This window comes from Pleurodeles waltl, chromosome 4_1 (assembly GCF_031143425.1).
Source record: "Pleurodeles waltl isolate 20211129_DDA chromosome 4_1, aPleWal1.hap1.20221129, whole genome shotgun sequence".
In the NCBI taxonomy this organism is placed as follows: domain Eukaryota; kingdom Metazoa; phylum Chordata; class Amphibia; order Caudata; family Salamandridae; genus Pleurodeles; species Pleurodeles waltl.
In genome coordinates, this window is record NC_090442.1 from 422,006,746 (window position 1) to 422,295,103 (window position 288,358).

The 288,358-nt window shown below is 44.6% G+C and overlaps 1 protein-coding gene across 1 annotated transcript; it reads right to left on the bottom strand.

Annotated features, from left to right (window-relative positions):
* Positions 1 to 3,693: 3,693 nt before the first annotated feature.
* On the bottom strand, positions 3,694 to 222,158 carry CCDC3 (coiled-coil domain containing 3). The gene is made up of 3 exons (XM_069228670.1): positions 221,559 to 222,158; positions 212,516 to 212,690; positions 3,694 to 4,455 (listed from the first exon to the last, which is right to left on the bottom strand). The coding sequence occupies exons 1-3, from the start codon at positions 221,954 to 221,956 to the stop codon at positions 4,180 to 4,182; spliced, it is 849 nt and encodes a 282-aa protein (XP_069084771.1). The 5' UTR covers positions 221,957 to 222,158; the 3' UTR covers positions 3,694 to 4,179.
* Between the last annotated feature and the right edge of the window lie 66,200 nt (positions 222,159 to 288,358).

The window sequence follows — 288,358 nt, forward strand, 5'->3', positions numbered from 1 at the left end:
AGCTCTAAAAGTTTACTGAGTTGGGAGCTCTGGATAATATGCAGTAAAGACGATTGCTTTAGCTCGTCTCCAGTCACTCTTGTATTCCTTTTTTAACTATATTGTCTTCAACCTATGTTGACTCCTCCTACTTGTCAAGCCAGGCAAACAGTTTGGTCACCTTATTGCTGACCTCATATATGTAGCTTAGTTTAGAGAAGTACATCTTTAGAATCATGTTTTCTGACAGTGCCTTATATCCTTCCCATTTGGCCATCACGCATCTCAGGACCAGATTTACTCTACCTCAAACCTAAGTTCATATCCCACCAGCTCTTTGATCTTCGGTTCCCAGGCCCTTTTAAGGTCATAACTGATGAGATAGCCTGCCCTCGAAGTACCGTTTGGTACACTTTACACAACATCCCTTGGAAATCAACTGCCCCGCATATTCTTTATGGACACACTTTTAGTGGCTTTATCCAAGTTAAAGAAGTTCTTCCCTCAAAAGATTGAGGAGTTTTTACCCAAAGTATCAGTGCAGGTTGAAAACAGATTATACTAAACAGGAGATATTCATTTAGGAGGAGTCATTTACCATATTTGTCCTGAGGAAAGTCGTATACATGATTTAGGACCACCGAAATGAATTGACGAAATACACAAACATAACCCACATTGCATGGACAATTTCAATTTGTCACTGAACCTACTCAGTAAGACCCAGCAACACACTAAGTGGGAGTGTATCTTCTAAATTGATTGGAGATTTTTTAAACTTCTCCCCATTTGATTAATGTTGTTTTGTATATTTGTATTTTATGTTATCTTTGTCAATTTGGAACACTGACTGTTATAAAAAATGTTATTGGATGTTTTTAATGAATATTTCATTAAATGACCTATGTGTTCCGGTGGTATCAAGTCAGTTTGAGTGTGGAGACTGAATGTGAGTGGATCAATAGTGCAAGCAATTTATCAAGGAGAATGCTTCATATTGTTTGGCAGTTCACAGCCACACCTACCGGTATAATTACCCATGTAAATGTACTGTTACAGCATTTTGATAGTTGATATTTTGACCTCAATGTTTTTGAAGCACAATATTTAAAACTCTATATTTTAGTAGTATATCTCATGGGGAAGAGGCATTTGTTGCAGACCCGAGATTTAAATACCGAAAATCAACTGCCCTTAGGACCCTGGGGGCCTGATGATCAGTGCCCAGGAGAGGTACTTTATTGCATCTGATAAAATCAGATATCCAGATTCTTGAATTTATTGCCTGTGATAGAAAACTATCTATTCTGAGTTCATTTCTCAGTAATGAGAAATAACATGCAGATTTTGGTGCATGCACAAACAATTGCATGTCCCAGTAATCACCCCACATGTTTACCCTCCTAAATTTCTACAGGTTTGCCATGCCGAAATGTAATGGGGGGAGAACTTTGTTACATTTGGTAATTAGCGGATGTGATAAACCACATGTGAGTGCGCAGTGGTCACAATTTAAAAATACTTTTGTAAAAAGGTGCTCGGTTGCTAAGCTGTATTTATCTCCTTTGTAGGTTTTGCTTTCACAGAGTTTGCACTGTGCTTGCAAAATTGCTTGTAAAGAATAAATAAATAAAACTGGCTTAGAGCCTACCCATTACTTACTATTTGTTGGCTTCCACACCACTCTTGATTCCTTGTTTCTGATTTGGCAGCACTTTCTGCTTCCTCTTCTGTGTCAAGTGTTTGTCCATTCAGTGGAGCATAGACCAAGTAGAGCTTCCGGTCTGCAGCCAGAATTCTTCCACTAGCCACGCAATTCCAGAGGCACTTTTTTTTACTTTCTTTCTAGCACCCTATATGAGTGCATATGTTGGTAGTCAGTCTCCCCTCTGCGCATAGGCCCCGTACTCTTGCTGCCTCATAACCTTGCTACCCCTTTGCCCTCCCCTTGCTGCCCGCATCATTCATTGCTCCACTATGGCTGTCTCAGCTTTTAAGTCTTGGCTCCTCAGGACACCTGCATATGAATCACAGCATCCTAAAGATGCAGTGCTAATAGATGTACTAAAATGAAGCCTCACCCCCTTTCTCCCAGGCTGACTGCAGTACATGGCTGTGCAGATGGTCACAATCCACCCTTCTCAACAAACGTCGCACTCATGGCTTTGCATGCACTAACTGTATAGGACTTAGTATGTGCAGTGTCCGCACATGCAAGGCGTGCCCTAAGAAGACAATGGAAAATCAGGTGAGTAGTTTATTCAGACACCTCGCTTTATACTGAATTCTTGTAGGTGTGATATATGCATTATAAATACAACATGCCCTGAGTACAAACAAAAACACAGGAACTAAAACTCTCTGTCTCAGCTTTACACCATTTTCCTCCCTCTTACAAAGTAGAACTAAGTCACCCAAGTTACATGTGAACGTCACACAGTGACGCTACAAAGCAAGAGATGCCACTTTTATGCAATTAGAAGAGACGTGCGAGTATGTGCAAACATGACTCACCAGAGAGCACCCAATTCTTCCAAAAGGAGATTCAAGTTTCTTCTCTTGCGTATGACCCAAAAGGCCGATATAAACAAGCATTGGAAAAGCCAATAGGTTTTGCGTGATCTATTGGCTTTGTCAGTGTTTTTTAGACATATTGCACAGCAACCCGCACTGCTGTGCAATATGGCAGAAACTAAAGAAAATAATGCCCGCAACAGTTCTTTTCTTCGTTTATTTTAAGCCATGTTGTGCAGCAGTCCGGGCCGCTATGCAACGTCTAAAAACATTGACAAAGCCAATAGATCATTCGTAGGTGAAACTTATTGGCTTTGCCAAAGCTTGTTTAGGGGTGAGGCCTTTGCTCCACACAAGTGGCAGAATATTTCAACATGGAGTAGCTCATAGTAGGGAGTAGTAAAAAGAGTTGATACTAAGGGGGTCATTCCGACCCCGGCGGTAACCGCCAAAAGACCGTACCGCGGTCAAATGACCGCGGCGGTCATTCTGACTTTCCCGCTGGGCCGGCGGGCGACCGCCAGAAGGCCGCCCGCAGGCCCAGCGGGAAAGCCCCTTCAACAATGAAGCCGGCTCCGAATGGAGCCGGCGGAGTTGAAGGGGTGCGACGGGTGCAGTGGCACCCGTCGCGATTTTCAGTGTCTGCACAGCAGACACTGAAAATCTTTATGAGGCCCTGTTAGGGGGCCCCTACACTGCCCATGCCAGTGGCATGGGCAGTGCAGGGGCCCCCAGGGGCCCCACGACACCCGTTCCTGCCATCCTGTTCCTGGCGGTAAGAACCGCCAGGAACAGGATGGCGGGAAGGGGGTCGGAATCCCCATGGCGGCGCTGCAAGCAGCGCCGCCATGGAGGATTCCTTTGGCCAGGGGAAAACTGGCAGGAAACCGTCGGTTTCCCTTTTCTGACCGCGGCTTTACCGCCGCGGTCAGAATTGGCCAGGAAGCACCGCCAGCCTGTTGGCGGTGCTTCCGCGGTCGTTGGCCCTGGCGGTCGATGACCGCCAGGGTCAGAATGACCCCCTAAATGTTCTGAATAGACTGGTACATTCTTATTAATTTGATCAATTTCTGGTGTAGATTAGCACAATCAGAGATATGTGATGCGGTACTGCTGGTTTTAGGAGTCAGCCGAACGACCAGAAAAGGCTTAGCATGAACCCTTTAGAAAACATTTTAAAAAAAACATGCCTTCAGAAAGTTTTATGATTTCCAAAGAACTGGTGCAAACGTTTATTTCAACTTTCAAACTATTTTGGTAAAAAAGGACAAGAGATGCAGGAAGAGTAAGATGATGTACGACATAATTTGAAACGTGACTAAACAATGTGTAATAAAAATATTTCATATAAGCTTTTAAAATATATATTTATATATTTATAGAAAGATTCAGATAAACTGCAAACGTATTGCAATGCCCTTTCTATATGTGTTCATTCGTGATAGTATTCCGCATAAAATTCAGTGAATGGTAAACGCAATATTGCAAGCTGATTACCAAGCCATAGTGGCATTTCTCCTAAGTACTTCCATTTTTGTAAGTCCAGGTAATGATGTCCACCTGTATCTCGGTTTTGAAAGGAGAGGATGCCCAGCACCCTTGGTCCCATCGCTGTGTCAGCCATGCAGTGATTGATTACAAGACGAGGTCAGTGGCTGCACCTCTGCCCTCAGCAGTCATTCCGGATTACACTTTCGTGTATTTAGAGCGAGGGTTTCCTTGATATAGAGAGTTCAGATGGGGTATTTGGCTGGCCGTGGATGCCAGCTTCTCGCTCAGCTTTTTGTTCATCTGTTCCATGAGCCTGTTGTTCTTCCTGGCCTGACGCAAGGACCTCTTGACCTTTTTGACCCGGTCTCTTAGCTGCTTGTGACGTTTTTCCAATGTGGCCAGCTTTTGCTGCAGTTTCTTCACCCTATCTTCTTCTTCAAATAGCGCCTTTTGCATGGATGAGCACATGAGCTGGAGACAACAAACCAGAATACAGTTAGAAAACAAAAAAAGTTTATTTTTTTTCATTTTTGATTAAGACCTCCACTGAGATCAACAATTAATATAATACACTACATAAAACATATCTTAATAGCGACTTCTATAAAGAATAACGCATCCTAATTAGTTATATTAAATGTAAAATATAAAGACATAGGCCCTCATTCTGACCTTGGCGGTCTTTTCGCAAGACCGCCGAGTTACCGCCGCGGTGAAGTCCGCCGACCGCGGCGGTATGCCGCTGTGCGCATTCTGACCGCTGGGAGCGTTCCGCCGGAAAACCGCCAGCAGCCACACTGGCGGTCGGCGGGAAAGTGGAGACTGGTCAACCTCCACCGCCACGCCAGCAGAACACCGCCCACAGAATTACGACCCACATTTCTGTGTGGCGGTCTTCTGTTGGCGGTCTTCTGTTGGCGGTCACCTCCCCATGGCTCCCGTCGCCTCCCGGAGGACCAACGCACAAGGTAAGTTGACCGTCCGTGAGGGGAGGGGGTGGGGGGGTGTTGTGTGATGTGGGCGTGCATGGGGGTGTGCGTGTGAGTGTGTAGAGGGGGTGTGTGAGTGCGTGTATGCGGGCGGGGGGTGCTGCTGTGTCTATGGGTAATGTGTGCTGTTCGGCAGGTGCGCATGTCTGCATGTATGTGTGCGGGTATGTGTCCCCGTTGTGTATGTGTGTGTAGGGGGTGTGTATATGTGCATGTTGGGGGGGTGTGCATGTCGGGGTGCATGTATGTGCATGTCGGGGTGGGGGTGGGGAGGGGGTTCGTACCACCTCTGGGGGGTGGCAGGGGGGTGGAGGGTGTGGGGGGAGGACTCGGGTGGGTAGTGGGGGGTGGGGGAGACCCCTATCAGTGCCAGGGAAGGAATTCCCTGGCCCCGATAGTGCTTACCGCCATGGTTCGCACGGCGGTTCCCGCCCGCAAGAAACCGCGGCGGTAGGCAGGGTCATAATACCCTTGGCGGTCTTGGGACGACCGCCGGGCCGGAGTGCGCAAACTCCAGCCCCGCGGTCATGACCGCCGTGGCGGTCGGAGTGGAGAAGTGGCGGTCGGTCGCGGCGGGGACCGCCGCGGTCAGAATGCCATTTTTAATACCGCCGGTCTGTTCGCGGTCCGACCGCCGTCTCTCCGCCGACCGCCAGGGTCAGAATGAGGGCCATAATGTAGCGAATGTGCGGCTTTGCAATCAACGGACAAATGAAAAAAACATGAGTTAAATCATGGATCCCACCTTTACACAGGTTTTTGATTAGGACAGTGTTTTTTTAATAAGCGTTCGCACGCAAAACGTCTGAGTGCTAAAATAACTCGCCTAGCTCAATGATCAAGTGAAAGTGAAAGGTACTGTTAAAGAAGCAAACTCAATAGGATTTGGTAAAGAAGAAAATAACATTAATGATTTATAGTGGTTGCTATCCTCCATAAAACTAAGGGTTCATTATGACTTCGGCACACAGTTCACAACATCCGCAGAAGCCCCAACGGGCAGGTTGCCGCCAGTTTGGCCACCTCCCTGGAGGTCCCATTACGAGTTTCCCGCTGGGTCAGCGGGTGGAAACAGAGTTTCTGTCCGCTGACCCAGCGGGAAGCAGCCTACAGCGTTGTCTCCAGCACGTAATTGAGCCGGCGGCAGTGCTGTAGTACGTAGTGTGCACCAGTCCCCCTGGTGCTCCCTGCACCCCGTCTCCACCAGACGTTTCATGGCAGTGCTACTGCCATGAAACCGCTGGCGAAGAGGAGAGTCGTAATCCCCAGGACTGCGCTGCTTGCAGCGCTGCCCTTGTGGGTTAGGACCACCAGCACCACCAGTCCGACCTGTGGTGGAAGAGGGGAAGCAGCGTGAACAACGACAGCTGCACAACGACGGGCGCTGTCCACAAAAGCAGAACAACACTTTCCTGAACAATTAACTCGTTTTCCTCTGCCTTAGCCGAGCATGTCTGAACAACGAACATGCGTGGTTAAGGCAGAGGAAACAGACTCGGGATCGGAGAGGACGTGATCAGGTAAGTTGGGCTGGTGTAGGGTTGGTGGGTAGTTTTAGGGGCGGAGTAGGGGTAGTTTTAGTTTTTAAGGGCGGGTGGTGGGTCGGGGTACTTTTAGGTTTTAGGGATGGGGTGGGAATTGGGGAAGTTTAGGTTTTGGGGCAGGTGGGGTGTCGAGGTAGTTTTAGGTTTTGGGGACAGGGTTGGGTGTCACAGTAGTTTTAGGGGCGGGTGGGGTTTGGGATAATTTTAGGTTTTTAGTGCGGTTGTGGGGGGTTGGGGTAGTTTTAGTTTTTAGGGGCGGGAGTAGGGGTAGTTTTAGGGGAGGGCGGTGGGGTCGCGGTAGTTTTAGGGGCTAGGTGGGAGGTCAGGGGGGGTTGCATGCTGGAACCACGCATGTCATTCCACGCATGCCTTTACCAGGAATGCCTTTACAACGAAAAATTGTTATTAAGGCATTCGTGGAAAAGGCATTAGTGGTAACAATGCAGTTGTTCTTCCGACTGCATTGTTCAGACATGCGTGGTTCCAGGATGCGTTGTTCGGACGTATATTTGTGGAAGAGTGGTGGTGCTGACCACCACCACGACCCTGGCAGACAGTAAACCACCAGGGTCATAATGACCCCCGAAATCTTTAGTTAGTGTTTTTAAGAAATGCCTAGGAGACCAATTATAGAGATATTCTAACTTACAGTTTAATTTTTCCAAGACAGACCTGAGATTTCTAATAAATGTAAAATTTGTACTAGAATTTACATAATACTCTTGTTTTAACAAATCTCTGAATGTACTTTCCAAAGCATGTAATAAACTGCATGCTCAACTGTAATGCTAGCAATGGCAAATGTGACAGAACTAATTAACGCTAGTTCTAGAAATAAACCCTGGACTGGAATTGCTTGACTAACAGTTTTGATTTTTGGCAGGGCCTTTCCTTCGTACAGGTGTAGGTAGGACCATTTCTCAATAGAGATATGCTGTAATGAGTTAACTAGCATGGGAGAAAACTTAACTTAAAAATTTCCAATAAACAATGTAAATGTCTCTTGGCTGATGCTATATAGAATTCATTTAAAACACCAACATGTGCTAGAGCCTTACTACCTAAATGAGAAAGATGGAGTTTGCTATCCGAATTTTGGGAAAACACCCTTCCAAGGTCAGTCTAGGTTTGTACTATTTTAACCTTGCTTCCTCTGACACTCTAGGAATAGGGACAGCATGATTTTGTTCCCTTAAAAACAAAAACTTTAGTTTTAGAAATATTATTATTTAAAAAATTCTGTCTAACCTAGCTTTCCAAGGTACTCAAATTTCGTTGCAAACCAATTGGGGTTAAAGCAAATGAAACCACATTGTTAGATTGCATCATTAAGTAAAGGCCAAAGGTGATGCAGTGTGGTGAAAAGTTTCTTATGTATGAGAATTGGGCTGGTAGTTCTTATAAATAGATAGACAACAGAAGAGGAGCTAGGAGACATACTTTTTAAAATTAATTCCTGTTAGACCTGGCATCCTTGGCGTGGTCTCCCCTGTCTTTTTTTTGCCTCTGCTTCCCATGTTTGGACTGTGTGATGACTCTGTTTTTGCTATTTGTGGTACTCTGGGCACTTTACCACTGCTGACCAGTGCTAAAGTGCACGTACTCCTGAGTAAATTAGCTGTGTAATTGACTTTTCCATGATTGGCATATTTGATTTACTAGTAAGTCCCTGGTAAAGTGCACTAGAGGTGCCTAGGGCTTGTAAATCAAATGCTACTAGTGGGCCCGCAGCACTGGTTATGCCACACACATTAGTAGCCCTGTAAACATGGCTCAGACCTGCCACTGCAATGTCTGCGTGTGACGTTTTAAATTGCCAATTCGACCTGGCAAGTGTACCCACTTGCTAGGCCTAAACCTTCCCTTTTTATACATGTAAGGCACCCCTAAGGAAGGCCCTAGGTAGCCACATGGGCAGGGTGCAGTATTTATTAAAGGTGGGACATGCACTGATGTGTTTTACATGGCTTAACAGTGAAATACTGCCAACTTGGGTTTTCACTGTTGCAGGACCTATCTTTCTCAAAAGTTAACATGGGGGCTGCCTTTATCCTTAAATTGTAGTTTCCCTTTGAGATCAGATAGAAATATGGAGTTTGGGGTCTCTGAACTTACAATTTAAAAATACATCTGTTAGTGAAGTCGGATTTTAGATTGTTAGTTTGAAAATGCCACTTTTAGAAAGTAGGCATTTTCTTGCTTTAACTATTACAAGACTCTGCCTTTTGTGGATTCCCTGTCTGGGTCAGACTGACAGTTGGGCTTTTGTGAATTCCCTCTACACAGTGACACAAAGGGAGCTGGGGTCTAGCCTGCATATCCTGATGAGCCAGCTGAGCTGGAGTGGAGGGAAGCGTGGTCACTTACACCTGAATTGGCTGTGCCTGCCCTCACACAATGCAGTCTCCAACCCCCTGGTGTGTCTGGGGCCTGGAGTAGGCAAGGCAGGATCTTGTAAACAACAGAGACTTTCCTTTGAAGTTTGCCTACTTCAAAGGTAGAAAGGGGTATATGTATTGGACGCAAAACCCCAGACTTTAGTTCACTTATGGAACCAAGAGGAACCTCTGCAAAAGAGAAGAGCTGAAGCGCTGAGGAGAAGTGCTGCCCCTGTCTGTGACTTTACTTTGGTGGGCTATCCTGCAGTTGCTGTTTCTGCCTGTAAAAGCTGACAAAGAATTAACTTTGTTGTGCATTCCTGCTTTTTTTTTTTTTTTCAAATATATTTTTATTAACTGTTCACTGTTTTACATATGTAGGTCTATTTGTGGCAACATCTTGTTCTTATTATACATATCAACCATGCAGTCCGTGCCCCTGTTATGCTTTACAGATATTGTGTTACACAATCTCTTGTTCATTTTAATGACCATATAGTATTCATTAATCACTGTTTCCAGCACATTAACTGTTCAGCTTTTTGGGGGTTATTTCTTTCCGTGTCCCCTGTTACCATTTTGTATTTTGTGACCTTATAACAGACTTAACTCAACTTTAAACTATGTATAAACTTATTGGCTTGTGTGGGTGGGCCTGTGCAGCTATTAAAGGGAGGTTCTGCCGGGGCGTGTCTAATTCTGCGGGAATGGCCAGCCATCTATTCCCCCCCCTTCCAGCAGCTATTTAGTTATTGTGTACAGCCCTATTTTACCCTATGTCATTGCGTGTAGCCTGGTGAGGAGCCTGACATTTCCCCAGTTCTGGTTTCGGGGACATTCCCCAGCGGTCACGCCTATCGAGCATATTAGCCAACTCACCCTATCCCCTCGGGGCTATCGGTCTCTTCATTAGGTGGTCCCAGTTTGTCACTAGGTTCTCCCATTCCGGAGCAATGGGGGTCTGGCGAACTCCCCTGGCCTCCTCGGCTTTAAGGACCTGCAGTTCAGCCCTGGACCATCTCGTGACATCGCCTTTCCATTCAGACAGCGAGGGGTGGCTGGGAGACTTCCAGCCCTTCGTAATCAGTCTTTTATAGAGGGCCAGAGTAAGGTCCAAGAAACGACCCCTGACTTTCCCCCACAGGGCACCGGCCCTGAGGCCCAGCAAGCACATAGTAGGGGTTGGCTGTAGCTCCGCCTCAAACAGCCCTGACAGGACCGCCATCATTGCACTCCAACCAGTCTGAAGCACCGTACATCCCCATATCATGTGATCAAAGTCAGCCTCCCCGTCCCCACATCTGGGGCATGTCCTAGGAGTCCCATATATTTGCTGGGGCAGTCGGTAAAGAGTGAGGTATGTTCTGTGTAGGTAGTTGTATTGGATGTATCTTAGTCTCGTGTTGCGTGAGATCGTCCGGGGATAAGCTAGTGCTCTGGTCCACTCTGTCTCAGACAGGTCCCGCCCAACTGTCCTCACCCATTTTTCTCTTAGTGAATGCAGAGGGTCAATCGCAGCCTCAATTTGGGCCCGGTATATTTTAGCAACCAAATGAGGTTCCTCTCCTGTTGTCAACAGGAGGTGCAATACCCCGTGGACAGCGGGTTCCGCATTAATCGTGTCCCAATGGTCCTTCAGGGTATGCACCAACTTCCTAAAGAGCAAAAATTGTCCCGGAGGTACCCCGCCCTCGGATATATGTCAGTGAAGCTCCTCATCACTCCTTCCTTGAGTAGCCCCCCAACTGTCACCACTCCTGCTCTCGTCCATGGTCCCAGTCCTAGCCCCCCCTGTTCCCTTACTCCCTGGTCCAGGGCGAGGACCGCTAGCGGCAGAGCCGGGGAGTATGGTGGGCCACTCCGACCCTTTTTGTGCACCGTTTCCAACATTTCATTGCAACACTACACATTATGTTGTCCCCTAAGGGGGCAATCTTCCTGCTTGCCATACGTGCTACGATCTGAGCTGTATCTAATTCACCGTGTGCGGTACACAAATCCAGATGTCCCCTGCCCGCCAGCCAGCCAGCCAGCCACCCATTGTAACTGGGATGCCAGATAAAATGCCTCGAAGTCAGTGGCACCCAGTCCTCCCATATGGGTCGGTCTACAAATGGTCGACAGCGCCGTTCGTCTACGACCATCATCCCATACCAACTCCCTGAGCAGAGCATTCAACTCGTGAAACCATGCAGAGGGGACCCGTAGTTGTAAGTTAGCGAAGTAGTAGAGGAGGCGGGGAAGCATAATCATTTTAGAGAGCGCCACTCTGGCCATTATGGTTAGCTTCAGTGAACGCCAGAACCTAACCGAGGACCGCAGGGATCTGAGTGTCCTGCCAAGATTACCATCCCGGAGGTCGCTCAGTTCGTGAAATATTTGTATGCCCAGGTATTTAAAAGTCTGCGGGCCCAATTTACATCCGCTGGGCATGCATCAGGGCGTACGCTGCCTGGCAGTACGGGGAACACAAATGTTTTCCTTCGATTAAGGTGAAGTCCAGACAACCCCCCGAAGTCCTTCGGGATCCCCAACGCCCACGTGAGTCCGCTTGTCCCGTCCCTCAGGTAAATAAGTATGTCATTGGCATACAGGGACACAATATACTCAGCCGGACCCCAATCAATTCCCTTACCCACGCCTTCCCGTCGCAGCTGCGACGCTAGGGGCTCAATTGCCAGGGCAAATAATAGTGGGGACAGGGGGCACCCCTGCCTGGTTCCTCGGTGTACTGGGTATGCACTGGATATCGTTTTTCCCGTCTTCACTCTTGCTAGCGGGGATGAGTACAACAGGTCCACCCATTTCACCCAACCCTCCCCGAGTCCCATTTTTAACATCACGGCCCTTAGATAGTCCCATCTGATTGAGTCGAAGGCCTTCTCGAAATCTACCGCTAGCAAGACCCCCGCTGGCGGTTTCAATTCTTTGGGCATGTGCAAAACGGTAAAAACCCGCCTTAGATTCAGGGAGGTGCTGTGGCCAGGAACAAAGCCGTTCTGGTCTGCGTGCGCGAGCTTGGTCAAAAGGGGGAGCAGCCGGCTAGCCATGATCTTGTTAGCATCGATAAAGGCCGAAAGTCCGTCACTGATGCCTCCCTGACATTTGTCTTGGGGAGTGGCACCACTAAGGCCTCCCGCAGCGTGCGCGGCAGCTCCCCACAGTACAATGCCTCCGCATACATCTCCATCAGCTGGGGAACCAGCAGGGACTTATATTTTTTGTAAAAATCCATGGGGAGACCGTCTGTACCAGGGGTCCTCCCAGGGGCTAACTGTGCAATGGCCTCGTTTACCTCCTCCACTGTCACTGGTCCCCCCAGGCTATCTCTCTCCTCTGTGTTCAGTGTTGGCAGTGGGATTTGCTGCAGGTACTTGTCAAAGGTCTCCGTCCCCAGGTCGCTAGGTTTCCCATATAATTACGTATAATATTCCCTGAATGCGTCATTTATGGGACCTGGTCTGAGTCTGCGGAGTCCCCCCCATCCAGTACGCATTATCCCCCCCATCCAGAGGAGCATTATCGTAAGCTCCTCTCCGTGTCTTCACGCCCTATTCTCCGTAGGCCGCTCCTCAGCCCCTAGGCAGTCCCGAACAGGTTCCCGACACCCCACCGGACCCTTCTGTTTTTGGGCTGCAGTGCTGGGGGCTCCACGTTGTCGATTTATGGCTAACTGCTAGTCTCTTCAGCTCTTCCATGCACTGCGTGTCCAGGGCTATGCTCCTCCGTCCGGGCCCTTTAGTGCGTCGTAGGCCCAGCCCGGTCACCCTTCCTCTTGGCGCCGATACCGTCTCCTTCTTGTTCCTCTTGTGGCATCAGAATCACGTCCAGGCGCACTCAGCCACCCCTCAGATCCTATTCTCTTCAGGTACTCCGTCCACCATACTGCTCACTCAGGGGTCGTTGGTGCTCCAGGGTACCCGGGGGGCTCCGTGATTTTCATCTGCCGGGCAAACTGCCCCTTGCTCCCCCACCGGGGCATGTCCCCTCGCTCATCAGCTCCGCTGGGTGTTCCTTTCCTTCGCTGGCTTAGTCTTGCCAGGGGGTCGGCCTCACTCTGTCTCTAGACCGGCTCCCGGGGACCCAGTTCAGTGTGTTCTCGGGCTGCCCCAGGCCGGGCCTCACCTCCATCGGCCACACCGGCCCACCACGATCTCCTCGGGCCCACAGGCGCCCACCGGGGTCCACAATCTATTGGCCTTGCCGCCGCTCTGGTCGCCGTCAAGGCCCAGTCCTCTTCCACCCGTCAAACGGCCTCGCTATAGGTCCAGGGGCTGTGCCGCCACCTCAGTATTATAGTGCTCCGCCATGATCGCGGGCCAGCCCCAACACTATCAGGGGCCGCGCCCGTGTCCAGGAGCAGTGCTGCTCCGCCGCCCGATGGTGCGCACCTTCACCTGGGCCCCCAGGCCCCCGCCGGCACCTCCGCTGCAGCGGGGAGACTCGTCCGGAGTCCCCCGCTGTTCTCGGGCCGTCCACCTCCGAACCGCGTCGGCCCGCGGCTCGACGCGAGGCCGCGGCTTCAGCCGCGAGAACGGGCCGCCGGCCTTCTCCCTCGTGGCCGGGCTAGGTCCGCTCGCCAGCACCCTCCGGGGCCGCCACGGGGGCCCGGTCACGCCCGGTACCGGCCCCCAGTTCAGCACCTCTGCGCAGACCCCGATCGGCCCGGAGACGGCGCGCTTCTACTCGATTTCCAGCCGGCCCCTCCGGAGCGAGGAAATCAGGCGTGCGCCATCTCTGGATCCTTGGCCGTGCATTTCTGCTTGAAGAAGAATCTCCAAGGGCTCGAACTGTGCTTGCATCCTGTTTTGAAGACTCAGGGCCATCAAAGACTTCCTCTTCCATCACCTGGACTCTGCTGAGACTCATGACCTGCCAAGTGGTGCCCTATCTAGTCCCTGGGCCCTTGAAAGGTGAAGTTGGCAGAACAAGAACTGAAATCCACGCACAGAATGCTGTGCGGGGAAATTCTCGATGCACCATCTGCAACGCAGCTGCTAAATGACATGCCACCCGCTTTGTGGCTAAAATCGACGCTCCACCTGCATCGTGGCTGGGAGATCAACGCATCACGGCTTGAGAAACGATGCAACACCCACGTGCGGCTGCTGATAATGATGCAAACCCCACACAGCACGGTTTTCAAACACCGTGCGACCGAATTTCTCACGCATCATCCCTGGATGTCAAAGTCATCATGAATCGACGCAGACCCGAGGCACCCCATGCCGGAAATCAATGCATCGCTCTCTTGAGAGGGAGAAAAATGACGCATGGCCGACCCGACCAGAGAAGGAAACGAGGCACAGCCTCACTTGCGAGTTAAATCCAGCCATCGCTGACTTTTCCAATGCACGCTTGCCCTTGCAGCTTTATTTTTTACACAAATCAGGTACTTTGTGTAAAATCAACGTTTCCATTGTTTTCTATGGAGTAAGACTCTTATTCTTTTGCAAATTCATATCTTGACTTGTGTATGCTGGATTTAGACAAATATTACCTATTTTTCTAAACTGATGTGGTGTCCATTTTGTAGTATATTCACTGTATTACTGTGTGTATTGGTACAAATACTTTACACATTGCTTCTGAGATAAGCCTGGCTGCTTGTGCCAAGCTACCAAGGGGGTAAGCAGGGCTTATCTAAGTGTGTATCTCCATTGCCCTTGCTAGAGTCAGGGTCCCTGCTTGGACAGAGTGAAACTGACTGCCGACCAGAGACCCCATATCTAACCATTCCCAGTACAGATTTTAGAAGTGAGCTCTTTCTTCCTCTCCTTCCGCACTCTGCACCATGTCAAGGAGTGAAGTGCTATTATCACTCTCTGCAGTTTCAGTGGAAATCCCAGCCCCAGTAGTTTTTCTAGAGAGTAGTCCTGCCTATCTTATTAAAGGCTGTGGATAAGTCTATAAATGTAGCATACAAAATTTGTGATTTTCCTATTACGTATTTATAGATTAATGTTTGAACAGTCGTAATATTGTCAGTAACAGCATGGTTAAGATTAAATCCTGCTTGTGCCCACGGTATAACCCCTCTGGCAAAAACTCAACTCTGCAGTTGCTTTAAGATGCAACCTGCCAACACCAGTTGCATCAAGCACAGTAATCTGACGGAAATGACCAGGTAGGGATTGTGAGCCTTTCTTATGAAGGGGAGTTATGACACTGCCCTTACATGAATTTGGAATGTGACCAGTTAAAAACAGTATGTAAAAAGAGGAGTTACATTTCTTTTTATCACTCTTACTAGAATTCCATCTGGCACATAACTGAAGAAATTCTTGCTTTTCTTAGTTTGGCAATCACCGTATTCTGTCTGGGAGAAAATACCTCTCATGGGCTGAGAAACAGGTCAGTTACATTCAGTAGGTGCATTTTCTCTATAAAGATGTGAGTTGTAATTTGTTCTGACTGAACTGGGGATAGAAACTCTAGATGTGTGTTTTTTGGTACCACTTTGGGCAGACTTGAATTCTTGGTTGCAGCTGCCTACTGTGAATCAATCCAATTTTTGCAATCTATTCTCCCTTTTATGGTGATAGAGATGACATTTTACTAATACATTAGTGGTGTAGAAGTTAGCATATAGCAATTTACATTCCTTCAATTTACCAGAGTAACAGAGAGATTTACATGGAAAGGTAAATTGTGCACATTTAAATTATGGTGGGCAATGTGGCTGCCATTCATATTTTGACATCACGTTTAACATGAAGGCATTGTGCACTGATATTTGAGTGTGTTATTAATTAGAATTACCATGAAACTATTATGTTAAAAAAGAAACAGTAGAAATTAAGGATATTAAGAGTATTAAATGAATATGAATGACTCATACTTATATTGATTAAAATGGATTTTATTAACATGAGTTACATGTATGCAGAAATAAATGTATGTTTAAACTGTTCTAACATGTCGTAAATAATGTTTGCAATGAAATATTTTGCTTTGCATATTTGATTTGAATTGTAAGGAGAGCTATGGGATTTATGTTGATTAATTGTATTTATGTGCATTTTGTTTTTTTTTAGCTTGACCAGGCCTGAAAGTTTCAATCTTGCAGCAGTAGAGGAAAATTACTTGCTTATTCTGTTCCCTCTGACCTGAATTATGCTGATATAATGTTGAATGTCCCATTATATTGAAGGCAAAGAACATGTTTTATTGTTAATTATGTAACAATATTTGTTCTAGCTGTCGAACAAGAAAGGAAACTTTTATAAATTGCATGTGAGAATTGTTTAGTTCATTCTGTGTGTTGTGAGAGAGAATTCTAAAGTAAAAAAGAACTAAAAAATGTAATATTTTGGTGGAACTGTATGAAATCATAGCAATGACAAGGCACTTTTGCTGAGAAAATCCAGAATAGTCGCAAACTTGATGGCACCATTGTCAACCATTATATGTTGGATCTTCCGCGTAAGATGGACCCATCTGGAGGACCAATCACAAGCCTGTGGACATTTCTAGTTAGAGAGAGACTTTTGGAAGTTTTGTGCTTATTCTGTCATTATCTGTCAGTCAGTCTACCCCTGCCTCAAGTCTGCTGCTGTCACCTCCTATCTTCTTGATTCTTCTAATGAGTTTCCTGGTAGACTTAATTGCCACATTTGTTTATGCTGTTCTGTACTAATATGCTTAAGCAAATTCTGAACTGCTAATTTGCCCTTGCGTGCAGCCTGTGTTCTGCACTGTCCTGATGTTGCTGTTAACTGATGTTGGGAGAAGGTGAACACTCATCTGACAAATTATCTGCTGCCCCTTGAGGAGAAGTATAATTAAATGATGTTTCTTGTTTCTTTTTCAGCTTAGATAATTACACCAACATATTTTTATACAGAGTAAGCCTAGCTAGATGATTTTCCCAAAAGATTTTTGTCTCTTCTTTTGCTCACATGTGTTAGCCCGTTTCTACACATGCAAGTCCTAATTCATGTTAGACATAAGGATAGCCCAGCCTTAAAATTTGACTGTTATTGATCGTATTTTGATGATTTACTGATGTCACCATCATCTGCTTTGAAATCTGAAATTAATGTGCATATTAGGGTTTTGCTAATCTATATCATCCTTTTGAAGTGTTTACCAGTATTGATGTTTAGTAGGCTAAATCTCTTTGGCCGTTTTAGTCAGCCAATGGTTTTCATGTATGTTTATAACTTAGTTTTGCATACAATATATGTGACATTGATTTTGGGATTGAAATAAAGCTTTGAAACTTATTCAGTTTGGAGTTTTAATTAGTGTTTAAATTGTACATGGTGTATAGAATTGTTCATGGCCTCATGTCATTGATTTTTGATCGAATGAATCTTTACTACTACCCTCTTCACCAAGTCCAAAGATCTAGTCCAACTCTAGTGGTGGGAATATTTATGATGTCTCATCTGCGTGCTTGTGGTTGCTGAACCCAAGGTGGGAAGAAGACTCCTGCGAGCACGCCAACATGGAAAGGCAAATCCTTTAAAAAAAATTCTGTTGCCAGGATTCAAAGGCCATTTTGCTGTTTTTTGTAGCTTTACCTCTAAGGTCACATGAAGAGTGGCATGATCATTCCCTCAATGAGGAAGAACGTCCACCACAAGAAATGATAAGTATAAATCATAACTAGTGATTATGTATGCTGGAATGTCTGGATCATGCCTCCCATTCATTACTACAGTCTTTATTCTGGAGAGCGATTCTAGCAGGATTCTCCTGCGCATATCAGCTTTAGTTTTAGGGAGAAAAGAGGCCTCAGGAATATTCCAGGCTTTTTCTAGATCTTTATTCCTGGTACGACTTAATAATGCACCTGAGATTTTTGTGTTAAAATCCTCCAACAAGAGAATATTGTTATTATTAATCCACTTGGAAAACAATCTACCAATTTGAAAATCTGACTCAAAATTTGACTCAAACTTTTGTTATTTTGAAGGCCAGGAGGAATACAAACATTGAAAAGGAAAAGCAATTTAAGTTGTTTACAAAGAGAATTGGAAAAAGTTATTCGGACACCTTGTAAATTTATAGAGGGTAAAGCAAGAATCTCGTATTCCCAGGAAAGGTTAGTAGATAACAAAATGCTGAAACCCCCTTTAGAATGGCCTTTGATGATAGTTTCAGCAGAAATATCTACTATAAAAAATGAATCCAGAATAAGATTTATTGTAAAGTAGATTTTCTGAACACTGATTATCAAAGGATTCAGACCGTGAAGAGAAGCAGTTTTTCCTTCAGAGAAATCAGACATTTTCCAAAATATTATGTTGATGTTATTGCTAAAATGGAAGGTTCAACATATTTTCTATTTTCTTTTCATTAATTGCACTAGCAAGTCAGGACCAAATAACTCTCTCATTTCTAGTTGAAACTGATTCTAGTCTTTGTTTTTTTTTTGTAATTTGTCCACTGATTGGGCTGATGTTCATGATAAGAGAATCAGAGTAAAACCTAGGGTAATAGCACTTAGATGGAGTTGCTAAAAAGGCCTGATTAGAAAATCCAATGTCAGTGATGAAACAATGAGAGTTCTTCGAAACTGAATGTGGGATATTGCGGACATCGTAGCCATTTTTATGTAAAGCGTCACTATCTCTTAGGATTGTTAAAGGAATCAAATGTAACCAGAATTCATCACTCACATTAGTAAGGTCTTGTTTTTCTCAAAAATAAACCAATTTTACTTCTGCACATAAAAGTGAATGGAGTCTGGGTCTATATGCAAAAAGACGTGATAGTCTTTGCCTATTTAGAGGGTTATTATCAATTGGAAAAATGCTTCATTTCAATTATTAAAGAGAACTGAAAAAAGATAACTTCTTCAGTTTCTATATTTGTTTTCCCATAGTTTGTTACCACCAAAGGAACTACAGAGGAGAAAGCAGCGTCGTCAGAAATATGAAGATTGGCTCTGAATTCTGAGGGTTTAAATAATGACAAAAAATCGGTGTGGTGGGTAAAGAGGGAAATTGGGGGGGTTCAAATGTTTGATCTAGGATCACGTCTGGGATTTCATCACTTCCCCTGGTACCATTTCTACCATTTATTACATTGAAATGTATCCAATTTGGTCTTTCCTCGTGATTCTAAGCTTTGTGTTTTCTTATTTCACTTCCTTGTATAGGATGACTCATCAACAAAAACTTTTGTTGGAATTGATTCTGGTTAAGGGCATCAGTTGATTGAGCTTCATTATCAATCGACTAAAGATGGTTTCTAAAAATGGGAAAATAAGCTGGACATGTGTTTCTTGTTGAGTGAAGAGAGAACTGAGAAGCCACCTACTCTTAAGAAAACAGCTTAACAGTGTTAGCTTCATCCTTATTTTAAACCTCATGTATACTTTGGCCCATGATTTTCACTGAGTTAAGATCTTACCTTGAAAGGTGTTTATCTCCTTGTGACACTTCATATGGTTCCTAGGGCTCATTTCATTGATGTTCTTGTGGGGTGAGGAGGCCATTTTTTGCAAAGTAACACAATTTAGAATTGCTGATAACGTTTCAGGGCGCAATCTGAATATGATATTGTTTTTTCAAAGAGCTGCATCATTGACTCCAAAATCCTTTTAAGGGCTTGGAGAGAGTCAGAGAGATAGTCTCCAGGCAGATGATAGGAAGTATTTAAAGGAAAATCAGGTGAGCAGGAGTGGTCATGTGTTGGAACTGGTGCCTCAGTTAGAATACTATTAATTAAATTTAATTTCGTTTTTAGTTTTATTTGTAGATATATATTCTTCTTGCCTAATGAAAGTGAAAAAGTGAACTCAAGTCTATGTCTGCAAGGGTGGAGCCCAGAGGCAGGTCTTCACCAATTTTCTTAGTGGTCTTAAAAAGCAGTCCAAAAATAAAGAATCTGGGCTCAGCCGAAATGTTTTGTCTGGGATTGACTTCAATGGCTGCATTGCGTGGAGAGGTATAAGCTAACAATCAATGTAATAAATTACCATACCCTTAGAGATGTATACATCCATAAAATAATGTTGTTGGGTGGGAATTGCATTGACATCTTTTTGGTCCAGGCCTTTCCACCTTCCACAGAATGGATTTACACTTAGAGTTGCTAGAAAAGTGTGGGCCAGGAGTATGATGATAACGGTCGGAAAAATTGGTCATAAATTGCAATTTTTAGCAAAATTTTCTTATTTTGTGAAGCAACTTATGAAGAAATACATTGGTTCGCAAAATGCTGAGTCATAGGTTGCTTACAGAACGACTTGCCTAGGAAATATCAATTAGGCAGGTCTGTGGCCTGCAAGAGTCAGAAAAAGATGATCCCTGTGTTTGTTTTTCAGAAATGAAAACTTTTTTTAAAGCAGTCCAGTATCCATAAAGGAAACTGTACTACTTTTTAAAAGGAAGTTTTTATTTCTGTAAAACTTCAGTGAGAACTGCAGTGGTCTCTTGGACTACTGTCTACTTCCCATAAAGTTGACACCACAGATATCAAAGTGAAGAAGGCCCAAAGAGACTCCTTCCCCTTTGTGAATGTTACCACCCCAACTTGGAAGTAAGTAACTTACCAATGGTGCTTACACATCCAAATCACAATTTGGAAGGGACACACACAACAAGCCTCTTCCACATTGCAATTCAGCAACCATTTCTAAACTTACTATTGAAGCCGGTAATATTTTATCAACTCTTAAAATGGACTTCGTGCATAAGAAAGAGCTTTTTATCAATTGCATCCCTTCTGATTTAGTGACTCAGAGGCTTTACAACCACTATAAACTTAAGTACCCTTGGCCCCTTTTTTTCTTATGTATGTCATTAAGCATTTCAATCATAAATGATTGAAGCAGATCATTGTGCATAGCTTACAAATGGCGAGACATAACAATTACCTGTGGGTGGCACTGAAACCAAGTAGGTGATAGCACAGAAAATTGTGTAGGGCATGAACAAAGCAGTGGAAAAATAGAAATTTCAAATTTTGAAAAAATAATCATGTTTACTTAGGCATCTACTCAATAAAAAAAACCTTTAGACCACTTATGAAACACTACACATTCAATATACAAATTATTTTTTATTATTAACAATATTTATTCTTTCCATTATTTTAGAGCACAAAAATCGACCTAAAGTGTCATAAGTACCTCTAGGAACCTGGTTTGTCACCCCTGTTTTAGCTTCATTTTACTGTTCATATTTTAGTAATTTTAGTAAGGCTGCTTTTAGCGATTATTTTTACATATTTTTATCAGCTGCCATTTATTCTAGGAAAGCAAGAGACAAGTTGTTTGTTCACAACATATAATCAGTACTTTCTTTCCAAGGCTGGAAGAACACTGTACATAATATGCTGGTTTGTGTTGCCCGTTCAGGAAACAGTTTCTACCACCCAGACAGAGCATTGCATCGGCACTGTACTTCCAATACAGTATGGCTTATTATATAAACAGTGCACTAACCCAGAGAGGGAGAGGGCATTCTGGGCCATCACTATTCTGGGATGCATGCTGTGGGACATGCAGCTCGGCTGTCACTAATCTACCAGATTCCTGAGAGGACTTCCATTCACACAACAGGCTGATTCCTGAAACCATTTGCAGGTATGGGGCTGGGGCTAATCCCTTAGATCTGGTCTGGCAGAAGGGTACACCCGATATGCTCTTAGTATAGGCATAGGGTTAGTTAGAACCTCTAGTACATTTAGAACCTCATACATTATGATTGGGTTGTTTATCTTCTTTACCATGTTTGTAATACTCATTACTTTGCTTTGCTTCAGCTGTCCAACAGCAGTTGGCTACACAAGGGATTAACCCAGTGACTATTAATGCTATTATGGGTAAAGTACCCACCAAACGGGAGGAAAAACAAATCAACCGGAAGCAGTGTTTCCCCATACGGGACCTGAAGATAAACATAGAATTTTCACAATATGGTTGCCACTTAGGTTGGTACCCTCTATTGATGGTTGTGCTACTTGGGGCACAGAGTTTGCTGCAATAATTACCATAAAGCACAATACATCTTCACCTGTGGTTTTACCAGAAGTGTAAAAGCAAACACAAAACAAATACGGGGCTACCCCTGCCCTGGACTTGGGGATGAAATTAATTGGCAATTTTGCCACAGTATCCTCAATTATTTTAAAAAATATAAAAGGGGAAGCAGCAGGATTGATGGTACCAACGTCTTGCACAAGTTCCTCTAACACACCAGCCACCTAGCCAAGACTTATACATGTATAAGTTGGGATAATTTGGGGGCCAGACCAAATGAGCCACAGGTTAAAAGTATTCCTGAAAAGGATAACACCAAGCAAGCACAGGAGTCTTCTAAGAAATGCTCGGACAAATAAAAATTTAACAGAAATACAACAAAATCATGGGGAGAATCTCAGCAGCTTGAGAGCTCTGAAAAATGCTATAACTTGTGTAACCATGATAATTTGAAACAGCCTGACAGGTATCAGTATACTGATACACGTCCTTCTCATTCTTTCCAGGAGTCATCAGACAAACAGTCCAAGAGATCAGGGCAATCAAAGCACATACAAGAAGAGAACATGAAACCAAAAAAGGACTCACAATGCTCGTCTTATGTCATCATAAAGAAGGAAGAGAAACTTCCTCACCAAAAATACCCAATTTAAAAAGAAGGTTGTGGGAATTTCAGCAAAATATGCCACACATACTGACAATATTACTGAGGATCAGGACATGGGCAGTGACTCTGCTCGACAGTGCAGCAGAGGTCATGATAGTTCGCCAGAATCTTCAAGAGTTTCTGGATGTGAGAGCAAATAACAACTACATAGAAGTTGAAACCCCAGATAGGCAGGTTGCCCCCATACCGAGTCTATAAATTAAACATTTAAATCAAGGAGGACATAATGCGCACAATTAAAGTCATTTTCTGGGAAAGACTAACACTAAGCTATGATACTCTCTTGGAAGAAAAAGATTGGCCGCTTGAGTTTGTTTGAACCCTCCCACAGGGGGATGATGTGATTTTACCATCTTTCTCAGTCCTTGTTCCAGAGGAAGTAAAGCAAGAGTATGCTGCAGATTGGGCTCTTACAAAAGCCCCAGCTTTATACTGCAATCATAGGGGCTGGGATAGGGACTCCAATTATCATGTAATTCCCATGAGGCCTAGCCTGTGAGTGCAACCACAATACCCCATAACAAACATGAAGCAAAAGCTCCTGTGAGGGAGATTCTCCGATGGATTGAGTACCAGGGAATAATTGAACCCTGTGTATCTCCAATGATTAAACCCTTACTCCCCATGCCAAACCCAATCATTCCTATAGAACAGTCTTAGATTCCAGACATTTAAAAATTCATACGTGCACCTTTGCAATTCAAAATTCGTACAGTACAGCATAAAAGAAAATACTGTTCGCAAAAAATACAAAACAAACTTGGACATCTCCAATGTGTTTTTCTGCCAAAAGATAGTGCCTTAAAGCAGGGATCTAACCATTTTTTCCATGCTCCGCTCTCAATGCTGTTTTTGTCAATGTTCCCAAGGGGTATGAGAACAGTCCAAGGTTATTCTCTGCCCATGTGACCTCAATATTGCATGATATTGATCCAATGTCGATGACATACATCTGATGGATGATAACTTAACACACATTTATCTAGGGTAAGTCGCTTTGTTTTGGAATTTGCTGAACACGGCTACAAATTCAACTTTAAGAAAACCAAAAAGTTTTTCCTCCGTGAACTGTTTTTGGGAAACGAGCTTTCAAATGAAGGGAAGAGTATGACACCATACTTCCATGAGAAGTATGCACACTTACAACCACCGAATATCATTAAAAAAAAACATTTTTTTTTCATTTTGGCAGAACGTATATACCTGATTATGCACAACACATAAAACCACTTTATGATTTAATTCACCAAACTTTGTCTAGTAAACACTGGACATCTAAACACGCAAAAATAAACAGATCACGACAGACTGATATGCTGGAAGCTGAAAACCTACACACATGAAAATAAAACAAATTTGGTCATCCAGATAATTCCGGGTGTCATGGTGTCATTGGCTTTACCTATGTCACATTCAATGAAGGTGACACAGTACCAATTATATATATATATATATATATATATATATATATATATATATATATATATATATGTATTATATTCCAATGTTGAAATGCGTTTTGGATCCACTTACAAAATAGTGCCTGCAGTTCAGATGGCTGTCATTAAGGAAAGACCACTAACTCAGGGAAAATGCATCATTGTTGTAACCCCAGTACCTGCCCTGGAGGCAGTAGCAAACGCTAGCATTCCAAATGCAAAATCCTTACTTCATAGATGGATACAATGGGCCACATACTTGACCACCACTGATGTAGACTATGTATTTGACCTGAAATTGCAAACTCAAGAGTTTTTCCAATACAAAATGGAGTGCCCCCATGCCCACTAATGTTATGCCTCTTGATCAGTATAAATATGTTATTTATACTGTTGGTTCAGCTTAACCTGCTGTAGGTACCCAACATCAATACTCTGTGACTTGCACAGCTCTTTATGGAGTTATGAGGGATGGAGAATTCCACCCTCAACAGAAATTTACACAGTCCACTGGGGAAAGCACTAATTTTGGCACTGGAACATACAGATCCCAAATTCCCATCACAGTAGTGTGAGATACATATTATTGTGCCCAGTCTCTCAATGAAAATCTGTATTACTGGTGCCTTAATGGATTCAGAGACTCTACAGGAAACACCATCAAGCAAACAATACTGTGGGGGAGGGTAGCAGAACTAAAAGACAAACTGCCACGGATTCATGAAATACACACATTGGGCCATCAAGGTGTGGAATACACGTTGTAGGGAAATCACTGGCAGATGAAGCATCCAAATCTGCAGTCGCTACTTCAACTGTAAATGCGATTACTCATTCCCATACGAGGGTGGATGATTTAATTCTGGCTGCCATGAATGCATCAGCTGATGGCACACCTTTACCAAAAGCATATCCAGCAAAATATTCCTACCACTTGCGTGCCCAAAACATCCCTTAGGTAATAGTTCCAGTAGTGGGTGATTGTGCTATCGCCAATCAAGACTGTAGGCTAACATTAATTCAAGCAACAGATGAGAGTCTTGCTTCTGCCCATGCTGGTGTGGTAGCTACAATTTCATTATTGCAAAAATGCTATTGGTGGCATGGTCTGTAAATGCAGACAAAGCAATATGTCCTTAGTTGTGACATTTGCTGGTAAATTAAAGGTTCTACGGTTAAACTCCCTCTGCAGACAACCCTCTTAGTCTCATACAAGCCTATGCAATCCGTGTTGCTGGACCACTGTGGTCCTTTAAATTCAGATGGTGCATAAAAATATATTCTACTTGCTGTAGAATCTTGCTCCAGATTCCTTTGGGTGTGTCTACAATGATCTGCTGACGCTCGCACTGCTATTAAAGATTTGCAAGTCTTCATCAGGGCATTGGCAGTTGCTGCATTCCACTCAGACCAGGGCCATTTATTTGCATCCAAAGCTTACAGAGATACCATGGGAACCCTGGGTATAGCACTGCATTATTCTTCCCCCCATCATCCTGAGGAAAATACAATAGAGGAGAGACAAAATTAAGACGTAAGGTAACCCTTAGCAGCTAGAGCATTATGTTCAGGTCGTAGTTGGATCCATCACCATATGGGGTCCAGAAAGCATTAAACAATGTGCCCAGAAGATCTTTGGGGGGGCCATACCCCATATGAAGTCCTTTTTGGCATTGCGATGTTTGTCCCAGGTTTTGATGGTCTTGGCGCAGTGGCGGCGGAAACTCCTTTCAACATTTTTGTAAGAACAACAACAGTTCCTAGATGAACGTTCTCGTAGGCATGCAGCCACTATGGGAATAAGACATACAACAGCATCTACTGGCTGGATTCCTAAATACGGGGATTTAGTTTGAGAAAATATTGCAATGGAAAAGGAACACAGTCCATGATACTGTGCACCAGTGGCAGGTCTTAGAATCTGAGGTACCAGGACTGCGATTCTACCACTGCTTGCTGGTTGTAAAAACAATCACTTTGTCTCTATTGATCAAGTAAAACTGCATCATGTGACCGATCCTACACAGTAGATCAAGAGGATTCCTGGGTAGTTCCCCCATCCCTTCTCACTACCATACAGGAAATACCTTTTCAAGCATTAAACAACACTGAAACTGTTGCCCCTAGGATGGGCAGGGGAGAATGAACTTTTGTTGATTCCAAGTAGTGCTACAGGCAGTAGAAATGCATGAAGCAAAAGGTCCTGTGAGGGAGAATCTCTAACAGCTTGAATACCAAGGAGTAACTGAACCCAGTGTATCTCCAATGAACAACCCTTTACTCCCCAAAGCTAAACCAGATCATTTCTATAGATGAATCTTAGATTACAGACATTTAAATAGTCATACACAAACCTTTGCAATACAAAATTCACATATTGACGTAAGTCTACAGTTCTCTACTACTTCTCAAAACAACAGAGCTGTTTATGATGATCCACCGTTAGGAATTCGCAATTTTGGAAATGCAAAAAAAATCGCAAATATGGGCCAGGCCCATAGGTGTGAATGGGCTCATAATCGCTATTTGCGATTCGGTAATAGCATTTATGGTTTTTAAGAAATCGCTATTACCGAATCGCAAATATGATACATACCATTTTGTGAATCCGAAATAGCGATTTCTTAATAATCGCTATTAGAGAATCGCAAAGTGGATTCTTCATACATCTGGCCCTGTGTTTTATAATAAAGTCGTTTCTTATCGGATCTCCTAATAGCACCCTTAAGCTCCTGTCACTCTTAATCAAACCAACCATTAGGGCACCCGGAACCTGAATCCTGCCTGCACTCAAAGTCAAAGCACTAACGTTTGATAAATCTTAAGAGCTTGTCACATTCTTGTCCTGAACTAAGAGCTAAAGCAGAGTTTACCTGAGTTAATGCAGTTTTGGAAGGGGAAGAAGTTTCCAACATGCTGTTCAGCATGTGGCTGCACGCTGTGCCACACTGAGAGTGGAGCCTCCATACCCACAGAAACCCAGGGTGGCCTCACTTGGGTAGAGGATGGCCTGAAGTGCAGGTAGTGGCCTCCAGATAACTGCATGGCAGACAGAATGTCTAACTTGAGCTTTTTTTGTGTGCAATCACTGACCCACAAAATGCCAAATAAGGACGGAGTTTGACCATATGAAGTGCCTGCTCCAATATGTTGGCCTCTGTCTCCATGGAGAGTTACTGGAACTTCACAATCCAAGCGGTACTACAGTCTCTTCCTTTAAGGTCAGTTTCTGTTTAGGCATATAAAAGTCAACATTTGGAAAAGCAAGGTATGTCACACACGATACACATACTGATTTTTCATTGTGCTCTTGCTATACATTTTTGTCCTTGATTCTTCTCAGTAGAGTGAACTCATCCTTTGGAATTATCCTCTTTCATCTATTGTCCTGCTTAGTAACTGTTGCTACTATGGTCTTTTTTCAAGCAGATTGGATCAACTTCCATGTTAATCTTCAACTTTTGACCTGTATCTTGCTCTAGTCTTTTCTCCTTCCCCAAGTCAGGGAGAATTTGATGACTTACTGATTTCACCAACTCAGTCTACATCTCAATTCAAGAGCTAGACAGATTGCCTGTTTTTTCCTCCTGGCTGTGATCTCAGTAAAGAGGCGCGTGTCATCTTTCACATGTAATATTCTGTATATGGTGGTTCTGTGTCTACTGGGAAGAGCCGCCCTTTCCTTGGGCGATCTTGTAGGGCACCCAACAGTCCTACTTTGCATCCTGTCCTTGACAGACCTGCTCGGTAAGGCAATTACACCACCCCACAAAGTTAGATGATTTCTGCACCACTAATGAAGCTTTCTAATTCTGATATGGTTGCAATTGAAACATAGCTTCTTCAGATCAGTGAATTCTTATTCTCTGAAGATACTAAACCAGGATCTGTGGAACAGAATCAGGAAGGAAGTAGCTTAAGTGTAATATAATGCAAATCTTAATCGGATTAATGATCCCTATTCTCTATCAATCGTCGCAAAATCTACATATTAAGAAGTTATAGGAGTTGTTGAGAATATATAATTTATGAATACTTGACAAATCATATATATATAAGTCTTACTGACGAAATTATTTTTCTGTTTTATGTTAAAACACTTCACCTGGGTTGGTTTTAGGTGGTCAGTCATTTCTAAAGCAGCTGGAAACAGTTGAAGCTACTGGTTATCGACTTGCGGTATACTTAAGGCATCCAATGGAGGTTCCAAAAGTAAACTCACCTCTTGAAGATTAATTTTCATATTAAAATTTCAAACAATTATTAGATGTGCTGCAGAAAAGAAAGTACAGAATTCACATAAATCAGACCTTATCCTGACCAGTTCCTATAATTATTTCTGCTGATTATTATATAATTTTATTATTATATAATTACAATTGTGAGTAATATTTTTCAGATCAAGGTGTAAGTAATACTATAACACCACACTGATATGACATCGCCCACCTCTTACTTTCATTTTCACTGAGCTTGATGTTTCCAGTATCACTTTTTTCTCTCAGATGCCCTTCCATTCTCACTCAATACAATTTTAGCATAAACACCAAAATCAGGAACAGGAATTGTCTGTTAAGCTCACTTCTTCATGAAAATCACTGGTTTGGAATTTAAAAGCTGTGACAAACCATGCTCATCCTAAAGTACAATTTTAAATATAATGTCCACAGAATAATCAGAACAAATCTAGGACAACCTTAAACCCATGACACATTTGGTGATACAAATGCTCTAACAAAATAATTATCCATCCCTCATCGATAATAATTATGATTAGCTATACCACTTGAAGCATAAGCTGTACACCATTAATGTGTTTTGACTTGAGTCTATGACTCTTACCTTTCCAAGAGACAAACCCAAATCCAACTGGGGCGAGGCTAAGCCCAAAAAAGTGTTGGTCACATCACCCAGCAGACATAATACAGTAAGATCAGGAACATAAGATTATGCCCTGCTGCTTCAACATTAATTGTGCTTCGTAAATCAAATTGCAAGCCATAAGTGAAGAGAAAGAGACCCTGGTAATTTGGCACCCATTCCTATCTCCAACAAAGCCAACTTATTTAATGTTTGGTGATATTCTCTTAAAAATAGGTAGAATATACTGCCTATTTAAGGACCAGAGCTTCCTAGTCTTTTTACCAACCTTACACAAATCTGGAAGCACAAATGTAAAGTAGTAAAATCTTCCTTGGCCTCACAGTCTTACTGTGGAGTCGGACCTTCCTTCATATTCATTCACATATGTATTTAATGTTTGTTCACCACCTACTTGTTTATTGCTCTCTGCGGTCAATCATGATGTTCCAATATAAAATTGAATAATTCTTTATCTCATTTCCCTTGTCTGCTTTCATACCCCTGTTCTTTTTAACACATACACATCCAATCAGGTCTTGACTCTAAAACAGTTTATTGTCTCATTATAAACTGGCTTACGAAATCCAACTATAATTAATTGCCAGATCATCCCTGTATTATTAGCCTTCCCCACCTCAATTCTCGCATCATTCTGTCTCAAAGGCACTTTTTTGGGAGTACAGCTCCTGCCCTACTTTTAATGTTTACATGTCAATGCTTACTCCCATGAAATGAGATGTATGTAGTTTTACTATTTTCACCAGCTTTCCCAGCTGAGTTCACCTTTGCAGCACCCCTCATCTTTATAACAAAACACAGAAGACAAACTTTTGCTCCTGCCCATGTCAAACTATTGCTTGTACAGCTGACTTTCCTATCATATCTTACATTGTACTTTAGATACAAATAGTTAACCATATTGTGGCACTATCCCACTCAAGAGGAACATCTAGATTTCTATTGTCAGTCTTACCCACAATGATATTATCTAATTGGAGGCAGTTTATGATTATCACTAAGTAATTTCTTGGAATATCTTTGTTGACTTTATGTTGTGGACCTGCGATTTAGGACCACTAAAATGGCTTCTAAAACCTCCTGAAGTGTACTGTACATATGCATCATCTAATTAACAATTAGGAGTACATAATTCCCCTTTGTAAAAGTTGTTTTTTTCCGTTGTCAACTCTAATTCTAATTATGTATTAAGGATTTAGTTTTATTTGATTGAGTCATTGTTGATTAACTCTTCATCCCTACCATCAGATCATACAATGCCTCATCACTCAGTTCAAAATGTAGGCCCCCCATACGAGTGTGGGGGGTCTCAAGACCACCATACTCGTGATGGAGGTCAGACTGTAACAGACAGGGCAGTTCGACTGCTCTATTATGACCGTGGCACATGGGCCACCGTCCGACCGCTGGCATCGCCAAGTTGCTGCCTGTCGACAGCCTGGCGGTATCAGCCATCGCAATTAGCCAGGGCAGCACTGCTTGCAGCGCTGCCCTGGGGATTCCAAGTCCTCTCTCCGCCAGCCTTTGCATGTCGGTCTCACCGCCATGCAAATGCTGGCAGAAAGGGGGTATCAGGCATGGCATGGGCAGTGCAGGGGCCCCTATGGACAGCCCAGTCACGCATTTGACTGCCAGAATTAAGGGCAGTGAAATGCGCTATGGGTGATGTCGCACCCGATGGACAACAACATTGCTGCCGGCTCCATTACGAGCCAGAGTCAATGTTGTGGTGAGTCTTCCAGTGGGTCAGCGGGTAGAAACTCTGTTTTCGCCTGCTGGCCCAGCGGAAAACTCCTAAAAGGGTGGCCAGCATACCGCCAGCACTGGCAGTATGCTGGCTGCAGCGGCTTAGCGGTCTACAAAAAAAGACTGCAGAAGCCATAATGAGGGCCTTATTCTTAGATTTCAAAAACAAGGGTTGATGACAACCAAGGACATAGACTATAAGCAATAGTTTCAAACCTCCCTATTTCATGTTTAGTTGAAGTAACTTGTTACAATAATTATTTTCAGCCACTAGGCATAAGTGCAATGTACCCTGTCAGTGAACCTGGATTGATCTTTGGTCCTCAACCCGAAACTGGTGCACCTGGGAATTATTGAGGATTATGGTGGCCCCAGACTTCCTGCTCTCCAGTAGGGCAGGTTCTCCTCGCAACGTGACATTAAACAGAACTGGAAGAGAGAACAAGCATTGGCAAAGCAAATAGGTCTCGCCTATGCATGAGCTATTGGATTTGCCAATGCGTTTTAGCCAAGGTGTATACTAGCGTGTAAATGTTATTGGCATAGAGAAGAGTAGCGTGGACCGGAGTGTCGTGGAGTGCCATGGAGTGGCATTAAGTGTTGTGGAGTGGCATTAAGGGGGTGATTCCAACCTTGGGGGGCGGCTACCGCCGCCCGCCAGGCGGAAACCGCCATGCGGCCGCAATTACGCGGCCCCCATGCCAACATTCCAGCTGGGCCGGCAGTTAGCGGGCAAGTTAGCGCCCGCCGGCCCAGCGGGAATGAGGCTGCAACACAGGAGCCGGCTCCGAATGAAGCCGGCGGTGTTGCGGCCGTGCGACGGGTGCAGTTGCACCCGTCGCGCTTTTCACTGTCTGCTAGGCAGACAGTGAAAAGCTGGCCGGGGCCCTGTTAGGGGGCCCCTGCACTGCCCATGCCAGTGGCATGGGCAGTGCAGGGGCCCCCAGGGGCCCCAGGACACCCCTTACCGCCAGCCTCTTCCTGGCGGTGTAAACCGCCAGAAACAGGCTGGCGGTAAGGGGGTCATAATCCTCAGGGCAGCGCTGCTTGCAGCGCTGCCCTGGCGGATTATCACCGCCGGGGGAAAATCGGCGGGACACCACCGGCCCCGGCTGTGCGAATGCAGCTTTACCGCCGCGGTCTGAATGGGGAATGAAGCACCGCCAGCCTGTTGGCGGTGCTTCCGTCATTCTTGCCCTGGCGGTCCAAGACCGCCAGGGTCAGAATGACCCCCTAAGTGTTGTGGAGTGGCGTGGAGTGCTATGGAGTGGTAGTGAATGTCGTGGAGTGGTGTAGAGTGGAGTGGAGTGTCATGGAGTGGCATAGAGTTGCATACAATTAAGTGGCACAGAGTGCCATGAGAGAGTAGAGTGGAATGGAGTAGAGTGGAAGGGCATAGTGTGGAGGGGCATAGAATGGAGAGGACTTTTGTACAGTGGAGTGGCATAGAATGGAATGTCACATAGTGGAGTGTTGTGGGGTGGTGTAGAGTGGCATTGAGTGGCACTGAGTGGCATAGAGTATCACAGATTATTTGGATGCTGGGGCAACACAGGAGACAGCCCCTGCTGCACACATTGAAACCAGCACCAACAACACCAAGGAACTTTTTAACATTGTTAAGGAATTCTCCAACTCGGCTGCCAGCAAAAACAACATCACACCCTCACAGGAGCTGTGTGACAACTTCTCCCACTTCTTCGATGGCACGATCACAAACATATACAGAATATTAAAACCCCAACCCACACCTACAGACTTCCTCGATAGATGCACAACCAGCATAACTGACACGAACCACGCACTGGCCACCTGGAACATCGTCTCCACCCAGGACATCACCTCCACCATGAAATCCATCCAGTAGTGAGCTCTCACAGACCCATATCCCCACCACATTTTCAACCTTGGAAACCAAAGGATTGGCTGGGAACTCACCACCGCAACATTGCCGGACACCTGGAAACATTCTGAAGTCAAACCACTACTCCAAAAAAACCTCTGCCGACCCCAGCAAACCCCAAAACTACCGCCCATTCTCCCTGCTTCCATTCCCAGCGAAGATACTGGGAAAGATCATCATAAAGAAACTCATGACATACGTTGAGCAGAACAAGCTACTCAACGCCTCTCAATTCAGCGTCCGCAGCAATCACAGCACTGAAACTGCACTGATCACTGCCACCCACGACATGCAAACCCTCCTCCGTCGAGGAGAAACAGTAGCTTTGATCCTCCTCGACCTCTCAGCAGCCTTCAACACCATATCCCACCACATGCTGATTGAAAGACTACTCCACGTCAGAATGCAAGAGGATGTGCTCAGATGATTCACCTCCTTCCTCACTGGAAGAACCCAGAGGATCTACCTCCCACCTTTCACCTCTGAACCCAAGGAGATCACCTGTGGTGCCCCACAGGGCACATCCCTCAGCCACACACTCTTCAACACATATGTGACCCCAATGGCCAATATCATCAGAACCCACAGTCTCAATATAATTTCAAATGCAGACCACATCCAACTCATCTTATCACTCACCTACAACCCATCCACCACCAGAACCAACTTCCACAAATGCATGACAAGTGTTGCTGACTTATGAAGAACAACTGCCAGCAGCTGAACCGAGAAAAGACAGAAGTACTAATCTTTGGCAATAGCAGCAACACATGGAATGACTCATGGTGGCTATCAGACCTAGGACCCGCACCCACTCTCTCCGACCATGCCAGAACCGTCAGAATCATCATTGACAGCAAGCTCACCATGAAATCACAGAACAATGATGTCTCCTCTGGCTGCTTCCTCACTTTGTGCATGCATGTAAGATCTTCAATTGGCTACCCCTACACATCACATGAAGTGCACCATGACACAGGCCCTGATCACCAGCCGGCTGGACTATGGGAATGCCCTCTATGTAGGAATTGCGGCAAACCTCCTACAGAGACTTCAGAGCAACAGAAAGCCACAGATAGACTCATACACAGCCTTTCCCGACTAACCACCATCACACCCCACCTCAGGCAACTCCACTGGCTCCCCACACAGAACAGATGCCAATTTAGACTGCTGACCCACGAACACAAGGCTCTACACAACAAAGGTCCCTTGTACATTAACCACCACCACTTCCACCAACCATGGAGAAGACTACATTCTGCCTCCCTTTCACTTGCCCATACTCCCTGCATCTACCGAAGCAGAAGTGGAAGACGTTCCTTCTCTCACATTGCAGCAAAAACCTGGAACAGCCTTCCCACACACCTCCAATCATCACCTCACATCTGGAATTCTGAATGGCCCTGGCTGTGCAAATAAGCCTCAGAGACCTCCAAGCACCTGCATACCCTATCGGGTGGTTAGTTGTGCTTTATAAATCCTGATTGATTGGTTGATAGATACTTTAGCCAAGTTGTACACCAACGTGGCTGCTGTTCAGCATAGGTAAAAGTTAGTTGCATAGAGGATAAAGACATGGAATGGAGTGTTGTGGAGTAGCATAAAGTGTTGTAGAGTGGTGTAGAGTGGAGTAGAGTAGAGCGGAGTTGAGTGTTGTGGAGTATTGTAGAGTGACACGGAGTGGCATAGAGTGTCATGGAGTGGTGAACAGTGGAGTTGAGTGTTGTTGAGTGGCATATGGTGGAGTCACATAGAGTGGAGTGGCGTAGAGTGTCATGGATGAAGTGGAACTGAGTAGGATGGAAGGGTGTAGAGTGGAGGGGCAAAGTGGAGATGAATGTCGTACAGTGGAGTGGTGTAGAGTGGAGTAGCATGTCATGGAGTGGAGTTAGGTGGAGTGGTATAGAGTAATATGGAGTGGCGTAGAGTGGTATAGAGTGTCACAGTGTTTTGGAGTGTTGTAGAGTGTCAGGGAGATAGTAGTGTGTACAAGCAAACAGTAGAAGGGGTGTGGAGTGTCATACAGTGGCGTGGTGTAGAGTGAAATAGAGCATCATTGACTACAGTGGAGTGGCCTAGAGTGGAGTAAAGTAGCATGAAGCAGCATAGAGGGAGCTGCACACAGTGGAACCAAGCATTGTGAAGCAGTGTGTAGTGGATTACAGCAGAGTGGAGCGGCATATAGTGGATTAGCAGGTCATAAAATGGAGTGGCATAGAGTGTTGTGGCAGGAGTAGAAGGTCGTAGAGTGGAAGGACATAGAATGGAAGGAAGGACATAGAATGGAGGGGCTTAGAGTGGAGTAGAGTGTCATGGAGTGCCATAAAGTGCCGTAGTGTGGGGTAGAGTGGAGTAGAGTGTGGTAGGCATGTTGTGGTGTAGAGGTGGTTGCGTAGAGTGAAGTAGATTGTCATAGTGTGGAGTGGCATAGAGTGGAGTACAGTTTCCTAGAGTGGAGTGGCATACAGCGGAGTGGAGTGTCAGAGTGGAGTGTTGTAGAGTGAATGTTGTTGAGTGGAGTTTCATAAAGTGGAGTGTCATAGAGTGGAGTGTCATGGAATAGAGTGTCATAAAATGGAGTGTCAGAGAGTGTAGTGTTGGAGAGTAGAGGGGAGTACAGTGTTGTAGAGTGGAGTATCATAGAGTGGAGTGACAGAGTGGTATTACAATGTAGAGTGGAGTAGTGTGACATAAAGTGGAGGAGCACAGAATGGAGTTAAAGTGTTTTAGATTGCAGTGACATAGATTAGAATGGTGTATACTGGAGTGACACAGAGTGGGGTGGCACAGATTGGAGTGGCTTGTGGTGGAGTAGAGTGGCATGGGGTGGGGCCGGTGTGTTGTGGAGTGATTTTCGTACATTGGCGTGCCATAGAGGGTCTTAAAGGGGAGAGGCATAGATGTAAAGTAGAATGTAGTACAGTGGAGTGACAGGTTATTAAGTGAAGTGGCATAGAGTCGGGTGGTGTGGCGTGGGGTGGTGTGGTGTGACGTGAAGTGGCATTTCGTAAAGTGGAGTGGTGAAGAGTTGAGTGACACAGTGTGGAGTGGCATGCCATAGAGTGGAGTGGAGTGTCATAGGATGTGGTGGTGTGTTGCAGATTGGTGTAGAGTGGAGGGCATAGAATGGAGTAGAATGTTGAAGAATAGAGTGGTGTAGAGTGGACTGGTGTAGTGTGGAGTATGCTTGGCATGGTAGCGCACTGCCATTACAGACAACACATTTTCATTTGAAATGCCCAGACATTTGCACAGACAGTTTTACTAATAAAACTATACCATGCACAAACTATGAAGTGTCACTTATTGTATTGATTTGTTTTGATTCTGTTAAAATATTTGTTTCTATCACACAGAGGTGCTGGAAGTAGAGGTGTGGGAGTGCTGCAGCACCCCCAAAAAATCCAGGCTAGAGTTCAGAAAGTGAATAAGTGATGCAGATGCTTTTGAATATAATGTTTATGTTATCACATTTGGTGTGCATTCTACAAGAAATGTCAGGCTATTGGTTCGGACAAAGTAAAAATGCACATCTATGCGAGCCATTATGATAAAAAAAATGTGCTCTCTACAAATGACAGTGTGCTAAAACATCAGTGCCCCCAAATGCACCACTGGCTACAACTTTACCACGCCCCTCCTGAATGGGCATGCCATATTTACTACTATTATTTTTTGGGTGACACTTAGATTTTTCAAAATATCTATGACTTCAGTGATGTAATATTGATGACAGCACCACCATTCTGAAAATTGTTCCAGCACCACCTCCACCACAATTTGGAATTAGAAAAAATGTGCTTCATTTGTCCTTTCCTAATTCTGCTATATTTTGAAATCCCTACACAGTTCATTTACAGACATTTACATTTGTTGTGTACTTGAAAAAAGCCTTTGGTTTCACAGCAAGATGACCACATAAATCATCTCACTTTGAAGTCAGGGAAAGAAAGGTAAATACCAAGCTCCCTCAGAAAACAGAGCCTGACATTTGGCCTCTGTCTTTGAATGCCCAGCAAATGTGACAAAATAAGGACACAATTGAAAGGCTTGCTGTTATGAACAACTCCCGTAGGAAGTGGTTAATCTTCTTTATTAACAAGTATCCATTAAGTAAAGCCAACACAACTGCTCTCTCTGTCTGGCAATGACTACTTTCAAGTAATAACATTCTAACCAGCCAGGAACCTTCACTATTACCTCATCAAGTTCTACATGACACAATAACCTTCTAAATGCAAGTAAGCATTTTAGTTATAGACATAGCACATCTTCTCTCTTGAATAATTAGAAATAAAAAGTAAAAAACAAATATACATAGGAATATAAATAGAATTACATATAATGCATAATAAGAAAACATACTAAATATAATTAACTAATTTGTTATGAAATCTTGCAAATCTATTGGACGTTTGCTAACTCTACCATATTTACTGTTATATGCATTTCCCATCTTATCAAGACTTTAACTTCTCTCTGAAGTAGCTACATTTTCTTGAATTGCAGTTCCCTCAACTTCACTCGTCGTAGTATCTTCCCTAGATGACATGTCAAATTCATTATTTTGACTAGAATCCAACCAGAAATATATTTCCTTTCCTATATCTTCAAATTTTCGTATTACTATCTTTACATTTTACAAAAAACTCATGTGCCAAACACATCCATCACTTAGCTTGGCAGAATTATTGTAAACTTCAACCACAGCCCTTGGCTCAGAATATTTGCTTTTTCCTTTCTTAACCTTAATTGGCAATTTGACACGCACCACTTAATCTTTCTTCAATTCAACCTCTTTAGCTGGTTTCTTTTTGTCCATTCAGTCTTTATATTCATTTTGTGCCTTCTGAATGATTTTTTTCTTTACTTCAGAAGGTGGCCAATCCTGTAACCTAGTATTCATCAACCAGCCCTCATGATGATAAATAGACTGTATCCAGTGATGGTTGGTGTGGTCCGATACATCTATATCATTTTCTTAATACTTGATTTCCAATTTAGATTTTTATACTTAAACAATTGCGATGAGTCCTTAATTACGTGAATACATCTCTCTACTTCTCCATTTCCACTAGGATGATAAACTGAAATCAAGTTATGTTCAATACCATTCCATTTAAAAAAATCTCTACTTCTTCACTTTTAAACTGTACACCATTGTCAGTATTAACTTTTTTTGGTAGCCCCTCTCTTTGAAAGAGTTCATTCAAAAATAACAATACATTTCCAACATTGGCCTTGTTAACAAACTTAACTTTTAGATATTTAGAAAAGTAATCCATGGCCACAATTACATATCATTCTTGATTTTCCTCAACATTAGGTCCCATTATATCTACACCAATCATTTTCCATGCCATTTCTGGGCATGGAATAGATGTAAAATTGGTTTTAACGTCACTTGAGAATTAGCAACATTCATACATAAGTCACATTGCCTAATTATTCTTTCAATTCCTATATTCATCAGTAGCTTTCCTTAATTTTCTTCGTTGTCCTAACTATACCTAAATGACCTTCATGGCATATTTTAATAATGGATTGCCTTAACTTTTTCGGTGGAAGAATCTTTTCACCTCTTAAAATATTATTTTCTATTACAGATAACTCATTGCGTACCTCAAAAAGATTCCTCAATTCTGGATTAATTGTTCTTTTATCTGGCCAACCATTCTGAATATAATTTCTTAGAGAAATTAACATATGGTGATGTAAATTAGCTTCTATCCAATCTTCACTACCAATAGCATCACTTTCCTTACTCCCTGCCCATACTACTCCTATCTCTTCACCATCTCCAAAATTATATTCTAGGGGCAACGGTATCCTACTCAAAACAATCTGCAAATTTGTTTTTACTCCAGGTAAATATGCCAATTTATACCTGAAGTCTAACAGTCTTAATGACATTGTTGCTATCCTAGACGTGACTTTTGTAGGCCTTCTGTAGTCAATAATGTTAAGAAATGTTTATGATCACATGTGATCTCTACATTAAAAAAAATTCAAAAATGTCCTAGTCCCCAAATTACTGCAAGGGTTTCCTTTTCTATAACAGAATACCTTTCCTCTGCAGGTTATAATGCCCTAGAACAGTGGTTCCCAAACATTTTCGACCCACGGCTCCCTTGATCTATTGGCCACTGGCTGCGGCTCCCCATTATGTTACTTTTTGTTGGCGGGTGGGGGATGTAAGCCTGGCCTAGGGAGTACATCCATTTTTCTCCCTGAAAAGAATTGGGATGACGCCAATGAAGGTATTGTAATTCTATATATAACTGTAAAAAATAAAAATGTAACAGTTGTTTAATTACAGCATGCATAGGGTTTTTTAGTAAGGGGAAAATATTGGTTGACGGTAACCCTAGTAAAATGGACAGGTCTCATTTTTATGTAGTTATAACATAACTGTTTAAATATTGTGAAATGTAGAATCCCTTTAGTTGTGTTTAACCACCAGAGGGCGCTCAAGGACAAAATTAAAAAAGAGCTGCTACAACTGAGTAGTTTTATTTTGTACGAACTGGCCCAAGGGCTATAAATAGCTCAGTGGTTCCCTAACTGTGTGCGGCGCCCCTGGCTAGTTTTGATGGCGCACCAGCGAGCCGCGGCGCACAGATTGGGAACCACTGCCCTAGAAGCAAACGCAATCGTGTTTTCCTTGTCCTGAAAGTTTTTCTGACTTAAAACAGCACCAATACCTTTATTACTTCCATTTAACACACAAGGAAGTTTAGGATCTAGTCTAGACAAAGTTCTTACTTTGCATATTTTAACCTTTATATTTTCAAAATCCTTCTGCAAAATTCCTATCTAAACAAACTTACACTTGTCGTTTAACAATTGTCTCATATTAAATGTTTTTTTCAGAAAAATGTCTTACGAATTTTGCATAAAATTCCGCTAACCCAAGAAATTATCTCAACTCATCCTTGTTACACTTGGCTGGGACCTCTTTTGTAAGTGACATAAGTTATTTTTTGGGTTTAATCCCTTCTGCTGTTTTTTTGTGTTCCAAGTAATTTAAAACTTTCACACCAAACGTAGACTTTGAATATTCTGCAGTCAATCCACTCGCTCATAATTTGGTTAAAACATTCTCCACTCTTATATCATGTTCTTCTTTATCCTCCCCCATGGTTAAAATATTGTCCTGGACATAAATTACTCCTGCCATATCCTTGAACAGTTTGTGCATTAATATCTGAAAAACAGCTGCTGCTGCAACAAGACCAAACTGCATATGTACGTATCCATAACACCCCCGAGAGGTCATAGGCGCCATCGTATCCTTACTATCATCATACAGTTCTATCTGATGATAGGCATATGATAAGTCTACAGATGTGAACCATTTCATACCTTTGGTCATAGAAAGCATTTCATTGATTTTAGGCAGAGGACACTTTTCCACCACATTGTTATTATTCAACTCTCTCAAATAAAAAAAAAACAGATTTTCCCACTGGCCTTGCGGACTACCACCAATACAGAAATCCACTCAGTTGCCTCTACTTCCTTAATAATTCCTTTTTCTAAATGAGATTCCAATTCCTTGTTAACTTCCTCTCTCAGTACCTAAGGTATATTTCTAGATTTGTGTACTTTAGGTACAGCATTGTTTATTTAACACAATTTTATGGAAATAACCTTTGAGCGTACCAATTTTCCCTGAGAAAACTTCTGGAAAAGTGTTTCTTAATCTGGCACCAATCCTCTCACTTTCACTCATTTCTAGTACTTGTTCTTCACTATTGGGATCCAGTATAATGTTTAATGCTCTTTGATCCAAGAACAGCCGGACCCTCTTCAGCCACATACAATTTTCCTACTGCTTTTCAACCATAACTTTCCTTTAACCAATCATGGGTATGGATTCTCCCGTAAAACTTTCAGGAGAGACATCTGGGGGATTCAAGAATGCACCTATTACATTTACAAATTTTTCTTCCCATAACTTCCTATCCAGTATTGTATACGGGGATCCAAAATCAGCTACAATAAGTATCTCTACACCTCCTAAACATCGTTTTCAAACTGATTTGTTTCTGTATTGCACATTAAGGTGATTAACACAAGGGTCTTTTTTAAGTTTAGTTTCTGGTAACTCTCTATTATCATCCACAATATTGATACCTTACACGCAATCCTGCTCTTTTGAAATACTGTCCCCTACCGATGCTTCAGATTCTGAATCTGACACAGTCACTTTTAATCATGCCAACTTTCTTACTTGTTCTACATACCTTAGCAAAATTACCCTTAATGCCACATTCACCACATTTCTGATTTTTCACAGGAATTCTTTTACTGTAAGTAAGGTGTTCCTTACTCCCACATCTATAAAATTTTCTCTCCAAAGGTTTCACATTAATACTATCCTTTTTAAAGTCAACATGTTTTTGTGTATCCCTTCTTTTATTAAGTTTAATTTTGCTAATAATATCTTTCTGAGATTCTTTTATTTCACGTGTGACAGCCTTGGCATACTTATTCAAAATTTCAGCTTTTTAACTTAGCCAATAACTTCTTCTAATTGAGATTATCCATGTACCCATAACCTTTCTTGGGTGTGTTCATTATTTACATTCATTATGATTTGATCTTGTATGAATTTGTCATGTAATGACCCAAATCTACATGTTAATGCAAGTTTTTTTAAGATCTGAGACATGGTCTTCAATTGTTTCCATTTTCTCTTGCTTCCTCCTAAAGAAATTAAATCTATCAATGGTAATGCAGACCGACGTAGAATGGTAGTTCTCTAAATCCTCTAATGTATGCAACAAAACATTTGAATCATCTGCTTGTCAAACGTTTTTTTCTATAGAATTGTAAACCTTAAGACCTTGGGGTCTCAATCAATGTAACAGAATTTTTTTTATAGGTGTTAACTTTTCATCTTCAAATGTCTCCATGAAATTCAGGAAATACTCCTTCTATTCATGCCACTTGATAGAAGGTTCTCCTGCTTAAGTTAAAAATGGTTGTGGTGGAGTGAGAGAAAATGTCTGTGAAGCACACATTTTGACCAGTGCGCAAAAGCACTAACTTTGTATTCACTTTGACTGACAAGCTATTAACAACTGTACCTAAAAAATATCATCAAGTCAACTAATGAAATGTAATATGGTATGCCTGTCACTGAATAGATTCAGTGGGTATGAATATAGTATGGTGTGCCTGTCACAGAGTAGGTTCAGCGTAGGTACAATAATCCAAAAATAATCAACAAGGTGTGCCTGTCACAGAGAAGAGAACTCCAGACAGAACTATCCAACCAAACAGCGTGACAGCCAGTAATGTTTATGAGAAATCGACCAACTCTTCAATATGGCTGCTCCAGCTCATGCTCATCACGTTAGTTTACACAGGAAATGTAAGCGTTTCGGCAGGAAATTACCTGTACTTCCTCATCAAAACATAACTCTGAGTAGGACCTCAACGTGACAACTACTCTGCAATCTCTCTGCAAGTGATATTATAATTATTATAAGTTCTTGTTCGTACTGTTCGCTTTTGCTTTAAGATACGCAGCTCCTTTTAGATGACGCGCAATAAACTTTGACTGTGCTGCACGTGCTTGCTTCATTCTGTTTAAAATATCTGTATTTTTTGTCATGCGTGCGGTAGACTCGGACCGTGCTGCTCGCACTTACTTCCATTAAATTATAAGATGCTGTAAGCTACATAAGCGTATACACATGCACATTGCCCATGACTCTAAATGAGCGCATGAAGCCAAATTCTGACAGAGGTTTGCTGTGAGATACACTTGCACATATACTGTGACAGCTTTGAAGAGCGAAACATTTACTAGCACACGCACTGCAACAGCACAGAGATAAAGGCCCGTATTTATACTCTTTTTGCGCCGCATTTGCGTCGTTTTTTGACGCAAAAACGGCGCAAACTTGCAAAATGCCATTGTATTTTGTAGGTTTGCGCCGTTTTGCGTCACAAAGCGGCGCAAATGCGGCGCTAAAAAAAGTATAAATACGGGCCAAAATGTCCAGAAAATGCTGAGACTACGATAAGTGTTGGCCCGGGGAACCAGAGTACTCACGGCCCGAGTTTATGCTCTGAACAAATGACTGCAGTGAACTCTCGACGACAGCTGAGTGGGTCAACTCTGCACCACTGTCACCACCTCGCTGCTGCCACTGCAGTTCCTACAACTTGTTGCCAAATCTTGTTATGAATAACTCACATAGGAAGTAGTTAATCTTGTTTGTTAACAAGTATCCATTAAGTAAGGCCAACACAACTGCTCTCTTTGTCTGGCAATGACTACTTTCAAGTAATAACATTCTAACCAGCCAGGGACCTTCACTTTTACCTCATCACCTTCTACATGACACAATACCCTTCGAAATGCAAGTAAGCATTTTAGTTATAGACACAAGACCTGCTTACAGACAATGAGCACTGGTGGAAAGATACAGCAAATAGGCTATACTCTATGGGATGTACAAATTCAAGTTGCACAGCCTAAAACAAACAAAGTCAGCAAATAGAAAGCAAGCATAATGTTGTTAGCAAACCAAATTGCTGTGCTAGGCTTTGACTTAAAACGTGCACCTGCAGCTGAATGGGTACTAGGCAGGAGATCACTCTTCCCATCATAAAGAGGCAGCACATTCTGGCAAGGAGGGTGCCTGGGTACTATAATAAATACAGGGTCATGGTGTGCGAATTTTGAGTGGTGGTAAAAGAGGGACAGTAATTCCTTGCAAATACTGCTATTGTACGTAGAGCTCAATACCATTGGTGTATTATCGTATACAGTATACATAATGCTCTGCACAAAAGTCCACAATGACTGGTCTGCACTGGTGCTGTTTATAAAATTCAATAAAACATGATTATAAAAAAAAAACACGAAATCAATTCTTATGAGGGCATAATGACGATGTTTAGTGAGTCTGGTAGCAAACGAATGCACTAAAGACAATAATGACTTTTCTCTAAATTCAAATTAAGTTGTTTTAGAATGCGACCAGTGTTTTGGATCTAGTTTGCTTCATTGCAATGTGAACTACACAGAAGTGAAGTTTCACACCATCGACAATTTGGAATAAATCAACAAGACAGACATATTGCATGCCATATGGAAATACTTTTCTAAATACAAAAACTAGGAGGCTAAACATTGGCATTATTCCACAAACATTAAAGGGGTGTTGACATAGCAACACAAGATATTTGATTGAGAGATGAATCAGAGGAAGCTGCATCACAAGTACTGTGACCCCAATGGCCGCTGCAGCTTGTGACACAAGGGAAGGAGAGGCCAAGGGAGACCAAGAAAGAGAAAAGTAAGAAGTGGGAAATAGAAAGGGACATGGAAAAAGAAGGGGATGTGCAGAGACATGAAAGAATGAAGGAGGAGGAAATTATTGGAAGAGGGGTTGGTAGAATGGTGATGGAAGGCCGATGTTTAGAGTTAGGCTGAGTCTGGGTGGGGTGAAGGATAAAGGGTTAGAGTATATAAGGATGTTCAAGCCAGTCTCAAGTCAATTTAGAGGTGATATTTGGTTTGGTTTTCAGTTCAGATTTCAGTTGGTTTATTCACTCACCTTTGCCCTCTTGCTCCCGCCTTCTTCCTTTTGGAGCTATTCCGCTTGTGTACAGCTGACCTCTCTTTGTCAGTAGTTCTACCGCCCCCCAATAGTTATCCTTCCTGGTGACCGTCACTGCTCCGTATGCTGCAATGCCCAGGTTACAGATCTTTTATACAAAGGCCGTGTCACAATGCAGACCTTTCACTATGTCACTATGGCATCGCTAATGCGTGGGTGATTCTATGGGCTTCCAGGTCATGTGGTGGGGACAGTGAAGCCTGCGGGAAATATCCTGTTTCTTGACAGAATTATTAGTGAACTCCCTAAAACTGATTGAGTGTTAAAAGAAGGCTCTTGTAATATTCTCTGTTCCAAACGCAGAGAATCGAATGTCGAGCGAAGTTCCGACCGAGTCAGTTGGTGTTGGCTGGCTCGGGAGGAAGTCGTGTTGTTTCGTTTCACCAATAAAAACTTCATAAATCGTTATCCAGACTCCGTGTATGTGGCTTCATTACCACATTTTGGGGACGAGGATGCCAGCCACACTTACAGTGGTGAGCGAGGACGCGACCAGAAGCAAACGCGTACTATGTGTTACTTACTGCATGTATTTGGTCCACGGCGCGCTACAGCCTGGCTCAGGAGCAAGACGGTAGGGCCTCCTTCTCTCACACTGGGGAGCTGGCTGTCTATTAAGGAATTAGGAAGCAAGAAAAAAAATATATAACCCCTTGGTGATTGGAGAGTCGTTTTGGTGGTAGAGGAAAGAGCCTTAGCAACCACCCTGGAAGCATGTTTTTTTTGTTCTTTTCCTCAATGTGGCAGAAGTAGAGGAAAGAACCTTAAGAACCTCCTAGAGACAATATCACTAAAGCTTTTGGAGTGGTTTTTTTTGTATTTGGAGATGTCTTCTGCTATAAACATTCCAGCTCCATTTTTGGACCAAAAAAGTCAATCATCTGTCCAATGGGAAGAATGGATAGATATTTTTGAGAACTATGTTGTGGCTTTAGATGGACAAAACTTCTCTGCACACAGGAAAAAGGCATTATTGTTAAGTACTATTGGCAAGGAAGCTCATCATATATTTAAATATTTGCCGGAGATCTGCAATGATGATGGTCAACCGCTAGGAGATGTTTATGAGGAAGCAAAGCTACGGTTGGAGAAGAGGTTTGCTAAAGAGGAAAAAATTGTAATGTTGCGGTATAAATTTTACACCAGACCACAGAAAAGAGAGTCATTGGAAGACTTTATTTCGAGTCTATGTGAATTATCTGTAAAGTGCAAATTCGGGCAAATGACTGATGAGTTGATTTGTGATCAACTCATTGTGCAGTGCAGGAGCAAGAACACTCAGGAACGCTTGTGGGCAGCTAAGAATCCCTATCTCAAGGATGCCATGACTATTGCAAAAATAGTTGAAGAATCAGAAATTTGTATGCGAGAGATTAACAAGAAAGGGAGTAGTAGCCCAGGAAGTGAAGAAGAAGTTGCAGTAGTGATGAAGAAATCAAATTCTTCTAAACAGTGTGGTGCTACATCAAGTAAACAAGGGATCAAGAGCCCTGTTTTGTCTAAGTTGAAATTGTGTGCAAGATGTGGGAGTTCAGCTCATACTAATGATGCTAAATGGTGCTTCGCTGTGAATAAAGAGTGCAGGAAATGTGGTCGCAAGGGTCACTTTGCTCGGATGTGCAAGGATGCCTTCAATTCAAGAGTTGCGGTGGCGGATTTTGCAGAAGAAACCGGTGTTGGTGACTGCATCTTAGTTGTCCAGGCTCCTGTTTCAGGAAGTGGAAGGGAGAACAGGCCTAAAGGATTGTTTACTATTGCTGATAAGGAAGTGGAACTGATGGTGGATTCGGGATCACTATATACTATCGTACCTAAGTCACTGTGGATCGAGTTATGGCATAAAGTTCCCTTGCTACCTAAAGATATCAATCCCACTGGATATCAAGGGGTAGACATTGATGTGTTAGGGTATTTTATTTCTCAGATAGAGTTTTGCAATCGTTGCGTTGAAGGGAAAATCTATGTGGCTAAGTCTGGACCACCTACTTTAGGGTGGGGGCATCAATTTGATTTGCATATTATCATTGATCCCCATTCTGACAGCAAGATTCTAATGGTTGGAGACGAGAGTCTGGAGAAAATTCTTGAAGACGCTAAAGTTGTCTTTGATGAGAAGCTGGGAGAACTAAAAAGCTATGTTCATAAAATTGTACTTAAAAAAAATGCAGTTCCCATGAAACACAAAGTGAGGAGGGTGCCTCTGGTGGTTAGGGATGAAGTAAAAAAATTTTTGCAGGATATGATGGACCAAGGTATTATTGAACCGGATGAGGCCTCTCCATGGGTGTCACCAGTTGTCATCACAAAAAAAAAGGATGGCAAGCTCCGTTTTTGTGTGGATTTGAGTAGCCTAAATCAATTTGTCGTCACAGACTCATTTCCTCTTCCTAACATAAATGAACTCTTGTCTCTACTCAAGGGTGGGAAGTACTTTTCAAAGCTGGATATGAGGAGTGCATATCACCAGATCGAGTTACATGACGAGTCTAGAGCACTCACTGCTTTTATTACAATGGAGGGTACATTCCAATTCACTCGCATGCCCTTTGGGTTGTCCTCTGCAGCGAGTGTGTTTCAAAGGATCATGTCAAATTTGTTTTCTGGAATGCAAAATGTAACGTACTTTTAGGATGACATATTGATTTTTGGTCAGACAGTTAAAGAACATAACTCTGTTCTTAAGTCAGTCTTGAACAATGGATTGTGCGAATGATTGTAGAGGGGAAAAGGAGAGACAGTACCGTTGGCCTGTCGTTGAGACCTTATCTAAAAGTATTGGATGAGTTGTCCGTGGTAGACCTGAACCTAATTATGATAAATGACAAATTTATTCCTCCAGAGGGCTTATGGATTTTTTTTTTTGTTTTGGCACATGAAGGTCACCTTGGCCAAACCTTGACCAAGAAGAGAGTTAGAGAGTACTTTTGGTGGCCAGGTATGGACGACATGATTGCTAAATGGGTCATAGATTGTACAACCTGTAAAGAGAGTGAAAAAAGGTTGAAAGTTGGTTTACAAGGAGTTCCGGGACATATTGAAGATCCTGGTCTACCCTGGAGTACAGTGTGTTTGGACTTTATAGGTCCTTTGCAAGGCATGGAGGATTTGTACAGGAATGCTGTCGTCATGGTGGATGTAAACTCGAGATGCGTAGTGGTAAGGTTTATGCAGGAAATTATCACTAAAAGTACCATAGGAGTGTTGAAGGAAGTATTCATGGAAGAAGGGTTTCCTAGGGTTCTTATAACTGATAATGGTACCCAGCTAACCTCACGTGAAATGAGGAAATTCTTGGAGTGCTGTGGGATTACTCACAGGCGCACAGCCCTTTACAATCCACAAGCCAATGGAATGGTCGAGAGAATGAATTGATTAGTGAAGGGTACCATGTTAATGGGTATTCAGAGTGGGAAAGAGGGCAAAAGATTGGTGGAAGAGATGGTTGGGCTCATTGTACCACTGTGAATAGAGCTACGGGGATTTCTCCGTTTGAGAGGATGAGAGGCAGGAAGCCAGGGTCCAAGCTCATATCGGCATGGTTGACGAGTGGTGCTGTGTGGTGCTGTGTGTGATTCGAGTGGAGTGAGTAAACCTGGGAGGGAGAAAGACATAACGGAGGGTGATTGGGTTAAGATCAGGCATGGTAGAGTTGTCCGTGGGCTTTCAAAATTGTGGGGTCCTTTTAGAGTTAAGAAGGTTGGTGTGAGTCTTGTGGAGTTGGAGAAAGTGGAATAAGAGGAATGTGGCTCTCTACCGAAGGAAGGAGGAAGGGGGGAGTGTTAGGGTTGACTCTGATTTAGAGAGGTGCAACAGCAACAGTTTTATGATGATGAGTGATGATGATTTAGTTTCTAAGTCAGATGGAAAGGGAAGGGCAGAGCATCAGTTGCTTGTTCCGGGAGTCAGATGTTCGGAATTGCAGAACGTGAGTTCGGAGTTTGTTTCTCATGAAGGCGTTTCAAATTGTGGTCGCAGTCAGAGGACACGTAGACCACCATGTTATCTGCAAGACTATGTACAATTTACATAAATAGTTTTAATTCTGTTGGGTTGCATTTCCCAGGAAGATTGCATTTTTTTCTATTGGTTCTTGTAGTTACAGTTCTCCATTGTTACATTTAGTCATATGTTCATGTAGTTCTCTGGGCTTAGCCTTTATTCATCTTTATAAAAATTATATCTCTTTCTGCTTTAGTATATTTCTGTTACATTTGTATTTTTACCCATGTGTGTCATCAGCAGACTTAGCCATGTTTTTATTTGTGAAATGTGAAAGGAGGAGGATGTGTAATATTCTCTGTTCCAAACGCAGAGAATTGAATGTCGAGCGACGTTCCGACCGAGTCAGTTGGTGTTGGCTGGCTCGGGAGGAAGTCGCGTTGTTTCGTTTCACCAATAAATCCTTCATAAATCGTTATCCAGACTCCGTGTATGTGGCTTCGTTACCACAGCTCTCTGCTACTTGACATACTGCTTCAACAGTCTGCAGTTTGTATTTTTTGCGGTTTTATATAGCGCGAACTTGACCCAAAGGTATTGGAGCGCTTTACATGATCTTTAACACTAAAGAAGAAAAAGAGCCTCAATTCAGTCCCATGTCAGCCTCTATTAAAACAACCAACACACTAAATTGCATGGTGACCTGTTGGGAACATTCAGTAATTTCCAAAAGCCCTTCAAAGAATCTGTCTCCCTACAATTTGTCCTTCCTATCCTATTCTAACTCATGATCATTCCAAGATTTGGAGGAGGTGTGCTCACTCACGAAATGCAACATGCTTTATTATCGACCACCTCATCCCACTTTGGTAAGATGATACTACCAGGACGGACTCAACCTCAGGTTGGACTGCCTTGAAGGAGTTCTTAGAAATAATTTTCCTCTGGAACAATCTCTAGAGTCCAGTTAGTACTGTTAAACACCTCTAAGGGTAAACCACAAAGAACCCTTTAGGTGGTATCCTAAAGGTCAGATAAAAATGATATAAAGCATAGTCAGAGCAGGTCAGTGGGTACCTTGGCCCTTACGTACCTCTGAAGTGCCAACATGTTTCTGCCCTTGTTCAGCCTATCTAGGTCTCGGGCATTCATCAGGACTTCTAAATGGGACCTTCTACTAAGTTAGACTAAAGGTATCCTAGTATATAGAGGGGTATTACGTCTTTTCTAGCAGTCACAAGGTTATTTTACCAAGTGGCTAAGAGGACAGTGCCTCACGGTCTGTTCAGGGTGGGTGTCTCTTATAGTCACACTTTCGGCAAAGAGAAGCATGTGTATTGCTCCTATCGAACAGCCGTCTGTATAAGAGATGCCCACCACGAAAAGACCATGACATAATCAGTGTTCCCTTCAAAATGTTCTAGCTCTGGTGCTGGCTGCTGTGAAGGGATGGAGGCTTCCAAAGCATGTTAGAATGTATGTTTTTCTCAGTTCAGCTTTACAATAAATTATATACTCGCTATAACCCTCACAATTGGGATGGTTAAATCACCAGAGGATGTGGCCTAAAGGTCACAACTGTCGACTTTGGATCTTGGTAATCAGGTTCGAATCTCAGGATCAGCTCAACATCAATCAATCACTCAATCAATCAGTATTTGTAAAGCACAGCTACTCATTCGTGAGGGTCTCAAGGTGCTGTGGGGGGGATGGAAGAGGCCTCATCCGCGGAGCCACGTCTTGAGGTTCTTCCTGAAGATGGTAAGTGACGGGCTTTGTCTGAGGTGCAGGGGGAGGTTGTTCCAGTACATCCTGTGATTCTGGGAAAATCACTTAATCTCCCAGTGCCTAAAAAAGTGCACGTGTTTTTGTCTAATGTTCATGTAATGCTCATGTAAAGCATTTCGCCACCTTCGTTCAAGTTCGAGCTATATAAAACTATAAGCAAAAAAGAACATGTTTGCTCAGTGTTTTCCAGTGTAATTATAAAAGAATTTACACCGGTAACATCTGGTGTCTAACCCGCTCCTCCGATCTAGGAATAATTTCTAAGAAAAGCTAACATTAGTGGGCACCAGAAGTTGAAGAAGACACATACTCAAATTCCTAAACTGTGATTATTTAATCCAGCGTGCACAAGGCGTGTTATTTTTTCACAAGGGTGTATCAATTGGAGCAGGCAGCTGCTGATCTCTATCTGATGGTTTGTACTAAATGTAAGTGTGTACTGAGTGTGAATGTTCAGTGTGCAGTGTGTCCATGTTTATTCTGGGTACGTCCACTATGTATGTGTGTGTACTGTGTGGATGTTCAGTTTGGAGATAGTTCATGTTTCTCCCAAGTTTGTGTGTGTGTGTGTGTGTGTGTGTGTGTTTGTGTACTAAGTGTAAGTAGGTACTGAGTGTCGATGTTTGGTGTGCAATGTGTTCATGTTTATTCCAAGTGTGTGTCTACTAAGTGTAAGAGTGTACTGAGCGTGAATGTTCGGTGTGTTCATGTTTATTCCGTGTGAGTGTGTGTGTGTGCTAAATGTATACTAAGTGTGGATGTTCAGTGTGCAGTGAGTTCATGTTTATTCAAATGGTTGTACTATGTATGTGTGTGTAGTGAGTGTGGATGTTCAGTGTGTCGTGGGTTCATGTTTATTCCAATTGTTGTACTATGTATATGTGTGTGGATGTTCAATGTGCAGTGTGTTCATGTTTATTGCAATGGTTTTACTATATATGAATGTATGTATGTGTAATGAATGTGGATTTTCAGTTCAGTGTGCTTATTTTTATTCCAATGGTTTGTTCTGTGTATGTGTCTACTGAGTGTGGATGTTCAGTGTGCGGTGTGAGAGGAAAATCAATGAAAGGTCCCCTTTGTGCTTGTTCCCTATTTCTTTTCGGCCGCTTAATGAAACTGCCCTAGGGTTTTTGGGGGACTTTCACCCACTAGGGTTACAAGTTGCATGCTTCATCCTAGGGCCCTTGTCTAGATACCTACTGCACCTGGACTGGCTCAAACTTGAGACTCAAGTGAGCACTTTCATATTTTTAGATGTGCTAATGTTAAAATCGTCAAATGTGTTCAGATATTTGTTTTCAAGGACGCCTTAGCAATGTTAAAAACACGGGGGGACATTTGGCGAGGGGGTTAGTATCCATAGTGTTCCTGAGTCAACATGTTTGAGCAAACACACTACTACCTCAATGGGTTACTTGGCTTCCATCAAGATCTATAAGGCATCGTGCCCAAACTCCTTTATTTAAATCCTATCTCACCATTTGTGGGTATGCAAATTGTGAGTTTTTCATACAAACATTCAAGCAAACCTATATTGTTTATTTTTGTTAAGTTTCCAAGGCAGAAGTTTCTAAGTTTAATTAGGATGGTGTAATTCACTGCTCCATGGGAATACAGAGGCGGGTGGACCTTGTTGTCACACTTTCATCAAAGGTCTTCGTCCGGCCTGAAACCTCCTCAGTTCCTCCTTTCCCCGCATCTGCAGAGTGTTCATGTTTTTCCCGATGGTTTGTACAGTGTAGGTGTGTAGTGTGATCATGTTTACTCCAAGTGTGTGTGTGCACACTGAGGGGCAGATTTAAGAAAAGTGGTGCTGCACTTACTCTACGCCCCTGACAGGTAATGAAGAAAAATTTATATTTGCATTTCTGATCCTTCAGCAGCATCCTTGGAAGTCCCATACCTGACAGTCGCAATAAATGTCAGTGTGCGGTTATTTCTTTTCAGTCTCCCACTTTTCTCTTCTAAAATGTTGGCATGCTGAATATATGAAGAAGGAGTTCCTGGGCTTCTTTAGTCTTTCTGGAATGTCAGTGGTTGAAACCATCCAGGGAGTGAGGCAGCCAGAGGGTGCCATTCTCACTGTAGGCATGCGGTGGGGGGAGGGGGGCATTCTCCGTAAATGCAAGGGACACCATTGACTTAAAGTTAGGAGTGTGAATGTACTAACTCTGCATGAAGAAGGGAACAAGGGTGTAGTCGGAACTCAATTATTCAATTTTCCACTATCAGCAGCAAAGGTACAAACACAAACCGTGTGCTCCAAGTCGGTACACTTCGTTCCGACACTTGTTTAATTCTGGCTTGACAATACAACTCTTTTATTTGTCAATGGTTGCTGCAGTATCCTGTCTATCGCGGTAGCCGCCCGCCAAGGTTGGAATCACCCCCTATGTCTCCTTCTAATGTATCACAGTGAGCCATGAAAGACATGTGGCTCCTACACTTTGTAACCCTCACTGTCTTGTGTAAAATATCTAGTACATTGATTTACACACATCATTTATTGTCAATGTATAATGTGTACTTGTTGCAGGAGGCTGGCTCAGTATATGGTGTGCACCTATAGGTGAGGCACGCTGTACTGAGTCCAGGCAACCCTTAGTGATAGTGTAGGAGGTTCTAGATAACCAGAGCTCTCAGAGTAGTAGCTTTGGAGAGCAGCTAAGGCTTATCCAGGAAGATGTAAAGCAGTTGCAAATAGCACACATCAGTCAGCGATATACACACAGGAAAGAACCACACCAGTGCTAGAAAAATATTTTATATTTATTGCAACAAACACACAAGAACTACCTTTGTTATATCTCCTAACCGTGGATATGCTCATACAAAAATATACTTAGAAAAAGGTATGTACAGGCATATAATAACATGGGCCCCTATTGGGGGGGGGGGCAAACCATATGCTAAGTAAATGGAATGCGAGAATCGCTCCCAATGGAAACTCCCACCCAAGGACCTTTAGGACTGGGGAAGCACAAGAACACTTAAGGTAAGTAGACAGGATTCCCCAGGTGACTTGTAACCCTGGGTCAGTGTCCATAGGATAACACGGGAAAGTCGCAGTTGGAGTTTTCAAGTTCTAGGACCCTTCTAGGACCCTTCCCAGAGGACCAAGAGGAAACCCGTCAGGACAAGGGAGGTTGGATAGTATCCCCACCCATGTATACCCAGAACAGTGGAGTACCTACATTAGGGAGCCCAGGGGCACAGGGTTGAAGCTGTGTCAGAACCTCCCATTGAAGCCAATGGAGACCTCGGTTGCCCAGCTGCTGTTGTGACCAGGTTGGTGGATTCCAGGTGTTGAATCCTGAAGAAGTGGACCTAAGGAAAGGGGAGACAGAGTCCAGACCATCCAGAGATGCCCAGGCAGTGCAGGAGGGCAATGCCCACCCTTCCAGAAAATGCTTTCCTGTTAGACGGTGGATGAAAGAGTGTAGCTGTGGAGTCCAGGTGATGCAGGATGACCCCTGGAGTCATCTATGAGCTGTCCCACACTGGTCATTGAATTGCAGAGGGGGGTCAGTGGTGAGTGGGACCACCAACAAGCCTTGACAAATGCAGGGAAACATTGCACAAAGTTTGCGGGATTTGTGGGGACCAGCAAGGGCCAGGTGACTCAACCTTTGCAGGTAGGTCAGAGCCACCCCTCAGCAAGCAGGAGATCCAACAGGAACTGATGGAGCCCCCAGCAGGGCCCTCTGGCAGCAGTAATAGGGTTTCACAGGGAGGCTTCAACAACACAGCAAACAGGGATGTCCTTGTTGCAGAAGTTGCAGAGAGGATGTCGTTCTTTGGAGCTGGAGAGTGCTGGAGGCTGAGGCATTCTTGGAGCTAGGAAGTCTTCAGACTAAAAAACCAACAAGCTTTGGCAACGACAAACAGACGCAGTGCACAGGGGTTCCAGCCAAGCAGCTCCAGCGAGGGACCACAGAATTCTCAGTTGCAAGGAAAACAGGTCAGACCTCTGGAGAGCCACAGAACCATCACCTGTGTTGTGGTCTGGAGAGACACAGAACCACCACCTGTGTTCTAGAGCTTTGAAGAGTCCGTAGGACAGCAGGATCAACAAACTGATCATCATTGTTGAGGTGCCTGCAGGTGCAGGGGGGTGACTCTTTCACTCCAAGGGAGATTCCTTCTTGCTCTCCTAAGTGCAGGCAGATTCCCTGTGATTCTGGAAGATGCATGGTCATGGGGGTTGCAAATGTCTTGCAGAACCTGGGAACAAAGCTGCAGTAGGAGTCCTTCTGCTGGTTACAGTCTCGCTCTTAGTTCCAGTGAAGAACAGCAGTGGTTCCGGTGTCCACGTTAAAGAAGTGTCTTGCAGAGGAATTCTTGAAGCCTTGCAGACAAATCTAGGGTCCCACCCTCAGGGGAGCCCTTAAGTAACCCAGGAACGGGGTTGGACACTAACTGCAGTGACCCACCTATTGGGGGGTGGAGGGGACGTTATCCAGCTGGACTAACCAGTAATATGCTCCCAGAGGCCTCTGCTCACCTTGTTTCCAAGATGGCAGAATCAGGTGCCCACCTGGCAGAGCTGTGTGCATTTCCCTAGGGGAGGAGCTGGAGACTGGAGTGTTCACTCCCCTGTCCTTTGTGTGGTTTTGCACCAGAGTGGGGGCCGAAGGCTCCTGCACTGGAGTAAACTTGTTTATGCAAGAAGGGCACCAAATGTGCCATTCAGAGCAGTCTGGTGGCACTCACAGGCACCCCCAGCCCAGTGACACCTATTTCTAAAGAAGAGGTGGTCACACCTCTCCTCTACAGGAAATTATTTGTTCTGCCTTCCATGGCAGAGTTAAGCTCGGTAGCAGGAGGGCAGAACAGTGTCTGGGGTATGCAGTAGCACAGGCTGGCATGCAGACCCTGCAATGCTAGGTGATACTGAAATAAATCCTACTTCAGAACAAAAAGGTTCCTAACATGAGGAATCCTAATGATACATCAAAGTAATGATGCAAAGGAGAAAGGCAAGACAAGAAAACTGGAAAAAAGAACAAAAAAAAAATCAGCAAAGATAGTCACAGAGTAGAAAAGCAACAACCATAAAAAAAGAGAGCAAGAAAAAATAAACAGACAGCCAACAAACATCAATCCCAAAGACATCAACCAATATTATATACACTAACATATTTTATTTCAAAATACAATTATATAAATATACAGTGTAGTCCCTGCAGTGCTATACAGGAGGATATAGGGGATCCCCCAGAGAACCCCCAGAGTATGTTGTATCATACAACTAGCACTGAAATCAGTGTAGTTGCATGATTCCAACATGTTTGATATCAAACATGCCTAGGTTTGTTGAAGTCATTATGTAGTTGGACATATTGTGTTGACCAGTGTCCACTACATACCTTAAGATGGCCTACCCACATTTACAAGGCCCAGATGGAGTCTGAGATTTGTAGGGACACCACTGCTAATGCAGGGGTGCCCTCACACTGAGGTCTGTGCACCCTGCCCTTGGGCTGAAATGCCTATCTAAGGGGTAACTTATAGGGTCAGAGTGCAGTGAACATGATATAAGGCAAACTTTATATCTGGGGTGAAAGGTGTATACACCATTTCACAGAGGCTGCAATGGCAGGCCTGTAGTCACAGTTTGCATGGGCTCCCATGAGTGACACAATACATGCTGCAGCCCATGGAGGACCCCTGGTGTATCAATGCCCTGGGTACCTAATTCATATACTAGAGATTTACATGGGTACACCAGTATGCCAATTGTGGGGTGTAAACGTTACTTACCAACTCAATTTAGGGGAGGAACCACTGAGAGAGGGGGTTCTGGTTAGCAGGATCCCAGTGTACTACATTCTAAACACACTGACACCAGGCAAAAAACAGGGGTAACTATGTCAGAAAGGTGTTACCTTCCTACATGTGTGATGTAAGTGGTGTGACACCCTGCATTGGGATGAATAGCACTATAAAAGAAATACAACAAAATAGTGGTATTTAAATTTTTATTTGTGTAACTACTGGGACAGATAAACACATCTGATGTTCTTACAATGCATGCATATCTCTAATATATAGGAAATGAATAAAGTAAATGTATCTCTTAAATTGTGTGCCTCTAGGCATGAGGATCCCAATAACTCCCAGCCAGGATACTCCAACAAAAGGAGCCCTGATGACCCCTCAACCTTCGCCTGTCTGAAATCTGATAAGCCCCTTGTCCGCCTGCACGCTGGTGCTCAGAACAAAAGCAGACAATGTCCAGGCGTTGGTGAATGTGTCCTGGTGTCTGAAAATTACACAGGAACAAGTTTAGCATATTTCTGTGGAGCTCAAACACTTGCCAGGGTAGACGGTGTCTACTCTGTGAAAAGAGTGGTTAGAAGCCATCTACCTACATGTACCCTCAACTTGTGCTCTGTTGAAGATATTTTCAGGATTCTCCTCCCTTTTCTAAGAGAAGGATGCTTCTTCTTTGAACTCTCCAGTGAGCATCCCTTGTGCTGTCTTTTGTGCTCTGACGCCTCCCCGCCACTTCTCGTCTCTCCTGGTCAATTCCACTTTGAACCTTTAACTGGCAGTCTCCACCTCTTCCTCTGCTTCAAACCTTGGTGCTTTCATTTCACATTTAGCCTTCAGCTTCAGCTCACATTTACAGAGGCTGCCCTGGACTGCCTCTTGCTGCCCCAAGATATGGAGAGAACGGGGTAAAGAGAGGGGAGAGATAGAAGGGGAAGGAGTGGGGAGGCAGAATAGTGGAAACCGAGAGAGTGAAAGGAAAACAGAGAAAGAAGTGGGGAGAAGGAGAAGTAGGAGAGGGACTCAGTGGGGAAAGAGAAACAGAAAAATGGGAGAGATAAGCAGTAAGGGAAGAGGAGGAAAGAGGGAGAGTGTGAGAGGGAAAGGACATAAGAGAGTGAAAAGGAGAAGGTTGGTTGGGCTGATGTGTTAAGAAGACAAGGGGAACACACTGGTACCAAGGGGGAAGGCTTGGAGGATGGCTATAGAGTGAGAGGAGAGACAGATAGAGTGCCGTGCTTTGGGGAACACAACAGAAAGCAATTGAAAGAGTGCTAGGAAGAGAGAGTGAGAGGGATTTGGGTTAATAGTTTTAGCACCTGGACGATTTTGTTGGTGAAAGAGTGTTTACTACAAATGGTCCAGTTCCAAATTAACACTGCACCAATCAGTTCTGTCCTAACCATAGGCCCCTTGCCATCATTACACCAAGGTTCCTGAAACCTGGTCTCTGTTTGCCCTTATATTCCCTTCTATTCCATGCACAGCACCATGTCTGTGATATCCTTGCTACAATAGAATGTTCATGTTCAGCTCAAAACATTTGAAAGAACATGAGTACACTGCATGGAGGAGACAGAAGAAGGGACGTGGAACCCTTAATGGAGAGGGGAGTTAGAGCACCGTAACAGCCACTAAACTGAGAAAACATGGAGGCAGGTCTCCCCTTAAAAATGTAATATGGGCTTTGTTAGGAGGGGGCTGCTGATTACATGTTTTTCTGAGCACTGCAGGTTTGGTACATACTGTGAGAGGTAGTACTGTGGTTCCTATTTTTTAGGTAAGGACTTTTCTAAGCAGGACATTCTGTGTGTCTGATTACTGCCACAGGAAGGCTGAATGACAACCAGATGCAAAATCTCACACTTCATTGAGCCTATGTTGTGGGTGCTCCAGGTTACACACAGTCCCATTGCTACCTGTCCTGAGAATCCTTATGTTACTCAATTTCACTAAAAGAGACTGTTTTCCTTCAACCCTCCTTGACCGTCAAAGACAAAGGGGAAATTCATCTTTAGTACAAACATTTGAAGTACAATATTTCTGTTTTGCGTTTTCCTTCCATCTGATTTTGTAGGGAAATTTTAATTCTATTTACCCATGGGTGATGGTCGTGTGTGTGTACACACATATGCGAGCACGCACATAGATGTCCTTACGGCCTACAATGATATTGCAAGACATGCAAATAATATTTTTTCTTTCTACAGGTTTGCATGCACTCTGTAAAAGCTTCCACAATATTCCCAAGAGCCCTGCATGAAAACTGACTGACTTAAACTTCCAATTCTCAACTCTCCTTTTTCTTTCAAATGACTCTCTCCCTCCATTCCATTCTCTGCATGTCTCCTCTCTCTCAGTACAACCTATCCTAAGTCACAATCATATTTGCCTTATTCCCTATGATAGTAGCTCTGCAAATTGTCCACACCTCATTTCAAAGATCACAACTTCTCTTTTAAAACTTGTAACGCTGCAAACTAACAACACCTAATTGTCTGTAGCTCATCTATTAAAGCCGCCAACCAATGCATGAACTCACATATTCCCCTCTACCACTAAAGTTCACACCTAACTCCTATTAATGTGATCCACATCATAGAAACTGGAGTAAATGCATGGAATGGTTTCTTAAAGAACACAAGATTAATCCCAATAACCAACAATAACCACAAAAAATTACTAATCTTGGGTTCCAGATCAGCATGCTGCCTTTTGTAAAGTGGCACAATACCTCTTCAGGAGTAGTAAGTGCTATATAAATGCAAATAAAATGCAATATATAACCCAACTTCCTCATTCTAATACAAATTCCATAAAACTCAGTGTTTTGAGAAGTTGATCGTAGTTCATACAGACTGCATAATACTTTTATGCTTGACATTCTCACACTCGCTTAATATAAAACACCTATAGGCCATGCCCACCACCCAGTACTGTACTAATCCACAGCAATACACCAAAAATTACCAAATGACCACCATGGAATAACTCAAGAGGTCTGCCACGTGCCACCGGCCAATAAAGGACTTTAATTTTGTCCACAACTGAAGTCCCAACTACCTGCATACTATGACCACTTTTGACAGCCCACAATGGCAATCAGATATGGGATGATAGTAACAAAGTCCATCCCAAAACGTATCTGATCCATGTCCCCTTCATACCAAGCCTGCTCAGGACCATAACCTTTAAACAAGATAGGTTGGAAATGACAGCCCAGTGCAGTTACCAGCTCAGTGGACTATGAAATAAGAAATACCACAAGGAACCTGCAGGGCTGCTCTAAGCTGCCAGGTTACTAGAAACCATAAACTGTCTGTCACATTTCTTCATCCATCACATGGCTAAGCATGGTGTCATCTAACATGATAACCTCAACAGTTTGTGAATATTATGGGCCTATTGCTGATGACCCAGTCCCCCCTGAGTTGGCTATTGGCTAGATTGTTGGAATATGGGACCCCATTAATATGGGAAGAGGATTTTAATATCCTAATGAATAATACAATAGATAGATCTACCAATCAGCCACGTGAACTCTCTTGAGATGACGAAGGTTCTCAATGACATCTTAGAAGATCTTGGATGAAGTGCTTCCCGGTAGAATGGGAAAAGAGTACAGAGGGTGTACTCGTTCTACAGTAATAAATATGGCCATCAATCTAGACAGATTTGTAGATAGGATTTGTTTTTTTTTATAATCTACAGCCTAGATATGAGCCTTCCTCTCTGATCATGCTTTGGTATGGCTGCAATTTGAAGTGAGAGATAACAGTTTGGGTACCAAGCGGTCTTTGGACAGACAACTGTTACTGCAGCTAAGCTTAGGGGTGGAGCTACGACTCAGGACAGCGACGTTTATGAGGTTTATTAGGGACAGCTGTACTGAGAATAATGTGTGGGATGCCAAAAAGGCCTAAATAAGGGGTGTTATCACAAATGGGCAATATTATTTACTAGATCAGAGAGGAATAAGGTAAGGGAATTAAGAGAGGAGTTGCGTAAGCTAGAGAGGTTATTGGCAGACCCAAGTAATAAGAAGGCTTATGAATGGCTTAACTTAGAGCTTGAAGGATGTAAAGTTAAGTGTAGGACAAAAATGGAAAGAAAGCTCAATCATAAGGGGGATGCAACAGCCAAGCAGCATTATGAATATGGAGAAAGGGCTGGGTGATTGCTGGGATGGAAGATAAAGTCTGAGGCAAATGGTAATCACATCGCTTGCATATATGGGGGCCAAGGCAAACAGCAAACACAATCTGAGGCTATAGGGCGGGCTTTTGAGAACTTTTACCAGGACCTCTATCAGGAAAGAAGTAATTCAGACGAACAGGGTTTAAAAGACTGGTCAGCCCCTCTTAATTTACCCCTCCTTGGTGAGGATAATTGGAAAGTCTTGATGCGGGAGATTACACATGAAGTAATATGCTCAGTTTTGGTAACAATGCAAAATGGGAAGGCAGCAAGCCCCAACGGAATTCGGGGAAGCTTTATACGTTTTTGACTGATGAAATATGTCCGATATGAAGGTTGCGGTTTAATGGCATCTTATGAGAGGGCGCTTCACAACCTGCATCTTGGGCCAAAGCTACAATCGTAGTCACCTTAAAACTGAAAAGATCTCAAGAGGTATGAGTCATACCGGCCCAACTCTTCACTTAAGGTAGACTATAAGATATTTGCTGGGATCGTAGTGAAAAGAATATCACGAGTAGCTGCAAAACTAATTTATGAAGATGGACAAGGATTTATACCTGGGAGACAGCTTGCAGACTAAGTCCAACAATTAATTGGGGTCATAGATTTGGCAACAACAACCTCGCCCCAGCTCTCAATAATTACTTTTAATGTGACCAAAGCTTCTCATCAGGTCAATTGGCAATATTTAGGGTCTTGTCTGGTTAAAAATGGGTATCAGACCCTTTTCTTAATGCAATGACAAGCCTCTATTCTAATGTACCTGCAAGAGTTCTGGTAAACAGTACTCAGTCTGAGAAATGTTGGGTCACCATGGGTAAACGGATGGGTTGTTGCTTATCTGCGGTACTTGTTGACCTATATATTGACCACTCACTTATAAAGTAATGAAATGGGATAAGATCCTCCCCTTTAGAAGCGCAGGGGGTATAAGAAGAAATATGCCGATGACCTAATATTAATCACAATCATCCTGAGGAGGCAGTGTGAAGGTTTGAACAGCTTGGTCTGAGTATGGAATCCTCTCAGGTTATAAATGTAATCAAGGCAAGACTGAAAATATGACAAGGAATTCGTATTATAGCAGCCACTTTTTGAAAAGGGCCATGTGCTACCTAGGAATCGAAATAAACCAAAGCATGGATATGACTCCCGAGGTTAGCCTAGACAGGATTTCAGGAGAAATAAAGAACCTATCAGCAAAGTGGCAGAAACTTCCGCTGTCAATCTATGGACGGATTGATCTGAATAAAATGTGTATCCTTCCCAAACTTACTTTTATTTTCAGTTGCATTCCTGTCCAGTTCGAGAAACAAGCACGCTATAAGATCTGCAGTAGGTTAAATAGTTTTATGTGGGCCTTGCATGGTGCAAGAATCAGGGCCGGCTTTTGGGCAGTGCGAGCGGTACGACAGCACCGGGCGCAGACCTCAGGAGGACGCTGTGTTTAGCAAATACTTACGAAACTTGTGATTTTAAAGCACCCGCTGAAAAGGTCCTTGTGCGTTTAGCCTTCAAGAAACATTAAAATGTCAAAATACCTCTTGTGATTAATGTTCCTGCTAGAGAGAAAGATGGGAGTTTTGCCTAGTGGCAGCTTTGACTCAACATAAAGTAAGTAGCAAAGAGGGTTAATATTCCTGCCACAAAAAACAGAACTATGAGGCATATTTAAGAAAAGTGGCGCTGCATTCAGTGCAGCACCACTTTCCTTGCACCCATTAGCTCCCCCCTAACGCCACCATGTGTGCGTCATATGTAAAATACGGCGTACCATGGCGGTAGTTAGAGGACTAGCGTCAGAATTTTTTGCGCTAGTCCGGCACTTTTCAGGATTAGCGTAAAAAATTGCAAAGCACCCAGAGGCCCATTCTAACCAATGGACACCTCCTTTTAATGCCTGCTGCGAGCAGGCGTTAAAAGTTCCAGAAAAAAATGACGCAAAGAAATCTGACAGATGCCCTCTTTCCATACATTATGCCTGGTGGAGGCATAATATAGCGTAAAGGGTTACAAAGTGGCGCAATGTATGCATTGCGCCTCTTTGTAAATATGGCGCAGCGTTTTTGGCCTTCTAATGCTACATTAGTGTAAAAAAATGACAATAATGTGGTGTTAGAATGGCATTAGGGGCTTTTAAATATGCCCCTGTGGCAGTGCTTAATTTGTGCTTGTTGTTTCCGGAGTGGATCACCAGCACTTATTTTTGAGAGCCTGCGCTTATTTTTCTGCCTCAAGCATTTACTGCGAGAAAAAGACACGTATAGGAAAGACAGAGGAAGAGAAAAACGAAAAAGCGTCACAATGGGGAACAAAGCTGAAATCCACAAGAATGAGCTGAAGGGGCAGGGAGACCCTGTAAATGGATTGAAGAGGCCCGAGATGGCTTCAGGATTACGATGCCTCTGTGTTACGTGTTCACACTTATAATTGTAGCAGCCGCGTGTTTAAGAGGAGGGCTTTGGGCACCGGCACCTTTTTATTTACAAATTAAGCACTCCCTAAGGGGCATATTTGAAAAAAGTGGTGCAGCACACAGTGCTCCGCCACTTTTCTTGCACCCCTCAGCGCCCCCCCTAACACCATCATGTGTGAGTCATGTTTAAAATACGGCGCACCATGGCGGTAGTTAATGGAATAGCTTCAGAATTGTATATGCTAATCCGGTGCTTTGCAGGATTAGCATAAAAAATGTTGCCGCTAATCCTGCAAAGCACCCAGAGGCCCTTTGTAACCAATGGAAGCTTCCTTTTAATGCCTGCTCTGTACAGGAAACAAATTGGTAAAAGGTGAGTTCCCACTTATTTATATTTATTTATAGGCATCTAATTGCCTTAGAAAGTACCTAAATGTACATAGTTCTGTAAGTATACGATGTTCCTTAATTTTTTTAGAAAAATTTCTGAGGCATTAGTCGATCTTGTAGTCTATAAGACTGTTTTAATTTCAGCATATAGTACAATATATAGATGATGCGTAGAACATAAATTGCACTCAGCCAACACGTGTTTCGCCCTCTAGGGTGTGTCCACCAGGGCTTTCTCAAGGCTGTGGAAGACGAAATAAGGTGAGTTTAAGGATGAAAATAAAAACTATTGAATCATATAGATCAATAAGCACCAAAGAGTGGATTCCCAAGAGGTTAAAAGGAGAACTTTGCTGTACTACCATACCCTAAGGTGCTGTTAGCAGAGAATTGTGACAGGAAGAAAACCCGTATATAAAGGTGAAGTTGCACAGATCAATTCCTGGTGAAAGAAGTGAAAAGGATCAAAAGATGCATGTGAACATTCCGTGATATCTAAAGTGAAATTATTAAAAAGGAATGAGTGAACCATTATAGTGAATAAGAGCATGTGATAAATACAACATTTGAGCAATAAACGAGACAGCAAATCAAATAATGGTGCCGGTTCTAGTTGATCAACATTGAAGTTGTGAAAACGTATAGGTTAACCGGTTCTGTGCCTTGGACAAGATGATCTCGTCCAAGGCTACAGTTCCCCTGTGCCTTGGACGAGATCATCTCGTCCTAGGCACAGGGGAACTTGGGGGTGCGCTAGCGCGCCCCACCGTGCACCCCCCTCCCCCCCCAGACGGGGATGGACGGGGAAGACCTTCCACCCCCGCCCCCCCCCCCACAGCAATCCGATGACGTCAGCACGCGCACAGCGCGCTGACGTCATCTAGTGTTGCCGGCGCGCTGGAAGCCATTTGCTTCCAGCGCGTCTTCGGAGCAGGAGCTCAAAGGTGAGTCCTCTCCGTTTTTGGGGGGCGGGGGGGTTGAGAAAACAGACACGGTGGGAAAGGAAAGGGTTTTTCCTTTCCCCCTGTGTCTGTTTTCTCAAGATTCCTGCTCCACGATCGCGGGCAGGGCCCGCGATCGTGGAGCAGGAATCTCCACTAGCCACCAGGGATTTTCTTTTTGCCTAAATTTGGGGGTGACCCCTTCGGCAAGGGTCGCCCCCCCCGGGGGCAATTTTTATTTGTATTTCGCCCCCCCCTGGGGGCAGATCCGCCGATTTTTCGGCGGATCTGCCCCCGGGGGGGGGGGCCAAAACCACTAGACACCAGGGATATCTTTTTTTATGTTTGTTTTTGGGGGCGACCCCTTGGGCAAGGGTCGCCCCCCCCGGGGGCAATTTTTATTTGTATTTCGCCCCCCCTGGGGGCAGATCCGCTGATTTTTCGGGGGGGGGCGAAAACCACTAGACACCAGGGATTTTGTTTTTATTGTTTATTTTGGGGGCAACTCCTGTGGCAAGGGTCGCTCCCCTGGGGAGCTTTTTTTTTTCTGTTTCGGCCCCCCCCCCCCCCGATGGCAGACCAGCCATTTTTTGGACGATCTGGCCCCGGGGGGGGGGGTGGAAGCACACTAGGTGCCAGGGATTGTGTTTGGTGTTTGTTTGGGGGCACCCCTTGGGCAACGGTCACCCCCCCTAAGGTGGGGAAAATTTGTATTGCCCATCTCTGCCCGTAATTTTGTAGGGCCATCTGCCCCCAAGGAGGGCAGAGACCACCAATACGGCAGGGATTTTTTTATTTTGTGTTGTGCTGGGGGTGCCCCCTTGGGGAAGGATCGCCCCCTGAAAGGGGGCACAGAGGTGTTGCCCATTTCTGCCCCCCTTGGGGTCAGATTGGCCAATTCTTTTACGCCCACCTACCCCGAGGGGGGCAGGATCCACTTAGGTACCAGGGACAACTTCTAAGTTCTTGGTGGTGGGGTGTTTGTCAACTGGCAAAGTATTTGTATTTGTGATTATAACAATTTATTTCTTCTTTTTCTTCTAGTTCAACGCTTTTGCTTCCTTTGCTGTGGATCTTTGCGGTTTTGGCAGTAGTTGTCCTGTGGTTTGCATAGTTGCATGTTTTAGGTAAGTGAACGCAATTTACTCCAAAGGAGTATTGTTGACATGTTTGTAGGTGGTGTACTAAATGCAGTATTGTGTGTTTGACATTGTCCTTAGATTTGAGCACAGTGGTGTTTGTGTTGTCATATGTCTAAATTGCTTTTTTCTTTTTAGTGGGATATCATTGGTGATTGCTGTCTGTGCAGAGTAGTTGCTTGGTGAGTAGCTATTTCAGGCAACTGTGTGGTATAGTTTTTTGTAGTACATAACTCTTTGTGATAAAGCTACACTTAGTTTATTACTTATTTTAGTGCTAGTTGTTGTTGGCAATCCATTTGTTGTTAGGATCATGGCTAGCCGCAAAGTGACCGCTCAGCAGGTTGTTCGCATGCTCTTTGAGTCGTCTTCAGACCATGATTACGACACTGACTCTGCATCGGAGGCAGAGGAGGAAGCAGGAGATTCTGGAAGCAAGTTTTCTGTCCGAGAGTATTCTTCTGATGAGGAAGCTACTCTCAGTGCAGATGAAGGGCCTGTGTTAGAGGAGGACATTGATGTGCCAAGAGTGCAGCAGCCTGGGGCTGCAGGGTTTCCCATTGGAAGACCTGACACCTGGATTGCCCCAAACATGGAGCAGCCACAGTTACCTGCATTTACTGGTCTCCCAGGGTGTAGAGTTAATACGGAAAACTTTCTGACTGTCCATTTCTTTCACTTGTTTATGGACGATGTATTTTTGGAAGAGATTGTGGAGCAGACAAATGTGTATGCAGAGCAATATTTGCGGGACAACGCTGCCAGACTTAAGCCTCAGTCTAGAGCTACTCATTGGGTTCCCACATATCTGGAAGAGATGAAAAGGTTTTTAGGTTTGTCTTTTTTGATGGGGTTGATCAGGAAGCCGTCACTGGCTTCTTATTGGTCTACTAGTCCCTTGATGGCAACTGCTATATTTCCTGCAACTATGACACGTAATCGGTATTTGCTTCTTCTTCGTATGCTGCATTTTGTAGACAATGCTTTAGCCTTGCCACGAGATCACCCTGATTGTGACCGCCTTTTTAAGATTAGGCCTGTCCTTGATCATTTTGTGGATCGGTTTTCAGAGGTCTATGTCCCAGGCAAAGAGATAAGTGTGGACGAGTCTTTGGTCCTTTTCAAGGGGCGTTTAGTTTTTAAGCAGTACATTCCTAGTAAGAGGGCACCGTATGGGATTAAATTGTATCTGCTGTCAGAAAGCAGTACAGGATATGTGTATAATTTCCGGGTCTACACTGGTAGGGATTCCAGTATTGACCCTCCTGGTTGTCCGGCCACTTTTGGAGTTAGCGAAAAAATTGTGTGGGAACTTGCTAGACGGCTGTTTAACAAAGGTCACCATTTGTACGTAGATAATTTCTACACTGGAGTGCAGTTGTTCAAGGAGTTGTTTAGGGTGGACACTGTTGCTTGTGGCACAATCTGTTCTAACCGGAAAGGCTATCCAAGGGAGCTTGTCTGTAAAAAACTTGAGAGGGGACAGTGCAGTGCCTTGCGGAATAATGAGCTGCTAGCTCTGAAATTTTCAGACAGGAGGGATGTGTACATGCTATCGACCATCCATGATGAGAGTACTTCCCCTGTGGCTGTTTGGGGTCAGGTTGCGGAAGTGCGCAAACCTGCGTGCATTTTGGACTACAATAGGCACATGGGTGGTGTTGATAGAGTAGATCAGAGGTTAGAACCTTACACTGCTCTTCGTAAGTCATATGTGTGGTATAAAAAGTTGGCCCTACATTTATTTCATTTGGCAACTTTTAATGCCTTTATTGTATACAAGGATTGTTCACCCGAGTCAAGGATGACATTTGTTAAATTTCAGGAGTCGGTGATAGAAAGCCTTATTGTGGTGGAACCGGCAAGAGTTCCTATAGTAGAAGTGGTGGAGGATGTGGCTAGATTGAAAGATCGGCACTTTCCAGATCACATTCCTCCCACTCCCAAAAAAGACATGCCCACAAAGAAATGTAGAGTATGTGCCCGGAGATTAATCCGGAGGGAGAGCCGGATGTACTGCCCCGAATGCCCTTCAAAGCCTGGGCTGTGTGTTCCCGGCTGTTACAGAAGTTACCATACCCAAAAAAAATTCTGGGAAATACCTTGAGCGTAAGCTGTCTGTTTTATATTTTCATATGTTTCACGGTTGGCATCTGTTGTGTATTTAGTTAGAGCTTTTGTGTTTGTAGTTTTGTGCTTATTTTATAATTAGTAGTTTCTTTGTTTATAAATAAAAAAAAGTGATTGCGGTGTGCGTGGGGTGGCGCTTGGCTGGCGGTGTGCGTGGGGTGGCGCTTGGCTGGCGGTGTGCGTGGGGTGGCGCTTGGCTGGCGGTGCCAGCCGAACGGCAGTCCACACTCCCATCAGCTGGTGTGATTCTTGTATCAGGCATGTGGGCGTATGTAAGTGATGGGCCCTTGAGTGGCGCGGTCTGTCGATGTGAGTGTTGTAATGTGCTGGGCCCGTGGCTGGCGGTGTGAATGGTCTTGTGCGTGTCATGTATGAAAGGTGTGTGAATGGCCTGTAAAGCGGTTGGTGCCTTGTCGCGGCTTTACAGCTCACGAGCTGTGAGTCATTGGTTCACTTTTTTGCCTTTCAGTTATTAGCAGTGTATTTCAGTTTTGTGAAATCTCTTGTTAATAAAATTTGATCCACTGAACCATCACTCACCCTCGTGCCAAATCCAACCAGTATGTGTTGTAAAAAAAGACAAAACCTGTTCCGCTGTAATCAGGCGTCGCAGCACACCTGTGACACGCTAGGTGCCTCGGGTGGGACCCCGATGATGAAGCATGCCACCAACTTGGTTGGTGGGTGAGGGGTCTTCTTCACATAACCTAAGTGTGTTTCTTTTCACAATTTTAGTGTTTGGCACATCACAGACGTATGTGCACACATCAAAGTGGTATATTCCAAAAATGCCTGTGTTTGGGGGGGGAGGGCCCACCTATGTTTTTGGTCCAGGGTGCGGCAGTCATGTAGGGAAACCTAACAAACCCAGAAACTTTTTAAAAATAGGCACCCCAAGGAGTCCAGGGAGGTGTGGCTTGCGTGGCTCCCCCAACTATCCCTTCTATCCCTTCAGGTTTTGGGCCTTATTCTGTTGCAGGCACCTGGCCCACCCACACAAGTGAGGTATCATTTTTATCGGGAGACTTGGGGGAACGCTGGGTGGAAGGAAATTTGTGGCTCCTCTCAGATTCCAGAACTTTCTGCCACAGAAATGTGAGGAACATGTTTTTTTTAGCCACATTTTGAGGTTTGAAAAGGATACTGGGTAACAGAACCTGGTCCGAGCCCCGCTAGTCACCCCATCTTGGATTCCCCTAGGTCTCTAGTTTTGAGAAATGCACAGGTTTGGTAGGTTTCCCTAGGTGCCGGGTGAGCTACAGGCCAAAATCCACAGGTAGGCACTGTTTTCTCCCAAAATTTTGGATGTGTCCACGTTGAGCTTTGGGGTGTTTCCTGTCGCAGGCGCTAGGCCTACCCACGCAAGTGAGGTATCATTTTTATCGGGAGACTTGGGGGAACGCTGGCCGGAAGGAGATTTGTAGCTCCTCTCAGATTCCAGAACTTTCTGCCACAGAAATGTGAGGGACATGTGTTTTTTTAGCCAAATTTTGAGGTTTGCAAAGGATTCTGGGTAACAGAACCTGGTCCGAGCCCCGCAAGTCACCCCTCCTTGGATTCCCCTAGGTCTCTAGTTTTCAGAAATGCACAGGTTTGGTAGGTTTCCCTAGGTGCCGGCTGAGCTAGAGGCCAAAATCTACAGGTAGGCACTTCGCAAAAAACACCTCAGTTTTTTTCCAAACTTTAGGATGTGTCCACGTTGCGCTTTGGGGTGTTTCCTGTCGCCGGTGCTAGGCCTACCCACGCAAGTGAGGTATCATTTTTATCGGGAGACTTGGGGGAACGCTGGGTGGAAGGAGATTTGTAGCTCCTCTCAGATTCCAGAACTTTCTGCCACAGAAATGTGAGGAACATGTGTTTTTTTAGCCAAATTTTGAGGTTTGCAAAGGATTCTGGGTAACAGAACCTGGTCCGAGCCCCGCAAGTCACCCCTCCTTGGATTCCCCTAGGTCTCTAGTTTTCAGAAATGCACAGGTTTGGTAGGTTTCCCTAGGTGCCGGCTGAGCTAGAGGCCAAAATCTACAGGTAGGCACTTCGCAAAAAACACCTCTGTTTTTTCCCAAAATTTAGGATGTGTCCACGTTGCGCTTTGGGGTCTTTCCTGTCGCCGGCGCTAGGCCTACCCACGCAAGTGAGGTATCATTTTTATCGGGATACTTGGGGGAACGCTGGGTGGAAGGAAATTTGTAGCTCCTCTCAGATTCCAGAACTTTCTGCCACAGAAATGTGAGGGACATGTGTTTTTTTAGCCAAATTTTGAGGTTTGCAAAGGATTCTGGGTAACAGAACCTGGTCCGAGCCCCGCAAGTCACCCCTCCTTGGATTCCCCTAGGTCTCTAGTTTTCAGAAATGCACAGGTTTGGTAGGTTTCCCTAGGTGCCGGCTGAGCTAGAGGCCAAAATCTACAGGTAGGCACTTCGCAAAAAACACCTCCGTTTTTTTCCAAAATTTAGGATGTGTCCACGTTGCGCTTTGGGGTGTTTCCTGTCGCCGGTGCTAGGCCTACCCACGCAAGTGAGGTATCATTTTTATCGGGAGACTTGGGGGAACGCTGGGTGGAAGGAAATTTGTAGCTCCTCTCAGATTCCAGAACTTTCTGCCACAAAAATGTGAGGGACATGTGTTTTTTTAGCCAAATTTTGAGGTTTGCAAAGGATTCTGGGTAACAGAACCTGGTCCGAGCCCCGCAAGTCACCCCTCCTTGGATTCCCCTAGGTCTCTAGTTTTCAGAAATGCACAGGTTTGGTAGGTTTCCCTAGGTGCCGGCTGAGCTAGAGGCCAAAATCTACAGGTAGGCACTTCGCAAAAAACACCTCCGTTTTTTCCCAAAATTTAGGATGTGTCCACGTTGCGCTTTGGGGTGTTTCCTGTCGCCGGCGCTAGGCCTACCCACGCAAGTGAGGTATCATTTTTATCGGGAGACTTGGGGGAACGCTGGGTGGAAGGAAATTTGTAGCTCCTCCCAGATTCCAGAACTTTCTGCCACAACAATGTGAGGAACATGTGTTTTTTTAGCCAAATTTTGAGGTTTGCAAAGGATTCTGGGTAACAGAACCTGGTCCGAGCCCCGCAAGTCACCCCTCCTTGGATTCCCCTAGGTCTCTAGTTTTCAGAAATGCACAGGTTTGGTAGGTTTCCCTACGTGCCGGCTGAGCTAGAGGCCAAAATCTACAGGTAGGCACTTCGCAAAAAACACCTCTGTTTTTTTCCAAAATTTAGGATGTGTCCACGTTGCGCTTTGGGGTGTTTCCTGTTGCCGGCGCTAGGCCTACCCACGCAAGTGAGGTATCATTTTTATCGGGATACTTGGGGGAACGCTGGGTGGAAGGAAATTTGTAGCTCCTCTCAGATTCCAGAACTTTCTGCCACAGAAATGTGAGGGACATGTGTTTTTTTAGCCAAATTTTGAGGTTTGCAAAGGATTCTGGGTAACAGAACCTGGTCCGAGCCCAGCAACTCACCCCTCCTTGGATTCCCCTAGGTCTCTAGTTTTCAGAAATGCACAGGTTTGGTAGGTTTCCCTAGGTGCCGGCTGAGCTAGAGGCCAAAATCTACAGGTAGGCACTTCGCAAAAAACACCTCAGTTTTTTTCCAAAATTTAGGATGTGTACACGTTGCGCTTTGGGGTGTTTCCTGTCGCCGGTGCTAGGCCTACCCACGCAAGTGAGGTATCATTTTTGTCGGGAGACTTGGGGGAACGCTGGGTGGAAGGAGATTTGTAGCTCCTCTCAGATTCCAGAACTTTCTGCCACAGAAATGTGAGGAACATGTGTTTTTTTAGCCAAATTTTGAGGTTTGCAAAGGATTCTGGGTAACAGAACCTGGTCCGAGCCCCACAAGTCACCCCTCCTTGGATTCCCCTAGGTCTCTAGTTTTCAGAAATGCACAGGTTTGGTAGGTTTCCCTAGGTGCCGGCTGAGCTAGAGGCCAAAATCTACAGGTAGGTACTTCGCAAAAAACACCTCTGTTTTTTTCCAAAATTTAGGATGTGTCCACGTTGCGCTTTGGGGTGTTTCCTGTCGCCGGCGCTAGGCCTACCCACGCAAGTGAGGTATCATTTTTATCGGGAGACTTGGGGGAACGCTGGGTGGAAGGAAATTTGTAGCTCCTCTCAGATTCCAGAACTTTCTGCCACAACAATGTGAGGAACATGTGTTTTTTTAGCCAAATTTTGAGGTTTGCAAAGAATTTAGGATGTGTCCACGTTGCGCTTTGGGGTGTTTCCTGTCGCCGGCGCTAGGCCTACCCACACAAGTGAGGTATCATTTTTATCGGGAGACTTGGGGGAACATAGATTAGCAAAACAAGTGCTATTGCCCCTTATCTTTCTCTACATTTTTTCCTTCCAAATATAGGAGAGTGTGTAAAAAAGACATCTATTTGAGAAATTCCCTATAATTCACATGCTTGTATGGTCACCCCGGAATTCAGAGATGTGCAAATAACCACTGCTCCTCAGCACCTTATCTTGTGCCCTTTTTGGAAATGCAAAGGTTTTCTTGATAGCAATTTTTTACTCTTTATATTTCAGCAAATGAATTGCTGTATACCCGGTATAGAATGAAAACGCACTGCAGGGTGCAGCTCATTTATTGGCTCTGGGTTCCTCGGGTTCTTGATGAACCTACAAGCCCTATATATCCCCGCAACCAGAGGAGTCCCGCAGACGTAACGGTATATTGCTTTCCATAATCTGACATTGCAGGGAAAAGTTACAGAGTAAAACGTAGAGAAAAATTGATGTTTTTTTCACCTCAATTTCAATATTTTTCTTTTTCAGCTGTTATTTTCTGTAGGAAACCCTTGTAGGATCTACACAAATGACCCCTTGCTGAATTCAGAATTTTGTCTACTTTTCAGAAATGGTTAGGTTTCTGGGATCCAGCATTGATTTCATGCCCATTCCTGTCACTGACTGGAAGGAGGCTGAAAGCACAAAAAATTGCAAAAATGGGGTATGCCCCAGTAAAATGCCAAAATTGTGTTGAAAAATTGGGTTTTCTGATTCAAGTCTGCCTGTTCCTGAAAGCTAGGAAGCTGCTAAGTTTAGCACTGCAAACCCTTTGTTGATGCCATTTTCAGGGGGAAATCCACAAGCCTTCTTCTGCAGCCACTTTTTCCAATTTTTTTGAAAAAAACGAAATTTTCACTGTATTTTGGCCAATTTCTTGGCCTCCTTCAAGGGAACCCACAAAGTCTGGGTACCTCTAGAATCCCTAGGAAGTTGGAAAAAAAGGACGCAAATTTGGCTTGGTTAGCTTATGTGGACAAAAAGTTATGAGGGCCTAAGCGCGAACTGCCCCAAATAGGCAAAAAAAGGCCTGGCACAGGAGGGGGAAAAGGCCTGGCAGCGAAGGGGTTAAACAAAGTGCATTACTATTGTACATCCTTATTGTAAACGTGCATGTAAATTTGCAAAATCAAAAATGGGAAAACAGAAACATACCATAAAATGTAATTCAAAATCTGCTTATAACAATGTTCAATGTGCTAATAAGACAACAATCAGTCTGTAAAAAAGAAGAGAGAACATATCTCTTTTTAGGCAATTAGATGCCTATAAATAAATACAAATAAGTGGGAACTCACCTTTTACCAATTAGTTTGCTTCATATATGGGGGACTAGGGTCCAATCCCCCGGTTAGAGCTCCCACACTGACTTAATCTTATCAGGGAACAGGCATTTCACACAGGAAGTCAAAACTGGACCTCTATTTGCCTTGATCAAGCTTACTGCTCTGAGCAGGTGTTAAAAGTGCCGGAAAAAAATGATGCAAAGAAAATTGTCAGATTTCTTTGCACCGTTTTTTGGTCCCCCTAACGGGGGATGCCCCCTTTGCATACATTATGCCTGTCACAGGCATAATGTAGCGCAATGGGTTACAAAGTGGCGCAATGTATGCATTGCGCCACTTTTTAAATATGGTGCAGCGTTTTAGGCCTCGTAATGCCATATTAGCTTAAAAACAAAATTACACTAATGTGGCGTTAGAATGGCACTAGAGGCTCTTAAATATGCCCCTATGGGGCATATTTGAAAAAAGTGGCACTACACACAGTGCTGCACCACTTTTCTTGCACCCCTTAGCGCTCCCCTAATGCCACCATGTGTGTGCTGTATTTAAAATACAGCGCAACATGGCAGTAGTTAGGGGACTAGTGTCAGATTTTTTTACGCTAGTCCGGCGCTTTGCAGGATTAGCGTAAAAAATGTTGATGCTAATCCTGCAAAGCTCCCAGAGGCCCATTGTAACCAATAGACGCCTCCTTTTAACACCTGCTCTGAGCAGGTGTTAAAGCGCAAGAAAATAATTATGCAAAGAAATCTGTCAGATTTCTTTGCACCTTTTTTTGCCCCCCCTAATGGGGGAATGCCACCTTTGCATACATTAAGTGTGGCGCAGGCATAATGTAGTGCAAAGAGATACAAATTGGTGCACTGCATGCATTGCGCCACTTTGTAAATATGGCATGGCATTTTGGCCTTATAACGCCACATTAGCGTAAAAAAATGTATGCTAATGTGGCGTTAGAATGGCGCTTTGGGCTCTTAAATAAGCTCCTATATTTTATGTGGCTATCTGAGTGGATTAGTAAAGCCAGTCTTTACAAGTGCTTTAAAACAGATGAATGTATGTAAAAAGGGGGCGATGGAGAGATGAGGGGCACATTTGCTGGTGGTAGTGAGTGAAACCAAGGAGGAGGTATTGGGGTGAGGGGCGCCACAATAAACTCTCGCACAGGGCGCCACCAGTCCTAAAGCCGGCCCTGGCTAGAATATCATGGAAAAAACTAAGGGGGGTCATTCTGACCCCGGCGGGCGGCGGGAGCCGCCCGCCTGGAGGGAACCGCCAGAATACCGCTGCGCGGTCAAAAGACCGCCGCGGGTATTCTGGGTTTCCCACTGGGCTGGCGGGCGACCACCAAAAGGCCGCCCGCCAGCCCAGTGGGAAACACCCCTCCATGAGGATGCCGGCTCCGAATGGAGCCGGCGGAGTGGAGGATGTGCGACGGGTGCAGTAGCACCCGTCGCGAATTTCAGTGTCTGCTGAGCAGACACTGAAATTCAAAGTGGGGACCTCTTACGGGGGCCCCTGCAGTGCCCATGCCATTGGCATGGGCACTGCAGGGGCCCCCAGGGGCCCCATGACACCCCTCACCGCCATCCTGTTCCTGGCGGTCAGAACCGCCAGGAACAGGATGGCGGTGAGGGGGTCGGAATCCCCATGGCGGCGCAGCAAGCTGCGCCGCCATGGCGGATTCCCATGGGCAGCGGAAAGTCGGCGGTACACCGCCGACTTTCCGTTTCTGGCCGCGGCTGTACCGCCGCGGTCAGAATGCCCGGCGGAGCACCGCCAGCCTGTTGGCGGTGCTACCGCCGACCCCGGCCCCGGCGGTCCTTGACCGCCGGGGTCGGAATGACCCCCTAAGAGCGAAATTGAAGAAGGGTGGCTATGATTGCCAGGCACTCATGTTTATTGTTGTGCTGTATAATTTAAATCATTCAGAGTGACCTAGGCTCTCCCGATTAGTCTCCCAGGAGGCAATTGAGGCAGGTGATGTTAAAAATCCATGATTAAGGCAGTGGATTTCTTCATAAATTTTGTTCTCCAAAGTTCTACAAAAAAGTTCAATTAAAGACTCTTAGAACGGGGTGCCTACATACGGTATTGTATAAGGTCTAGATGGGCGATCTCATACGACTACTGTTCCGCTCCCGTTTGGGACTCCCGGGTACATCAGAATGTCTGAAGGATGTCGTGAGTGACCCGCATAAAGAAGCTGGGCAACAGTCTGAAGGGATTTACTGGAATAGGAGGGTCTGAAGTCCTGGGAGCATTTTCGTTTCCAGGTGGGATGATCTCCTTTGCAAGGCTGAAGACTCTACAAGACCACAGCTCCACACAGTTTGGGAAGAATGTACAGCAGTTAGACGAGATTTGGCAAGTGTCCTTTAAAATGTTATATGCTATTGTAAAACCGGAGGCGCTCGAGGAGTGGCGTGCAAGAATCATGCTGCCCCGGATACAGATGGTGTGCGCATGTTTGCACTGTGTCCTGCAAGGAAGCAATTCAGGGAGGATGCACGTCAGGTATTCTCGGAGGTACTGCAATGTGATGTCAATACTATTTGGGATGCAACTGAATGAAAATAAAAGCTTGCCTCGAAGAGAGAGCCACTGAATCTGTTATCTGATTTTGACAGCAAGACACATTGTATGCAAAAAGTGGATGGACGTGAACCCCCACCCCCCCCCTGAAGGAGGGGTGGATAAGGGAAGTGAAGAGAATTAGTACTTTAGATGTCATGAAAGGAGAAAAAGGTTTAGTGCTCTGAAGAGATGAGTGTCTGGCTCGTTATAAACAACTAGGCCCAATGACTACACCACTGGAGGGACCCACTCCTTGTGCGCTGGATAAGAAAGGATGTGTTTGTAAACAGAATCGTAGGAGCATAGTATATTTGAAATGGAGGAGGGTCTGTCCTGCCCATAGGCCTTTGACTATATCAAGCTCTTAACTACAGAGCGATGAGGAGCAAACAAAAATAAATAAAAAAATACATTAGAAAAACATGGTAACAGCACCTCGGTGGTCATCACAGACAATATGGAAACACTTCCCACATAGGATTAAAACAAGAGAACATCCTTCCAACCACACACCCTACACAGTGTAGTGTGCTTCCCATGAAGGCAAGCGCTTCATCGCCCCACTTAGGGGTTGTAAGAGCTATATACGTTTTGCAATACAATACTTAACAGTAATTGTTAGTGATAAAAAGCACAATTATTCACCCATTAATCTTGCACAAAGTAAAAACATACTTACTAGTAAAAGTTGAAGTCACATTTGTTACATCACAAGGATTGGAAACAGCAACACAGTTATTGTATCAGTCACTGCCATCATTGTCTGCCATTGCATCACTGCCCACCCACATGGCGGCGCCAATCCAACTCTGGGGAAGGTTACACCGAAGACGTTGTCACACAAGGCAGTGATTTCTCGTTATTCTGCAATTTCTTGAGATTAATCTCCACTGTTGTGCATCATCCGCCGATACCAGTCCTTGTGCAAAGCACTTTAGTACGTGCCTCGTGTGTGTTTGCTGTCCTTGCATGTACTTTTCACAGAAGCGAAGTAAGCAGGTTGTTTTAAGAAGGAGGTAGAATTTAAAATAATTTTAGGGTAATTCAGGTAGGTGATAGTTTAGAGAACCACTAAATTTTCTTTTAGTTACTTCAAAGACTACAGTTCTGAAAACAGCAGAAGACAGTCATGTCCTAGCATGGGAAAGGAATGTACATTGTAGCTGCTGGCAGAATGGCTGTGGGAGGACTGACACCACAGCAGCCACTACCTGATAAACAAGCCAAGAATACGACCTGCCAATCACTGAGTTTTCTGGCCGATTGCATTTTCAAATTTATCGTGAAAATAAACATCAGCTATGATTGGAATTTGCAGTTTTCCTCAGGGCTCTGCGGCTGCTTCTTCCTAAGTGCAAATTTAATACTGGAACAATCAAATGCACTCATGGCGCGCACCTCCTCAAGGGCGCCCGCTCTTCAGTCTGTCACCCTCCAAACATAGCCTTTGAAATATACCGAGGGCTCAAGGAATGTGGAGCAGACTTCTGCTCTAAACTCAACTCCGTCTCTCAAGATCCGTCTTTAAAGGGGAGCAGTGCGGAGTTTTGTAAACAAAATAAGTTCAGAAGCCTGCGTTTTTTTATGCCATGCTGCTGGTGCTGTCGGACACAGTGTTTCCGAACACTAAGGGAGCCTAGTCTTGATTCCATCTCCGGCCTCTTTCCTCCAAAACCCTCCACTTCCTGTCCACTTCCTGTCTCGTCATTTCCTACAGATTATTTTTCATCTCTGATTTCTCCCTTATAAGTGTTCTCTCTCTCCTTCAGAGCAAGGCCTCACATAAATACACCCTTTCACTACTACTTGATATGTAAAATTTTGCAAAATCCTGATGACAGCACATTCATGTATTGTCAAAGACAGCACTGAACATGCAACAGCTCCTCAACATGTGCCATAGACAAAGGTTAAGGGCAAATTGTAGACTGATTGCATATCGGGATGAGCAGCTGAGAATTCACTGCCCCTCCTCTCAATAAAACATTGCTGGAGCATAAGACTACTCAAAGGCGAGGGCAGTGGTTCTTAACCTGTGGCCCAAGGACCCCAGCAGTCTGCAAAGCCCACCCAAGGGGTCCACGGCTATTAAACTGTGAAAATGAAGTAATATTAGAAATTAATCAAGTATAGATACATTTAAAAAAAAAAACGTTTTAAAATGCTCTGTAAAAGTGAAGGAATTTGACATTGGAAACTAAAAATTAAGTTGGGATCCTTACCTTGATTCATGGGAGCAGTACAAGTCCAGGAAATGGAATCTAGTGTGGACAATTGGTGGCCTCAATTAAAGCAGCACAGGTATTGACTAACAACGTTTTGTTCTAGATTCTAGCATATTGCTTCATCTTTAGAAATAAAACTAAATGTAAATATCCAACCTTCCCATTAAAATTAAAATGTTGATGTTGCTTATTTTTTGTTTGTGAATTAAATACAAGTTTCCATAATTTGTCTATCCATTTGATATACTCTTGTTTCTGTATTTCTGTGTACTGTTTTGAAGATCATTTGTATAAATTGCTTAGGTGGGGTTCCCAGCTTCCACTGGTGATTGACTGGGGGGTCTGCAGAAAACAAAAGGTTAAGAACCGCTGGGCAAGTGCATTAGTCATAGTTTTAGCATCACTCTACTACCTGCAGAGCTGAACCAACCTGCTGCAGGATAATAGTAACTGTCTCGTAACTGCTAATGTCCTTTCTGTGAAGACCAAATCCAGAGTAAATAAGAAAATGCAAGGACGTCAACCTCTTCTGCCATGTCCTTACCACCACTTCTCCATCATTTACCCCAGACTAAGCTCTAATTGCTGTTTTCTATGAATCACTAGTTGAATTGTTATCTGTAGGGGAGAGTTCATCAGAAATCCTGCAATAGACGCCACAAGGGTATAATACATGTAAATTGGAAAGTATAATGTGAAGGTTGGTAATGCAGAGGATGGAGGAATCAGATATGTGGAACACGTGCCATGTTTCTGCGATAGATTTACCAACACTGTGAACTCTGTGGGTTTTGTAGTGTGACAAAATAATGATCACACAGTCAATTTCCCAAATCCAGAGAAATGTGTTCAATCCGCAAGACGTTCATACCAGTAAACATTAATCAGACTTTTCCAAAGCCTGAAATTAACCTAGTTGCCTCCAGAGGGTTTTCCAGAGGTGGTCTTTGACTCTTGCCACACTGTGTTATGTTGCTATATTCTAACCCCCTTCTCCTTCCCCTTTTTCTCCTCTCTACTGGTCCTTCATACTCAACCCAGTATATTAAATATATCCCAACCCCTCTCAGTGATAAGGTGAGAAAAAGTAGACAACTAACCCATTACAGCATGTAGTAGGAAAGGCACTGGCCTCATGACAGGGGATGCAAACCTTCATCAAATGATCCCCCTAACAAGCTGCGCACTACATTAGAGTAATACTGCCTTGGTGTGCAGCCAGGACGTACGCTTGGCAGGCTCCAGTGCTGCCCATAGACCCTGAGAAAATATCACTTTGTGGCCTCCTTTAAAGGTGAGATGCCTCATGCACATACTACCTGAGGGCATACCATTTTTCAGGAAGGCCCCATAGGCCCTTTCCTTCCGTAACCACTGTATACAGGGTAGACTGGTACAAACACCCGGTAACATGAACTGAACACACTATCTGGCTTTGTGCGAGGTGCAAGGCTTATTGGAGCCCCCTTTATTTAGTATTGTGGTCGTTTTTGATGCTTTTAGGGACAATTTGACACCTGTTTACTGATGGCATTCAAGGCCTCTATCTAGCACTTCCTTGTTATTTCACTCTTTTTTGACCAGAGAAACCCTGGCCTACCTTAGGGAGCAGCGAAGGCTGTAAAGGATGTTGCTTGTGTCTATAAAGCCACTGTGATTATCCAATGGAGGGATCAAACTTGGCCTCTTCGTCAGTCTGTGACTCCTCCGGTGAGGGCAACAAAGTGACTATATTTGCCCAGTCACAACAACCACCCTCCAAAGGAGCTCGGAGTAAAAATGTGTACCTCCTGGTGGGCTAGTTTAATTTCTCTCCTTTAGGGGGATTAATTGACTTAATGAGACGAGGTGGCACATGGGTTTTAAACCGTTCCCTGCAGTTTTATATATTATGTCTGGTGTGTTTTACTTCACAGGAAGCCACCGGCTCGAAAGGAGACTTCAAAGACAACTACAAAAAGTGTGGACTATGACAATTCAGTGGCTTCCATTATCTCGACTCGCTACCAGTACTCTTTTTGATGTGTGTGAATGGACTGTCTCTGAGATGTAGCTGCTGGCCACAACAGGTGATGCCCAGGCGGCGATTGCTGGTGGCCCAAAAGGAAGCTCACTAACTTGGCTTTGGCCATTATTGCTGCTGCCTCCATGCCTACACACACAGTATTCAGTTAATCATAAGGTTAGTTGGTGACCTTACATGTGAGCATCTTCCCTCTCAAGAGTGTGGGCCTGTTGCTTCATCCTGAATGACCTCCAGTTCCTAGTACCTTAATTCTGGCAAAACGAAAGGGCTTCTCTTTGGCAAGTCCTCACTCCAGAACTCTGCCTGCAGCCTTCAGAACTGGGCTCCCCACCAGTTTCCACCTCGTCCGCTCACAACATTGACAACCTTCTCAACCATCAGCTGTCCTTATCCCCTCAAGTTAATAAACTCATACCGGTCTGCTTTCCTCTGTTGCTGTGCATGGTTCTCCCCAGATTCCCTCAATTGCTGGAAATCAATAGTCCAGGCACTAATCATCTCTGACTGAAACTAACCTACAATGACACTCTTTTTCTTGGACTTCTAGGGCCTCAGATTTCCAGACTTCACCGAATGCCCCTTTAATCTATTGAGTGGTTACCCATCAGGAAGAGATGTCTCTACAGGCCCCTTTGTTCTGCCAAGAAGCAGATTATGGCAATTTAAAAACACACCCCTTCTGCGACCCCTAAATGACGTCTATGCTGGACTCTCTGTTCCAGTGTAGCTTTTCATTTTACAAACCTGCTATTGGTTCATTCATTCATTCATTAAGTAAGAAGGCACGGTAGGTGCTTCTTGACAGCAGGGCGCTCTGTACATCTTAGCCCTCGCCTACAGCTTCCTGTAACAGTGCTACTACAGAAATAACAAAAACATCAAACGCTGTTCTCTTTGAGGATCTAACTTCTAGTCTGCTTCATCAGTTGTAAGGCCACAATACATATTTTTTGCTATCCCCATAATTTCATATATACTGAAATGTTAGCGCACTGGGAAGCTCGAAACAGAATAGAAGGCAGAGTTGTATAATGGTTACTTCACTGAATGTAGATTATTCTCCCTTTGTGACTTATTGTGACTGTCCATGCACAGTTTTATTTACAGTAAGGTGCTCGAGTATTTCCAGCGCCTAATTTGAGCAGGTAGGGGCTACCGGCACTCATTTTTGGGGAACGGCCCTTTTTTCTGCATCAGACATTTACTAAGAGGAAAAGAGAGGAAAACAAACAAAACGGACAGACGGAGGAACAGAAAACGGAAAACCCGCTATAAAGGGAGAAAGCAGGGACCACCGAGGGTGAGATAAAGGAGCAGAGAGTGTCTAGAGTGCATTAAAGAGGCCTGGGTGGAATAAGGGCTGTTCAACCTCTGTATTTGGCGAGCCAAGATTAACTTGCTCCGCCCTTGGGCAGCTGAGCAGAGCTTTGGGAAAGGGCACTCATTCTTTTACAAATTAAGCACTATTTGGGAAGGGATATGAGCATGTCTTTCGGGATAGGTCCTGTCATCAGAAGTACTTGCCTAGGGAAAAATAGGCTGCCTAGGCTGTCATCCTAGAATTAGGTTTGGCAGTAGACCGATTTATGAGGTCCGTGCAGAAAGTAGGCAGTTTAGTTTTTTGGGATCTCTTATTTCATGAGAATCCCCCCATGGCTAATTCTACTAACAGCTGATGAATCAACCCTGGTTGACTCATGGATTCCTTAATGTATTCTTGTGCATGTCTGACGTCAGTTGGTTTGCTTTGTCTAGTTATTTAATGTTCACATATACATTACATACAGGATAATTATATATTTACTGAAATCATATCTCCATTGAAAGATTATAGCAAACAATGCAATTGTGAAAAATGAGTTCTAATGAAAAGGGCATTACAGATATGCAAACTTCATTTCACTTGGCGTTAATAGGTAGAAAAGAGTTCCTATTTATTTATATATTTATTTATTTATTCAGGGGTATTGTGAAGTACTGCATGCCAGTGTTAAGCTGCCCTGGAGGACTGAGGGCAGGGCATCTGCACCATACAGATACAAAATCCTTAGTGGTGTGTGCACCAGGGCTCAAGTAAGGTCAAGTGCTTCCATATGAATATCCACAATAACCGCCTTAGATTGATGGAAAGATGTTCGTCTTAGCAGAAGTATTTACATGGAGATCCTTTGCCGACCCCGCCGTATACGGAAGTCTAGAACAGTCTTATGCGCATGACAATAAAAAATGGACTGTGCGCTGGCAAGAAACCCGCCTGAAGATGGTGATGTCACACCTTAGGGGAGTTCTGACCCCTAAGTATCTGCAGTGTGGGAAAGGACCGCATTCAAGTCTTTAAGGCATTTTGAGCATGGACGTCAATTCATCAAAATGTCGCACACCCTTAGAACTTCAATTTCACTCGCACTCAAATGCTTACACACATTTAGTCACACACACTTTCACACTTACACTCCCATACTCCCATGTAAACACACACTAACCCGAAAACACACACACACCAGACATTTAAAAGCATGTTTTCTTATCTCAGCTGCCAGGGAAAGTCATATTCCAGCTATTTGTACATACTTTCTTATTATGCTAATAGTGAATAATGGAACATTATTCACTATTAGTGTAATACAAAATAGAAGAGAACAGAGTGGAGCCCCATCCGCTAAGGGCTAAGAACAAGATGCTTCTGTATTCCTGGCACTGATTTTTCCACCTCTTGACTCAGGGTCGCAAAATAAGTGTCGGGGGTCGTAAGGGACAAGCCAGGAGTCCTAGATGCGACCCCTGGCGACCCCTAAATGACGTCCATGATTTTAAGAGGAATTCTTTCTGAGTTATGCTGGGATGGTGTTTCAAAGTATGGTGCCTTTCACGTTTTGTCATCTCCCCCTTATCTTATCTCCATGTGTGCCTCTCCAGCCTCCCTCCTGTCCTCCATGGTCAGCCTGCTTCCCCTGCCCATTCTGGCCTGCCCTGAATAGCCAGCTTGCTGCCCTTAAGCTCTTCCTGCCTGCCCTCTGATCTGCACCTGTGTGCCTTCCTCCTGCCTGCCCTTTATGGTCTGTTGTGCAGCCCTTCCTCATGCTGGCCTGCCCTCTTAGGTCGGTGCTAACGCAGGTATGTTAATTAGAAATATTAATGAGTGTTATGCGTTTTGATTAACAAGAAAATGATAGGGAAAATTAAATGTAGAAAAATAAATGTGCACGTTTGAAAATGTGCCCACGAAGAGTGGCTGCCATCATTCACGAGTTGTACTAAAATGACTAAAACTGCGTAAAATATTGATAATGTGCAATAATAATGTAGTAATATGTCATATTAAGATGTATAATGTATGTTTTGCATTATATTGTAGAGCAAACTTAGCCGAAGTTGTGGCCTACTTTTGCCAGGCCTCATGCAGAAGCTGAATTTCTAGCACTGTAGAGAAGCTGATATATTGAACTGTCCCTGAACTTTTCATGTTAATAAAGTCTGCTTAGCTAGAATTTTCTGAAATGTACGAACGGACAAGAGATGAGTTAATCAAATTGGAACATATGTTGTGTAGAGTAGATAAGATGTACTTTCCCAGGACTTGAACAATAGAGACACTGACTGAAGAAGAAGATGCAACATTTTTGATACCTGATGAGCCGGATGATGAGGACATCGTACAGTGAACCAATCAACAAACTGGGAACGGCGTAATCTTGGAATTTATAGATTCATAAAATAAGCATTATTGGTTAGGGTAATAACTGGTGATTGACTGACCAATTAGGAATTAGGGGGGAATGGACTGGGTAACCTTAATAAAAAGTCATGACAAAGGGCAAAATCTTCAGATGTGAGGGGAGAACTGATGCAGATATTAGATGTCAGAAGACGCGATTCGAGAGTCTGTCATTGTGCTCGTGCTCTTGAGAAGCCTGATGCATTGCTGATCGATTGATGACCTGAAGACGAAGACTGACTTTTTTGCTCATCCTTTGTGTGGATAGGTAGCTATGGCAATGTGACTGTTAACTTTTGTGCCTTTCTTTCTAGGTACCAACTGCACTGTTTAAATAGTTTTTCTTCTAGCTTGATGTTCTCTAAATTCAAGTTCTAAATTGTTTTCGCGTGAAGTCCCACATGCTAATGCTAATCTGGGTTAGGTAAGGTTCCTTTGGGTGACGCTGACAGTGACAAATGATTGACGAACTGATTGCTGAACTCTACTATTAATGCTGTTATATTCATCTTTGTTGGCTTATGCTGAAGCATTCAAGCATATGTTTTCTCAAGTTCTGATTAGATTATGTTATTGGTGGTCATTAATGAACTAATTCTGAGCTGATTGAATAAAGTTTGAATTAACCATATGGATTAGAATTGTAACTAATAGGGAAATAAAATTGCTAAAACGTATATTGAGTTGTGGTTATTCATGGAATGTTGATATAATTGGTTAATGATTAATAATTATCTTAGTGTTATTGATTGGATATATTGAATATTGATAACATTGGTCACTACATGGCTAGGATACTCCATGCGATCCAAAAGTTTCATCAGCCTATACGCGCCCCGTCATAAGTTTACTTACTAAGGACCAGGTGTGCTAGCAATAGCATCACCCTCTGATAAGGAGTGGTAAGGAAGGACAAAAGAGAGTTGGAGAGGGCTGCCAGGAACCCAGATGGTGTTATTTAATGTTTAGGTCAAAAATTATTATGTAGCGAGGTGGGGAGGAGGGCGGGTGCCAGATATTATGATTGGATCAATAGTACGAGCTGGGTTAAGGGAGATGGCAGAAGTCCATGTCTTTGAAAGACGGGCTAGACAGCTTTAGCTGTTCAGGAAGGCTTCATGTCACCACTACACACTCCAAATTTATATGATACACACACAACATATATAATAGACACACCTAGAAAAAGACAGAGAGGGGCTTTAGGTCAGCCCTCTTCAGCATGCATTTCACAAATGCTCAGGTTGCTTTGCTATATGATTTCCATGGACGGTAAAGCCAAAAAATAGTTCCCCGTAAGCACAATGGTGCTGTATGTGGCAGTTTTGTCTCCCTGCTCCTTCCTCAACCCAGTGGCGTTTCCACATGCTCAGCTGCTAGCATCAATTATATAAATAATAATAAAAACACAACTTATGGTAAGGTGTGTGGAGACGCACTATACGTTTCCTCTGCAGTGGTGGCATCATTGCAATAAAGTGGTCTAAAGGGAATTTAAAGGCAGACAACTTAGTGTGGAATATTGGAAATGCGTAATAAAAATTGTAGTATTATGTCATATTAAGATGTATAACGTGTGTTGTGCATTATATCATAGAGCTAATTTAGCCAAAGTTGTGGCCTAGTTTTGCCAGGCCTCATGCAGAAGCTGAATTACTAGCACTGTAGAGAAGCTAATATATTGAACCGACCGTGAACCATTCGCTGTTAAAGTCTGCTTAGTTAGAATTTTCTGCAATGTACCGACGGACAGGAGATGAGTGAATCAAATAGCAACATATGTTGTGTAGAGCAGACAAGATGTACTTTCCCAGGAGTCGAACAATAGAGACACTGACTGGAGAAGAAGATGCAACATTTTCGATACCTGATGAGCCAGATGATGAGGACATCGTACAGTGAACCAATTAATGAACTGAGAACAGCTTAATCTTAGAATTTATAGATTCATAAATTAAGCATTATTGGTTAGGGTAATGACTACTGATTGACTGACCAATCAGGAATTAGGGGGGATGGACTGGGTAACCTTAATAAAAAGTCATGACAAAGGGCAAAAACTTCAAATGTGAGGTGAGAACTGATGCACATATTAGACGTCAGAAAACGCGATTCGAGATTCTGTCATTGGGATCATTCTCTTGAGAGCCTGATGCGTTGCTGATCGATTGATGAACTGAAGACGAAGTCTGATTTTGTTGCTAATCCATTATGTGGATAGGTAGCTATGACAATGTGACTGTTAACTTTTGTGCCTTTCTTTATAGGTACCAACTGCGTTGTTTAAATAGTTTTTCTTTTAGCTAGATGTTTTCTAAATTCATGTTCTAAACTGTCTTCGCATGAAGTCCCACATGCTAATGCTAATCTGGGTTAGGTAAGGTTCCTTTGAGTGACGTTGACCGTGACAAATGATTGACAAACTGATTGCTAAACTCTACTATTAATGCTGTTATATTTATCTTTGTTGCTGAAGCATTCGTGCATATGTTTTGAATTAACCATATGGATTAGAATTGTAACTAATAGGGAAATAAAATTGCAAAAAAGTATATTAAGTTGTGGTTATTCAGCTTGTTGGTCCCACCCCTTCCCGTCTGCCTTATGTTTTCTGGATGCATGCCCGTCCCCCCCACCCACCTGCCCTCCATGTATAGTGGGCTGCCTATGCTGGCCTGTTCACTGTACTCAGCTTGCTGTCCCTACCCCTGCCCTCTCCCCCCTGCCTTCTGTATGCTTGCACCTTATCCCTGCCTCCTGCCCTCCAGGGTCCATCGTACTCCCGCCTATGCTGCCTACCCTCTATGTTTAGCTTCTTGTCCCTGACTCTCTCTGTCCTTCCTCCTGCCTTCTCTCCAGGGTCAGCTTGCTATCCGTGCCTATATTGGCCTGCCCTCTGTGGTCAATTTACTTTTTTCGCCCCTCCCACTTGCCCTAAATTCTCTGTGTGCATGCCCCTATCTCGTCCTCTGTGTTCTGTTGTGCTGCCCATGCTGGCCTATTCTCCATGGTCAGCTTGCTTGTCTCCCTCTACCCCTGCACCTGCCCCCGTGTGTGTGCCTCTGATACTTCCCTCCTGCCCTTCATCGTCCTTTGTGCGTTTCCTGCCTATGCAGGCCTGCCCTCCAGTTTAGCTTACTTTCCTTGCCACATTCTCCCTGGCCCTCCGTTCTCCGTCTCCATGTCCTGCCCCCTCCCACCTGCTCTCCATGGGCAGCTTGCTGGCCCTGCCCATGCCAGCCTCCCCTGAGTGGTCAGCTTACTGCCCCTGCCCCAGGCCCCCTCCCCCTGCCCTCGGTTCTACGTTGAGTGGCTCCATGACCTTCCCCTATCCACGATTGGCTCCATGAATGGTCAGGATGCTGCCCCTGCTGCATCCCTCTTGTCTTCTGTGGTCAGCTTGCTGCCCAAACCCATTCTGCCTGCGCCCCTGTGGTCAGCCTGCAGCATCAGGCCCCACCCTCCCCACCTGCCCTTCATTCCCAATCTACATGAACCCTGCTCCTTCCACCTGCCCTCCATGGTCAGCTTGCTGCCCGTCGAAGCCTGCCTGCCTGCCTTTTGTGGTCACCTTGCTCCCTCTGCCCCCATGTCCCATGACCACTGTTCTCCATTTGTGTGCCCTGCCTCCTCTCTCCTGCCATTACCCATGCTGGTCTGCACTCCATGGTCAGCTTGCTGCCCATGCCATCCTCCCCTCCCCATCTCCCATACACTCTGTTCTCCATATGTGTGCTCCTGCCCCTCCCTCCTGTACTCCATGTTATGTTATGCTGCCCCTACACACGTCGGCCGACCCTCTATGGGCAGCTTGCTGCTCCTTTTCCCGAGCCAAGAGGAAGCTGAATCATGTATACATAGGAAAGTAGGGTATACAAGTTGCACTCACTTCCTGCTCCTCTGAGTATGTGTAAGAAAGTAGTGTTGTGCTTCACAATAATACAAATGAATATAATGGACGTTAAGCTCCAGAACTAAGATTTACGACGTTCATACTTTCAAGTACTTGATTCCCCAACTTCTGTGCTCGTGTTATGCCATTTCTATACCTCTGTCTGTTTATAGTCTACACATTCTCTGCCAATGTCTCCTTTATTGGTTCCCATTTCTTCCCCTTCTGATTTGCTCTGATTCAGTGGAGTCATTCCATTCTGGGCATGTAATTACTTTAGTTGACTGCCTTTCCTGCTTGTCTTGCCGTCTGTAGCCTATTTACAAAAGTGCAGAAAGGGCATGCAAGCATGTGCACCCATTTGTTTGTGCTGTTAGAGCAAGTTAGTATTGCAGGAAGGGCCACAATCACTTGTGTGGCCCCTATTGTGATACCATTCATGCTGCTGCACATTGTGTCCCTGCATGATCCCAAGTGACATCCCCTCAATAGCATGAGGAAATGTTCCAGTCTCATGTCACATTCCTGACATGGGCATAGGGGCAGACAGGCTCGTGGGAGGCTCACTGGCTTTGTGTCACAAAGGAAGTGGTGCACTGATAGTACATCCCTGAAGGATACTTTGTGGAGGGGCAAGCTGGTCCCGGGAACCACTCTGCAAAGCCTCTACGCAGGTGAGTGCAGTCACACTGCATACACAGTTTGGGATAGTTTTAACTCTTCAAAATCACCCGTCTAGTTTCAGTAAAAGACAGAGTAGTTGTTTGAAAACAGACTTCCTATTAATGCTGCACGACAGGCATATGTACACTCCTTCAGTGGGTAGAGCACACTACTTCTAACAAGATACATGGTCCCAGATGTGCTGAGCACAGAATAGATTATGAGCCGTAGTATTGTAATACACCTTTGGGTCTGCTACACTGGTGTGGACCAGAAATAATCTAAGTCTGCTGTCATCCACTTTTACTTCTTGCCTGTTATAGATATGGCTATGGGTTAGCAAATATCTACATCTGCCATCCTTCACAAGCTGCCAGATCAGAAGTACCATGACTACACTACCAGAGGGCTTAGTCCTCTCTCTGGTCTCCATTCCCTTCGTGGGTGAAGGCTGCAATCCTACATCTGTGCGACATGACATGTGGGAACTCAGCTGCTGCCGCATTGCAGTACCACCTCAACCTTCAGTCTTAATCATATGGCCCATCACATATAAACCAATGACCTTAAATCTCCAGGAACTTGCAGTCCTTGGAGGTAAAACATGCAGCACTTGGATCACTGGGCGGTCTATGCATATAGTTGCTTTGTATGGATATTCTTCATGCCTAATGATTATTTCTTCCTCTCATACTAGTAACTGAATAAGCATTGCAGTTATTCTTTGTGGTTGGTAGGTCTATCTACAGGAAGGATTAAGCCAGTTGTGGCTCACGTGGCGCGGAAGGGGCGGGGCGGCATGTGGAGCCGGGTGCAAGGGGGAATAAACATTAATTTAATTTAAAAAATAAAAACACACTTACCTTCACTCACCCCCACACCACTCCGCTCCTCCGTCAAAGGCTGCAGGCACAGGCTCCCAGTCTGCCCTGCTGCCAATCCTGACGCTCCCCAGAGCAGCAGCGTCAGGATTGGCTGGGAGCGCTCAGCCAAGGCGCTCCCAGGCAGACTGGGAAACTGTGCAAGCTCTCTCCAGCCCAGCAACTGTGCTGGAGAGAGCCTACTGGGCATGTGTGTTTGGCCGGCACGAGACGGCTGGCCAAACACACATGTGCTCTGAGAGGGAGTGCTGTGCACTCCCCCTCACTGTTCGTCACCCCCATAGCCCCTCCTTTACAAGAAAATTATAATAAGCTCAGTTTATTATCATTTTTTGTAAAGGTTTTGCAGCTGCCGCTGCTGGAGGGGGTCAACGCTCTCCGCCCTAACGGAGGAGACGCCCATGGATTGAGCTGCATATGGTGTTGTCTCCTGCTTCTGAATGTCACTATTTTTAGTAAGGTAGTAAAGCAATTTATAGGTCTCACCTACCAGACCACGAAGGCTGTCCCTTGGCTGGGAAAAAAAATATTGTCAGCTTATAGCATGCCCATTGCTCACCATTGTAGGTGTATATATATATATACATAAATAAATGGAATTTCTACAGTGCGAACCTAGAGAATAGGCAGTGGAGTAATGTAAATGTTTGCTTTATTGTCACTCTTTGACTGTGTGTGCTTTCCTTACACTTCTTGCATTTGTCCCACCCCCGGGACCAATCATTTGTTACTTGTGTCCCTCCCCTGCTTACTTTTCAGGCACTACTTTTTTTCCTTTTTGGCTTAGCACTTCATTAGAGTGCATGTGTTTCCCCTTGTGCAGTTATCTTCCCCCCTGTACCGTGTTCCTTATTGCTCTCTATCACCCAAGTGCTTCCCTCCTGAACCCCTCCTTCGTGTGCTTAACCCCATGTGCTTACCCTCATGTGCTTCTCCCTCCAACATTACTTTCTCTCCCATGTGCTTCATCCACTGAGTTCCATGTTGCTCCCTCTCACCCATTTTCTTTTCCCAATCCTTTGCTCCATGTTGCTCTTCTTCCATGTTGTTTGCTTTCCCCACCTGTGCCTTCAGTACTGGATCTCCCAACCACCACCCTCTGTGCTACTCCCCCTACCAACACCCCCTGTGTTGCTTCTCCCCCTACATGTTTCTTCCACCACCAGCTTTTTAATCCTCCTCAGCCATGCTGCACAACATTGGGAATGCTGTAAAGCATCTCTAAAAACATTGGAAAAGCCAATAGGTCCCAAAAGAGAGACCTATTGGCTTTGCTATTGCTTGTAACTGTCAATCAGTGAGGCACACAAACTTCACATATCCATACCAGGAGAGGGAACTCTGCACAAACTCCTGTGGAGACTCTATCCAACTTTTCTTGTCTCCAACAGCTAAACTTACTTATTACTGTATTTTTTGGAGGAACCCATGATCTTTTTTTTTTAAACCATGTATTTCTACATTTTCTGAAGAATGAGTACAGGGAATGGACGGTCAGACTGGAGCCTCGACGTCTACCTATAATTATTCTTAAACAAAGCATTCTCTAAGTTGTGGGATACTGGGTGAGGTAAGGAAACGGGGACCAAGAAGAGTATGAGGAAAGCACCCAATCTAAACTAGGGTTGCTTCTTCATGAAACCCCTCAGTTATTCATTTACAATGTATGGGATTGAGAAAGGAGACAGGGAATATATTGGTAAAGGAGGAAATCCCAGGGGTTGAATAGGATTGTTGATTCTTTTAATTTTTTCAATTCAATGTTTTCAAATATGTGTGTGAACATGACACATCACTGCCAGCGTGTTTCCCTTTCGGCTGCAAATATATTCTAGTGTTACGATTTTCCTCAAAGCCAAATAAAAGGGTAATCTTCAAACTTCTCTATTAATAATTGTATTTCTTAGACAAAAGTGAAATCTGTATGAATGGAATTGCAAGCGAAATTAAGTGGTACATTTCCCACACCTCTACAAATACCAAGGCGTTCATCGTTGCCCTGGAAGAGTGGTCTAGAAAAGGAGGGATATTCAAAATACACGAGGTTCCCACTTGCTTTCTTCTAGCTCAAACCTACCAAAGAACAAGAATCTATTAGATCTCGAGAATAAGGTAAAGGAGGAAGTGGGGTAAATACCGTGATCCTATGGGGACAAACTGCAAAAATCCCAGCAGATTTCCCACATTGAACCAGCTCAGGATAGAGTGATAGGAAATGGGTGGCAATAAGGAGAGGTAATATCTGCCCATGTAACTAAAGATTCATACCATACTACGCAAGAGCACAGTCCTAAATGTACAGAAAGGGACAGGTTGCATTTATCAATAGTTTACCAAGCTTTCAAGCACCCCTGTAGGCCTAAGTTAAAGTCTAGAGAGCACCTGAAGACTTCACCAAAACAAGGATTCATCCCCAGAAGCCTCTCCATCAACTACATTTTCTGAAATTACCCAAAGGTCACACTAAAGCATACTACTGAGGAATGAGGATATTAGCAATTAAAGTTTGTATTTCACAATAGGTGACTATTGACATATAATATCCCCAAAAGTCTAAGGGCCTCATTCCGACCCTGGCGGTACAAGACCGCCAGGGCCGGGGGCAACGGAAGCACCGCCAACAGGCTGGCGGTGCTTCATTGCCCATTCTGACCGCGGCGTTAAAGCCGCGGTCAGAAAAGGGAATCCGGCGGTTTCCCGCCGGATTTCCCCTGCTTGGGCAGAACCTCCATGGCGGCGCTGCAAGCAGCGCCGCCATGGAGATTCCGACCCCCTTCCCGCCATCCTGTTCCTGGCGGTTTTTACCGCCAGGAACAGGATGGCGGGAACGGGTGTCGTGGGGCCTCTGGGGGCCCCTGAACTGCCCATGCCACTGGCATGGGCAGTGAAGGGGCCCCTAACAGGGCCCCAGGGAGATTTTCACTGTCTGCATTGCAGACAGTGAAAATCGTGACGGGTGCAACTGCACCCGTCGCACCCCTGCAACACCGCCGGCTCCATTCGGAGCCGGCCTCTGTGCTGCAGGGCCTTTCCCGCTGGGCCCAGCGGGAAAGTCAGAATGGCCTCCGTGGTCTTATGACCGCGGAGCGGCCATTTGGCGGTTCCCGCCAGGCGGGCGGCGTCCGCCGCCAGGCGGGCGGCGTCCGCCGCCCGCCGGGGTCAGAATGACCCTCTAAATGTAATAAAGTGTGAATTATAATTGCACCATGAAAAGATTTATATTACCTGCGCTGTTTGTGAAAGCAAAATATCAGAAAAGTGAATTATGTATTTAATGGATGCATTAAATGCTAATGAGAGTAAAATGTGAAAGAATGATAAGGAGGGAAAAGACCTGGCTGGCAGTGGATGCAGCTCACTTCACACCCCATGACCATGTTCCAGTCGTCTACTCTAGTTCGCCTTAGAATTTAACACGAAAACTAGACCCCTTTTTAAAAACAAACTCAATACATAACATTCTGGCAAATGTATTACAAATTCCATTGCATGAATGTACAAACAAAAACGTAATCACAAGAGCAGTATGTCTCGTTACCTTATCAATGCCTTGGACCCACCAGTAATTGCCTTAGTGCTTAGCAATGCAGAGGAAAGGGGGTCAGGGTCCTTACTGGAGGAAAGGAATACAAAACCTATGGGACTCATTTTGAAAGTCTTTGGCACGCACAGGTGGGACTTGTGTGTGAAAATACAGCCATTGGCTAAAATAAATTTTACCGTCTAGTGCACAGAATAGCGTTTAGAATGAGGATGGCCGTGCAAGTTACCGCGAACACACCCAGACTGTACTTTTGTGAGTTTCACAAACATTTCCAGGCAGTTTATTACCCTGGAAACGCATGTTAATCTACTGTTAAAAAGGCAGAAAAAAAGCACATTTTCGTGTTGAGAAAGGAACTGGCACACTCCTACGTTTCAAGGGCATTGTAGGAGAGCTGTTTCGATATGGTGAAAAATGTTTACTCTGTGTGGATCTTTCAGCAAAAAACAAGCCTAAAATGAAATTCCTTCCAAATGCGCACTTTTAGTACCTCTCAATTAGACCTGCTCCCAAGCGCTCAATGACATTATTAGTGTGGCCGTGAAAGTGGGAATACAAGGACCTTATGGTAATGTACGCAGAACCTTAAGTGCTGCTTCATCTGGTTCATACCTGCAGGCCTCAAGTTTGAAACCCAACTCAGCCTGTCTGAGGTTGATACATGAATTACCAATAAACTAGTTAACAGTAATTATTTAGAGAGCTCATAAATGGCAACGCATCTGGCATGAAGGGATATATAAATATATATATATATATAAACAAGCATCTGCAATGCCAAAAGGTCTCACCTTAATAACGCGAGTGTAGGGATGTTGGCTTTTCCAATAACGTTTTTTTTTAAAGTAAAGTAAAAAAAAAATACTTGGGAAAAAGAAGTAGTATGTCAAAACTGTACACTGATATCAATCATTTCAATCCTTAAAAATTACATTGTTTATTTTTTCAAATACATTTCACTCAGAAATTGAGTGTATTTCAAAATTGCAATGTTGGCATGTAAGAAAAGTAACTGCAGTGATGAAGGTATACTGCTCATTGTAGGCATGCATCCTGGCAAGCACAGCCATTCGACAGGCTTCAGAAATGAACGAAATACCTGCTATATTTATATTAATAGGCCAGGGATTCAGTGAATCTTTCCGAAATAAAAAGTTGCACTGTGATGCATTGGTGCAATGCAATAAACATTCTTGGGTGGTATCACAGATGATGGTAAACAAATTACATCTTCCATGCAACCAGATAATGGTACATTAGGCCCATAGTACTAAAATAGAGTGGCATTTAAAATTATGTTATTAGTTCTATATTTGTGTGGACTTAGCCAAACGTAATAGTCAAGAGCAGTACAATGCTTAAGTTGAGCCTGTGGTTGCCTGCGTTCACCACTATCATGCACAGGAGTAGTTTAGATCAGACACCTTGAATCAACTTGGTAAGACTGGAAAAACCCTTGGTGGATGCATCAGGTATGATTCTAGCAAGATTTCAGACACCTAGGGGCATATTTATAAGCCCCTAGCGCCACCTTGTGCCACATTAGCGTCATTATTTCTGACGATAATGGCCCAACAGGGCCGAGATCCCTGTGCCGTATTTACAGAGTGGCACAATGCATGCATTGCGCCACTCTGTATCCCTTTGCACTACATAATGCCTGCACCAGGCATAATGTATGCAAAGGGGGCATTCCCCCATTAGAGGGGACTGAAAAAATGGCGCAAGGAAATCTATGAGATTTCCTTGCGCCGTTTTTATGAGACTTTTAACGCCTGCTCAGAAGAGGTGTTAAAAGTATGCTTCCATTATTTAGAATGGGCCCCTATGTACTCTGCAGGAGTAGCGCCAACATTTTGGTGCTACTCCTGCAGAGTACATCAATAGCATCACATTGAATTATGGTATGGCCCCCTACCCTGCGCCATGGTGCACTGTATTTTAAATATGCCGCACATATGGAGGTGGTAGGGGGCTCTAAAGGGTGCAGGGAAAGTGGCGCTGCACTCAATGCAGCACCACTTTCCATAAATCTGCCCCTATGTTAGAAATTTTATTCTATGTATGTAATTTTGGTTTGGTCTGCCTCACTGCTGAAGTGTTGGGGCTGGCCTGATGTTAAGGAAAGCTGCCAGTGCTCATCAGCCAAAAGAAATAGAGCCAAAAGGAATAAATAGCAGCTGGGGACACAGTATGGGAAATGAAGACAAAAGCCACATTTTAAAGAATGGGAAGGGACAGAACTGTCATCATGGCCTGATCTCAAAGTTACAGTAACATTAAGTTCCCCTCTTGGTCCTGATTCTCTCACGGCATACCTTCTGATTTTGAGAGGATTGTTACATATATTCCTGCACCTTTCGCCTTTCTGGGTACAAAAATAAACTCTCCTGCTTTAGTAGAGAATACAAGGGCAGTATGAGGGGTACTCATTGGCACGACCACTTGTAACTGGTGCTTACAGGGTCACCCTATGCTAGAACGCCTGGATGCGCTAAACTCTGGACAAAGGGACTACATATCCCAGACTGCTCTTGGACCCTGGAGGTGGCCTTTCACTCGCCCAGCTGCTGGCACTTGAGGTGCAGAGGAGCGCTATATAGCGCTGGTTATATCTCTGTAGCGCAGGACACGCTAAACTCTGGACAAAGGGACTACATATCCCAGACTGCTCTTGGTCCCTGGAGGCAGCCTTTCACTCGTCCAGCTGCTGGCAGAGGAGTGCTATATTGCGCTGCTAATATCTCCACAGTGAGGGACGCGCTAAACTCTGGACAAGGGACTACATATTCTAGACTGCTCTTGGCTTCTCAAGGTGGCCTTTCACTTGTCAAGTTCCTGACACTTGAGGCACAGAGGAGCGCTATATAGCACTGGTAATATCTCAGCGGGACGTGCTAAACTCTGTACCAAGGGACTATATATCTCAGACTGCTCTTGGCCTCTGGAGGCGGCATTTCACTCGCCCAGCTGCTGGCACTTGAGGTGCTGAGGAGTGCTATTTAACGTTGGTAATATCTCCACGGTGTGGGACTGTCCACACCCATTGGAACCCAAAGGAGGCTGGGCCACCCCCTAATCTTTTAGTTTTCTTGAAGAGGAACTAGTAGGTACTGCTTGTGGCCCATTTACATCCTAGTAGGTTGGAGTGATATTGGCTTGGTTGCTTAGCCAAAGACTACTTATCTGCAATATTGCATATGGGTAAAAGGAAGGCGGCAGATGGTGGGGCAGGCCTAGTAAAAAAGAAAACCCGCAAAACTTTAAAGAATGCAGGGGATAATTGCGTGTTGGAAAGGACTGATAATCTTGTGGTGGAATGCAAGCAAATATTGACTTCTCCCTCAGACAGTGCTCCTTTATGCGTACAGAGTGTGCGCTCCTCTACTAACTTGGGGGCGAACCATAGGAAAATTCCCAACACGTTTTACAAGCGGGATTTGCAAGGTTTGGTGCCAGAAGGGGAGGCTGGGGTGGGTCAAGTCGCTGCTCGCACTACGTCGCTCCAGGCTGATGTGACACAATCTTCTGGAAGTGATGCCTTGCCTTGCAGCAATCATTTTAGCCCTTCAAGTGTCACTTTAGACTCACATGATGATTCTGTTATAGAGACCCTGACGGTTGAGTTTGCTGATATAAATGTTGCTTTTAATTTGGTTCAGTCGCAGTATATTTCCCTTATACAAGGCCTAAAAACTGAGATGGTTGAGCTTAAATCTATGATAACCAACTTAATTTCTATTGTTAAGCAGCTGTTACCTTCTGAAGGCAAGTCTATTTTGGATAGTGCTCATATTATTGAAGCTCGTTCTCTTGGTTCATCTACTGCATTGTCTAAACTGCCCTTGCCAATCTTTAATAAGAATTCTCTCCCTACCTGTTGTCCTGTTACCACAATCACTGCTCTTGTTCTTACCAACGGACAGCTGATTGCAGATTGGGGTATTTTCGGAAGGGGTGTTATTCACAGTAGTTCTTGTGCTGTAAGAAAATTGGCAGCGGGTTCCGCCGCAACAGATTGCTGTCAGCCTCCTAGACCTCTGGATGATGGTGCATCTAATTGTGTTGTGCATCTAGCTGTTAGTGGGCTCAAATCCACCAACACTGTCATTGTGGTTAATGTTCCTAAGTTACATCCCACAGCATGCAGGGAAGGTGGAGAATCTGTCAAAAACAAGGTGATTCATTGGCTACGCTATGTGAGAGGTTGTATTCCTGTGATTTGTGATGGTATAATTGGGGCGGTCAGAAGGACAAATCATGATACACATAATGGCATGATTGAACTGACACTCAGGGACAAGAGTATGGTGGACAACCTTGTGGCTTTAGATGTAAGAATATGCACACCGAGGCATTCTAGTATTCTGTTTAAATATCCCAGGCATCTTTCTTACCATAGGGCTCAACCTGCTTCTCATTCAGGGGCCAGCCCATCAGGTTTAAACGAGAATGACTGACTTAGAGCGTCATTTAATCTATCTTTAGAGCAGTCTATTCCCTTGCCAATGCTATCCACACACTCTCCCCTGGTTGTAGCTGGTCAAGATGCATCTATACTTCACTGCACTTATAATTCCATTACCCTGCTGGCCCCTTGTTCTTGCCCTATATCTACCCTGGTTCCTGTTTTGCAGGATACAATTAGTTCTGATTACGCTGGCGCTTCATCTACTGCTGTCCCTGACCCTCCTGGCATACCTACTTTTTACTGTTCCCCTTGGCAGGAAACTCAGAATGAGTCAGTTCTGCCATCAGCGTCTCAATATGCTGGGGTGCGTCTTGCCTCTTGGAATGTGGAAGGACTGACGTCTAAGATCTCCTTACCTACTCGTACTCAATTTATTGAGGGCTATGATATCTGCCTTTTCCAGGAGACATGGGTGCTGGATTCGATCTTTAAGTCTGGCTATCTGAATGTTTCCATTGCAGCACTCCCTAGCAAGAGGGGTAGATCCTCTAGCGGTCTAATCACTTGGGCTAAAACAACACTAAACTGCCACATCCAACAGTTACCTATTGACTTTCCTGACATACAAGGCATCCAGTTACAATCTGGGCCAAACCTATGATTATTATTGTTTATGCAAGAGAGGTCCAGGGAGCTTGGCTTCTTCTATTCTCCTTAGATTGGAGCCGTTCCTTAGGCAGAACCCCCAGCATTTTAAACTTACTGTGGCAGGTGACTTTTGTGGCTCTTGATTGGGACAATCTCAGCATTACTTATGAGAAAGACCTGGTGTGGTCTGTCCCTTCCTTAGATGTTCAACCCCATTAATAGGTAGTCGCAAGTAGCTGTTCAGCTAAAAGCCTTGACCATCAAATTTGGGCTTGGGACCCTCAAAGGCAGGACCATGTCAGACGCAAAGAGTTGTCGCACATATAATAAAGTCAACCACACAAATAGAATTGATTACTGCTTAGTTGACTTAAGACGATGGCCTTTTATCATTGGCATGATGGTCATTGAGAGGACAGAGTGGTCACAATTCGCTCTCTGTTCAAATGCCTGCTCCTAGTAATTAATCATTTTTATTTGCTGCCTACACTGACGACGGACATCAGTATGACTAATGACAAACCTCACTTAAAATGGCATCAGGTAGTAGCCCGGCCAGATATATTAAGTGCTGTGAATGTTGTTTTTAAGACCTTGCTAACGTATATAGAGGTGGGTCTCATAGCTAACAACGCCCGATTTATAATATCTCATATCACTTGTTTTGAGAGCGTTGCGGCACATTTTTCTGTCAACAGTAAATCTGGTTGTAGCAGACCCAAAGGAAAACATCCCTGGTTTAATAAGGAATGTTGGGTATTATATAGTTTATTGGCTAAAGCCATCAAATCTAAGAACATAGTTTCTATTCGCACGACCAGGAAGTTTTATAAGGCGGCCATCTGTAAAGCTAAACGTGAAAGAGATAAACGGTGGTGGGCTGTGTTAAAAGATACATCACTTAAGAAGGACTGTTTATAGTTTTGGTCTTTGGTTGCATGTGGTCCCGATAATCCATTGAATGTAACAATGATGATTATTGTTGCAGCAGATTGGGTAGATTATTCCAGTCAATTGTATTCTGCCGATCTCTCTAGTTCGGTTCGAGAGCCTCATTGGGCTTCCGCTGCCAAATCTGGCCAATTGCTCAGCTCTGCCACTACCCAATTGTTCACACTTTCTGTTGTTGTGCATTCACTTGGCATGGTCAAGCGAGGCAGGGCATCTGGTTCTAATGGCGTTCCAGCTGACTTGTTCTTGTCTGAAATGGATTCTTGGTCTAGTTATATTCTTTTTATATCCAATGGAATAGCGGCAGGGGCTCCAATTCCTGATTTGTGTAAGGGTGCTGTTGTTCTACCCATTCACAAAAAGGGTGATAGATCTTTGCCCTGTAATTACAGACCCATCAGTCTGTTAGATTGCCTACAAAATGTTTTTTGTCACTGTCTATGGGTTAAGATCCTGGATTGGATGTCTGATTTTGACATCCTCAGCCCATTACAGGCTGTCTTTTGTAGGAACATTTCTACTATAGACCAAGTGTTTAGGGTTTTGCTTTTGTACTGAACAAACGGTTACAATTGGCAGAGGGAACCTTTATGTTGCTTTTGTATATCTAAAATCAACGTTCGATCTAGTACCCCATGCTAAATTGTGGTTCTCTCAGATATGGCAGTGCCTGCCCATATTCTTTCATTACTTGTATGCTTACATGAGGGTAATTATGCACGTATCAGGTGGGGTGACCAAGGATAGTTAACTGACAAAAGTCAAGGGGAATACTGCAAGGTTGCGTCCTGGCTCCCACCTTATTCTCATTATTTATCAATTACATTACTCCCTTCTTGGCAGAGGTGGAGACAGATGTTACATCTTTAGGGGCAGTTACAGTTCCCACTCTGTTATTTGTGGATGACACTGTTCTGCTCTCCAAGACCGAGTGGTTTACAGAAACTCCTATCGTGTTTCGAGAAGTTCTGTTCCACTCATGGACTAGACATCAACACTTCTAAAACTAAATTGATGTTGTATAATCCGCGTAAATTGTTTAAAGGCATATTATACTAAGAGGGTTCCCACTTGAGATGGTGAAATCTTTCAGCTATCAATGTTTTAAGATCTCAGAGACTATGGCCCTCATTATGACCTTGGCGCCGGGCGGCCGCCAATGCGGCCGCACCCCTGCCGCAGTCATTATGAGATCCCCGCTGGGCCGGCGGGCGTAAACCTGGTTTCTGCCCGCCGGCACAGCGGAGATCTCGGCCGCAACATAGGAGCCGGCTCCAAATGGCGGTTGTATTTTTGAAGAATATTCTAAAACCTTTGTACATCATTAAAACATAACTAATTGGGAGCTTGAGAATTCTTTATTACCCAGGAAATACCAAAGTGAGCAATAAACTGTGTCCCTGCTTTATTGTGAATTTCAACAGTTACAGATTCAGGAGTTCAAATATTCCTCAGTGATGTAATACATTTTCTGACTTGAACTCGAAGGTCAGCCCTGTTTATCTAAATGTTACTTTTGTTAATCTCTTACTAACAACTTAAATGAAGGGAGGATAATTGATATTTAACACACTGCAATTATTTCCGCACATCTTGAAAAGGAGTCATAGATTTACTGTGACTATCTGAAAGCGTCACAGGTGACGCAGAACAGTATACAATTAAAATACCAACATTGACCAGCATCACGAGACAACAGACCCTTGCTATCGCCGTTACTCTTACTTCCTCAGCCCATTCATGAGAAGTGACGCATGTCATCTCAACATTTTCTTAACCCTTTATCGCCATACCCTAGAGTATTTTTTCTCTATCTCCGGCCTCAATGACTGGCGTGTCTGTCGGCTCCCAGGACGTTACTGGAGGTTGTACGGTGGAGACACACCAGACCGGGGAACCAAAGACAGAGGACACAAGGTGTGTGTGTGTATGGAGCCAGTGGCTACAGAAAATCTGTCTCTGACGCAACATACCTTCTATTCCATGAATGGAGCGAGGAAGTAGACAAGACGTAAGGATAATTACCTTACGTAATCCAAACACCAATCACCTTTCATCTCTCAATCTCACTGCACCCCTTACCTTCACATGAAGGCAAAAGTAAAGGCGATCACAGCACAATTAGCGACGAAATATTTGAATGGCTGACAGAGTCATGGCACCAAACACCCTGGAACGAGAGGCCATTCTACAATTTCTCTGCATAAAAATGGTGGCTATTTTCAGCAATAAAACGCATGCTCTGAGGGTGTAAGGGACAAGACACTTTAGTACTGGATAAACCAACATCTATGTGGAGAGCTTAAAAAACAACAGAACTGGGATTTGGCTGTAGGGCGCTTTTGAGTCTTTAGTGGATGAACGAGTCACACCACTGGGGTAGGAGACTGCATCTTGAGGGCTCTATAAAGTTGAGACAATTAATCTGCGTAGCTATCAGCTAGGTCGTGACTTGGTGCACAGCAGTCAGCTCCGACAGGTTCCAAGGTGAATAGTTTCTGCTGTATCCAGCTGCAATCCCTTGGAGCCGGTGTAAAACACAAAGAGGCCCATTTACAAAGACATTCATGAGTACCATTTCACATATTCTTCAATACCTTTGAGAGTTAGTCTCAAAATATCTATAATGAGAATGCTTGTGAATATTCAAAGAATATCCATATGCACTTAGTACAGATAGAAATGACTGTGCCTTTTTTGCATTTCAATCGACAGTTGGACATTTTGGAACCAATTTACAAAAGCATCTGTGAGTTTGTTAAGAAATACTTCTGTAGTCGACTTCATGTAAATGTCTTTGAGAATCAGCCCCAATGCAAGTGATTTTCTCTAGAACATCCTACCATGTCCCAGAACTGCGATTACGTGCCGAAGGAGAGTGGAAGGTAGAAATAAAGCAATGAAGGTGAACGTCTATGTAGACAAACCTGGCGCTCATGGATCAGTAAAGCAATTATATTTCAAATGTCATGAACTTTAAAGGGCACGAGTGCCGTTGTGTAAATATGAGTTTGTGCACAAGAAAAGGTCACCATAGAAAAACCTTGCTGGTGTATGTAATTATTTTTTTTTTTAAAAAGGTACACATGTTAAGTATTTCACAATGAGTGAAAAACATCTACTCGTAACCACCTTTTCGAGGTGCCAGTAGGAACAGCTGTACCTGGATAAGGAAACCACACCCACTCGAATTGTGACATGATTCATCAAAGGCAGAACCACTGGATTAATGTGATTCTGTGACTGCAGCATTTTCTGAATAATTATGAACTTGTTGCATTTGCCACATAATCCATTGTCTACTGCATAATCGACAAATTTTAGCAACAACAATTGTTTCTCAATCAGGATTTATAAAGCGCAGCTAATCACCCGTGAGGGTATCCAGGCGCTGGGGCTAAGCCGTAAGGATGGCATCAATTGAATAGTGAGATCTTCAGTCTCCTTCTGAATTTCTGAAGTCACGGGGCTGTCCTGAGATGGAGTGGGAGGATGTTTCAGAACTTTGTAGAGAGGTAGCTTTGCTGAATGTGAGGGTGTGAGCGAGGGAGAGGGAGAGGGAGGCCGAGCACAGGATTCTGGAGAGCTGGAGGAAGGTCAGGAGGTGGTTGATGCATGCTGGGCCTTGGTTGTGAAGGGCCCTGTAGGCATGGGTCAGCATCTTTAATGGGCATCTCTTGTGGATGGGGAGCCAGTGGAGTTTCTTCAGGTGAAGGGTGATGTGCGCACATCGAGGGAGTTCGAGGATGAGTATGGCCACTGAGTTCTGAATGGTCTGCAGCCTTTTGAGGAGGTGAGTGGTGATTCTTGCGTAGAGTGTGTTGCACTGTCCAGGCGGCTGGTGACGAGGGCTTGAGTGATGGTGTGTCTGGTGAACACTGGGAGCCATTTGAAGATCTTTCGGAGCATTCACAGGATGAGGAAGCAGGCAGAAGAGACACGTTGATTTGGTTCTTCATGGTAAGTTTGCTGTCCATGATGATGCTGAGGTTCTAGGCATGGTATTTAGGGGTGGGAGAGCGTTCTAACTCAACAGGAGTTGTTCCACGCGGAGGTGGTGTTCCCAAAGAGAAGCTCTTTCATCTTGTCAGTGTTCAGCTTGAGGCAGTTGTTTTGCATCCAGTCAGCGATGCTGGTCATGCAGAGGTGGAAGCTGGCCTTGGTGGCAGATGGGTCTTCGGAGAGAGGATGAACTTAGTGTTGTCTGCATAGGAGATGATGTTTAGTCTGGATCTAGCTCATATGAATCACAAATTACTAAAATCATGGCAACAAGTGTTACCACACAGTGGAAGGCCCTCTGCAAAGGTTGATTGGCCACATTTCTGTTGCCTTTTACTGTGTTTGGATGTCAAACTGGGATTCATGAGGTGAAACCTTTGTCCAGACAGTGTAACGTGTAAAAAGTAAAACATTTTGATATAATACTGTCACAAAATATACCGCATTACATTGCGTAATCTACTTTTTCTTGCTGTATAATTTGGTCACCCCTTCCACATATTTTGCTCCTCCCTGCTGCATAATTCCAGTGGTCCTGCTTTTAAGTACAATACTGAAGTGACACGGTAATGAAAACTAAAAAAAAGTACTACTTTGACCTGTCCAGAAAAAAGTGTAATTAGAAATTGAAATGAAAGCAGATAATGCTAAGAGGCGTATCTGCAATGACACTATACTCACTGTACTTGAATAAGCCATTCACACGAGCTCCAGCAGTGATTTTTTTCTTGTTTTATGTTCCCTGTTCACTAGCTTAAATATAAAGACGTAAATAGCTGCGCACCAGCTTCGTGTACAAATCAACAGCATTTCTACAGGTGAGACCCTTATTGTGCCACATCACAAATTAAATTAAAGGTCCATTTTCAGCCATCAAAGCTCCACTGTTGGTTTTCTTTAGAGCTTCAATGGATTGTATGTTCATGGCGTCCATACTAAGTTGACTGCCTTCCCATTCCATTTAGACCACTTATTGCAATGATGCCACCACTGCAGAGAAAACGTATAGTGCGTCTCCACACACCTTACCATAAGTTGTGTTTTTATTATTATTTATATAATTGATGCTAGCAGCTGAGCATGTGGAAACGTCACTGGGTTGAGGAAGGAGCAGGGAGACAAAACTGCCACATCGTGCTTACGGTGAACTCTTTTTTGGCTTCACCGTCCATGGAAATCATATAGCAAAGCAACCTGAGCATTTGTTAAATGCAAGCTGAAGAGGGCTGACCTAAAGCCCCTCTCTGTCTCTTTCTAGGTGTGTCTATTATATATGTTGTGTGTGTATTATATACATTTGGAGTGTGTAGTGGTGACATGAAGCCTTCCTGAACAGCTAAAGCTGTCTAGCCGGTCCTTCTAAGACATGGACTTCTGCCCTGTCCCTTTACCCAGCTCGTACTATTGATCCAATCACAATATCTGGCACCCGCCCTCCTCCCCACCTCCCTATATAATACTTTTCGACCTAAATATTAAATAACACCATCTGGGTTCCTGGCAGCCCTCTCCAACTCTCTTTTTGCCTTCCCTACAAACTCCCTATCAGAGGGTGATGCTATCCACTCTTAAAGAGAAAGCCGTGGCCATGCGGCAGTGGGTCTTGGTGTCATTTCCTCATCTTATGACTCTGGAACCGGGAGACATGGAATCTAATTCCAGCCTTTGGATTTAACCAAAATTGTGTAACCTTAGCCAAATCACTAACTAGGTCAATTAGATTCATTTGGTCCAAAAACAATACAAACAACAGTACCATGACCTTGAACATGGTATTAAATATTGGAGACTAAGGTAGACAAATAGGGGTCGTTTTTGCACACGATAGAGGTAACCCTTTCATCAAACACTGGAGCACGTGGCATTTGCCCTCATGCAATGGGAGCCCGACCTAAAATGGATGGATCTGTTATTTGCACCAGTTTTACCACTTACGGATTAAATTGGCCCTTTTAATATTTCTGCGCCTCAGGTTATATTACAAATTTGTGAGCACTCGAAAGAAAGCTGGACACTAGTTGTTAGTGATAAGTAAAACCAGACCATTCTGTTAAGCCTCTTAAGCCTGGGCGTGCATTCACAGGACATGCTGAGCTGCGCCTGTGGGACCGTCGCAAGAGGGGTGCAGCGGGGGCTATTTACCCTGGAGCCACCCTAGGTAGGCCTCGCCTCCTCGCCCCACAATGCATCTGATAACATACACGATTAATGGTTGATAGTGAAATGAAGATACCAAGGTCTAGCCATGATCTTCTGATTTCAGTCTTGCTGTAGAACTGCTTCCCAAACATCAGCCAGGCCCATTTTCTGGGGGTCTGGATGGGCAAAGGAGGAGGGGTGGCTCTCCCTAGAATACTGCAGTACGCGCTGAATAGTTTAAGGGTATTCTTTCCTCTCCATGTTCAGTAAACATTGATAACGCCAATTGTTTTCTGCAGCAAAAATCTAATTTCACTCACACATTGGCACAAAGGCAGAGCAGGATCATTGTGGTAGAAACAGGACAGACAAGGTGGAGTGTTGTGGGAGGCTCCAGGTAATGTCGCTGCCGCATATATTGTATATTTGCAATACGCTAGTGGCGTTTGCCGTCAGGTCACTGTCATTGTGCCACAAGTGAAAATTAAAATAGGAAAATAATATAAGTGGTGTTTTGTGCTTCTGTCCTACTTGATTCTATGCACATATTTTCGTTTATAACTAGTGTAAGTTATTGAGTTAATTACCATATTGTCGTCACCTGTGAGCACAATTTTGAATTCTGGTAGATCCGCTCAGAGTTTCATCCTTCCAAGATCAATAAGTATTCGTGGGTTGAGGGGCCCCACCACAGCTTGTGGCAGCACTGCGGTGCTGTACCACCTGCATGTAAATATCCGCCTGCTGGTCCTCTCCACTCACTTTACCTGCTCCCTGGTTCCATCAGTGCACACACAGGCCAGCAACTCTCCTCTGGCTGCTGCCACCTAAGGAAGCTGTCAGGACACGTGACTAACAGGCGTCTGAGAAACACCAAAGAGTTCCAACTGTGCTTGCAGTAAACATGAAAATACCGCTTCAGACCTCCATCAAGCCTCTTCCGGGATAGCCACAATGTGAAGGCTACCAACGAGCTTTCCCACACTACTTTGCAAACGATTTAGAAGCTGGGAACACAACCTTACAAGTTGACGTTTTAATTATTGACAGGATGTGACGATTAAATCCTATTATTCATGGGTCAACCGTCATTGACATAATTGCAAACAGCTTCTAATAATCAGAACATTTGAAGTAATGTATGTAAACGTGCGGAGTGCAGCTTGCAACAATGAATGACCCACTGCAAAAATAAATACATTATACATAAATTAATTATTGATCTGGGTTAAAACAAGCGGTGAAGTGACAAGTAAGTGTGATACTAAAACCGGAAAGAAACTGTGAATGCCACGTTGTAAGTAATTAAACAAGCATTTTCAATGCAACGGGTCTCGCATTTGTTCGAGTTAGAGCTATTAGCGTTATAAAGGAAAAAAAACTCCGCGCAATCGCGCTATGCAAAATGCAGCGCGATCACACTGCATGGAAAATAAACAGATAAAGTAGTCCGGACTCCAGGCTGAAAACATTGAGCCTCGTATGTTTTTGGTACTTTACCGGTGCCGTGTAGGCGGGCTAAACACCAGAAAAGGCATGACGTATGCATGCCTTTCACAAATGAAAGCAAGCGGATTTTAAAAGGCAAGGCCACGAACCAATGTAAGTGACTGACATGTCATGGGCGTGGTTTCAACCCAAAGAGAGATTACAGAATGGACAGAGCACTTTGTGCTCCCCCATAACAATGACTGAGTTGGTCAACTCCTTGACTTTCATTCTGACTCCAGGTATTCCAAAAATATTTTACAGCGTTTCACATGGGATATATACCACGCTGAGGATGGAGTGAACTACTATGATAATCTACATATAACTAAACAATTCAAATCCAAAAGATGTTTGAACATGTTAGATTTAACCAGATGCAAAACATCCCTTGTGTTTTGCACATTCCTTGTGCCTGGAAGATTTTCGTCCCAGTATCAACATGAACATGGTTAGTCACTCGTGATAAGGTGTGCTAAAGAGAATATTCTGCCAAATCCTATTAAATAGATGCTCCAGAGTTTCAGCATAAGGTTGTCCCTTCACAGTGTCTAGGTATTTTGAAACTCTCAATCAGTGATACTGAAGAAGCTGTATATTTTGCAGGAAGTAGAGGAGGGACAGAATCTGAGGGTACTGTCAGGTGTAATGAATACTGTTAGAAATGGAGTCTCGGTTGGCAGTCAGTTTGCACTCTCTCCAAGCAGGGACCTTCACTGATGCTCATCTCCAGTGCATGGATTTTTGTCTTGGGTTCACCAGCTTCTCCTTTCAAGGGCCCAGGGACGGGATGCGGCACTACTTGTCAGGGAGGGGTCTCAGCAAGAGATACCAGGTGCTGGCAGATGAATTTGATGGCTGAGACTTCAGAACAGGGAGCAAGCCCAGTCGAAGCCCTTAGAGAATCTTCACAAGCAGGATACACAGCAAAGTTCTGTCTTTGTCCTCTCTAAGGCAGAGCAGCAACTGCAGGCCAACCCAGCAAAGCACACACAGCAAAGGGGCAGGACTCCTTTTGCAGAGGTTCCTCTTGATCCGGAAATATTCTAAAAGTCTGGGGTTTGGGTCCACTACTTATACTAATTTCTGCCTTTGAAGTAGGCAAACTTCAAAGGAAAGTATATCTTGATTACAAGATACTTCCTTGCCCAGGCCTAGCCCCAGACACATTCCAGGGGGTTGAAGACTGCACTGTGTGAGGACAGGGACAGCTCTTTCAGGTGTAAGTGTCAGCCCCTCCGTCCCCACTCTAGCCCAGGAGACTCATTAGGATATGCAGGACACTCCTCAGCTCCCTTTGTGTCACTGTCTTGAGGGAATTCCCAAACAGCCCAACTGTCAGTCTCACTCCGACATGGATTCCACAGGCAGGCAGAGGCACAGAGTGATTAAGCAAGAAAATGCCCACTTTCTAAAGGTGGCATTTTCAAACAGACAATCTAAAAACCAACTCCACCAAAAGAAATATTTTTAAATTGTGAATTCAGAGTCCCCAAACTCCACATCTCTATCTGCTCCCAATGGGAAACTACACCTAAAAGATATTTAACGGCAGTCCCCATGTTAACCCATGGGAGAGATAGGCCTTGCAATGGTGAAAAACGAATTTGGCAGTATTTCACTATCAGGACATGTAAAACACCCCAGTACATGCCCTACCTATTGAAAACAGTTCACCCTGCCCAAAGGGCTACCTAGGGCCCTAGGGGTGGCTTATATGTAGTAAAAGGGAAGGTTTGGGCCTGGTAAGTGGGTACACTTTCCAGGTCGAATTGGCAGTTCAAGACTGCACACACAGACACTGCAGTGGCAGGTCTGAGACATGTTTACAGGGCTACTTATGTGGGTGGCACTCTCAGTGCTGCAGGCCCACTAGTAGCATTTGATTTACAAGCCTTGGACACCTCTAGTGCACTTTACTAGGGACTTACCAGTAAATCAAATATGCCAATCATGGATAACCTAGTCACCAATACAATTTAGACAGAGATCATATGCACTTTAGCACTTGCTAGCGGTGGTAAAGTGCCCAGAGTCCTAAAACCAACAAAAACTGGCCCTAGAAAATAGGAGGAAGTAGGCAAACAGTTTGGAGATGACCCCGCAAAAAGGGCCATGTCCAACAAATACTCTCTGTGGTTTAAAATGCAAAAGGGTGGGGTGACATAATAAACTGGGAGATGATGCAGTTCTGAATCTACTGACATTGTCAGATCTTCTCAACCAAAATGACCTGCTTTCAGCTCTGTAGTAGATGCACAAGGTGAAAATGATTTTTTTCTTTTGTAAAGGTGTTATGGAGCAAACCACATCTTACTGAAAACATAACAAAAGTATTGAAGGAATTTTAGTTAATTTGCTGAGATCTGAGAGCCAAATAAAGTGTATGGCTCTTCTACTCTCTGTAGATCAACCCAGATTGCAGTAAGGCAGTGCCCTAGGAGTCAAGTACGGACTCAAGGGGTCTTGTTGGCGCGCAATTATGGTGATGATGTTGGCTACTTATTTGCATTTGGCCTTCTCTTCATCATTCCAATAAAGAAAGTCAAAGGTTAAAATGTGGAGCTGCAGGTTCGTGGAAATCCCTGAGTCTTGTTCGTTTTACCAAAACATCATGATGTGTTGGAGACGATTTGGAGCAGAGTGTTTTGGGTAAGGACAGAACATGCAATTGCTACAAATGAAGGGTTATCCCATTCATAAATTAGAGTTTGCTCCTATATTTTCCACAGCTGAATCCTTTTTATTACACGGGAATCTACAAAAATTTCCAGCATAAAAACTATTAGAACCACCAAGCACTGCAGCCCTAAACATGTTAAATAGGCATGAGTAACCCAATGAGTATTTAATGTAATGACTTTCTGATATTATGTTGCTTTTTACCATCATACTGCGAGTACCTTTTCAAAATGACAAGTTGTCATTATGGTTAACAGTATGAAATTGTTAATTTACTTACCTGATGATTTATTGACAATTTGTAACAGTTAATTCCCCTACCACTTTCTTGTCTGCAATGGACAGATGAAGACAGCAGGCAATGCTGTACAAAGCACACTGTTCAAGACTAAATAACGTGCATTTTTGTTGTTTTGGTTTCATCCTTCTCCTTTGTTGGTACGATTGTAGGTCTGGAATAAAGAGACTAATGTAATATTTTAGAAGTTGTACCAGGGTTCAATTTTAGTTATGGTGCTCCACTCCTTCATGCAAAGAGCATCATTACAGCAGTTAAAGATGATGCCTCTGTGACTGTCAAGGGCTGGATGAAGAGGTACAAGCAAGTGATGTGATAGCTCTGGTTGTATCGTACAGTGGGACGCTGGTTGCTGAGGAAGCAGTCAGTACTTGGCATGGGTGAGATCATCATTCTCCTGAGGTGCCCCACGTAGCAAAACATCACAAGAATGTTCATGAAACCTTTGTTACACTGACTAGAGTATCAATGGAGGCTCATCTACATTTCAAAGCAAGGAATGCTATCGGGTTGAATCTGTTTTTCTTAACTTTGGTGAAGTGATTCAAGTTTAACTACAGCAGCAATGGGGTTATCTGTCACCAATCCTTGTGCGATCAACACCAGCAAAGCTAGCCACTATGTGTAAATATGGTGCGGGGAAAAAGCCACCTTAGCGTAAAACAATTACGCTAAGGCAGCGCTAAAGTGGCGGTAAGCCCTCTTAAATCAGGGCCAGAGTTTCTTGGCGAGTACATTTACTCTTGTGGGTTGGGAGTGGGTGTTCCAGAGAGGGAATGCCATTAATGTTCATGCTCACCCACAAACACGTTTGTGGATAAACACAAACCACTTTCCAGCCACTTTCCACCGTGGAAATATTCAAAATGTACTTTTGTCAAGCTCAAGAGAAAATCCTTCTCCAAAGAGAAAAGGAGGAATTTCCCCCAACCGAAAATGATGAGGGTGCAGAGATGGTGTTTCTCCAGGAAGAAATAAGGTATAAAATAGAAATCAGGTTAGCAAGATGATTGACACTTGTTCTTGTTTTCGCATTCAAAAATATATATGGAAAGCTGCGACTGGTGCAGACTTCTAAGTGACCTGGAAAAGTTTTGTGAATTCGTGTAAAGAGTGTCTCTATGCCAATGCAAAGCTGTAAACCTCCGAATGTAAATGTAGTTATTTCTTTCAGATTGTGACTCTCAAATATTAACACTTATTATATAAACATATTTTACAACAAGAGGGTTTAGGGGAGGCCAACGAGTAAAAGAAAAAGAAAACTCTGTGATGAATAGTACTAAGACTTTTAGAATATTCCACTTGATGAGGATGGAATGTCCTAATTAAAAACAAGCACTGACATAGCCAATAGGTCAAACCTTGTAGACCTATTCACTATTCAAATATATTTAGCTGATGTTGTGCAGCATCAAGAAAAAAAATCAAAATGATTTGGCCACAGTTGCCACTTGCATCATTCTGTAGGTACATGTATTTGTCAACATGCATGTGCATGCCTACAGAATGAAGCGTGCACCATTTTTGTTATAGACCAATCTAAGATGGCAGACACCACTTACATTGACACATAAAAAAGGCACTTTTAAGACTGGAAATGTGCTTGCTTTTAGCAGACTTGCTGGCAGCTTGTGGGGGTTGCTGGGCACTGCACAAAATGTAAGACAAAAAAAGTCAATGCCCATGACTGGTGTGTGAGTAACGATGAGTAAATGGTGTGGACAAAATAAAACTAAAGCTGGATGGGAAAGAAGGGGAAAAGGGGTGAAAATCAGTACACAAAGGATAGAACAAGATGGAGTGCAAGAAAGAGCAGCACATGAGGAAGGGACCAACATGGAGCGTGGGGCAAGTATTTTGGGGGGAAACCAAATAAGGGTGAGAGCTGGAAAATACATACACTTTCATGAAGCATTTAATAAAAAGGTAGATCCCTAAAAGTAAGCAGTGGAAAGATACAAGTTAGCCAATCAAAAAGATAGTGAAGATGCTATGCTCCAAAGAGGGGACAAATACAAGACGAGGAAGAGAAAGAGGAAGAAAAGCCACTGAATAAGAAGCAAGCAAATGAGAGTGACAATAAAGCCAACCTATAAAAACAATGGCTGGGCTCTAAGCCCAATCTAAGGACTTGGCATGACCCACAGAAGGTATCTTGCAACAAGACAGCTACAATCTGTTGAGGTAAGATCTAATGATCCTTTAGATAAGACACAGGGTATCTAAAAGCCTCAGAAGCCCTCAGCAGCTTCTCTCGATCTTCTTTGGCAGATCACACTGGTCCGCAGGGGCTGTGGCCACTTCCCTATCCCTCCTTCCAGGGCTCTGACTATCACAGCATCTACTTACAGAAGCAATAAAAGGCATCAGAAGTGGGTGGGAGACTGACACGCATTTTCACCTTGACAGTCTCTGTCACTAACTTAATGCATAAATCTAGATACCACAAAAGAGAAACATAGCAGAGGGAGAGACGTGATAGTTTAGCTACTGGCCCTCCTTCAACGGAGCTCTCAACATTTCAATGTTCTAATATATTTATTTCAATATTATTTCATTTTCTCGTAATGTGCTGGCTTGTAATGGGATCCACCACATTCATGTTGAGGCTGAAGAGGCAGCTGATATCATACGCAGTCATTTTCCAGAGCACTTGTGGAGGCTAACTCTTGAGGTCACTGCCTCGTCTATTTCCCCTGTACAGCAGTGCAGTATGAAGAGTAACCAGGTGCACTTTTATCTAAAATGTTTTGTAGATTTTTGCAGAAACTCCAGTCACAGAATACTACCAACCGCTTTCCCATTCTGAAGAAGGGACCTCGGTGCCCCTTAAAGACTTTACATGTTTAATCAGACTACATGGAGATAAATTTTTCTCTGATAAACAGTACTCAATTCTCCACAGAAAGTATTTTCTGCTGCACAAAGAGGGTCTTCTCTAAACTTCCCCAAAAAACACTAGACTTAGTAAACTTTGCCTTGCCTGTGCTGTTTAAGCACTTATGTAGACATTTTCATTTTAACGGATATCACAATGTGGTCCTAATTAATAAAACAGTCTGGAAAAGGGAAATATTTCAAGGTCGAGTTCAATGACTAGACTAGACTGCTTTACATCACTGTCGAGAGAGGAAAAGCAAAACACTCGCACAGACACAAAAGAGATGCTGCCCCATATGGGTTCCAAGGGAGAGTGTGCACCCGTACCAAAAAGTGTGTTTATGTTGTGTTCTGTTCTCGGTGCAGAACTGAACTGAACTTCAGGGAAACACGGGTTGGAGGCCAACCGTGCGAGTAATTGTTCTCCAGACTCGCTCGCTGTTTCAATGGGAGCATCAGTATTTTAACAGACCTCTTTGTCGTGGAGCAGCCGGATGCGGAAGGCGTCACATATTTAGACACCGAGTACGGGAACATGTTTAACGTATAAAATAGAACAAACAAAAACAGTTCTCTTTAGAAGAATCCGCAAGGTATCCAGGAAAATATATGCACTTAGACAAATATTCACACAACTTTCCATGACTGTGTGAGACAAAATATGTTTTGTAACTCGGTATTGACTGGGCAGTGTACCCAGACGTTTCCTGCACAGTCAGGCCAAGAAAATACCTTATTTGAATGAAATGCCTATTTTAGGTCCAGCCTTTTACTTGTGTTCTTCCACTGCTCACGTTTAGTGAGCTACTATTTTCTTTTTGCTTAAGCACTCTACGAGAGTGCATTTGTCTTTTCTAATTGTCTCCCCTAAGTGCTTCCCTAGCCCCTTCCCCACTCTGCATTGCTCTCTATAGTCTGTGTGCTTTACTCTACCCCACGCTGCTCTTTTTTCTTTCTCTTTGCATAAGCACTCCTTGAGCTTATCTGTTTCCCATCTGTACCCCATGTATTCTTCTTTCCCCTCTCCCATTCCATGACGCTTTCTTTCTTTCATCCGTGTGTCTCTCTCTCATCCTGTGCTGATCTCTCTCGTCTGCGTGCTTCTGTCTCCCACTCTGCGCTCCATGTTGGGCTCTCTTTCAGCTGTGGTGTCCTCTCCCAGGTGTCCTTCACCCCCTTTTCTTCTGCCCTCTGTGTGCTGCTGGTGACACGCTGCCACCATTTTTTTTCATTTTATTTAACATAAATTAGTATGAACATCATTTATACCTATATATTGAGTGTGATTTTCACACTGGCTGGCCATAGTAAATGTGTTCATAGTTAATTGAAGCGTCAGTTTAAATGACTCATGCCAACTTGAAAATGTATTTTTAGTTTCTGTTTTCTGCCTCTCTCCTTCTCTTGTTTCAGGAGCCAAGCAACAGCAGTTAGAATTAATTAAATGTTGCAAATGTTTCGGGTTTTTGTGAGAATAAGTCATTTGCATGAACTCCGTAGAGAGTGAATAGTGAATTTACACCAGTGCTAAATTTGTAAATAAAAGTGCCAGGGTCCTTGCCAGGGGTCCCCTGCAGCTTGCACCACCCATTGCCCCTGTCTGTGCAGCCAGTGATAGTACCAACACAACTATTAGCTATCACTCTTCTAGAAGTGTGACAATTCGTACTATTCCAGGCCCTCAAATCTATAAGAGGGGCTTTGGTGGCAGCCATTAGCAATTCTTGAATTAATAAACAGCTGTTGTTCTTCTCATTCTTTAATAAGGCAAGCATCTGCACCACCTTGGAGACTATCAAGTGCCGATGTTGGCAATTATGTGCTGGTACCAAGCACCGGAAACCACCTGCTCAAATTAAGCACTGATTGCCACACCTGTGCCTGGGGCAGGGTGACCGCTCAATATCTTCCTATTACAAGATGTCTCTTGAAGGCTGTGCAGCTGAACTCTTCCATTGTGCAATGCCCAGGAAGAAGACTGCAAATGTTTTATCATGAAATGTTAGATTGTGATTGGTTCTCTTTATTGACCATAGGGAATTGTCCTGCACTGTAGAGAATTGTGTGTTCTAATTGTGCATTGCTGAGCTAGTTGGATTCAGATGCCCTTTTCACGCTCCTGAGGCTTGTCACTTACATCTACTCCCGCTCAAAGAGTTAGACTCAGAGTCCTTTCTCATTTACCTGACTGAACCTTCATTCCGTCTTCTCCTTTGCCCCCACTCTTTCGACTTTCTACCTTAACTTATTAGGAAATCTTCCCTTTATGGAAAACCAAATGTGCTTGATTTGCTTATGACAACTATAAATATTTTATCTTTATATTTGCTATTTTTAATTCCTTCGAATTATACTGACAATGTATATGATGAATTTCGATTTACGACTAATTTTGATTAATTTAATTTATAACTTTATTAATCTGCTAATAAACCTTTATGGTTTACAAATCTACTACTCTCTGCCATAATTGATTAGCCTAATGTGTTCACTGCCATTGATTATAGCCTTAGAACCCGCCGTAGCGGGCTTTACCGGCTATTAAAGGCCCGCTCCCCACGTTAAATGCCCGAGCCGAAGGCGAGGGCATTTAACAAGGGAGAGGGACTTTAATAGCCGGTAGAGCCCGCTACGGCGGGTTCTAAGGCTATTAGAACATTCTGCCACACAGGGCAGAATGTTCTATTAAAAAAAAAAAAAATGTTCACGGAGCCCGAGGGGATTAAAATCCCCTCGGGCTCCGTGAGGCTTTGTTCACAGCTGTTGCTGTGAACAAAGCGAACATTGGAATGTTGGCGCTGCGGGCTTTTACCGGCCAGTAAAATCCCACAGCACTCCATTGTTTTCAATGGAGCCTCCAGCATTCCAATGTTCTAATTATTGATGGATTGTTGATGTTCATCATCAGCCCAGGACAAAAGTACCATCCGCTCGATTGCATCTTGTACTTGAGTTTGGGCCAAAGATCTGAACATTGCAAAACCCATCCGCACTGCGACACTGCATTGTCCCTTCCTCCCCCATCTGCTCCTTTGTTACCTATGCCTCAACACCTGTGTTCCTTTTTTTGTTTAATTGGAACTTTCACGCTGAAAAAAGTTTTTTTTTAAATGTACTGATCCAAGTGACTCCGCCACTTTGGATTGATAAATAAAAAATGTAAGTAAATGGTGCCCGTATCTTCATTTCATTGGCATAAACATGTGTTCTCACACATGCACGCATCAGCGTAATAACGCAACCACCACTGCCCCTTTTATTTTATTTTGATGGGGCTGCACAGTGTCCCAATGCCATATGGCACTTCCAAAACCAATCGACAAAGCCAGAAGGTTGTCAAGCAACACCTATTGGCACTACCATTCCTTGTTTAACACTGCACTTGTTGTCTACTGGCCTATCAAGAATGGTATGGAGGTTATTTTCAGTCTGGTGCAACAATGTGCTTAAAAAGGCAGATGCACCATTGTACCAAACTCACTATCCACCACTCCATTTTGAGGTTGAGGAAGTGCTGGGTTTCTTTATCAGCTCAAAGGGTATCAACTCTTTTAGCCCAGCAGTGTACGGGATGGTGCCCAATCTTACAGTGGTGGTTTGCTGATGTCATAAACATTAAGGGTCTCATTATAATGCCCGCCTGCCAAGGTTTAACCGCCGTGTGGCCACCAATGTGTCCGAATCCCGACGGCCCCATTTTGACATCCCCGCTGGGCCGGCAGGGATGTCGGGCGCAACATGGGAGCCGGCTCCTAATGGAGCCGGCGGTGTTGCGGCCGTGCTACGGGTGCAGCTGCACCCGTCGCGCTTTTCACTGTCTGCTGTGCCAAGTCACTCATGAAACAATTCAGTGCAAACCATTCTCTCCAGCAGCACTCTCCAGGAAAGGCACAAAAACAAGTTATCTGCATGATGTAATAGGCATGGAAAGATTCTTGACATCTCGTCTCGAAAATGTTAAATTCTGGCCTAAAGTCATTATTGTGGGACCTGAGATTTAAAATGTTGGTTTGTATGACCCATTCAGACCCCTTGCACCACTGATTTTAATATTGGCACTCACCCGTGTGTGAGATGGCCTGAGGAACTATAGATAATATCCTTTTTAGAGGCATGTGGGTGCATTAAACGTTTTTAAATTGGTCCCAATGTATCTGTTCAATAAATCAAGTAATATCTATTAGTTTACTTCATGACCTGTAAGTCTGACTTAGTAATTATATGATGTAACTTCAAGTCTGTCATACAGAACATTGTTAAGAATATTTTATTTAATGTTAAAGTGGTTTTATTTTTAGGAATATCAGTGCTGGGTGAGAGGCACTATTCCTGTTTGTTGCTAGGGTCATAATTAAAAATAAAATGTTGTTTTTGGATTACTACAAATAAATAATTGTATACTGACAAAATATTTGAGCTGTTTATATTACAATTATGATAGATGTATTTTTGATGATGGAAATAGTATTATTCTACTCAAACTGTATTGCAAGACTTGGGCAGTTCTAAAAGACTATCCTTGGAAGTCATTTTTTCATTATGAGCACGCAGGTTCCGCAAAGGACAGTGAGTTGCAATCTCATGCGTGTGAGCACATGTCAATTTAGTACTCTATGGAGAGGACGGTTGCAAGAATTTGAAGAAATCCTGCCACATCAGTATTCAAAACACAGGATTCATTCTGATAATCCTTATAATCATCAGCAAAATAAAGAGATGTAGGCCTGCAAAGGACAGGAAATCTGCACCTAGGTGCGCAAAGGTCCAATATTGCAACCACTGCACTGAAAGGGATCAAGAGATCCAATGCAAAGTAAAGTGCAGACTGTGAGACAGGTATAAGCGAACAAGCAAGCAGTGATGCATGGGGCAACTACCATCTCCCAAAGTTCATGCTTTTGATGTTTTGAAGCTTGCAGTGGCCAAAGAGGCTGCGAGCCACCGATGTTTCAAGCATATTCCAATGAAGAGTTCCAATTCCTTTTCCTTGCAATCAACAGCTAATTTCCATTTTAACATTGATATCCACCAAGATATGTGCGGCTCGTAATGCACTCTTTGGTTCTGTATTCCTGTTTAATCCCTCGCAAAACCTGCCGCTTTCTATAGATTTTGTGCGACAAAAAAAAACTTTAAATACTTTAGGGGCCATATTTATACTTTTTGACGCACAACTGCGCCAACGCAGTTGTGCGTCAAAAACTTTACCGCCGGCTAACGCCATTCCAACGCACCATGCGGGCGCCTTTTTATGGAATTACGTTAGCCGGCGCTGCGGACTGGTACGCGTCAAAAAACTGACTCACACCAGGCAGCGCCGGCGTATGGGAAAATGGGGGTTGTGCGTCAAAAAATGGTGCAAGTCAGGTCTGAGGCAAAAATCAGGCCTCACACCGGACTTGCTCCATTTTTTTTGATGCCCAACCTCCATTGACATGACTCCTGTCATAGCAAACACAGGAGTCATGCCCCCTTGCCCAATGGCCATGCCCAAGGGGCTTATGTCCCCTGGGCATGGTCATTGGGCATAGTGGCATGTAGGGGGGCCCAAATCAGGCCCCCCTATGCCACTTAAAAAAAATTAAAAAAAATACTGACCAGAACATACCTTTCCTTCCCTGGGGTGGGTCCCTCCATCCTTGGGTGTCCTCCTGGGGTGGCAGGGGGTGTCCCTGGGGCCAGAGGAGGGCACCTCTGGGCTCCTTCCGAGCCCACAGGTCCCTTAAAGCCTGCCCTGACCCAGGCGTTAAAATACGGCGCCCATCAGGCTGGGCGCCGTTTTTTAAGGCCCACCCCCTCCTGTGTGTCAAAATGACGCCAGAGTATAAATAAGGCGCACAGGCCTTAAAGTCATTTTTTGGAAGGGAACGCATACCTTGCATATAATTAACGCATGGTAGGTTCCCCCTTCCAAAAAATGACGCACATGGTGGGATTTTGACATCCGCGGCGTCAGGCGTCAAAGTATAAATACGGGGCAGGGTTTGCGCCGAATGTGCGTCAAAATTTTTGACGCACATTCGGCGCAAGCAGAGTATAAATATGCCCCTAGGTCTCTTATTCCTCGATTTAACATTGGGATGATCATATCAAACTGCATACAAACCATACCGTGTTTCATATGTATTTACCACCTTTGCTTTCCATCACCAGAAAGTGCTTCGAGGTGGATGAGGACGAATCACTAACTTTACACAAATCCTAAGAGAAATAAACACCAGCACCATCATTACACTCTAATTTACCACTCTAATCGAACTTTAATACCTTATCATTACTCTGGTCTTCTTTTCTTTCACTATGTACGTTTCCTGTATCACTCATCAATTTTTAGTTCTCCCACGTGCTTAGTTAATCACATTTGCTTCTGATGCGACTTTTGAATACATTCATTTGCAATCCTTACGTCCTGTACTTTATTTGTATACATTTAATGACAGGAGATCTTGCTTTATAATGTTTGACATACCAAATAAGGGTCACCCAGAGATCTTAGAAATTGCCCCTTTTTATCTTAAATACTTTAAATTAGGATTTTATATATTTTTTTAATTATCACCCATATTTCCTCGTGTTTTGTTTGCATTGAAATGTGTAGGTATGAATTACTAAAGATCGTTTTATCGTAAAGTTCCCCTTTTGAGGGGTGGTGGGCGGGCACACCTGCTTAGATTTCCTTAGCCCCAAAGGTTAATGCATGTCACGCCCCCTTTGTAGAAAAGAAAAACAGACGAGTGTATTTTACTGTTCCCTGTGACGAATTAGACTCATCCAAATTTAGATTGTTAAAAGTCAGACGACCACGGCAGATAAACTCTTAGCCACAGGGGTTATTTCAAAATATATGAATTATCACATCGGTCGTTATTTGCCCCAATGTTATTCTTATTTTTTCTTGTAATGTAAGTGCTTAAGTACCTTTTTTATTTTCTACCACCGCATGTTCTTTATGCTTTTATGTTTTTCATCACAAAATTGAATTTAGTTCAAACTGGAGAAGCATCCTGATAAATCCTTCAGAAGAACATCCATACACTTGAACTACATTGTATTATATTCCACCATCACAAGTATGTTTGATCCATATTTTATCTGCATTTCAATTGTAGGGAGTAAGTCTGTATGAGGTAGAGGACAAACCCTGAAGAGTAACTTCATTAAGAGTTAAACACCATTCACAGTTGAAGTAATTTGCCTTAACAAAGGGTCTTGAGAAGACAATTGTCAAACACTAAAAGCCCAGTTCTGCTCAATTGTCTGAATAAGAATGGGAACGCCAAAATTATAAACTCTGCTGCTACAACTAAAAATAATTAGAAAAAAACAGACCCTCAGTGATCCACCATTAAAATCATCTATAAGATAGAATTAATCCCGAAGAGCGACTTTACAAATGGAAAGGCATCAATGTGTGGAATTTACTGTGTTTGAGGTATATATATTCCTAACCAGACAAATAACAGTAGCAGACAAACTCATAACTTACTGTGGCCCTAACGCTGTCTTATTTGTGTATGAAAAAGAGGTTAGCTTTTGATGATCACTATAGGATCAGTTGAGGGATATGTAATCGAGCGGGAGGATTTCCAAAGAGGTTAGGAGAAGAAAAATAAAAACGTATAGCTGAGAAAACAGTACAATGCCCAGCAGACAATATTCCTAATTGCACTGCAATTATCTGTTTACCTAGGGTGACACCATTAAGCATTACAGCCCGCTGCTGAGGGCAATAGTGAAAATGAAATACCCTGAACCTAAATTACAGGCCTGAGCCGCAGGCAAGGGACTATAATAAGGATGAGGGCCTTTAACAATCCTTATAGCCAGAGATGAGGAAGGATTATAATGCTACTACTATAGTCCAGTCACTGGAGGCAGAATGTTATCAATTAAAATGGAAGAAACAGAAAGACAGACATTGAAATGTCGGAGCAGAAGTTCTATACTAGCCCTTATTTTCAGCGCTTTAATGTCTTCAATGTAGCTCTAGTGATAATGAGTCATTGTATCATTGAGTCAGTAATTGGTACAGTATTGCAGGGGCACAATGGAAACACAGCCTTAGCATCACAGCCCATGAACTATATTCAGCTACATTCTGCACGAAAATCATCTTCCACAGTAATAGACAAACAGTAACTAGGAGAAGCCTTGGTGTGCTTTTAGCAGTCTTGCTATTGCTAAATAGAATCAATAGACACCCACCGTCACTGAAAAACGTGAAACTGCAAAACGTTTGTTTTTCTAACCATTTAGTACCTAATTGGAAGACCACAGAACATCCATCAATGCAATAATTAGATTCATGGCTGATCTTTGGAAATTAGAGTATGAGTATTACTTAAAGATATTTTTAGGCTCCTTCATTACTAGGGGTGTCCTTCAAAATGTTTTCATGTAGTTCATTTTCAGGAAGGGGTGTTTTGAGATTGGTCCTCAAGCCTTGAATGAAATCAAAAAATAAATGAGAATTCTGTCCAGATTTTCACAAGACATCTTTAAATAATTAGTCTATTCTCAATCTGCTTTCCAACACAAATGCAAGCATAGGTTTAATGTCTAAAATATGGCCCAGATTATCGTGGTCCACCGATTTCTAGTTAAACGGCCTAGCTCCTCTTCTGAGCTATGTAATACTGATACTTTGCCATCCATCTTGGTGCTATGGGTTAGCTGTACAAGCATTAGTAACAGTGATTGCCAAATAGGGTTTTTTTTGTGAATCACTATTTGCTAATAACCAAATACTTTTTTTTTGTGAATCACTATATGCAAATCACTATTACTAATGTATCAAAGGGAAATCTGACCCTGATTTCCAAATTAGTGATTCCTAGTGGGTCGGAAATAGACCTACCTCATGAATATTAATGAGGTTGGTCACAATTTGGGACCCACTAGAATTTGCTGCCATCATGCGGTGGTCTAATAGGGTCAGCAGTCTACCAAGTCTGTGATTGCTTTTAAATAAAGCAATATTTTTTCCTTCAAATGCAGTTTGTTTTCCCTAATGGAAAATGGGATACGATTCAAAAGAAAAATGAAACGTCTCATTTTATTTTTTTAACAGTAGGCAGTGGACCATAGGACCACTGTCTGCTCTTATAAAATATTCTTCCAAGCATTCTCAAAGGGGAAGGATGCCCCAGGAGACCCCCTTTGCGAACAGGTTACAACCAAATTTTAATAGGTGGTAAAGTGCGAATATTTTGCAGCTGCATTTTAATAGCAAAACATTAGTGCATGCCATTCAGAATCCCTATTTGGTAGGGACGCCTTGAAAATGCCCCTTCCAAATAGGGATTCTCTTTTTCTTCGCAAAATCAAAACTGTGATTTGGTAACAAGCTACTGAATAGTAATTTGGTGTTTGTACCATAAAAAAACATTTTTGCGTCCCCAAACGTCCCCATTTTGTGACTCAGGCCGTTTGAGACAGCCAAAATGCTTTGTACATCTAGCTTAATGTTATTTATCATTACCCACAAAATATCTGCTGACATATTTGACGATAATTAATCATTAAACCCCAGAATCTTTGGCAGGTGCATATTTTGTAATGACTTTTAAGTTTGAGGTGACAACTTTCCAACTTTGAAGTACTACAGATGTGGGCCCTCCACCCACTATGTTCCATGCGGCTGCAACTGTTTACAAATATTATTTTGATCAGCTCTGGCACAGGAAAATACTTTTTAGATCAGCGGGTATTTTCTAACATTGTGTTCTTCCCACTTCTTCTTTGTTTTTACTCTCCATGTGAAACAGTGACCCACTCACGCATTTCACCCTGCTGATCTAAAAACAAAACACTGCAAGAATGAAATCCAACAACAGAGATGGAAATAGCTACATTTAGAATATTGTCCGGAACCAGGAACATTTCCAATTACTGTTATTAAATGGTTAGTTAAATTCTGCAATTTCATTCTCTTTATCATTATTTCTAGCACGGCATGCTTCCATATTCATCTATTATTTATTAATATTTTAAAAATAGCTACCTAAGTTGCCTTGCAAGCTCTTTTGCAGTTATGAGTGACTCCTGCTGGTTGCTGATGGTAGTGCTGAGGCAGTGAACGCTATTATTGGAATAGCTCTTGCAGCTGATCTTTCTGTGATCTGCTACATGTGGCCTAGCCGTTGTTCTACCAGGGTAGGCGCATTTTAAGATGGGAAAAGAAACTATGAAACTGAGGCTTGAAACATACACTGAAACACTTGGGCCCTCATTATCAGTGCTACTGATAACTCTGATCCCTTCACAAAACCCCGCTTGCACAAGGATCAGAATTACAAGAGATGCAGACTTTATCGCACCCCGTAATTGAAGAGATGTGATACTCTTTTAAATTTCTGCAGGTGAAACTTACTGGAATAGCTGGAAAATGCCTGGTAATTGACAGAACACACAGATTTTGTCGCGGTGAGCACCAAGATCCACGTTATTCCACATATTTGAGACAATCCCCTAACACATGTTATTCATGGTACCTGAAGACTTTGACCAGGTGGGATAAGTATTGCATCCTCCTGCAGGTCAAACATAATGAGAGCCCTGGTACGTGTGGAAGAGTGGGGTGATCTCTCAATGCAGGGTGTCACAGTTACTCGAGCCCTCCCCATGCACTTACTCGCATATTACAACGCTCATGACATGTTCTATGACATCATTAACATCCATAACAACAAATGAAGTGATATCAACACTGTGCGTTGCGGGACGCAAATTATGGTTACCTGAAATACTATGAGTGGCGATTTAGTGTGTGTGGGTGTTTGTTTTATTTCTTAACAACCAAGCTGAGATGTGGAACTATGACGGTGCAAAAGAATGCATTGTAAATGTAATCAGGTTGTGATGACTGTATTGTAACACAGCATTCTAATGGAAGGTGTGGTAACGTCTGACATTCCTTCATTTCTTTCAAGTCTTTTAAGAGGGAGCCTGAGGAGGGCACAGAAGTAGCCCAATGGCCAGAGGCATGCTTGACCACCATTTTACTGGACTATATGCCAGCAATTCGGCCCTTTTCTCCTCCAACGTAGAATAGGAGGTTAGATGCTTGTGGCTTTTAGTTGGTGTGTGGTGGCTCATTTGCAAGCAAAGGAGGCACATTTTCTAGATTTTTGTCAAAGTTGTGAATAATGTGGCAGTAACAGCTAACACAAAAGAAACATCTATGAACACAAGCAACCTTTGACTGCTGCTACATGTTATGAGGTAAACAAATGTATACAATCTTAGTATATTCAGTACATTTAATATGAATTAATTGGGAGACCGTATATAACTTTCAATTCATACCTATATTAATGAGGTTCCACAATGGGTAAGTTCTCCAAAGAGCAAATTTATCATTCTCTCACTGCCTTTAAATAAAATAGTGTGTAATACAGTGGTCCCTAGGGTAAACATTTTCTGATGTAAAAATGATCTGTGGCAAGAGCTACCCCCTCTCCAAATACGTTTCCTAGAAAATAAAACAGCAGTGAGTCCAAACTTCATATGATAAATCATTAAATAGCAAACTTAAGTGGTGATACTGCCAGTCAAGTGTAAAACAGTGTAGACCCTATTTGGTGAAGTGTTTATCAAATTAGGCTCATAGTGAAGGGGGCGTGGCCTAACTGCCGACCAAAATGGCAGTGAGGCTGTGAAGCTCTCAGGACCTCTCCTGCTATATGTGGTCATCCGCCATCATCCTGCTCCCCATGACAGCCCCCGAATGCTGCTGTCACGCCTACATGCAACTGGGTGCTTGGCCATGTGGTGCTGGGGAGCAGGGGATTCACAGCCGGTCGCTGCGGCCTGACACCGCCCTCGGAGGCCCCAGGGTGACAGAGGCCGTGGGCAAGCCTAAGGACGGGACTGCCTTCGCTGCTGCCTTGGGCCCGCTGCGGGGGCTCCGGCCTGCCCCTCCCCCTTCGGGTGACAGAGTTGCTGCCCGCGGCAGCTGGAGTTTGCACCGACTGTTCATCCTTGGAGGAGGTTGCGAGGGGACTTGAGGTCAGTTTTGTCTCCCTGATCTGTGCTCTCATATCAGTGCCCCTGATGGGCGGCCTCCCTTGCCTGGGCCACTCACCTGTGCTGCATTGCGGGACCAGGACCCTTCAGACCTGATGAGCAGAGTGATGGCAGTCAGTGTCTGATATCCTTTGTATACAAAGATTCTCGCCTCTGCGCAGCAAGGAATGTGGACTATTACCAGCGTCACTTGTCTTTGGGGCTGCATGGGCCTCGACCACATTACGAGCCCTTGGACTGCGCTCTCGTAGTGCTCTATAAGCTGCACTTATTTCTTTGTGCCGCGATTTTCACCGAGGCTCCGTATTTTTACAGGGTGTGATTGCCCCTTGACTTTAGCACCTCAAATAAGCACTATACGGCCTACCGCCTCCCGGCGGCAGCTGCAGACTCCCGGCCCCCGGTTTTATACATCGCTGAGGGGTTGTGTTTACTTTTCTGGCACACAATAGTGCGTGGAGACCCTAAGCAGCGCCAAATATCTTTTGATCCTGCCAGAACCCTCGGATGATAGGAGCTAGAAGACAAAACTGGCCCAGACTCTGCAGATGACGCAACCACTGACCCCTAGCTGGAGGGAACTGCGGTGATAATGGCGGAGCTGAGGGCGGGCTTTAAGTCCATAGACTCGTGCTTCGATGCCTTAATGATGCACTTCAACTGGATGCATGGCACCTGGACAGCCAGTCTACCGGGCTGGACGCTGCTGAGCAGAGAATATCGGATGTGGAGGATAGTGAAACTGCCCTTGCCAAGCGCATGGAGATGGTCGAGTGGTTACTGAAGACTGTGCAGTGAAAAATGAAGATTTGGAGGCCCGCTGACGTCGGATATTCATATGACAGGTGTGGCTGAAACCACTAACACCAGCCACATGGACACCTAAATTGAACAACTCCTTATCGTCCTGTTTGGCAGGGGCTCCTTTGCTGCTACGTTTGCGGTGGAGAGGGTGCTTTGGTCTCTTGGCCCCCACCCCGCAACTGAAGCGCCTCCGCGCCTGATTATTGCCCACCTGCTCAATTTTAGGGATTCGGACACCACTCTCCGCCATGCACGAGATAGGGTCCCACGCCAGTATCGCGGGATGGCTCTGTCACTATACCTGGATTTCACCCTTGTGGTTCAGGAGTAGCAAGTACTCAGATGTTAAGCTCCTGCTACAAAAAGCTGGCCGGCGGCACGGCATGCTTCATCCAGCACGCTACAGATAGAACTGAATGGCAAACATCACACCTTCTACACCCTCGCAGATGCTGCACCCTTCTGCAAACAACAGAAACTAAATCAGTCTGCAGCTGGGCGGCGCTCGCCGAGGGGCTCCCCACGTCCCTCGCAGCAGAACTTTCAAAATGCACCCCCTCCTTGATGCTCAAAATGCACTGCACATGTGGTTTCAGTTTTCCTTTTATTACTTTCCCTGTTGCAGTTCTGTAAACACATTTATGGGTACTTAATGCCTCCTCGAGATATCCCTCTTTTTTTCCTACTATATAGGTGGAATTTATATTGTTACCTTCCCTTCTTTCACTAAGGTGAAGTGATTTCCCAAGTACAGAGTACTGATACATCCCCAAGGTGTACTCTACCTTGTTGTTGTATTTGTTCTGGTTGGTTTTAGAGGTTGTCATCAGGGGCTTCTCCCTCTGGGTGGAGGGTTGGGTACTGTTTGACTTAAAGTTGGTTGTATTTTGTTTTCGTTTATGTTTATTATTTCACAACAACTCTTGACAACTCGCGACAAACTAATCGCTCTCAAGCCCTTTGCTCCCTTACTTAGCGCCACATCCATTAGCCAATTATGCTCTTGAAGTCTCCTGCACCACGTGGAATATCAGAAGAGTGAACAACCCTAGAAAAAGAAAACAGGTTCTTACCTACTTAACTAGACACTGTACTAAGCTTGCTTTTTTACAGAAGACTCATTTGGCGCCCCGCACGGCCTGCACATTTGCTGCACAATGTAGTGATAATGGTTATTTCTCCCATTACAGCTCCTACTCCAGGGGGGTTTGCATACTTGTCCATAAAACTCCCCCCTTTGTGTGCCACGATACACTTTTCAATCCAGAAAGCACTATGTAATTGTGTCTGGTTGTCATACCTCTCCTAATTGTTAATATATATGCGCTCAATACGGACTCACCTGAGTTCTTTCAAGACCAACACATTGGATTGCTTCCAATTTGATCACATCCTATTAGGACGCAACTTCAACCTCACGTCTCCCACACTTCGACACCACTGGTTCCACAGGGGTCACTAAACCATGCTCCGCACAGGCATTGAATACTCTACTTGATGCTCTCCACCTCACAGATGCTTGGCGCACCCACAACCCCTCTGCTACCAGCTAAGCTTTCTACTCCAGTCCTCACAATGTATGGTCCCGCATGGACCACTGGTATTTGGCACCCGCCACATCCCTTTGGCTCACGGATGTTACCCATCTCCAGTGTACACTCTCTGACCACTCTCCAGTAGTGGCTACACTGCAGGTCCCTTCCCAGACCCCGCCACTTTGTGCATGGCACTTCCCTGAGAATGCGCTACATGATGCTGGTGTTCCGTTCTGAACTCCACACCGCAATCTCTGAGTACTTTGTCCTTAATGCAGGCACCGTACTAAGACATACACCACTCTGGGGCGCCTTTAAGGCATACATCAGAGGAGTAGGAATTGCTAAGCATGCTGGGGTACTTTGCTCTATTAGAGGAGGTCTGACGAGAATTGAGAGGGCACTACAAGATATTCACAGTCAGATGATATAAGCTACAACACCTCCGTTACCTCCTTGAGAGCCTCCCTGATGCAGGACTTTCGGGAACTTTCTGATCGCGAGGTAGTATACCTCGGGAACTATGCCAGAGTGCGTCGCTGCAGGGAGGGGGAGAGACACATGCTTGCCTGTTTGCTACACCCCTCTTTCCAATACTCCTATGTCACCGCTCTCCAGACTGAGGGCGGCGAGATGGCTGTAGACACCCCCACCATCCTTTCAACTTTCACCACATACTGTCAGTCCTTATATATGACACATGCTGACGCTACCTCTGATGAATTGGTGGGCTATCAGGCAGAGATCACAATGTTGTGGCTAGACACTGACCAACAGCAGTTTTTGGCCTCTCCTATTATCTGTGAGGAGCTGTCCTCAGGCCATAGACACTCCTGGAGGGTCTAGGGCCCCTAAATTGGATTACTTTATGGGCAATGTCTATAAAGCGTACAAATACGTTCTTGTCCCACACCTACTTGATGTATATGCTGAGTTCCTTGAACAGAGTGTCCTCCCCCTACTATGCGAGAGGCGGTGATCACACTCCTCCTCAAGCCCAGAAGGCCACCTCATTTCTGCGCATCATACTGACCACTGTCTTTATTAAACCCTGATGATATGTTATTGTCTAAGGTCCTTGCTACACGACTATCTTTGCTGATGAACAGCATAATTGCCCCATGCAGTCTGGTTTTGTGCCCCACCAGTCTACTTCGATTAATATATGCACAGTATTTGCTGTTATTAATCAAATAACCCCGGAACTCCCTGCAACTTGATGCAGAAAAGGCGTTCCATTCCCTTGAATGGCCATTCTTATACACCGTGTTGATGAAATTGGGAGTACCACGGGTTTCTGAGACCTTATGACACTGTTGTCCACGACACCTTCACCTGCTATCCGGGTTAACGGCGCACTAGCTGACCCCTTTCTATTCACTTGCAATACCGCCCACTTTCTCCCCTCTTATTTATCCTATGCATGGATCTGCTGGTACAACACCTCCAGGAACGTCACTTACATTGGTGACTCCGATTTCGCCACAGCCCCCTGCTTGCTTCACTCTAAGCAGATGACATCTTACTATTTGTACCGGACCCCGTTGCTAACCTTTCCTCTCTGGTGATCCACTTCAGCAGTTTTTCTGGCTTGTACATAAACTGGAGCAAGTCTCAATTATTCCCTCTCACTGTGGCCACAGCCCCTTGCTCGCTCCCCTATCCTTTAATTTGAAGAGAAGAATCCACCAAATATCTCTGCATATATCTCCATAGGGACAATGCCGAAGTGATTTGGCGTAACTATGGCCCGGCAGTTTAAAAGCTCTCCACTCAGGCTGAACGATGCATCACCTTACCCCTGTCCTTGGCCAGACCGTTCGCAGACCTCTTCCTCATCTCTCACTGTCCTATTACCTTTGGGCCTGCTTATAAACCCAGCTGACATTCAGACACTTCCCACAACCTTCTAGACATGGACTAAACTGCTCTGGTATCTGGGCTATAACACCCTTTATTCACCACACATTCCTCTCTCCAATAATCCATGGCTCCTGCTTACTTTTGAGCAGTTGACCCAACGCACCCTAGTGACCCACCAGATATACACCGTTGGAGATCTGTTTGCTGATTCTAAGCTCCATACAGTTGCCACTGTAACCGAGGGGCGTCACTCCTCTTATTTGGACAGATTTGTTTTACATAAACCATACAGTACGGTACAGTACTCTGCCCACATATCCTGTGGAAGGAACCAAAGGAATTCCACCCACTAACCCTGATTATTACAGTACTCTGCCCAAATACCCTGTGGAAGGAGTGGAAGGAATTCCCCCCGCTATCCCTGATTATTACAACTCCTGATTGCACTCATCTAATATCTCGGTTGTACCACAGTTCTCTACACATCAGAACTAGTGGGGCTGAAAATTCCAGGGCTGCCTGGGAGAGGAATCTGGGGTGTTCCCTGCCTGACAAAACATGGTATTATTGCTGCATGCAAACCAAGATGGTGTCAAATAATTATCAACTTAAATGAATGCACTACAAATTCCTATATTGAGCATTCACTACCCCACATGCCCTCCCTAAGTTGGACCCATCCCGGTCACACTGTTGTCCCAAATGTAATGCCAATCACGCTGACTTTGTACATTTAGCTTGGTCCTGTCCCATTATATCTACATACTGGGGTGATGTACACTCTGTACTGACACACATGGTAGACCAGGAGATTACACCTGATCCAATGCGAGCTCTGCTGGGCTACATTAAGCCCTTGCCAACGTCCATATGGCACTTTACTGCTATAGCGTGCTGTTGGCCAAGCGACGGATTGCCCTCCATTGGGGCAGCGGTGCAAGCACTGTGGAGGCGGCCTGGCTGCGAGACCTGATCTACTGTGATACCACTAGCGAGCTCCCTAAAACCCCCAACCTCTAGGCTGAAGGATATATGGTAGCCTCATATATGGTAACCTCTCAGAATATACCTCCTAACACAGACACCCACGCCTCTAGCTCCTGATGATGACGAATCAACGTCGCTGGACCGTAACCTTCATTAGTCTCTTGGTACCTACTTGTGCTTTATATTGTATGCTATGTCCTATCGTATGCCGATTTTCCACTGTATTCTATTTTGCTTGTATCTCTGTTCCTGGATGACTTGTCGTGATCAAGTCTTAACTCTGTATCTTATGTATTCATGTGTTGTAATTGCTTTTCTTTGTGAAAAACCTTAAATAAAGTTGAAAAAATAAAGGTCCATAGTGAAATCGCAGTGCTCGTGTGCAGACTGCAAATAAAACAGAAAATAGACAAAACAACTCAAGAACAATTAGAGTCAAAATTGCAGCCCAAGATTATGAAAGCAAGAGAGAGGAAGTTTCAAATGTAAAATTCCACCCAGTAGATCTTAGATCCAGAAAGGGAGTGAAATCACTACATGTTGATAACATGCCGAATGGGAGAAGACTTTGTTCCTTTGGACCACTCCATGAATCACCCAATGTCATTCCCTGCATGTGAACATTTTTTAAAAACAGTCCTGTCCCTCTAAAGGACAGGACCTGAATTAAAAAAATGTTCAGAAGCAAAGTATGTGTTTGCAGGGATGGTGATTTACTGTCCCTCACATGCCTCCTTCCCTGCCTTGGCATGGGTTAGCAAAATGTCTTCTGTCTCATAAATAAAAATGAGGCAAGAGGTTGTGTGACCTTCTAAAATTGTGCATTTTGTGATGTGACTAATTAGTACATCAGTTACATAACAAAATGACGAGCAAGTTGCAAATTGATCAGAGTGCTAAAAAACACTGACTGGTTTCCAACTTGAGCTTGTGGCATCAGCCCCTATGTTATTATTTAGGACTTGTCCAGCACAGGGATCAATTGTCATACGAGCACTACCAACACCCGCAGCCCCTAAGGTTTATCAGGTATTCATGCTGCATACTTATAAACTGAGAAACGTTTCTGGGCACCCATAAGGCTTTGATGGATTATTTCAATCTACCACAAATCAAATATCTCGAATTCTCCCTCACAGTACATTTCTGGGCCATATTTGCACCCCACTCTCTTTTGTACCTACACTCATCTCTGAAAAAGATCATTCTGCAAGAGAACTTGACATTGTAAATATCAAGCAAGGTGAAGGAGCAAGACAGTCAGATACAGAATACTATCCTTCAGATTAGGAGCCATCTACTTGAGCAATGCAACTCTTCCTGACAATTAGAGTTCCAGGAAGAGTCAAAATATTCCCTTACATACCTTTGTTGTTGTTGTTGTATGTGCCATTCCATTCGTACATCCTACAACAATCAGAGCCCCAGGAATTCTGTGGTCTAAACCGGATGTTAGCCCAAGAATACTCCTAAGCGGAGCAGAATGAAAAATTTCCTAGCAATCGTAACAGAAAGTTTCAATTCTATTAAAGACACGGAGGCAAGGATTATGCTGCTCATCTTTCTTCACTTTATTTAGTACAGCAGCCTTATTTGAACAATAAACTACCTTTCCCAGAAAAACTAAGGGAAAGCATAAACAACAGCATAACCAATTAGGTAACAGTCTCTCCAATATAGCCCATCAACTCTATTCATGCCCCTCTTTCTTTGTGTGACAGAATCCATCCAAGTTGACAAGTGGCTGAATCATCCACTCACTCTTTCTTGTAAGCCTCATTTCCTTCAAACTAAACAATCTTTTAATATCCAACCACAAACTGGTGGTCCTAACAATATAGTAAACAGACCTGAAGTAAGCAAATGAATATCAACCCTGGAAGAGGGAGGGATACAAAAACACTTTATACAGGAGGGAACAATCATTGCATTCATGTCCTTAATAGAACTGAATCTTTATGTTACAATAACTAGGAAATGTTTTATTACATGTCAGGACCAGAGGCTCAGATTACACTTGTTTATAGCTTCTCCATCACCAGAGAAGCTATGTGAATTACTGTCTTGCAATAGAACTTCTTAATTGTTGAGCCTGAAAACCAACCAATCAGCCACATTTGAGATGTCCTCTAGATGAGCACTTAGCGCAAACACCTTAGATGAGATAGTACCCCTCGCCAAATGTGCACCAAAAATGGAAATGGAAATTCTAGCCTCCTAAAGGATACCCCTTATACACAGTGCTATGGTGGGAGAATAATCCATTGTGAATGCCTTATGTAAAGCAATCAGCAGTTGCTGTTCCCCACCCAGGTGAAATTCCTCCATTGCCCCTTTGTAAGCCTTGAGACATTGTTAGGTTTCTGCAGAAAAGAAAGGTAGGAAACCAATCTGGAATGACATCATTCGTAACAACCGCAGGGTGTCAGAAGATTACCCATTAAATCAAACTTCCACAGGAGCAGATGACTTTTACCCAGCTCCCTCCAACAGATGTGTGCTCAGACTTTAAATGATCATCTAAACCCTGCATCCGCTAGGGGGAAAGAGGAATGGAAATAGAAAAAGAGTGACCGCCTCAAGATCCAGTTCCAGCCTGTATTTCCCACTTGAAGATAGGATATTCAGTGTGTGTCTCTGAAAACCTGCACCTTTCTTCTTATTGGGATTTCTTTAAAGGAAGGACCTGGATCTTTTGAGAGACTAGCCTATCTCTAAGAGTACAATGTTAACTTAATATCTTCTTTTCTCCAGGAGTCAGAGGTTTCCAAGGTTCTCTGGAGAACAGTTCAAAAGTTCACAAATATACAAACTACTAATGTATTTTACAGGAAACCGAAAAAACTTCTCAAGGTTCAGTTTTCTCATTCACAGTCTCTAGGAATTAGTCTGAGCACTGAGGTTTGTCTCTGAGACTGACAAGACTGCAAAGCAAAGAGTTCTTGAATATATATGTACATATTTATATTGGCAAGTCTGGAAATCATACAAAAGGATTCCTTACTGCAGTGGCTTGAAGTTCTGTTAAGCCAAAATGAATTCTCCTCAGAAAGCAGATAGACAGTTGTTGGATGAAGGAAAAAATTCAGCTTCTTTAAAAGCAAAGAAAGTAGCTGGTGTGCACACCGTAACAAGAAAAATAATTAATTACTCAAAACTGGAAGAAGTCTCTATGAAACAAAGCGCCTCAGGAACACTGCTCATTCTCCTCAGGATGACAGTTGAAGTGCAGGCCTCCCAGAGAGAAACAGCTGGAGGGAAGCTTCAGCATGAGACTATGGTAGAAACACTAGAGCGCTGACCTCACAAGAAATTTGCCGCCACCATCTTGAGTAGCAGTTAAATCTGAAGAAGCTAGTTCTAAAAACAGCCTCCGCAAAAGCCACCAGGAGTGAGGACGCTGTTGCAACCAACGTGGGTAAAAGGAAAAGGGGAATCGTTTTTGCTGAGGGAAGAACTTAACAACACTAGCAATAATTTTCCTGACACGGGGTGAAGATTCTCCAAAAAATGTCCAGAGCTCTAACATCAGGCTATTGTGCAAGAAATAAAACACAATAACATAGCCAACTTACCTGATAACTGTTTTCTGGACAAACATATATTTTGTGGCCAAGAGAGAAAAAGATCAAGAATCTTATAAACATCCCACAAGGTTGAATAATTAGGTTCAGGAGGCACCAACAACAACACCCCTCTCATCAGCTTTCTGGGTGTTCTCCCCCTGGAAGACCCTCTATGAACAAATAGCCCACCAAAATGCCGGACCGAAAAGTCTTTACTGACCTGTATTCCATCCCCTCTGAAACCAAGGATGACAAAAAATTCAAGAAATGAACGAGTCCGGAGTCTGGATTCCAAGAGATTCCAAGAGATCTGCATTCCTCTGCAAATACCAACGTAATCACCGTCCCCAAGTAGACTTGTACCTCTTGTTTGTCTCTTTTGTCCAAGCTTTATATAAGAGACCCTGAGCCGCTTCTGAAAGTCCTCGGATCATCCACCTACTCCAGTAATCCTCCATGCCATAAGACTTGACTGGCCCTCCAGAACCATGCAATGGGAATTCCTCTGGGGGTCCCAAAGGATATCTTGTCTCCGAGGTAGATGGATGAGGGAATCCCAAGAAAGTTCCATCATCACTGGAAACCATGCTTGAGACCATTAAAACAGGGAGATCACCACCAGTGATGCCTTCTTTCTGCATACTTGAGCTGCCAAGCTCATTAGCATTGCAAACAGAGGAAATGCGTAACCTGTCTCCACACTACAATCCTGCAGGAAACTGCAGGAACGCATCCTTCATAGCTCCCTGTGGCTCAAGCCTTCAACAGAAGAACTGGGCCTGGTGTCATTCGAGACAAGAGGTAAACATGGCCACCCAAAAAGGGCCCCACAGCTTATAATTCATCTGGAACACCTCTGGGTGCAGCTTCCATGCACTGAAGTCCTGAAGGCGTCTGGAGTGCTAGTTGGCCACATTGTTGGATTGTCCATGTAGATATTCCACTGTTACTGAAATCTCCCGATCCAGACAGTACTGCCAGAATCCCTTCACTAGATCCGCCAATTATTTGGATAGGGGACCCCCCAAGTGGTTGATGTACCTCACTAGCTGAGATGTTGACCGTCTTCAACAGGATTGAGCACTTGACCCTGTCCTTCGTCCAACAGCGAATTGCAAATGAGCCCACTAGAAGTTCCAGGCAGTTTATGTGCATAGACTGTTCGACCAAAGACTACTTTCTGCCTACGAGTATACTTCCACAGCTGGCCCCCCAAAGTGTTAGACTGGCGTCGGATTTGATAACCAAATCAGGACTGGAACAAAAGATGGCCCGCCCATTCCAGGCTTCCATGTGATCTAGCCACCAACTAATTTCCTTCTTCACCTCGTCTGTGAGTGGGATCTGCGTGGTGTAGGACAACCCTTCTCACAGATGATTCACCTTCAACCTTTGAGATGCCCTGTAGTGAAGAGGGCAGTGAAAGATGGCCTGGACGGAGGAGGTCAACAACCTTACCAACCTAGCCAAGTGTCGGAGGGACGTCAGAGGGCAAGCCAAAGTCTTGCATAGCTCGAGATGAATTCTTGCAATTTTCTTGGAAGGAAGATTTAGGGTGGGTGTCCAGGAATCTAGCACAAAACCAAGAAGGTAGTCTTCTGCTTCGGAGTGAGCAATGACTTCCATTTGTTGATAACAAAGCCCAGTCTCACAAATAAATCCACCACCATCTGAAGATGATCCACCAGGATTTGTGAACACTGGTCCATCAGCAGAAAGTCATCCAAATAGACCATCAAACGAGCTCCCCTGGTGTGGAAAGACTCCACCACTGGTTTGAATACCTTGGTGAAGCACCAAGGGGCAGAGGACAGACCAAATGGAAGAGTTTAAAACTCAAAGACCTGATGATTCCAAATGAACTGCAGAAACCTGCAATGAGGAGGAAAGACCAGAACCGTGAGGTAAGCATCCTTGAGGTCCAAGCAAACTAGCCAATCCCTGGGGTGCAAAAGATTGCGCATGAGATGGATGCCCTGTAGGAGGCTGGCCTGGCTTGTAGTGGGTACCAAAGGTACTTACACCTTGTGCCAGGTCCAGTTATCCCTTATTAATAGAATAGAGGTGCTTCTAGCAGCTTAGACTGATAGAAGGTAGCTATGGCAAAGCAGCTTAGGCTGAACTAGGAGACATGCAAAGCTCCTACTATACCACTTATATCATATGCACAATATCATAAGAAAACACAATACACAGTTACTAAAAATAAAGGTACTTTATTTTTATGACAATATGCCACAAGTATCTCAGTGAGTACCCTCAGTAAGAAGGTAAGTAATATACATAAGTTATATGTACACAAACCACAAATAAGTAAGTAAGAGTCAGAAAAGTAATGCAAACAGTGTAGAATTACAATAGGTTGCAATAGGCAAGCATAAGAATAGGGGCAACTCAAACCATATGCTCGATAAGTGGAATGTGAATCACGATTGGACCCCAGACCTATGGGAGCTTGTAGAGGGTCGCTGGGACTGTAAGAAAACAGTCAGGGTGTCCAAGATACCCCACCCCAAGACCCTGAAAAGTAGGAGTAAAGTACACCTACTACCCCAAGAGAGCACAATAGTCGTGATAGGGGGATTCTGCAAGAACAACAAACACCAGCAGTGCACTGACAATGGGTTTCCGGACCTGAGATCCTGCAAGGCAAGGGGACCAAGTCCAATAGTCGCGACAGTGTCCAGGGGGGGCAGGAGCCCAGGAAACCCTGGATGAAGGTGCAAGGAAGCTGCCTCTGGATGGAAGAAGCTTGGAATTCCGCAAGAAAGAAGAGGACTAGGAACTTCTCCTTTGGAAGACAGATTTCCCACATCGCGATGAAGCTTGCAGAGGTGTTCCCACGCAGAAATACCGCAAACAAGCCTTGCTAGCTGCAAGGGTCGTGGTAGAGGTTTTTGGGTGCTGCTGAGGACCAGGAAGGACCAGGATATTGTCTTTTGGAGGAGGAGACAGAGGGGGCGCTCTGCAACTCAAGAGAGACCTCACAGAAGCAGGCAGCACCCACAGAAGTACCCCAACAGGCACTTAGAAGATTAGTGAACCAGAGTCCACATGAAGTTACAAAAGAGGGTCCCATGACATCGGAGGCCAACTCAGAGGGTTGTGCACTGCAGGACGGAGTGCTGGGGACCCAGGCTAGGCTGTGCATGAAGGAAATCCTGGAAGAGTGCACAGAAGCCGGAGCAGCTGCAAATCATGTAGTACACAGCTTTTCAGTCTAGCGTGTGGAGGCAAGGACTTACCTCCACCAAACTTAGACTGAAGTGTCACTGGACTGTGGGAGTCACTTGGACAGAGTTGCTGTGTTCCAGGGACCGCGCTTGTCAGGATGAGAGGGGACCCAGAGGACCAGTGATGCAGTCTTTTGGTGCCTGCGTTAGCAGGGGGAAGATTCCGTCGACCCACTGGAGATTTCTTTGGAGCTTCTGGTGCAGGGTGAAGGCAGGCTACCCCCAGAGCATGCACCACCTGGAAACAGTTGAGAAAGCCGGCACGATTAGGCGCTACAATGTTGCTGGTAGTCGTCTTGCTACTTTGTTGCGGTTTTGCAGGCGTCCTGGAGCAGTCAGCGGTCGATCCTTGGTAAAAGGCGAAGAGGGAGATGCAGAGGAACTCTGGTGAGCTCTTGCATTCGTTATCTGAGGAATTCCCCAAAGCAGAGACCCTAAATAGCCAGAAAAGGAGGTTTGGCTACCAAGATAGGAGGATTGGCTACCAAGAGAGGTAGGAGCCTATCAGAAGGAGCCTCTGACGTCACCTGCTGGCACTGGCCACTCAGAGCAGTCCAGTGTACCCCCAACACCTCTGTTTCCAAGATGGCAGAGGTCTGGAACACACTGGAGGAGCTCTGGGCACCTCCCGTGGGAGGTACTGGTCAGGGGAGTGGTCACTCCCCTTTCCTTTGTCCAGTTTCGTGCCAGAGCAGGGTTGGGGGATCCCTGAACAGGGGAAGACTGGCTTATGCAGAGATGGGAACCATCTGTGCACATCAAAGCATTTCCAGAGGCTGGGGGAGGCTACTCCTCCCCAGCCCTTCACACCTATTTCCAAAGGGAGAGGGTGTAACACCCTCTCTCAGAGGAAATCCTTTGTTCTGCCTTCCTGGGCCAGGGCTGCGTGGACCCCAGGAGGGCAGAAACCTGTCTGAGGGGTTGGCAGCAGCAGCAGCTGTAGTGGAGACCCCGAAACACAGTTTGGCAGTACCCGGGTTCTGTGCTAGAGACCCGAGGGATCATGGAATTGTCCCCCCAATACCAGAATGGTATTGGGGGGACAATTCCATGATCTCAGACATGTTACATAGCCATGTTCGGAGTTACCATTGTGACACTATACATGGGTAGTGACCTATGTATAGTGCACGCGTGTAATGGTGTCCCCGCCCTCACAAAGTCCGGGTAATTTGCCCTGAACAATGTGGGGGCACCTTGGCTAGTGCCAGGGTGCCCACACACTAAGTAACTTTGCACCCAACCTTCACCACGTGAAGGTTAGACATATAGGTGACTTATAAGTTACTTATGTGCAGTGGTAAATGGCTGTGAAATAACGTGGACGTTATTTCACACAGGCTGCAGTGGCAGGCCTGTGTAAGAATTGTCAGAGCTCCCTATGGGTGGCAAAAGAAATGCTGCAGCCCATAGGGATCTCCTGGAAACCCAATACCCTGGGTACCTCAGTACCATATACAAGGGAATTATATGGGTGCACCAGTATGCCAATGTGAATTGGTAAATTTAGTCACTAGCCTGTAGTGACGAATTTGGAAAGCAGAGAGAGCAATAACACTGAGGTTCTGGTTAGCAGAGCCTCAGTGATACAGTTAGGCACCACACAGGGAACACATACAGGGCACATACTATGAGCACTGGGGTCCTGCCTGGCAGGGTCCCAGTGACAGAAGGACTAAAACAACATACATACAGTGAAATATGGGGGTAACATGCCAGGCAAGATGGTACTTTCCTACACGCCCTCCATCTTAAAATGGCGGTAAACCAATCACCAGTTACATGTCCCTGAGGTTGATCACTGGGCCCTGACCTCCGTTCTTCTTCTCCACCGGGAACAGGTTGTTTATGAACCCATTTGTATGTATGGCTGTATGTACGACTGGCCCTTTGATCAGGAGTTCCACGATCTCTTGTTCGATCAAGGTGGTCAGAGTCCGCGAAAAAAACAAAAGTCGAGGTCTGACTGGTTGCACAGGAGTACCTACCAACTCCAGACTGTAGCCCTGGACTGTCTAAAGGACCATCGTTCATCACCATCTACCAGTTTTCCTGAAACAGTGCCAGCGACCCTCCCACTTTTAGTTGGGAACAAAGGAGAGTCCTTACCACAGGAAGATCCTTGGTAGTGGACTCGACTGCCGCCTCCCCCTCCACAGGCTTGTTTAAAATGACCGGTGGGATAGAACCCATCCCAAAATGCGCAAGTCCTGCAATCGATTTTGACGGGACCCCTGGCCTTTCTGGGAAGCGTTTGACTTGAAGGGACCGGATAAAAACCCCCTACTACATCCAGTCCATCCAAAATAAATCTTCTTAATGGAGGCTTGCACCTTGACCAGGGAATTGAAGATCTGCATGAACTTTCCTAATTCTTTAATGAATGAGTCACCAAACAACCCTCCTTATGCAGAAGAACCTGCCATGTTTCCCAACTTTGGTCCTCTTTGATAAGGAGGGACTGCCTCCTTTCTGCTGACAATATGCAATTGGCATTCTCAAGGAGAATAATGGCCCACTGGGCCCAGCAAGAAAGAATCTCAAAGGGGATAAGGGAGTCAGATTGCTTGGCCTCCTCAGCCATGTAAAGAATTTTGGTGAGGGGCCAGGTCACATTCAACAGCTTAACTTGGCATTACTGCCAGAAGTGGTCGATGCCCTTCTTAGGGTCCCTAATGTATTTCGCTAGGAAGGTGTTCATCCTTTCATCGATCTCTAACGAAGGACGGGGACATTCTGTCCAGAGACGAGCCTGTATCTTCTTATTGTAAATGACTCGCAATATAAGTTGCCACCTTTTCACTGGGGGCCACATTGAAGACCTGGGTTGGAGCAAACCCTCTGGGTCCAACATAACTGCAACCAGGTTATCCTGCGGGACGGAGACACTTTCTCTGATGAAGGGCACCAGGGCCAAGAGGGACCTGGATCACCGTCGGAGTCACCTTATGAATCGTCCCCTTCCCCTTGGGAAGGTGCCTGAGGGAGTCAAAGGGGTCCGACTCTTGCAACTGAGGTTTCAACTGAAGGAAGGCCTTCTTGAGACACACAAAAGCGTCCTTATCGATGCCCTGATCCAGCGGGCGCTTGACTGCCTGACTTGAAAATAAGGGATGTTCAGGGTTTTTTTTTGGGACCCTTGCTTATGCGCTTGTGCCAGCCGCTCTAGCTTTTTCTCCAGGGAAGCCAGCGCTAGGTAGACTGCGTGCTGAATGGAGGCATCCACCGCCTCACAAAAGTCATCATTCAGAAGCATAAACAATGTTGTTTCCTCTTCACAATACCTGGCCTCAGAGTCCTCCATGGCAGGACCTGATATGGTGTAAGGAAAACTATGGGATTAGGAGAGTCAGGGACTCAGAAGGGACCAACACTCTATTGAATTCTTAGAGTACACAGCCTGGGCCGGTCCCTGCAGTGCCGAAGTGGCTGACAGGTGGAGACAGGTTTATGGAACTGACAACCCAGACTGTTATGGGGCCAGGAAAACCCCCCAGATGCAGAAATAAGAACCAACCAAAGTACAAAAAGAGCTGTGCAGACGGAGATTAGAAGAACCTCTGCTGTACCAGCCTGCCTGCACTGATTGAGGCCCTAGGTGTTCGTTCTTTACAGACCCACTCCCCAACATGTGTGGCGGCCATCGCACTAGCCAAAAAGTAGAAATTGGCAAATATTGTCCACACTACAGAAATCCATTGGTTTTTAAAACATGTTTCAATTTTTCTCGACCTGCTGCTACCCGCTGTCTAGTATATTCTATGAAAGCGTGTTCCCTTCCTTCGAGGTCTTCTTGTTATTTGGCACAGAAGTTGAAGCCTCGCGACCCCTGACCCCTGTTATCTCCCATATTTGAGCTGCTAATGTGAAATATATTTTCCCAAACAATGTCCCTTCCTCTCTCTGTCAGGGGCACTCAATCAATGACTGAAAAAAGTAGGATGTTTTTTAAATTAAGTTTTTGATTTAACTCTTTAAATGGCTTACTATATGTCTGAACTCTTTAATGACGTATTAAGGGCTTGATGCCTATTCACAAAGGCATTTTGGAGTAAATTAAGTAGTACTCTACCTTCCTTTGTGATGTGGCCCCAAAATACTCATATTGGAAATAAAATATGCTATTAGTATTAATAGAGAGGACTGCGTGTACTGTTACTAACAGGGAGTTGGACGTGTCTGAGCGATTCACAAAGAATACTCTCGTATCACTTCCTGTACTCCTAAATGTTTTTGTGAATTCCCCTCGAGCCCCCAGTCTGTTGTTGTCTTTTCTTCCTCTTGTTCTGGCATTAAGGGGGCTTCACATCTCTGTCCACTCCGGAGCCTGCGGTCTCTGTGCAGTGGCAGAAGCCACCGGGAAGGAACAGTGCAGGGTCAGGCCAAGTGCCTTGCACATAGGCAGTTTGCTTAGATCAGCTGACATTTCCTGCACGAGTTTAGGTTGTTTTCTTTGGTCCCCTGTAATTTGCTATCTCTGGCAGGAAGTAATACAGAATTAAATGACCCTTGACAGCCCTGTGTCTACTACAGCGAGAGGCGGGTTTTGAGTATCTGTTCAGAAATAGATGTGTCTTTCTTCAGAAATACCACGCATTTTTCTTTTTACAGTTGTTTTGTGGAATTTGGCTGATTAGAGCGACCACATCCTATTAATCCATTCAATGCGCGTCCCTCCTACACTTCTATGGCAACATGTTAGACTTCCTGTGTCCTACCAGTTGTAGAAAGTAAAATGACAGAACAAATCATTTAACTGAACTTTTGTGTCTGAAACGTTTGCTGCAACTTAACTTTCTTACATATTGTTACATTGACTTGCAGTTATTTATTTGTTGTCCAACCGAAATGAAAAATATGTTTTTAAAGATACCTTTCAATTTGCGTCAAGATTACAAGGAGTGCGCTGCAAAGTCGGGCAGTAGTTTCTGTAATCTCCAGCAGCAACTGCCCTGCAATGGAGCCTTCCAGACACGTTTGTGGGGGGTGCTGATTTATGGCGTTCAGGGTGGAATGTGCCTTTACGTGACTGCTCGCTGCTGCAGACTCTCCAACATGAAATTATAGGTTCTGGGTTTTGTATGCGCCTCAATACATTGTTTCTTTTATGGAATTGCTTTCCATACAGTAAGAATCTCCAGCGATCACGTTTGTTAGTGGCAAAAATAGTAACTTTTTTATACAGCGGGAGCGCTTTCGCAAAACTGAAAATGACTACTTGCCTATCAGGTCAAGGTAACATGATGTTCATGAAGCATTTCAGATTCGCCTGCCCCCAGTTATCACCAGTGTGACCTGGTGTCCTCCGGAGCACCATATGCATGCCGGAGGAAACGCCTCACATTGTCAGACACCAGTGCAGAGGTGGTCTTCGAGGGGCTGCACTAGAAGAGAGCAGTGTCTAACTTGTAACACAATAAGTGCCAGGGTCCATAGTTCTGCTCAGACCCCCGCGGCAGGCCCTTAAGAATGTCGTGGTGCCAAAAACCAAGGGGGCTTAGCCTTGACTTCATCTTCTGGTTCCTTCGTTCAGCCCCAGATTCTCCCTGCTCCTTTTCGCACTCATGGTCACTGTTTTTCTGTCTTTCTCTTCTGCCTTTATTACCTAGTTTGTGTTTTTCTGTCTCTTGCCCTGGATCAAAGTCTGGTGAGGAAAAATAAGTGCTGGTCTCAAAACATAAGTGCCAGTGGGCCCCACCTGCAACCACCAACTCTAAATAAGCACTGGAGGCGAGCACACGAGGCAAAGCTGTATACAATCCAAAAGGGGATTACTAGGCATCAGCACACGTGTAAACAAGTGTCCCTTCTTTTTTTAATTTATTCATGCATTTGAACATGCATATTGTGTCATGCGACTGAAGCTGTTACCACACACAGCATTGAAGTTTATATACTGTATAATAAATTGGTGCACATATTGTCACAGCTTTGTAGCACTGGCGGTGTCCAACGTGGGACCAGAATTCCTGGATTGAATGCAGATTTTGATGATACCCACAAATAATGATAATCAATTCCTTTTTTTATGCGGGGTTTCATATTTGACTTCTGCCAATTCTAAGCGCTCCAAAAACTGAGGTTACCATTATCCAATGTATGATACTCAATATACGGACCTTTGGGAGAATGTAAGGCTGAGCTCTTCTTACAGGGATTCAAACTCCTGACCTGCTGATCACCAGTCTGGCATAGATCTGGATCTCTTGGCCCTACGATGGACACTCCTGATCCACAACTGTAACAAGACAATGCTGTCAGTCCATGTTCTCCGAAGACCCAATGTCACAGATCTCCTATAGTCATATAACTGACACGCAGCCATGTTCTGTGCAAGTTAAATTAATATTTGCAAACAGAAGTACAGTAAAGTATGAGCTGCCATTGCAGAGAAATTAGTGGCCTTAACTGGCAAAATCTTTCCATACATTTTGACCAGGAACAGACTTCTTCCTTCCTGTGAACGTATTTAACATACTTCCCTGAGATATTTTGCTCAAGATCTGAACCCACTCTAGCACGGGGAATCCATTTCCTGTACCAACAATTCAAGTTGCTGCAGAAAGCAGGGCTTGTGGAGCGATGACAGTTGGGTTCACCTGGCACATCAGATTCACACTAGAGTGCAATGCACTGGAATCCTTTGCATTGCTCAAATTCCTAAGCTTTTTTTGGAAGAGCAGAGGCGTTGTAAGAATGCACGCCCCTAGATTAAACACTGCAGACCACAAAGTGTCAGGAGGAGCAGACATGGCCGAGTGCTGACAAAGACAAGCGGCAAAGTGTTATACAGTCTATTCTTATCAAATCCAGGCCTGTCAGCGAACTGGGATTGTGACCTGATTTATGTGTTGCTCTGGGAATGATGAAACTGGTGGGATCATGGATGTTTATGGGGTAGAAGGTTATGTGAAACTGGTTCACACAAATGTAAAATGTGCAGTGTTTGCAAGTAAGAAGTCACAAATAACCACCAAAATAACTTACCTGATATTAATTTAGCATAGTAAGCATATAAGCACCCATGGTCGTCAATGTTTTCGTCTGCTTTGTTCGGCTTTACTTCGGGCAGTCCCCTTCTGAACACAGTATTTGATATAAATATTGAACTGTTATACAAGCCTTACAAAGGTACCTGTGGATAAAAACCTACATAGTTGTTGTATAGTGTGTTTATCTGTTCCAATTAGCTATAGGGCTCTAAGTAGTGGCGCCTTTAGATGGAGCCAGGTGGAGCGCGCCCCAGCTGTATTTTTTTGGCCCCCCTTGTGCCACACCACCACAGCTGCTGGATGTGTCAGGAGGCAACACAGAAAAACAGACACTGCACCTTGCCACACACATTAATTTGTCCAACCACCTTTCATTGCAAAGCAGCCTTCTTTGCTTAAACTGTTTAAACCTGACATTGTATGTATGTGTTCAAATCTATAATTATACAAATATATTTACATACAAAGTAAGACACAGACATTTTAATTAAATATGCACTTGTAGGTGGCCTCATCAGCTTTATCTGTGACCCGATGTGTGGCCCCTAAAATTCTCTTCTAGAGACACTACTGGCTTCATAAGGTCAAAGTTATTTTTCATCTGCTTGGTGGTCCTTACTTTGTTGTGTGCCCGCGGTTCTATTCAGCTTCCAGTTGTGGTGAATGGCAGGGGTAAGGCTATGTGCATAACAGACTCCATACACGCCAAAAGACCCGGTGCAGGCGGGAGACTCCCGATTTATGAAGCCCAAATGGCCCTATTGACAGTCTCCTGCTTGAACATGCCTCTGTTTCAATAGTAGTCAGTGAGTGAAATATGAGCGAAGTACGTTCTCTCGATTTTTTTTAAATCTCCCACTTTCCTCGTCTGAAATGTTGGCATATATGAGACTCTTACAGAAAACATGGCTGCATCGGGAATATGGCGCAGCATGTGAGTGCGGGTGGCCTGTGGCAGCCTCAAAAGGGGAATCTATGTTCCCATAGTAGTTGCAACACCACTTAAATTACAGTCTCAGTACAAAGTGAGGCATTGCCCCGAAGAAATGCACTTAAATGAGATGCAAAGTGGAGTACGTGGTGTCACTCCGAGTACATACTGTGCATAATCGTATGTACCACCTCATGGCCACTTCATACATGCCGATAGACCGAATCATTCGAATCGATTTTTGAAGCCAACAATGGCTTTATTTTGCCGGTCTCCTTGCTTGAATTTGCCTCTGCTTCAGTAGAAGCCAAGAGAGCAAGTGTATTTTTCCGAATATTTTTCTAAAATCTCCCACTTTCTTTCTGTAAAATGTTGGCATGTATGCCACTTCCTCTTTTGGGGTTCTTCAAAAAATGCCTTCGAGTTCCCAGGGCACAAGGAAATCTACATATTCATTGCCAGAAGACTCATCTCCTCAGTGTCACACCCTGCCTCATGAATACACTTTCTAAATCTTTAAGCTTGGTTTCTGAAATAGAACCAACGCTGGAAGCAAGCTTCTCCAATTACATGCACATTTTATTAATATCTAGACGTTTTACAACTTCCTGTAGACCGCCCTTATCTATATCTGGAAGGTCCCAGGAAAGAAGCAGCAGAAGGCGCTAAGAAAGCAGCTGTTAGACTTGGGTATGTGGTAATCTCCCTTCCTGGCACGGAGGAGTCTGCCTGACTACAGGCTCTGGCCCTGGCTCACCTTACATTCCTTTGTGCCTGGTATTACCACAAACATTGCCAGCAACAAGCACAAATGCATGCGTTCTTCCATTCCTTTCAAAACACTTACACAGTGTGTTTCTAAAAGTTTAAAACTACCATGATTTGCAAATGTGGGACAGTTTTTTAGCTATCTGATTCACTAATAGGTGCCACTTTTATTTTGCTGCCCAGGCCTACTTTCTGTTCCAGTCCAAACCTGTCCAGAACCTCATCAGGGGTGAGACCACTCCATATGCAACCAAATACATTGGCTGTGTCTTATGACCCCCACCCCATCTTCTGCAAAATGTAGAATGCATTTGGTACTTAATTAGTAGGGGTAGGCGTAACTCGTGTAACCCCGTGTAGCATAATCACACAGAAATACCAAACATTTCTGCAAGATTAAGCAAAATTATGCACAAATTCTGTATTTAGTGCTATTTCCTTACCATAAAATGCCCCCTGTCGTCCAAAGTGGATGCAAGGTTTCATTTTACTCTAAGAAATATTGCTAAATGCAACAGAACATAAATAGCTAGCGCAAGCAGCAATGTGCACTTGGGGAAGGATTTTCCCCCAACTTACTCCTGGGATTTAGAGCCAGTTTCTTAGCACAAAAAGCACCCTTGCATCCAAAATCGATGCATGGATGTGTTTTAAGCTATGAAAATAGCGCTAAATGCAACAGAACATAAACAGCAGCACGAGCAGCCGGTTGTGCACGCTAAATGTGCTCTTGCAGTGGGATTTCTTTCCCCCAAATTACTCTTAATTATGAGACAGGCGTAATCAAGTTAGTATTGGTAATTCCATGTCAAAGAGTAATGCCGAATTATCTAAATTACTCCAGTTACTCTGCATAATTAAAATTGATCCTCGGCCCATTAATTAGTGGAGGTATTTTTTCCTTCAAATCCCTGGATGTCTGTGTGATGGGTCTTTACTTCTGAGTCTCACTTCAGGGCACAGGGACATCACTGAACTTTAAAAATACTGTCTGTTCAGGATCCACTTATGTGGCACATTCTGCAACAGATAGTCAACATTTTACCACACATGGATATTGAGAAAGAAGAGACCCGCAAGCTATAGAAAATATAGCGATATCCTAAAAAGCTAATTAATGCACATTTAGAGAATGAGAACATTCTACTTAAATGTTATTTAACAACAATTAATGTTATTAATTAAGAAATTAAGAAAGCACAGGAACATCATTTTATTAACATTCTTCTTTCTAACCCAAACAGTAATGACACTGAGGCATACTGTCTATAGTAAAAATTACTTTGTATGTGATTCTGGAGAAAAAAAGCACATTTAACTAACCCTTTTCTGGAGAATGTACCTCCATGAACCTGTTTCCTAGATTTGTTTTAAATGAATGGCATTAGCAGAATGTCGAATCCATCCAGGTGAAAGACATTCAAGCCAAACAAAATCTGTTCTCTTTTTTTCCAGAGTCACATTTAGGGCTGGAAACCATCCCATTTCTCTCCTCCTCCTCTCCCCGATCTACTCCTTCCACTACCTTTTATTTCTTAAGCCCAGTTCTCTACTGCTGCCTTTGCCAAGCTATATCCCCAACTATTCCCACTTATACCACGTCCCATATCCGAATCTATATACCTAGCTACTCCCCATTACCCTGTCACTGTCTATACCCTAGTACTTCCTTGTCTTCCTAAATCATAGTATTGTCTTCACTACATACATCCTATTGCCTCTAACCTCTATGTACAGTCATTTGAATTAATACTGTAACATTGGCCAGTAGTGAAGTCACCACTGGTAGAATGCAGATGGCTCTCAGAGGGTTCTACTATTACAACTTTCTTTGTGGACCTCTATGTCGCAAATCAATTAACATTGTAAGGTTTGTGAGATTCAATATTAGTGATTTGATACTACCATGATTTGATACTGCTCATTCTGTATATAGTTTCAAAACCAAATCACTGGAACTTACACCTTTATTTACAGTTCCAAAGCCCAGCCGTACAATTTGCACAATGGAGAGAGACAACATGTGCCAAGTAAAAATGTGTGGATTACACTGAGGGTCTATCATAGCAGCTACCTTGGAGGGGTAATGTATGCAGTGCATTACACTAATGGTAGTTCTTAGCAGTTTCCCTGCAGGGGTGATGTCTGTTGTGAATTACACTGTGGTTAGCTCGTAGTCATTTCCTTGCAGGGGCAATATCTGCGTCGGATTACATAGTGGATGGCTCTCAGTAGTTTCACCCTAGGAGAAATGTCTTCAGTGGATCACACTGACGGTGGCTCTGGCAGTTTCCTTACAGGGGTAATGTTCGTCGTGGATTACACTGAGGGTTACTGATAGCAGTTTTCTGTCAGGGGTAATGGCCTGAGCTCAACATGTCTAACACAACATATCAACATATAGCTAGGTTCTGCCTCCACTCTGCCAGGTGCTGGAAGTTTGTTATAAGCATGGAGAATAACCATCTGAATCCTGTGGAAGGTTAAGATGGAAAAATAATTCAGTGCCTTTTCAGCTTTTGGGCTCCTGTGCAGGTGTCACGCAGCTTCTTAGACTTCATTTACTATGACGCTCTTGTTATGCTCTCATATGTGCATTACAGTATCCACATTAGTTTGAGGGGTATTACCCATGATGGTTTCTGGGAATAATACAACTTTATCCTTGCTCACACTTATGTTCTTTATCTGCTGTCCAGAGCAGTATCTTCCAGAGAAGGTCCCAATACTTTGTGTTCCAGTTTGTGGAAAACAATGTGTGACTACAAACAGGCACTTCGAGAAAGTACATGGAACCTACTGGGGTTCCTGTATAAGGCTCAGTTAACTTACTTCATTAATTTGGGGAGAACCTTTAACTATCAATAGTTAGGTAAATACATTGGTCCTGCACCCTGTGGGTGTAAGGAGCCCACCTTGCCCTAATTATACCTATTTTGTACGGCCCATTGTCTTTGCTTACCTTGAGTCTCTTGGTACCCTTGCTAAACCATTGAGCTATACTCTCATATGGTTGCGACACTGATGAACAGTAAGAGGCTATTTTTACCCCTGTGTACAATCTTTAATTCTATCATTTATTCACTAGGTGGAAATAGCAATAAACACTACGTGAACAGCCATTTTGGAAAATCCTTACCAACTCATGGATAGTAGTATCATGTCTACTATAGAACACACCATTATTCTTTCAAGGACACATTGCCAATCAGTCATCAAGGGTCAAGGTTGCACCACCAGTTAGGCACTAGCGTGCCATGCAGACACTCTCACATTAAATTTAAAGTGTGAGGTTAGCCTCATCATTTATGTAGCCATAACAATAATGTGTATGTGTTTACTTGGCTTCAATGAAGAAGAAGTACACTTGAGCAGCATTTCTTATGGTCTTAGCGGGCAATAGAGCACAAAGTAAGAGCCCTTGGAAATACCATAGAGGACCATTCACTTCCAACTTGCAAAGCCTACAGCTTACAAAAAAGCAGTAGTAACAGGCAGTAGATGTGTTAGTCAAGGCAACTGCTTACGGAACCGGCTTCAATTATAAAGCATTGTAGCTTGCAAGAGGAACCAGGCAATGAGGTGGTAAAACAGACTACAGTGAAGGTACATTTACATATGAATACTTAGCATGTCATTGCATTGCCATGCATCAACAAGTGTGGACACTAAGAGATGAAATTAGACACAGTAGTAACATCTCATCTAATGAACACACTAGGTAATTATAATTATCCATTCACTGAAGTGAACATTTAATGCACTGGATACCCTCAATTTAATGCTGGTTATTTCGGAAATGCTAGCCAGTGAGAGCAAGATAAGTAAAGCATACAAGTGGAAACAGATACAAAAAAAATGTTTCCACATCATAGGAGGTCCTAATGACACCACCTGTTCACCCATGAGGAATATATGTCTATAGATATAAAATTAGGTAACCATATTGAGTTATGGAGACAGAGAGAGAATTGTATGTAATTGGTAGTGAAACCAAGAATCAAAAGATTATAACATAAAATTAAGAAACTGGAGTAATATCAATTAAAAATTGGTTGAGATTAATAATGTACTCACAATGTTTTTTGTAATTTCCTCATGTGTCGAGGAAACTGGTTGAAATGGTAAATAGAGTATTTGAAGACTAGAGAGGTTTGATATGTGTGTGTGTATATATATGTATACATATATATATATATACACACACACACACTTGCACACCCACACACATGTATATATATGTATATATATGTATATATATGTATATATATGTATATATATGCATATATATATATATATATATATATGTTTATATATATATATATATATATATATTAACACTCAACTTGTGGTTGGCGGTGTGCTTCCAAATCGCTGGTGGTGCAAGGTAAGGCGCTACCGCCAATGCGCTTTGAACATCAAAACTTAATTTCTCTCACTTCAGAGAAACACCTGCACTTGAACTGGGATGAAATATTATTTATTCAATCATACAGCAATTGTAGTGGTGCCAGTCAATCCCTTTTTACAAAAATTGTCTCCAATTCAGAATGCGTGTCGGCTGATTACACAGCATTTGTCAACTGAAAAACGCAGTGCTTAATTTCTATTCTTTGCACGTGAGTTAATGGTAAATGGTAAATAGAGTATGCATATATTTCTTTTGTATCACTGATAGATTGGGCTGTTAGTCCTTTCACAATGTTTACCTATTTACATGGCACTAGAACACTTTAAAAATGGTGGTTTGTTGCATTACATGGAACAGGTGAACAAGGCTCGGGTGAGCCAAAATGAGTTTTGTTTTGTAATAAAACATACAAAAAATGTATAGTGGTGGCTCTTGCCGCAGCGCAGCACCTATCCCGTAAGGAAGCTTTGAAGACTAGAGAGGTTTGATATATGTGTGTTTGTGTGGATATATATATATATATATATATACACACGCACACCCACACACATGTATGTATATATATATATATATATATATATATATATATATATATATATATGCGGCTGACGCCAATAATTAGTTATAGTTAGGACCATGTTTCCATAGGAAAAGTGTTTTTTGACTTGCCTACATCTTTGGCACTGTTTGATGGATCTTCACAAAACTTTCCAAAACAAAGTGTGCCAGTGATTCTTTTTGTGCATGGGAAGTTTCAGGGTGATCTGTCAAGCGGGGGCAGAGAAACAAGGGGGGTCAAAAACCATGCGTTTCCCATGTTAATTTCCATCGGAGTTTTGAACACGACTACAGCCCAAACTGTTGGGTAGAATTACACTAGATTTGGAAGAAAGGTAGCTTTCAGTACACAGATTATGCTTTCAGTTATTTGGTGTAAATCTGTTCAGTAATTTCTGAGATATTAAAGGGATTTGTATATCTAGGGCCCCGGATCCTCCTCGACAACCGCGAATAATAAGAGCTCATGCACGGAGCTGCACAGTTCTGATTGGCTGCCAACACTTCACAAAGGGACCCCACCAGGGCAAAAAAGCACTTAAAAAAAATATATATTACCGCAAATTTGTGACGACGTTGCAAATTCACAGGAATTAAAAAAAAAAAAAAACAAGCGTGGGTTACTGCACTTGTATTTAAGGAGCCCCCAGTGGACCAGATCCCGAAGCATTTTTAAATAAAGGAGGGGCGCATGGGACCCCACTCTCCTAGGGCATTTTGATTTCCTGTGGACTGCCACCTCCCCAGCAATTTATTTATAATGAGTTTGGGGGGGGGGTCACATGGTCTCCAGCAGCCTCGGGGAACGTCACCTTCCCAGGGCTTTAATGAAATACAATGTGGGGGGGCTGTGCAGCCCCACCCTTCCACAGCCCTCGGGACCACCACCTCCCTGGGGCTGAAATCAAAAACATTGGGGTGGCCACGCAGCCTCCCCTGCAATCCCGGGGACCACCATCTATCTGGGGCGCTAAACAAATATAAGGAGGGGGGTGTGGGCACCCCCCTACAGCCCCAGGAACCATCACCTTCCCAGGGCTATTTTACATTGGAGGGGGGCCCTTGAGGAGTCATAAATGGACCTGGGGACAGCTATCTCAAGTAACTATAGCTGGTGCCCCAAGGTAACTATAACTCGCTCCCTCGCTATGCACTGCTAATTACCCCAAAAATTACAGTACTCATGACATCTTTGATAACATCATTGATAATGTTAATGTAATATTTACAGTAACATTTTTGACAAAAAAACTGCATGGCAGGGGCGCGAGTTATTGTTACCTTAGGGCACTTGTTATACTTATTTGAGATAACTATAACATGAATTTCTATGGTTTTGTACATTGAAAATGTGAGTCTAACTATAACATCCCTATAACCTTTGGATAGATAGATAGATAGATAGATAGATAGATAGATAGATAGATAGATAGATAGATAGATAGATAGATAGATAGATTTCTTTTTGGGGAAACATAAGGATGGAGAAATAGCTAAATATTTCTACAGCTCAAACCTTTATATTATATTATAAACATAATATTTAGCCTGTTGATGATAAGAGGAGTGAAAGGAACATTTCAAATCGCCTACCCTATCCAAAAACATGTGCCATCTAAACCATTTACATTTTAAAACTGTACTTGAAAACGTAGCTAAAACTACGCTTCTAACCTACAGAATTTAAAAGCATCTTTTTGAAGTGTAACTGGCGAAGTGAGCAACTTATGCTCTTTTCCAAACCGTGTTCCGTGTTGTTTTTATGTACACCTATTTTCCACAAATTGGGTACAACCTACCACTAAGAATCAGAGAGTTAACGTATTTCAGAATAATAAAGGTTGTAAGTTTGAAAAGTCCTACAGGTGATTGTATAACAAATGCCTGCTTTTCAATTGTTGGCTCAGAAATATATGTACTGCGCATGCACATGTCCCTGACACAAATGAAAAGCAAAAATATGTACAGCCACATTCTTCTGCTCCAGAGATGAAGTCTCCAATTTACGATTTGCCATCTGCAAAACATCTTAGGAGATATTCCAGACGCACCGTTCTACAAAACAGTGTGCTTCTTGTGCAGAATGCGCTCTTCACTTGTCTACCGTAGTGTAGAGGTAATATATTGTAATGTGAACAGGGGCTCGAAGCAGTAGCCCAAAGCTCAATTAAGCAAACCGTCCTGTCAAAATTGGATTTCCTGGTGAATAAAAATCACTTCACATCTAATTGCATAATAGTGTGCATAAACAACGGGTTCAAACCACTACACAACTCTGAAGTAGGGTATACATTTGGCAGGTTTCCTATCGTAGATTGTGGCATTGGTGGTTATTTTGCTGCCGCTGGGAGAAGTCCCATGTTCTGGTGTACTGCACTGAAGCAAAATAACCAGAGGCTACAGTCAATCAGGATCATCCTACTACTTCCCATCGCTGTCGTATGCGCTTACTAGCTCGTGATGGGCCCTTTTCTCTGATAAACATACATAAGAAGCCCTTTAAGCAGTTAAACTTTAAGACGCAAAACACCCTGGGTAAGCAGCATCTATAACATCATTTTAAGAATGATTTTACGTGGACGTAATTAGAGTGTTTAAAGATCAGAAAGACATGGAAAAGAGCTGATAGCGTTGTAAACTCCTAACCCGACTTTTCACCTATCGGCAAAAGTGCATTTATGTACCTAACCCGAAAAAGTGCAATTAACTGTGTAAAGCGCTCAAATTCTGCCAAGTGAAATCGCGCTAGGAAAATAGAGAAAAAGCAGTCCACGAGCTGGACAGAAAACAGCGAGCCTCGCATGTTTTCGGGTACTTGGTCGATTTGCTCGAGGAGGGCTAGCCACCGGAAAAGGCATGACGTATGCATGCCTTCAACTAATGAAAGCAAGCAGATTTTAATAGGCAAGCCCATGAACCAATGAAAAACACTGACGTGACGTAGACAGGGCTCCGATCCCTTTTCTAATACCTAAAGCGTCTCACTAGCGATACGCATGCGCGGGCGCATGCGACGCAGGCTCGACCCTTAAAAATGTGGTGACCCTTCCAGGGAATTGAAAGGTGACATGTAAGATAGTCTCATAAAGAGCCTGATTTAGAGTTTGTACTCTGCTACAGACATGATGGATATTCTGTTCACCTTATTACAAGTGTATTATATCCTGTAGTGCTCGTAATAAGGCAGGCAAATTTACTGACACTTTTGAGCCTTTGAGTAAATCCTCTGCCATTCTCTAAATCAGGTCTAAAGTTCCTACCGCAAACTTGCAAATACCTACCTGGATCTTATGTAGACATTTTAAGAACTAACAGAATGGCGAACCAGAAAAAAACATATTTTGGAAGATTGAATGAGGTAACTGGATATATTTTCAATTATACTAAAGTTGTGTTTTGTGCTCTATTGAATGACAACATGTTATGGAGTTCGTAAAATGCACCATTCAAATAAAATCACTATTAGGCCTATGAGCTTCTACAGGCTGTTAAAACTATAGATAACACTATGCTAAATCAAGTGTGGAATGCAAAAACAAAATCTAATTAAGTAACCTTCACTGAAATTCATAAAACATTGTTTAATCGACGTCCCTTCAAAACCACTGACATTTCAAGAAACTTAAGTGATGTATGCATTCAGGGCCTGATTTAAGAAAAGTGGCACTGCACACATTTCTTGCAACCCTTAACTTCCCCCCTAACGCCACCATGTGTGGGCTGTATCTAAGATAATTAAGGCGGTAATTAGGGGAACTAGAAACAGAATTTTTGACGCTAGTCCGGCACTTTGCAGGATTAATGTCAAAAGTTCTTACGTTCATTCTGCAAAGCACCCAGAGGCCCATTGTAACCAATGGAAGCCTCCTTTTAATACCTGCTCTGAGCAGGCATTAAAAGTGCCAAAACAATGGCGCAGGGAAATCTCTTAGATGTCCTTGTGCCATTTTTTTGCCCCCTTTACAGGGGAACGCCCCCTTTGCATACATTATGCCTGGTGCAGGCATGATGAAGCACAAAGGGATACAAAGTGGTGCAATGCATACATTTTGTCACTTTGTAAATATGGCATGGGTATTTTGGCCCTCTAACACATTAGTGTAAAAAAATGACGCTATTGTGGTGTTGGAATGGTGATAGGGGCTCTTAAATCAGCCCCTCAGTGTTTAAGCATCATTCCAATGAATATTTCAGTTTTACCAATAAATTCTCCTGTATGTGACAAGTCATGATCATTCTCTTTTTATTTTTATGATGATTGAAGAGTCCCAAGATGGCTTCAGGATTACGCTGCCTCAGTATTCTGTGTTCGCACATTTAATTGCAGCAGCTGCGTGTTTAAGAGGAGGGCTTTTGGCACCGGCACGTTTTTATTTACAAATTAAGCACTGCCACAGAGCATTTTAAAAAGCTAAAAAAACAAGATTGTTTATTTTATCTACTGTTCTGAGGTCGTTAGGGTTTCCCTTCGCCCCAGTAAAGCAAGGAGGGGAGGCGGCAAAGGATTGCAGCACGAATTACTTCTGCTGAGAGCCGAAGCTGTACTGCTGCAGCAGAGAGAAGACAGTTTTTTCTACAGGCCGAGGGAGTGCTCCATTTCCCTAACTCTTTGACGAGTACGCAAATGTAAGCTGCCTGTTGTAGAGGGTTGGTGAAGGGCCTAGGCACACTTGCACAGGGCAAAGGAGTGGGGCAGGAAGCTGGTGGCCCCAGAGTGCTTTATGAGTGGTCCTTTAACGGCAGGCATTGCTCACACAGGAAGCATTCTGGTTGGCTTTCCAGCTCCCAGCGTTCTGCTCTGGGTATTATCAAATGGGCATTCATTAGGTAAGTCACAGAATAATCTGTCTGTATGCGTCCATCTTTACTCCGTGTTGCATGAAAGAGGTTGGTTAAAAAAGTATTATCTTTAATGTCATTTAAACTTTTTCCAGTCAACATCTTGGCATACGTTTTAAAAATATTAGTTTACCATCAAGCTCCTAAATAGGCCAGTCAACATTCACCAGCTGAGATGAGTTTCTAGCCCATAGGAAATATATAGCTTTTTTTTTCTTGCTGAGAGGGTTCCCTTGGGTGGAACATATGGTTTGATCTTATTGAAAGGATATTTAGATGCTCTACCCATGATATATATTTTTGGAGTACGTAAAGGAATTTAAACTTAATTCTTTTCTGTACCAGAAATCAGCTCGGGCTCGTCTTGCCCCTAAGAAATGCTCTTACTCTTTACTGCCAGTTAGAAGCCCCATGTCTTGTACATTCTGCAGTAGGTCGCACCAGTTATGGCAATTCCTAAATATACATAATTTCCCTAATCGAGTTCTGTATGCATTATAATCCTTAGGAGGATGTCTTTCATTGCCACTGGGATATACTGTATATTTTTTCAGATATGCTATAAGAAAAACAAAGGTCTGTACCACATCTGAACTTTTTCCTGAATTAGAGTTGGCTTCTTACTTAGAATTTTTGTATATGAGTACAATTGCCGGGCCAAGCAGGTTGGAAACCTACTCCTTCAGGGAGATATTACTTAACCAATATCTAGTTTCCACCAAAGGATCTTAGTTTTACCCTCATTTCACCAGAGACAGTTGTTGTTCATCCAGATATGTACCTCTTATGGAGACTGTGTCTTTGAATAAGCCTGATACAATCTTATGAAGGCTTCAGCATCATCAGCATATTATTTGTATTATAGCTGGTGGTTTCTAATGATAACCATCAGTGGCTTAGAAAAGACCCTGAGAAGGCACTTGGTGATTTCACTCAGCTCCCAAGAGTGGGTGGGGTGGGCTTCAGAGCCAAAGTCTGTAATTTGGATCTGGGTTGTAAGGGTATCAGAAAGATAACAGATCTTTGGGCACCGTACATTTTATGGTGAAAGAGCAATCCTGACTTTCCGCTGTTCCTATGATTATGCCTATTTGAGGGGTGTATGAAGGCTTCCCCTTCCCCTTCCCATCCTTTCCTTGCCTTAGTGATAATGGCAGACTGTAAATGAACAACCTAAGGTGTGGCTCATTGAGACTGTTGACATATGAGGACAAAAAAAGAAAATAATCTAGAAAGAAGGAATCTTTGTTGGCCATGCGTGGCAATGTGAAGAGGGGGGAATGACTTCAATTGTTTATTTTGGCTTTCCCTCTCCACCACTCCATAAGAAAAGTGGAGGAGCTTTCGATGGCAGAGCCACTGGCTTCTCTGATTATACCATGTCTCTGACACTCTTTGTTGTTTTGTTACCTCTTGGAAACCTTATTGCAACAACAGCAAATGTAATACACATTTATAATTGATTGACCTACTTTACATGCCAGCCCTGGATCATGCTGGGCACTAGTATTTCTCTTAGGTTCAAGGTGATAGTATCAGTCACATAGTGAAAACAAATAACTGAAAACCTGTACATAAACTATGTTTCCAAACGGGAGACAAGAGACATCGTCACTACCAATTTCAGAAAGTTTTCCAGCTAGTGTATGTAGGAAAGTAGCCTCTTTTCAGCATGGTTACCCCAATGTGTGGCCTGTTCGTCAGTGTGTTTTGACTGTGTCACTGGAATACTGCTAGTCAGGACCCCGGCGCTTATGGTTTGTGGCCTACTTGTCAGTCTCTTTCACTGTTTTTGTCAGTGTGCCTAACTGTGTCACTGGAGTCCTGCTAACCAGAACTCCAGTGCTTATGCTCTCTTTGGTTTCAAATTTGTCCTTACATACTGGTAACCCAGTATTTCACTCCAAATTGGCATACTGGACTCCCCTTATAGGTCCCTAGTATACGGTGCATAGGTACCCAGGGCATTGGGGTTCCAGGGGATCCTTATGGGCTGCAACATTTCTTTGGCCACCCATAAAGAGCCCATACAAAGGCTTCTACAGGACTGCCGCTGCAGCCTGTGTGAAATACTGCATGCACTATTTCATAGCCATTTTCACTGCACCAGGTCACTTACAAGTCACCTATATGTCAGGCCTTCAGACCCTGAAGGCTGGGTGCAAAGTACCTGTGTGCGAGGGCACCCCTGCACTAGCAGAGGTGCCCCCACGTTGTCCAGGCTCATTTTTCCACAGTTCGTGAGTGCGGGGACGCCATTTTAGATGTGCACTGCACATAGATCAATACCTATGTACAGCTTCACAATGGTTACTCCGAATATGGCCATGTAATGTGCCTAAGAACTGGGAATTGTACCCCAATACTGATTCCAGTATTGGTTTTACAATTCCATGCATCCTGGGGCCTCAACTATGGACCCCCAGTAGTGCCATACCAATCTTCTGAGGTTTTCAATGCAGCCCCAGCTGCTGCCACCTCACAGACAGGCTTCTGTCTTCTTGGGGCTTGAGCAGCTCAATCCCAGGAAGGCAGAACAATGCATTTCCTTTGGGAGAGGGGTGTTACACCCTCTCCCTTTGGAAATAGGTGTTACAGGCATGGGAGGGGTACCCTCCCAGAGCTTCTGCTAATGCTTTGAAGTGCACAGATGGTGCCCTCCTTGCATAATCCAGTCTACACCGGATCAGGGACCCCCAAACCCTGCTCTGGCATGAAACTGGACAAAGGAAAGGGGAGTGCCCACTCCCTTGTCCATCACCCCCACCCCGCCCCGGGGTGGTGCCCAGAGCTCCTCTAGAGTGTCCCTGGGTTCTGCCATCTTGTTTTCAGGATGATCAGGGAACTCTGGGAGCATCTGAGTGTCCAGTGCCAGCGGGTGACGTCAGAGACCCCTCCTGATAGGTGAATAGCTGGTTAGGTGACCAATCCACCTCTCAGGGCTATTTAGGGTCTCTCCTCTGGGTGTTTCGGCAGATTTGGATTGCAAGACTCCAGCAGGAATCCTCTGGATCCTTTACTTCATCTTCTACCGACAGATCACCCACTGACTGGTCCAGGAATTCTACAAAATTGCAACAAAGACGCTAAGACAACTTCTGCAACATTGTATCTTCAGCTCCTGCCGGCAACTGTAACAGTTTCCAGGTTGTGCACCCTCCAAGGACTGCCTGTCTTCAGCCTGCACCAGAAGAACCAAAGGAATCTCCTGTAGAGTGATGGAGGCACTTCCCTGCTTCAGCAGGCACCTCTCTGCAGTGATGAACGGTGGACTGGGTCCCCTCTCCAAACGACAGATGTGGATCCAGTGACATGGGTGGTGGACTAAAGTTACTATGACAGTCCCAAAGTACCTCTGTCCAAATTTGGTGGAGGTAAGAGCTTGCCACCCCATGCTAGACAGTATCCCTGTGCACCGCATGACTTGGAGTTGCTAAGGCTTGTGCGCGACCTTCCAAGAAGTTCTTCATGTACAGCACAGCTTAGGCCCCCAGCACTCCATCCTGTGACACATAGCTTCCTGAGTGGTTCTCCGGCAGCGTGGGAAGCCTTTGTGTCTTGCTGGTGGGCCTCCATTTGCACCTTCTTTGTCCCCATGCTGTGGGACTCCTGTGCTTGCTGCCTGGCCTTCTGAGGGCTCTCTGAGTTGCTGAGAGCTCCCTCTGTCTCCCCCTCCTGGGTAGAATCGACCTAGACTTTTCTGGGCCCGGGCAGCGCCATTTTCCGCTAACTGCGAGCTTTGCATTTACTGAGGCTTGTTGGTAGAATCCAGCGATGCAAACCAGACTGTATTCATCTATCGGGCGTGGGTCATCTTCTGAACCAATCATTAACCCACATCTATCTTCTTTAGTGCAATACTGACTTTGTCTTCTCACTGGTGGGTATTCTTTTGCACCTTCATCCAGGTTAGCAGGGGCTCCTGTTCACTCTGGACTCTTAAGTGCTTCCTGGCCTTGGTCCCCTTCTTCCACAGGTCTTCAGGTCCAGGAATCCATCATTGGTGTCTTGCAGTCTCTTCTGGTTCTTGCACTGTCTTCTATCACGACTTCTAGTCTGTTTTAGGAAACTTGCTGGGTTTTACTCCTGCTTTCCTGGGCTCTGGGGTGGGGTACTTTCCTTACCTTTGGTGTTTTCTTACACTCCCAGTGCCCCTCAACACATTACACCTGCCTAGGTGGGAAACCGACTTTCAAATTCCACTATTTTAGAATATGGTTTGTGTCCCCCTTAGGCCCATTGAAACCTATTATGATTTTCACTGTTTGCACTATTTTCTGACTATTTGCTTACATGTTTTTGGTTACTAGTGTATATATTGTGTAATTTACTTACCTTCTAAGGGAGTATAGTCTCCAAAGTATTTTTGGCATTGTGTCACTAAAATAAAGTACCTTTATTTTTGGTAACACTGAGTATTGCCTTTCGTGTGTGAGTACTGTGTGACTACAGTGGTATTGCAAGAGCTTTGCATGTCTCCTAGTTCAGCCTTGGCTGCTCTGCCTACAGCTACCTCTAGACAGCCTGGCTTCTAGACACTGACTACATTTCACTAATAAGGGATAACTGGACCTGGTATAAGGTGTAAGTACCTGTGGTACCCACTACAAACCAGGCCAGCCTCGTACAGTGTAAAATCCAACACTGGTCAACAGATGACCATGATCTCTCGTTGTTCATTCAGTTTTTTATGGTTGGCTCATTTGTTGCCAGATCATGTGGCCCCTGTATTGTATGCATTTTAATTCTCAATGGGCATTCAGAAGAAAATGGCCCTCTGTGCTAGAAGAATGGCAAAAGGTGTATGCTTGAACAGCATTCAGAAAATAGGTGGTCCAATGCTAGGAAGGAGTCTCTTGTTAGTAGAACTGGACCAAGAAAGAAGCTTGTAGTTGATGTGTTCAATGTCACAGGAGATGTCTATATGGCAAGGTAATTCGAATGGCTATCTTCATTTCAGTATCCTACGCTACGAGAATGTGGGGAGTGGTGCTGTGTGTTTTCTTTTATAGACAGAAATGGGGCACACAATTTTAACCTCTACTCTTTCCCTGCCTTTTTATGTTTTGAATTCAGGCCACTGCAGGAGGTTCAAACTTTGAGACACCGTTTTGATGCTGAAAAGCACACATTGGGTTTCTCTGATCTTGTTAAGGTCACCTTTCAAAGGAGGCTGATGTGATACTTCAGCCAATGCTCAGTGTAGGATAAAGCAAATCTAATCAGCTACCTGGCACACCACAACTGAGGGCCACCAAGATCAACCCGTAAACATGCCCCCACAGCTGGGGAGGGCAGAAGCAGGCAAATGTGATTTCACTGAAGGCAACGAGAATACTTGTAACAGCCTTGTCACCAATTATCCCACTCTATAGGTGTATACAGTACCTGGTTATGTGACTATTTAACAAAATCTCCTGGTAGCATTTTCTCCACGCTCTGCGCAACAGTTAAATTTCCTTTTTAGGGCTAATTTGAATTGAGGGTAGAAATCACATGCCAATGGGACACCCTGACAATGCCAATTAGGGAGCAAATAATAAAGTTTTGTCTCGACAAAAAGAGCCTGAAGTATCTAATCCTTTAGTATGTGACTTTCCATTATAAATTCCACAATACGTTCTAGGTTTTTGCACTTTCAAAATATTGGTCTTCCAAAACACCATTTATTTTTGGTCCAACTGAACGTGGCACCCGTTATTCAAGGCTTTCTTCTCCATGGTTACAGTGAGGTCAGTGTCTTGATCTCTCCGCTGGCCAGTTTACCAAGGACTCACGTCTCTCATTGATATATCTGTATGTTGGTGGTTGTTAGAAATGGGGTCTCTAGTTGGCAGGGGTAAGCGCCCAGTCCAAGTAGGGACCACCACTCTAGTCAGGGTAAGTCCGATACATACTAAAAGATAATCTGTCTGCCAACATTGCGTTCTTCATAAAAATCTCATCACACTGCCATTAACTAGATTTCTGTTTGAATACACATGTGGAACAGAACAATTTGCTTCAAACAATTCTCGGTGCTAGTCGCTACAATGTATAGCCCAGCGCTCCTTGTCATAAGCTATTGTAACACACTTTTGGCTTTGTGTCTGTCTATCCAATGGTCCTTCAGAATAAACACCAGGCGCACTGAGAGTGAGAAAGCTGTCCCAGGGAAGAAATAACATTTTAGTCAACATAGTGGTCTGGACAAAAGGATCTTGGACAGCAGCTCTGAATGAAAATGCACCTGACAAGACGATGCAGAACTTGTTGTGGGTTTCAACACAAAACAGACATTTATTATATGTATTTTACCTTTCAGATCTTACAGTGGCATAGTAGAGTGAAAGAAGGGACTGTGCCACGACTACTAAAATAAAGGAAACATAAAGAGATTGAAAATGTTTCTTTTATGAAGCATGACCAGATTTTGCGGTCCTGCTTGCTTTTCCCATTACAAGTTCAATTGTTGTAAATGTTAAGCCACGTTGGCCAGTAAAGTGATAGATTTGAAAGAGATTTCGCAGAGCAAAGGATAAAATATACTTGAAACCAAACCTGTTGATCATCTGGCAGATTTAATCCATGGTTTTTTAAGCTAAGTAAAGTGTTTATGCTGCTAGTATAATGCTTTTTACACTTCTAAAATGTATTTATTTTAAACAAATAATTTCCACGTGTATTTTATATCGTTTAATAGGCGTTGGCGCACTGTATGTAGTGGCCTTTAAGGCTCGCATGGAAGGGGGCTTATGCACTGTCCCTTTGGACTGAAGCACGACGTTGTCCTTAAATCACCTGAATACAATATATTCTGACACGTACTTTTAAACCGAAGTGGGGATTTACAGTGGCTACCCGGAGGTTGGGAAATCAAAAGATTTTTACAAGGGAGATCACTTACTTCTGGAGAAACAGAATAACAAGCAGAGGTGCTAAAACAGCCAACTAAAAATTGTAAAGAATTCAAGAATATGTAGAAGCGGTTATGTCATATGTACTGGTCATTAAATTATGTAAAAAAGAGTATAGGTAAAAGCAACTGTAAATAGACACTTGGTGGTATGACATCCCGAGACCCAAAGCCGCAACTCTTAACGACGAGGATACTAAGCAGTTCTGAGCAGATTTTGCTGCCTGACCTCGGTGAAGGTCTGAAGCAGGCATGATGGAACATGGATAAGAGCGTCCAAAGGGGTGGCTGGGAGCCCCCAGGCGTTGAAGACAGGCCTCTGCCAGTTACAGCTTTGCCGTCAAGCTATTCTTGTTTACAGCGGGGTTGAGTCTGGTGTAATTCCCTTGCAGGCAGGTTAATGCCTAGTCCTAGTGCGAAAACCAGATTTCCACGACGTTAAATATGAAAGTTCTCTTCCCCTGGTAATGCATACCGAATACTTTCTGGGCAGGTATACAGGGATATTGCAACACTAATTTCTAATATTTCAGTACAAATATAAAACCTTTATCTAACCCTCGCGTCATCAACACTATTAAGTGACACACAGACAAGTGCACACAGCTCCTCTCACTCACAGGACCTTGTGCAGACCATTCACCTACTTTTGTTTAGCTGATGTCCCATTTCTCCAAATGTCTCCAGAACACAGAAAAATAGTGGCATGCAGATTGGGTTATATTTCTCCTCAGATGTCATGCGCCTCAACCCATCAGATTCTCTCTTCAAAGTCTGAGCAATCCTCAAGGTAGAAACAACTTTGGTATTAGATATTTTTCCAAAGTGCATTCTTCAGTATCATATTAAAACACACCTATTTGGAGCCGTAATTGTAGAGGACAGCATAAATCACACCATTGCCACAAAGCTTTTACCTCCCACCTTTGAGTTGTTAGAAAAAAATAGGCATAACACACAGCCCGGTACCACATGCTTTTTGCACACGATTTTCCCCACAATTACCACTGACTTTTTGCTGGTGGTATAACACAGAGCTCTTCTGTGCTGTGCTTAGGTTTTAAGGTGCCACTGATACAGTGAAACTGCATCACAGATAGCTACAAAACTCTAAATATGAGCAAAATGTAATATGTGCAGTAATCGCAAATGTAGCTATTAAATATGTGTTAACACTGGTCAGCCTCTGCTTCTCTATTACATGCTCACCAACTTAAAATCTTGGATCTTCCACATGTCCAAGAAAGTCGTACAATAGCCTACCTTGTCCTAAGCCATCATATTTTATTGTAAACACCTTGAGATAAGTAATTTTGTCAATTGACTTCACTGTGTATTTTTTTAGATACCCATTGATTGTTTGCAAGAAATAAATTTGCTTTCAGATTATTCAATGTAATTCAATATTTCCTTCCTATTCTCCTTGTAAAGCAAACTTAGAATAAACTCCACTGTCGTTCATAATTTGGGGGCTTAGATAAAATAGTTTTCTGTTATGTTCTGACTTCCCTTATGCTATGAGTAAAGAAGCTGTGACCATAGTGCACACACACTCATGGTTGATGTTTGTTGATGATTGGCGGGAATCCAGCCACTGAATCAAAGTCACATCATCTTTCCAGGCTTTTGGTTTGTCGGAATAATTTGTGCCCTACTTTAACCTACTCAGATTTTGGATACCATAGAGATCACCTAAGTTTCATGTCCCGTCGGCCTTCCCCAGGTAGGTTGACAGAATTGCTGCTCTGATAGAAGCGTTTAACTATTCTGTAATCTGTTACATATTTGAGCAAAGCAAGGCTTACAAATGTGCAGTCCAGAACTGCTACACTGTTTCGTGGCTCTGATGTATCTTGCAGGTTGGTCAGAACAGAATCTTCTTTTAAGGATGCATAAACCAAACCTATGTAATATATTTCAGAAATCGCCCCCCCTGGATTTACCTTAGATATTACAACACTCTTGAGATGTTCTGTGACATCACTGATAACGAGACTGACGACAAATGAAATGACAGCATTAACCACAACACTGTGCATGGCCAGTGAGCAAGTCACAGTTAGTTGAAATAACTATGACTGTTGAATTTCAGTGGTTGCTTTTGTTCGAAACGTTCTGTTTAAACGGCTGTTTTCATCTAACTAAAATATCACTTTATCCTTTGTTTTTTCAGTGAAGATAGATAGATAGATAGATAGATAGATAGATAGATAGATAGATAGATAGATAGATAGATAGATAGATGTGCTTTTCACTTGGGCCGACTACCACTTTGCACATTTCAGAGTCAGCTCCTCCTCTGTACACATAATCCACATTGTGAGCCACTTTGGAAAACAGATGGCAACACACCAGACTATCTCTCTATATTCAATTTATTCACAGTCTGCCATGACACGTTTCAGCCGTATAGCCCGGCCATGATTAGATACTGAGGTGCCATATTGAATGTTTCTTTAAAATGCTCATGTGCTCCACCCATCAAACAACAGAGTTAAAATACTTCTCGCTGTACATCAAACCCAGTGCAAAAAACGTGTGAATTGCTAAACACTATTAAAATATTAGCTACATCACAATTTCATTATGATTTCTAGCAAGTAGTCATGAAATTTTAAAATCACAAGGTCAGTAATAATTTAGCATCACTTGTACTAGCATAGCCCAATGCCATAGTGCTTTTCTAACCACATAAATCACTTCACACCATCATACCCAAGTGGGCTTGTTCTCATAAAATCCGCATAAGAAACTGCAACCTGAATAGAACCCCCCCACACATTGAAAGAGAGATCCATTAATTATTGAGTGCTTCTGTGGCTATTCCACCATATTGAGAACGCTAGGGGTCATATTGTTCAGTTCAATGATATAGGATAACTCATTTTTTTAACAACTTTTCTGCATCACTACCTCTATAATTCCTAGGAACTGATTAGAAAATTTGGAAATCTCTATTAGAAAATCACAAACCTAAATCTACATTGATCTGGTGCTTGGAACCGCACCCACTCCTTCCAAATACATCAGAAACGTCAGAATTATTGACAAGCTCAACATGAAATCACAGGCCAATGCTGTCACCTCCACCTGCTTCTTCACTCTTGCCATGCTACGTAAGATCTTCAATTGGCTACCCCTGCACACAAGCTGTAACGTGGCACAGGCCCTCACCACCACTGACTGGACTACAGCAACTGCCTCTATGTAGGGATCACCACATACCTCCTAAAAGGACTTCAGACCATATAGAACAGCACAGCCAAACTCATCCTCGACCTTCCCTGATGGTCCCACTTCACACCACACCTCAGGCAACTCCACTGGCTCCCGGTGCAGAAAAGATGCCAATTCAAGCTGCTGATCCACACACACAAAGTTCTATACAACCAAAGACCTGCCTACATTAACCACCGCCTGAAATTTCACAACTGACGAGAAGACTACACTCTGCCTGTCTAACACTTACCCATACTCTGCATCAACCTAAGCAGAAGGTGGTGGACAATCCTTCTTCCATATAACAGCAAAAACCTAGACAGCCTCCACACGCATCACTGGACCATCATCTCACATCCGGTATTCCATAGAGCGCCCAAGACCTGGCTGTTCAACTGAGGCGCCGAGACCTGCAAGAGCCTGGATACCCTTGCAGGTGATTAGCCGCACTTTATAAATCCTATTTGATTGATTGATTGATGTGAGGTGTATCTTACCAACTGCTTCTTCAGAGCCAGTGTTATATATTTTCATTATTTTAAGAGAAGCCAGTGAAGCTTAAACACGAATACCTAGCCCCAAATATTGATTATAAAAATATTGCCCCATTGGAGTTCATAACAGAAATTCTGCACCTAGTGATATTCTGGCAACCGAAAAAGGGTAGTTTAGAAACAGAGGGGCATATTTACAAGCCCCTAGCTTCTCCTTGCTTCACATTAGCGTCATTTGTTTTACGCTAATGTTGCATTAAGGAGGTATTTTTGCTGCGCTGTATTTACAAAGTGGCGCAATGAATGCATTGCGCCACTTTGTGCCACATTATGCCTGCGTCAAGCATAAAGTAAGCAAGGGGGGCGTTCCGGAACTAGGAGGCATGCAAAAATAGCACAGTGAAATATACAAAATTTCACTGCTCCATATTTGGCATAATATTTAACGCCTGCCCAAAGCAGCAGCCATAGAAACCTATGGGCCTCCTTGCTCTTTGCTGCAATAGAGTCAACATTTTTGACGCTAGTGCAGCAAAGTGCCACAATAGCATAAAAAAATTCTGACACTATTGGCCTAAAAACCGCCATGGTGCACCGTATAATAAATCTGGCGCACACATAGTGTTGTTAGCTGGGGCAGGGGTGACGCAAGACAACTGGGGCGACGCAAGACAACTGGGTTATCAGTGCTGATGCGTCAGATTCTTGTAAATATGACCTAGAAAATCTTAAAAGCAAATATTACAGTTGCCACTACACATTACTTGACTCTAAAACAATTATGGGGTATTTACAGATTGGTGGGCAGGGTACTCTGGCACAAAAATGGCAGATTATCCTATTTACCAAACTGTTGTCTCACACAGTCTCTTCAGAATAAAGCTAACCAACATGTTTTCACCAGTGGAAAACCTGTTTTTTGTAGACACCTTAAATTGAAAAACCATGGTCATTAGGCCATCAATCTAAGTACTTAAGACATCTTGATGTGTTTTTTTCTTGCTCAGGATCAACAGAAAATGCATGACAGAATAAAATAAACAATGACCCACACAACAATAACTCCCCGGATGGCAGGACTATTAGTTTCTTGCTTGTCAAAAGGATACATCCGCTGTGGGAGTGCGATTTGAAAAACAAAAACTCTTGAGGATCGGCTGCATGAAATGTCCAGCCAGTTGAAGATCTTTAGATATGGCGGCGATCAACAGTGTCAGATGTAATGACCTCCGCTACCCTAGGAGGATGGTGCTGTGTCGGCACACACTACATAACCCCCATAGTCTGGACGCAGCATCAAATGTATAAGAATATTATAGAGGAGCTGCACTAACCTAGAATCTTTACAAAAATAAGTAAACTGCACACCTTAAATGTCAGTGGTGGGTCTCTTTTGACAACACCCTCATTTTTGCAAAGCAACATTATTTACTTATTTCTGCATATCAGAGGTTCCAATGTTCAGATTGCAATGATTCTTGAATTAAAATGAGACACACTCATGCGCCAAGAGGCACTGGCGTTTTTTTAGCAAACCCTCTTCCTCACGCGATAGGTTCCCACATCGAAAATGTAGTGTTAATGTTAAAATTGAAAGAGAAAATCAAGCTGAAAGATTTATGAGTCCAATTCGGTGCACTCAAATAGAGTTAATATAATTAAAATGATTAAATTACTAGGTCAAAAATGTTCCCCACTCGATTGTATACAACAAGGAGAAAAATCCCCCCATCTGATGGACAATGCGGTGAGAAGAAAAATCAAAATTCTAAAGCATGTGCGAGTTGACCCCCAGTGATACAAATGAAAGCAGAATATAAAGTGTCCCAAATAATGAAACTAATTGATAAACAGTATTAGAAAATGGAACGATTGAAAGCGTCCCCACGAGATATAAACACACGATGTTCAAAGATCGTACCTGATTTCTAGAAAGACGGGCAAAGTTTCAGGAGTCCAACGCGTCCATCGTCAAATGATCGAAGACGCACCGGTTAGCACTCCCTTGGTTATATGCGGTAGTCCTTCGTCTGGTCAGAGATTAACAACACAGACGAAGGACTTCCGAGAGGTCGAAATGTATTGAAGGTGTCGTACTGAGAACGGCGCCATCTTTAAATGAAAGTTACGAGACATTATTTATAAGACAGAATATTAGAAAGGCGAAATGGTATAGGTGGGAATAACATAATTGATAGTTACGAGTCTGAAATTATTCAAAGAAAAAATCGAAAATTTAGAAGAGACCTTCGGGATTACCAACAAGGAAGAGTCTATACTTTCAGTAAAAAATATGACAACATTCAAGAATCAAATACCGTACCCGACATACAGAGTTGCCCCAAAACTATTCCATCTTCTGAAATAGAATCCTCTGAAGAATCTGACAGGGACCTACCCATTAGACCACAGGTAAATTTTTCTGAAGAAGCAGGGCGATATCGCCTTGGAACTTTAAAAGACACCCGGGTCAAACCACCAGATATTTCAACAACAACACCAGGTGCCTCAGGTATACAAACACGAGCCCGAAGCAAGAGTTTACGACCTTCAAACCTGACGACAAATTAGTTGTTAATCGCTCTGACTATGAACTATAACGTCTGTATCCGTGCTACTTACTGAGGGAGGACTCGGGTCCATGTCCTCCGGTTTGAGCTCCCACAACATAGAACAAAGGCAATTCAAATACAGGAAGCTATCCTGTTTGGACCCTCCTGCTCTGCTGGACGCATCTTTCCTCTTCCTCACGCATATACCAGCTGTCTACGCTGCTACACGTGTTCCTAATTTTTTCATTGTGATATCCCCAAACCCCGCCGCTCTCAACCTTCACTGTGACCAGCTGCTGTTTGAATATTCGAACTCCTGTGACAAGTCGGTTAGGAAGCGATCTCTGGACCATAAGAGTTTATAATCACTGCCAATGATTACACCAGGGCCGGGCTGGCCGTACCGTGCATCGGGCGTTTCCCCAGGAGGCTGGAAGGGTGGGAGACCGTTTTGTTACTAGTGGCCCTGCTGCAATTTCGCCCCCCAATATCAACAGCAGCAAGCCAGCAAAATCCACCCACTCTCGTTTCCAGCCGCAGCGTGGGGGGTGGTCTGACAAAATTGCCAGGGCTGCTTAGGGTTCCCAGTGCGGCCCTGGATCACACGGTGTTATTTTGTTTCTGCACACACAAGTATTTACACATATATTGGGCGATTTTTGTGAAATATTTTTTTATATGAAACAGTGAGCACACTCTTTGTCCATTAACGTTTACTGAAACAAGAAACCTTTAAGTCGAGTTACATCCAGGAAAGTTTCAACAAAAACATCAAGGCTTTTGGCTAAAACACTGAGGTTTCAACGTAACTACTGAGAGTTAACATATGTAAATGTTTTTTACAAGGGGACGTGCTTAGAAAGGCCGGTAGGAAGGTGAGTGGTTCTCAGATGACCCTCCTTTAAAGGGTTAAACCTCCAATATCCAATACCATGACACCCTAATATCTGAGCATGACTGACGTCATCGGGTCTAAGAGGTGCACTCTGAGATGAATTCTGCTTCTGCACAGAGTCTCTAGCTAGTCCAATAACTGAATGGGGCACAGTGAAATCTTTCTTAAGAGTACACTATGTCTCCGCCTACTACTGGATGGTGAGTATCATCAGATGAAATCTGTACTCATTAATATTATAGCATAACTAATACTAAAGTAGACTCATGGCAGGTATCCACTAAACACTCACCGCGGAACACAACCAAACAACACACAATCCATGGAAGGAAACCTTAGAATCATACAGGGACGCTCAAATGGAGACGTGCAAGACAGTCATAGTAAAAGTAAAAAGTGTTCTACAAATGCTGATCACTAGCCTCCAGCAATTAATCAATGTTGTGCACTGTTTTGACACAAATATTTGATAGTATAAAGTAGCATCAAATTTTCCAGTCATCTTTAACAATGATTGTTTACCAATTAATGTAGCCAATTATCGTTCTCTCTTGTCATTTTTAAGCTATAACTCCTTGATTATAGATTAACACGTGTTTATTAGGGTATTTTATGGGATATTTTGTTAAATACTTTCAGAGCACTCATATCACTGTATGCTTGACACTACACCTAAGCCTTGTAATTTTAGGCTGCGGATATTATGTAGGCATTGTAGCCATTTACTGATGGTGTTAACAACAGTAAACTCCTCTGCCAAGGCCATTAACTGTTGTTAATTGCATCCCCAGCAATTGTAACAATCTGAAAAGAAGGACATGTGATAAAGGGGCATGTTATAATAGGGAAAAGCAATTATCAGCTGTATGTGGATAATAAGATTATTATAATCAGCCTCGGAAATCGCATAAAACATAGACAGAGAATTATGCACAGTTTCCCTCTATTCTTCATGTCCTTGCTTCAAAGTGTTAATTAACCTAGTTCAATTCACATTCTCTTTGTTCAATCAAAATCATGATCACAAAAGAAACATTAATAGTCATTAAAAATCTACATCTTAACAAGATAAAAAATATTCATAATAATAAAAATTTGTCACAGACCACAGCAAAGTTAATAGAGTAGGAGCGACCCAAATTCATACTTACTACAAAATTATAGAGGCTCTCTACCTAAGTGCACGTTGGCTGTAGTCTGCAGGTAGGTGGCAAATCTGTGGATTTGGCAATCTCTGTAGGTGCCTAAAAGCTGCTCTAGTAAAACGTGTATTAGCTTGCTTTTAAAAGTAAAAGATAATATTTTCTTAGTTGTATATAAAATGTACAGAAAAACAAAAAATGTAAAGTGCTTTGTGTGGAACAGCCATCATGGGGATTGGCCTGATTCGCTCCTTATCCAAATTCAAAGCCACAAAAGCAGGTGTTGGATGTTTATGACACCATTAATATATCCCAGCCCCACCTCCTTGTGGCAAATAAAGGAGCTTGTGCTAGTAGGGGCAGGCAATTATCTTTTAAGAAACCAATTTCCAAGCCACCTTGCTTGCTGATACCCCAGATCCCCACCCCATAGGATGCAACTGTGCAACACTTAGCCCTGTCGATGACTATAAGTTCCTTGCCTGGCTTCTGTTGCAGCCTATTCGTGAAATTAAAAACAGCCTCAACAGCTTTTGAGAGGGTGGCAATCCTGCTCTTTTTCAGAGGTCTCCACGTAGGATGTTTATCAAACTGGATTCCTAAGTAGACGAATTTAGGGGCAGTGCAAACTCCATCGCTGTTTACTCTAAAAACAGTGATCTCCCTTCTATTTGCACCATAACATGGGTTTTGGTCTAGTTTACCTTCAGGTCAAGACTCACCATGTATTTACAGAAACAGTCCAAAAGACACTGCAACCCATTAGCTGTCCTGGCTAGCAAAACTCTGTCATCAGCACGCACTAGCGTGGGGACACGGCGACCACCTATGCGGGGATATTCTGCCCCAAGCTCCATCAGCTGCTCCTCCAGGCCATTTACACATATGGAAAACAAAAAAGGAGTCATCATGCAGCCCCTGTGTACACCTCTTGCAAAGTTAAAAGGTGCTGTGGTCCCCTCTGGACCATATCTCACACTAGTCGTCACTCCTCTGTGGAGTTGCTGTAAAAAGTTAACTACATACTGCTCCACCCCCATATCTGACAAAATGCTCCACAATTGGACTCTGTTGACAGAGTCAAATGCAGAGCTTAAATCAATGAATGCAAGATACAGTTTGCCTTTTTTTTGCAAAGGTATACTTTCCTATTAAGAAGTACAAATTAAGGCCCTGCTGTACTGTGTCTAAACCAGGCCGGAAACCAAAATGCAACTCAGACTAAATATTTTGTTCATTGGTCCTTAACCGTAGGTGCTTCAGCAATATTCTTCCCATAACTTTGGCAGTAGAATTAATCAATGAGATGGGCGGTAACAGTGTGGATCACCTCTGGAGCCCTTTTTGAAGTTGGGACGATAGTAGTATCAGACCAAGATTTAGGCTGGCCTGTGGATAGAAAACATTAAGGACATCTGTCAGAGGTGGGGCCCACAAATCGATAATAGCCTTGAACAGATTAGAGGGGAACCCGTCAATGTCCATGGCTTTCCCAGCTGGGTAGATGCCTAGTGCTGTCAGAACCGAACTAAGTTAAAAGTCTGGGCCAACCGGACATGCTGCCAATGGCTGGGAAGACAGAGAATAGTCCCTGGGGGCAAAGACAGGCTATCTACAGAACCCCTAAAGGGAGGTGATAGGCCCAGCTTCGGAATCTGTGTAAAGTTCCATAGAATAGCCCACCCAAGTGTCTGGAGAGATCACGGTGTTACCCCCGAGTAATTGGTGTGACTAAAATAGCTGTGATTGACCATCTCCCAAAAAGCCTTGCTATCTTGTACCTCACTAGCCTGAAGCAAGGAGAAGGCTTCCTTTCTTATAATAGCCTTCCTGTCTCTGAAAGTGTTCCTGTAAAGAGCTCTGCATTCATGCACCCTTTCCCAATCCCTAGGGGACACTATTAGGGCCACCAAAACAGATTGTGTGCAGCGGTGCTAATTACGTCAAACCTTTTTACTGGTTTCTCCTTACCAGACTTGATTGGAGCAGATAGGAGCAGATTGCACTCCGTGCCACATATCCTGTGAAAACTTTCAGTTGTCTTCCGCCCACCCCGCTGTTTCCCATCGTCAGCTAGGCAACATAAAAACTCTGGCGATGAGAAAGTTACCAGGTTGGTCATTAAAGAGGCTACATCCACCAGATGCCACCTCTAAAGCATCCCTTTGTTCTTTCCATATTGGAAAGGAAGGGGATTGCATGCAATGAGTACTTTAGCCAAAAAAGAAGCATAACGAAAGGGCAAGAAGCCTGCAGAGTGAAAGGGCAAGAAGCCTGTCATCGCTAAGTGGCAAGTCTGCAGTGCTGTAGCCTATTGCCAGTTCCCCATACCTTGTGAAAAGAGAATAAGGTCTATTTGACTAGGAGTTACCCTCCCTACAAAAGTGGTGGATTCAATCGGCTCCAGTGTTAACGAATCAAAAGAAAACAGTATCTTGTGTTTTACAATGATGTCAATAAATTTGTCCCCAAGTGGGCTGTGAGCAAAGTGAGCAATTGGATCTCTCACATTGTCCACCAACCCAAAGGCCATAGACGCAGAGAACTGTCAGAGTCTCAAATTAAAATCCCCCAACAAAACCACAACTAAGTTCCCCTGAATAGCGCATACACATTCACCAATGTCCCTAAGTTGTGTCCTGGGCAAATCTGCCTTGGAAGTGTCAAACACATTTTTATACACATTAATTAAAAGCATCTGAGATGTTAAACACTGCAGGAGTATTAGATGATAATGCACAGAGTTAAGATTTGTCCATATGCCCTGGGCAGGAAATGTGAGGGCAATAAAGATTATGATTATGAGCCCTCCTTTTGCACTGCCCATGGGACCCGCAAGAGCTGACGTAAAATAGGTTGTATACCTGTTCATAAAAAGAGGTTCAGTAAGCCATGTCTCCTGTAGGTAGATCACAGCGGGTTGTTTCACAAAGTTATGCCAATCATTGCTGCCGCACTTACTGCCCAGGCCCGCAACATTCAATGAACCTAAAGAAAAATGCTGATCTCGCTGTTTAACATGGTCCACAATCAGCACACTACTGTTAATGACAACTCTGCTAGGCGTGACTGGCCAGAGCCTCCTCTGCATAGTATCAGTGGTGCTGGTAAATGGGGGCGAGGACATTCCTGCATTAGGGGTCATTGGTCCAATCCCCCCTTGTCAGTCGCACTGAGCAGAAATAGTCATGGCGTCAGGCAGTCAATCCAATTGGTCCAGGTGTGAGATGGGTGAAAACCTGTAAAACGTACGGATAGAACAGCTGGGCAGCGATGAGGCAGTCAGACCCCTCTGGGCCTTGTCGAAAAAAACAAGACGGGCTCACAAAATTAATTTCGAACAGAATCTCATTGGATATGCTGCTGTCTTTAAAGTTGATGACTACACAGTCGATTCCATCAGGCTCTAGTGAGTTGCCCACCTAGGGGATCCTTCATGCAAAGTTGATCTGGCTACGTAACAAGACCTGCCCAAACTGGGGTGGCATGGTGAGCAAAAGAACAATGGATTAAACCCAAGATCTGTGACTGGGGGTGAGTGTTTGAAAAGTTTCAGCACTCCGTCCATCATCTTTTTGTGTTGCTAAAGTTGCCTTAAGTGGGAAGGGTACGCCCAGAAGTGGGTTACGTGCTCACTGTGCCACTGGATTCAAGTTAGCCTGGCTGATGAAGGGTGATACCCTGAAACCAGTCCCAGGATGCATGTTTCTGGTCCAGGGAGGACCTGGTCTGGCAGTTCAGGCTGGACAGTTCCCATGGAGAATAGGGTCAATACTGATTTGCACATGGCTGAGTCCAAACTGGGTTAGTATGGTGGGCAAAAGAACAATGGATTAAACCCAGATCTGTGACTGGGGGTGAATGTTTGAAAGGTTTCAGCACTCGATCCATCATTCTTTTGTGTTGCTAAAGTTGCCCTAAGTGGAAAGGGTATGCCCAGATGTCGGTTCCGTGCTCACTGTGCCACTGGATTCAAGTTAGCCTGGCTGATACCCTGAAACCGGTCCCAGGTTGCTTGTTTCCGATCCAGGGAGGACCTGGCCTGGCAGTTCGGGCTGGACTGTTCCCATGGGGAACAGGGTCAAGACTGATTTGCATATAGCTGGGTCCCAACTAGGGAGGCAGGGTGAGCAAAAGAACAATGGATTAAACCCAGCTCCATGACTGGGGACAAGTGTTTGAAAGGTTTCAGCACTTTGTCCATCATCCTTTTGTCTGTGAGTGGGGATGAGTGTTTGAAATGTTTCAGCTCTCTATTCATCATCCTTTTGTGTTGTTTAAATTCCCTAAGTGGGAAGGGTATGCCCATAAGTGGGTCCCGTGTTCACTGTGCCACTGGATTCAAGCTAGTCTGGCTGATGAAGGGTGATACCCTGAAACCGGTCCCAGGATGCTTGTTTACGGTCCAGGGAGGACCTGGCCTGGAAGTTTGGGCTGGAGTGTTCCCATGGGGAACAGGGTCAAGACTGATTTGCATATGGATGGGTCGAAAATGGGGTGGCATGGTGAGCAAAAGAATGATGGTTTAAATCCAGATCTGTGACTGGAGGTGAGTGTTTGAAAAGTTTCAGCACTGTTCATCATCCTTTTGTGTTGCTAAAACAACACCCCCACACAGCCAACCCAATAGTCCAATGGACCACTTTATTGACTAGTTGGCCATGCTCCTCCCTAGAGCCCCATCTTAGCGGGGGCACATTCCTCAGGATGCCCACATACGGATTAGCCTGAGGGGGCAGTTGGAGTGTAAAAGAATTAATAGAATTCAAGGACCTGGGATTCTTTACAGCCCCTGATGTGTTTACTCTGTTGCTACACTGTCTTTTGTATTGCTAGGGCACTTCGGAGTTCCTCTCCAATGGGCGCTGCTGCCGGATCTTCTTAGCCCTTCAAGAGTAGTTACTGCTGGGGCCGTCGGGCCTGAGGACTGCAGAGGTGAAACAGCATTGGCTCCTTCACTAATCTGGTGATGCCCTGACAGTGTGCTGCACTTGCAGATCGGATCCACTGTTAGGCTGTTAAGGGCTGCTTCCTCTTTCCCAAGATGGACCAACAGTGGGTCTAGCGTACTCATGATGGAAAGCACAACGCTGTTTCCAAATTCTTTCAAGCTGTCTGTTGTAATTTGGCCAGGGTTACTCAGGGGGTAGCTGTGAAGGTCAGAATTAGGCGTAGTAACAGGACTAGGCAGGTTCGTTGAGTGACGCAGACATCTTTTTGATTTAGTTCCCCTCTCCACTCTCTTTCTCTTTGCCCCAGTGCTTTTTGGCTTCCTTTTCTCCCCATCACATGCCCTGATGGAAGATTGCATCCTTTCACAGGGGTCGGCAACTGCTGCAATAGTCTCAGTGGTGATTAAAAGGCTGGAAGAAGGCAGGCTGAAAGGGATCCCCATGATGGGAAGACATGCCAGTGGCTGAGATGACTGTGAGGGAATGGCGGTAGCGGTGTGGGCAACTATCACAGCAGTGGAAGAGGCTAGTGGAGACTCAGAGTCTAGGTCCCAGGACGTAGATAGTGACAGGCACCGTTCAGCTAGTTCTATCTCTTTGCTGATAAGCCCTACTGGACAATGTAGAAAGCCATTTAGTGTATTCCCCAGGGTACATGTAGAACCAGTGACCCTGCATTTCCCCATGATAAGTGCTCAGAACAACACTTGTGCTTGCTGCTCGCTGTGGAGGAATTCAGTAGTCAAGGGATTAGGCTAGATTGCTTCAAGAGATCGTAAATGAAGACTGAAATTAAATACTCAGCACCTTTAACTGAGGTGAAAGAGAGGTGGCCCAATTCAGCCTCTTCCAGGTGATGACAGGCGAAGAGGGGCCCGGCTTTGGCCCGGTCACTGCTGACGGCGCTTTTGTAGTGCAGTGGTGTAACCCCTCCTCCACAGGGCTCAAGCAGTTATGGGGTAGCAAGTTCCTTCTGCTTCCAGCCATACCCCCGGCACAACAAGCATCCCGAGCAACAGGAAACTCATGAGCGCTCTGTACCGTGATGCTCTAAGCCCCTTCTCCACAGGGATCAGGCAATTATGGGGCAGCGAGTCCCTTCTGCTTCCAGCAATGCCCCTGGCACAACAGGCATCTTGCGCAGCGGGAAACTCTTGTGTGCTTGTTATCGCAATGGTCTTTAGTTATAACAACATTATGATCATGAATAGTTTCTGCTCATTTCACTTGCCATGCTGCCTCAGCTCTGATTCTTAAGGTGTTCATTTATCTTATGTTGGGCTGCAGGTGCTGTGGGTGGTGCGCAGGGGGGCAGCCAAGCCTCCTCTCGTCTCAGAGCCAGCAGCTCTCAGCACCCCGGTGCAGCAGCACAGCCAAGCCCAACAAAGGGGTGGGCCAGTCAATACTGAAAAGACTGCTAATTAACTCAAAATCCAGATAAACTACAGTAAGTAATGCCATAGTTCTGAGAAATCTGATTGGCTGAACCAATTTGAGGCTAATTGAACAAGGTGATTTAGACACTCCATGGCAGCCTATTGGCCTGCCAGGTCAGCGTAGGCCATGCTCATCAGGTGGAGGACTACTTTGTAAATGTAGACATCCCCACTAGGTAGGTGGGGATCTCGCTGCCTTAACTGGAGCCGCCAATGTTGTAGTCCACTGAAGGCACTAAACCTTGACAAGTGGGCATCCTGTTTTACCCGTCTGCAAAGTTTTTTTTCTTTCCAAGAACTGAAACGAAAAAATGCAATGGTGCCTGACACACACAGAACTTTTTTCCCTTCATGTGATGACTAATGTGCGTTTTCACTTTAAACTGATAACCATGAACCGTTGTTTAAAAGGTTTACATCCGTGGAGTCAGCAGTGATTAAAGATGTAAACTCTATACCTCCATGGCTCTAAACAGAGTGGGGGAACTGCAAGTTCGGCAGAGTGGGGAGCACCACCAATTTCCAGTGATGAACCCACTCTGACAAATTCTACATGATCTTCCGAGTCTTTAGGGTCGTGATGTATGAACTGGTTTTGTGGACTGCAAAATCCGTGGTTCACAAATAAAAGATTTTGTAACCACAAAGTCAGGAGCTTCAATGTATTAAAGATATTCTGAAAGTTGGAAACTTACTCACAAACTTTTTTTTCCAGCCCATTTCAAATCTCAGAGAGGAGTGGATGTGAAAGGAATGCTCGCCTCCTCTTTGCGAATCAGGGAAGTTTGTGGTCATCAGCTGTAGGGCACATACTGAAATCTTGGGGTGGTACCCAGTGAGACAGCTTTAATTTTGTGAATTATGGTGGGGGACTTTGGAGGGAGGAGTAAGAGGTCTAGGGCACTATACATGCTCACCTTATGCCACTCCTTGCATATGAATAGTTTTTTTAAACTACTCCGTTTGAAAAGGGAACAATAGATGCGTACATGCTTTTGAGACAGTATCTTCCTTGCCGGTTATATTGAATTTTTAATTTGCTGCTTAAGAGCTCCTGATTGTATGCATCCAAGCACTAACCACCAGTCTCGTCTTGCAGGTGTTACAGGGGCGGCGCACGGGGGGGGAGGCAGTAGGGAGGGAAATATTAATAAAATAAATAAATAAAAAATAAAAAAACTTAACCTGCACACCATGCTCTGCTAGCGCTCCTCCGAATCAGCAGGCTGCAGGCACAGCCTGCGACAAATCCTGACGCTACTCAAAGCAACATTTGGATTAGCTGGGGGCGCTCAGCAATGGAGCTCCCAAGCAGACTGGGAGCCTGTGCCTGCTCTCTCCAGCCCAGCAGCACAGTGCCGGGCTGGAGAGAGCATACTGCGCATGTGTGTTTTGCCGGCTCGAGATGGCTGGCTAAACATACATGCGCACTGAGAGGAGTGAATACTGCACGCCCCTCGTTCCTGTCATCCTCAATGCCCCATCCCTTAACAATGAAAGGATAATAAACTCTGTTTATTATCCTTTTATCATTAAAGGATTTGCAGCGGTTGCTGCTGACGGGGAGGGTGACGCTTCTCCGCCAAAGTGGAGGAGCTGCCACTGCTCACCACTGGTAATAAGGTAATTGGTAGGAGCTGGTGCGATGCTTCAGTGAACCCACCATCTATCCGTTCAGAACCAGAAAGGCACACAAACATGTTTATATCTGCCACAAAACAGTTATTAAATAACAATTACGTTTGTTACAGATGTCCCAGGTTAGATTCAACCTGGCAATGTAGAATTTAAGATTCACAAACCCAGTTCCAAACATTTCCGCCATCCAGCTTCTTCACAGATAATGTTATTATATGCCGAGAGCAAAGGCTCCTAAAGAAATTGTAAACCCATAAACAAATAAATAATTAAAGGATCTTACATAAGACGGTGACGTCTGAACAGACCAATGAGCACAGTACGATATAAGCTTGTGTCGCATACTGGGCAGAAATAGCTATTCTTTACCTATGAAATGTTGTTAATTCTAATGACAAGACATACAGGAGACCTTGGAAGGCATGCATTTGGGGACGATTAATGTTGTGCAGAAGAAAGATTTCAGCTAACCATGCCTAGTTAACAGCTGGGCTGTGGTGTCACAGCTGTCTCCAGTAGGTGCAGCTCTGTCCTGTGTTAGCTCCTCCTCCTGACACTCTTCTTACCTCACCTGCCGACAACAGCTATTGTGTAGGGTGAGGGTGAAGGGTTAAAGCCCCAGTATACTGGTCCACTTATGGGTCATTCATAATTATTGCATCTCACTTAGAATACTATCATGAGCTTCTTACGCAAAACCACGAAAAGCATCAATAAAAAACAAAACAGCAAAATCTAATTAAGAATGCTAATGCCATACACTACTTCTGCTTGCAGCTGCTGCCCACTTAATACCCACAATAACATAATTAATCAATCATGGGCTGAAAAATAGGAACAATAGCCTAGCTATTCCCTTATGTTATTTCTGGGAGGAAACTGGTAATCCGACGTAGAACATTTCCAAGGCTATGTGTACATGCACCATAAGATTAAAAGGTCTCCTCCACTTCTGTATATTTATCAACATTTTCTGACATAAATAAGTGCATTTAATTGGCTAAATCATTGGGTCTCACAGAAACGCAAGCGATCACTTTATACCATACGAAACACGGAGAACTGGGGAACTTTATTCCAACAAGCATCAGATACTTTAGTTATCCACGAATATATCAACGCCAGTATTTATACTCTGTTTGCGCCGAATTCGAGTAATTGTTTTTATGCTAGTTCAGTGCAAACATAGCTCCATATTCATACTCTGGCGATAAACATGTGTAGTGCCAAAGTTATGGAGTTTACGTCATTTTCTGGACGTGAAAACCTTCCTTGCGTCTATGAGATGCAAGGTAGGCGTGCCCGTCCAGAAAATGACGATATGGCCTTAGTGCCATATTTAGCCCCCCATGCTAAAATCTAGCACGGGAGGATAGGGGCCTTAAGTAATGGGGCTAAGCTTGCTTAGCGCCATTATTTAACACCTGGGTCAGGGCAGGCGTTAGGGGACCTGTGGGCCTTTTTCCATGGTCAGAGACCATGAAAAGAGGCCACAGGTGCCCTTCCCTGGCCCCTGTAAAGGACGCTAACAGGGCATTAGCACTGGCTAGCCCCATTCCATAATTATGGCGCCCGGCCGGCAACCAGAAATGGCACTAGCCGGTGCAATACTTTTACATGCAAAACTGCGCTAACGTAGTTTTGCGTGTAAAAGTATAAATATGGGCCCAAGTCTTCACTCCAGGCTCCTCACTTAAGAAGTAATTTCGCTAATCAAAAGATCACAACCCTCCAAAGCAGCTCATCCAAACAGAATACCTATTGATGTTATCAAATCAGACCCTCATCTTTAGAGTCCATGACTTTAACTGTCCTTTCAGGTTATACAAACAGGCCACAACTTTTTTTTTCATGGTCTGGGGTGACAATACACCCAAGTCACAAAAAAGGGGCTAAAGAAGAAATAAAGAATTATCTTCTCATAGCCCTTAACTTTTATTCCTGTTGGACACTCTTTATACCTAGGCCCGTATTATGTATTGGGTGCACTGTTCATGCTTGTACTACAGAACAACTTTAAACAGGTGCACCGGGCACGAACATGAACAGTGCGCCTGTTGGAAATGGCCTCTCTGCAGGGTCACTCCCAAACTTTTTGCCTTCCTCCTTCGCTTTTTCTGACCTCATTTCTGCTAGCTTTAGGACTCTGCGCACTTTACCATTGCTAATCAGTGCTAAAGTGCATATGCTCTCTCCCTAAAACATGGTAACATTGGCTCATACACAATTGGAATATTTAATTTACTTGTAAGTCCCTAGTAAAATGCACTACATGTGCCCAAGGCATGTACATTGAATGCTACTAGTTGGCCTGCAGCACTGGTTGTGCCACCCACATAAGTAGCCCCTTAACCATGTCACAGGCCTGCCATTGCAAGGTCTGTGAATGCAGCTTCACTGCCACCTCGACCTGGCATTCAAAAGTATTTTCCAAGCCTTAAACTCCTCTTTTTCTACTTATACGTCACCCCTGAGGTAGGCCCTAGGTAACCCAGAGGGCAGGGTGCTGTGTAGGTAAAAGACAGGACATATATCTGTGTGTTTTATAGGTCCTGGTAGTGAAAAAATCCTGCATTCGTTTTTCCCCTGCTGTGAGACCTGCTCCTTTCATAGACTAACATTAGGGCTACTCTCATATACTTTTTGAGTGGTAGATTCTGATCAGAAAGGGGTAAGCAGGTCATATTTAGTATGGCCAGAATGGTTATACAAAATCCTGCTTATTGGTGAGGTTGGATTTTATATTACTATTTTAGAAATGCCTCTTTTAAAAAGTGAGTATTTCTCTGCACTTAAAATCCATCTGTGTCTTACAGCCTGTCTCCAGTCCACATATGGGCTGGGCTGGTTGACAGCTTCCTTGGGCGTTTCACCCAGTCAACCACAAACACAGGATACTCAGTCAAACCTGCACTCATCTGCATACTGAATGGGTCTTCCTGGGCTGGAAGGGTGGAGGGGCCTGACACTTAAACTTCAAAGGTTAGTGGCCTGCCCTCACACAATAAGCTGCCAAACCCCCTACTGGGATCCTGGCAGAGAGACCTGTACTGAAAGGGAACCTTGTGCACTTTAATACCACTCTTTGCAGTCTCCTCCACTTCAAAGATACTTTTTGGTATATAAACTGTGTCCCTGACCCCACCAACTCAGACACTTCCTGGGACAGACACTGTGAACCAGATCCTGCAACCTGCCAAGAGGCGCTGCCTTGCTGCCCAAAGGACTCACCTGGACTGCTTTGCTGTGAAAGACTACTGCCATGCTGTTGTCCTGCTGCCCTGCTGGCCTCTGGCTCTGCTGAGAAGTGCTCTCCAAGGGCTTGGATTGAGCTTGCCTCCTGTTCCTGAAGTCTCAGGGCCAAAAATACTTCTATTCTCCAAGAAAACTCCTTGTGCGGTGAAAACCGACGCACAGCCTGCCAGAATCAACACACAGCCTGTCCAGTGGTGAAAGAATCACCGCATAGCTGAACCGGAATGACGCAGTCCGGCTCCCCAAGTGGAGATCGACGCAGCACCTGCATTGCGACTGGAACTTCGACGCACAGCCATACCGGATCGCCACATCACAGAGCCGGAATGACACAGCCCTACTTCTTACATGAGGAATCGACGCAGCGCCTGCCGTGTGACAGAAACTCTGACGCATCACAACACTGGATCAACGCAGGACCTGTGACTTTGCCCTGCATGCCCAGGATTTCCACGCATCGTCACTGACCGTCAAAAGACCCCGCATCACAGTGAGGATCCAAGACTGCTCGGTAGAATTCGACGCAAAGCCCTTGCAGCATGGGAAGAATCTACACATCGTCTGTGGGCGTCAGGCAATCCAAAGTGCACCTTCCTTTTTCCACGCACCTCCTACTCTGCTGTCTTCGTGCATATAATTTTGACACATACCAGGTACTCTGTGCACACAAGACACATTTGTTGATTTTTAAAGACTTAAGACTCTTCTTATTATTGCAAAAGTGATATTTCAACTAGTGCTTATCAAATCTAGATAGTTTTTTATCCTAATTTACTCATAAATAGCTTATATTTTTCTAAACTTTGTGGTGTAATTTTGTGGTGTTTTCACTGTTTTATTGCATGATTTATTGCACAAATACTTTCCACATAGCCTTCTAAGTTATGCCTGTCTGCTCAGTGAAAAGCTAAAAGTGGGTGGGCACAGGATAATCTGGATTGTGTGTGATTTACCATGACTAGGATTGTGGTCCCTACTTGGACAAAGGTGGATACCTCTGCCAACTAGAGACCCCATTTCTAACAGCGCCTGATTACAATGAATGCACTGCCCTCAGCACAGCTGTGAACTAGTGCTGCTCTAGGGGCAAGCATTCAGTGAAATATGGAGAGGCTGCCTTACTGAGCCACTCTGTTTTTCACTGTGCAAGCGGCTCCCACCTGCACTTTAGAGAGGGGAAAAAGATTCCCCAGCAGGCAGGTACAGAGAGTGACTGAACCCGCTTGTAGGGAACTGTCTGAAGAGTAGATGGGACCTCCTTTGTCCTCTGTAGAGGACTGCCCTCAAGAGGTGCAGTGACAGTGCCCCACCTTTTGTGGCGCACTATCATTGCACTCCCTGACATATTCTTTGCCTTTGCACCCACGTCCATAATATGGCGCATGCACAGAGGCAAAGAGATACCCTCATTTACATGAGGCCACGCCCCATGCAAATGAGGAAATGCCCTCTCGATGTAGCCCTAGCACTGCATATGCGCCAGCACTATCAATATTACAGATGGGGCCGCACAACTGTCTGTGCCCTTTCTGTAATATCAAAGTGTCCTGGGCGCACAAAGCAGGCGCACATGCCTGTTGCGCCCTCAGATTTTAAATCAATCTGGATTCAGATACAATTGCTCAACTATCTATAATATTGTCAGGTTAAAGATACTGATGGTTAAAACACAGAAAAAAACTATATATTTGTAATGTAGACTACTCTGCCTTCGACAGGCTGAACCCGAAGAAACACTGGGATAAACTGTCAAAATGGGGAACTAAACAATGCTATTACACTTTTTCATATGACTTCATGAAAATGCCTGGCTCCAAATGAAACTAAAATAGCTATTTCTTTGAAATTTATAACATCAAACGGTCTAAAGCCGGTCTGCATTTTGTCCCCTCTACTCTTTTTCTTATATGTCTCGGTCCTAACATTGCATTTTAATCACTCAAACATTTTGCACCAAAACTAGGCAATACATTTATTACTAGCCTAGCATACTCTGATGACATAATTATATCCTCTTTAACACTTTAGGTCCGCAAAGCCAGATACTTAGTCTATAGAAGTTCAATCAGATGAATGACCTACAAATTAACCTGGGGAAAACAAAAGTAAGACTCAGAAAGGAGTGAAGTGGTCAGTTACTTCTTATGATTCTTTAGGTCTAAGAATAGACAACAAGCTGACTTGGTCAGATCACATTACAAATAAAAAAGTCAGCCCACTTCACCACAAAATCAGTAAAGAGATTCTCTAGGAAATATGGAACTCTGGCCATTAGCCAATCTCTTCATATAATCACCTCAAAGCTGACACCATTATTCTTCTATACCTCATCTTTAATAACAAAATGGTGGATGAAATCAATGAAACTTGCAAAAAGGCAATAAACTCTCTAATGAGTCTTCGTTATGTGACTCCATCAACTAAAATACAGCTCGAGTTATCACTAACACCAATACTTGGACTACATTATCAGACAAAACTCAATTATGTCTGTAACTGCATTTCAGCCAAAGAGAATTGATTAAAACATTGGAAGCTTAAGGAAATGAGGGCCTCATTTTCAAGGCCTTTGTGCCACCGTTGCATAATTCTTTTTTGACACAGCGGTGGTCCTAGCAGTGCACCACACTACTCCATATTTACAAACTGACGCATTGTGCCCACTGCATCAGTTTGTAAAGCCCTGCATCACATTATACCTGTTCCAGGTATAAAATATGCAGGGTAGGCATTCCCATGTGAAAAGCCACGCAGAACTGACACAGTAAAACTTACATTTCACTGCATCATTCTGCGACTTCACTGTGTCAGAATTTTATTGCCTGCTCAGAGAAGGTGTAAAATTGATGCAGGGCCAGTGCAGTGCCTGTGTGGATAGTTTTAAACTGCCATTTTGTCCTGACAAGTGCACCCACTTGCCAGGCCAAACCTTTCCTTTTACTAGATGTATGTCACCCCTAAGATAGGCCCAAGGCAGTGTATTCAAAAGGTAGGTCATGTACTGGCGTGTCCTACATGTCCTGACAGTGAAATGCTGCTAAATTTCGATTTTCACTATTACAAGGACTATCTCTCATGTAGAGTAAAATGGGGACTGCCTTGAAAGGATAGTTTCCCATTGGGACACTAGACATAGATTTGGAGTTTGGGGTCTCTGAACATACAATTTAAAAATACATCTTTTGGTAAAGTTGTTTTTTAAATTGTAAGTTTGAAATGCCTCTTTTAGAAAGTGGGCAATTTCTTTCTTAACCATTCTATGCCTCCGCCTGTCTGTGAAATACACGTCTGGGTCAGGATGACAGTTAGGCTGTTTGTGAATTCACCCTAGACAGTCATACAAAGGGACCTCAGGTGCGCCCTGCATATCCTGGTAGGTTTTCCTGAGCTAGAGTGGTGGGAGGAGCTGACACTTGTACCTAAATAGGAATGTGCCTGTCCATACACAAAGCAGGCTCCAACCCCCTGCTCTGTGCCTGGGGCCAGGGCAGGAGAGGCAGGGTCTTGTGCACTAAAAAGGCTTTCCTTTGAAGCTTGCCTACTAGAAATAGGTAGAAATTGATATAAGTACTGAACCTCTGACCCCACAAAGTTAGAATCCTTCTGGACTGAGGACATTCTGTCAAGAAGGAGAGCTGGGTGCAGCAGGAGGGACAGCCACTCTGCCATGTTGCTTTGCTGTGCTGGCCTGCTGCTTGCTGCTTCTGTCCTGGGAGTGACAGGACTGGACTTTGCTTTCTACATCCTGCTTCCAAAGGTTCTACTAGGGCTTGGACTGAGCTTGCCTCCTTTTAAGAAGTCTCAGGGACATCAAAGACTACATCTGCCAGCATATTAGCTCTCCTGCTGAGAGTCTTGACTTGCCAAGTGGTGCCAAATCCAGTCCATGGGCCCTTGGGAGTGAGTTCTGGTGCAACCAAGAAGCAACCAAGCACATTGACTCCAGAGCAACTTCAGAACCGGCACCGTTGTCTGACTCTGTGCCACTGCCTGCACCGGAGGCGTGGTCCCCGCTGGGTGCAACGACTGTGATCGATGCCGCAGGCCCAATGTTGCTGCAGGCCTGACACAGCCACAGCGCCTCCGACGTTCCACCATAGCGTGAGTCCTAAGGGCCGTGTCACCAACATCCATGACACTTGACTCCGAATCTCACAGCACCTGTGAACCGGTGGTGTGATCGCAACACCGCAAAGTTGATACCTACCGTCTTGACCTGCTGGATTCGGGGACCTCTCCTGGTTATATGGAACTGATGCCTCACCACCAATGCCGCATCACCTCCCCTGCAACCGTAAGGAACAGGCGCCTCACCTCCCCTGCCTAGCAGTAAGGAACCAACACCTCACATCCCCAGTAGCAGTAAGGAACTGTCTCTGCACCAGCAATGCCTCACCTTCCCTACTCCATGCAACAACTTTGTTTCCTTGTTTTCCAAGGTACTGTACCTGGGGCTCGTGCAAGTCAGTGACCAGCCCTCACTCCCTCGCAAGTGGCTTAGGACTGTTGGGAATGACTCCGTCAAGATGTCATACTAGCCGAGTTGGAGCTATTGTGTTTTTAAGCGCTATACTAAGATTTCGTTTTTGAAAATTTTTGTTTTTGCATGTGTATTTTGGAATTTTTTCGTTTTGTCCTTGTTCTACTCAGATAGATATTGGTTATTTTTCTGAACTACTTTTCTGGTGTTTTCACTGTATTACTGTTTGTCTGTACAAACTCTTTACACATTGCATCTGAGATAAGCTTGACTGCTCATGCCAGGCTACCAAGGGGGTGAGCAGGGGTTATCTTAGCTGTGTGACTCCCTTACCCTAACTAGAGTGAGGGTCCCTATTTGGACAGGGTGCAGACCACTGCGAACTATAGACCCCATTTCTAGCAACTGCAAACGTATTATGAAAGTGACTTCAGGCCATAGTTACAGAAATTGAGATGCACATTTGCTATGGGCATAAATGTGCATGTTCGCTGTCTCAAATGGGAGTTGCTTACTGGCGAGATCTGGGCAGACCACGCAAATGTTGCACAGCCTTACCCTTATTGAGGCAGAGGCTATGCATTTGTCGTCCTAGAGCCACATGTGGAAGATAGAAAGGCTTTATGAGTGTAGTGTGTATGGAAGCATCAAAATGCATAAGGGGTCATATTAGTTTACAGTCTGCATCACCCTTTCTCCTGCATTAGTCTAGGACCAGATGTGTGCAGAGGAAGATAAGTTTAGGATGAAAATTGTGCTTGGTTCTGTTCCTCCCACACCTCTTGGCTCGAGCCCACATTCACAACATCCATACAGAAAGTCAAGAATGAGAGATTGTACAGTACAGATGGCATAGAGTTAACTTTTAAAGTGAAGTTGTAAGCAAGATAGGATCACTCTCCTACTGTTTCTAGTTTTTTTATCTATTGTATTAGAAGGGGAAGCCTTATACAGCAACATTGGTCCCCGAGATGAAAGCCCAGACATGAGAGAGTCCACTTTTAGGACGGAAGGAGACTCCTCCCCAAAATAAGGGTTACTCTATTGATGTGCCAAAAAATCTGGGAGATACAGGACGCTCATCTTCCTGCTTCTTGCAGCATAAAACCTTGCAGACTGGGCCATGTAAAATAAGACTCACCAGTTCCTTTCTCTGGTATTGAAGGAAGAATTATCTTCATCTGAAGGAAGGCTCGAAAGTGCAAAGGACAAGTGTATTGTAAGACGAAGTAGAACCTAATTTAACTCTTGTCTTAGTACATAGCGACCCCTCTGGTCCTGCTACCTCCTCTTCATTAAAGTCAGAATCTATATATTCAGAAAACCCGTTTAATTTAGAAGGAGAGGGTCTGTCTCAGGCATTTAAAACATCAGCCACTGCCTGTGTAATGATTTGCTGTAGCAGATCATGAGGAGGAAATACATGATGGTTCTCAAGACATCCAGCACCATCTTGCTTAGAGGCCGGTGAATTTAAGGCTGATAACTCTGAGGACTTAGAGGAGCCATTGAGCATAATGGAATACTTCCTGCTGTCCATGACAGTTCTCATGTGGCATTCGTGCTAAAAAAATCTTCAGACTTGATAGACACTTCCCATATCTGCTGGTATCTAAAGCAACTAATTAACGCTCTTGTCCAACTCTTGCAAGACCGCCACCTTGACTACATCAGGCAAGAGGAAGTAGTTGTGTGAAGGGGAAAACATGATGAGAGAGCAAGCAAGCATCTCTCCCCTGCTTAGTTGAGAAGCTGGCCTTCCTCAGCACTCCAAAAGAGCAAGATATCACGGTTACCTTCAAAGGCGACAACTCTGTAAGTATTAGGCATCTCACAGAGAAGGTAGGGTGCATCTGGGCCGAAAGAGCAGGACCCACATTGCGATTAAACAACTAGACCAAAAATGTACCCTGCTCTGACTGGGCCACAGCTGCAAGGTTCTTTGGTCTGAAAATAAACAGCTAGTAGATAAGTCATCCTTGGAGGGAGAGATGTAGTGTTTTCCACGAGATAAAAATACAACAGGAAGGATTATGTGGGTTGCTCCTATTACCACTGTTTTTAGGGGGCGATATGTCCTAAGGATAAGGAAATTAATTGGGTATGACTTTTCTCAGAGGATTGACAGACACAATAGAGTGTACATAAATGTTTTTAGAGGTAACCACAGGTAGCCATTGTACTTAGGGGGGACCAGGAATCCAAAGTACTGACGAAAGCCTGCAGGGTCTGGCTGAAACATGTAGACAGACAGAAAACGCAGATGGAGGGATAATAGTGATCCAGACCATCCCATTAAACCCTAGACCGTTTTTTAATCTTGCCAAAACATACTCAAGAGGAAAGAGAATTCCAGGATACTGTCAAGGTAATTTTAAAATCACTAACCTTCCCTCGGTGATCCCCTCCTTCACTGCCCCTCACTCCTTTAAACATGTTCCCTTGCATTTATATCTGAGTATCAAGGACTGACTCTATGATGAAGCATGTCACCAAAAAACTGTTTGGTGAGTGACAGCACTTTTAAATACAATGTGTGCCTTTGACCTATCAAGTCAACGGCCCAGTTCTGGATGTAAGGACTTACTCTTGTTTGATTTTCAGACAGGACAGGCAACACCTATCTGTCAAATGAGACACACCTGACTATGTAAGGACTGGGACATGAAAGATGGACGAAGGGGTGTTGTGCTCTGTTACCAAGTAGAATAAGGTATCTGTTCCCATCTATGACAATTCACAGTAAGAGCGACAGGGCCTCTAAGCACCACTGCTGCTAGGCCTCTGAAAAAGAGTTTGATTAAACTATCCTCAATTTGTTACACTGCTAGCCTACTATTAAAGTAGGCCAATGCGACCTCCCAGACACTTGGAATGGAGAGTGATTTTTTTTCTTGGAATTCTCCAGATAGCATATATTTGTACGTAGTGCGTAATCTCCACCTGACACTCCTTTCATCTTCGTATCTGGCTACCATTCTGAAAGTGGTTGAGGATAATAAGTCACACACTGCTGCCCGTACAAGCAGATGTGCTCTCAGCAGATAAAGAGGAAGCGATAGCCATAAAAGATGACAGCCCTGAGGGATTGAAGAGATTTCCGTTGCTGCTTAATCAGAGACAAATGTTTTCAGAACTTTTAAAAAAAATCATGAAGCTTGTATTAGTTATTAAAAGTTTTTTTGAGACAGCAGAGTGAGCAATCCATACCTCTGAAAAAAGCTGCCCACATTCTTCGCAAGACAAAAACTAAACTATAACTGCGTAAAATGTGCTCATGTTAAACTCTTTCAGGAATGGGATACCAGACTATTAATACAGACAAATATGTACAGTGATGTAAGAAATATCATAGATAACTGTACTATAACTGCACAATATGTACATTACAGAAGTTCCATCTAAACCTCTCATGGCAACTTTCACACTTTGCAGTAATAGAAAGTCACTTATCTTCATTACCTTCTGTCACCTTTAGACTCAATTCATACGTCTGTGATGCATAGTTCAATGGCTAGATTACACTGAGAGCTGGTGGCAGCAACTGCACTGCATGATCTAGAGCACCGAGTGCTAAGAGCCACGAGGACGTGTGACATATTTTGGAGTAAATGCCAATTAAATCAAATACTTGCCATGCAACTTTGAACTTTGTCACTGACTGCGCCTTGAAGGAGTTTCTTGACTACATTCACAGCTGAGCACAACTACAAGTACACGTCCACCAACCAGTAAACGATAGTGACAGGCTTCTCTATAACCAAGTCAACAAACCATCCGTTTTCTTGAACAGCCACCAAGGAACCCCTCACCACCACAATCAAAAGTTGTTGACATCTAGGTGTAGAGTGCCACCCGGCCTCTACCATACATTTTTGCAACTAGCCCATCCCGAGGACTGGACGCGGCCTGAGGGTTCAAATAAATGAGTGACCGGGCCATTCCTCGCAACTACCATTGCAGTGTGTATGTCTCCTCGCTATTGCTGTTTGGCAACCTGCAACATAGGTGGTGTTTACCCTTCCCACTTTACACTGGCGACGAGGACAGTCACATTCTACGCAGCCATAGAGAGCGGCCCTGCCTACAACAATTACTGTGCAGTCGAAGGTAGTCTAATCTGTGCAGTGCAACGAGCTTTGATGGAGCAGGAGAGTGGTCTAGGCTGCAGAAGCTGATGCACTTGCTGACGGCCTATAATCTCCACATCACGTGGGCGGGAACGGGCCTTCTCGAGCAGGAGTGGCGCCAAGGAAGTTAAGCGCCCTCGCAGCATGAGGTAAGCTCAGAGAGTGAGAGCCAAGGATCTGCCGTGAAGGAAGGCAGTGGAGCAGAGTGGAGGTTAGGTGCTATTAGGGGAAGAAGCATAAATAAACTGAACTCAGAGCACAAAAGAGAGGGAAAAAAGAAGATAAAAAAAGGAGAAGAAGGGAGAGAAGTGAGAATCAACACCATTCACTGGTGACCAAAACCACCCACCTATACGCAAACCCAAGTGATGCAACACCATGTCTGTGCAACAGCAGTGTCAAGCACCTCCGCCCCAGCCATACATCCATTAGTCACAGCGCTGCCAACTTTCAGTGATCTGGCAGACCCCACAACCTTTGCGCCACACTGGCGATCCTGGGTAGGATGTCTAAAGCACTAATTCTGCGCCACCCGAGAGACAGAGGGCGCAGTTAAGTGATCGCTGTTACTTCATTTCGGTGGGGGAGAACTATATGATTTGTTTTAGACTTTACCCAACACTGGTGATGACGTGGACTTTGATGCTGTGGTGGCAGCTCTGAACCAACACATCGACCCCCAGCTCAATCCTGACTACGAGCGATTTAAACTGCATCGAGCACAGCATTGTAAGAACTAGTCTGTGGATGTTTTCTACTCGCTGCTCCGGAAGATGGCAAGCATGTGCACTAGTATGGACCAACAGGTTGAGATTAGGGCCCAACTCATACAGGGGAACAAGTCAGCAGTCTTCTGGATGCTAATCCTGCACCATCTTGAAATCACGCTGGATGCCATACTGGTATTGGCCAGGTCACACAAATTGGCAGACAGCCTTGCTGAGGAAATAGAAGTAGCCCTGGTGAAAGGGTCCGCATAGGCGAGCACCACTGGCACTGTCAAAGTGAAAGAGGAGCAAGTAGATGCCATACAAAGATGGCCTACCTGACCTCCGAAAGCCCAGTGGAACGAAGGCACTAGAAGGACTGTGCGGCAACTGTGGCCTACAACACCATGTTAAGAACACCTGCCTAGCCCAAGACCAGTCCTGCTCCAAGTGTGGACATATGAACCACTTTGCCAAATTCTGCCAGAGAGAAGGACAAGGCACCATATCAGAATACAGGGGCAAGGCAAGGTAGCTCTCAATCAAGAAGGGCGAGACAGAAGAGTCCCCAATGGGGGGCGGCCGGAGATCATAAGTGGAGGATGAGGAAGACGACAATTAAGTCTTTACTATCTCTTTTGCTGGAAGACAGAGCAACCAGACAAGGCCATCACCAATGCGCACAGTAGAGATCGGTGGCACAGCTGCGAGGGCAATGATTGACACCGGGGCCTCTGTCCATGTAATGGACTCGGCAGAGTTTACCAAGCTAGTACCTCGCCCAAGCTAGCACCCACAAAAGAAAGTATTTACACCTATGGTGGCATGGAGTCACTGCCCCTAAAAAGGATCGTGGAAGTAGCAGTGATAAGCAATGGAAGAGCAACACTCACTTGATTCCATGTCAAAGAGGGAGACACCGGCAGGCTACCATACAGCAGAGGATTTGGGACTTATTTTCTTTGCTCGACAGATCTATGAGTCACATGCCAACACCATCATGATGGGAGTTCCCCTAACTGTTAGAGGGACAGGGATGACTGAAAGGCACGAAGGTGCAACTATGTTTTGACAAGACTGCAAGGTCTACAGCACTACGACATCCAAGAGTCCTGTTCCACTTGCGGTTGCTGGTGGAAAAGGAGTTTCGGAGCATGGAACGACAAGGAGTAATTGAAAAGATCTCTGGCCTGACCCCATGGGTGTCTCTTCTTGTGATCACACCAAAACCCAAACAGTCAGGTGCAATTAGACTGTGCATCAACATGTGGCTCCCCACTAAAGCCATCCAGAGCGACCAACCCATCATTTTCAGCACACCTGAATGGAGCCCAGTGGTTCTCTAGACGGAACTTAAGTACCGGCAATCACCAGCTAGAACTAGAACCAGCCAGTCAGTACATCAAAACCTGTTCTAGCCACATTGGTCTTTGACGGTATTTGAGGTTGAACTTTGGGCTATCATTGGCAGCAGATGTGTTTCAGAATGTCATCCACAAAACCCTTTCTGCCCTGGTGGGTGTCCTGAACATTAGCAATGATATTTGGATATCCTCTGTTACCCTTGAGGAGCACCACATGCAACTCAGAGCCATGCTCCAACAGCTAGGAGACTGTGGGCTGATGCTCCCTCACCAAATGTGTTTGTTCTGTAAAAACTACGCAGAATTCTTCAGATACATCTTTTCAAGGGAAGGACTGCACGTTGACGCAAATAAAGTGGAGGCAATAAGATCGGCATCCATCCCACTTAATGCCATGGATGTGAAGAGTTTCTTGGGCATGGCCACATACTGTGGCAGGCTCATCCTGAGCTTGGCAAGGTTAGCCAAGCCACTAAGGACACTGACAAGAGCTGATGCTATGTGGGAGTAGGACTCGTGAGCAGATTCAGCCTTCCACCACTTGAAGAAGGCACTCCAAGCACATGCCTCAATGGTCTACTTCAATCCAGAGAGCCAGAGAGCGCTGGTGGTTGATGTGAGACCGTGGGGCTAGGGGCCATACTGCTACAGGAGAACAGTGAAGGGTCCTAGGTCCCAACTGCATACGTCAGCAGAGCGTTGTCAGACAATAAGGCCAGGTATGCACAGATCGAGCGCTAGGCATTGGCTATCAGGTGGGCCTGCCGCCACTTTCATTAGTACCTCAGTGGGCAAAAGTTTGGTTTCATCACTGACCCAAGCCCTTGGTCACCCTGTTTGCAAGAACTTCTTGACACACTCTACCTTGCATTGAGTGGTGGGCAGTGAAGCTGCAACTGTATCAGTTGGGTGTGCTGAACCGACCAAGGTTCAACGACCCTGCCAATTATCTGTCACAACACCCACAGAGAGGCCCAAAGCAGCCAAAGAGGGCCAAGGGGCTGAGGAGTTTGTAAGAGTGGGAGTGTGAAACGCATGTCTAAAGGCATTGTCCATCACAGAACTCCCAGATGCAATGCTTGCTGATGCAAGCCTGTTAAACGGCTAAAGAAGCACCCTCAAGGAAACAGTGGTGCAACTTCCTCGATGAGTAAGTTCGGTAGAAGAGAATGAAAAAAGGACCATGAGCCAGCTCTGGCGATTAAGAGATGAGCTGAGCACCAGGAGTGAAGGCCTGCTACTCAGAGGGATGGAGATTATAATACCACAGTGTGTTCAGGCCAAGATGGTCAGCTTGGCTCATCAGTGCCACAAAGGAGTTGAAAAGACAAAAGCAAGACTGAGGGACAAAGTGTGGACAAAGTGTGGACAAAGTGTGGATCCCTGGGATGGACTACCTGGTGAATGAGAAAGTGCGGAGCTGCCACTCCTGTGCGATCACAGGTGGACACCCATCCTCAGTGCCAATCATCACAGAAGAACTTTGTGTGCTGCCATGGTCCCAAGTAAGCATGAACTTTGGAAGTTTCCCAGATGGCCAGTGTACAGCGGTGATCACAGAGAGTCATACCAAGTACATGGTGGTCGAAGCTGTGTAATCTACAGTGTTTTCCAACATAAAGCCATTCTTGGAGAAGGTGTATGCCATGCTGGGGCCGCCAGGTGAAATAAAAACAGAGAACGGTTCCCAGTTCCAGAGGCAAGAATTTAAGTCACTGAATATCCAACACTGTAAAGTGTCCCCTCCAGTGGCCCCAAGCAAATGGAGAGGTGAAGCGCTTTATGCACACACTGAATAGAGCACTCCGGGTAGGGAATACAACTGTGAGGACCTGGAGTGTTGCCTCCACAAATTCCTATGGGCCTACTGGCAAACCCCTCACAGTATGACAAACGGTGTGCCAATGGACCTGCTAATGCTGAAGGCTATTAAGGACTGCATCCTAAAGGAGCCACAGTGGCAACCCGCAAGGACAGATCTACAACTACTCATGAGAGAAGGAGGACTGTGAATGATAAGGCCAATCTGGTCCAGAGAGTGTTGACCCCTGACCTATCAATGGGAGACCTAGTCATAATGAGAGTCAGGCACCCAGGAGAGAAGTTCTGTACACCTTTTGAGAGACCTGGAAGTTTGTGGGCATACAAGGAACTATGGTCACAGTTCAATGGGGCTACGCAAAGGTGTCCCCCAACGTATCCTGGTTCAAATGAGTAGCAGCCCTGCTGAGAGTACCAAAGAACAAAGAAGAAGATGAAGATATCACTTCCGCTATGGCTGGAGCTGAGCGCTCTCTTGAAGGCACCGAGGAAGACCATTGTGTGCCTACGGAGCCATCGCACACATCAGAAGGCTGAACATAATTTATCGGTGGTGAGGTGAGATGGAGAAAATCAATGCCAGAGGTACGAACTTCACCCAACCCTGCACCAAGTCAGACACTGAAAGACTATGGGGCTTATTTACAAGCCCCTTGAGCTGCCAATGCGTCACTTTTTATATGAGGAAGTGCGTCACTTTTTATATGAGGAAAAAGTGACGCACCTGTGGCGCAAGGGGCTTGTAAATAAGCCTGTGTGTGTTTACCAAATACATATTGGGTGTTTGTTTTCGGTTAATTAAAGTTGGAAGGGATATAGGGTGCCACCCGGCCTCTACCATACGCTGTTGCACCCAGCACATCCAGAGTGCTGGGCTCGACCCGAGGCTTTAAATAAAGGAGAAGCGCCGCTCTGGGCCCTCCTTGTAACTACCATTGCACTGTGTGTGTCTCCCCGTTATTGCTGTTTGGTGGCCTGTAACAAAGGTGGTGTTTACCCTCCCCCACTTTACACTAGGCACCCAGGGACCTGCATGCAAGCTCGGTCTACAGCACAGGGATGCGTGTCTGGTTCCTCAGTGCTTTATGGCAAACCTTCAACAGCATTGTGATGGTGTTTTGTACAAGTATCTCGTACTGTAAACACTTCAAGAAAGAAGGAACAATCATTAGCTAAAGATGAATTAAATGACCTTTTGTGCATTGCCCGAACTACCACTATCTACATCTGAAGATTAATCAGCGTAGACAAGGTTCTTCCGCTTTAGCTGCATGCCTGACCTCCTACTCGGGAGCTGCGCGCTAAAAGGACATTATTCATCGAGTGCGAAAGCTCAGTCTGTCATTCTCAGAGAAATGAGAAAAGAACAGATATTCTGATTAAGCCATAGTTATGAGGGAAACGGGTCATACGCATCGGCAGCAAGGGATCAGAGACAGGTATTCATAAAGAGACCTCTTGTTGGTCAAAGTCTAGGCAAGGCTTTCACTGAAATGGCCTCTGGAAGAACATGAGCTACTTTCAATCAAAATAACCACAGACAAAGCCACGGGTCTGTGTTTTCTTTTATTCAGGTCTTTATTAGAAAGTATTTAAATAAAACGTTTAACATGCAATGTAACCACGGTAAGTAGAAAAAATGAACATTTGATAACAACTCCTGAAAACAACACACAATGATTCAAGTGTTCAGCAATCGTTAATAGACACGGATGTACAAAGATATGCGCTGAACTTCCTATAGGGATGGGGAGTAAAAACGAAATATTACAGCAGATTTTACCCAAGCAATATGCTCCTTATCATGCAATTCCTTGGCCTTTTTATTTACTCATCTGTTTTGCTAGAATAAGGAGTGCTTGGACCTCAAGCATTACATTCTTAGTTTAAACACTTCTCAATTCTTGATATGACTTACTTTTCTTGTGTGCTCTCATTCGAGAGTGCCTGGCCTCCCTAATTTAATTTTGTTGTGTTATTATGTGAACTATTTTATTTGGGTTTGGTTTCTTTAGCCACTTAAGCCTGACTTCCGCCTGGTTGTGGATGGAGAAAGTAGTACTTCCAAGGAAAGCCTTACACCACTGGTTTATTGAAGTAGAGCTCTGTTGTCTTTAGCTATCAAATAATTGAAATACAGCAGCTCATATACAAGCATTATTTTTTATCACTCCATACTTTGAACTTTTCTTACTTCCTAGTATGGTTTGCTAGAGAGATGCATGGTTGGAACTCATGCATTCCATTCTTATTTTATTGATTTCTACGTTCTGATTTGACTTTCTTTCTTATTCGAGTGTGCATGGGCTCACTTATTTTATTTTATACTGTGATTTTAATTATTGCATTTGGCAGCTTGGTTTCTTTTGACATTTTGGCCTGACTTCCTACAGGTTTTACACATTAGCATTTTCAAAGACTGCCTCACACTGCTGGCTTATTTAATGGTGGTCGCAGCAAAGGCTCACTACTGGCATACCTCTAGCTCGCTGAATGGGCACTTGAGGTAGCTCTTCTGCACCTGTCCGTGGCCTGCCATGCTGCTTCCCAAAACAGTGCTTTAAGAGGAATCCCATAATCAGGTGAGGCTCAAATATCCTAGTTTCCTCCATACTACACATTACATCCTGAAGAATGCAAAGACTTGCGACCAGTTCATCTGATTAGAGGTTGACATATTCTGCTCCTTTCCTCCAGGGCCGCGGATGGAGATACTGCGCTGCTCTGGTGTTTAGAGATCTCTGCCACGCCTGTACCTTCAGAGGAGCCCCCATCACGCAGCTCTGCTGAAGACAGTGAAGGTTTGTTGGGCAGGTCTCAAGTTCAATGCACTGGCACAGCAATGTTTTTTGTTTTTCAAAAATATACTTGTTTTGAGTGATTTAAAAAAAAAAAAAAAAAAAAATGTCCTTAACATGCTGGGAGGCCAGCGTGTGCGGATAACTCATTTGTTCACCTGTTTGATACCACAAGAGTTACAGCTGCCAGCATGTGTACAATGACATATGTATGGGAGGCTTTGAGAGTTCTCCTCTGGCACTGTAAGTTCTTGTGCTGCAGGGAAGGCTTCCCTCGTGCCTCTCAGGAGGTTCTGAACTTATCCTCAGTGCTATCCTCCTGGAGGTGCTGGGAGCAGGGTGAAGTAGGCCACCCACTCAAACTGGGTGCTGCAAGCCCTGAACATGACATTGATCCTGGCCATTCCACTGCTTGGTAACAGCCTGATGCTTCTGTGCATCCCTTCTCCAGTGGCTGGACAAAGAAATACAAGATCAACTCCCTGTGTTACCTCTCCTGTGCCTGGCTATCCCGAACTGGGAGGTGCTTCCAAGCCCAATTCACCACAGACAGCTACATGGACCGCAGCATGGAAAAAACAGGCACCTCCCAGCGTAGAGTGTTAGTCCCCATGTAATTGATCAATGCCTATCAGAAGGATGGGCATGTGTTCTACCCATCCCAGGATTTAATAGGAAGGTACAACCGCATACACTTCTAAAACACCACTTTAGCTTGTCAAACCCTTTAAAGCCGTCTTTGTGATTATATACCATTGCTTCTGTCTGTAGAGAAAGGTAGTCATTACACTGACCTATCTAACATGTGCCAATGCAATGGCAAACCTTCAAACATCATGACTGACAGTTACAGTCAACCAATGGCTGAAAATGTGGGTTTTTAATGTATGAATGTAGCCAGTGACCATGGTACACTAACATTGTGTCCCTCTCTCAATACATCAATCGTATGGGCACTTTGATGAAGCTATCCCTATCCTGAACAATAAATACTCCATTCCCTATACTGGGGCCATTAAATATGGCATGCTGCATCAAAACATGAACTTAAAGCTTGTCAAGGGCTGGATGCTGAGAAGGTCTTTTGAATGCCTGCCCTGATTTCCCAAGGAAAGGGAAGCTCCTTCCAATGGCCACGGTCTTCCCCTCCGTAGAATAATGTACTTGAAAGCGCCAAGTATCTCCTTAAGAGTGTCCCAGGTAACAGAAAAAAACACAAAGGGTAAAACACTTTCCTTGGCAACCTAATAGATCTTGACTGAAGATGATAATACCAGAGTAATCAGTAAGGCACTGAAGACCAAACTCCTACTGACATCAGAAAGCGGAAAAAGCCAAGTAATACCTGAAGTAGAATCCAGAAGAATACAATCCAAACTGCTGGAAGCAAATTTTAGGGCCAAAAATAGCATCAGAGTGCGAAGATCGCAACAAAAAAATGGGGGAATGAAATGCAGTTCAACAATATCTTCCTATCTTGATGCCGCCTTCAAATATTTTTCAAATGAAAACTGACATCATAGGAAAATGGTTTGCTACACCTTGGGTTGGTTTACTGTATCTTGGATTGGGAACCACAGGCTTTCTCCCAAAGGATAAACTACCACCTTGCTAAGAGCTGTTTCCAAGGTTTGTTCCCGACCCTTTTTCTGGAACTCATGGTGTTTGTTGGACAATGAAGAAGCCCAAGCTCAACATCCTGCAGATCGTGCCCTTCACCGTCTATGGAACTTGGGAAATCCGCCTCCTGAATACCACAAGCAGTGAAGCACTGAAACAATCCATGCAGCGAGGACACCCAGCCATAGAATTGCATGGCTTCTGGCAGCCCACTGATAAACAGCACGTGGAAAATGCAGTCTCCCTCTGAACTCAAACAGTCTCTGGTGATCTGTTGGTATTGCCCCAGATCAGTTTTCCAAACAGATGTAACAAAGATATCTGTAGTAGTCTTCATATTGGTGGATAAGTTAATTTTCTTCCACCTGTAGGATGCATCAAATGCTTCATATTCTCCTCATATATGAGTTTCAATGATTGATTTGGAGATTTGGAAAAACTACATTGGGAGAGCTACTAGCTGCGAGAGTCACTGAATGGCTATCTTGGAAGGGTGCATTTTCATCATTCATTCCAAAGTGTATCCTTAGGAAAATAAAGCCTAACTATAGAATTTTGAAGCATGTTTGAAGTAAATCGGATATTGTTTACAGTGCTTCAATATATGTGGTGTTTATCTTGTTTATATAAAGCAATACAATTAAATGTGACTGTGTTTATGAAGCAATGTGAAAAATGAAATACAGACTTACAATGGATGCTATATAGGACAAGAAAATGTTATTGCTTGACTTGTCGGTGCTTTCCTTTATTGAATGTTTAGGAATACTTTTCCATGGCCATAAAAGTTCACAATTCTGAATTTTTCCCCCATTTCAAGATGGTGGTCATGCTTCTGTAGCACTCATTCCATTTATAGACTGTGTTCTGTTGCAAGCTACTTTTTAAGTGACTGCCCAGTAAAGAATATGGAGGTGCAATGTTTATACACGTGTGGGCACTGAGAGGGTAGGCTGGTGGGTCTGCATATACTGCCTCGGGTGCTCTCAGAATATTTAAACCTTGAAGTCACCACCGCTCCTAGTCAACTCACCCCGTGGAGCTTCAGCTTCTCCCAAACTGCTGGAGAGATACATCAGCAGAACCTTTGGTGTGTCATGGAAACAGGAAATGTGCTTCATACTCCCCAAAGATTGTTCACAATACCACACAACTAAAAATCTTGGATTGGTACCTGCCTCATCATCACGAGCTACCTGCAAGGGACCCAGGACCGTTGCAAATATTTGGTGTCGGGAATGACTTTTATGTCACAATGATCCACATCTGTAGGCAGACCTAGCCCCCGCATGGGCCTGCAGCTGAGCGCTGTTTCAACTTTTCCACTTGAACCATCATTTCAAAAGATTATGTCCATTTTAGGTTTTGAGGTCATCTTTTTCTTTAAATCCTTGTGCCTTTGCTTTCGTGTAATTCATCGGACTGGGCCTCACTATATTCACACGACTTTCTCTCACTGCCTAAAAATAACATGCTTATGCTCTTACCCAGTAAACCTACCACAAACCAAACGAATAAGAATGGGTGGCACAGCTAAAGCACAGAATTCCTTGCCCCTGTTCAGCATATGTATTTGTCAATTGTATGATCTACAAATTCTAAGTCAGCCAATCGGGGGTTAGGGGCGGCTAGTCAGATAGCTCAATACTTCGGGCCTTTGAGTTTTTAAGCACCAGTGATAGATCATTAGATACTGACATGAGAAGCCTATGCTGAACCCTAACTCAAACAGAGCATTCTAGTAGACCTGGTACCAGGGAAGACTATATATATAAACCTGTGGGTTCTGGGAAGAATAAACTTTCATTTGACTCTCAAATCAACTCTAATGACTTGAAAAAACACACAAAGAAGTCTAAAATCCAAGTGAAATTCAAAATAATAGAGCCTCATTATGCAATTGTGTGACTCTGATCGTGTAAATCTGTCACAAGAGCTGTGGCCTGCCTTACCACCGGGCCAGTGCATACATTCCAGCGTTAAAAACTGCCCGTGCTGTCTATGCTAACTAAGATGCTAAACAGTGTAAAATAGCATTAGTTCACTATGACTCTGATTACGAGTTGCCCAGAGTGGTATCCCCAGGGGGGTACTCAGGGAGAATACTACTCTCAGCAACTGCAATTTTTAGTGTCTCCAGACATAGAATTATCAGGTCCTCAAACTCCAGGCATGATAGTTCCAGGCCCGGAGACCCCAGGCCTAAAGCATTGTGAGGGCCTGTGGGGGCTGCTAAGAACAGTTGCCCCAAGCCAGTATCAGTAGAAGGGTGAGGGGGGCTTGGTGCCACAAATGCACCAAGCCCCCGCTCACCCTTATACTTCGGCCTGGCTTCCGTCAGCTGAAGTAAAATAAACTTCGACCTCTCACCCCCCCCCCCCCTTTTCAAACCTGCAGGACACAGAAAAGAAACCCCTGCAACATTTACCACCTGCTCCAAGCAGGTGGTAAATGTGTGCAGATTTGGGCTGATTGGTTCACCTGCAAGGGGGCAAACATGCAGAACTGGACCCAGTAATCTCTGTTGTCTCACAAGGAAATACTGGGCAGTATCCTAAATTCCAGCCCTGATATCTCCCCTTTGTGTCATGAGATGTGCTAAAACGAAGACAATTGTGGCATGTAACATAAACCAGTCTACAGACCACAGATAAGAATCGTAACTAGAAAGCTCTTTTCTCCAATATTTCTGCTGCAGTGCAGTCTAAATACGTAAGACTCCTACCATTATTTTTACATTTTACTTTACTATAAAATTATATTTATTTTGACGCAATCATGCTGTGTGGACTTTAGATGTGTGTGTGTGTATGGTGTGTATACGTATGTGTGTCTTGGTGTCAATGAATCCTTGGAAGAAAACTTTGGTCAGTTCACAAGACAGCCAATCATCATTTGACCTTTGCATTAAAAAGAAGTCCTCTCTAGGATACAAAAATGTGATGCCCCAACCTGGAATCTGCACCATAAACCATTGGCACAAGCTTTGGCACATACCATATACATTCACTAGTACGATCAAAACATGTTGTTTCTATGTTTTCATGTGTTCAGCTACTTTTAGACTGCCAGTAATTAACATAATGTACATATAAACCATCTGTGGCAAAAACAAGTCTTATGCGCATGCTATCTACGTGGCTCTCGCTCTCACTTTATTTTGAGACACTATGGAAGTTGTTCCGGCCTGCGCAGTCTGAGATGTTTTTCCGACACACTTGGAGGTAAAGGATAGTATTAGACTTATAATGTTGGAGTTATATTTGCCAAGCCCTGTCGTTTTCGAGCTAAGTCATTTTTTGTGTTATTTGTGGTTCGGTTGCAGCGAGCCTCGCATATAAAGGATTGCAGATCCGGTCTCGTGGAGGCTACTTATTACCTTTAGGTCAGTTTAGGACATGTTAAAGGAACGTGATTTTGTTGTATGGGGATGGGACTCACGATATAGAATGGAATAGAGGTAACTGAACACCGCACAGAGATCCTTTACCAAGTTACTCCTCACACATTTTCGATGGGTTTGCAATGTGCATGTTAGGCATGAGTCGCTAGAGGTACTGCTATCCCCTATTAGTCCTCTTGTGTTTGCATCCAACATCATTTCTTTTTGGCAATCAAGCAAGCAGGGAATGTTGGATATGGCAACTACTATTTGTTGTATATATGTAGCCATTTGGTTTTTTTTCTACTCTTCCGATTCGCAATTCTAAGCTGTTTGCTTTATCAGATATTTTGCTTGCCCAGCACGCTAGGTGGGAGTTTCGTGTTTTTCCTATTTTTTCCACAGTCCATAGAGAGGTTTCTTCACTGATTGGTCTTCTTCATTTATTATCCTTCAGATTATAATAACTGCAATTTATGGATGGTTTCAGATACACACCAGATGTTGTTTGGTCAGGTGAGGGTTCTCATTTTTTGTTGCCTTGCTCTCCACTTGTGCTCACAGTACCTTGAGGTTTGACGATATTCATGTTGTCTCTTGTAGATGGCTACTAAGGTTCTTTCAGTCCTGATGGAGACCCCATATGATTTTTTTTGTAAGGGGTCGAAATGTCAACTTATGTGGTTTTCACCCAGATCATTCATTGACAGATTATTAAAATGTGACTGTTAACAGTGTTGGATTATAAATATGTGACTTTGTTCAATTTGGGTGTTACCCATCATGTACATATTGTAAATGTAAATACTGCCTACACTTTATGTATTATACATTTTTTGCTCACCTCTTGCACCGGCACTGTGTACTCACTTGGAGCACCTACTTTGTGTAAACTGTCTTGCGGAATCATGGTTATGATAAAATTAAAACAAGATTTGGATCACAGACGAATTGTTGGTGATTTCATTTATTATACAGTCTGATTTGGCCAACTGTATTATTCTAATATCTTTAATTAACAATCAAATGAATCCTAGGGGAACATTGTTCGTTAATGACTGTATTACCCAAGTTCCTTGGACTTTTTGGTGCCCCATGTTTTAGATTTATCATATTTTTATAGCACAATATTTTGTACTTGATATCCTGACATACAAGCAAGCCAGCACACTGGCAGCAGACCAGGAGGTGGCCGATGTTGCGAAGTGGCACCATTGCAGTCTTTGGAGGGTTATTTTTTTGCAAAAGATAGGAAATATGTGAACATTACAAAGGTTATTTATTTATTTATTTTAAGTAGGGAGTTCCAGCTGCCACTACCTAAACGGAAAGGTTTTGTGCTTGGTAATCCCTTTTAGCACTTTTCCAGCAAAGTCACATTATTTGCCACCTACACGTGGCAAAGTCCTGCTGATTAGAGTCCCTCACTTAGAAAAGTCCCCAAGGCAAACTGAAGACCTGCTGCCTGACATCTGACCCCGTTTCCCAAAGCTCTCCTCCTAAACACGTTGCTGCTGCAATTAAATGTGCCAGCACGGAATACTGAGGCAGCGTAATCCTGAAACCATCTTGGGCCTCATTAATCCATTTACAGCCACCCCCTGCCCCTTAAGCTAATTCTAGCAGCTTTGTGCTTTCTTCCATTGTGATGCTTTTTCGTTTTTCTCTTCCTCCGTCTTCCCCATATGTGTCTTTTGCTCGAGGTAAATGCTTGAGGCGGAAGAATAAGCCCCGGCCCTCAAAAATAAGTGCCGGTGCTCAGCACTGGAAACAAAAAGCACAAATTAAGCACTCCAAACAAACACCTGAACGCCCGTAAAGCCCTGGTGTCCACTTCCCACTTATTGGCCACCACCAAAATATTTACAGGGTCAGAAATGAGATATACATTCACCTACGATACAATGCAATGCTTCCAAAGCATTCATTTTCCATTTAGAGCTTCAAACGACACTAAGTTGACATAATGTATGTGCACAGCCAACAAGAACAATTGCACTTTTTAAACTCACTAAGTAATACGTGCCCGACAAGGAAGGGTGAACGATGAGGAAATCTCAAAATAGAAGTAAGTTCAAAGAACAACAAATATACAAATTGTGGTATCCAGAATATATCTGCATTCACAACCAAATATTGCGTGGCCGTGAAAAGCATTTGGTTCATACTTTGGGGTCCTGATGTAGTAAAACCAATGAGCATAGTGTCTTTAATATTCAAATCTAGGAATGCGCTAAGTTTATTCATTCAACTTCAATTTTCAGACGCTTTCAATAAATTCTGGAATACAGAAAAAAAGAACCCACATCGTATGCGTCTGTTTCTCACATTGACTTCAAGAACTTTAAAGCTCGAGTAACAAAACTCAGGCCGAAACGTACAAAGAGAATTTTCAGCAAGAAAAGCAAGGGGAAATATGTGCTTGAGTTTAAATACGAAGGGCAGAAATTCGCAAGCCCTCGGCGGGAACCAGACAACTGTAATCTCAGTAACGTGGCAGCTGCTTTAAAGGAGGTTTACGGGGTGAGGCACAGGCCCATCTGCAGGAACAATTAGCTGTACTCATGTGACATCAAACGCCAAGAGACATGGTCTGAGGAAACGGTGTGCCACTTAATGGCTGCGAGAGGACATCTTACTTGATGACTTCACCACACGCTGAAATCTTCACTGAGAAGGGAAGACGATGCCAGAATAGTCAGAGAGAGATTATTAGCTCATCCCTCTGTAAAATGCACTAGTAAAGGGCTGTCCATGAACAATCCGAGTGACAAGCATCTCTCGAAGGAACACAAAAGAGTGGTGCATTTTTACGAGCTCTTTCTTGAACATCAAACACCAAAATGTCGCAGAGAAGTGTTACCTGGTGCGGAAACACAAAGACTACTGAACACTTTGACATATTATAAAATGTGCTGTTAAATTTTTGGAAAAAAGTGTTCGCCTCCACGTGTCCCATCCATTAACTGAGTACCAGCCTCAGTTCAAACACTGTTCCCACACCACTGAAGACTGTTGATGCCTCCTTCCTCGCCTTTCTCCACCAGACGCCTTAACCAGGTGCTACTATTCTCCTCTAATCCCAAATCTCGATGGCTGGCAAACCGAGACCACACACCTACACTCACCCTGCTCCCAGGCCTCTTCCTGAAAGGGTTAGTCCTTGCTCACAAGAGATAGGGTATCTGCTCGACGTTGACGATTGAGAGAGTTGTTACTTAACAATCATTAATATACTATTGACAAATGTGAGGTCGATGTCCATTGTATGATTGATCATAGGAACAACTAGTGCATTTTTCAGAGCACGCTTATAGTTAGCTCTGTTGACAAACAGACTACTGTATCTATAAAATACTTAAAGTGGGCTTTGTGCACACTCTGTGTTCAAGATTCAATGGCCTACTTGTCTATCTTAGTTCCCTTTTCCTCATTTGATGGCTTTCCACCCTAATCTTGTGTTTGTCCTTCCTACGGAGTGCTTTTTTTAGTTGGAAAAATAATGCAGAATTTAGTTAAGCTTAAATTAGCATGACTAGGCCCAAGCCAGCTTGCATCAAAATCTTTTCCTGTTTGCCGAAAGAAATGTGCATTTTCATTTTTATATGCGCTAGCCTTCTCCGTGTGCATGTGTTCTGTGTGTTTTTGTTCCATGCCAGAAAATCAGTGAAATAGAAGCCTAGCTCTTGGTCGCTGCTTTAATGAGTATACCTTTTGAGAAAGCCAGCCCAGGATGTTTCTGTCTTTATAACTTTCAAGGTCCTTAGATTTAATCTTTCCTAGAGTTCATTCATTAGTTCAACTGTCCACTGCATTTCTATATTACATAATTGTCATATAATTTCCAGTAGTTCGTATGCACACCTCATTCTCTAATATGTAATAAAGTAGATGTTTCTAGATTCTGAAACTTTTTTAGAACCATGGCCCACTTTTTAGAACGACAAACCTTCGTAACCCACCTAGCTTTAATGGACGTGAAGTGGGCAATTTTCTAATGTAACTAAAGCATTTTGTGGTCAAATGCAGACAGTACATTTTCTGTTGAAATGCCTGCTAAATTCGTACAGACATATAGTTTTCCTGATAAAACTATATTCCACACAAATGATAATGTGTCTAAATCAGGTTTCCGTGAATATTTATCATTTGTGCATCACCAAGTAAAATGTCTTGATTTGTTTTGATTCCATTAACATTTTTGTTTCCATCACACTTCAGAATTAGAAATCAATGTGCTTCATTTTTGCTTTCCTATCTTACATGTTGTTGTGTGTTACAAATAAATAACATCATACAGCCTTTCCTTCCACACTCCTATACCCTAGCAAGACTGTCACATAATTCACTTTCATTTTCTTTCTCTAACTGCAAAGCGAGAGGAGCTTGTAAACACCACTTCCCCTGTTAAAAAATAAGCAACAGTTTGTCAGAAGACATACTCTGACATTTGACCCCTGTCAAATTTGAAGCAGAGCAAATGTTACAAAATAAATAGAGAAATTAAAAGCATCCTTATGAATTGTTTGTACTTTCCCAAGCTACCAAAAATTGACTCACGACCCACCAATGCATGGGAAACACTGTTCTACATGTATCTCATTGAATATGTCTTACGTATTTGAATGTTCATTGGTCACTGTCTTGATATTGTTGCTAGCCCAACCCTGTCAGACCATTTGAAGTAACTTAATGTGTGTGGCTTCTCTGCCTAAAACTCTATAAAAGATTATGTTTTTGAGACACATGCCATTGTTTTGGCTTTCTAACTGTGCAAACTCTACGCTAGTCTGGTATTTGATTTACATTCAGTCTTCTAGTTTATGTCTTTGGGAACAGACTCTATGTCAGTCTGTTTTTTGCTTTATATTTTATTCTGGTTATGGCTTAGTGCAGAGGCTGACCTTATGTTAGTTTTCTCACAGATTATGACTGACTTTTTATCTGAGCTAATTCAAAATTGACTACATACTTTTTGCCTTCTGTAATGAATAAAGCTATAAGGTTTAACTTAGAATTCTGTCACATGTAAGTTTATTAATTTTGTTTGGACTGAACCTTTTGAAAACACAGACAGTCTCAATCCTATACATGAACCCTTTTAATTTAATTAAAGTGTCAATACAGACATCTTTAAAAAGTGTTTAAGTCATTTCTAGATGCCCACCCATGTATGAGCATGTGCAGCAGCTATCTTGGAATGTTTTTCTTTTATTTTAAGGAAAATCACTCAAAGATGGCCACCATCTTTAGCAGAAAAGCATTAGCAAATCCAGTAGGTAGCAAAGGAGAGACCTGGTGACTTTGCCAATTCTTGTTTATTGTTTCACCAATTTGTGTGAGTGCAGCACATGGTTTCATATATTAAAGAATTTATTAGTAGACTATCTCCTCCTAGTGGAAATATTTTTAACCTGTGGATCAGTGGACTTCTCCGCAAACAAGCACTGGCAATGTCCACATGTTACTCAAACTGAAGTGCTGATAAAAGCAATACAAAAATGCTATGGGATTGGTTTGTGTTTACAAAGCAGAAATAGCTGAGCCACAGAAATAAATGTGTAATAATAGAGTGCACTTTCAGTTCTAAAATAGCCCTCTGTGCTTTCTAATGGAGGTGAGAATATATGGCCAAACAACCAGCGCAAAGAAGGTAATACTAAACTGCTTTTATGAGCTAATCCAGGAAGCAACTGATTATGTCTCAAGCCAATGGCTGTAAGAACAAAAGAGCCAAACAGGCAAATCCTGAAGGAGGCTGAACCAAAGCCCTTTTGAGTTTGCATAGAATATAATATGTTTGTCATGGCTCAAGTCCCATTAAACACCAACGCTTTAAAGGCTAGGTAAGCAGGTAAATGGTCTACATGGCCGAATTTTCCCATCTGGCAGGGCAGAGAAGGGTTAATTTCCGTAATCCATCTCCTTTCATGTGTCACTGACAAATTAACAAAACAATTTACCCAAGTGCACAATAATGTTATGTGATTAGCTACAGAGCACTCTCCTTCATGTATATTCATGAAGAAGAAGGAGAAGTATTCAATTATTTTCACTGGTCAGATCACAGGTTCAACTAGTTATAGCATTATTGCTGCATAGGCTTCCAGTGGTTGTCAGACCAATGTATATTGCATTACAAAAAAATCCAAATGTGATTAAATTAATGTGTAGAGGTTGGTAAGGAAGTGTAGAAAAGCAAAATAAGTGAAATTATTTTAAAGACGTGAATGGTAGAAGCAAGATTATGAAATTCTATTCATTTGAGAAGTTAAATTCTTTGCCACTGAAACGGGAACCAATGGACTAGTCATTTCATGTGGCCAGAACTTTCAAGACCGTACACGGGTACTGGTGCATGACAACACATCCTGGTATTGTTGATATAAAAACTGTCTTAGACCTTGCTGATACTGGTATTGTTATGCTCCTTCGCCTTCCATAACAGCTAGGCATCATTAGCCTAAGTAAAGAAAGATACTGCAGCAAAAGACGAGATTAGAAGTACTTAAAGTACAGAGCCCCTGTGGTCTCCAGTGCGCTCTGCGCCGAAGACGTGGAAGATACCTACCTATGGTCAGGTAAAAAATACTTGTATCCAGGCCTGTGACGATCTTGGTAGTGCAGAAAGATCACAGTTTAGGCCACAACTATCACAAAAATTGAAATCGGAAGTACATAAAATTAGGTGGTCAATTGGCAATTCATTTGTGCAAATAATTCAGGATCTTGTCCTTCTAATCTTAACATTTGCATGTTAATTGTTCAGCAGGTTATTATAACTGCAGCCAGAACGACAGCTACTTGAAATGCAGAAAACATACCAAATTTCCAAGACCAAAAAACAATGGAATTAAACAATGAATGAAAGTTAAATGTATCCCTTCGATCATTCAAAGGCACTAGAAATGCCATGAGATATAGAATCCATAACGTATTTTGTTAAAACATAGGGGGTGATTTTAACCTTGGCGGACGGCGGAGGCCGTCCGCCAAGGTACCGCCGCCAAATGACCGCACCGCGGTCAAAAGACCGCGGCGGCCATTCAAACATTTCCTCTGGGCCGGCGGGCGCTCTCCAAAAGAGCGCCTGCCGGCCCAGAGGAAATGCCCCTGCAACGAGGACGCCGGCTCAGAATTGAGCCGGCGTAGTTGCAGGGGTGCGACGGGTGCTGTTGCACCCGTCGCGTATTTCAGTGTCTGCAAAGCAGACACTGAAATACTTTTTGGGGCCCTCTTACGGGGGCCCCTGCAGTGCCCATGCCATAGGCATGGGCACTGCAGGGGCCCCCAGGGGCCCCGCGGCACCCCCTACCGCCATGGGTTACCCGCCATGAACAGGATGGCGGTAGGGGGTGTCAGAATCCCCATGGCGGCGGAGCGCGCTCCGCCGCCATGGAGGATTCCCCCGAGCAGCGGAAAGTCGGCGGGGGACCGCCGACTTTCCGCTTCTGACCGCGGCTGAACCGCCGCGGTCAGAATGCTCGTGGGAGCACCGCCAGCCTGTTGGCGGTGCTCCCGTGGTCGGTGGCCCTGGCGGCGAATGACCCCCATAGTACTCAATATCGTGCAATATATAACATGCATGTGTTAAAAGCTATTTGTGAATATGTCATACTCATGTCATACCGGCTGTTCCCCCAAACCTGCTCCCACAAATGTCCTGCACTGGGTCCGCCATTGTTGATCCAGCCCTTTCACCGTCACCATCACCCTGATCGTCTAAATTAAATACCTAGTGCTGCCCACTCCTCAGTGTGGATCCTTCTGCCTCCTCAGTCAGTGCAGAACATACCTCTTCACTTCCTGCTACTGTTCCCACACATCCAACTACGTTCTGCAACCGAATGAGGAGAATCCCAACACGCCTGCTGCAATGACGGTCTGGTGAGAGGAGTAACTTACTCTGCACTAAAGTTCAACACGCCTGCTGCAATAAAAGGCTTGGTGGAAGGAGTAACTTACTCTGCACTAAAGTTCAACACGCCTGCTGCAATGAAGGTCTGGTGAGAGGAGTAATTATTCTGCACTTGAGTTCAACATGCCTGCTGCAATGAAGGTCTGGTGAGAGGAGTAACTTACTCTCAGCTAAAGTTCAACACACCTGCTGCAATGAAGGTCTGATGAGAGGAGTAACTTACTCTGCACTAAAGTTCAACACACCTGCTGCAATGCAGGTTTGATGGGAAGACTAAATGTTACTCTGCACTGAAATTAAATGTGTCTGCTGCAATGCAGGTCTGGTGTGAGGAATAACTTATTCTGCACTAACGTTCAATAAGCCTGCTGCAGTACATGTCTGGTGAGAAGAGTAGATGTTACTCTACACTGAAATCAAATGTGCCTGCTGAAATGCAGGTCTGGTGGAAGGAGTAATTTACTCAGCACTAAAATTCAACATGCCTGATGGGAACCGTAACTAACTCTGCACTAAAGTTCAACACATCTGATGCAATGAAGGTCTGCGAGAGGAGTAACTTACTCTGCACTAAAGTTCATCGCACCTGCTGTAATGCAGGTCTAGTGGAAAGACTAACTGTAAATTCTGTACCAACATTAAATGTGCCTGCTGCAATGCAAATCTGATGGGAGATGTAACTTGCTCTTCACTAAAGTTCAACACACCTGGTGTAATGCAGGTCTTGTGGGAAGAGTAACTGTTACTCTGCATTGAAATTAAATGTAATAGCTGCTATTCAGATCTGGTGGCAGGAATAACTTACTGTGTCCTAATGTTCAACATACCTGCTGCAAAGCAAGTCTGGTGGGAAGAGTAGCTGTTACTCTGCATTGCAATTAAATGTGCCTGCTGCAATGCAGGTCTGGTGGAAGGAGTAACTTATTCTGCACTAAAGTTCAACATGCCTGATCTATTGCAGGTCTGGTGGGAGGAGTAACTAACTCTGTACTAAAGTTCAACACATCTGCTGCAGTGAAGATCTTGTGATAGGAGTGATTAACTCTGCACTAAAGTACAACACGCCTGTTGCAATGCAGGCCTAAAGGAAGGAGTAACTTACACTGCACTAAAGTTCAATAGGCCAGCTGCAATGCAGGTCTTGTGGGATGAGTAACTGTTCCTCTGCACTGAAATTAAATGTGCCTGCTGCAATGCAGGTCTGGTGGGAGGAGTAACTTCGTCTGCACTAAAGTTCAACATGCCTGCTGCAATGCAGGTTTGGTGGGTAGACTGACTGCTCCTCTGCACTGAAATTAAATGTGCCTGCTGCACATGTAGATCTGGTGGGAGGAGTAACTTACTCTTCACTAAAGTTCAGCAAGCCTGCTGCAATGCAGGTGTGATGGGGGAACAACTAATTATAAACTAAGGGTCAACGCCTGCTGCAATGCAGGTCTGGAGTAACTTACTCTACATTAAGGTTCAACACCTACTGGAATGCAGGTCTGGTGGGAAGAATAGCTGTTACTCTGCATTTAAATGAAATGTGCCTGGAATGCAGGTCTGGTGGGAAGTGTGATAGTTACTTTGCAGTGAAATTAAGCATCCTTGCTTTGATGCAATTCTGGTGAGAGGAGTAGCTTACTCACCACTAAATGTTCCACAAACCTACTAAGATGCTGGTCTAGTGGGAAGAGTTATTGTTAACCAGTATCACGTTAAGCACAACAAAATGGTGAAGTACTCGAGGGTTTTCTCATTCTTCGAACACGTGATTGATGCTGCATATCAGGTGTTGCACTGATAAATGTCCCAATAGCAGATGCCCCTCTTATTAAACAGAGGCAGAAAAACACTCCAAAAAGTGAAGTTTTCAGCTTCTTCTTGTTTCATGTTTTTCTGGTGTAAAAGGCCAGACGTAAAATGTTGTAAAGGTTGTAAAAAGAAAGGGCAGATTCTAAATAACAACTATGGGGGTCATTCTGACCCCGGCGGTCCTTGACCGCCAGGGCCAGGGTCGGCGGGAGCACCGCCAACAGGCTGGTGGTGCCCCGCAGGGCATTCTGACCGCGGCGGTTTGGCCGCGGTCAGAACAGGAAAACCGGCGGTCTCCCGCCGGTTTTCCGCTGCCCTGCTGAATCCTCCATGGCGGCGCAGCTTGCTGCGCCGCCATGGGGATTCAGACACCCCATACCGCCATCCTGTTCCTGGCGGTTCGCCCGCCAGGAACAGGATGGCGGTATGGGGTGTCGTGGGGCCCCTGGGGTCCCCTGCAGTGCCCATGCCAATGGCATGGGCACTGCAGGGGCCTCCGTAAGAGGGCCCCACAAAGAATTTCAGTGTCTGCTCAGCAGACACTGAAATTCGCGACGGGTGCAACTGCACCCTTAGCACCTTCCCACTCCGCCGGCTCCATTCGGAGCCGGCTTCCTCGTGGGAAGGGGGTTTCCCGCTGGGCTGGCGGGCGGCCTTCTGGCGGTCGCCCGCCAGCCCAGCGGGAAACACAGAATAACTGCAGCGGTCTTCTGACCGCGGTGCGGTATTCTGGAGGGGGGAACTCTGGCGGGCGGCCTCCGCCGCCCGCCAGAGTTAGAATGACCCCCTATATGTGATCACATGTATGTGTACGTACACTGCCATTTGACAATCACCACAAACAAGTTGATGTAGAATTTCTTTTCAGGCAACTTTCACAAATAGGTTTAAATCAAAACAAATCTTGAAACAAAAAAAGAAAACGATCTAGTACTGAATGAATCTAGTGCTGAATGAATGAAGATGGGAGTGTATTCCTTTCACGCTAGCAGGGCTCCCACTCACGGCGTAACAGGGCAACCATAAATCAGAATCAACAAAGAGGGGCCTAGACAGCCATATTGCACACAAGTCACTCCAGGAGATATGATCAGCTGGCTTCATTCCCCATACCTCCTCGCTGCCCCGCCTTTTTTCACTCCTGCCATGCTACGTGTGTTACTATGCTGCAGGTTTAGTAGCACTGCTTATAAACAGAGGAGCTGCACTTTCTAAAACTCCACAGCACGGGTGCCTGAGGAGGCCAGCTGTCCTGCTGTGCTCAGCACAGAGGCTGGGTGACGACTGTTTATTGCATACATCCATGTTTTTTCAAACCCAACTTTCTAAACATTTACTATGCTAGTATGAGACTGGTCCCCGAAGACAGGTCGGTTTCCAGGATATGCCAGCGGGGCTTTAGAAGCGAAATACGAAACAAATGTGGCTTATAGGGTGTTCATCAACAGATTTAAGCCCCCTTGCATATTTTTCCAATAGGCTATAGTTCAAATGCTCGTCAGAACACCAAAATGAATTGTAATCATATTGGAAGCCAAGTTTCCACGGCCAGCAGCTGCGAGTGTCATGTCTGTAAAACAAAGTTTTAATGTCTATAGTAATGCACACGAGGTTTTATGATTACGTTTGGAATTCTCGAGGCCCTTCCATATTAAAATCCCTTTGTACAATCTGAGGATGTCAATTGGCCAAGGTTTCCTATGCCTGCGCGTAAACCTGTCTTAATCTTGGGAATTCAGGAGTAAATCACACCTGCGTCAGGAGTAAGTCAGGCATACAAACAGAAAAGACTTTGTGAATCAGGGCCTGGAAGTTAAATGTGCGACTTTGCGCTTAAACAATGTAGTTAACATGTTATTTTCTTACACTCTAAGAATATAGTCAACTTCAAAAAAATCTCTGCTGGTGCTCTTCTGACCTAACACAAACCTATCTGGCATCCGCTGTGGATGGAGAGCTGAAGCGCTATTGGATGGAGAGCTGAAGGCCATTGAAGATGATACAAATCATTTAAACCAGGAAGGTCCCCTTCAACACATGGCAGCCAATGGGCAGCTTTCTTACCCGGTGGTCCTCCTGAATCTCCCAGTCACTGGAGAAGATCGCAGCTTGCTGATCGTGCGAGCAGTTGGAGAACTGAAAGAGGCTGGAAAACATGCGCCTGTTCTCCTGAGTGTCTGCAAAGATTGCATCCTGGAAGTTTACGCCGTGCGGGAGGAGGTTATAGTTCTCATCCATCCTGAAAAGAGAAGGCATAGGGGCAGGATTAGCATCAGCAACACACTGCACACTTCCACACGTCCTTAGATTTCTCTACTGGGTGACCTGTAGTTTCCCTTTACATTTCATGTTGCTATCTCTGTAATCCTAATAAGAAAATGTTCTTGGTTCCCGCTAGCCTTGAACAAGCCTCTCTCCTGGGGCGCAGTTTGCACTTGACTGAAAAGACAAATTGCTTTAGTTCCAGGTGTGAGAACACGCCGAGGCCAGGTCAAAAATGTGCAGGAATTTGCCTGGCGTGAAAGTGAAAAACAGCCCGTGGTGGAGGGGCTGCCGGGAGGCCGGAGCAGAGGCGCTTGCAGGTGGAGTACAGAGACGAAGGACGGAACGTGAAGAAGGACGGAGCAAAACAGAGCCTATATCTTGAATAAACTGCAAGGAAGGGCAGTGTGTTACGGCATGTGATTTCCATTTGTGTCCACTCAGTGCTTAATTTGTGCTTGTTGTTTCCGGTGAGGGGCACAGGCACTTATTTTTAAGGGCCGGCACTTATTTTTCTGCCTCAAGCATTTACTGCGAGCAAAAGACACATATGGGAAAGACGGAGGAAGAGAAAAACGCAAAAGCGTCACAACAGGAGAAAGCATAAAGCTGAAGGGGCAGGGTGTGGCTGTAAATGGATTGGAGCGGCTCGAGATGACTTCAGGTTTACGCTGCCTCGGTATTCAGTGTTGGCACATTTATTAGCCAAGAGTTGGCCTTTGGGTACTAGCGCGTTTTTATTTACAAATTAAGTATTGTGTCCACTTATGACCCTTATTATGCCAATGGCAGTCGTGATAGATAGATGCACTACAGCTTGGAATATATCACCTTTAAAAACGTCCTCCTCATTAGAGATGATCGCTCTTGATCCATAGATGTAACACTCTGGTGTTTTAAAGGACATGCGTTTCATATGGTCATATGTTTATATGAAGTGGCCCTGAAGAAGCAGAGTCTGTTTCATTCATTCCTTTTTGAGCTTGATGAAATTAATAGGAAAAATTGGATTAACTATGTAATTTTGAAAAAATAATCAAATTTGAAAATACATATTAATACAGTGTGTCTATGTCATTGCTATGATTATTTCACGAATCATGTAAGCTAAATATTTTTTTTTAAAGAACAATGGGTTAGTAATGACTGTAGATTTATTATTTATCAATAAATAGGCCAGCTGGTATGTACACTTTTATGTGTCGTCCCCTGTGCCCGAGTGGAATATTGGGGGTACCCTTATAGAAATAGTTCAGGATTGGTAGCAGCCATTTAGAGCACACCAATGGTAGGCATCTCTCCAAATCTAGACATTTCATGTTGCCAGACCGCTGCTCAGGTTAACTTTCCCAGAATCCAGGCTAGATTAAAGGTACTCAGGTTATTAAGGCCCTTGGCAAAAAGTTGGTGACAAGAGAGGAAAACCCTGATCCTTGAGGAAGCTCCCTAGACCGGAAACAAGCATCCTGGGACTAGTTTCAGGGTATTACCCTTCATCAGCCAGGCTAGCTAGAATCCAATGGCACAGTGAGCATGGGACCCAAGTCTGGGCATACCCTTCCCACTTACAACAACTTTAGCAATACAAAAGGATGATGGACAAAGTGCTGAAACTTTTTAAGCACTCCGTCCATCATTTTATTTTGTGATGTTGCCTTGTGTGCCCTAAGTGGCAAGGGTATGCCCAGATGTGGGTCCCTTGCTCACTGTGCCATTGGATTCAAGCTAGCCTGGTTGATGAAGGGTGATACTCTGAAACTGGCCCCAGGATGCTTGTTTCCGGTCCAGGGAGGACATGGCTTGGCAATTCGGGCTGGACTGTTCCCATGAGGAACCGGGTCAAGACTGATTTGCATATGGCTGGGTCCAAACTGGGGTGGCATGGTGAGCAAAAGAATTGATGGATTAAACCCAGATCTGTGACTGGGAGTGAGTGGTTGAAAAGTTTCAGCACTCCGTCCATCATTTTATTTTGTGATGTTAACACTGTGGCTAGTCTGTCATAAGCTTTTTGGCATACAGTGATGATTGGTGCTTTTGTTTACTCCGCTGCCTGTGCTGTGAGCGACAGGTATTGAGACTCACAAGGCAGCAGGCTGTGAATGCACTGCCTTCCAGCAGCTCCACAAGAAAGGTGCAATCATAGAGGAACCACACCGTGCCAATACATGCTGAATAAAGGCAAAGGCCTGTGAAGCTGGGCTGGACCAATGCACTTTAAAAGGTTAGAACGCTTGTTGAATCTAACCAGAACCAAATAGGTATTTTCTTTAACTTTTTTTAACTGACTAGCCAGAAAGCCTGAGCTGGCTCAAAAATGAAAGAAAACAAGCTGGTCATTTTATAGCTTTAGACAGAGTGGGGCTGTCCTGAAAGGCTAACAAGAAGGCCCCTTGAAAAGTGGGGCCCTGGGCCAGAGCCTATTTTGCCAATACCTTAGACTCTGCTTCCCCAGCATTCTGTGATTCTGCATGCCCCCACTTGTGCTACTTTTTATTTATTTTTATTTATCAGATCCGCAAAGAAAACGAAAATAAAAGTGCTTACATCATTTTGTAGGCACGCACATGCCTGGTGTGTGCCTAAAGAATAACAAAGCTGCCCTTGTAGGCTTGTTATTTCTTTTTTTAAACTATGCTGATCAGCATTGGGTATGGTGTAGAGCTGTGGTTCTGGGACTCATGAGGTCCACAAAGCCTAATCAGGGTGTCAGTGATTACTTAGCAAATTAAATAATATTAACAAATTAAGTGTATATAAATGACAAAGCAAAATGGACAATTGAACATTTAAAAACGTTCCATAAATGTGAGAGAATATGAAACTGGAGGCTAAGAAGTAAGTGAGTATCCTCAGATTGCTTGTGGGGCAGTGCAAGAGCTTCAGAGTATGGTATGAATAATGAGTGGACTCAATTAAATTTAGAAAAGCTCCAACCCTTCTATTAAAATTAATATATTTTTTAATAGTTTATGAATTAAATACAATGTTTAACCATTTGAGTACTTGTTTCTGTATATTTTGTGTATTGTTTTGCCAAAATTGCTCAGGCCGCAGTGCCAGGGTTCCAGGATGACTCAGTGGGGATCCTATAGTCCAATAATGATTCAGTGGGGGTCCCTAGGTTCCAGTAAGATTAAGTGGGGGTCCACGAAAATTAAAATGCTGATAACTACTGCTGTAGAGCATGACTAGAACCATTGGCAAAGACAGTAGGTCCCAAAGATTAAACCTATAGGCTTTGCCAATGCTTGCTCTTAAAGTACTTACTTGACACAGTCATCGGCAATTAAACTAATGGACAAAACGAAATATTGTGTTGTGGTGCTTATCTTGGAGAGTTCCATATGAACACTTAAAACAATGTGAACAAAGGTAGATATTGAGCCTTAAGAGGTTTACTCAATGAAATGAATGAATAAATAAATATAATATCCACCAGTGTCCGCTTCCTCTCCCTTTATTGTGAACCTACGGGTTGTCTTCCATGGAGTCTGTCCCCTAAGCTGATTACTGGTGCTCGAAAACTGTAACATTCACATATGTCAAGTCCATGCAATAAACCCTAGATATTCCCTAGCTCAGGTGCCGCAGTAATAACCCCTCTTCTTTGAAGATGGAATACTCCTTTCACCCATGACAACAAATCTCGGGGTTACTCTTCCGAGTGTGTGTCCCATCCCATCCTGTCTTCACCCCCAGGCCTTTTTTTCGTTCGGGATAGATACTCGCTTCTTAACTGTATTTGTGTGGCTCAGCGTCACATCCAGGAAGTGTTAGTGCAACCACAAGGCAGTGACAATGAACAGGGCACTCTACCTGACTGAAAAAAAGCGCCTTCGGTGGCCAGCCTAATGCAATGCCTTGACAGTGCCAAGGCAGCAATCATTACTCATCCTCCTATGCACACCGCTCAATTCTTCCACTGGTAGGCTTCCACTCCATAAATCCCAAACACATACACTCTATGACCTCTGACCTGGTGCCCTCCTGTCCTTGCACATATAATCTCCTTTCGGTACTACAGGCACTTTCAACCTCGCTTCAGGTGCAGCAACATAAGCAGTGCCAGCTTTACAACGTCCTTCCGGCACAAACAATACCACACTTTGTGACAATTATCCACGCCCAGCCTCAGTGCCTCTCCCTGTAAGTTATGCGGTTCCCTGGACACACAAGGCCACTGTCTGCAAGGAAAACTGCAGCCAACAACCAGTGCCAGGCTCACGCAAAACCAAAGCACCTGCAAGTGAGCTGGCTGCGGCGTGTTCACTGTTGTCTGAGAGCGCAGGGTAGCAACTCCACCCCGCAGCACAGTGGAACCAGTGCGCTGCGGAGACAGATGTGTGGACCAGCACATCCGTCCCAATGATCTCTGTAACCCAGGCGCCAACCTCAGATCACCAAGAGACCGAATCGGATGCTCGGCGGACATCCTCGCATTACACCTTGCGGAGACTCTGCGTCCCGCAATGGTGAGATGTATGGAGGGAAGAGGTGGGTATGCATCTGAGGCGTCAGTGTAGAAACGTGGCAAATAGGTAAGCAACGTCAGTGGATACCGACTGCTTGTAGAAGTTGTTCTGGGCCTAGCGGAGTCAATCCGCGGAATGGAGATGTTACTCCGGCACTACGAGTACCACATCTATGGCCAAAACCATGCCAACGTCTCTCCACTGAAGCAATTCACTCAGGGACATTTGTTTTACAATAGACCAAACTGACGGCCTCCTCTGACGACCTTTGAGGGGGTCAACCACAGGGACGTCCAGCTGTTACACCCTCGGTGTTTGGCCGCAAGTCTGGAGTCTCGTGTGTGGTTTACATGTTCTTTCTAAGTACGATTGTGTTTCTTAAAAAGTGGAAAATTGATATAATCATCGTGCACGAACGACCCACCGCTTCGCACGGGCGTAGGAGCGTTCTGGCTTTACCATGACAGCCCAGCATCCCCACCCCGGAAGTACGTCTCTCCCCTTTAATCGCCTCTACACTTTCCAGAAATCACCTTTATTCACAAGAGAACCTCTGCTCGTTGGATCTCCCGTATGTACTTTGGGCGCATTTCCACCTGAGAATATTAGTAACAAAAGTCCCTTATTTATGCACACACAGTGCCACGCCCTGCCAGCTATTTTGACCCCTGCTACAGTGCCTCTCTGCATAAGCAGTTGTCTGCATACATCGCACCTATGAAGTCCTCTGCACTCATACACTGTGCTAGTTTCACAGTGTCCTGCCTTGCAAAAACATTGACATACTCCACCCTTCCATTCAAACACAGTGCCACACTGCAAGACAAGCAGTCCTCTGCACAATTGGTGCTACACTCTGCAAGATAAGCAGCCCTCTGCACACACAGTGCCACACTCTGCAAGACAAGCAGTCCTCTGCACACACAGTGCCACACTCTGCAAGACAAGCAGTCCTCTGCACACACAGTGCCACACTCTGCAAGGTAAGCAGCCCTCTGCACCCACAGTACTACACTCTGCAAGGTAAGCAGTCCTGTGCACACACAGTGCCACACTCTGCAAGGTAAGCAGCCCTCTGCACACACAGTGCCACACTCTGCAAGGTAAGCAGCCCTCTGCACACACAGTACTACACTCTGCAAAGTAAGCAGTCCTCTGCACACACAGTGCCACACTCTGCAAGGTAAGCAGCCCTCTGCACACACAGTACTACACTCTGCAAAGTAAGAAGTCCTCTGCACACACAGTGCCACACTCTGCAAAGTAAGCAGTCCTCTGCACACACAGTGCCACACTCTGCAAGGTAAGCAGCCCTCTGCACACACAGTACTACACTCTGCAAAGTAAGCAGTCCTCTGCTCACACAGTACTAAACTCTGCAAGATAAGCAGTCCTCTGCTCACACAGTACTACACTCTGCAAGATAAGCAGTCCTGTGCACGCACAGTGCCACACTCTGCAAAGTAAGCAGTCCTCTGCACGCACAGTACTACACTCTGCAAGGTAAGCAGCCCTCTGCACACACAGTGCCACACTCTGCAAAGTAAGAAGTCCTCTGCACACACAGTACTACACTCTGCAAGGTAAGCAGCCCTCTGCACACACAGTGCCACACTCTGAAAGGTAAGCAGTCCTCTGCTCACACATTACTACACTCTGCAAAGTAAGCAGTCCTCTGCTCACACAGTGCCACACTCTGCAAGATAAGCAGCCCTCTGCACACACAGTGCCACACTCTGCAAGGTAAGCAGCCCTCTGCACACACAGTACTACACTCTGCAAAGTAAGCAGTCCTCTGCACACACAGTGCCACACTCTGCAAGGTAAGCAGCCCTCTGCACACACAGTACTACACTCTGCAAAGTAAGCAGTCCTCTGCTCACACAGTACTAAACTCTGCAAGGTAAGCAGTCCTCTGCTCACACATTACTACACTCTGCAAGATAAGCAGTCCTGTGCACGCACAGTGCCACACTCTGCAAAGTAAGCAGTCCTCTGCACACACAGTACTACACTCTGCAAGGTAAGCAGTCCTGTGCACGCACAGTACTACACTCTGCAAAGGAAGCAGTCCTCTGCACACACAGTACTACACTCTGCAAGGTAAACAGTCCTGTGCACGCACAGTGCCACACTCTGCAAAGTAAGCAGTCCTCTACACACACAGTACTACACTCTGCAAGGTAAGCAGCCCTCTGCACACACAGTGCCACACTCTGCAAGGTAAGCAGTCCTCTACTCACACAGTACTACACTCTGCAAAGTAAGCAGTCCTCTGCTCACACAGTGCCACACTCTGCAAGATAAGCAGCCCTCTGCACACACAGTGCCACACTCTGCAAGGTAAGCAGCCCTCTGCACACACAGTACTACACTCTGCAAAGTAAGCAGTCCTCTGCACACACAGTGCCACACTCTGCAAGGTAAGCAGCCCTCTGCACACACAGTACTACACTCTGCAAAGTAAGCAGTCCTCTGCTCACACAGTACTAAACTCTGCAAGGTAAGCAGTCCTCTGCTCACACAGTACTACACTCTGCAAGATAAGCAGTCCTGTGCACGCACAGTGCCACACTCTGCAAAGTAAGCAGTCCTCTGCACACACAGTACTACACTCTGCAAGGTAAGCAGTCCTGTGCACGCACAGTACTACACTCTGCAAAGGAAGCAGTCCTCTGCACACACAGTACTACACTCTGCAAGGTAAGCAGTCCTGTGCACGCACAGTGCCACACTCTGCAAAGTAAGCAGTCCTCTACACACACAGTACTACACTCTGCAAGATAAGCAGCCCTCTGCACACACAGTGCCACACTCTGCAAGGTAAGCAGTCCTCTGCTCACACAGTAGTACACTCTGCAAAGTAAGCAGTCCTCTGCTCACACAGTGCCACACTCTGCAAGGTAAGCAGTCCTCTGCTCACACAGTACTACACTCTGCAAGGTAAGCAGTCCTGTGCACACACAGTGTCACACTCTGCAAAGTAAGCAGTCCTCTGCACACACAGTACTACACTCTGCAAGGTAAGCAGCCCTCTGCACACACAGTGCCACACTCTGCAAGGTAAGCAGTCCTCTGCACACACAGTGCCACACTCTGCAAGGTAAGCAGCCCTCTGCACACACACCGTGCCACTCTCTGCAGGGTAAGCAGTCCTCTGCTCACACAATACTACACTCTGCAAAGTAAGCAGTCCTCTGCTCACACAGTGCCACACTCTGCAAGGTAAGCAGTCCTCTGCTCACACAGTACTACACTCTGCAAGGTAAGCAGTCCTGTGCACACACAGTGCCACACTCTGCAAAGTAAGCAGTCCTCTGCACACACAGTACTACACTCTGCAAGGTAAGCAGCCCTCTGCACACATAGTGTCACACTCTGCAAGGTAAGCAGTCCTCTGCACACACAGTGCCACACTCTGCAAGGTAAACAGCCCTCTGCACACACAGTGCCACTCTCTGCAGGGTAAGCAGTCCTCTGCACACAGTGCTACACTCTGCAAGGTAAGCAGTCCTCTGCACACACAGTGCCACACTCTGCAAGGTAAGCAGCCCTCTGCACACACAGTGCCACACTCTGCAAGGTAAGCAGTCCTCTGCACGCAGTGCTACACTCTGCAAGGTAAGCAGTCCTGTGCACACACAGTGCCACGCTCTGCAAGGTAAGTAGCCCTCTGCACACAGTGTGCCACACTCTGCAAGGTAAGCAGTCCTCTGCACGCAGTGCTACACTCTGCAAGGTAAGCAGTCCTCTGCACATGGTGATACACTCTGCAATGTAAGTAGCCCTCTGCACACCCGCTACCATACTTTGTAACGTAAGCAGTCCTCTGCACACACAGTACTACACTGTGCAAGGTACGCAGACCTCTGCGCGCACAGTGCCACACTCTGCAAGGTAAGCAGCCCTCTGCAAGCAAATTGCCACATTCTGCAAGGTAAGCAGCACTCTGCACGCACAGTGCCACACTCTGCAAGGTAAGCAGCACTCTGCATACACAGTTCCACACTGTGCAAGGTAAGCAGTCCTCTGCATACACAGTGCCACACTCGGTAGGGTAAGCAGCTCTCTGCACATGGTGGCACACTCTGCAAGGTAAGCAGTCCTCTGCCCACACAGTACCACACCGTGCAAAGTAAACAATCCCCTGCACACAGTGCCATAATCTGTAAGGTAAGTAGTCCCTTGCCCACACAGTACTACACTGAGTGAGGTAAGCAGTCCTTAGCCCGCAAAGTACCTACCACACTGTGCAATGTAAGCAGTCCTCTGCACCTACAGTGCCACCTATACCCGTTCTAGACCCCCCTGCACACAGAGGCCCACACTGTGCCAAGCTCCCCTGACGTGCTGACGTGCACAACACTCACCTGAGGAAGAAGAAGTAGGCATCGTCCTGCAGCACAGTGTGCGAGTGGCACGAGAAGTACCCGAGGCCGGTGAGGTTGAGCCGGGAGCCGGCGGGAACCTCCAGCATGCTGCCCCAGGCCTGGTCGCACAGTAACTCCACCTCGGCGGAGTAGAGCAGCCCCCCGCGGGAGGGCGGCAGCTGCCAGGGCAGCTGGTTGTGGGCGCTGTACTGCTCTGGATGCAGCGCTAGCACCCGTGCGTACACGATAATCTCGGCCAGCTCAGCCCTGCAGCCCTCGCTCAGGGGTCGCCAGTCCGAGGGCAGCTGGCATCCGTGGCCAGAGGGGATGCCGATGCCGAAGAGAAGCAGTAGCAGCGCGGGGAACATGGTTGAGCTGGGAATAGTGGAGGACAGCATGGGTCGGAGCTTGGGTGGGCAGAGGGGTCACGAACAAGGGAGGGCGCCCTCAGCCGAGAGCCACTTCAGCATTGCGCCCTGTGCGCGTTGCTTGCCTGCCTCAGCCTGCCCTGATGCTGCTAGAAAGTCATGTTCTGGCCCCCTCTGCTTCAGGGCGCCCTGCTCCCCGGGCACCGCTCAGCAGTCTGCGCTGCACTGCACTGCACCCCAGCGCTCCCCGCCCCTCCTCGGGGTGCACTCTCCGCCTCCCCGTCTGACATCACCGCATGGGGGCGCCGGGGGAGGGTCAGACTGACCCTCACTAGCGGGACTCAGTGGCTGTGAGAAGCGGCAGGGGCGTGCGCTCCCGCCCCTCCGGTGTCCGCTGTCTGCCTGGCGGGGCGAGGGGGGGGCGCGGACTGCTCTCTCAGCATCAAAACTGTCACCAACTTTCCACCAAAACTTCAGCAATCAACGATGAAACTAGTACATTCCGTGTAACGGGTGCGGCAGTTATAGAGCCAGACAGTGTCATCGCCTCTACAGGACACACTTTGCTTACATCGTGCTGCCCTGCTGTTTGTCACCCGCACCCGGACTCGCATGCCTGTACTTCTGATCTTGTTGCTCGTCATACGCAATGATAATGGTCACATGGCTGTCAGGACACCGTGGTTTCCAGGTTCTACAATACTTCCTTTAGTGCTCATCTTGTCAGATTTCGTTCCCTGTCACTTTTCTTTCTGCACAATCGTTATGTAAGCGCACCCAATAACAGTGCCATGGCCCATTGCAGTGTCGGTATAGGAGATAGGTTCAACAAAGTATTAAAGGTGCCAGGTCTTGTGAGCAGTTCCAAGGGAGGCAAGATGTTATGTGCATTTGTAAAGCCCACTATCCTGGCTTTTTGCAGGTGTGTGTGTCTTGCCCTGCTAATGGTAGGTTAGTTAATTGAAAAGTTAGGTCTCCAGTTTCTTGCAGGATTCAAGATAAGAGGAGATAAGGCTCTGAAGTAGTGTGGGAGGTCATTCCACACTTTAGGGGTGATGTACGAGAACCCCTGTCTTCCTGACCTGGTTGTGTGTATACGTGGGATGTGCACCAGTAAGAGTCCTGCGGAGTGTAGGTGTCTGGTGGTTGGTAGAAGGAGATGCAATTGTTCAGGTAGGAGGGGACAGACTTGTGTACTGCCCTGAATGTGTGAGGAATTTGAATTGAGACTGTTTGTGTATTTGGAGTCAGTGTAGTTCCCTGCGGTGTTATGTGGTGTGAGTTCTGTGGGGAAGGTTGAGGATGAGCCTGGCTGCCGATTTCTGGATCGTTTATAGTATTCCAGTGAGTTGCTTGGTGATCCCAGCATAGAGGGTGTTTCCATAGTCCAACTTGCTGGTAACTAGGGCATAAGAGTTTTTATAGTATTGCTTGGGAATCATTTGGAGAACTTCCTGAGCATCCTAAGGGTGTGGAGGCAGGATGCAGGGAACAGTGTTGATTTGTGCAGTCATGTCTTGTTTGATGTCAATGATTATCCCAAGATTCCTGGTGTAGGTTCGTGGTGTGGGTCCTAGTTCAGCCAACCAATGGATTGAGTCCGATGGTGAGGTGTTCTTGCTGAAGATCACTACTTCTGTTGCGTTGGTGTTGAGGTTGAGACACTCAGCTTTCATCCAGTTAGCAACTTCTTTCATGCAGGAGGCGAACTTGTTTCTTGTATTGGGGGTCTTGTCCGAGAGGAAGAGTATAAGTTACATGTTGTCTGAGTAGGAGAGGATGTTGATGTTGTGTACGCAGATGACATTAGCCAGAGGGTTCATGTATGCGTTGAAGATGGTGGGGCTGAGTAATGAACCTTGAGGCACTCTGCAAAAGAGGGTGCTGGCTTCTGAGGAGTAAGGTCCCAGGCTGACAGCTTGTGTGCTATCCATTAAGAAGGAGCTGTTCCAACAGAGCAGGTCCTTGGAGGCCAATCTCATGCAGGTGCCCGATGAGGCTGGGGTGTGAGACCATGTCAAATGCTACAGTGAATTCCAGGGTAATGAGTGCTGCTGTGTCTCTTCTGTCAAGGATCATCACATGGATGCTATCTGTGGCGGCAATGAGTGTTATTTCTGTACTGTGGATGGGCCTGAAACTGGATGCATGGTGTCAAGAAGCCGATGATGTCCCCCAGGATGCCCTTACTCACATGCCTGAAGGTCCACACAAAAGACACTGGAGTGAAAAAACTCACCCCAACTGAAGAATAATAAATACGCAAGCTATTTATTCATTTTGGGCGCCACTGATGGATGTACAAGCTTGCTATCCCTTGAACCACGAAAGAAGGGACCAAGTCCTAATGAAAAGAGATGGAGTAAGAAATTTGCATGGGTAATGTCTTCAATGTTACTTCGTCATAACGAGGGTGGTCACAATCTAATCACACCCTCCTTTGCAGTCATAGGCAATGTAAAAACAGCCATTTGTAATGTATGTGCATCTAAATGTATGATATACACTGCATCCCTTCATATATAAACCCATGCAGGGGTATAAGAAGTTTGTGGTCGTGTTTTGCTTTTATTGATGCCCTGAAAACACCTCCCGCCTTGTTGAGTACTATCAAAAATAAACTGGATATTATCCCAAACAGAAATAGGAAAATATTTTATTAATGTAAATAAAATGCACATTTTCTAGAATTGAAGAGTTGACATCATGAATTAGTCAAAATTACATTTTAAGCGAGGGTTAAACTTGCTTGGTGCATTTAAAAATGTACATTTTTCAACAAGTAAAGTACATGTTCTGTCTTGAATATTATAATTAGGGCCACTGGAATTCTGCAATTCTGCAGCAGTGTTTTTTGCATAGTTATGATTTTGCCACATGTGCCAGATAATCCATCATCTGCTGCAAAATCTGCAGACTTTAACAAAAAAAAATGTTTCTAGCTGAAGCAGACCAAAAGTTACAAAAAATATGGCGACTTGGGTTCATGTGCACCAGAAGGCTTTTTGCAAACATTGACTGGTCATCCTTCAGTTGTTTGTTGCTTTATTTGTGTGTTTAATTGGGACTAATAAAGTGAACTATCATCCCAGACAGTTATCAAGTGTAAAAATTGCAAAATAATGAATGAACACTATCACAAAATCTGGTGCATTGTGACACATAATTTGCCTTTTCTTGTTGCATAATTTAGTCAACCCTGCCACATAATTTGGTCCTCCTCCGCCGCTTAATTCCAGTGACCATGGTTATAAAGCTTAGATGCAAACGGTCTGAGAAATTATAGATCACTTTGAAATGCAGCCTTACCTGTGCCTCTCACTTCCCACCTCATTCCCCCTTAAAAATGTTGATTACCCTTTCTCTCCTTGTCTTTCTAAAAGGAGCCTCACTCAGGTACAGCCATAATCCGGTGTGAAAGATCCTGGCCCAACCACTGGGCTCTTCGGTAGGGCCCAACATAGCGCCTAGGAGCCTGGGCATGTTATATGCACATCGCTCCAGACTAATGCCACGTTTCTAAAACCCCAGCAGCAGACGCTAGAAGCCAGTCGCTCTATCTTCGTTACTCGAACTAGAAAACTCGTCACTCGTCACTGCTGGTGAGAGGAAGCGTATAGCTAAAGCGAGGATGATGGCAGGAGAGGGGACGTGAGACAACGGGAGCCGAGGCCACGTGCAAAGAGCGCGCTCGTTTCCGTCTGCGTGTCTGTTTGGCTGCTCCCGGTAGAAAAGCGCACGCCTACAGCCGTATGCTAGCAGAGTGGGTTAATCCCCTCAATGCATATATTTATATGCTAAATTTCAGTCGCGCTCCACTGATGCTTTCATCCCCGTGAGGTGACGAGCGAGTAACACTGGGTAGTTCCAATATCTGCTATTTCTACGTGAAAGTTGCCAATGCTGCGTTGGCTTGTAGCCCCCTTCAAGGCGCTACGCATGTTTTAGTTGTGGGAAACATCAGAGAGCAGACGAAGAACTCTGCGAGGACAGCTGCACGGCTACAGACTAAGAAGGTGGATTAAGTGAGATCCTGAGGGCGGTGGTATCCAGTTCCTTCTTAAGGGTGTGATGGGGAATTCTAATTCTTGTGTTCTCTTGAGGTAGATTCAAAGCTTCAAAAAGCGTAACCCTGTAGTACTCGCTTGAAGGCTGCTACTGCGTTTGTCACTTTTATTCTCTGAGAGCATCTTTTTTGGGATCAGATTCATTAAAGTTTGAGCACAGTCGACCGCCCAGTGCTGAATCCGCTAGATTTGTTTCCCCAGGCCCCCAAAATAATGATGCAAGAACATGTTTGAAACATATTTTTTGGTGGGCACACTGCAGTGTTTTTTGGGAAATCTTAGACTCACACCCCTTGACAAACCTGTGTCCCCTGGTCATTTGGTAATCGGCAACGCCCCCTCCTTCCCACAGCCATCTTGTACAATATGCTCTGCATTATTATTACACTAATTATAAGATCAGCAAAGCGCCATATTAGCTACAGAGAGACTCGCGGCGCTACAGGTTCCAGCAAATACTAAGGACTACAAATGGGCACCTTTCACGTTTCGACGCTGCATAAATACAGGAAATACAACTGCACTGCGTAAAACAGTTTGGACGAACGAGGTTTTAGCTCTTGGGGGTAGCAGTGCTACTGGTAAACACGTTGTAAACATGTAGACCTGAGTATGTAGAATGTTACATGCAGTACAGCTTGCCCAAGAGAACACGTAGCTCTCCCCACAGCTAATACAGCGCTGGGGCGGGGCAGACGAGTCCGGAGTTGTTTTCTCTTCTTTCACATAAACCTGTCAAGAGGCGGCGGCATGTGTTCTCCTCTTCACCCTCGTCTGGGCGCTGCAGAAAAGACGTATACTCGATTTAGAATACCAACTGTCACGGAAATTAATGGCATCGTGGGAACAAACGTCTTGAAGTATGTGTCAGCACCAAAAACACCATGAGCATAACATATATAACATATACACACGGGAAGTCCCTGCACTCACACCTCCATGTATTGTTTACATGGGTGTATTATTTAGTAGGAAACTTAATTATGTATGCAAAGCCTGCCCCTGTAATTAGGAGTCTTCTACAGGAACAAATATATTTACATGCTCATTAGAACACGAAGGCCCACATTTGCGAAGAGCTTACGCCGGGTTTGCGTCACTTGTTTAACACAACCCGACGCAAATTCTTCTTCTAATGGCATTTACAGACCAACACAAATTAGTTTGTAGCCCCAAAGCTGGCTACCAATATGACAGATAGCCTGCGTCTCCGGCAATTACCAAGCCTGCAGATCAGCCAGGGAACAGGGCTAACGTCATGTGTAACTGTGGTGATTTTGTGGCACAAAACCCATGGATTTATGTGTCACCTCTCAGTACGTGGTAAAGAGACTTTAGGCTGTAGAGAATGGTGCTGCAGGTCTCCTCTTGAATCTTCCAAGATATAAAGCGGTCAAACCTTCTACAGCCTCCATCCATTGGCTTCCGGTGGAACATCGTATAAGCTTTAGAGTCCTCTGTATTATGCATAGAGCACTGCATAACAGGGGGGCCTGCTCTTTTGAGGCCCATTGCCTCTCATAACACCACTTATAGGTCTCTCAGATCCTCGACGGCCACGTTGATGAAGATCCCTCTGGTTAAGAGCGCACAAAGGGGAGATAGATCCATGGCTCATAAAGCAGCCAAACTTTTGAACTCCCTTCCTTTGGAGCTTCGTTAAACCAGTCATGAACTCTCCTTTCGCAGGAATTTGAAAACGTGGCTGTTGCAAGCTTAGCTATGTGTCTCGCAGTGTGCCCTGTTCCGCTCTAGCGCTGGGAGGCCTTTGGGTCGCCATGCACTTTATAAGTAACACAACACAGTACAATACACTGCCCTGCATTACTTAGCACCAATAGAGAGTTCCATGGGTTTATGTATGAGTATTCCCTTGCAACCACCCATGAGTACTGATGGGAATCCTATCTACCATGAATATTAGACAGGGATTCACACCAAAATCCTGCGCCTTCCTCAGGCAGACATAACAAAAATAAATGCTTTAATTTTTTCCTGTTTGCATGAGTGCTGCATGCAAACAAATAGAAAATGACTTAAAGCTTAGTTCGTTCTGCTGGAAGTGTGAGTGCTGAAATTAACACTAATAATTATTTCATGTATTCTTGTATTTAATTTAACATAAAAAATGTAATAACAGAAAATAACATGGGACTAAAAATGTGCCTACTTGATTGGCCATCATATATACAAAGTTATTCATTAATAGTGTATTAATATGTTTTAAGAGTTTGTATAAATGTTGAAATGCAGTAATATGTCATATTTATAGCTAAACGCTATGCATTTCCTTATGCTTACTAAAAGCCTCAATTTAGCGAGGCCTAAGCTGAACTGAACGTCTGCCAAGTACTGAAAAACGCAACGTTAGTAAAATGATTTCATGCTTGCTGAATAACAAATCCTTTGTCTAAATCTTAAAGTTGACCGAAACCTGTAATAAGAAAATGTATTACTCTTGAGGAAATGTGTGTAGACCTGCATGTTTTTACAATATTGCAACCGTTAACCCAAAGCGTATGGGAAAGCAATGTTCTCAGGAACCAACAATGGGCTTACTGATAGAGGACAGAAGGATCTACAAAATGATTCTTATTGTATCGACTGATGTACCCAAATGGAGAAGAACCAATCATCAACGTGTGAAAGACTGTCTAATTATATCTCTGATTTAGAATATTAATATTATTGGACAATTGTTTCTCGCAAGATGCTTCTGACCAATGACAATGTGAGACAACTTTAACTTAACAACACTGCTCTTGGAGCCATCATGGTATTATTCTTTTATCCCGATGCCGCTCACTTCTTTAGAGACCCAGTCTCTTTGACACTTGCCAGCCTGTCTACTGACTTTCTGGTACTTTTGCTATTTTGAGTTTATTTCTTATGCTCCATGCAGTGATGCTGGTGCTTACTTTAGCGCTCAATGCTTAAAGCCTGTAGTGCTTTGCTGCCTGCCTTAGAGGTTATCTTGATGGTTCAGAGAACTTAGAGCCCTTATTCTGAACCATTTCCCCTTCCTTCCTTTCTATCCTGATGGTGATGCCCTCCTGATGAAGACAACGTCGTTTGCTGATCCTTAAGGACAGGTATGTGCTGAAATGTTCATTATTGATTTGTTGTTTGCTTTTTAGGTACCAACTGCTGCTTTTTGGTAGAGCCATAGTTAGATGTTTTCCAAATTTATGTTACTAAAACTTTTGCGTGTAGCCCAACATGCTAATGCTAATCTGGAGTTAGTGAGGAGTTTTCTCTATTCATCTGTTTTTCACAATGAGCTGACGCCATTCAATTGCTGATTCAAGTGTATGTTATTTCTATTGCTCAATTAATTTTGCTATTGATCTGTACTGTCGCCATTGAGAGTCTTGTAATTAATGCTTTAGGAAAGTTAAGATTCTTTAGACATTTCGGTCAACCAGTTCTGTTTCTGTATCTTTATCATGTGGTTTTGAGACTAATTTACGTGATCTTAATGTTGTTAATTTAGCAAAATAAATAGTCTAACTGGTACAAAAGGTGTGGTTATTTGTGGCCAAATGGGTCATGGTGTGAAAAGTTACTGACTCTAAGAATCATATTGTTAATTGGTGATATTCATGTGATGTACAGATTTAATGGTGTGAACATCTTAAATGAGTCAAATGGTCCACCTGCCTAAACGTCCCCTTACTAATTAACGCAAATAACCAGATAAGGTAAGACACACTCACAAGAAATGGGAACAGAGGATGGTTTGTCTCTTTAAGAGCACATCATTGTACACAGTTTGAGGTCTGTCCCTTAGAGAAATCACTAGAGAGTCCTGTAGATAAAATAAGGAGACTAAGGTTGATTTGGTTAAGATTTTTTTCAGATTCAATGATGCAAAATAGAGAGGAGATGTGCCTTTTAACACCCTAAGTGACTTTCCAAGATCCTCAGAGTTTACCTATGTTTGTTTGAACATCCCACAGTCAACATACCCACTCCTGTAAGAGATAAAGTGGAAGGAATATAGGAGAATGAAAATGAACTGACCTCTAATGGAACAATATGAGAACCTGACCAGAGGAGGGTTTTCCCAGAAGCAGACGGTCTTGAAAGACTGACAGAACAAACGACTGACCCCAGCGGGAACGGAATTGAGGCAGATCAAAGTCAAAGAGATTTGACTCCTCCTTGACCGGTTGCGTGAACGTCAAAAGTAGATAACTTATGTCCAATACTGAAAGAGCACTGACATGAGGACCACTGAAAGATGACAAGTGGCCAGAATTACAACCAAAGGCAAAGAAAGCAAAGTGTCACTATCACCAATTCAAGAAGAAATCAATACCACCAGATGGGAAGACTTAAATGAGGGAGAACTAAGTGGAGATCAAAAGCTAAAGAGAAAAAGAATCGCAAATCGAAGGTACTCAGGTCCTGAATGAGCATATGCAACTAACAATAAATGGCAAGAACAATTTTTGTTTTGATCAAGACAATCCAGGTCAATATTTTGGCACTTGAAGAAAGCTGATGAACTGAACTGTTGAAAACTGCAAACTGAGAAAGTGCAAAGAAAGAGACTGTTGAAATTAACCAGAAAAGACCTTGATAACCTGATTTAACAAGCTGCTACCTGATTTGATAAGCTGCTAACTGATTTTTGACAACCTTATTGATTGTTGACAAAAGGATCCTGAAAGTAAGACTGAAAGCTGTAAATAATTGCTGAAGAAGGTTGGAGATTGTTTTAGATTTTTGCTGCATAGCTAAAAAAAGTTATTGCTTCTAGTTTCTGATTCTTTACAAACCATGGGTAATAATAGGCAGAAGGGCAATAGAAATAGATGCTGTAAATACATGGGTATTGGTTTGGTGATTGTTTGTGTGATAGTGTGTCTGATATTGATTGTAGGTATAACTGTTCTTGAGAAGAATGAGGCCAACCATACCTCAGCTGTAGAGACAACTACTGCGTTTACTAAGGAGAAGAGGTTTACATTAGATGAGAAATACTTACACACAAATGATCCGCATGGAGAGCTTTCTTCTAATGTTTTCTATCGCTTATTGGGTATGTTGGCACAATGGATGTGAAAAAGTGTTATGTGTACACACACATTCCAGCCTCAGTCAAGGAAGGAATAAAATATCATAGTCTGCCCCTAACATATGGCATAAGTTGTAGTCTTTCGGCAACAAGATTTTATAACCAGGAATACATTCAATATTTCTATTCTAACCACAACCTCGTGTTTTCTTTTGTTCCTATAATCAGGTACTTAAGTAGAATAGCTAAGGATAATAACATAGATTTAGTGAGAGGATTCTTTGAACCTACATTGACCTTTAGAACTGCTTTTGCCCACTACAATAGCCTGACATGCTTACTCACACCTGTAGAAGAGAGCTTTTTAGATCACACAGAGGATAGAAGAAGGGTAATAAAGGCAAAAATAGATAAGGGATTATCTCTACGAAAACCTGGATATGACTATGCATTTACTGACATATCTAAGCAAGGGGAATTTGCTTTAGACGCACTACACGAAGGAAAGCTTTGTATATACAGGCCTAAATCTTCTGTACATAGAATATTTGTGGGAAGGAGTGAATGTAGGCATGTGTTTTTGTTTCAGAGTAAATGGACATTTATTGTTGAATGGTCAGGATCTGGCAGTGCCTGGAGTTTATTACATCTGTGGGTCACATGCATATTACTGTCTTCCTAGGGGATGGTATGGCACATGTTACTTGGGATAGATTTCCCACAAAATATACCAACTTGAAGACTTGAAAAAATTACCTAAAATGACTGAATTACATCATAAAAGCCAAAAGCGAGTATCAGTTTCTGGCATTGTTGGAGACATATTTGGAGCAATAATTCCCTTATTGGGAGTTGTTCTGAATTCGATTAAAATTTGGAAGTTGTCTACTATCGTGGACAACTTGCTGACAGATTATTCAGGAGCTATTATCCTAATGGATACAGAGATGGCTGTGGTAAGAGCTGTGACTCTTTTTAGAACTGCTTTGTGTTAGACATCCTTTTAGCAAGAGAGGGTGGAGTTTGTAAATTGCTTAGTCTGCGATATTGTTGCTCATATATACCAGATAGTAGTAAAGACATTAGAGGCCTTATTAACAATCTAACCAAAGATAAAGCTGATTTGAAAGAACTAACTGAACCTACTTTATGGGAAAATGTTGGCAAAGGAATTGCTTTTGTGGGGAATTGGCTTGGCAACCTGGGAAAAGGGATTTTAATGAAGATAATACAAGGGATTATGATTATTGTAATATGCTTAATTGCAGTATGGGGGATATACGTAAATTGCACAAAGTTAAACGCTATGAATTTGCTTATGCTAACCAAAATCCTCAAGTTGGCGATGCCTAAGCTGAAATTTAATGTCTGCAAAGTACTGAAAAATGCAACGTTAGTAAAATGATTTCATGTTTGCCGAATAACAAATCCTTTGTCTAAATCTTAAAGTTGACCGAAACCTGTAATAACAAAATGTATTCCTCTTGAGAAAATGTGTGTAAACCTTAATGTTTTTTCATTATTGCAACCGTTAACCCAAAGCGTATGGGAAAGCAACGCTCTCAGCGACTAACAATGGGCTTACTGATAGAGAACAGAAGGATCTACAAATTGATTCTTATTGTATTGACTAATGTAAGCAAATGGAGAAGAACCTATCATCAACGTGTGAAAGACTTTCTAGTTATATCTCTGCTTTAGAATATTAATATTATTGGACAATTGTTTCTCGCAAGATGCTTCTGACCAATGAAAACATGGGACAACTTTAATTTAACCTCACTGCTCTTGGAGTCATCATGTCATTATTCTTTTATCCTGATGCCGCTCACTTCTTTCAAGGCCCAGTCTCTTTGACACTTGCCAGCCTGTCTACTGACTTTCTGGTACTTTTGCCATTTTGAATTTATTTCTTATGCTCCATGTAGTGATGCTGGTGGTTACTTTAGCGCTCGATGTTTAGAACCTGTAGTGCTTTGCTGCTTGCCTTAGATTTTATCTTGATGGTTCAGAGAACTTAGAACCCAGATTCTGAACCGTTTCCCCTTCCTTCCTTTGTCCTAATGCTGATGTCCTCCTGATGAAGACAACGCTGCTTGCTGATCCTTAAGGACAGGTATGTGCTGAAATGTTCATTATTGATTTGTCTTTTGTTTTCTAAGTACCAACTGCTGCTCTTTGATAGAGCCATAGTTAGATGGTTTCCAAATTTATGTTACCAAAACTTTTTTTCGTGCAGCCCAACATGCTAATCTGGAGTTAGTGAGGAGTTTTCTCTATTCATCTGTTTTGACAACGAACTGACGTCATTCAATTGCTGATTCTAATGTATGTTATTTCCATTGCGCAATTAATCTTGCTATTGGTCTGTACTGTCGCCATTGAGAATCTTGTTATTAATGCTTTAGGAAAGTTACGATTTTTAGGTGTTTCGGTCAACCAGTTCTGTTTCTGTATCTTTATCATGTGGTTTTGAGACTAATTTACATTATCTTATCATTGTAAATTTAGGGAGTAAATATTCTAACTGATACATAAGGTGTGGTTACTCGTAGCAAAATGGGTCATGGTGTGTAAAGTTACTGACTCTAAGAATCATATTGTTAATTGGTGATATTTATGAGATTTACAGATATAATTGTGTGAACATCTTAAACGGATCAAAAGGTCCATCGGCCTAAGCACTCGTCCCCTTATTAACGTAAATAACCAGATAAGGTAAGACGTGCTCACAAGAAAGGACCCCTTCCTCAAAATGTACTGTACTTCCAATACCATGTGGTTTGCGCTAAGTTGGCTACCAATATGATAGGTTACATCCATGGCAATTACCAAGCGTGCAGATCAGCCAGGAATTAGGGCTTCAGCGGTAACATCACATGTAACTATAGTGATTTGTGGCACAAAACCAATGGATTTATGTGTTACCTCTCAGCTTTACGTGCAAGGCACCTTTTCGATTCCACAGCATGTAAATATGCCCATGTGACTGTGTAGGCCAATTGTTGCTGTTGGGCACTTGAGGAGTCCCACAGTTTACACAGGATACTAAATGTGTATGTGGATCTCAATAATTGCCTTTGTCCTTGGATGCCCACAGAGGGGTCTGTAAGCCCCCCTGGAGCCATTCAGGGGCCCCAATTGACAGTTATGGGAAATTCAAGGACTGCCACAGGTACACATGAATTTTGAAGGTGCATACCATGAAGAAAGCTCCAAAGCACAGAAGTGCTCCAGTACATTCTGTCTTAAGAGAAAGCTATTGTGCAATATCATGTCTCTCTTACTGTTTGTGCCGCCTGTGCCATCATTACCACTCAGTCCTGTATAGTAGAACGTCTACACATAGATCCTCCAGGAACCAAAAGCACCATAGCTAGTTGGAAGTCAGATGCACATACAATCTGACCTTCTGTGTGTCGGGTCAGAGTAAGCAACCAGCACTTGGAGGTCATTTCTGTTCCCTCTCCCAGTGCTGTGGTCTCTTGTGAGGATTTAGCCTTTCATGATGATTTCACAGGACAGGAATCAGAAACTACTGCTCTTTGCTCCTGAACATTGAGTTTTCTGTCTGAGTGGGGTTTGGAGAAACTCAGAATGTCACTACTAGCTTGAATAGCTGGTTACGTTTGCGGTAGTGGCTGAAGCACCAGGTCAGAGGAGGCCCAAGACCCTTAGATAGATTTTGAAAGCAGGTCCTTCATTAAGTTGCGTGGCTTTAGGATGTTGTTTATGTATTAAAAGGCCCTACCAATAAATTCAAGGCCCTGATCATAGTGCCAGAGTGCACATTAACCCACTAACATCAGAGAATGTCTCAGGGTGATAGGGCACTAATCCACAGAGTGCTACTAAACAGCTCTCAGAAATGCTATAACTCTTCTCAGTCTGCCAAGGCACTGCTGTGATGGGTACTTGTAGGAAAGTACCATCTTGCCTGGCATGTTACCCCCATTTTTCACTGTATATATGTTTTTTTAGTTGTATGTGTCACTGGGACCCTGGTAACCCAGGGCCCCAGTGCTCATAAGTGTGCCTGAATGTGTTACCTGTGTAGTGACTAACTGTCTCACTGAGGCTCTGCTAATCAGAACCTCAGTGGTTATGCTCTCTCATTTCTTTCCAAATTGTCACTAACAGGCTAGTGACCATTTTTACCAATTTACATTGGCTTACTGGAACACCCTTATAATTCCCTAGTATATGGTACTGAGGTACCCAGGGTATTGGGGTTCCAGGAGATCCCTATGGGCTGCAGCATTTCTTTTGCCACCCATAGGGAGCTCTGACAATTCTTACACAGGCCTGCCACTGCAGCCTGAGTGAAATAACGTCCACGTTATTTCACAGCCATTTTACACTGCACTTAAGTAACTTATAAGTCACCTATATGTCTAACCTTTACCTGGTAAAGGTTAGGTGCAAAGTTACTTTGTGTGAGGGCACCCTGGCACTAGCCAAGGTGCCCCCACATTGTTCAGAGCCAATTCCCTGAACTTTGTGAGTGCGGGGACACCATTACACGCGTGCACTACATATAGGTCACTACCTATATGTAGCTTCACCATGGTAACTCCGAATATGGCCATGTAACATGTCTATGATCATGGAATTGCCCCCTCTATACCATCCTGGCATAGTTGGCACAATCCCATGATCCCAGTGGTCTGTAGCACAGACCCTGGTACTGCCAAACTGCCCTTCCTGGGGTTTCACTGCAGCTGCTGCTGCTGCCAACCCCTCAGACAGGCAGCTGCCCTCCTGGGGTCCAGCCAGGCCTGGCCCAGGATGGCAGAACAAAGAACTTCCTCTGAGAGAGGGTGTGACACCCTCTCCCTTTGGAAAATGGTGTGAAGGCAGGGGAGGAGTAGCCTCCCCCAGCCTCTGGAAATGCTTTGTTGGGCACAGATGTGCCCAATTCTGCATAAGCCAGTCTACACCGGTTCAGGGACCCCTTAGCCCCTGCTCTGGCGCGAAACTGGACAAAGGAAAGGGGAGTGACCACTCCCCTGACCTGCACCTCCCCTGGGAGGTGTCCAGAGCTCCTCCAGTGTGCTCCAGACCTCTGCCATCTTGGAAACAGAGGTGCTGCTGGCACACTGGACTGCTCTGAGTGGCCAGTGCCACCAGGTGACGTCAGAGACTCCTGCTGATAGGCTCCTTCAGGTGTTAGTAGCCTTTCCTCTCTCCTAGGTAGCCAAACCCTCTTTTCTGGCTATTTAGGGTCTCTGTCTCTGGGGAAACTTTAGATAACGAATGCATGAGCTCAGCCGAGTTCCTCTGCATCTCTCTCTTCACCTTCTGATAAGGAAACGACCGCTGACCGCGCTGGAAGCCTGCAAACCTGCAACATAGTAGCAAAGACGACTACTGCAACTCTGTAACGCTGATCCTGCCGCCTTCTCGACTGTTTTCCTGCTTGTGCATGCTGTGGGGGTAGCCTGCCTCCTCTCTGCACCAGAAGCTCCGAAGAAATCTCCTGTGGGTCGACGGAATCTTCCCCCTGCAACCGCAGGCACCAAAAAGCTGCATTACCGGTCCCTTGGGTCTCCTCTCAGCACGACGTGCGAGGTCCCTCGAATCCAGCGACGCTGTCCAAGTGACCCCCACAGTCCAGTGACTCTTCAGCCCAAGTTTGGTGGAGGTAAGTCCTTGCCTCACCTCGCTGGGCTGCATTGCTGGGAACCGCGACTTTGCAGCTACTCCGGCCCCTGTGCACTTCCGGCGGGAATCCTTTGTGCACAGCCAAGCCTGGGTCCACGGCACTCTAACCTGCATTGCACGACTTTCTAAGTTGGTCTCCGGCGACGTGGGACTCCTTTGTGCAACTTCGGCGAGCACCGTTTCACGCATCCTCGTAGTGCCTGTTTCTGGCACTTCTCCGGGTGCTACCTGCTTCAGTGAGGGCTCTTTGTCTTGCTCGACGTCCCCTCTCTCTTCAGGTCCAATTTGCGACCTCCTGGTCCCTCCTGGGCCCCAGCAGCGTCCAAAAACGCCAAATGCACGATTTGCGACTAGCAAGGCTTGTTGGCGTCCTTTTGGCGGGAAAGCACTTCTGCACAACTCTCCAAGGCGAGAGGGATCCGTCCACCAAAGGGAAAGTCTCTAGCCCTTTTCGTTCCTGCAGAAACCTCAGCTTCTTCTGTCCAGTAGAAGCTTCTTTGCACCCGCAGCTGGCATTTCCTGGGCATCTGCCCATCTCCGACTTGCTTGTGACTTTTGGACTTGGTCCCCTTGTTCCACAGGTACCCTAGATTGGAAATCCACAGTTGTTGCATTGCTGGTTTGTGTCTTTCCTGCATTATTCCTCTAACACGACTACTTTGTCCTTAGGGGAACTTTAGTGCACTTTGCACTCACTTTTCAGGGTCTTGGGGAGGGTTATTTTTCTAACTCTCACTATTTTCTAATAGTCCCAGCGACCCTCTACAAGGTCACATAGGTTTGGGGTCCATTCGTGGTTCGCATTCCACTTTTGGAGTATATGGTTTGTGTTGCCCCTATCCCTATGTTTCCCCATTGCATCCTATTGTAACTATACATTGTTTGCACTGTTTTCTAAGACTATACTGCATATTTTTGCTATTGTGTATATATATCTTGTGTATATTTCCTATCCTCTCACTGAGGGTACACTCTAAGATACTTTGGCATATTGTCATAAAAATAAAGTACCTTTATTTTTAGTATAACTGTGTATTGTGTTTTCTTATGATATTGTGCATATGACACTAAGTGGTACTGTAGTAGCTTCACACGTCTCCTAGTTCAGCCTAAGCTGCTCTGCTAAGCTACCATTATCTATCAGCCTAAGCTGCTAGACACCCTATACACTAATAAGGGATAACTGGGCCTGGTGCAAGGTGCAAGTACCCCTTGGTACTCACTACAAGCCAGTCCAGCCTCCTACATTGGTGGCAGCGGTGGGATAAGTGCTTGAGACTACTTACCACTCTTGTCATTGTACTTTTCATAAGAGAAAAATATACAAAACAAGGTCAAAGAGCAAGGAGGCTCTGTATAGAGAGAGGTTTGAGTGTAGGGAAGAATCCTGCCTTGGAACTGTTAATTAACATGCTTAGAGAACAGGATAAGGCCAGAGGTGGCCCATCTGTTGAAAAGGTACCTAATAGTTCCCAATCTGATTCAGGGACTCCCCCAGGAAAAGATTCAGGAAAGAAACTTCCTAGCCTGCCCATTACTAGACAATCTAGCATAGATGGTAATGATGATGAGCCACACCAAAGAAATAGTGTTGTCTCACATCATAGCAAAAGCATTTATTCTCACCATACTGGTAGTAATGTTTCTGTAAACCAAGCTGTTAAGTTGGCTTCTGTAAGGGACAGGTCTCCTTCTGTTCATTCCCATCATAGCTCTGTTTCTAGAAATGTCCCTCCCACCAACCCTGATGACAGAATGTTAGAGAGGGAACTCAATAAGTTGAGGGTGGAACAAACCAGACTGAAGCTTAAAAAGCAACAGCTGGATTTGGATAGACAGTCTTTTGAATTAGAGAAGGAAAGACAGAAGTTGGGTTTAGATACCCATGGTGGCAGCAGCAGTATTCCCCATAGTCATCCTGCAAAAGAGCATGATTCCAGGAATCTGCACAAGATAGTTCCCCCTTATAAGGAGGGGGATGACATTAACAAGTGGTTTGCTGCACTTGAGAGGGCCTGTGTTGTACAGGATGTCCCTCAAAGGCAGTGGGCTGCTATCCTATGGCTATCATTTAGTGGAAAAGGTAGGGATAGGCTCCTTACTGTGAAAGAAAATGATGCCAATAATTTCCAAGTTCTTAAGAATGCACTCCTGGATGGTTATGGCTTAACCACTGAACAGTACAGGATAAAGTTCAGAGAGACCAAAAAGGAGTCTTCACAAGACTGGGTTGATTTCATTGACCATTCAGTGAAGGCCTTGGAGGGGTGGTTACATGGCAGTAAAGTTACTGATTATGACAGCCTGTATAACTTAATCCTGAGAGAGCATATTCTTAATAATTGTGTGTCTGATTTGTTGCACCAGTACTTGGTGGACTCTGATCTGACCTCTCCCCAAGAATTGGGAAAGAAGGCAGACAAATGGGTCAGAACAAGAGTGAACAGAAAAGTTCATACAGGGGGTGACAAAGATGGCAACAAAAAGAAGGATGGTAAGTCTTCTGACAAGGGTGGGGACAAATCTAAAAATGAGTCTTCATCAGGCCCACAAAAACACTCTGGTGGGGGTGGTGGGTCCAAATCCTCCTTTAATCAGAACAAGGAAAAGAAACCATGGTGCTATTTATGTAAAATAAAAGGCCATTGGACAACAGATCCCAGTTGTCCAAAGAAAGGCACCACAGCTCCTACCACTACAACCCCTACTGCTACACCTAGTGTCCCTACTAATAGCAGTGGTGGTGGGAGCAAACCTACTAATAGCCAATCCAAGGGAGTAGCTGGGCTCACTTTTGGTAATTTAGTTGGGGTTGGTCTAATTAGGGAGACCACAGAGGCTACTTTAGTCTCTGAAGGGGCTATTGACTTAGCCACTTTGGTTGCTTGCCCCCATAACTTGGAGAAGTACAAGCAACTAACCCTAATAAATGGTGTTGAGGTCCAGGCCTACAGGGACACAGGTGCCAGTGTCACAATGGTGATTGAGAAACTGGTGCACCCTGAACAACACATACTTGGACACCAGTACCAAGTAACCGATGCTCACAACATAACACAAAGCCACCCCATGGCTGTTGTAAATCTCAACTGGGGGGGGGTAACTGGTCCAAAGAAAGTTGTGGTAGCTTCAGATTTACCTGTAGACTGTCTATTAGGGAATGATTTGGAGACATCAGCTTGGTCAGATGTGGAGTTGGAGGCCCATGCAGCAATGCTGGGCATCCCAGGGCATATTTTTGCTTTGACAAGGGCTCAGGCCAAAAAGCAAAAAGGACAGGGAAGCTTGGATCCTGGAACAATGGACCAAGTGCTCCCTAAAGCTAGGGCTAGTAGAAGCAACCCACTTCCTACTATCCCTCCCTCTACAGTGGATTCTACTTCTGAGGAAGAAGAATTCCCTCCCTGTGCAGAACCTACACCAGAGGAGCTGGAAGCAGACACTGCTGAGCTTTTGGGTGAAGGGGGGCCTGCCAGAGAGGAGCTGAGTGTGGCACAGCAAACCTGTCCCACATTAGAGGGTCTCAGACAGCAAGCTGTCAAACAGGCTAATGGGGATGTCAGTGACTCTCACAGAGTTTACTGGGAGGACAACCTCTTGTACACTGAGCATAGGGATCCTAAACCTGGAGCTGCCAGGAGATTAGTGATTCCTCAGGAGTACAGAAAGTTCCTCCTAACACTGGCACATGACATTCCCCTAGCTGGGCACCTGGGTCAAATGAAAACTTGGGACAGATTGGTTCCATTGTTTCATTGGCCTAGGATGTCTGAGGACACAAAGGAATTTTGTAAGTCCTGTGAAACCTGTCAAGCCAGTGGCAAGACAGGTGGCACTCCAAAGGCACCCCTTACCCCACTGCCTGTGGTTGGGGTTCCCTTTGAGAGGGTAGGGGTTGACATAGTTGGCCCCCTTGACCCTCCTACTGCTTCAGGCAATAGGTTTATCTTGGTGGTAGTGGACCATGCCACAAGATATCCTGAAGCAATTCCTTTAAGGACCACTACAGCTCCTGCAGTGGCAAAGGCCCTCCTGGGAATATTTTCCAGGGTGGGCTTCCCAAAGGAAGTAGTATCAGACAGAGGAAGCAATTTCATGTCTGCATACTTAAAGGCCATGTGGAAGGAGTGTGGTGTAACTTACAAGTTCACAACACCCTATCATCCACAAACAAATGGACTGGTGGAGAGATTTAATAAAACTCTCAAAGGCATGATTATGGGTCTCCCTGAAAAACTCCGCAGGAGATGGGATATCCTTCTACCATGCCTCCTTTTTGCCTACAGGGAGGTACCCCAGAAAGGAGTGGGCTTCAGCCCCTTTGAACTTCTTTTTGGACACCCTGTTAGGGGTCCACTCACACTTGTAAAGGAGGGTTGGGAACAACCTTTAAAAGCTCCTAAGCAGGATATTGTGGATTATGTACTTGGCCTCAGATCAAGGATGGCTGAGTACATGAAAAAGGCCAGTAAAAACCTTCAGGCCAGCCGAGAGCTCCAGAAGCAATGGCATGATCAGAAGGCTCTTTTGGTTCAGTACCAACCAGGGCAGAAAGTGTGGGTCTTGGAGCCTGTGGCCCCAAGAGCACTCCAAGATAAATGGAGTGGTCCCCACACAATTGTTGAAAGGAAGGGTGAAGTCACCTACTTGGTTGACTTAGGCACTGCCAGGAGTCCCCTTAGGGTGCTCCATGTCAACCGCCTGAAACCCTACTATGACAGGGCTGATCTCACCCTGCTCATGGCAACAGATGAGGGACAGGAAGAAGACAGTGATCCTCTACCTGATCTCTTCTCTTCCACAGATCAAGATGCTCTTGTGGAAGGTGTAGTTTTGGCTGATTGTCTTACTGCTGAGCAGAAAGACAATTGCATAAATCTCCTAGGACAATTTTCAGAACTCTTCTCTACTGTGCCAGGCACCACTTCTTGGTGTGAGCACACTATAGATACTGGAGACAGTTTACCTGTCAAAAGTAAGATCTATAGGCAGCCTGACCATGTCAGGGACTGCATAAAGCAAGAAGTTCAGAAAATGTTGGAACTAGGAGTGGTTGAGCACTCTGACAGTCCATGGGCTTCTCCTGTGGTACTGGTACCAAAACCCAATTCTAAAGATGGAAAGAAAGAAATGCGGTTTTGTGTAGACTATAGAGGTCTCAACTTGGTAACCAAAACTGATGCTCACCCTATACCCAGGGCAGATGAGCTCATAGATACACTGGCATCTGCCAAGTATCTAAGCACTTTTGATTTGACTGCAGGGTATTGGCAGATCAAATTGTCAGAAGATGCTAAACCTAAGACTGCATTTTCTACCATAGGAGGACATTACCAGTTTACTGTAATGCCTTTTGGTTTGAAAAATGCACCTGCCACTTTTCAGAGGTTGGTGAACACAGTCCTGCAAGGGCTGGAAGCTTTCAGTGCAGCATATTTGGACGATATAGCTGTCTTTAGCTCCAGCTGGGATGATCACCTGGTCCACCTATGGAAAGTTTTGGAGGCCCTGCAAAAGGCAGGCCTCACTATCAAGGCTTCAAAGTGCCAGATAGGGCAGGGTAAGGTGGTTTATCTGGGACACCTTGTTGGTGGGGAACAGATTGCACCACTTCAGGGGAAAATCCAAACTATTATTGATTGGGTTCCCCCTACCACTCAGACTCAGGTGAGAGCCTTCCTAGGCCTCACTGGGTATTACAGGAGGTTCATTAAGAACTATGGCTCCATTGCAGCCCCTCTTAATGACCTCACATCCAAGAAAATGCCTAAAAAGGTATTATGGACAGCAAACTGTCAGAAAGCTTTTGAGGAGCTGAAGCAGGCCATGTGCTCTGCACCTGTCCTGAAAAGCCCTTGTTACTCTAAAAAATTCTATGTCCAAATTGATGCATCTGAATTAGGAGTAGGGGCAGTCCTATCACAACTTAATTCTGAGGGCCAGGATCAACCTGTTGCTTTTATTAGTAGGAGGTTGACCCCTAGAGAAAAGCGTTGGTCTGCCATTGAGAGGGAGGCCTTTGCTGTGGTCTGGGCTCTGAAGAAGTTGAGGCCATACCTGTTTGGCACTCACTTCATTGTTCAGACAGACCACAAACCTCTACTTTGGCTAAAACAAATGAAAGGTGAAAATCCTAAATTGTTGAGGTGGTCCATATCCCTACAGGGAATGGACTATACAGTGGAACATAGACCTGGGAGTAGCCACTCCAATGCAGATGGACTCTCCAGATATTTCCACTTAGACAATGAAGACTCATCAGGTCATGGCTAGTCTTATTGTCCTTCATTTGGGGGGGGGGTTGTGTAGGAAAGTACCATCTTGCCTGGCATGTTACCCCCATTTTTCACTGTATATATGTTGTTTTAGTTGTATGTGTCACTGGGACCCTGGTAACCCAGGGCCCCAGTGCTCATAAGTGTGCCTGAATGTGTTACCTGTGTAGTGACTAACTGTCTCACTGAGGCTCTGCTAATCAGAACCTCAGTGGTTATGCTCTCTCATTTCTTTCCAAATTGTCACTAACAGGCTAGTGACCATTTTTACCAATTTACATTGGCTTACTGGAACACCCTTATAATTCCCTAGTATATGGTACTGAGGTACCCAGGGTATTGGGGTTCCAGGAGATCCCTATGGGCTGCAGCATTTCTTTTGCCACCCATAGGGAGCTCTGACAATTCTTACACAGGCCTGCCACTGCAGCCTGAGTGAAATAACGTCCACGTTATTTCACAGCCATTTTACACTGCACTTAAGTAACTTATAAGTCACCTATATGTCTAACCTTTACCTGGTAAAGGTTAGGTGCAAAGTTACTTTGTGTGAGGGCACCCTGGCACTAGCCAAGGTGCCCCCACATTGTTCAGAGCCAATTCCCTGAACTTTGTGAGTGCGGGGACACCATTACACGCGTGCACTACATATAGGTCACTACCTATATGTAGCTTCACCATGGTAACTCCGAATATGGCCATGTAACATGTCTATGATCATGGAATTGCCCCCTCTATACCATCCTGGCATAGTTGGCACAATCCCATGATCCCAGTGGTCTGTAGCACAGACCCTGGTACTGCCAAACTGCCCTTCCTGGGGTTTCACTGCAGCTGCTGCTGCTGCCAACCCCTCAGACAGGCAGCTGCCCTCCTGGGGTCCAGCCAGGCCTGGCCCAGGATGGCAGAACAAAGAACTTCCTCTGAGAGAGGGTGTGACACCCTCTCCCTTTGGAAAATGGTGTGAAGGCAGGGGAGGAGTAGCCTCCCCCAGCCTCTGGAAATGCTTTGTTGGGCACAGATGTGCCCAATTCTGCATAAGCCAGTCTACACCGGTTCAGGGACCCCTTAGCCCCTGCTCTGGCGCGAAACTGGACAAAGGAAAGGGGAGTGACCACTCCCCTGACCTGCACCTCCCCTGGGAGGTGTCCAGAGCTCCTCCAGTGAGCTCCAGACCTCTGCCATCTTGGAAACAGAGGTGCTGCTGGCACACTGGACTGCTCTGAGTGGCCAGTGCCACCAGGTGACGTCAGAGACTCCTGCTGATAGGCTCCTTCAGGTGTTAGTAGCCTTTCCTCTCTCCTAGGTAGCCAAACCCTCTTTTCTGGCTATTTAGGGTCTCTGTCTCTGGGGAAACTTTAGATAACGAATGCATGAGCTCAGCCGAGTTCCTCTGCATCTCTCTCTTCACCTTCTGATAAGGAAACGACCGCTGACCGCGCTGGAAGCCTGCAAACCTGCAACATAGTAGCAAAGACGACTACTGCAACTCTGTAACGCTGATCCTGCCGCCTTCTCGACTGTTTTCCTGCTTGTGCATGCTGTGGGGGTAGCCTGCCTCCTCTCTGCACCAGAAGCTCCGAAGAAATCTCCTGTGGGTCGACGGAATCTTCCCCCTGCAACCGCAGGCACCAAAAAGCTGCATTACCGGTCCCTTGGGTCTCCTCTCAGCACGACGTGCGAGGTCCCTCGAATCCAGCGACGCTGTCCAAGTGACCCCCACAGTCCAGTGACTCTTCAGCCCAAGTTTGGTGGAGGTAAGTCCTTGCCTCACCTCGCTGGGCTGCATTGCTGGGAACCGCGACTTTGCAGCTACTCCGGCCCCTGTGCACTTCCGGCGGGAATCCTTTGTGCACAGCCACGCCTGGGTCCACGGCACTCTAACCTGCATTGCACGACTTTCTAAGTTGGTCTCCGGCGACGTGGGACTCCTTTGTGCAACTTCGGCGAGCACCGTTTCACGCATCCTCGTAGTGCCTGTTTCTGGCACTTCTCCGGGTGCTACCTGCTTCAGTGAGGGCTCTTTGTCTTGCTCGACGTCCCTTCTCTCTTCAGGTCCAATTTGCGACCTCCTGGTCCCTCCTGGGCCCCAGCAGCGTCCAAAAACGCCAAATGCACGATTTGCGACTAGCAAGGCTTGTTGGCGTCCTTTTGGCGGGAAAACACTTCTGCACAACTCTCCAAGGCGAGAGGGATCCGTCCACCAAAGGGAAAGTCTCTATCCCTTTTCGTTCCTGCAGAAACCTCAGCTTCTTCTGTCCAGTAGAAGCTTCTTTGCACCCGCAGCTGGCATTTCCTGGGCATCTGCCCATCTCCGACTTGCTTGTGACTTTTGGACTTGGTCCCCTTGTTCCACAGGTACCCTAGATTGGAAATCCACAGTTGTTGCATTGCTGGTTTGTGTCTTTCCTGCATTATTCCTCTAACACGACTACTTTGTCCTTAGGGGAACTTTAGTGCACTTTGCACTCACTTTTCAGGGTCTTGGGGAGGGTTATTTTTCTAACTCTCACTATTTTCTAATAGTCCCAGCGACCCTCTACAAGGTCACATAGGTTTGGGGTCCATTCGTGGTTTGCATTCCACTTTTGGAGTATATGGTTTGTGTTGCCCCTATCCCTATGTTTCCCCATTGCATCCTATTGTAACTATACATTGTTTGCACTGTTTTCTAAGACTATACTGCATATTTTTGCTATTGTGTATATATATATTGTGTATATTTCCTATCCTCTCACTGAGGGTACACTCTAAGATACTTTGGCATATTGTCATAAAAATAAAGTACCTTTATTTTTAGTATAACTGTGTATTGTGTTTTCTTATGATATTGTGCATATGACACTAAGTGGTACTGTAGTAGCTTCACACGTCTCCTAGTTCAGCCTAAGCTGCTCTGCTAAGCTACCATTATCTATCAGCCTAAGCTGCTAGACACCCTATACACTAATAAGGGATAACTGGGCCTGGTGCAAGGTGCAAGTACCCCTTGGTACTCACTACAAGCCAGTCCAGCCTCCTACATTGGTGGCAGCGGTGGGATAAGTGCTTGAGACTACTTACCACTCTTGTCATTGTACTTTTCATAAGAGAAAAATATACAAAACAAGGTCAAAGAGCAAGGAGTCTCTGTATAGAGAGAGGTTTGAGTGTAGGGAAGAATCCTGCCTTGGAACTGTTAATTAACATGCTTAGAGAACAGGATAAGGCCAGAGGTGGCCCATCTGTTGAAAAGGTACCTAATAGTTCCCAATCTGATTCAGGGACTCCCCCAGGAAAAGATTCAGGAAAGAAACTTCCTAGCCTGCCCATTACTAGACAATCTAGCATAGATGGTAATGATGATGAGCCACACCAAAGAAATAGTGTTGTCTCACATCATAGCAAAAGCATTTATTCTCACCATACTGGTAGTAATGTTTCTGTAAACCAAGCTGTTAAGTTGGCTTCTGTAAGGGACAGGTCTCCTTCTGTTCATTCCCATCATAGCTCTGTTTCTAGAAATGTCCCTCCCACCAACCCTGATGACAGAATGTTAGAGAGGGAACTCAATAAGTTGAGGGTGGAACAAACCAGACTGAAGCTTAAAAAGCAACAGCTGGATTTGGATAGACAGTCTTTTGAATTAGAGAAGGAAAGACAGAAGTTGGGTTTAGATACCCATGGTGGCAGCAGCAGTATTCCCCATAGTCATCCTGCAAAAGAGCATGATTCCAGGAATCTGCACAAGATAGTTCCCCCTTATAAGGAGGGGGATGACATTAACAAGTGGTTTGCTGCACTTGAGAGGGCCTGTGTTGTACAGGATGTCCCTCAAAGGCAGTGGGCTGCTATCCTATGGCTATCATTTAGTGGAAAAGGTAGGGATAGGCTCCTTACTGTGAAAGAAAATGATGCCAATAATTTCCAAGTTCTTAAGAATGCACTCCTGGATGGTTATGGCTTAACCACTGAACAGTACAGGATAAAGTTCAGAGAGACCAAAAAGGAGTCTTCACAAGACTGGGTTGATTTCATTGACCATTCAGTGAAGGCCTTGGAGGGGTGGTTACATGGCAGTAAAGTTACTGATTATGACAGCCTGTATAACTTAATCCTGAGAGAGCATATTCTTAATAATTGTGTGTCTGATTTGTTGCACCAGTACTTGGTGGACTCTGATCTGACCTCTCCCCAAGAATTGGGAAAGAAGGCAGACAAATGGGTCAGAACAAGAGTGAACAGAAAAGTTCATACAGGGGGTGACAAAGATGGCAACAAAAAGAAGGATGGTAAGTCTTCTGACAAGGGTGGGGACAAATCTAAAAATGAGTCTTCATCAGGCCCACAAAAACACTCTGGTGGGGGTGGTGGGTCCAAATCCTCCTTTAATCAGAACAAGGAAAAGAAACCATGGTGCTATTTATGTAAAATAAAAGGCCATTGGACAACAGATCCCAGTTGTCCAAAGAAAGGCACCACAGCTCCTACCACTACAACCCCTACTGCTACACCTAGTGTCCCTACTAATAGCAGTGGTGGTGGGAGCAAACCTACTAATAGCCAATCCAAGGGAGTAGCTGGGCTCACTTTTGGTAATTTAGTTGGGGTTGGTCTAATTAGGGAGACCACAGAGGCTACTTTAGTCTCTGAAGGGGCTATTGACTTAGCCACTTTGGTTGCTTGCCCCCATAACTTGGAGAAGTACAAGCAACTAACCCTAATAAATGGTGTTGAGGTCCAGGCCTACAGGGACACAGGTGCCAGTGTCACAATGGTGATTGAGAAACTGGTGCACCCTGAACAACACATACTTGGACACCAGTACCAAGTAACCGATGCTCACAACATAACACAAAGCCACCCCATGGCTGTTGTAAATCTCAACTGGGGGGGGGGTAACTGGTCCAAAGAAAGTTGTGGTAGCTTCAGATTTACCTGTAGACTGTCTATTAGGGAATGATTTGGAGACATCAGCTTGGCCAGATGTGGAGTTGGAGGCCCATGCAGCAATGCTGGGCATCCCAGGGCATATTTTTGCTTTGACAAGGGCTCAGGCCAAAAAGCAAAAAGGACAGGGAAGCTTGGATCCTGGAACAATGGACCAAGTGCTCCCTAAAGCTAGGGCTAGTAGAAGCAAACCACTTCCTACTATCCCTCCCTCTACAGTGGATTCTACTTCTGAGGAAGAAGAATTCCCTCCCTGTGCAGAACCTACACCAGAGGAGCTGGAAGCAGACACTGCTGAGCTTTTGGGTGAAGGGGGGCCTGCCAGAGAGGAGCTGAGTGTGGCACAGCAAACCTGTCCCACATTAGAGGGTCTCAGACAGCAAGCTGTCAAACAGGCTAATGGGGATGTCAGTGACTCTCACAGAGTTTACTGGGAGGACAACCTCTTGTACACTGAGCATAGGGATCCTAAACCTGGAGCTGCCAGGAGATTAGTGATTCCTCAGGAGTACAGAAAGTTCCTCCTAACACTGGCACATGACATTCCCCTAGCTGGGCACCTGGGTCAAATGAAAACTTGGGACAGATTGGTTCCATTGTTTCATTGGCCTAGGATGTCTGAGGACACAAAGGAATTTTGTAAGTCCTGTGAAACCTGTCAAGCCAGTGGCAAGACAGGTGGCACTCCAAAGGCACCCCTTATCCCACTGCCTGTGGTTGGGGTTCCCTTTGAGAGGGTAGGGGTTGACATAGTTGGCCCCCTTGACCCTCCTACTGCTTCAGGCAATAGGTTTATCTTGGTGGTAGTGGACCATGCCACAAGATATCCTGAAGCAATTCCTTTAAGGACCACTACAGCTCCTGCAGTGGCAAAGGCCCTCCTGGGAATATTTTCCAGGGTGGGCTTCCCAAAGGAAGTAGTATCAGACAGAGGAAGCAATTTCATGTCTGCATACTTAAAGGCCATGTGGAAGGAGTGTGGTGTAACTTACAAGTTCACAACACCCTATCATCCACAAACAAATGGACTGGTGGAGAGATTTAATAAAACTCTCAAAGGCATGATTATGGGTCTCCCTGAAAAACTCAGCAGGAGATGGGATATCCTTCTACCATGCCTCCTTTTTGCCTACAGGGAGGTACCCCAGAAAGGAGTGGGCTTCAGCCCCTTTGAACTTCTTTTTGGACACCCTGTTAGGGGTCCACTCACACTTGTAAAGGAGGGTTGGGAACAACCTTTAAAAGCTCCTAAGCAGGATATTGTGGATTATGTACTTGGCCTCAGATCAAGGATGGCTGAGTACATGAAAAAGGCCAGTAAAAACCTTCAGGCCAGCCAAGAGCTCCAGAAGCAATGGCATGATCAGAAGGCTGTTTTGGTTCAGTACCAACCAGGGCAGAAAGTGTGGGTCTTGGAGCCTGTGGCCCCAAGAGCACTCCAAGATAAATGGAGTGGTCCCCACACAATTGTTGAAAGGAAGGGTGAAGTCACCTACTTGGTTGACTTAGGCACTGCCAGGAGTCCCCTTAGGGTGCTCCATGTCAACCGCCTGAAACCCTACTATGACAGGGCTGATCTCACCCTGCTCATGGCAACAGATGAGGGACAGGAAGAAGACAGTGATCCTCTACCTGATCTCTTCTCTTCCACAGATCAAGATGCTCTTGTGGAAGGTGTAGTTTTGGCTGATTGTCTTACTGCTGAGCAGAAAGACAATTGCATAAATCTCCTAGGACAATTTTCAGAACTCTTCTCTACTGTGCCAGGCACCACTTCTTGGTGTGAGCACACTATAGATACTGGAGACAGTTTACCTGTCAAAAGTAAGATCTATAGGCAGCCTGACCATGTCAGGGACTGCATAAAGCAAGAAGTTCAGAAAATGTTGGAACTAGGAGTGGTTGAGCACTCTGACAGTCCATGGGCTTCTCCTGTGGTACTGGTACCAAAACCCAATTCTAAAGATGGAAAGAAAGAAATGCGGTTTTGTGTAGACTATAGAGGTCTCAACTTGGTAACCAAAACTGATGCTCACCCTATACCCAGGGCAGATGAGCTCATAGATACACTGGCATCTGCCAAGTATCTAAGCACTTTTGATTTGACTGCAGGGTATTGGCAGATCAAATTGTCAGAAGATGCTAAACCTAAGACTGCATTTTCTACCATTGGAGGACATTACCAGTTTACTGTAATGCCTTTTGGTTTGAAAAATGCACCTGCCACTTTTCAGAGGTTGGTGAACACAGTCCTGCAAGGGCTGGAAGCTTTCAGTGCAGCATATTTGGACGATATAGCTGTCTTTAGCTCCAGCTGGGATGATCACCTGGTCCACCTATGGAAAGTTTTGGAGGCCCTGCAAAAGGCAGGCCTCACTATCAAGGCTTCAAAGTGCCAGATAGGGCAGGGTAAGGTGGTTTATCTGGGACACCTTGTTGGTGGGGAACAGATTGCACCACTTCAGGGGAAAATCCAAACTATTATTGATTGGGTTCCCCCTACCACTCAGACTCAGGTGAGAGCCTTCCTAGGCCTCACTGGGTATTACAGGAGGTTCATTAAGAACTATGGCTCCATTGCAGCCCCTCTTAATGACCTCACATCCAAGAAAATGCCTAAAAAGGTATTATGGACAGCAAACTGTCAGAAAGCTTTTGAGGAGCTGAAGCAGGCCATGTGCTCTGCACCTGTCCTGAAAAGCCCTTGTTACTCTAAAAAATTCTATGTCCAAATTGATGCATTTGAATTAGGAGTAGGGGCAGTCCTATCACAACTTAATTCTGAGGGCCAGGATCAACCTGTTGCTTTTATTAGTAGGAGGTTGACCCCTAGAGAAAAGCGTTGGTCTGCCATTGAGAGGGAGGCCTTTGCTGTGGTCTGGGCTCTGAAGAAGTTGAGGCCATACCTGTTTGGCACTCACTTCATTGTTCAGACAGACCACAAACCTCTACTTTGGCTAAAACAAATGAAAGGTGAAAATCCTAAATTGTTGAGGTGGTCCATATCCCTACAGGGAATGGACTATACAGTGGAACATAGACCTGGGAGTAGCCACTCCAATGCAGATGGACTCTCCAGATATTTCCACTTAGACAATGAAGACTCATCAGGTCATGGCTAGTCTTATTGTCCTTCATTTGGGGGGGGGGGTTGTGTAGGAAAGTACCATCTTGCCTGGCATGTTACCCCCATTTTTCACTGTATATATGTTGTTTTAGTTGTATGTGTCACTGGGACCCTGGTAACCCAGGGCCCCAGTGCTCATAAGTGTGCCTGAATGTGTTACCTGTGTAGTGACTAACTGTCTCACTGAGGCTCTGCTAATCAGAACCTCAGTGGTTATGCTCTCTCATTTCTTTCCAAATTGTCACTAACAGGCTAGTGACCATTTTTACCAATTTACATTGGCTTACTGGAACACCCTTATAATTCCCTAGTATATGGTACTGAGGTACCCAGGGTATTGGGGTTCCAGGAGATCCCTATGGGCTGCAGCATTTCTTTTGCCACCCATAGGGAGCTCTGACAATTCTTACACAGGCCTGCCACTGCAGCCTGAGTGAAATAACGTCCACGTTATTTCACAGCCATTTTACACTGCACTTAAGTAACTTATAAGTCACCTATATGTCTAACCTTTACCTGGTAAAGGTTAGGTGCAAAGTTACTTTGTGTGAGGGCACCCTGGCACTAGCCAAGGTGCCCCCACATTGTTCAGAGCCAATTCCCTGAACTTTGTGAGTGCGGGGACACCATTACACGCGTACACTACATATAGGTCACTACCTATATGTAGCTTCACCATGGTAACTCCGAATATGGCCATGTAACATGTCTATGATCATGGAATTGCCCCCTCTATACCATCCTGGCATAGTTGGCACAATCCCATGATCCCAGTGGTCTGTAGCACAGACCCTGGTACTGCCAAACTGCCCTTCCTGGGGTTTCACTGCAGCTGCTGCTGCTGCCAACCCCTCAGACAGGCAGCTGCCCTCCTGGGGTCCAGCCAGGCCTGGCCCAGGATGGCAGAACAAAGAACTTCCTCTGAGAGAGGGTGTGACACCCTCTCCCTTTGGAAAATGGTGTGAAGGCAGGGGAGGAGTAGCCTCCCCCAGCCTCTGGAAATGCTTTGTTGGGCACAGATGTGCCCAATTCTGCATAAGCCAGTCTACACCGGTTCAGGGACCCCTTAGCCCCTGCTCTGGCGCAAAACTGGACAAAGGAAAGGGGAGTGACCACTCCCCTGACCTGCACCTCCCCTGGGAGGTGTCCAGAGCTCCTCCAGTGTGCTCCAGACCTCTGCCATCTTGGAAACAGAGGTGCTGCTGGCACACTGGACTGCTCTGAGTGGCCAGTGCCACCAGGTGACGTCAGAGACTCCTGCTGATAGGCTCCTTCAGGTGTTAGTAGCCTTTCCTCTCTCCTAGGTAGCCAAACCCCTCTTTTCTGGCTATTTAGGGTCTCTGTCTCTGGGGAAACTTTAGATAACGAATGCATGAGCTCAGCCGAGTTCCTCTGCATCTCTCTCTTCACCTTCTGATAAGGAAACGACCGCTGACCGCGCTGGAAGCCTGCAGACCTGCAACATAGTAGCAAAGACGACTACTGCAACTCTGTAACGCTGATCCTGCCGCCTTCTCGACTGTTTTCCTGCTTGTGCATGCTGTGGGGGTAGCCTGCCTCCTCTCTGCACCAGAAGCTCCGAAGAAATCTCCTGTGGGTCGACGGAATCTTCCCCCTGCAACCGCAGGCACCAAAAAGCTGCATTACCGGTCCCTTGGGTCTCCTCTCAGCACGACGAGCGAGGTCCCTCGAATCCAGCGACGCTGTCCAAGTGACCCCCACAGTCCAGTGACTCTTCAGCCCAAGTTTGGTGGAGGTAAGTCCTTGCCTCACCTCGCTGGGCTGCATTGCTGGGAACCGCGACTTTGCAGCTACTCCGGCCCCTGTGCACTTCCGGCAGAAATCCTTTGTGCACAGCCAAGCCTGGGTCCACGGCACTCTAACCTGCATTGCACGACTTTCTAAGTTGGTCTCCGGCGACGTGGGACTCCTTTGTGCAACTTCGGCGAGCACCGTTTCACGCATCCTCGTAGTGCCTGTTTCTGGCACTTCTCCAGGTGCTACCTGCTTTAGTGAGGGCTCTTTGTCTTGCTCGACCTCCCCTCTCTCTTCAGGTCCAATTTGCGACCTCCTGGTCCCTCCTGGGCCCCAGCAGCGTCCAAAAACGCCAAATGCATGATTTGCGACTAGCAAGGCTTGTTGGCGTCCTTTCGGCGGGAAAACACTTTTGCACGACTCTCCCAGGCGAGAGGGATCCGTCCACCAAAGGGGAAGTCTCTAGCCCTTTTCGTTCCTGCAGAAACCTCAGCTTCTTCTGTCCAGTAGAAGCTTCTTTGCACCCGCAGCTGGCATTTCCTGGGCATCTGCCCATCTCCGACTTGCTTGTGACTTTTGGACTTGGTCCCCTTGTTCCACAGGTACCCTAGATTGGAAATCCACAGTTGTTGCATTGCTGGTTTGTGTCTTTCCTGCATTATTCCTCTAACACAACTACTTTGTCCTTAGGGGAACTTTAGTGCACTTTGCACTCACTTTTCAGGGTCTTGGGGAGGGTTATTTTTCTAACTCTCACTATTTTCTAATAGTCCCAGCGACCCTCTACAAGGTCACATAGGTTTGGGGTCCATTCGTGGTTCGCATTCCACTTTTGGAGTATATGGTTTGTGTTGCCCCTATCCCTATGTTTCCCCATTGCATCCTATTGTAACTATACATTGTTTGCACTGTTTTCTAAGACTATACTGCATATTTTTGCTATTGTGTATATATATCTTGTGTATATTTCCTATCCTCTCACTGAGGGTACACTCTAAGATACTTTGGCATATTGTCATAAAAATAAAGTACCTTTATTTTTAGTATAACTGTGTATTGTGTTTTCTTATGATATTGTGCATATGACACTAAGTGGTACTGTAGTAGCTTCACACGTCTCCTAGTTCAGCCTAAGCTGCTCTGCTAAGCTACCATTATCTATCAGCCTAAGCTGCTAGACACCCTATACACTAATAAGGGATAACTGGGCCTGGTGCAAGGTGCAAGTACCCCTTGGTACTCACTACAAGCCAGTCCAGCCTCCTACAGTACTCATCAGTCTTCCAAGGAACTGCTGTGAAGGGTGCTCCTAAAAATGTCAGTGGCACTGTTCAATGTGCTTGCGGCTCTCCTGTATGTGGCAAGGCTTTGCTCAATATGACTAGATAGGGGTTGTTGTGACAGTGCAACCCCCGCTATCCAGCAGGTAATAATGAACCAATAGATCTAATCAGTGAACAAGTGCTGAGGCTTATTATCCTATGGTCTACCTAGTAAGCAGTAATTCTTAAATCGAGCAGGAACCATTGTTCCATGCACCAGCTCCATTTCAACCTTAAGTTGCCTGGGTTGGAAACCAGTAGTAGGACTTGAAGAAGTTGCAACACACGTTGATCTCAAAATGACCAGCCTGCTGGAACTTACTGTGCCTCAGTGCACTGCCATGCTGGTTACAATGAGAAGGGGGAGTATCATTCCTCTCCTCTTCCTTAGAGTGCTACTAAAACAGGTCTAAAAAATGCTATAACTCTTCTCAGTCTGCCAAGGCACTGCTGTGATGGGTACTCATCAGTCTTCCAAGGAACTGCTGTGAAGGGTGCTCCTAAAAATGTCAGTGGCACTGTTCAATGTGCTTGCGGTTCTCCTGTATGTGGCAAGGCTTTGGTCAATATGACTAGATAGGGGTTGTTGTGACAGTGCAACCCCCGCTATCCAGCAGGTAATAATGAACCAGTAGTTCTAATCAGTGAACAAGGGCTGAGGCCTATTATCCTATGGTCTACCTAGTAAGCAGTAATTCTTAAATCGAGCAGGAACCATTGTTCCATGCACCAGCTCCATTTCAACCTTAAGTTGCCTGGGTTGGGAACCAGTAGTAGGACTTGAAGAAGTTGCAACACACGTTGATCTCTAAATGACCAGCCTGCTGGAACTTACTGTGCCTCAGTGCACTGCCATGCTGGTTACAATGAGAACGGGGAGTTTCATTCCTCTCCTCTCCCTTAGGCAAAAGCTCATTGGAAATACAAGAGTCACAGGGGCATCCATAGAGGACACGCGGAGAACCTTTAATGTTGCTACTGATGTCATTCCATCCCACACTGACACATACATAGTGTAAGCCTCCTGCCATCACTGGTACATGGCAACCTGTGGACCATCACACACCACAATGTACCTAAGAATCAATAGGGTTGAAGAGAACAAGAACTCTTCAAAGTCTTCCATATTTTAAACCTGAAGCCCTCCTTAGGCAAATCTTACATATAGATCAATGACATGAACGCCATGTCTAGGACACAAACTCCACTTTTTGTGCAATAAACCTACTAAAAGATAAGGTCCAATGAGTGCAAAGACAATGACAAAAGGATTACGACCCCTTACGGAAAGCTACTTACGAAACGGAAATCAGCTGATACAAGAAGGCAAGCACTAAACCAATCAATTTTTAAACCATTCAAACAGAATTACTGAAGGTTAAAACATAACAATTTCTTTGTCTCTAGGTTGTCTCGTGAGCTCTTTTCTGATTTTGGTGAAAAGCTATCCAGCATCTCTGAACATTAGGTAGACTTCATCCAAAACAAAAGACTTCCTGACATCTATTCTTAGTCAGTGTACTAGGCCTATCTTCCTTGACTCGCATATCCACGTTATACTTGACCAGCTGGGAGACAACCTAGGGTCAATTAGCCCGTCTTGGTCCATGTACCTATAGTAGCTCCAGTATCTACTTACCATACCTAGGGCCTCATTATGAGATTGGTGGTCTCAGGATCTCCATGCTAGCTGTGGCGGTCATACCGCCAACAGGCTGGTGGAGATGTTTCCACCGGACAGGTTACGAGGCAGCACACCACCAAGGTTTCCGCTGTGGCCACACCACCATGGAAACCCAGGCAGAAATGAACTGCATAAAAGGAGGCACTCGCGTTCAGGAAGCAATACTCATCCGGAGGCACCATGGAACCAGAACTAGACGTCATCCCACTGCTCCTACTCGCACAAAGACTTTGGAATCTTCACCAACGACGATGACAGCAACCACACAGACTTACCTGTATGTACACACACACAATAAATTATTGGTAAGGAGTGCAAGGGTGACAACCACACACTACTACACACTGACACACACACTTACATATAGCCACACACACCCGCACATACACAGTACATACACTACGGCAAACACATGTCAAAAACACACACTTACGAACGGATACACAGCACAGGCCCAGTCACACACAACAACACACACCACCACAACACGTAACAACAACACCACAACCACACCATCGTCAATACGTTGGCAAGCACTCACAATAGACACTATTCAGGGACACATCACACATTCAACGCAACCTAGAACCGACAGATAACATACACACACCAACACATAACCATACAATTAAAAAATGTACATACACATCACTCATGGCACATCATATCTATCATATCATGCACTAAACATGCACACGCACACTGTCAAAACACACCAAACCACAAAACACAGCAACAAACACATGCCAACACAAACACCACTCAACAGCATGACAACAAAATGTTTCAGACAGGCACATGCCCATCACACAACACACACCCTATCACTGGGGGTCAAAGCACTGCACACAACCTCACATACTGCCCAAACAATACAGGTAGCACGAGCACCACACACACACAAATACAGACACGCAACCAATGTTAGCCTGGAACAAATCCATACCAGGAAAAGAAATGCATGACAAATATGTAATCACTAAACCAACAACAGGTTGGTTTTAAATATATCAAAAATATCTGAATAGTGAAACTCAAAGGCCATAGGACAGTCCAGATACAAAAGTTAGTATGCACACAGTGCACAAATGTGCGCCTGAACTTCTCCTGACTGCCATGTAACCTCCACCGGTAGGGGCATCAAAGGGCAGGCAGGCACCTCAGGGGTTATCAGGTGGGGTTGGCGGAGGGGGGTTGGGCTTGGGTTTGGGAGGGGGGCCTTTGGATTGTGGCTTGGGAGGTGGGGTTTAGGCTCAGGCTTAGGGGAGGGTTGGCTTTTTTTGGGAGGGCTAGACTTTTTGGCAGCAGCATGGGTACTTGCAGGGGGGGTAGGGGAGGCCTTGGAGGTGAAAGGGAGAGACTTGTGGAGGGAAATGAAACGGTTAGGGGTCTAACGGGAAAGAGGAGTAGGGAAAAGGGCAAACTCTGAGAAGAAAGCTTTTTTGCACACATGGGGTTGGTCAGAGCAAAAGGGTTTGGGTGTGGAGGGGGAAGGAGTGGTTGTCTGAGGTATTGGTGTGGATGTCTTGGGTGCATGTTTGTGGGAGGTATGCTGGTGGGTGCTCGGTGTCTGTTGAATGGGTGAGTCAGGGCGTTTATGTGTCTTGGGGTGAGGGGGGAGGAGGTGCTGGGGGTTCTGTGGTGGATGTCTGTGGGTAGGATGGGTGTTGTGGCTGGATCTGTGAATGTTGGAGTGGTGTCTGCAGGTGTGTCAACTGTGCTGTCTGTAATGCTAGGGGTGGTGGGGGTGTCAGGGCAGGTATGGATTGTTGCAATATGCGCATCTGAATGTTGCTTGTGTGCATGCCGGTGGTGTGTCTTGTGGTGCTTATGTCTGTCTGAGATACTCTTGGATGTTGAGGTGGATGCATGCCTGTCTGTCTGTTTGCATTGGCGGGGTCTGGGAAGAGGGGTTTGGGATTGGGAGGAGGAAGGTGGAGCGGGGACGGTAGGCAAATGGTGACTGGCTGCTATCAGTGTGGAGGCCAGAGCCTGAAAGGATCTCTGTAGGCCAGCCAGTGCACTGTGAATGCCCTCCAGGAATGCATTACTCTGTTAGATTTGAGTTGCCAGTCCCTGGATGGCATTCATGATGGTCTACTGATCCACAGAGATGGACCTCAGGAGGTCAATAGCCTCCTCATTAAGGGCATCAGGGCTAACAGGGGCTGGGACAGAGGTGCCTGTGGCAAAGGAGATGCCCACCCTCTTGGGTGAGCAGGCACGGCCTACTGGATGGGTAACTGGAGAGAGGGAGGTGGTAGAAAGGGGGGTGGCTGAGAGAGATGGTACTGTGGTGGTCCCAGATGGGTCTACCACTGCCAGGGAGTGTCTACGGGAGGAGGATTCCAAAGATGAAGATGTAGATCCTGTCTTCCTCGTGGCACTCCCCTCGCCCTTCAGGCCACTCGGTCCCCTGGTGTCGGTGGTATCATGACTTGAGGTCCTGTGGCCAGCAGCTTCCCCACTCTGCTGTGCCCCGCCTCCTTTGTCTGCCGATGCTGATGCTGGAAAACAGAAAGAGAAGTAGGGTCATCATAATCTTCTCAAACTCTAACATCACACTGTACACATCAATCACATTGAGCCACTTTACTACAACCCCAGGTAGAACGAGGTTAGTGCCAACATCATGACACAACTAGATACCATCTACACCCCTACATTACAACAATGTTATTCACCTGCTAAGCCACCTATTGCACACCTACTATACCATCATATCAGTAGAGCTATCACAATAACCATTCCATGACAACCTGACTTGCCAACATTAATCTAAGTCCCTATCCATAGCAACATAGTCAACCAACAACCAAGCATTTAGAAATAGTGGCAACATTAATTTCAACATCACATATACAAAATCCACACATTCCTACATTTGTGGCTAATGTAATGTACCAGAAAAGGAACCTCATCATATGCCAAACACAAGACAGCATTTTGTATACAAAGACAAAACCATGTTATGTCACAGAGTCCACAAAACTGACATTTGCAAACATGCAACAACTATATTTGCCTTTCCACAAATTGGACTATGATAGAGTCTAAACACATGTCACAAACACACTTCCCAATAGACATGTAGGAAAGGATGATGCATACTTTGTGGAGCTACTAATCTCATTCATTCTCCACCTGTAAACAAAGTCATGCGCACTTATAGGGACCAACTTAGCCCACAGGATTTACCCACAGTCAACGCCAAGTTCCATACCAAAATGTTAAATACAATAGACACCTCTCATGTGCAAGAAGGCCATATACAGTACAACTAATCATGATGAATGGCAACAACAATAACAATAACAAAAACCCATCATACAAGTGGCTACTCACTATCAACACTTCAGACATGAGCAATCTTAAATCTGTGTATGAACATCACAATGTCACAACACACTTCTGAGCTTAACATGACAGAGACATACACCTTGAGGCAAGCCACATGACTGGCTACACATATCATTCCAACAACATGTGAAGGTGTCCTATCACACCTGCAACACAGTTAAGGCAGTATAAACAATAGCATCCCATACCAAAAGCCTTCAAAATATATCCACAATAGCAAAAGTAAGTTTGTTTAAGTTGCATCACGTTGCTGATATATGGCTGAACCTAACAATGTACACATGATGTTGGCAAAAACCAGTGCAGAGTGTACCTATTGCTAAGATGTCATGGCCTATTTAGCATGCCCATAACACATTGAAATAGGAAATTGCTGTGTAGCCACTTACCAGCCAGTGAACAAGTATATGTTACTATTATTCTGAGCTCTCACATCAATGATATGGGTTGCACTAGGAGTCTAGTTATACTACCATTGTTTAGTACATGCAGGATGTTCATTCTGATGAAACATCACAAGTGCCAGTGTTTAGTCCTCACTTACCAGTGGGGACACCTCCTAACAGCACCTCAGGACCTCCCACCGCTTTCTACAATGGGTACTCTGTTGGCTGTGGACCCCCAGTGTCCTCACTTCCTTGGGGATGGCACACCATATCACCTTTTTCTGTTGGGCATTGACATGCATGGATGACACAGACAAGGGGAGAAAGTCATGTCCACATGCTCCAACCCAAAACACATGGTGCACAATAACGTTAGTGCAAGTAGCCAAACATACTCTTCCTTACACTTCAAACTCTTTTTCAAGTCACCCTCTGCAGTCAGGCCATGTGTGAAGTGGAGTCAGGTATACACCATGCCTACCAAGTACCAGATTTGGGATAGAAACATATGACCAGACCACAAGTATTTCCTTAAAATGGTACATCTCTACAACTAATTGTCACAATTGCTGTAATGTACATATGTGGATCAGGGTACATACATCACATACTACTATGTATCAAGGATAACAGTCTTTCTATGCACATGTGCACATAACCGTCTACCCACACATGATGGCTCAATCCTTCATTCCTGCACATTTCATCTACATCGTCATACACTCTACCTTTCACCCACTCTTATTGCATTGGACTCATCTGCTCCTCTAGTGCACCATAGAGCTGTTCATACAGGGGTAGGACCTCCTCCACAAGCTTGTCCAGCTCTTCCGGAGTGAAGGCAGGGGTCCTATCACCTGCAGGTCATGGCATGATTGTTCCCAGAGGCAGTACACACCAGCTCAGGTCATGGATGTCTTGCTGGCAGCAGTGTCACGAGTCACATGTTGGTCACATCCGTCACGAACAGGGCCGCTGGCAGATGTCGCCATTGGCCCGATTCCAACAAATGCAGCAATGTGTTCCAATCGCAAATTTCACCGCAGTTGTAACCGCTTCCGCCATGACGACATATGCCGGCGGAGTCAGGTCACTTCCTGCTCTCCTGTACAGTAGGTCAGGCACCTGCCATTTTTGGGCTCATATATGTATGGTGCAGTTATGAAAGTAGCATCTTTTAATGAAGACCTATATCTATGACAATGTGTTAAGTGTTGGCTTACTGTTTACAAGTATCAATGTGCCTGTCATTAGTAGAACAAGTGAAATTAGGTATTTTGGTTTATGTAGATGAAACAGTGTTGTCACCATACAAATGACAATATGAAGATGGTATAGGTGCAACAAATATGTGTTACATGTCAACTAGGCTGATGTAACTTTCACTGTCAGTGACATGTATATCCATTTAGAGAACATGCAAGGGTGTAGGGGATTTGAATCGGGTACACTTTAATATTTTGCCTCGCTATGTGCTGAATACCACATATTCACTGTTCCATGTGACATGATTAAGATATATGTGTGACGTTGTGATCATACTTATGATGTATAGTTTGAGTCATTCACATACATTCTGGTGTTTTCCCACATAGTTACCCTGGCCTGAGGACAACAAGACAACCTTCAGTGTACCGTCTACTGGCAGACCTTCAGACCATGGAGGCCTGACATGTAATACAAATATATTGCGTGGCTAGGCATACAATCATGGATCTGTATCGTCAGTTGGAGCCAGATCAGATGCCTGCCATTCGCAGTCCCAATAGCATACCTCTCATCGTTCACGTCATGTCAGTGCTGCACTTTCTGGCCACTGGGTCCTTTCAAAATACAGTGGCACTGACTACAGGGGTGTCTCAGCCCATGCTCAGTCTGGTTTTGAAGGCTGTACTGTCTGCATTGTTAAACACCGAGACAGTTACATCAGATTTCCCCAATGTGAGGATTTTGCCCATGTGAAGGCAGATTTCTATGCTTTGGGACTCACTCCACGTGTTGTTGGAGCCATAGATGGCACCCTTGTAGCTTTGGTTCCCCCAAGTGCTCATGAACAGGTATATAGGAATAGGAAAAACTACCACTCCATAAACGTCCAAGTGGTCTGTTTGGCTGACCTATACATTTCACAAGTTTGTGCAAGGTATCAAGGATCAGTCCATGTTTCATTCATCATGCAGAACAGCAAAATTCCACTGCTGATGACACGGCTATAAACAGAGAGAGCCTGGCTGGTTGGTAAGTCATATGTGTCATGTGTGTCTGTAACTATTTTCCAGCTACCATATGTGTGGATGTCCAAGATTAATGTCTGGATTGATTTTACTATACCTTACTATACCTTACAGGAGACGCTGGCTACCCAAACCGTCCTAGGTTATCGACACAAGGGATGTACCCAATCGAGCCACGGGAAGTCCACTCCAATGAAGTACACTGAAGGACAAGGCGTGTTGTGGAGTGGACTTTTGGACTCCTGAAGGCAAGACTTTGCAACATAGACAAATCTGGAGGAGCCCTCCTCTACTCACTCTGCAAGGTATGTCAAATAATTGTTGCCTGCTGCATGCTCCACAACCTTGCTCTGAGACGTCAGATACCATTCAGACCAGATAAGGGGGAGCCAACAGATCCTGTGGGTGGAAATCCAGATTTGCCAAGGGAGAATGAGCATGATGAGGATGAAGCTGGAGACATCAGGGCAGATGTCATCAATCAGTACTTCAACTGACTCAAGGTATGTGATGTGATGTTACAATAGTGATTCCATGGGGTATTGTTGAGGTTATGCATGCCAAGTAATCTTCTTTTTACCACCATTAGTGTGGCCTCAAGTGGCTCCAATTCCCATGACTCAGATCCACATGCAGAATGGTACTTGGAGTTGTATACAGAACTGTTATGTACATAGTACATTGTTTGGCAAATGCACAATCAAAGTCATATTTGTAGTTATGAATTGACAATGTGATATATGTGTTCCACTGTGGTCTATACCTTATATTTGTCAATCACAGATTTGCAGATTGCCTGTTTGGCTCATCCTCATTTGGCAATCTCAGACAGTGTCACTGGCAGATGGGATTTGTAGACTGACAAGAGCTGTGGACATGGGTTAAACCACTTACTGTTCAGCATTAGATATGTGGTGTGTGAGTTCTATGCCAAGACTGTCAGGACAGTGGTTTGGAAGTGTCATTTCCACAAAAAACCTCTTCGGTACTGGAGGTGGCTCAAATGGTGCCATGTGTGTGAGTCCATTTGTGTCTCACACGTGTAATAATGTGAATGTGGTACCTAGACCCTCTACCATAATTAAGGTTTGTTTTGTATGTGACCTAACTTGTGCATAGCTGTCAGTGTGTTTCCTCATGGCAGACCAATGTACATGTTTCTGAAGGATGACATAGCTGAGTGGCATGGTAGGCGGAAGGTTCCATGACTGGGTATATTAGTGCTGACCTCTGTTTCATGGGGTATGTTATTTTGGAAGGATAAGGTATGGGTATGTGATAAGGCTTTAGGCGATGATACATTGAACTAATTTGTCTGCCTCCTGAGATGGTGACAGATTTACATGTCCCTAACTGCATTATGTGGGTTGGTAATGAATGACACCTAAGCTGAAACACTGAAGTCCACAGCATGATTTCACAATGTGCTGATTGCCATTCTCCAAATAAATATGTGGAGATGTACAATACAGGTGACTTGTGTCATATCTATGTTACAATCCCAATGTAATATGTATCCTGGTTGTCCAGTACATGTGTGATGTTCATAACAAAGGTATAAAATTGGTGAGGAACATTTTGGTACAATAGTTGTCATATATGACAGTTGTATATGGGTGATACATCACACTTACACAGGATCTGAGGTTAAGTAGTATTTATTGGGGAGTGCACAACAAAATGAGTGAACTAAAAAAGGATTGAAGAAAAGTTAACTGTGAATGGTTCTGTCATGGTGGATAAAATAATCAAGGTAGCTGCTTCACCATTTGGAGACACAAGTCCAGTGTCCTAGCGCAATAGGAAAATGGATTTAGGTATCAGAACATTCAACAGTGCGTATTAGAGACACACAAGGGGGACCAATCAGGAGTGGTTCACTTCCTGGCAGTGGGTTTAGTCTTAGCTTCTGCTCCTCCTGGATATCTGTGTGGACTTCCACATTTTGCAGGGTAGGGATTGTTCTTCTGCTTCAGAGGGTGGGATGTCTGAAGCATTCCCTTCCCCTGGCAGGGCCTCAATTCCAATATCAGTCACAGATGTCGAGGGGCCTGATGTCTCATTGCTAGTGGAAGAGCCCTGATGTTGGGTGCCAGACCTACTCAGGGTAGTGTTCATGTCCCTCAGCACCCCAGCAATGGAAGCCAGGATGGCATTTTGGGTCTGCCACTGCTGCGTGGCTTCTTGCTGGTTGTCCCTCTGCAGCTTTCTGATCTCCCCCATCAAGTCCAGTACCTGGCCCATCATGCCTTGGTAATTTTGGTAGGCTCCCAAGACTTGGGAGATTGTCTCCTGATCAATTGTGTCCCGTGGAGCACCAATCCTCTGGCTTCCCACGCACCCTACCCCCACATACCTGTGCCCCTGGCACAGTGTGCCCACTCCCAATGGTGGTAGGACCATCATTGTCAGGGGTGACATTAGGATACCCAGGTACCTGTCCTGGGGGACACACAATGGATGAGGTTGTCTTTGGGACACAGGTTTGGGAGCGAATGGGTGCCAGTGATGTAGTTGCAAAAGGGCTGTGAGGAGTCGTGGGCAGGGTGAGGCTGACAGTTGTTGACGGACCAGGTGTCCCTGATGGGCCATCTTTTTCCTCAGTGTCAAGACATGCAGGGGTGTTTTCCTCACTGGGGCCTTCTTCCAGAGAGGTAGTGCCAGTCTCTGGTGTCCTCTCCATGTTGGAGATGGGAAGGTTACCTGTAGGAGAAGTTGAACACACAGTTGTAAGTGATGCAACAAGTGTTCTATAAATTAGACTACTAAACATAGTATGTGAGATGCACACTCTGCCTTTATGTGATCCCCTGAAATGACAATGACAGCTGCTACTTAATCTGGGTTAGTACAATGTGAGACACAGAGATTTGCAATTGCATACAGCATGCTCCAAGCTCTTGGAGTATATTGGTGTTTAGATGGTTGCTAATACCCTCATATCTTGTCTGAGTGAAGACACAACAATGTACATTCCTCTCCCAGTAAGGAGTATGGCTTAATTTAGTCAACTAGAAGCTGAACAATGCAGAATGGTGTCACAGCTGGCAGACAATATGGATGTGACATTTTGACTTGGGCCTCGGTCTGGATGTACTGCAAGTGTGTCAAGTTTGCCATTTAGGTGTCCCCCACAGGTGAGTATATGACATTACTAGGTAGCTTTTCTCAGAGTCCAGTTTGGTATGGGACACAGCTGTAGCTGTGATTTTCTTGTAATGGTACTGGTAGTGGGCCATTGCATAGATGTCATTGCCATTAAGTGTTAAGTGTTAAATGGTGGACCATTGTTAGTTTCACATGCAAGACATTTCAAATTGAGTGCACTGTTCTGGTTAATGGTGGAAAGTGCCTTCTGAGCACTTGTAATGCTGTCAGTTCCCAGGACTTCACATGCCCTTCCCAAACAATGTGGCCCAAGGTGAGTTTACCTGATATATGGAATGGCGGTGAAGAGTATTTGGAGCTTTGGACAGGGGGATGGTGGGTGGTTTGGTCATTGGGTCATTGGAGGGGAAAGGTGATGAGGGAGCATGCAAGACAAGACAAGACTGTTTGGTGACATGAATGTTGTTGTGGCTTTACCCGACTCCACTCCCCCAGGCAGTAGTTATAGTTACCTAGTGGTGTACCTAGCCCTCTCCAGGGCTGTGATTTAATAGGCGGGGGCCCATGCCCCCTGCTGCCGCATGGCCCATCACCTCCCGAGGGTGTTACAGTAATAATGTACAGGGGGCCATATGCCCCTCTGCTGTCCTGAGGACCACCACTTTCCCTTTATATATATTACTTAGTGGCGGTTAGCACTAGGTAGTTATAGTTAGGACCTAGTTTCCATAGAAAAAGCGTGTTTGACTTGCCTATATCTTTGGTACCATTTGACAAATATTCCCATTTTTTTTTTTTTAAGTGTGCCTGTGATCCTTGTTGCACATGAAAAGGTTTGGGATAATCCATCAAGCGGGGGGCGAGAAAAAGGGGCGGGGGTCAAAAAAGTTGTGCTTTGCCATGTCAATTCCAATAGACACGACTGCAGTCCGAACCACTGGATGGAATTACACCAAATTTGGCAGAAAGCTAGCTTTTGGCTCACAGATTGTGCTTTTACTTATCTGGTGTAAATCTGTCCAGTAGTTTTTGAGATATTAAAGGGAAAATAGATTTGTAGTTCTAGGGATGCGGATCCTTTGCAATGTATTTGCGAATAATGACAAGCTTGTGCAGGTAAATGCACAGCTCTGACTGGCTGCCAGCTCTTCAAACCAGCAAGTATTGGCAGCCATCTTGGGACATGGCATCAGCCAAGTCCCACTAAAAAAAGTAAAAAAGAAAAGAAAATGAGCCACAATAGAGACACCCTGACCCCTTAGCTCAGGTCTGGGGTCTCAGAGGGACCAACCCAGGGCCATAAACCAAAAGAAATAAGCACAGCCTCCTCCGCTTCATAATACTTAAACCCCCAGGTGGGCCAAGTCCCGGGGGCATTTTTCCTTGTAATGGGGGTGCACCTGGCCCCCCAGCCCCCCACGGACCACTCCCTCCTGGGCTTTCATTATATGTAACAGGGGCCGCCCGGCCCACCCCTCACAGCCCGGGGGACGGCCACCTCCCTGGGCCTGTAGTGAAAGTGGGTGCGGTGGGGCCATGCGCCCCCGCAGCCCCAGGGACCACCACCTTCTCAGGGCATTGAAGAAGGTGAGTGCGGAAGGGCCACGTGGTGTCCCCACATCCCCAGGAACCACCACCTCCCCGGGGCTAATTCCCCTTGAGGAGCCACTGATGGCACTAGGGAACACCACCCCCCAGGGCCAGCTCCTGTTATGTTCCTGAGTGCCCACCCCCGGGACGTAACTGTTTGCTTTTCTTGGTGAAAGCTGACAGCTCCCAACAAGCAAAAGCAGACATAACTCCGCTTTCTGACAGCAGAATCCATCAAAGAGGTCCAGCTGTCATAAAGCGGAATTTTCATCTCACTTCCCTACATGCAAATATGCAGGAAGGGAAGACAGATGAAAACATTGCTCCCAGAAGCAGGGAGCTGCTATTAAAAGCAGCTTGTTGCTTGCTGGAGCAATGCTGACTCCCGCAGGAGGCATGAGCCAGCTAGGATCGTAGGGGAGGCCTTAATATTCCCCCCGTGGTCCCTGATGGCCCATAAAGGGAAACAAATGAAAAAGAAAATTCAGCTGGGACCACAGGAGAGCCCTTTAGGGCTACTCCTGCGGTCCTAGATACCCGTAGAGGGCAAACAATAGGGGGAAAATGGTCTAATGGTGAAGGTCACAGACCTTCACACTGACAATTGAGGGTTCTACTCCAGGTTTGTCCGTGATTATTTCCCTCCTTTTATTTCTTTTAAACTTCAAACGTTTGAGGCTCATACTGAAAGGTGATGTCATTCTATTTAACTGAGTAACACATTTTTCTTTTCAATTTGTCCAGAAATATCTCATTCTAAGTATATCATCCTTCAAAGCCTAAAAAACTCTTTGTCTCCTCCATCTCATTCTCTTTCTCTCTCTCTCTTTCAGTCTCTTTCACCCACTCACACACCCACTCTGACCCTTGGGCACCCACTCACAGACCCACTCACACATCCACTCACAGACCCACTCAGACTCTCACACATCCACTCAAAGACCCACCGGCACCCTCATGGACCCACTCACAGACCTGCACAGACACTGAAGCATCCACTAAGACACTGATGCACACACTCTCACACCCAGACAGCGACTCTCACAGCCATTCTCATGCCCAGATACACCCTCTTACACCTATTTCCACACCCACAGAGACAGGCTACGGCCAACTCCTGCCACGCATGGCCACGTAAGGTGAGGGTTGGGTGCTTATACTGGGTTGGCCTCAGGGCTAGGCCCTTTGGCCAACTGCCACCACCAAAGGCCATGTGCGGAAGTAGTTGGATGAATCCATAGTAATGAAAATTACTATAAGTTAAAAAAAACATAGAAATTCACTGAAAAAACACAAAAGTTACAGGGATTTTATACTTAGGTAATAGAATGTAGAAAACCATAGAAATTCACTGATTCAATCAATCAATCCAAAAATGTATTTCACGCTCTACTCACCCACAAGGGTCTCAAGGCGCTGAGGGGGGGGGGCAGGTCAGGGGGGGAACCCATTTTACTGTTCAAAAAGCCATGTCTTGAGGTGTTTTCTGAAGGACAGGAAGTCCTGGGTCTTGCGTAGGTTGGTGGGGAGGGAGTTCCAGGTCTTGGGGGCGAGGTAGGAGAAGGATCTGCCTCCGGAGGTGGTGCGGTGGATGTGGGGGACTGTGGTGAGGGTGAGGTCGGCAGAGCGGAGGAGACGAGTGGGAGTGTGGAAGTTCACTCTTTCGTTGAGGTAGGCTGGTCCAGTGTTGTGGAGGGATTTGTGTGCGTGGATGAGGACTTTGAAGATGATCCTTTTGCTGATGGGTAGCCAGTGAAGGGATCTGAGGTGGGCAGATGTGTTCATGGCATGGGAGGTTCAGGATGAGATGTGCGGCTGCGTTCTGGATCCGCTGGAGTTTCTGCTGAAGCTTGACTGAGGGTGTTTCCATAGTCTAGTCTGCTGCTGATGAGTGCATGGGTTACGGGCTAACTGGTTTCTATGGGGATCCATTTGAAGGTTTTTCGCAGCATGCGGAGGGTGTTGAAACAGGAGGAAGTGATAGAGTTGATTTGCTGGGCCATGGAGAGGGAAGAATCTAAGATGATGCCGAGGTTGCTTGCGTGGGTGGCGGGTGTTGGGGGTGGTCCTAGGGCGGTGGGCCACCAGGAGTCGTCCCATACTGTCTTGTTGGGACCAAAGATGGTGATTTCGGTTTTGTTGGAGTTTAGTTTGAGGTGGCTTGCTGTCATCCATTTGGCGGTGTCGAGGAGTGCGGCATGGAGGTTAGTCTTGGCGGTCTAGGGGTTCCTGGTGAGGGAGATGAGGAGCTGGGTGTCGTCTGCGTAGGATATGATGGTGATTCCGTGAGGGCGAAGGATGTTGGCGAGCGAGCCATGTAAATGTTGAAAAGGGTAGGGCTGAGGGAGGATCCGTGGGGGACCCCGCAGATGATCTTCGTTGCTGGGCACTGGAAGGGAGGGAGGTGAACTTTCTGGGGTCTTTCGGCAAGGAAGGAGGCGAGCCAGTCCAGAGCCTTGTGTCAGATTCCTGCGGCTTAGAGGCATGTACGGAGTATTTGGTGGCAGACTGTGTCGAAAGCTGCGAAGAGGTCCAGGAGGATGAGTGCGATGGTCTCGCCCTTGTCGACTCTGGTTCTGATGTCGTCAGTGCAGGCGATGAGGGTGGTCTCAGTGCTGTGGTTCTTGCAGAACCCAGACTGGGAAGTGTTGAGTGCATTGTTTTCCTCTAGGAAGTGAGACAGGCGGGCGCTCACTAGCTTCTCTGCGACCTTGGCAGGGAAGGGGAGAAGAGAAATGGGGCAGTAGTTCGTGAGGTCATCAGAGTCTGCTTTGGTTTTTTTTTAGGAGTGCGATTACTTCGGCATGCTTCCAGGAGTCTGGGAAGGTGTCGTCGTCGAAGGAGCTGTTGATTACAACACAAAGCTGGGGAGCTATGGTTGGGCTGGCCGTGTTGAAGATGTGGTGGGGGCAGGGTTCCGTGGGGGAGCCTGAGTGGATGGAGTTCATGTTTTTTTCAGTTTCTTCGTCGTTGGTAGGGGCCCAGGTGTGCAGTTGGTTGGGGGGGGGTGTTGTTGTTGGTTGTGTCTGTGGTGTAGATGGTGGGTGCTGGTGGTGTGAAGCTGTTGTGTATGTCTAAAATTTTGAGGTGGAAGTGGTTGGAGAGGGAGTTGCAGAGGTTTTGTGTGTGAGTGGGGTTGATGTTGCAGGATTTGGGTTTGGTGAGCTCTTTGATGATGGTAAAGAGTTCCTTGTTGTTATGTGAGTTACTGTCTATGCGTTCTTTGTAGTAAGCCCTTTTGGTGGTTCGGATGAGTTGGTGATGTTTGCATATTGTGGTTTTGAGGGTGGAGAAGTTGATAATTGAGGGTTCTTGGTGCGAAACTTTCTCGGTTTTGCGGCAGTCACGCTTGGAGGCTTGGCGTTCAGTGGTGAACCAGGGGACGGTCTTGATGATGCGGGGGTGTTGTTTCTTCTCAGAGGGACGAGTGAGTCTGCGCAAGTTGTAATCCATTGTGTGAGGTTATGGGCAGCGATGTTGGGGTCGTTGGTGTGGGGGGGAGTTTGTGCGAGCTTGGCGTTCAGGTGTTCTGTGGGGAACTTGTCCCACATATGGTAGGGTGTGGTGTGTTGACGGTGGTGGGTTTGGTGAAGGAGAAGTGGACGCACTGGTGGTCGGTCCAGTGGAGTTCGGTGGGGTGTGTGAAAGTTATGTGGTTGCTGGAGGTAAACATCACATCTAGCGTGTGTCCTGCTGAGTGGGTGGGTGGGTGAGCTGACCAATTGTTTGAGTCCTAGGTTCGTGAGGTTGTCTAGTAGGGTTCTGGAGTTGTGGTCGTGGGGGTTCTCCAGGTGAAAGTTGATGTCTCCAAGGAGGATGTAGTCTGTGGAGGTGAGGGTGTGGGGGCTGATGGTGTCAGCGATGGTGTCACAGAAAGGGAGGCGAGGTCCTGGTGGGCTATAAATGAGGGTTCCTCTGAGGGTGGTGTTGGCGTTTATGTGAATTAAGAAGTGTAGGTGTTCTGCGCTGTCTAGGGTGTTGTGGGTGTTGTGGCAATCTTTATGGTGTTTTTATGGATAATGGCGATCCCACCTCCCAGTTTGTTTAGACGGTCTTGTAGGCTTCTGGGATGGCTATGGCTATGTCGGGTTCAGATGAGGGATTCATCCAAGTTTCCATGAGGAAGGTGATGTCAGGGGAGTGTGTTGTGATTGATCAGGTCCCAGAGCTCGATGGCATGCTTGTGCACCGAGCGGGTGTTTAGGAGTATGCAGTTAAGGTGGTTGCAGGGGCTGTTGTTGTTGTGGTGCGTGTTGGTGTTGTTGTGGGGCATGTTAGTGTTATTGTGGGGCATGTTAGTGTTGTTGTGGGGTGCGTTAGTGTTGTTGTGGGGCATGTTAGTGTTGTTGTGGGGCGTGTTGGTGTTGGTGTAGAGCGTGTTAGGGTTTGAGTGGAGCGTGTTGGTGTTGTTGGTGTTTGTAGGGGTGTTGGAGAGACGGCATGCATGACATGTGAAAGGTCCGTGTGTGTGCTTGGGATTGGCTTGGGCGCAGGCGGGGTGTGGACCTGGGTTGAGGGCGCGTAGCGTAGTGGCAGAGTAATGCTGTCTTGGGGGGGCGGGGTTGCTATGGCAATGGGGACCTGCGCTGGGCGCAGTTCAGGCGTGGATGGGAGCATACGAGCTTGCCTCAGGCACGCCAGCAGCGCGGCCGCCATTAAGAGGGGGAGGTGGGAGGGAGGAGCAGCTGGGAGGCGGGAGGGAAGGAACCAATGGGTGCGCAAGGGGGGCAGGCAGCAGGGGACGCAGCGGCAGGGGCTGGAAGACCGGCAAGAGCCGGCATGGCCGGGCGGGCACAGAGAACGAAACGGGCTAAAACAATGGCACAAAGGCTAATAAAAGCAGTACAGTAAACGAAAAAACAATTCAGAAAAACGAAAAAAGCTAAATGTAACAGTAGAGTACAACGACTGAAAAAACCCTTGCCATGCACTACTAATTACCCCACAAATTACAGCACTCATGACATCTTTGAAAACATCACTGATAATATCAATGTAATATTTATAGTAAAATTTATGACAAAAAACTGTGCATGGCGAGGGAGCGAATTATAGTTACCTTAGGGCACAAGTTATAGTCATTTGAGATAACTCTTGCTATTAAAGGCGAATTTCTATGGTTTTGTATGTTTAAAATGTGAGCCTAACTATAACATCCCAGTAACCTTCGTTTTTTTTCAGTGATTAAAAAAAAAAATATATATATATATATATATATATATATATATATATATATATATATATATATTTTATTTTTTTATTTTTTATTTGTCTCCTGTCCGGTCCACGTTTAGACTATGGCGTTCTTCGAAGAGTGCAGGGTGCGTCCTCTAGCAGCTGGACCTTACTGCTAAATATTTATCTTTTTGTTGTTCCAAAAAACCAACTTCGAGTCGCAGAAGATATGGTAACCTTTCAGTCCGTACTGGTCCTTGCTCACAGATAATTGCGCAGTCCCTTTCCATTGCTTAAAAAACCACAGTGCTCATTCCGTACACCCTTGAGTTAAAATGACGACATTATTAAACGTTTCTAGCACTATTTCCCCACATTGCATTCTCTTCTGCATGTTTAATTTCTTTGGCACTCGTGTTTCACTTTGATTGAAGCGCTCGAAAATGATATTTCCATTATGTTTTTTCATTTAGCGCCTCACTAATATTCTGGTGCATTCTGGTTCACGTAGGCACAAACCATTATCCAGCTTTCCCTATTCTTTAAAATGACTTAAAATACTGAACACGTGTTCGTCTTTACAAAATATTTGACAAAGAGTTCAGGTATCTGGTGGTTTTATTTGTGCTCATATTGTTACTTTTCACGTGCCATCCATAGACGTCTGGTCATCTGCCCCAATTAATAACTATATAGTGACACTCCACACTGTGATTCCTTTCAAGTCCTTAAGCATCTCTAGCAACGTTTTTCCACATCGCTTCCTTTTCTGCATGGTGACTACTTTTGCCCTTGTATTTACCTTTAAACTAGAGCGTTCGCCACTAACATTTCCATCATATTTTATTATTTGGAGCCTCACTACTATCCTGATGCATTCTGGTTTCAGTAGACAGGAACAATTTTCCAGTTTGCAATCCACCTGGCTCCTTCACATAAATCGAGATGTAGCAGTGCGGCAGGTGCAGCAGCACCCGTCGTGCATATGACTGCCCATAAATCGGGCAGTGACATGCGTGACGGGGCTGTGCATGGGGGCCCCGGGGCGCCCATTCCACCAGCCTTTCCCTGGTGGGGGAAACCACCAGGGAAAGTCTGGGGGAACACAATTTCTTTATCTGGCGGGCAGCGCTGCTTGCAGCGCTGCCCTGTGATATAAGGAACTCCGCCATCGTCAGACTGCCTTGCAGTGGTTGCCTGGCGGTGGCTGAGTTCTGCCTGTGGCGGGCTTCCTGTGTTCAGAATATGGCGGTCTGGACCGCCATGCCGGTGACGGTAATTTCCGCCACCGCCGGCATGGCAGTCCAGACCGCCATGTTCATAATGAGGGCCTTAGTCCTTCACATCGCCTCGTTTTTGTGTTATTTTCTCCGTTTGGTAACGGGTTCTCCTCATAAGTGTCAAGCCACTTGTCCCACTATTTTACCATTTTGTACCGTCAAGTACTTGATATTCATCTCCACGTATTACTTATATTGATGTTTTCTTTATGGGCATCTTTGCCCTTTAGGATTACTTGATTCTTTACATTGATGCTGCCTGATGTTTCACTTCCATCCCTTTTCCTTTTTGTGTTTACAAAACTAGGTAAGCATAAAGTTCCTAATTCTGAGTAATTTTTTGTGTTTGTGAACTTGTTTCAGACTTGGTATTTTGTTTTGGAGATTTTCATGTGGTCTAACCTTGCTGAATAGATAGACCTATTCCCTTGGTATATACTTTTAGAAAGTTGGCATTTTTCTTGCCCTAACTATTTGGTGCCTGCAGCCTGTCCTAGGTTGCATAAAGGGGATTCGTTGGCAGTTGGGCTTTGCTTATTCCTCCTAGACAGCCACACAACAGAGGTATTAGGTGTGCCTGGATGGGCCATCAACTGGCAGGATTGGGGAGGGGTGGAGATGGGCACAGCCCACTTGCAACTGAATAGGCTGTGCTATGCCTTCACACAAAGGACTTTTCACCCCTGCATTCTTCATGGAGCCAGCCTGGAGCCAGGACAGGGGAAACAGGAAACTTCACGCCCATCAAAGGGCATTCTATAGAAACGAGGTTTAAATAAGGACTCTCAAACCCACCCTTCAGTTCACTTTCTGTGCCTTGGCAAGGACTCTCAAGGGACTCCACTCATCTTGATCCCATACCAGGACCTACCCTGAGTGAGTCCTCACTCACCAGCGGCTCCCCGAAGACTTTGCACCTTCCTTGGGCACCACCTAAAGCCTTGACCTGCTGAACTTTACTTTCTTAGAGCACTTTTCTTTGAAATGTCATCTAAATCCAAAGGTAAGTGCTGATTGGGCCCAATCAACTTTTTGTATCTGGCTCACTCTCTGTAGGAAAGGAGCCTCTTTCTAGCTTGGTTACCCCCACTTTTGGCCTGTTTGACAGTGTGTTTGACTGTGTTCACTGGGATCCTGCTAACCAGGACCCCAGTGACTGTGCTCTCTCCTCTAAATTTTGTTGCCGGTAACTCTTTACCCCCATAATTGGCATACTGGTGCCCCCATGTAAGTCCCTAGTATATGGTACCTAGGTACCTAGGGCATTGGGGTTCCAGGGGATCCCTATGGGCTGCAGCAGTTATTCTGCCACCCATATGGAGCCCATACAAAGGGTTCTCCCGGCCTGCCATTGCAGTCTGCGTGAACCGGGCACATGCTCCCAGTTTCACTACAGTTCACTGCACTAGGTCACTGTAAGTCACCCATATGGTAGGCTCTCTCAGCCCAAAAGGCAGGGTGCAGCTACCTGTGTGTGAGGGCACCCCTGCACTAACAGAGGTGTCCCTACAAACTCCAGCCCCAATTTACTGGACTTCATGAGTGTAGGGACGACATTTTATATGTGTACCGGACATAGGTCACTACCTATGTCCAGCTACATAATGGTAACTCTGAACCTGGGCATGTTTGGTATCAAACATGTCGGAATCATACCCCAATACTGTTGCAAGCATTGGAAGTATGATTCCATGCACTCTGGGGGCTACTTAGAGGAACCCCAGCATTGCTACCACCAGTCTTACAGGATTTTCCGGGCAGCCCAGCTACTGTCACATCTCAGACAGGTTTCTGCTCTCCTGCTGCTTGATCTGAGCAAGTCCAGGAAGGCAGAACAAAGGATTTCCTTTACACTCTCTCCCTTTGGAAATAGATGTGACTGGCTTGGGGGGGTAGCCTCCCGAAGCCACTGGTTTGCTTTGAAGGGTATATTTGGTGCCCTCCATGCATAAACCAGTCCACATCGGTTCAGGGACCCCTCAGTCCCTGCTCTGGTGCAAAACTGGACAATGGAAGGGGGAGTGACCACTCCCCTGTCCATCACCACCCCAGGTGTGGTGCCCAGAGCTCCTCCACAGGGTCCCTGGGTTCAGCCATCTTGATTCCAAGGCTGGCAGTGAACTCTGGGAGCAGCTGGGTGGCCAGGCCAGGCAGGTGACGTCAGAGGCACCTTCTGATAGGTAGTTACCTGGTTAGGTGACCAAGCCCCTTCTTTGGGCTGTGTAGGATCTTCCTTTGGGGTTGGTCCTCAGATTCACTTGCAAGATTCCAGAAGGACTCCTCTGCAACCTCTGGTTTGATCTCTGGCCTCCGGAACTGCTACTGGACCCTCCAGGAACCTACATGCTGCAAATCTACGAGGACGACTCTTCTGCAACATTGTATCCCAAATTCCTGCCAGCTTTGCAACATTTCCCCAGCCGGGCATCCTCAGAAGACTGCAGCTCTTCAGTCTGCACAAGCAGAAGAAGGACTCTCCCTTGGGGTGAAGACATCACTCCCCTGCATCTGCAGGTACCAAGCTGCAACAACGACTGGCTGCGTGGATCTCCCCTCATCCTGAGTGGTGTGGATCCTGCATCAAGGATGGTGATCCGGAGAGTCCCCCTTGGTCCTCTCTAGCAGCTGTCGCACTTTGGTGGTTATAAGTTCTTTCCACTCCACGCAAGACAGCACCCCCATCCACCATGTTCTTTGCAGGTGCCAAGGCTTGTTTGCTTCATGTGTAAGGGGAACTTCAGGCAACGTGTAGCTCCAGCACCCAGCACTTCCTCCTGTAACTCCTGGGCCTCTGTGTGGTCCTCTGGCGACGTGGGAGCAACTTTTGTGGAGCTGCATGGGCTGCTTCAGCAACTTCTGTGTCCCTGTCCTGTGGGACACATGTGGTTGCTGCCTCTGCTCCTGTGGGTCTTTAGCAACACAGAAGTTCCCCTGTGACTCCCCCTCCTGGGTAGAGTCCTCCCGACCTTGCTGGTCCCCTGCAACCCTTTTATCCTACAACTGCAAATTTGCCATTGCCATGGCTTGTTGGTGGAAATCCTTAACTGACACCCATCTGCAATGCAGCTTCCAGTGTGGGACATCTTTTGCATGCATCAGGATCTCTTCTTCAGCTTCTGTACTGCAATGCTGACCTGTCTTCCTTCTTCTTTGACCAACTCCAAGGGGTACCTCTGGGTGGATAGTATCTCCTACTCCCCCTGGACTCCACAGACACTTCTGGACTTGGTCCCCTCTCTCCACAGGTCTCCATCTTCAGTAATCCACTGCTGATTTCTTGCAGGCTGTTGTGTGTGTCTTCTTTTTCTTCCTTTCATCCTTTGGGGTGGTTTTGGGGAAATCCAGTGTTTACTCCTCCATTCCTGGTCGCTCGGGGTTCTGCATTACTTGCCTGTGTGGTTGCCTAGTACTCCCAGCTCCCCTCTACATGATTTACTTACCTAGGTGGAGGCCCTGTGTTAGCATTCCTCTTTCTTAGTATATGGTTTTGCCTCCCCCTGGGGCTACTATTGCTTATTGATATTTTACACTGTTTTCCAACCTTTTTATGCCTCTTATTGTTTATTAGTCTATATATATATATATATATATATATGTATATATATATATATATATATATATATTATTTACTTACCTCCTATTGGAGGGTTGCCTCTCTAGTATTTTCTGATACTGTGTTCCAAAAATAAAGTACCTTTATTTTTTTACAACCACGTGTTTCCTTTCTTGTGTGTAAGTACTGTGTGGCTCTCGTGGCATTGCATGAGCTTTGCATGTCTCCTGGATAAGGCTTAGATGCTCATCCACAACTACCTCCAGAGGGTCTGGCTTCTAGACACTGCCTACACTTCACTGAGAGGGGATACCTGGCATAAGGTGTCAGTACCATAGGTACCCACCAAACACCAGGCCAGCTTCCTACACTCTTCATCTCTGTCAACCAAATGTTTTGACTTTGACCCGGTCTTGCACAACTGGATGTCTGAGGTTGACACTTTGATTTTTGTAAGAACTAATTTTAACTTTTAAAATTCATAACCCCAGTTCTACTGGTTGGATTTTTGTCATTGTGGTGTCAAATAATGTATTAAAATGTACTCCATTTGTCTAAATTGGTGTGGGATGTTTCTTGTGTTGTGTTTTCACTTTATTGCTGTTTATGTGCTGCACAAATCCTTTAAAATTACATCTAAGTAAAGGCTGACTGCTTTTGTGCTAAGGTACCAGAGGGTTAAGCATAGGTTAATTTAGTGACTTTTGTGGTTCAACCTGACAGGAATTGTGGCTGTTGCTGGAACAAGGGTCACCCCCCATTCAACCAACAACCCAATTTCTCACAACCTTGCTTCCTCGCCTCAAGGAACCATGCCCTTTTGCTTGTCTTCGTCGATGCTCTCACTCCAGGGCATTTTCCAACAATGGGAGGTGTGATCTATGCCCTCATTTTAAGTGTTGCCTTAATGGTAGGTGTGATTTGACACATATTGTCCTGGACATTCACTAATTTTCACCTTTTGCACCTTTTTCACCACCAGTTCCTGCCTCTGGAATTTCCAATTATGCTGGATCACATACCTAGTTCCCTTCACTGTCACTGTCTCTGTAATGTCTGCTCTATTTTCTACCTTTTTTTCACCACTGAACCCTCATTTTTTGAGTGGGTACTTGTCCCTTCTGGACATGAGACCCTGCTAATGTTGGCCACTCCATTGACCTCTAGTAAGCCAGCATTTTGAAACAGTCCCATATGTGCTCCACTCCTAGGTCACCTAGCTCTCTCCATGCACAGCACACACTTCTCCGCTGACCTAGTCCATGCGGTTACGTTTGTCTTCCTGCTCCTTCTCCTTCACCTTGTATTGCTATCCTCCTCAATATTCTACTGTGTGAATCTGTGTTCTTCTCATTCTCCGAGAAAGCCCAATTGTGGGAGGTTAGCCCTCTATGTAGTGTGCAAAATCACACGTTAGTTTAAAGGGGTGAAAACTAGACCACCTAATGCTCTAATTTTTATGTTAGCTTGGTCGAGCAGTTAGGTTAATCTTGGAGAAGTGCAAAGCATTTGTTGTACTCACAGTATCAATGAATCGAGGCGCACACTCAGAAGAACTCGAGGCCAATTTTAAAAAATATTTCAGATTTTTATACAAAAGTTTAAGAACAAGATCATTAAAATCAGGTAAGTACTTTTTAAGTTATGGATTTTTTAGGTTCAATAAAAATAGTCTTTTAGTGCATAATTACACACCATAGGAATCAATGGAGAAAAGTCTTTAAAAATGTGCATAAAATCAGGCAATGCCTTTACCAATGTCTCCTTTTGCAAGTATGTCGAGGTCATCAGTGGACACTATAGACCAGCTGGAGAAGTTCGGGCAGCTCCCAGTTTCATCGGCAGCAGCTGCAGGAAGTTGTTGGAGCTGGTGCCAGGCCATTACAGGGACCACTTGGAAAAACTGCACAGGTGGACTTAAAAGGAAGTCCGGTGGGTCCCCTTGGAGTATCGAGGTCGTAAGGGGAGGGGGGCCCTTAGGGCACAGCTGGATTTTCAGTGCAGGGTGCAGGGCGACCAGGTGCAGAGCAAATTTGTGAGCCAGGAGCTGTGCGCAAAGGTTCCCTTGAAAGCAGGAGATAGGTCTCTTCGAGGGTCACTTGCAGGTCAGCAGGGGCACTCTGGTGGGAGATCCTGGTAGTTTCTGAAGTCCCTCAACTGGGGCTTCCTCCTGGTCCTTTTACAGTCCGGAATGGTCTGTCCTTCTGGGTGTCTGACATTAGGTGACCAATACCTAGGGCTATTGCATGATTTGGCCGCAGGAGGGGGCAGTGTAAACAAACTTAGCACACTTACAGGATTTGTTCTCATGGTCTGTTGGATGGAGTTTAGTCTGGATGCAGTATTCCGTTCCTTGGTCAGCAGCCGGTCAGTGAAGTAACCATGAATGGGTCTTTGGTCTTGGGTTGCAGGAGAGTGATGCCTTCACTCTGGAAGGAGATATTTGATGATTTGTGAAGAGTACAGGACCTCTGGGGGTTTGTAGAGTCTGTACAGTGTCCATGCAACCCCCCAGTTGACAGCGATTGTCAAGTCCTGGGAGCAGCAGGCAGGGTTTGGCACCTTTTCTTCATGCAGCACGACTTCAGTTCTTGAGCTTTGGGTCTTCTTTGTTGCTGATCTTCGTTTGTCCTTAGAATCTGATTTTTTGGTCTAGGGATACCCACTAAATACTGTATTTAGTGCACGTTTGGGGGAGTAGCTAGTAGTGACCAATGGGTCATCTACCTTAGGGTGGCTACATTCACTATGTGACCACGTCCTGTGGGCAGAGGTCACTTCCCTGCACCTGATTGGCTATTTTCCTTCCATGCAAGATGGAGGAAAATGAAATGGAGGGGTCACCTTGCATGCAACACCTTAGGGGTGGGGCACACTGTGGCTGACCACTCATCCTGTCTTTTGTTTGGTTTTCCCACCATTGCTCCTTCCAAAAGTGGTGGTTTGCAATGGGAGCGCCCATCTGCTGCTAGCAGCAGGCTTGGGGGTTAAGCTCTTGGAAGCCTTCTAGCAGGGCAGTGCACATTTCTGAGGGAGGGGTGTTTGCATTTCCACCCAAGAAGAGCTATGTTCCTGGACCAAGAGAGCAGGCTCTCTCACCCCAGGGTTCCAGAATCTTGTGTGGTGGTGGCAAGCTGGTTGTGACCAGCCAGAAACCATGCCAGGGTAGTTAGCCTTTGCAGGGGGCTCTTCTAAGGTGACTCCTGGGTACACTTTGTAATAAATCCAATACTGGTACCAGTTTGGATTGATCATTCTAAGTTGTTGATACCGTTCAGAGTAGCCATCATGTAGCTGTGAAACTTATACTGACCAGTGTTCCAGCACATGCATTAAAATGGCTGCTCTGTTCACTTACCATGCCCCAGGTTTGACAAGGACACAGTAGAGGCATATTGCTCGTGCATCTATGCCCACACGTACAATATAGTGCACCCTGCTTTAGGGGTGGAAGGCCTGCCAGAGGAGTAACTTATCTGTGGTGCATGCAGTGATTAGTTGACAGGGCACACAGGCTGTGTGCCATGTCGAGTTTGTCTTTTATGATTGCATCAGAACACTCAGCATGTAATGGCAGTGATGGGTGCTTCTGGATGCATGGCCCTAGAGCGTGGCACAATCTGTGCTGCTGCCCTCAGGGGCCTGACCTTAGTACCCCATGCCCTGGGAACCTAAGTACCATTTACTAAGGAATTATGGTGGCAACTAAAGACGTTGCCAATTTTGCCAATGCATCACAACAGTTTCAGAGAAAGAGATCTGGCCCAGGGAATCTTGTTAGCAGGGGCCTTGGGTACTAACAACTTTGAGACTACATCAAATACAAGGCAAAAGGTGGGGACCAACTATGACAAAAGAGGCCTTTTCTCACACCACAGTAAGAGACATGGGTGCATGCTCACAAACGCAGGTGTGAAGAAACACTTCATCCAATGCTTTACTTCCTGATCAGGTATGAAGACACATCCACATGTTACATATATTCATCTTGGGAAGAGGCATGGTAGACAACTTGACAAACAGGGCTATCCTGAAAACCTTCCATGGATGCTGTTTTCTTCTTTCCTTATATGATATTGACCCTAGAAAAAAACGTTTGGTAGAGAATCACTGTAAAAAGGTAGAAGCAAGCATGGCAGGGGTCGGCTAAAAGCGGTTGGAAATTGAAAGAGCGTGGCAAGTAATCTACTAGAAGCTGTATTCACGAAGTGCTGTCGCTAAACGTCTTCTAGTGATCAGGACCCTTGAGGGTTGAGACAACATTAAGCTCAGTCAACACTGTGTAGTCAGGGTATGAATTAACACATGGGTACCTGATGTCGACAAGGTGAAGAGCAGGGACCCGCTCTAACAGACACACACCTGGATAAGTTGAAAGTATTCCTGCTAGTCCCATGCTTTACATCTCCTCTTACCAGTCTCTCCACCTTCTTCCCATCTTTGCTTCCCTGCCACTTTAGCCAGATCTCTCTGGGGACCTTCCTGTCACTGACTGGCAGCTCATGGTTGCAGAGGTATTTCCTGCACTCACTGTAGTTCTTATTAGGATGTCTTATCATTCTGAGGAGCAGAACGGTACCTTTGAGTCAAAGGTTCTCACTTACGGCAACCTTGTTCTCTGATGCCCTTCAGTCTGACCATAGAGCAGTTATGGACCCATTCTGTTTCCTAACTCCCATCTATCTCTGTGTCTCAGTGAATAACCCTCTGTTGTTTGATCCTTCTTACCGATCCACTGATCTCACATGTTCTTCCATCCTTCAACTGGAACTGGAGGGGGAGGTAATGAAAGACAGAAGGCATGAAAATCTACCTTTCTTCTCACATTTCATGCTCCTTTCTTCCATCCTGTCTCTGTTACCAAATGCCTCACCCTTTCTCCGTGACCATGTTGCCCCCTCCAAGATCTCCTGTATCTCTTGTTTCGATGGATCGGGTACTGAATGAATCTTGGGGAACTGGTCTCCACAGAATCCAGCATTTGATATCGGATCTCAAACCATTTGGGCATGTTTCATTTTCACTTCACACGACTACCCACTCAGATGTCCAACTGTCCACCCCTCACTGCTGACACTCTGACTGCCAAATTAGGCAGGGTCATGGTACATGTTTCACACTGAAACAGGTTTTGAATCAAGGCCCAAATATTTCTGTCACCCTAACCTCTGTGATGGGGCATGGTTGCTTCTCTTATGCTCCCTGCCTTCTTGAAGTATTGATGGCCTTCTTCATGGTTGGAGAAGCAGAAGATATTTGATTAGACTAATGGAAACGGTAAAGTGAAAATAGCACAAAAAAATAGAAAAATAAGGGAGGAAAAGACAGAATTCTATAATGGTTGATACAGAATGTTTCATTAATGGTCATAGTTTTTCATGTATGTTATTGGCCAAGTGACAAAACGTCTGGTAATGGATAGGGCTACACTGGAGTTGGCCCAGCCCTACCACCCAGCCAGCAGTTCCTTGTCTTCATCATGAGGTGCAGCACCTTCTGTGAGCATTGTGACCAGAGCTATTCGGGAGCCAAATGTGTAAAAGTGGGGTTACAGTTTGGACTAGGATCTTCTAATCAGTCTGAGCCTTCTTGTCCTGCTGGAGAGCCAAGTAACTAAACCTAGCAAGCAGGCAAAGTCCCAACTATAGGAAAATGTATTTTACCATAGATAATGTGCCGAAGCATTTAAAGTTAGAACCATCAACTAAGGTTTAGTTGCTATGAAGAGCTTTAATGAAAATTACACTTCATGATATCAGGAGATTATCTCAGTAATAACTGTGTCACACTACTCATCATACAGGCCGTTTTAGATGGATTGTGGACCGGATTAAAGGTTACGAGTGGTTCAACAGAATACAATAAGGCTTCCCTGGGCTCCTACTAAAGAAGCTGAGCATTGTTGAAGATGTGGACAGTGTACATTTGTCTATGAAAGCGTGATGATACCAGGAGACAATTTGGTGGCAGACAAGAAAGTTATACATTTGTAGCCTAAAGGTCCTTGGCATTAGTCTTCTATACCTCAATGCTGGTAGTTACGGCATTTGTATAAAACTAGAATGAATGTTTTGTAGAATTATGGCTGCAAGAGATGTTGTTTTGTCTGTGTTAGCAAGGATTTCACAAAGAAATAAAGGCCAGACTCCTATTTTTGATGACAAAAGGGGACTATTGATAGATTTTTACAAGGTCTGATGGCATACCTTTATATGCACTTGTTTTGTATATATTTGTTTTGATATCAGACCCCATTTGGAGACGCCACAGAAGTAAAGGGTCATCAGGGCCCCAACTGTGGTGGTTGAGGTTTTTTTGTCACAGGAGACCTGGGGCCCTTTCTACTCTAGTCTGCAAACTGGGGCAAGTACAACCCTTTTTGTACGTGACTCACAGGGTAGCAAGGGTGAGCAGCCACAGTCTTCTCAGGGAGATAGTGTAGAGGCAAGAGCTCAGAACCAACCAGACACAACTTAATATCTAGGCCAGTACTTGTCGTTATACAACAGAAAGTACTTTCGCTCACAGGGCTGAACTAAATACTACATAGTGCAATTTAGTTAGCGAATACAGAGTTGTACCTCTGGTTGCTACAAACTCCCACTCTTGTATTCCCACCCAAGCAACCCTATTAATTATAGTTCCCACATTGTGTGTCAGAGGCATAAATAAGGCACAGGAGCAGATTACTTTGTGCAGTCAGTTCTCACATTGGTATCCCCAATATTGATGTGGGGACAAAAGTCTCAGCTCCTTGTGTTTGAGTTTTCACATGCTTTGCAGTCTCTCTCTTTAACTTGCAGGCGTAGTCCAATGTTACCAACTTGTTCATTCTGCGACAGCCTTGGAGGGGAGGTCTGTTGCAACCTGTGTCTACAGAGTGCACTGTGGCCTCCTTTCAGAACAGGATTTGCCAGATGTATGCAGCATGGCAAGTTCTGTCATTGGGGCCATGGCTGCTTTGTTAGTTGCAACCTTCCAATGGCAGAATGCAGAAAAGTCCTATGGCATGGCAGTTGTGGCCTCTGCCATCCCAATTGGTCAGCGGCGATGTGGCCCTCGCAGTTGCAAAGTTCCCAGGCCAACAAACTCTACCTGTGTGGTGATGTGGCATCTTCCTCAGTCGGTGGCAGTAGCACTAAACAGTGAAGCACAGTGATTACCAGGTGGTCTTGATGACTGTTGAATTTCTGCAGTCTTTTGGGTGCAGTTCTCAGCAATACCTGTGGAGAGAGACCACAAGAGTGACTCACAGCTTCTGGCTCCACTCTTTCAAGTAGTTCACGTTTTCTGGATGTTGCTGATGCAGGGAACACACTAGGCTTCTCCTCCTGCCTGCAGGGCCAGGAGGAATCTTTATGTTTCTCAGCAGGCAAGCAGGCTTTTAGGCATTAGGTTGACCCTCAGTTACTACAGCAGAAGGCCTGCCTACAAACTTCCTCTTCTCAAATAACAGAAAATGCAGCCCCACCACTCCTCCATATTATCACTCAAATAGCAATACTCAAAAGAACTAATAAATAGCAGCTTGCTAACAAAGTGGTCATGGGATTTCTAACACTAGCCCTTTCTCCATCCTCCTCACGTTAGTGTCTGGACTTCACCATTCAGCCATAGGAATGCAGACAATACAATTCCACTGTACAGGGAAGGGGTCCTTATCCTCTTATCGTGTGTCACACCAACCATGGGCATCGAAGATGACTCACACTGGTTTCATTACTAAGACTCACACACACAGAGTCCTACTACCATACAGGTATCACACACTCACCTTACACACACACTTACTCTCAGTATGTACCTGGGATGTCAGTACAAGGTAGAACAGTGGAACTTTACAAGGGAGTTTGTCAATAGACCAGTCTCTCACTGACACAGAGAAAAAGGTCTGCTCAAACTATAAATCACAAAAACATGGTATGCTGTCAAGCCCACCTTATATGATACACCCAGGACAGGGATAATAGTGATTATTTTTATGTTTTCTGTAGAGTAAATGTCTGTTTCAGACGGATTATAATTGTCTTTAAAGGTAATGTAAATTAAAATAAACAGACTTCACTAGTGAAAATTAGGGCTGATGCTGTGCAAGCATTTGGCTTTTAGCATCACCCTAAGTAAGTTCTTAAAAGAATTAACTTTAGAGAAGTATCTTGTTACTCATTGAAAGCCCTTTATACTATTTAAGGGGTGCTGATGTGCAACTTAATGTCAAACATCATCTCCATTGATCATAGAAGGAAATTGATCTGTCTGCTCTTGTGTTATTGATCAATATCGCAATATTAATGCTACTAGGGCTACAATGTCATACGTCTGGTTTGGAAAATACCATATCATTGCATTGTGTTTTGGGGTCAGATGTATAATTTTACCAAATAGCGATTACCTAATTGCGATTATCTGCGAATCGCGATTACTTAATCGCTATTTGCATGAATGAAACTCCAGGAGTTTCATTTAGCCTTTCCCAATGACTCGCAAATTGACCTACCTCATTAAGGGCCAGATGTAACAAAGCGTTTGCGACTCGCAAATGGCGAAAAATGCCGTTTGCGAGTCGCAACAGCCTCACCGGAATGCAGAAATGCATTTTGCGAGTTGGATCCGACTCGCAAAATGCATTTCCGACTCGCAATAGAAAGGGGTGTTCCCTGCCTATTTGCGACTCGCAATGCTATGCAATTCCATTTGCGACCGCAGTTACCGTCCATTTGAAGTGGATGGTAACCCAGTCGCAAACAGGAAGGGGTCCCCATGGGACCCCTTCCCCTTTCTGACTGGACATAAAAATATTTTTTCAGAGCAGGCAGTGGTCCAAGGGACCACTACCTTCCCTGAAAAAATCCGAAACAAAAGGTTTAGTTTTTTTTTCTAAGTGCAACACGTCTTCCTTTAAGGAAAACGGGCTATACTTTGAAAAAAAAAACTGCTTTATTTAAAAGCAGTCACGGACATGGTGGTCTGCTGTCTCCAGCAGGCCACCATCCCCGTGAGTGCCTAGACTCGCTATGGGGGTCGCAAATTGCGACCCACCTCATTAATATTCATGAGGTGGGTCTTTGCGACCCGATAGCGAGTCGCAGAAGGTGTCTGAGACACCTTTCTGCATTTGGTTTTGTGAGTTGCAATTTGCGAGTCGCTATGACTCACAAATTGAAAGTCGCAAAACTATACTTACCTACATCTGGCCCTAATATTCATGAGGTAGGTCGCAATTTGCTCAGCAGACCACCATGTCTGTGATTGCTTTTAAAAATTAAAGCATTTTTTTTTTAAATGCAGCCCGTTTTCCTTAAAGGAAAACAGGATATGTTTAAAAAAGAAAAATGAAAAGTTTTCTTTTCATTTTTTTAGAGTAGGCAGTGGTCCATGGGACCACTGGCTGCTCTTAAAAAATGTTTTTGCATGCATTCACAAGGGCCATTTGTGAATGGGTTACCACCTACTTGAAGTGGTAAAATGTAAATGTTTTGAGACCGAATTTCAGCCACAAAACATTCCTACATACAGCTGTGATTCGGTATTAGGAAGAGATGTCCTTGACACGCCCCTTCCTCATATCGAGTCGGTATGTAGTCGCAATTCCAATTTGCAATTCAGTAAAAAGTTATCGAATCGCAAATTGGAATTAATAGATACCAAAATGCATTTTTGCGATAAAAAAAATGCATGATACATCTGGCCCTAGGTTTAGTTTTTTAAGTCATATTGTTAAAATATAAAATATTTTGTATGAAAAAGATAATTAAAACAATGTAAACAGAACATCTGAAAGATGTATATCAGTTTTGTGTCAATACCAATCGTGTAGTTTTTGACACTGTAGGAAAGTACCATCGTGCCTGGCATGTTACCCCCATATTTCACTGTATATATGTTGTTTTAGTCTATGTGTCACTGGGACCCTGCCAGGCAGGGCCCCAGTGCTCATAAGTGTGCGCCATGTATGTGTTCCCTGTGTGATGACTAACTGTCTCACTGAGGCTCTGCTAACCAGAACTTCAGTGGTTATGCTCTCTCTGTTTTCCAAATTGTCACTAACAGGCTAGTGACCAATTTCACCAATTCACATTGGCATACTGGAACACCCTTATAATCCCCTAGTATATGGTACTGAGGTACCCCGGGTATTGGGGTTCCAGGAGATCCCTATGGGCTGCAGCATTTCTTTTGCCACCCATAGGGAGATCTGACAATTCTTACACAGGCCTGCCAGTGCAGCCTGAGTGAAATAACACCCACGTTATTTCACAGCCATTTACCACTGCACTTAAGTAACTTATAAGTCACCTATATGTCTAACCTTCACCTGGTGAAGGTTGGGTGCAAAGTTACTTAGGGGGTCATTACAACATTGGCGGTAAAAGGCGCTTACCACCGTGCACAAGACCGCCAATACACCGCTGCGGCCGCGGAATTCCGCCACAGCTATTATGACACACATCTCGGAAACCGCCGAAATTCAGACACCCACACAAGTCCGCCACACCAAAGGTCAGTGATAAACTGGCGGAAAAAAAAACTCCACCTCCACCTCCACGCCAGCAGAAACACGCCCATGCTATTACGACCCACGAATCCACGCGCCGGTCTTTCAACCACGGTATTCCATTGGCGGTACACAACGCCGCGCTCAAAATACACACACATCTCCAAAACACCACCACATTGGACAATTACAAATACACACACCTGACACACATACAAACAACACTCCCACACACCCAACGCAATATAAAATACACACCGACATCACCCACAAACCCCTACGACAAAAAATCTATCACGAAGGCCAGAGACACAGCACAGATCAGACAATCCCACCACGCAGAGGCACACAACACCATCACCAACACAACATCCACGCTCAAAACACCACACACCACGACACATCACCACACACATCAACACTCACACCGCCCCACACATCACACACACCACCCCATGGCACGCCAAAGACACCCCCGCTTTTCCGAGGAGGAGCTCCGGGTCATGGTGGAGGAAATTGTCCGGGTAGAGCCACAGCTATTTGGCTACCAGGTATAGCACACATCAATAGCCAGGAAGATGGAGCTATGGCGAAGAATAGTGGACAGGGTCAACGCTGTGGGACAGCACCCAAGAAATAGGGAGGACATCAGGAAGAGGTGGAACGACCTACGGGGGAAGGTGCATTCAACGGTCTACAGGCACAACATCGCGGTTCAGCGGACTGGCGGCGGACCCCCACCTCCTCCCCCACAACTAACAACATGGGAGGAGCAAGTCTTGACCATCATGCATCCAGAGGGCCTCGGAGGAGTCGGTGGAGGATGGGACACTGGTAAGTCAAATCTTAACTAACATATCCCCCACCCTACCTGCATGCAATCACACACCCCCACCCTCACACCCTCCCCTATCACCCCAAATCCTCACTAATGTACTAATAACACAAACTACACATCCCAACACCAAGCCCTGCATGACACAACGAAGCATGGACACCTATCACCTAAGCATGCCCACTGCACATACCCAGAACAACCCCCTAACCATCATCACACAAGCCCCCACACAGGAATGCTAGCACTGGGGTACATGCTCACCCACCCATTGCACACCATGACACACACACATGCAATAATCATGCTCTTATGCCCCTGCAGGAACACGAAGGACCGTCACCACACCAGAGCGTCCAGACAACACCACTCCACCCCCAGAAGAGGCCCACAGTGACAATAGCAGCTCTGACCTAATGGAGCCTGATGACCAGCCAGGACCATCGTGGGCCTCAGGACAGTCGGTTCCCCTCACACAGGCACAGCCCAATACTGACCTTCCACCCTCTGGTAACACCAGCACAGCACCCACCCAGCGGGCCCAAACCTCCCTACCCAGGACAGGTCAAT

Coding starts and splice junctions, on each gene's coding strand:
- CCDC3 (XM_069228670.1), bottom strand. CDS start 221,956: ATGCTGTCCTCCACTATTCCCAGCTCAACCATGTTCCCCGCGCTGCTA. Junction 212,691..221,558: donor GCCTACTTCTTCTTCCTCAG/GTGAGTGTTGTG, acceptor TTCTCTTTTCAG/GATGGATGAGAACTATAACC. Junction 4,456..212,515: donor AGATTCAGGAGGACCACCGG/GTAAGAAAGCTG, acceptor TGTTGTCTCCAG/CTCATGTGCTCATCCATGCA.